Raw genomic sequence first — 283,391 nt, forward strand, 5'->3', positions numbered from 1 at the left:
ACTACTTGTCTAAAAAGTTTTTCAGCTAATCTTTTAATGTATTAATGCTGGCGAACAAACAGGAATAGGATTCTTATCTGGGGGAAACAAACGGACTAAAGGGAATAAAAACTTATTAACGTAAAAAAAAATAATAATAATTAACGTATCAGACACCTTACTTAAAGCTGCAGTAGGGAACTTTTGACGCTCTAGCGGTTAATAAACAGAACTGCTTGCATCTTGCGGAAGAACATCGTAGCCGGAACTACTTCTCTCTGTTTATGTCTATGAAGAATCACAAGGTACTGGGTTACTCCACCGCGGTATCCCCGAAGCAATCTAAAATAGTCTGAATATAAACACTTATTATAGGTGCACCCTAGTGATTCAGGACACGCCAAAAACACGGTTTGGAAAATGGATTCATGGTATACTTGCTTATTATATAAATTTTTCTACATTTTGAACACGAACAAAGTTACGGACCGCAGCTCTGATTGGTTATTTTTTACCGGGAGCGATGGAGTTTCTGCAAATGGCAATAGGACCACTGGGAGGAGCCAGAGGAGCTTGATTTTTTTCAGAGATTATCTGTCTCATATTCTACTGTCAGGACATAATGACAGGTTTAATAAATATGTAAAAAATATTTTTTTACAAAAGTTCCCTACAGCACCTTTAATGTTATAACAGTTATATGCATCAAACGATTATATTAACAGTTACTTACCCTTCATAATCAGGCAGGCTGCCTCTGATGTCCTCTGATCTGACTGTACCATTAAAATTTGAACCGGAGTGAAGCGGGAAACATATTTAACCAGACAGTTGGGTTAAAACTAAAAATAACCCAACGACAAAAAAAAAAATTTACCCAACTAATTTTAAGATAACCCAACACATTGACCCAATATGTGTAACCCAATGGTTGGGTTAAAAAAACAACCCAACGTTTTTTGCTGTGTAGTTAATAAAAACTGACTGAGCTATTTCTTATGGTGCCAAATTGCAAGCTGAGAAATAATTGCATCAAGGAAAACATTTCATCTAGTTAATGTCTTTCTTTCTTTCTTTCTTTCTTTCTTTCTTTCTTTCTTTCTTTCTTTCTTTCTTTCATCCCAGTAAGTTTCTCCCTATAACTTGCCTCTGGCTGAATTATTTTACAGACCATCCTCATTGATCTTGTCACTTGGGAGCATTAGCGGACTGATATGAAATGTTTCGCTAGTTTTCCCTTTATTATTTCAGCCTGAGAGCAATTTACTTGCTACATCTTTGTGTAGGAAGCAAGCATTTAGAGATACGGCATTATGATCAAGAGCAGGCGTAGGTGGACATGCAGTCAAGTCAGACACTAACTGAAAATCTGATAAATATATATAGAGATGTAAGAAGTTTCACAAGGCTCACAACTTCCTGCATTCACAGATAGTTAAGCAGTTTTAGTGTCTTCAATCACATATTTCTGTTATATCTGATTGTCAATTGTTCTATTGGTACTCATAAGGTGCAACTATTTAATAATGTATGAATGTGTGTCTCATTTCATTTCAAAGTGTGGTTTGAGACAACTTTTATATTTTTCTGACCCAATGTATCCTCTTTATTACTAATGAAATATTGTGTTCAAGTAAATCCTCATGAAATATTGATGATGTTCATTGGGGTGGATAAGGTGTGTTGATGCAGCATTGGTTCATCCCCTAGGCATTTCTTGACCTTATTTAGGCCGGTTTCAGCCACTTTCATCTCAGCTTAAAAACAAGCAATTAATTCAGATGTCAGCACCCTTACAATCTGTGATTATTCGACATGTCTTTATTTGTTTACTGGAAAAAGCAGCTTCTATAAACTGAAGATATTTCACTCTGAATCCTTCCCTTACCAGTAGCTATGAAAGTTGAAAGTTTCTTACATTAAAGTTCTATCCTTCCCATGTCATAGGCTTCAGATGCACACACTGTGTCAAATCACATTAACATGCAAGTCAAATCACGTTAAAATGCAAACAAATCTGCCAGGTGCAATTTAATTATATTTGTTAAAATTTGGAATGTTGAAACTCATGACCTCTTGTACTTAAAACAAAAAAAATTAAGCTACATCAGCAGAGGGACTGAGAGCCACCAAGACTGAAATACTCAAAATCGCGTCTATAAACCGAACCGTCACGGTACGGACATCCCGGTTCCGTGCATAAGACCTTATAATCAATACAGCCAATTCAGGCGCCCAAAGCAATGCAATGCTGTTTGATAACCGGCTGCCAGCAGTACAACTGTGAATGTCATGAGTTGCGCACTTGAAAACAAAGCCCACTAGACAGTGACCATGTTCTGACTCTGAATGCTTCTCTCACAGATTGACAAAGGATTATACTTTAAAGGCTTGTACACTTGTGTGGAGCTTTGATCCAAATATTCCATAATATTGCCATTAATTGCTATGTAACATATGTGAATGCTAAACTCAATGCTAAACTAATTTATTATGTAAATTATATAGGCTTTGTATTTCCAAGGTGACACAGATGAGGGCACGCTGATGTTTGATTCACTGTATTTTATTTTGATAAAGTATCAACTGTGCTGTCAAGTTAGCAATGCTGGAACTGTGTGTGTGTGTGTGTGTGTGTGCACGTGCTGGTGCAATCACTTCAACTGTTTCCTTATACCAGCAGAATCAACTTTAAACACTTTGTAACGATAAAATCTCCATACTCATCGGGAAGAAGGAGGCGGGAACCGGCGCAGAATCAAATCATGATTTTTAATATTCAAAATAAATACAAAACGGGGCACCAGCCCCTCACGGACGACTGGTGCGCATAAATGAAAACCAAAACATAAAATAATGTCCCAGGCCTGGTCATCTCTCGTTCTTCACGGTCGTCACTCCAGTTTTATATCCTTCCATCTCCTACGTGGGACTCGATACGGGCGGTGGGGCGCAGGTGTAGCTCATCTCCAATCACTACACCTGGCCTCACTCCTCGTTCCCACGCCTCTCGGCCCCGCCCCACTCGCCACATACCCGGGGGGGACCGCTCACGGGAACCTGCAGGAAACTGGGGGTAGGACAGACGAGGCGAGAGAAAAGGAGATGGAAGGAGGAGCGACAAGGACGAGAGAGGGGAGAGAGGAAAAAAAAAAATCTGGTTCCCAGACGCACTGCTGCTCGGCCCTCCACCAGCTGGGTGATCTCCTCCGCGGTGCCTGGTGGTGGCACTGGACGGCCCTCGGCGGACGGCGCGACACTCCTCCGGTTTTGAGCAGCCGGCAGGAGTCCCCCGTTCCCTGCCCCTCCGGATTCCTTCACGGAGGCAGCAGGCTCCGGCCCCCTGGCGAATGGCGCCGACTCCTCCGCTCCCTCACGGACGGCAGCTGCCCCTCCTTGTCGTGGGCGGTCGGCAGCGAGCTCGCCCGTCCCCGGCAACACGCTCCAGCCCACCGCCTCGAGCGTCCCTGGCGGCACATACCTCGCCTGCTTGAGGGCACCGCGGATTCACCACAGCGGCGAGGGATCTTCAGCAGCGCGTCCCTCCTTCTCCCGGGCTTCGGCACCACTGTAACGATAAAATCTCCATACTCATCGGGAAGAAGGAGGCGGGAACCGGCGCAGAATCAAATCAGAATTTTAATATTCAAAATAAATACAAAACGGGGCACCAGCCCCTCACGGACGACTGGTGCGCATAAATGAAAACCAAAACATAAAATAATGTCCCAGGCCTGGTCCTCTCTCGTCCTTCACGGTCGTCACTCCAGTTTTATATCCTTCCATCTCCTACGTGGGACTCGATACGGGCGGTGGGGCGCAGGTGTAGCTCATCTCCAATCACTACACCTGGCCTCACTCCTCGTTCCCACGCCTCTCGGCCCCGCCCCACTCGCCACACACTTATTGTCTTATTAATAATGCATCACTGTATAAAAGTCTGCTTTTATTTGTGTACACTCACAATGAAAATGAAACATTGTGCTTTTTTAAAATAAAGAAAACAAATAGGATGTCCCTTTCTCCCATTTCAGTTAGCTGATAAAACAAAAATGAAGTTAGCCTGTCACAAAAATGAACTGAAACTAAGCATATATAGCAAATATATTTCAATAATTTATTTCTTGTATGCAGGCCTATATGCTGTATGTCTGCTACTGCAGATTTTATGAATATATGACATAATGTAATAATAGATATTTTTTCTCTGGCTTTATGAACTGCCATCCCGGAACCGAGGTACGTACCGAACCGTAACCTATGTACCATTCCACCCCTAATAATATACATATATGTGTGTGTGTGTGTGTTTGTGTGTTAAAATTAAGTAAAAGCCCCAATATTATATAAACTACCAGTCAAAAGTTTTAAATAATTAAGATTTTAAGAATCTCATGCTCAATAAGGCTATATTTATTTGTTCCCAGTAGAAATCAGTAAGCCAGTACTAAAGTGAAATACTGTAGCATTATAATTCTATTGTAATATATTTTAAAATATAATTTATTCCTGTGATTGCAAAGCTCAGTTTTCATCAGTCATTACTCCAGTGTTCAGTGTCACATGAGTCTTAATAAATCATTCTGATATGCTGATTTGATGCCCAAGAAACTTTTCTTACTATTATCAAAGGTGAGAACCTTTGAAACTTTTGAAAACCTTGTCTTTTTCAAAAGTTTTGATTAACATTTGTAATGTTACAGAACATTTAATTTTCAAATAAATGCTGTTCATTTTAACTCTTAAAACTCTTAAGAATTCTTAAAGCAAAAGTACAGGTATAAACTGTCTGTTTTCATCATTGAAAATAATAAGAACCATTAAATTATCTTTTGGATTTTAGATGGAAAAACTGGACAAAATCATTCAAAAAAGTTTTAAGTCTAGTAAAAGAACCCACCTCCCCCAATTTTGTGTTATCTGCCATCACTTTCACAAGGTTTGTTTACCCTCTTTCTTCTGCTATATCACAAGATATATTTATCCCTTCCTCTGAATACTAGTGTGTTTTGAGTTGTCCTCATATTTACCCAAGCTTCTGTGGTATGTCTCGTCTTGCAATATTCACCAGAATACTCCTCCCAATATTTCGAGTGTCAGGATGGTGAGAGATGGGTAATGAAGTCCCAGGGCAAGTCTTCTCTCTGGTTAAATATATCTTGAAAGTGATTCTTAGCTCCATTTTCAGCTCAGAATAATAATATGCATTATTAACAATCAAGTATATAAATATCGTTCTTGAAGCAGGGGTGGTGTAGATGCGTAGCTAATGGAAGACTGAATTAAGCCTATGATTTTGCAGTCAAACTTAATATTTCTTGTTAGGCTTAACAAGGAAACAAACAAATGAGATTAAGTTTAGTTCATTTTTTAGATTTAATTTAACAAGTGATATCTGTAGTTTATGATACAGTTATGCATTGTGTGTTAATGATGTATTCTGTGTAAATTCAAGAGGGATATTACAACACAGATAGTTAATAATAACAGTAGAGCTTTTTGTTTGAATATCTTTGAAGGGTTTCTCACATGCTTACCAAGGCCTTATTAATTTGATTAAAAAAAAAAACAACACAGTAAAAATAAAAAAATAATAAAAAAGTAACATTCTGAAATATTATTATTTAAAATAACCCTTTTTTATTTTAATAAAATTTTGTTTTTTCCAGTAATGGTAAAGCTGAATTTTCAGCAGTCATTACTCCAGTCTTCAGTGTTAATATCCTTCAGGATATTACATAATACATACATAATCCTTCAGAAATCATTCTAACATCAATCTTGAATACAGGTGTGCTGCTCAGTATTTTTTTGTGTGGAAATGGTGATAACCCCCCCCCACCCAATATTCTTTGATGAATTGAAAGTTCAAAAGAGCAGCATTTATTATTCATAGCAGTTTCTGTAACATTATACATTTCTTTACTGTAATTTTTGTTCAGTTTAATTCTTCCTTGCTGAATTAAAAAAATATTAATTTGTAAGGTATAAAGATCCAGCCTGATACTAATAATCTCAAGCAAGTCTTTTTTTTTTTTTTTTAAGTATACTTACAACATTGACATACGGTGAAATCTAGGAAACTTGTACTGTGTACAAGTTGTACTCATACTTTTACTTGAATTCGATGATCTCATTAGAGTATCTTTTTACAAGATTTTGTGTACCATGTAATACAATTTAATTTTGCTAACATACTATCACTTTACCACATCATTTATTCCTTTATTTTTTGGTTAACATCTCTCCAGCTAAGCTTTTCAGCTTGTGTAAACAAAATAGAAGTGCTGCTGCTCTTCGATGTCAGATGTCATATTAAATATGATCAACTTAAGTGTCTACTGATAAACAAGGAAAGCCGGAATGGACTGTGAAGGAACTAGACTGAGTTAAACAAGGAGAAAGAGTGAATGATGAACACTTCTTTGTGAGGGTTTAAGTGCAGTATGTGATCTAATCCTGTTGTGGTGTGGTCCTAACCCATGCATGGGAGGCTGTGGGAGAATGATAGATGTGAAAGCCAGAGCAGCTGTCTATCTGTCAGCCAAAAACACTCGGCACATCTGCTCACATAACACCACAGAGACTGGTTTGGCATGGATGAAGCAAGTGGGGGATAAGACAAATATTTCAGGGGCAGGAGACTACAAGAGGTAGCAAAGGAGGTGGCGACGAATCAGTAAAACGTCAGAGCCAATGCCCTTGATTGATTATTCAGTGAATTAGCATGGCAGCACTAGCACCGGAGACCCTTCGAGATTATTTCCAGACTGGCGTATGTAATTATCTCTGCTTTTGCCAGGAATTATTATCAGTTCTGAGTAAACAGACTGACTGAGCTAGTCGTGCACTCAAAATGTTATGTCCAGGGCCACAAAAATGCAGCGGATTCATCAGGTGGAGTGTGCTGGCAGGTTTAGTTGTAAAACTGTCAGAACATCCAATTCACCTAATAAATCTATGAAGCAGCATTAAGTGTGCAACTCTGTTATTGCTTAGCATAGTATGCTAACCAGAATCTCTTCTAAATATAAAATACGAAGCTATGCATCAATTTCAAGATATATGTATATAAACATCAAGATTTGCTTCTTTAAGTAGACAGGGTGGTAGATGCCAAGCTAACAAAAATATATTTTAAGAACGGATTGCTTACTTTCCCATTAAATTATACAAACATTATTTCTGTATGATCGCTAAATGTTTTAAATTTTTTATCTTGGTTATGCAAACATTAAGGGAACATTACATTTTATCATATAATTTTATTTCTCTGCCATTCTCACACAGAGCAACCTCATTGGCAGCAACCAGTCTGGTTTCTTCAGTAGACATTCAACCGAGACTGCCTTGCTCTTAGTTGTTGAAGCTCTAAGGCTGGATAAAGCGGATTCCAAATCTTTAATACTTATCTTGCTGGATCTGTACACTAATTTTGACATGGTTAACCACCAGATCCCCCATCAACCGTATTGCCAAAGGACATCTCAGGGACCTGTTACGGCTGGCTCCCAAACCGCAACATAAAAGAGGCCAACAACAAATGCTTTAACAATAAACCAAATTTATTGTCAAACAATTAAACAAACAAAATAAACTGACGTCTAGGGGAAAAACAACACGCGCGTGTGGTTATTAAATAAACAAACAATATCTGACACTAACAATAACAATAAGAAAATGATATATATATGAGCAAAATATGTATTAAATATTAAATAAAAGAATGGGAGAAATGAGAGAGAGAGTTCACTTGGAGGTGTACTGATCTTTATACTAATACTGATTGGGGATTGAATACACCTGTTGCCCAACTAACGTCTGCACTGTGTAGCAGAGCCAGCAGGGGGCAAACAGGCAGGCGTAACACCTCCCCCACAAAAGTATTCCTCTAAGGAATACTAAAAAAAAACATCAAAATTTCCACCGATGATCCCACTCCACTTGGTTCCGGATTCCTGCTTCCTGGGCCCTAGGAAACAGGATAGAAAGAGACAAGTAAAGGGGAAAAAAAACAAAACAAAAAAAAAAAAATAAGGAGACAACAAAATATACAACCTTTATGTTCGGGATAGGGCATCGGCAATGACATTGTCACTGCCCCGGATGTGTTTAATGTCAAGGGAAAATGGTTGCAAGAAGAGACTCCACCGCATTATCCTCTGGTTACGATCTTTCATTCGGTGTAAAAACACCAAAGGATTATGGTCGGTATAAACCACAATCGGACTAGCAGATGATCCCAGATAGACCTCAAAGTGTTGGATAGCCAGAACAAGAGCAAGCGCCTCCTTTTCCACAACAGAATAAACTCGCTGGTGGACATTGAATTTTTTTGAGAAATAACAGATTGGATGTTCTACTCCATCCTGACTTTTCTGTAACAGAACAGCTCCCGCTCCAGTGTCGCTGGCATCCACAGCTAAACAAAAAGGTCGAGAAAAGTCTGGTGCAAGAAGGACAGGAGCACTAGCCAACAGTGCTTTGGCTCCATCAAAAGCCTGTTGAGAAACAGTGGTCCAATGAAAAGATACTTTTGTACTTATAAGATCGGTCAAAGGTGTTACGATGGATGCAAAGTTTGGGCAAAACCCACGATAATATCCGGCCATTCCCAGAAACCTACGCAACTCTTTGCGATTTGAAGGCACTGGAAAAGCACAGATGGACTCAATCTTAGCTTCAATGGGACGGACATGTCCATTTCCTACTATTTTACCTAAATAGGTGACAGTAGCTTTCCCAAATTCGCATTTTGCCAGATTTAAAGTTAAAGAGGCCTCAGTCAAACGAACAAATAACTCTCTTATTTGGACTAAGTGATCCGACCAAGATGAACTGTACAGAACCACATCGTCCAAATAAGCTTCACAGTCAGATAATCCAGACAACACCCGGTTTACAAGGCGCTGGAAGGTGGCTGGAGCATTTCGAACCCCAAACGGCATAACACGATATTGGAGGAAGTCATCAGGTGTCACGAATGCAGACAGTTCTCTTGCCCTAGCAGTCAGTGGAACCTGCCAGTACCCTTTTAACAGGTCAAATTTGCTCACAAACTTTGCAGACCCCACTCGATCCACACAATCATCTATGCGGGGTAAAGGGTAGCAATCAGGCTTAGTGAGGGAGTTAAGCTTGCGATAGACTGTACAGAATCTGTAGGATCCATCAGGCTTATTAACAAGGAGACAAGGGGAACTCCAAGCACTAAAGCTGGGTTCAGCCAAGTTGTGATCTAATAAGTAACTAACCTCCTTCTTCAACAATTCCCGTTTTATGGGGTTTACTCTGTACGCATGCTGCTTAATCGGTAAAGCAGAACCCACATCAATGTCATGTTCGATCACTGTAGTACAACTAGGCACATCAGAGAACAAGTTGGGAAACGACTCGACCAACTGAAGAATGTCTTTCTTCTCAGACTGCGATAGATGTGGTAAATGATGGGCTAACTGTAGATACATCTCAGAATTATTCAATCGTCCTTCAATAACTCCTCGAGAAGGAAAGTGAACACCGTCCTCTCCATCACAACTCAAAAAGGAACTCTTTGAAGAGGAAGTCCCCTCCCCAGTCAAATGGGAAGAACCATCTGGCACAGTAGTTACTAAACCCACCGAAGATGCAGGAGGAAAGTAAGGCTTTAAAAGATTTATATGGCAAACCTGCACTCCCTTGCGTCGTTCGGGGGTTTTCAAGAGATAATTCTGTCCAGAAAGGCACTTAAGAACTGGATAAGGACCTGCAAAACGGGCTTGAAAAGGGTTACTTGCAAGTGGCAACAAAGCTAATACTTGGTCTTCGACCTGAAATTTACGAGACACTGCTTGTTTGTTAAATAACCTCTCCATCTTACTCTGTGACTTCCCCAGTTTTCTCTGAGCAATTGCTCGAGCCTCATGCAGCCGATATCGAAAACCACTCACGAAATCCAAAACATTTTTGGAGGGTTCAGAAGGGATCCAGTTGTCAGCTAGAACAGCAGTTGGACCACGAACTTCATGACCAAACACCAAATCATTTGGACTGAATCCAATGCTCTCCTGAGTAACCTCTCTAACTCCCATAAGCAACCAAGGCAGCCCCTCCTCCCAATCAGACCCAAGCTCCACACAGTTTGACCGTAGCAAGGACTTCAGGGTCTGATGAAATCTTTCAAGGGCCCCTTGACTCTGAGGGTGATAGGCACTGGAAATGTTATGACTGATTTTTAATTGTCGCAAAGCTTTAGCAAACTGACGGCTCATAAAATTAGAGCCCTGGTCAGACTGGATAACTCTAGGAATGCCAAATGTTGACATAAATGCAGTTAAAGCTTTGAGAATAGATTTGGTAGTGATGGACCTGACAGGATACGCAGCTGGATACCGGGTAGACAGACACATAACGGTAAGTAAATACAAATGACCGGTCTTTGATCTTGGTAGAGGACCTACGCAGTCAACTTGTAAATACTCAAATGGTTTTGAGATCGCTGGAATAGATTGGAGAGGAGCCACAGGGATTTTTTGGTTTGGCTTACCAGTGAGTTGACACACATGACAAGTTCTAACATACTTTGCTACGTCTCTTTTTAAACCAGGCCAAAAAAACCTGCGTTGCAACCGATCGTATGTTTTCCTCACTCCCATAAGTCCAGCCATTCTATCATGAGCTAACCTGACCACAGACTGCCTGAATTTAAGAGGGACTACTACCTGCACATAAACTTTAGTAATGGGTTCAGATTCACTGACCCACCGTCTAAGCAACATCCCATCTTTCAGAAAGTAACAAGAGGGTAGCTGGGTCTCAATATCTCTCTCGATACAAACCATTGAGAACAAAGGTTTAAGAGTAACATCAGCTAACTGTTCTTGAATCAAGTTCTCTCGAGAGACATGAAAAATAGAGGATAAAAGATCCTCTGATACTCCCTTCTCCCGGGATACAAACTCCTCAGAAAATAAATCGGATGAATCTGAAATCATGTCTTTTGTCAAGGACATACCAAGTGGTTCACCTTCGACTGTCCCATCATCAACCTGATCTGATGGAACAAACGCACCCCCATCTACATCATCCTCAGAATGAACAGGTAACGGTTTCTCCATGGTTACCTCACTGTCAAGATGTAAAGAAACTTCACCCAGCTGGTCAGCTTTAAGTTGTTTTCCTCTGGCTCGGGTGACAGCACAGGAAGGAAACACATGGGGAAATTTCCAACCACATTCATCAGGAACATCTGCAGACACAGGCGAGGAGACTACAACAGTAGATGGTACAGGTTTTGATGTTCCCCAGACATTTCCCTGAGCAAGATCATTTCCCAGGATAAAAGAAACACCAGGCACAGGAAGGGAAGATCGTACTCCAACAATAACATCACCAGTTACCAGATCAGATGTAAGATGTACCTTATGTAAGGGGACTTTTAAAAAGGTCATTTCTATTCCCCTAATCAATACATCCCTCCCGGTTGCAGTCTGACCTGAGAGTGGAAGAACTCCCTCTAATAAGAATGATTGAGAAGCTCCGGTATCTCTCAGGATCCTCACAGAAACTTTTCCTTCTTGACCTGGCAGAGACACGATGCCGTTAGTAAGAAATGGAGCATACTCTGTATAATTATCCCTTACATCTACCTGTGTTGAGATCCCCTTCCTAATCTCAGAGTTCTGTTGATAAGCATGACTCTCCAGTGGTTCAATTCCAACCAATCCAACTGGCTTAGCAGATTTCTTTAACGAGTTACATTCAGAGATTTTATGCCCAACTTTGTGACAGTAAAAACAGATCACCGTACCTTTCTTATCTGATGAAAAATTCTGACTCACAGGGGGCACCCTTGACACAGTGTTTGATGTACTCACTGGAGGTGTCCACCGATTCTGAAATGACTTTCTACTCTGATCGCTTGAAACTCTATCAGGAAAAGAAACTCTGTGAGTAAGAACAAATTCATCAGCCAACACAGCTGCATTAGCTAATGTAAGGGCCTTCTGTTCATTCAGATAAGTAGACACAGACACTGGTACACAGTTTTTAAATTCTTCCACAAGAATTAACTCCCTCAACTGGTTCAAGGTTTCCACTTTCTGAGACTGACACCACCTGGTAAACGCAATATCTTTTTCGCGAGCGAATTCAACATACGTTTGTTTCTCAAGTTTCTTATAGCTACGAAAACGTTGGCGATAAGCCTCTGGTACTAACTCATACGCTCTCAAAATGGCTGTTTTTACTTGTTGAAAATCTACACTCTTTTCTTCAGAAAGAGAAGAAAACACTTCTTGAGCTTTCCCCGTCAGAACACACTGCAGAAGCAAAGTCCAGACTTCTTCTGGCCATTTTAGAGAAGAAGCAACTCTTTCAAAATGGGCAAAATACTTGTCAACATCACGTTCACAGAATGGAGGAACCATCTTAATGTTTCGACCAACATCAAAAGAAGAGTGCACAAACTGAACAGATTTAGAAGCTTCAGCTTTCCTAACTTCCAATTCAAGTTCTAACTTCTTCATCTCATACTGCCTATGTTCACGTTCACTCTCACGTGCATACTCTAACTTTTTCAGCTCCAATTGTGTACGTTCACGCTCCTGTTCAAGCTCTAATTTTTTTAACTGAATCCGGTTTTCCCATTCCCTATCTTTTAATGCTTGAGTACCTTCAAACGATAGTCTCTCAGTTTCAAACTGTGTTTGTTTCTCTGTGAACATGACATCTCTCTCCATAAGTGGATATTCTCCTACATCCAGAATTCCTTTGGCTATCAACTGGCTTTTAACAGCCCTCAACAAATCCTCCTTGCGTTTCTTATCATTACTATTCAAAATGAGTGCATGACTCTCTGCGATTTCTAAAAGTTGTTCTTTGGTGCACCTATCTAGAAATTTATCAGAAAGTTCTACATTCAATTCCTCAGTGGACGTCATTTTGAACAAGCATCCGATTAACACAATGAAGATTTAGTCAATACATTGACTACAATAGCCCAAATAATTCTAACAAAACCTCCCAACGAAAAGTGTCAGAAAACAACCTAGCTCAATCCACTATAACACTAGAAACACTATAAAAGATCAAGTGAATAATTAAACAAGAAAAAAAAAAATCCTGTTTCTACTATTCAACTTAATCACACAGACCTTAAAGTTACTGCAACCATTTCAGTGTTATAAAGAGGACAAATCAATGCACATTTGTAATAGGAATGTGTAAAACCCTGCATAACCACTCAATGCAGTGCTAATTTACTCACAGTAAACAACAATCGGTCTTACTCACTAGGCCACAACAGCTGTTTCAAACTTATTTACGAATCACATCAGCTGCTATTGTCCCCAAGATTTTCATGTAAACAAATCAAATTGTATTTAACTAGTCTACACAAACATCCACTTCCTATATAAAATGGCAAAATGAACATAACCACACGTACGCGAAAACACGCTCTCTTTATAATCAAATTAAGCAAAACCAAGGGAGAAAAATGTACTCACCAGGATTTCCATTGGCTTTTACATCTCCGATATGCCTGCCTGTTGAAACTAACTAACCTAGCTAGTCTTCAAAGGACTGCCGGGCTCGAGGCGACTTGAAACGCTGAACCTCGTAACAACCGTTCTCCAAATGAGATCAGCTGCGCGAGAAGCGTACCCCCACCCAGGATTTCCTTCCGAAAACTCCAAAATAAAATGCAAAACAAAATCAACAAAACAACAAATAGTGTTCCGATGGAAGGGCCGCTCACGCGCAACCCAGCTGAAACACACTGTCTAACCGGAGTGAAAGCCAATTCTCACAAGAAATCCTGAAGAGACTAAAAAAAAGAGTCCCTCAGAAACAAATGTTCAAAATCCGGACGAGACTCCCATTTTTATGTTACGGCTGGCTCCCAAACCGCAACATAAAAGAGGCCAACAACAAATGCTTTAACAATAAACCAAATTTATTGTCAAACAATTAAACAAACAAAATAAACTGACGTCTAGGGGAAAAACAACACGCGCGTGTGGTTATTAAATAAACAAACAATATCTGACACTAACAATAACAATAAGAAAATGATATATATATGAGCAAAATATGTATTAAATAAAAGAATGGGAGAAATGAGAGAGAGAGTTCACTTGGAGGTGCACTGATCTTTATACTAATACTGATTGGGGATTGAATACACCTGTTGCCCAACTAACGTCTGCACTGTGTAGCAGAGCCAGCAGGGGGCAAACAGGCAGGCGTAACAGACCTCACACCATTGGTTTGAGTCTTTCCTATCATATAGGTCCTTCAAAGTATCTTGGAGAGGTGAGGTGTCCAAGGCACAATGTCTAACTACTGCGGTGCCTCAGGGCTCAGTTCTTGGACCACTTCTCTTTTCTGTCTACATGGCATCACTAGGTTCTGTAATTCAGAAACATGGCTTTTCATATCACTGCTATGCTGATGACATTCAACTCTACCTCTCATTCCATCCTGATCCAGTGTTAGCTGCCTGCATCTCAGCTTGTCTAACAGATATTTCTTGCCAGATGAAGGAACATCACTTTCAGCTTAACCTTGCTGAGACAGAACTGCTTGTGGTTCCAGCAAACCTATCGTTTCATCACAATTTCACCATTCAGTTAGGGACATCAACCATAACTTCTTCAAAACAGCCAGAGACCTTGGACTTGTGATTGATGATCAGCTGAATTTCTCAGAACGCATTGCTAAAACTGCCCCATCCTGCAGATTTGAATTTTTTCAACATCAAGAAGATCAGGCCCTTTCTTTCAGAACATGCTTCATAACACCTTGTTCAAGCTCTTGTTCTGTCCAGGCTGGACTATTGCAATGCTCTCTTGGCAGGTCTTCCAGCCAGTTCTATCAAATGTTTACAATTAATCCAGAAGAATTTGACCCTATTATTCTATTCTATTCTATTCTATTAGATTCTATTATATTCTATAAAGACTATCCCCTTTTAGATTTGCACTTTATATATATTCTAACTACTTGTGTATTTTATAAAACAACACTCGAACACACTAGTATTCTATCTTTTTCTTTTCTTTTTATTTATTATACAATTAACCTAAGCAAAAAGGCCTCTAACTCTAGCTTGCGCTATTATTTTTCTCGTCTATCCTTTTTCCTTTCATTTATTATAATATAATAATAATAAAAACATGCTATACTGTATGTACTACGTTAAGAAAACTGAGACTTGTCATAGGACTTAAGAAACTAGTGTCTGCTTCCTTTTTAACAGTTCTTCACTACGGGGATGTAGTGTATCAGCACGTGCCCTCTTATCTTCTTGTTTCTTTGGATGCTTTGTACCATGGTGCTCTAAGATTTATAACTGGCTGTAGATTTTCAACACACCATTGTGACCTATACAAAACGTTTTGTTGATCGTCGTTGAATATTAGAAGGAAAAAACACTGGTATCTCTTGATTTACAAAGCTATATTGGGTTATTTGCCCTCTTATCTTTGCTGTCTCAAACAGAAATTCCTCGGTCATTATTCACTATGCTCTAAATCAATCCACAACCTGTGTGTGCCTTTTGCTAGAACCAAGATGGGAAAAACCTCTTTTAAATAAGCCACGGCCTCGGATTGGAAATTTTTTTTCAGACTGAGATGAAGTTAAAAAATGTAGTATCTTGTGGTCACTTTAAATATTTATTGAACAATCATTAGAGTAAATTAATGGTGTGTAAATGTTTATAATCAGATGAATGTTTTTATATTTATGTAATGACGTTTGTTTATGTTTGTGTGTTGTAACTTTGATGTAAAATGGTCTATGTAAACTCAGCTGCCTATCTTGGCCAGGACACTCCCATAAAATAAATTTTAATCTCAGTGAGTCTTATTTCCTGGTTAAATAAATAAAAAAATAAACTTGTTATTGCTTATCATTGCTCTTTTGTTGATTTTGACAGCTTCCATTGTCCTAATTTGTAAGTTGCTTTGGATAAAAGCATCTGCTAAATGACTAAATGTAAATGTATCTTTTTGCAAACATACAATTTTAGAAAGCCCTAATACTTTGGAAAAAATGTTCGATGAATGAGGTAAAACTAAAGTGTTACCCAGAAAACTATTATAGCATAATTTTATATACATTTAGAAATCAGAGAATGTTTTTTCATTTCATGTCAACTTCTAATATCTAATTTATAAATGTAATATCAGCCTACCACTACAGTACTACCATCATCCTTTCCTACTTACAACAAGTCTCATCAAATACCACATGTTTGTGGCACTCTTATACTTGACAGAAATATATGAGATGTAATCTTCCAACAAACCCCAGGTCCCCTACAGCCTAGCAGCACCCCAGCCCCACATAGCCGCAAGAGTGCAGGTGAATTAATCTTGTCAGAAAATGATGGACAGATGGGGGTGACCAGGCTGGCACCATTGATTTTGCAATTTGTAACATCGCACCAGCGTTCCTGAGCACTGTCACGCAGCTCCAACATGCTGGTTGGTTAATTTACCCAGTCCAGACAAGAACGAGAGGATGGGATGGGGTTGGAGGTATGACAGAGAAAGACACAAAGACACAGACACGTTCATTCATCTCATACTGCTGGAGGGGCAAATTAAACCTTAGAGCAAAACAGGACATGACATGTCCAGGTCATTTTTGTAGCATCTGGACCAATCATTTTGTGATATTTAACAAATACTCTGTAACACCCCTCCATCAAAAAGCCAACTATAAGGGTCTATGGACCCTTCCCCCGGAAATGCATTCAACACCTGATATTCTAAAAATAACTTATTTTTTTCCTTTTTTTCCCCAAAGGAATGCTGGCAGAGCAATTCTCAATACATTTACCCATAGGACAGACACACAGTGCCATATAAATGGACTCACAAACAAACCTTTATTTGACCTTCCTATCACATATCATCAGGTCAGTGTGTAGAGTAAATTATTACTGTTCTTGTAGTATATTGTCTTTTGTGTTGTATACTGTTTTGTGCATGCTTATCATAGAACCACTCGTTCACGTAACCGTATCTATACCATGTTTGGTGTTTATGAATTCATCTTTGGCTGATCTAATTGAGAGTGCATATTATACATATGCAACATATCAGTGTTATAAGTATCTTTAGTATTCTTTGCAACAGCATTCAGTCCAGTTATATATGCAATTTACTATGTTCGGAGAAAAAGAGTCACAAACTATCCCTCCAGAAGTGCAAGTCACCATTAGCTCTTCGACCCCCGAGAGGTGTGACCTCCACAGAACTTAAAAAGCCTCACTTCAGTGACCCGCCTAGCTTTTATTCTCTTTACTCATCTCTCATCATCCTCCCATCTTCTGGTTGCTAAGTCCCAGTCTCAAATGCTCGTTTTCACTCAATCTCCTGTTAATCTTGAGTACCTATAGAGTAGTACTGCATCCTTCATAACTCCAAAAAGTCTTTAGTTTTATTATATTCATAAGAGAAAGATAGTCTGTACCGATCTTTCCCGGAAAAACACGACCTGCTGGAGGCGTGACGTGTGGGCGGAGCTAAAGAATCACGAGCGCCAGTAGGCTTTTGCGTAGAGAGCGTTTGGAAGCTGTGACTTTACCTTGAGGGAAAACCCATCATCCAAAACAAACCATGGCTAACAGTCAGATTCAGCCGTTTATTTATGATCCAGAATCAGATCCCGAGGCTGAAACTGAACGAGAGCAGCAGCAGCAACGACTCGCTCCGAGCGGGGTTCGAACCCGGGTCTCTGGCATGGGAGGCGGTTCCAACACACGATCGTGACCCTTTTTCGTTGGGATTGCATCATCCCTAAGAAATAAACGATACACAAATCCTTCCTCAAACTGGGCCTTGTTTGTAAAACAAGCATCTTCGAAATGCAGGGAACAAACACAAACACTTGCACAACTCCGTTGATGCTCTGTAAAAATAAACTCCATCCACTGGTCCCTTAATGCTGTTTTTTATTTGGTAATCTGTGCAGGGTTGTCTTGCCCTGGCAACCAAAAACACACTCCTTTTGTGACATTTCGCGACGCTCTCGCTCTGATCAGTGAATGCCTCTGCTCTCAGTGCTCTGCTATACGGGAGCGCGCGCTCTTCCGGCAAACGTGCCCTCAGGACCCATATAAGGAAATTCCGCTCCATCTAACGGCACACAGAGCCATACTCGAAAAAAAACTTAAAACAACTTAATTTTTGAAACTTTGTCCATGTTTAGCATGGGAATCCAACTCTTTAACAGTGTAAAAAACTCAGTATGCATGAAATAGCATTTCACCCCCCCTTTAATTAAACAAAACAGAGGTTTAGTATAAGCATACCTGTCAAGTATCCCGTTTTGGCCGGGAAAGTCACGTATTTTACCCTTCTTTCCCGCCGTCCTCCCGTATTAGTATTTTCCCGTAAATCTCCCGTATTTATTTTTTTTTTATTTTAACCTGCGTTATTAATAAAATAATAATAATAAAAACATTCCCAATCTGAGCTCTGTCACTAGTCTCGCGATAACTGCCACCTGTAGTAGCCTGTCGCGAGCATAGACAGTAGTCGCGAGGGGTGTGTGAGGTCAGGTGACATGAGTTATAACGGTTATAACGCGGGAAAAACAACAAAAGAAAAAACCGAGACGGATGATGGATGCTACGATAAAGAGTGAAGGCACACCTGCCAAAGAACCAAAACCCATGTGTAAATACCAGGATAAATGGGACAGCGAATTTACTTTTTTAAAGAATGCAAAGTCTGCAACAAATTTGTACAACAACTCACTAAAAGAGTAAAAGAAAATTTATGTGAAATAAAAAGAAAAACTGTAAAAGAAAAACAATATGAAATGAAAAGAATGTGTGGAATGAAAATAAAATGTAAATGTAACGACAAGCAATGTTAAATTAACAGAAAATATGAAAATAAGCCTTGTAAGGGATACTGGAGCTTTGTTGGGGTGGTGGGACTGCTTGCGGTGGGCGCCGGAAAATTTCCCTTATTTTCAAATTCAAAACTTGACAGGTATGAGTATAAGATATAATCCCCTTTGTAAAATGGCGCTGATGGTTTTACTCAGGTGGTTAACTGACTCTTTTCATAGCTTCATTCTCTGGTTTTCCTGATGGTTTCATCCATCAAGTCTAATTTCCCCTTTCACAATGTTTGAGTGATTGAATGTTTGTTTGTTAAGATTAGTTATGTGTGTTATGGTTTATTTAATAAACTATTTTTGTACATATTACATTAGTTTCTGGTCCTGTTTGTGAATAATATCCCATTACGATTCTGATCCAGCTACATGCTCTATAATACTGTAGGAAAGATATTTTCTCTGGCCACAAAAATATTCTTTCTTAGAGTTGATATGAACTTACACTGAATATTAGTTGGACGAACAGATTAGTTGATGGCATTTAATTTAATTTAATTCTGCTACAGTTACTACTGGCAGCTGATATAATTAATTGTAATTAATCAAAATTAATTCGAATTATTTATGTACATTTCACTTTTGAGTTAATTTGCTATATCTTGGTGAGACACCCAGTCACAGTGATGTACCATGACTGGGGACAGAGTCATCAGCAATCTTTTTTATCCCCTCACTTCATCATGACTTTCTGGCACTCGTCTCTGGTTAGCATGCTATGCTACGGAACAGCGGAGCTGTGCGCTGCATGTTGCTTCGTAGATTTATTAGGTGATAGAAGGAGAGTGGATCTTTCGACAGTTTTACGACAAGACCTGCCAGCACACTCCACCTGATGGATCCACTAGCCTTGAGCAACTTGGATACTTTTTTATTTATTTATTTATTTTTTTTTGGCTTGAACACACAACATTTGCACAAGCTTGTGCTAGTCAGTCAGTTTACTCAGGACTGATAAAAACTCATGGCAATAATCCCACTAGAACAATAACCCCACTAATAATTATACAGAATACATAATTAAAATACAAAATACATGACTATAGTATAAATATAGATTATATATTTTAAATAAAGCAATCTGAATCATATTTGGTTCTTCTTCTTCTTCTTCTTCTTCTTCTTTTTATACTGCATCGAACTGCTCGTAAGAAATCCACTCAGTAAGTTTAACAGCTAAATCAAATTCTTATTTCAGTCTGCCAGAACTCACCATGCTTACAGGGAATTCTCAGAATGTTGGCTAATGTTCTGGCAATGTTCTCTCAAAGGTATGAACACACATTATTTTTTCTTTAACTCTTTTCCACCAATGATGGAATTTTCCATCATTTATGAGACAACGCTTCCCTGCCATTGACAGAACTTTTTCTGGTTGTTATTATACTTTTTCTGTAAGATCACAGAATATCCAGATCAAAACACTGGCAAGAAGGAAGCAGAAACAAGCAATAGAATATGTAGGCAGATGCATACAGTATATAAAATAATGTGATCATTAAACATTGAACAGCACGTACATCAAAACTGCCCAATGTTACAGAATGAAATACTTTATTGTTGTTGTTGTTTTTTTTAATCAAATGATCTTTTGTATAAGATTTAGATATACTTTTGCTGTACTTTAATGCTCATTCTGTTTAAACTTCAAGAACTCTAAAAATTATACTATTCATACTGTTAAATGTAATCAACGGCAAATCTTTTTTTTTTTTTTTTTTATCAAACTCCTATGCTTAGGTTGAGTAATTTTACTTTAATGGCAATGTGCAGGTTCTTTTCCAGGCTATTAAAGTGAAATAACTCTACATAAATATAGGAGCCTAATAAAATCCTAATTTTAGATGAAAATTTAAGATGGCACTTATAGGGTTTTGCATCTGAACTCTTCACACACACACACACACACACACACACACACACACATATATATATATATATATATATATATATATATATATATATATAGTGGGCTTTTGATTTCACTTACCTCTTGTCGAGTGATTCTTCACCTTGTGACAATGGTGGAGAATGCGGGCAATACAGTGAGGAATCGACAAGATCACTGCCCCCAAAATTTTTTTTTCCTTTTTTTTCCTTTTTTTTACTGTTTCTTTCACCAGCACCACAGAAGGCAGCACGCGCGTCCCCGTGATGGAGGACGTCTTACAACGCCTCTCTGAAGTTAGCATCCGCCAGCAGCAAATAGCAGAACACCTCGCCACTCGCCTGGGCAGGACGGAGGATGAACAAAAAGTTACTAGTTGTGCCTCGAGCCAAGACTGAGACCATTCTAGAGCTGGCCCATTCCCACCAGGCACCTTTCACCAGGCATCACTGTGACAACAAATCCACCCTCCGGGGATTTTGATCTCACTTACGAGTGATTCGTCGAGTGATTCTTCACCCTGTGACTATATATATATATTTAGACAAAATAAATCCAAAGGGGTGTATCGGTTCATAAATTCAGTTCAGTATGATACGATACAGTGGTGTCATGTTTGCAAATTTTCAATACATCAAAAATAAAAAGAAATGCTAGAGAAATTTCCTTGACTTTTTATTCCTCAATTTAAGTCTATCGTCTGGTTCCACTGACGTATGCGCACAGTTGAGGAACCCTTACGCATGTGTAGTAAAGGTATAACCTGTGGGGAAAAAGGCGTTTTAAACCTTATTTGGGGGAGAAGTCATTAAACTTTTTCAGCAATTTTTATCATGTTTTACTGCTGTTTCTATACATGCTGTTTTTATGTCCCAGTGACCAGTGAAAGTGCAGTTCTGACTCTCTGCCCATTCATTTAGATAGGAGCCTGGTCTTGTTAGTCTGAAATAGCTGCCCGGAGGTGTTGCCAAGATGGCGGGCCGAGTGGCACGACTTGCCTAAAAGGACTTTGGCAGTGCTCGTGTCTATTCAACAAAGTCAAACCATAAATAAATCAGTGCATGGGAAACACTGGTAATGTGTATCAAAATATCAGAAATATCTTTAAAATCATATCACCGTTATTGCAAAAAATGATACTGGCATATTGATGTTAAATTGTAAAACCCTAATTATTAGTCATATTGCAACGAACGGTCTTGTCCAGCCTATGCCTGACTGGAGTAGTGTGTTTTTCTTTGGGGGCTGTTATGTCGTTTGGGCCCCCTGTTGAGTGCAACCAAAACTGAGTTTCTGTAATTAAATTTTCAAAATTAAACTTTTCAGATTGTGTTTTCAGCCGATAAATTAAACCAGTCTTAGTGAAGTTCTGGATCTAAATATTTCATTCAAATTTTCCATATTTATATATACTTCATTATACTATACTATATACTAGCATCATTTTTAGCCATCCTGATATATTTACCTGTTGTAGCTTACCCACATTGTTTGCACAAAATAGACAATGACAGAAAAAATGTGTCATCTGAGAACTTAAACCAGAAGATTCATTGTTTGGTTGCCAAAATGTTGGTACAATTGTCATCCTGTCAGGATTGGCCAGAATTTTTATATTAGTGGATGTCTTTTTAGACTGCAAAGTTGTGAAAATATAGCTTTTTGGCTGCTTGCTATAAATCTATAAATCTTGGCATGATTAATCCCAATTTGTGCAGTGCAAAAAAAATTTCCCCATAGATTTTTGGCCATATTTTCAGCCTTTTGCAGATCCGGTGTTTAAAATGTAAACAGTGCATGGAAATGCACACTACTGTTAGTAACTACACTCGTATTTGTCTGCAAGTTAACTCGCCTCTGTCTCTAAGTATCTGCTTTGTGTTCTGTGACACAAATAGTGTTGCATTGGATCTTGTTCTGCCCTTCTGAGTGTGAGTGTGTCAGATTAAGTACTCTGTGCTTGAACATGTTCTTTCTCCATTGTCTGCCTTTATACTTCCCTTAAGCTGAGATAAAATAATGTGCCCTGGTTCCAGATAGAAAATAGACCCATGCAAAGGAGATAAACGATTTCATGCAATTGCATATGTTAATTTATTATAACAATGCTGGTTGCTGCCTTTACGGTTATTTTTTTTACTGTGTAATTCTGAGAATTGTGTACAACCAGCTATTGCATGCAGACACTGGGTGCAAGTTTGGGAAAACCTCACAGTCCTGTCTTCTAAATTCCTTCAGTTATTTATTATCTATCTTGAAAGTGTTGCTGGAATCAATCGCTTGCAATGACTACCAAGAAGACAGCAGGTGAGGAAAATCGTTGCTTGATCTTTCACAGGGAAAGGCATAAAAAAAAAAAAAGATGTTTTGAAAGTGCTGGCGCAATCAGTGGGTTCTCAAGGAGATACCAGGTGAGCAAATTGCTTGATCCTTTTAGATGGTACAAAGAAAAGTAAATTAAAAAAGGATGGGTAAGGATGCTTTCAAGTTACACTAAGGCATTACAAGACAATGCAGGTTAACTGAAGAAGAGAGAGATACAATCAAATGTGCAATGTACATTCTTCAGTGAAGTGGCAGTTTTAGTGATGAATGATGGGCCCACCTTGCTCAGTTGTAGAAGACAAAATAGAGTGTTTTGATTCTAATATATGCAACATTTAAAAACTTGAAGTGAATATTAAATGAGATTTTGAAAAAGGTTGTGTTCTTCTGGAGCATCAATGAGTATTTGAACCTTCTGTAATAGTTGCATATGAGTTCCTCAGTTGTTCTCAGTGTGAAAAGATGGAGCTCAAAATCATAGTCACTTTTAAAAAGGTTCAAAAATATGCAGAAGATGCTGGAAAACCAAATAATGTAGTTGAACTGCTCAAGACCAAAACAGGACTCATTAACTACTATGAGAAAACAAAAAAATAATAAAAGAAAACCTTAAAAAAAAGTTGTGAATATGCAGTTGTGCTTATATTATAATCAAAACTCTTTCTTTTGTCTTCTACAACTAAGCAAGGTATGTCCATCATTTAACACTTATATATATATATATATATATATATATATATATATATATATATATATATATATATATATATATATATATATATATATATGTGATTTATTTACATTTATATAATACGATATATAAACATAATTGAAGAATAAATTAAGATATTCTGGAAATTATAAAAATAAAAAAAAAATTTAAACCAGACACTCCTCCCCATACAGTTCGATTTTCCAGACTGTTAAAGTAGAGGGAAGAGAAAACATATCCAATTATCTTGAGGTCTAAATTGGTTTCACCCATAGGATGAGGCTTTGAGTCCACAATCAACAAGGCACAACGGCAGCAACCTGGTTCTCCAGGCTGTCTCTTTGTCTCAACAAGGTGTCTATATTGTGTTGCAGGGTCTGTTCCTCATGATGGCCAATTACTTTTGTTGTTGTTTTTTCCTTGTTACCTTGATGAATTTTGTCACATCAAAAAGCTGTAGTCACGATGGTGGAGAGATCTCCCAAGGCCTGCCATTTTGTCTCTAGTCATTATGCTACCACATAAAGAAGTTGTTTGATTGTCTAATAACATTAATTGCAACACAGTGATTCATGAATGCAGAATCGAGTCTTCGCAAACGATGCTTGAATATTGAATGCTAATTGTGATGCAATAATGGTTCATTGTAAATGTTGACAGGTGTCAAGTGTTGCCCTTGGGGGCTGTCAAATTCCAAACGGGCACAGCATTACTTGCCTCACAACAAACACTGACGTGAACAGTTGTGCATCCCAAGCAGCTCATGATTTATGAAAATATCTTCACATGCGGGTAGCCTTTGGAAAAAGAAAGGAGTGATCTGAGCACTGAGCACGACCTATGTGTGTACGTGCCTGCCACTAACCAAGGACTTTGATTTGATTGAGTGTCTTGTGTGCACAACCATTTTGCTGAGACCTCCACTGCATGATCTCTCAACATAATCTCTGTTATGGCCTCGTTGCATGAAAGAAGGATGTGTTCTGTCAAATTTAAGTGGTCTGTTTAATCAGAGACTGTTTACTGCGGAGACGATCCCCTCATTACATACATGAATATGAAAAATTACTTTGCTCAATATGGCAGCCACATAGTCCCGACTCACACTTAAAAGAGCCAGTTATCTTATTGATAGAGTCATTGCCATGTTTAAAATGGGGGTCCTGTCTTAGTTAAGAGAGCGTACATGAACACACTGCAAAAAAATTACATTTTATGAGTATTAAATGAGCTCTTGAAACAAGATACATTGCCCTGAAAAGCAGCACTACATAAGACATTAAGTCTGTATCTTGAATGTAAGTGTGTTTTGTTGATTCGTCACGTTACACTCACGTATACATTCTCTTAATAGGCTAGTAACAAATGGTCAAAAAGTGCTTTAGTTTTTGAGATACCCCTACCGGAGGTCGAACTAAACCCAACAATGTTTTCCCTCATCTCTAAAGTCTCCCATATATAAAATGGATTCTTGGCTAAAAATATTTTACTGCAAGGATTGTTAAATTAACAGATATTGTTATACATCCCAAAACCAATAAAGGACTAAAATATAGCCTGTCCATACATATAAACTAATGCAGATCAATCACACAAGCTCTGAGAGCTTTGAAACTTAACTTGACATGTTTGTAGTCAGGAAGTTGATTTAACTACTAGAAAATACTGGGTGTGAATATCTTGATGGAATAAATAGAGACATGTAAACACACACCTAAAATAAGCGGACATTCACACATTTAATATCTATGCAGAATGTTTTCATTTACCTTTTGATTGCTTTGCCAGTGATTATCATAGAAACACATTTTCACAAATCGATGCTATTGGTCAGTCCCCACGTGGTTCTGTTATTGTTACATATTATTAAACAATCTAAAGTGTTTAAAATAAATTGAGAGCAAATCTCTTAACTGCATTGGACACTTCAACTATCTGAGAATCCTCATAACTCCACCTCTTCTTCACTCCACGGCGGGAGCTTCCGCGGCATTTGTGTCCTCAGGATTTAAAGTCGCAACGATTGATAAATCCTCATCGAGCAACACGTAAATCAAGCCTTAACTCTGATTTTATCTGTGTTAAACTATGATATCAGTTACTGATGTATTTTAAATGTGTATTTATTACTAGGCTTATTATACGTGTGAATTGAAGTTTTAAAATGTATCTAATTTCTAATTCTACTTATATTAAATTAAATGTTTTGGATACCAGAATTAAATTTTTTATTATTATTTTACTGACTCGAAGTTGGCACTGTGCATGTAAAATACCCCAAGTAGTCTAACAGGTTTTATTTATGGGAGAAAAAAAAAGGTCTGTCTAATGGAGCCAATAAAGCTTTGCATAACTCTGTCTGTTTTTTTTTTCTTTTTGTTGACAATAACGAGTGAAAATAGTTAGGTTAGATACATTTGAGTAGGCTTGTTTTGTTAAAAATTCTATAGCTGTAATGCTTCGGTGCAGAGGGAAGCCCATGAGCCACAAAGGTAAGTTTGCATGCAGATTAGGCTAATTTCCGCCTATTACAGCCTAGTCACCTGATAGTTTTTTGTTCTGCTTCACTTTTATATCTCTTAAATGTTTAAAATGGAGTTTAGGAAGATGTATGCAACCACCGTTAGCTTTGGTTAACTATCGAAGCCTTTTCTCTTGTCAAAAGGCTCAATTTTAGCACTTTAACAAATGTTATATGGCTAAAGGGTGAGCTCTGTGGCATAATGCCCATTCACAGATTTTTGAGGCAAGTGGATTTTGAACGTAGTTTCCAAAAGACAAAAAAGAGCAAAGTTATATTTTTTTATATTTTATTTAATCATACCGGCATGATTAGAATGTACAGTGCGGCACAGCATTAGCTGCTAAATTCAAATCTGTGTTTGTGCTTTGGCTGGCGCTGAGCCAGAGATACGTTTTTATAGCACTGCGCATTATAGCCAGTCACACACGATTCTGTTGAGCTTATGAATTCAATGACCAATCAGAGGCATTCAGATGAGTCATTTATGAATGCCTGTGTTTTGTTTACTTTCTCGCTGAAGAAATTCTGCTCTGAAAAATTCTCTCATCAGAAACAGAACTTTTTTCTTTAAATATAAGTACAATGTAAAAACATGCATGTACACAATAAGTACATTGTACTAAATTATTAATTAAAATGTAAGAACATAGTAGTTAAGGCCACTTAATATAAAGTGGGTCCCAACCACATAATGTTTATTTTAGGTTTCATACATTTAAATATACATAATCACTAGTAAAACAATACATTGGTAGTTTGTAAAATACACACTGATGTCTATGAAAGCAGCAAAAACTATCTAATCAAATGTAATTTCCCGACATGTTTTATTCATATATCAGACAGACATAGCAGAACACTAAAGTTTACTCTATTCTTCATCCAGTTAAACAGCCACTTACTTTCATGTATTTCGCGAGAATCTGGGGAATTCACGTGCTGTACGTTAAATCCGGCTGACAGGACTCTGAACTGCAGCGCTCATCTCGTTATAGATCAAGATCATTTATAAAGGTTTTTAAACGAAGAATCGGAATATCAGATAGTTGACATGGTAAGCAAGTTTGTGAATATATTTGAATAAGAAATGAAAAACTAAATAAAGTGAATACCGATACATCTTTTAGTGGCTGCGGTGTGTCACGTGACAATCATGATGCGTCGCCATGGAAACAAGGGGTCAGTTAAAATATTTGTAACTTACGCATGAAAGGGTTGATTTAAAAATATATATATTTTCTAAGTTAACAACAATAGTCCAAGTTTAGTAAACATTTTTTATTGAGACTATAAAAAATAATTCTGCATCTATTTTTAGGTGTGCCAGCTGCCACTGTGGGTGGCATAGGCACACCCTGGCACACCCGTGGCTACGCCACTGCTGTAAAGTGGGGCAATTCCAACTTTGCAAGGACAGTCTGGCGCTTCTGACCCACAGCCTGTAAGTACGGTTACATATTTAAAGAATTTGCCAGTGATGATTCAAACACAAGTTTTGGGAAGTGTAGAGTAGCGCTTGTTGTTTGTTGTTTCTCTGATCCCAAATGCAGACACAGTTTTATGTTTACACTGGGCCATAAGCAACGCAGCATGTAAAAAGAATAAGTCATTATAATCAGTAATTATGTCCCCACTGGATGCAACAAATGGCTCATTTATAATCAGTTATTATGTTTTGGTCTCATCAGGCCTTTCTGAACCATACATTTCACAAACAACTTTGCATTACACCAAATACACAAAATAATATTGTGTTTTTTATTGTTGTTTTTTTTGCAACGTCATATGACCCCTTTAAATTTTGTTATTTCTGTTACATTGTGGTTTACAGTTATTGTTCTTTTATTTTACTTGCTACAAATACGAGTATCCCGTCATCAGTCTAACAATATCCAATCAAAAATAGCTGTGATGAATTACAATTTTTTAATTTGGATGTATGAAAACAATTGCAGACTCTTTAATTCTAGCTTCAAGAAGAAGACGTAAAAAACACAAACACTGCACTGCAGACTGATCTCATATGTTCAGTTACATCAGCATGTACTTACTTCCTCAGTTCAATTTAATGGAAAACTAGAAAAGTACACCATCTGTTAAACACCCAAGCACTGTTTTCCCAATAGACAAATACTCTGTAAAGGTCAAACCTTCTCTCTAGTGTACTAGTGCTGATAGAATCTCTCCTATCAACTCATGCCATTAAATGTAAATTTTAACCTCTCATCATGTATATTTCCATAAAAAATTTATCAGTAAAACCTCTTCACTTATGCATATAGCATCCACTCTTCCATATAGCCATTTTGTGGAGAGGACGAGATCTCAGTTCTGAGTTCTTTTTACACACTCCTGCTTTCTTGACTATATTGTTTCTGTTAAAGACAATGTCACACCAAGGAAATTGTTGCTTAGCAATTCTTCTCTCAACAGAACTGCTTTAATTCTTCTCTACAGTACATCTTCTCTAATATTATTTGCTCAAATAATCTAAACCATGTTCCTGAAAAGCTCTGATACTCTAGACCCAAGTAGGCTACTTGTGAAAGACGTAATTAACATTTACCGCTAGTGATAACAGTAACAAAAGCTTTCTTTTTAGGCACTTCAGCATTCATTAACAACTCAAAAATTAAAAATTAAAAATCGGAAGACCTCCTCGCTTATATAATTTCATGTGCTCAGTTTAATAAAATTGCATTTAGTAACTTACCTGAACTAACCATTCCCTTCTCCAAAGAAGGCTGAGTAGCAGTCTTACACAGTCATGTCAATAGCCGTTGTTTGGCTTTCCAATGATAAATGCCAGCATTGTATAGACTTTACTGAGGGTCACTGCTTAGTTCTCCACACCTGTTTTACTTTGACAAGCAACCATTGAACTTCCAGTTCTTTTTACCCTGTCAGATAACTGTGCCCAATGACTTCTGCCAAATGTATAATGCCATCTGCTTGCAAATACACATGTACTAAAGCCCTGGAAACCCCATGGAAATCCTAAATAACTCTCTAACTACAATTCAAAATAACTGTTTTCTATATATATATATATATATATATATATATATATATATATATATATATATATATATATGAATTGTATTTATTCCTGTGATGCAAAGCTGAATTTTCAGAAGGCATTACTGCAGTCTTCAGTGTCACATGATCCTTCAGATGTCAGTCTAATAAACTGATTTGTTGCTCAGGAAATATTTCTTCTTATCAATGTCGAAATTGTGCTGGTTAATATTGGGTTTTTTTTTTTGGACAATTTTTTTTTTTTGAAGGGACAGCAATCATTTGAACATTATACATGTATTTGCTGCCAGTTTTAACAAATATGCCCTTGCTGAATAAAAGACCTTTGTTAGACAGTTTCATTGCAAATCAGTTCATTATTTATAACGGCACTGATTTCTCACACTGAATTCTGAGACATTAAATGTTGGGCAAATATCTTTATAAAGAACAGTGTTAAACGCTACCTTTTCCCAAAACTTCACTCCCTCCACCCCCATTCTTATTTTGGTTCTATTGCAATTCTATTGATTGGCATTATGTAAATTTACACAAAAGACTGGAAACAATTTCCTTAAGCCAACAACAGTAAACATCTAGACAGAAGTTTAGCAGGCAGTGTACTTTTATTTACTCAACAGACAAAAACAGGCTTTCAATCACCCAACACATCATAATGTTTCATGTAAACAAAGTTTGTTGATTCCTATACTTACATGCCTTCAAAGCGGTATGTCATACTATGTCTTTATAATCATTTACATAAAATCATCTAACAAGCAACCTTTATATCCCACATCTAATTATGCATGATACTACATTTATTTCCTACTTGACTGCTTCAGATGTACTTTCTGGTCTTGGCACTTTTTTGAAAGTCAAAAGAAACCAGCAATGCAATTTTTTTTTTAATGGAAATTAATGGGTGTCATTGTAATGCTCAAGGGTTTGTTACTTATAAATTATTACTTTTATTAGGACTTCTAGAAAAAACAGTTACTCAGCTCATGGGAAGTGCTTGTGGGGGAGAAGAAACTGGAAAAGAACAAGATAAAAGTTCTCAGGTTTTTTGTTATTAATTATATGATTAATGGAATATGTAAAATACACAATTTTATATTGCATTCTATAATGTCTAAACATAATACAAATACTTTTATTACTTGTTTATAATAATAACATTTGTTTTAAATGTCAAATAATTATGCTTTTGAAGTCAATATAGTTTTTCACTGAACGTCATTAAACTTTGACTTTTTATGGTAGAGATACTGTACACTTAGGGTATGTTCTGACAGGGCACGTTATTTGTTTATGATATTGTTTTTGTATGTATTTATGTTTTGTTTTGTTTACTTGTTCATCAATGTACCATGTGCATTCATACATGTATAATAATATTAAAATAAAAATTATAAAAATAATAAATAATAAAGATTTGTATTGTAAGTTGTAGAGTTTTATGGGGATATTTGGCACGACTGAATCTTTGGTGATTAGAAGAGAGCTATAGATTAATCTTTGAGATTCATTTTGGCATAATGAGTGAATAAAAGCATATTCCAGTGCCAAAACTACAAGAGTGATGAATTCTGAATGATCTTAGAGGTTTCGCAGGGAGCTTTGAGCCTATCTTGAGTGACACATGACAGATTGGTATCAAAAATGATCCAATCTAAGTCTGTCTCTTTGTGTGTGTGATGTATTATTCACACTTACTGACACTTCCTTAGCAGTTTAAAGAAATTCATATTACAGCTGTTTAAAAGTCGGTACTGTCAGAAAGAGGGGTTTAAGTTAAACATTGATCCAAACTCATTTACATTTCAAACCTGCCACTCAGAAACCTTGTTGTGATTCTGTGCACGTGAAAGATTTTGCTTCCTCTGTCTCCACTGAATTACTCAAATATTTTATACCTGCAAGTGCACTAGCAACTTGGATTTGCTATGCACATGCATATGTTGAATATTCAAGTTTGAGGTTAAATTTTTAAAATGCTATTACCTTTGATTGGAAAACTTAGCCAAGAACCATGGTAACCTCAAGATTGTTCCTCAGAGGACTAAACAATTGTAATGACCAGACAGTCTTTACCGGGGTGTAAAATCTGTAATTACTGGAAAAATATGGGTGTTTATAAGCCAAATTTTTTGCTTTAAGGTGAGAAATGGGAATCTAATGAGCATGCTGGTGGAGTCAGATATTGCATTCTTTTCGGAATGCATTCATAATTCAGTGAATGGCTGAAAAATAAACCTGAATGTTTGTTTGATTTTATGTGGGTGCCAGTAAAGCAATGTAGCTGAAGTAGGTTGTCCACACATTATTGGGTATGTTGTGTAGTCTCTCTGCAGTTGGAGGAAAAACGGAATAAAATCTAGAGAGAATATCATCCGTCGTGGCAGGGAACTAATGACACACAGCATGCTGCATACACATTCCCATAAAAATGTTTACCAAGGAAGTGACATTAAACATGTAAATCTCTTCATGCCTCAGCTCTCACTTCTAATGTAGACTCACTAGAGAGCGCGTCGTGACTCTGCACTGGGCGATAAATAGATTACTGCAAATATGGTGAGGGAATGAATGAGCCGCTGCTCACAATAGACTCTGCAGCCACTTACACAGATTCACTATTCAGTTCATGTGGAAGAAGAGTGAAGGAAGAACATTAAAGACAGAGATGAGGGAGAGCCAAGGGGGTCCATAAAACCTGGAGAAAGCTACTTGTTTTCATTTATGTCAGTCAATACCAATTACTCGGCTGGTGCAGGACTACAGAAGTATACACATTGAAATCTGCACTTCAAAATAAAGGTTTGGTATCTATCTATCTATTTTTTTTTTTTTTTTTACCATGACCACTTGTAGTGACTCATCAGTGTACATGGGTACTTTTGAATGACCATCAATGGAGAAAGATGCTTTTTGTTTATCGAAGGGTGTAGTTATGACATCTACCAGCAGGGCTAATGGGACTAACAAGGGCATTATTTGCTTGTAAAACAATTCAGTTACAGTATATTAGACTGGCCAGTGGAGGAATCCACACTTTAAATATGTACTATTTTGTAATAATAATATTCTTATTTTTTGTCTGTATCAATTTAACCAAAAGAAGGTTGTGCCAGGTCAGGTGAACACATTTTAGCATCCAATGCTTGAACGTGTTACAGCAAGATAACACAAATTACAACCCGTTTTCAATAGTTACCAGTTTTATTATTATTATTATTCCTTTATTTAACCAGGGGAAATCATATTGAGACGATAGTCTCTTTTTCAAATGGTCCCTGGCCAAGAAAGGCAGCACTTAAAAATGTAAAATATTTGCGCTCCATATGAGTGCCAGGCACATTTTGTACTCTAAATCCTTACCATATAAAACAAGCTTCAGTGATTGTTCTTTATTTTCCCTTATGACAGTATTGTTTGTTGTGAGTTAAATGTCTGTCGTGAGGTTGGTCTGTGGATGAAGCATTATGAAAACATTTTTCAATCATTCTCTTGAAATATCAGCATGGTACAATGCCAGCTGGTGGTCTGCATGTACAAAGAGGTGAACATGATGTCCTGCTGATCTAGACACACATAATGAATATTGTAATTGCTTTTTTCTTTGCTTAAAAGAATGAATCGTTAAAAAAATGGAAGAAGCTGCAGAAACTGCTATAAATAATGTGAATAAATGATGACCGAATTGTCAGTTTTGAGTGAACTAACCATTAAAGTAGGAAAAATGTTTGGAATAACACATTATAACATCCTGCTGTTGTCTTCCTGTACATGTATAAGGCTTTCTGTACAAGCACTCAGACCACCTGCTGTAGTTTGAGCATCCTGGTATTTCAGAAAATGAAATTTGAATTGAGGACGTGTATTTTTGGAGTTTTAGGCTTCTTGTTCCATTGCTTGTACCACTGGGATGTCTGTTTAGCATCAGGAGCTGTTGAAGAAGATTGAAGAAGTCCAGTGGGACACACACAAACCAGTGTTCCAACACAAGCCAAGATGTGTATTGAAAAAACAACCATTTTTGGCTGTGGTGTTAAGGGATTTATTTGTTTACCCTGTTGTCACAGTGTCTTAAAATAACTATCTTTTATTGCATATAATGCTAAAAATTTGCTACTGTGAAAAAAAACCCTGGGAAAGTGTTCTGAGACTGTACAAGCTGATGAATGACTAGTGTCCCAGATTCAGTGCATTTGTGTGGGTGTGGATCTGTTTGGGTAGTTGTGTGTGTGAGATAGAGAGTGAGCATTTCCATGCATGACTGTCTTGCACAGAGATTATGACATCACCGGATTGACTCTCCATCAGTGTGTCTTGGACTTTGTATGTGTATTTATGGTGTGTATGTGTGTGTGCTTCGGTTTGTATTTTCATAGCATTCCATTCTCTCTGTTCCATGACTATCTCTAGTGTGTGTTTGTGCTCAGAATGATCTCATTAGTTGGGGATTCTTCAATTAGGACAACTATTCTGTCTTCAAGGATGTTTGAAAAGACAGTTCAGAATCATATTATATTACATTACATTACATTACATTATATTATATTTTTGTAATCCATTTTGTAATTTGTTTTGTAACCTTTTGAATTTTTTTTTACACGCATTTTGTTTTCAAACTGTTTTTTTCCCCAGCAACTGCTTTTTTTGCCATCATATATACGCCTTATTTTCAAATGTTTTGTTCTCTGCAAACAAGTTTTTCCCTACATTTCAAAAGAAGTTCTTATAAATAAAACCACCACTGATTCACACTAGGGGTGACAATCAAACATGCCTGGCAACAAACAGAGTTCTCGGCAGTAAAGAACATTGTTACAGGTTAGTCTAAACTACAGATTCTGTCTTGGGTGAGTGTGTAATATTTCAATATTTGTGTAGTGACTCCATTGGTTCTCAAAGTCCTTAAATGTTCTGATTTGACATCTGGTCAAATCAGAACATTCTCGTACCACCTAATCACAACAATGTTGCTCTAATTTATTAGATTTTGAGATCAAGATTAAGGACTGTGTGAGTAAATATGAATTTAAAATGAAAAATACTGAGAAATCCTACCGATTTTCGATTTTGAATGAACACATTAAATAATAGTTTTATACAAGTTTAGTAAAGCAATAAATGACTTCCATTTTAGGCATGCTATTGCTTGTTTTTGTTCAATTTTGCTAAAGGAAATAGTTCCAAACATATCACAGCACTGTTCCCTGTCAAGGGAACTTCGAACTGCGTCCTCTGAAGGGACACTATGGGGAACACCTCGTCGTGACCCATGTCTGAAGCATACTTTAAAAAAATGCCAACGTGCCTCTGACGTCGCTACCGGCGCAACTATAATTACGCGCCCGTAGGACCCGTCACTTTTCTTCTTCATCTTCATTGACTGTTTTGTTTGAAGCATGCATCTGAGAAACGACCAGAACGGTAAGAGCGATCTTTTATTGTTATCATGGCATCCACTAGCAAGGTGTTTAAACAGTGTGTGCATCCATGTCAGCGTTATTTGACACCTGATGACACACACAGTCTTTGTGTCTCTTGTTTGGGCGAAGAGCATGTGCGCAATGTCCTTGGGAGGGCAATCTGCTCGCACTGCGAGCGTTTTTCTGTGAAAAAGCTCTGCTCTCGTTTGTCTCTCTTTTCGAGGAAAGTGGGACAGCCATCTGGATCTCGCGGCTCAGGACCCGCCGTTGCCGAGGCACGGGGGAGAATGAGCTCGTGGGGATCACAGGTGGATCTCCCTGAGGAGTGTAGAGAGGGACTTTTCCTCTCACACTCTCCGGTGGCAAACGAGAGTGAACTTCGGGAGGAAAATGCGTTGTCATTAACCCATTCTGACACTGAAGTTAGTGCTCTGCTGGGTTCTACCCAGAATGAGCAGGAGATATTTGAGAGTGGCGAAGAAGCTGAGGCTGAGCCGCTCATTTCTCCCTGCTCTGTGTATGGGGAGCTGTTAGAGGTTATGGATCGTGCCACGGCAAAAAAAAAAAAAAAAAAAAAAAATGCTTGCCATGGAAGCGTGCAAGAAAGGTAACGTCGCGAGGTCGCCTTGATGAGCGTTATTTGTCTGACCATAGCCCGCCAGCCCAGGTGAGCCTCCCATTCTTGCCTGACTACATGCAGAAGTCAAAATAGAATGGAAGAGGCCGTTTTTCTCTCGCATCCATCGGTTTCAGCATACGAGTTATGCTGATATCGATGGCATGCACGAGAATGCTACTCCCTGTAGAAGAGATGCTAGCTAGCTATCTCTCAATGGGGGAACATCCTCTCTAAAATCACCCTCTTTGCCATCTAAGGCAAGAGGAATCACGGGTCACGAAGAGGTAAGAAGGGTCTGAGGGATGTGATTCAGACGAGGCAGCGTTCTCGTCCGGATTGGAGCGATACCTAGGAGTTAGTCACTTCCTTTTGTATGTTTTTAACTTCTGTTTTATTTCTCCTCTACCTAATTCCCCTGTAGCCACCAGCGCTCCACCTGATCGGGGTTAGGTGGAAAGTTTCTCACATAACAGTCTCCTATCCTGGACCTGTTTTGTTTTGGTTGGTCCTATTTTCATAGTGACCACCTTACTGATGGTCCGGACCGAAAGGGGCGCCCCGTAAAGCGGGACTCCAGTACAGGAGGGTGGTGCTCAGTTCCAGCCTCGTGCTCTGGCCACGATCACAGGCTTTCGGCAGGCGGCTGTGCCGTGTGGGTTCGCCCCCCCGGGCGCGACACCCACCGCGGATCGAGTCCCGTGTGCGGGAAGCAAGCGCTCTGCCGTTGCTCGTCCCACACCCCCTCACAACGAGCCTGGCTGATCGTCAGAACTGGCACAGCACTGCAGGGAATTTCATGGATGTCCGGCCAGGTCACCCTGAGGGGCATGCAAGGCTCTGCACACTTTCTAAAGTCCTGTACGGTAGGGGTTACGAGCTCTGCTTCGTTCCCTTTCTGAAGATGATTAGCCCTGGGGTCCATGGGCTTCATTCAACCAGTGTGTATTTGTTATACACCCCAAGCATCGCTTCCCTCAACATGAGGGGCTGCGTGGACTCCCACATATTGTGGTTATCAGGTAGTAGGATTCATCAGGCCTCTCTGATGGTGAGCTCCCACATACTGTGGTTGTCAGGTAGTAGGCCTCACCAGGCCTCCCTGGAGATTTAGTTCCCACATACTGTGCGTTTCCACTAAATAGTAGAGTTGGGGTACTCGAACTTGGACTCGGACTCGAGTCCGGACTCGAGTCCAATTTTGAATGAACTCGGACTTGTCACGCACTCGGGTGAATTTGTACTCGGACTTGACACGGACTTGAACATTTTGGACTCGGAAAATATTCCGAGTACAGTCGAGTCCACGTCATGTGTAACAATAAAACCAGCATAAAATTGAAATGATAAATTAATGAATGTCTCCCCTTCTGTCATTTTACTGCACCACACCGGCAGGCAGAAGTCTCATGCTTGCAGACGAAACACACGCACCACTCACTGGATATCAGTGTGGATTAGTGATGGGAAGTTCGATTCTTTTCCGCGAACCGGTTCTTTCGGACGGTTTGATTCAATAAACCGGTTGAAAAAAAAACAGTTCACCGGATACATAATCCATTGCGATATATTTGTTATTAAATGAACTTACGTTTCGTCAGATTGCCCTTCATTCAAGCCCTCGGTTTACCCGCACTCATTACATTAGCACAAAATCAGTTCAGAATCAATCACCAAAAGAATCAGTTCGGTTCAGACGCGCTGTGAGTCAATCGGCTTCATGCTGAATCACGAATGCGCAGTATCATCAGCTCCTCGGTTCTCGAATCGGACGCGTCCGAAAGAAACGGTTTTCGGTTCAGTTTATTGATGATCTGAAAACTGATACAACCGGTTCTTGACTCGAGAACGAGAATCGCTCAAAACCCGGGTAGGAAAATCTGACAGGGTAGGATAAAATGTCAGGACACCGGCACATGCTGCAGTTCAGTATCATCAGCTGCTCTACTCGTGTTCATGTTCTGTTTACTACAAACTCACAGTTTGTGAATCTGTCATCATTAACTATAAATACAGTACAGATATTTCATAAATCATCCCTTATTCTCATATTAAACATGGAGTCTTTAGAGTCTTAATTATTGTCCAACTTCCCTGAAAACCCCTTGCTTTGGCCCATACATAATCTACAATATACGGATTAGAAACATGAAGCCCCTATCTTAAAAAAAAACAAAAAAAAAACATATATATATATATATATATATATATATATATATATATATATATATATATATATATATATATATATATATATATATATATATATATATATATATACATATTTTTTTTTATAGTTTATCACACTTTCCGATGTTTAACAAAATACTTGAAAAATTACACGCATGTGCAGTATCATCAGTTCATCGGTTCTCAAATCGGACGCCTCCGAAAGAAACGGTTTTCGGTTCAGTGTACTGGTGATCCGAAAACCGATGCAACCGACTACCAGAGACAGCAGCAGCAATCAACGGATGCTGCACAGCTCAGCATTGCAGGATTTGCAAGACCAGAACTGACCAAACAAGCAATGCAACTTTATGATGCAAGTTCTCCAAGACAACAAGAAATTCATAATGTCATCATTAAGGATCTCCTCATTGGCTGCACTTTACCTCTGTCAAATGTTGGGGAGAGGAATTAAATAACTGAAATGTCATCTTTAACTGGAGGACAGTATAGTGTGATACAATAATAAAATAGGTTCATTTGTATTTCCATGCACTTGTAATACAATAAAACCTTTGAAAACTTTTTTGATAGGAAACTAGTTCTGTTGACATAAAATAAAAATGTTCAATGGCAATGACTAGATGCAACAGTGGTATTTTTTTATTACATTTTTATATTGCCATTGGTTTAATGGGTTGAAAGGTTAAAATATTAATATAATGTAAAAATGTACAATTCCAATTTATAATCTTTTTTAAATTAATTACTTTCTGGACTCGGGCGGACTCGACTCGGACTCGGCCTTTAAGAACTCGGACTTGAGTCCAACTCGGCCCCTTTTGGACTCGGACTCGGACTTGGACTCGATGTTTGTGGACTTGGTCTTGACTCGTACTCGACAAAGGTGGACTCGGACCCAACTCTACTAAATAGCATATTGTGGTTTTTCAGATAGTAGGCTTCACCAGGTCTCTCTGAAAGCGAGCTCCCACATGCCGTGGTTGTCAGGTAGTAGGCCTCACCAGGCATCCCTGGAGATTTAGCTCCCACATACTGTGCGTTTCCACTAAAAAACAAGCTCCCACGGATTGTGGTTGTCAGGTAGTAGGCCTCACCAGGCCTCCCTGGAGTCGAGTTCCATATTACCTTCCACTGAGGTGGTTATCTGGTAGCAGGTAATAGGCCTCTCTAGGCCTCTCTTTAGGTGAACTCCCACATATTGTGGTTATCAGGTAACCTTTCAGTACACACGCTAAGCCTGTGTACTTTCTCAAAACCACATGGTGGTCAGTGTGCACGCAAGGCTCTGCGTACTTTCTGGAATCCTGTACGGTAAGGGTTACGCGCTCCGCTTCATTCCCTTTTTTAAGATTATTAGCCCCGGCGTTCCTTCGGCTTCATTCAACCAGTGTGTATTTGTTAAACACCTCAAGCACCGCCCCTCAACATGGGGGGCTGTGTGGGCAATTCTTGCGGTAGTTTAGTAGCGCTCCCCTTTCAAAAAGTGTCGCCTATGAGAATGCTGCTCGGAGCTTGGAGTCCTCCTCTCATGGGAGAATGAATTCCAGTACTACATACTGAGTGCTCCAGTACTACATACTGTTTTGAGATGCACTCTGAGTGCAGACATCCTGCTGAGGCAGGGGCTGAGGCTCGGGGAATGGCGCCTTCACACCAAGGTGTTGAAGCAGAGTTGGAGAGGTTGGCCAGACCTGGGTGGATCGGTTTTGCGGCTTAAGAGAGCGTCGCACAATCCCCTCTGGCTTCCTCTGACCCCTCCAGCTCCATTGGGGCTGGTCGCCATGTTACAGGCTTGGCCGAGACTTCATCTGTACATTCCGTCCTCCAATTGCTCTGCTCCCGGGCCATTCCATCTACGAGCTGCTCTATCAGAGTGCCAGGAGATGCGCCAAAAAACGCTGAAAATGAAGTGGATTTGCGCAGCTTCTCAGTTAACAACGGCTCTGTGTAGTAACAGCTGCTCTATGTGAAATCACGCACCTGATGGAATTAACCGCTGATTAGAGAACCGGCTTTACTGACGAGATGCGCATTAACGATCGGCCGATCGTGATCGGAGCACCCCTAATCCTTATTGCCCCTGATCCTTCCCGGCAGTTCCTGGTGGAGGTTGACGCGTCAGACATGGGGGTTGGCGTGGTTCTATCCCAGCGTTCCCTCACGGACAGTAAGGTGCATCTTTGCATGTATTTTTCTCCCCCCGCCAAGCATAATTATGACATTGGTAACAGAGAGCTGTTGGCAGTCAAGCTCGCTTTGGAAGAGTGGCGTCATTGGTTGGAGGGTTCGGGGGTTCCTTTTATTGTTTGGACCGATCACAAAAATCTTGAATACATCAAGTTTGCTAAAAGATTAAACTCTAGGCAGGCTCGGTGGGCTCTTTTTTTTTTTGGTTGTTTTGATTATTCTATTTCTTATCGTCCAGGTTCTAAGAACATCAAACCGGACGCGTTATACCGTATTTTTGATGTTTCGGATCACCCATCGTTTTCCGAACCCATTGTACTGCAGAAAGTCTTTTCATTCCTCTGCCTAAATTACCTTCTGCCAGTGAAACAGCGGTTGCTGTCATAGATCACATTTATCACTTACATGGCCTCCCGATGGACATGGTCTCTTACAGGGGGCCTCAGTTTTTTTTTTTAATTTTGGAGAGAATTTTGTAAATTACTGGGGGCGACTGTTAGTCTTTCTTAGGTCTTCGGTTGAACGTATTCTGGAATCAAGGAGGAGGGGACGAGGATTTAAATACTTGTACTGGGAAGGTTATGGTCCGGAGGAGAGTAGTTGGGTTCCTGCTAGGGACATATTGGACCACTCCCTTATTGATGATTTCAATCGGCGGGTAGGTTCTCCTGAGACCGCCAGAGGGTGTTCCTAGGGGAGGGGGTACTGTCACTGTTCATGGGTCAGTGCACTCATCTTGCGTCTCTGTCTGATTGTGTGCATCTGTTAACTAGCAGCAGCTGCATTAATGAGCACCAGCTGAAACTCATTTGTTCTGCCTTTAAGTTTGACTGGCAATCCTGTTCGTGTTGTTGGCCCATTGATTCTCGTCTGTCTCTCTTGTCTAATTGTGTTCCTGTTCCTCCAGTTGGTATTCTCTGGACCTTATTCCTCGCCCACCTGGGATTCCTGCGCTGGGTTTGAGTTACTACAGCTTGAGCGATCTGGACCTTATTCCTCGCCTGCCTGGGATTCCTGCGCTGGGTTTGAGTTACTGCAGCTTGAGTTGTCTAGAGGTGATTAATCTGGGGTTATGCCATCAGCTTCCTACGTTTCTCATTGCTGAATCATCGGAGTTGCAAATAAACCATTTTGCCCTCACACTTGGATCTCGAGACTCAATCATTGTGACACACAATGGTCAGCATATTGCTATATCTGCAAAATATCAATCATCTTTGACTATCTCTTTCTGTTAATGTAAATGCTGTCCTTGTGCATGCATTAGTTACATCTTAAATTGATTACTGTAATTCTCTTCTCAGTGGTGTTTAACAGAAACTTATTCATAAACTTAAGATGGTTCAGAATTCAGCGGCACGGATCATTACATAAACACCGCCAATAGAGCATATCACTCCAGTTTTAAGGCACCTTCATTGGCTTTCAATTAGATATTGAATTCAATTTAAGATATTACTTTTCACTTATAAGGCTCTTCACAATCTAGCTCCAGAGTGAACTTCTAAATATCTATTCACCTACCCGATCTCTCAGGTCTTCTGCTTCTGTGACTCTTGTTGTACCATCTGTACGTTTGAAGGTCATGGGAAGAAGAGCATTTAGTTGTATTGCTCTGATGATTTGGAATACTCTATCTCAGCACATACATAATAGTTTTAGTCTCTCAATTTTTAAATCATGTCTCAAAACATTATTAATATATATTTTTTTAAGATTAGCCTATCATGAGTAATTAAGTTATGTTATTGGTTATTTTTTCTTTGTATAATTGTTTATTGTGTTTTTTATTTCATAATATATTTTATAATTGTAAGGTACCCTTGAGTGTCTTGAAAGGTACCCACAAATATAATGAATTATTATTATTAATGCCATGCTGAATCCTGTATTTCTGAATCAGCTTGTCTTTATAAAGTTAAGCTTCTAGAAGCTGCTCACACACTTAGAAAGCAAAAGGATTAATATCACACCTTTTTTCAGCATTGCAACTTAAGAAAGGTCATCCTGTCCACATCATACACAAAAATAAAAATAAAAACCTTTGAAAGTATTTGTTGCATTCCACATTTGTTGTGTTATGTAGATGTTGGTCATTGAAATTGCATAAAAAAAATGAAAAAAATCCTGTACTGACAATTTAGAATCGAAGAGTATACCCAGTACACAATTACACATAATTTAGAGTCTGTGAATGAGTAATTTGTTTCCTCAGATCATTGCAGATGAAGGTGTTCCTCCTTCAGATTCTAAAGATATCCATAATCATCCTCCCCCCTTTCCCCAGTAGGACCACTGGAAGGATTGCATCTGTATTCCAGGTTAAACTTTTAACCATTAGAGGGATTTATATTATTACACAATCATTAGAGTACTAATCTGATTTCATCATACTGAAGGTAAATGCACACATATATACCCGCCCCTTCATTACATCACTGGGGAATTTGGGAGCCATTGCGTTTCGCTGTTTCTGAAGCACATGGCTCATTGAATCTTAAGTCAAATGACTTCACAGATGAAGCTTGGAATCTCCAGTGTGAGAAAAACATGTTCAGAGACTAATACAACCAGTAAAATTCCCTCACATTAGCAAGACTGACAGACACTTTCTCTTCCCTCCCTCCATGATCTCAAATTGGTTTATCTAATTTGAATTAGGGATGTTTACTTTGCACATTAGGACCATCTTAAGACTTTTGATGCACATAATGTTGAAAAGAAAGAGGAAAAAAGGAGAAGCAGTGGAACGTGTTCTTCAACTGCTCTCAGCTTGTACTGGGAAAAATAGGCTGGAACATGATTTTAATGTTACTCAAACTGACTGCCTAATGGTAAAAGGCACTTCTAAGCATCTTTCCTCTGGCCAAGGACTAAATGCAGTGTTGTATGAAAGGTGGCTATGATGTTAGAATAGGGATTTGTTTCACGTTATCCTTTTAGTGTACCAATCACTTAAGCTCAGAAAATGGGCCACCCTTGTCAATATTTGGAGAGCGCATAAATGAGGATTGAACACAGCTCATACAATGTCACAAAATGTTTCAGGTTTAGTTTCCTTCTCAGGAAACTTCACTCTAATTACTTTTTCTTGCTTCACCTCCAGTAAATGTCACCATGGTGCTATATTCATATTTTAAAATGTAATTTATTCCTGTGAAGGCAAAGCCATTACTCTACAGTTTTACATGATCCTTCAGAAATCATTCTAATATGTGGATTTGCTGCTCAAGAAACATTTCTTATTATCAGTGTTTGTTGTAACTTTCAATCTGCAAAAAAAAAGAATAATAGGTAATAATTAAATAATTGGTAACGATTAGGGGTGTGATGAGATCTTGTGGCACGAGATCTCGCAATATCTGATGTGTCTCATGAGGTCTGAATGGTTTCGCAAGAACGTGACTATCCTGCCCAGACCTTTCAAATATATTTGCATTACACTGGCCTTTTCACCAGTGGTGGTAAGATATTTTATGTTCACGTCAGGCAAGTGGACTCATGATATGTGGGAAAATTACGCAGTGTAGTCTTTATCCAGTCATAAAAACAGAACTCACATTTTTACCCGAAACATCACAGAATTTGTCAAACTTTAATGAATCAATCAAAAGTAGGTCATTACACTTGAATCAAATCATGATATGTATCTGTAAATATAAAGCTGCAAAAGTCGATTTAGATATGAATGTTGTTTCAATTACTACACACAGAAATGTGCCTGACGCTCGTTGTGATTTCAGCATCTGCCGTCTCACTAAATGAGGACGGAAACCCATGAACAACATCTCCAAAACTGCTCTGAGAGTTACTTCTTGAGAATTTTACTGTTTGATTTAAGTAAATCTAGCGTCATATCACTTACACAGAACTGTAAAAGTATTTGAGTCAACCCATCAAAATAAAAGTCCAATACTATTTTTCCGTAGAATGTACATACCCGGCTTCTACTTCTGCTACTACAAAAATTAAACAAACATAATTTGTAAGAATTAATCACACTACATTTCCTCCAAAAAATAAATATTTCTTAATTTTCACTAATTAAAAGATAAATGATAAATTAAATTAATGTTTTATGCCTTCATTGTGATAATCCTAAAACTGTAAATACACAGCACAGAATATCTAAGGAAAAAAAAAATCATAAGGCTCCTTTTAGAAAAAATACAATTAATAAATTAAGTTGTTTATACATTCAAATAATTAGTCATGCTAAAACAGAATTAAGTAACAGTAAAAAATATAATTTAGTGAGATTTATTTTAAAAATTCATAGGGCCCTAAACTTGTAATTTTTGTTAAACTTAATAAATTGAAGTTAAAATGTATAAGTTTCATGATTCTGATTAATTAGGCATGCTTTTTAATTGATACATTTTAATTTAACTATTAAAAAGGAGTTGAGAAACTTTTAAACAGGAAAAAAAGCAATACAGAACAATTAAAAAGACAAAAATAAATAACAACAACAACAACAACAACAATAATAATAATAATAATAATAATAATAATAATAAAACTGAATTTAGGGAAAAAATTAATGGATTTCGTAGGGCCTTAAAGGGCTAGTTCGCCCAATTTGCAAAATTATGACCTCAGTTTATTTTTGGAACACGGTTTAAGATATTTTAGATTTAGTCCGAGAGCTCTCAGTCCCTCCATTGAAGCTATGTGTACGGTATACTGTCCATGTCCAGAAAAACGTCATCAAAGTAGTCCATGTGACATCAGAGGGTCAGTTGGATTTTTTTTGAAGCATCAAAAATACATTTTGTTCCAAAACTAGAAAAAACTACAACTTTATTCAGCATTGTCTTCTCTTCTGTGTCTGTTGTAAGACAGTTCAAAACAAAGCAGTTTGTCATATCCGGTTCGCAAATGAATCATTCGATGTAACGGATCTTTTCATCTGATATGTGTATATACAACAAATTCAAATCAGAATGCTGAATTGTAGAGAATAATATGACTCATTGAAAGGTACATTACAATCAAACTACAAAGCAAGGAGACTTCAGCAAGTTCAATTGATTAGTCAATATTATTGAGGATATAAAAATAGACATTCTGAAAAGGTGAAAACCCTAAAGACCAGATGAAAGGAGTAAAGAGACAACAATGCTTGTGAACTAATACCCTTCAATCAGAGTAGGGCTGTCACAAGATTAGAATTTTCATATCACGGTTATTGTGGTAATACAAATTTATGATATTGATATATCATGATATCTATAGTAACCCTGTGGGGCGGGGATTCATAATTTTTTTTTCTTTGAGTTTTTATTTTTCACCCAACGAACAAAACGATACTGATAAAGACAAATACAAGACTAACCATCGATATGGTCGATGAAGTTTTTCACGTTATAGTGTGCAACAGTTTGTTGTGGGTTTTTATTGTCATTCAGTAACACAAGCTTACTTCAAGCTGCCTTGAAGGACAAGAGCTCATCTTTACAGACTGAGACGATCGAAGGTCAAATATTATTTACATATTTAGCACTACAAAGCACGACGTATAGCATAAAAATCACCGTGAGAGCTTTCCAATATGCACGCCACTGAGTGGCATCTGTACTTCCCGGTCAGATAGCTCATATACATAAAAAGCTCACTATCCAATCAGAGTAGATCACTGTTAAGCCCGCCCCCATGAGAAGTTTGTGTCAAAAAACCAAACGAAAACTGCAAAACGTATGCAAAATCTGAGACAATTATTTCAGAATCCACGATTGGCAAAACAAATCTTTGAAAAAATTAACAAAGAATGAAGCATATTTGAAGAGCCTGTTAAATTTGTGCGACTGAGTAAATTTTTTCACTTTCATTGTGTTTTTCTTCTTTTGTAATGGCATATTTTTGATAGTTTCTGAAAAAAAGTTCAGTTAAAGTTAAAGCTTAGTTAATAAAATAAATAATAATAATGATCATAATCCAGATTTCCTTTGGTGGAGGGACACAAAAAAAATGCCGATGTGGTTCCTTATCACAATCAATCAAGGTGGCAAAACAATTATCTGTTCCGATGGCTAGAGAATGCATTACAAATTAGAGAGACAGACATAATTATTTTTTTATTTATATTCGATTAATAATAAAGATGTTATAAATTATTTTAATTAACTAGATTAACAAACATACACAAAAAACATCTCAAGAAGGAACAGTAATGAACAGTGATGCCATTCTTAGTTTTTTATTATGATGATAATTATGATGGAAAAAATGGATGCTGCGTTAATTGTATTTTATGTTAATATTAATATTTCCATGCTCAGCCTAGTGGGTGTTTTTTTTTTTTTTTTTTTACCTCCAAGATCGAATTCTGTACCAGTGACCTGGGAGCTTGAGGGTTCTATTCTATTAGAATTTCCATCCTGTTAGGTCTAAAAACCTAATAGGGTGGAATCTAACAGGGTGGAAATTTTTGAGCTAAATTAGCCATAGCTCATTGAGTGATCAACATTTAGTTAGTTAACCTTCTACAGATTAACAGAACTTTTATAACTATGTCAAGTTTGTTTTTACATTTTTCTTTTAAGACAAACATTCTCCATAATATAACCTAACAGGTTTGAACTTTAAGGGTGGGATAACATTTCAGAATTTTTTTTTTCAAAAATTTTTTTTTCAGACATTTCTTTTTTTTTTCAATTCTTTTTTACAAAAGCAGGATAAAATTTCAAAAACTAAAAAAAGTTAGGAGTGAGAGTTGAAACTTACTTCATTTTGTACAGTTGAATTGCAGTGGGAAAAATAAATTATGTCACTTCTTGAAAATGGTCTCAATGAAATTGCAGTCGTTTTTTGGAAAGCGAGAAAGTATGTACTGTGTGGAAAATGACTTCAGGGACACGGTAATTGAAGAAATCTGTACAAAAATAACTATTTTTAAATTATTTATGTGTATGATTAGAGGCAGTCTATAACAATGAAAACATATTTCGATTTTTTTTAAATTTTTTATTTAATGGTTCATATTTCTTGTGGAGGACATCATAAAATTTAAAGCATATATCAGTAAAAAGGTGTGTAAAATACAAAATTGTATTTATAATTTCAATTATCTCTGTTTAAGTGATAAAGAAGACCTGAATAAAAAAAAATTAACCATATCTTATAAATATGTGACTCATTTTAGAGAAAATATAATACAAAAAATTGAGGTGTATTGAAGTCACTGTATAACAGGGATGACCCACTTAATTAACACGATATCGATAATTGTTGCTTTGAATATCACGGTTATCAATAACGGTATATCGCGACACCCCTAATTCAGAGATGGCAAATCACCAATCTATGGTAAAAGCATGGCTTGAATTTAGAAAACTCCATTTTACATAAGTTTTAGCTGTTCAGAGCCACCACTGTAAACTTGGGACATTTGCTGTGAACTTCGAATTGTGGAAGTCCTGTTTATAGTGTTGTTCTAGTACAGTGGGTTCATGTAACAATATTTGGGTTGATAAAAAATGTGTACAGTAATCACAGTTATTTACATCATACATTGAGTGAGAACCAGTATATTAATTAACGTGAAAGTCACAGGTATATTTATAGTGTGCAGTTGTTGATTGAATCCAGGCTTGCTAAACTATATTTTTCTTCTCTGTCAGCTTGCCATCCCTAAATCTAGGGCCAGCTTCCCAGTCTCAAAAGACTGCTGAACAGGGAGAGAGAATCTGCTATATTTAGCCCACCTGGCATGCTTTGAAACATCAAGGATAGAGAGATCGAGAGAGAGAGGGGGGGGGGGGGGGATGGGGGTAAGGAGAAAGTGTAGGAAGGGAAGAGTGCCAAAGTTTTGTCATAGAAGTCTATAGATGGATTGTTTTATATTTTAAATTTACCCAGCCTCTACCCTTGCATAAGTTCTGAGGAGGATCTTAAGAGAAACTAATTGCCCTGCCGCCTGACTCTTCTGTATATGGAATACATTTTGCAGATTGTAGGTTAACCATGCCGGTCTCTAAAATAATACTGCCGTTATTAACTGGTAACTAACAACTAACATGTTAGTTGTCTAGAACCGGCTGTAACTGTGTTATATAGTTTACATACAGGTATTTTGTGATATACCTACTCTGTGTGCTTTCATTGAGCTTTTGCCCAGGTTAATTTGATTTGACTGGTAAAAATAATTTATACTTTAAACAGTATCATTTTAGAGTCTCAGTAATTAACATTAGTTAACACGGTAGCTAACAATTTAACAATGAGTATTAATTTTTTTTTTCCTCAATGTTAGAGAATGAAAATATAACTGTTAATGGTTATTCACGTTATTTCAGAGTGCATTAACTAATGGAAACCAACAAAAACGCATGTTGTAGTAGTGTATGTTAGCATTAAAAATAATGCTTCTGTGACATTTATTATGCAAGGACCACATGATCAGTCAAACGGTTTCCAATGGTGGATGAAGGTTTCCTTCATTTCAGCACACAAAGTTATTAAATTTAGGTTAAATTCAATTCTGACTCCATTTTATCTAATCTGACTCCATTATATTATGACCTCGCATTTGAGTTAGAATGTCAATTATTATTGATAATTTATAGGATAATATATCTAGACATCTGATTATTATATTTATTCTTTAATATCATAGTACTTGTTAATTCGGGTATTGATGTCACTCAAAGATATTGCTTTGGCCGTTAGGGTATCTTATGGTCACATTCTCATCAGTCTTGGTTATTAGACAGAGGTAATTGACTAATAATTTAGACTGCTGCTCCCATGCTTGGTTATTCTAAAAGTACTTTTAATTAGCCCCCATAGATTTGTACACACTTTAAACAAATTTTTTTCTAGTCAGAGGTCACGACCACTAGTATAGATAAGCCGACCTGAATTACTTTCCCTGATAGTAGCTTTGGTATGGTCATGCCATGGTGTCCTCATGTACTGTTGGCTAGAATAGGTTAGGCTGGTTGAACAACATCCAGTTGACATAAACAGAAATTCCCTATAATACCTTCTAAGTACATTTGAACTAATACCAAGTGTTAGCCTGATCTCTAAAGATACAGTTGGTGTGCCCTACGCTCAATCTTAACTGAATTTTAGTCTGTTACTAACCTGGTAATACGCAGAACATATGCTAACAAGGATACAACATTCTGCTAGAGTCAATAATTACGGAGTAAAACAGAATAAAATTAAATGTAACAGTTTATTATCAGTCATGTAATTATGTATTATGCCAATTACATAGCTAATTAAAAGAGATCACATCATATCAATACAATCAAACTCTCAAAGATAAATCTAAGAGTAGAAGACACATACCTGACTCCAGAGTGTTACACTACATGCTGATCTTAACTCTTAAGATCTGTATTATCTTTTAGTCTACATTCGTAAGATTGAGACCATTGTACCACTCACCCTGAAACTATTCAAATGATACCAAACATGACTTTAAATATAACTTGCATTCATGTAGAACATTATACTATTGACCATTCTGAGTGAAACAAGTGGAGGGGGAATGGGTAAAGGGAAGGAAGGGGATGAAAAGAAAATGATGCATATGTGAGAGAGGCATCTTTCCACATTTTTTCTCAGTGGGATGTGGAAACAGATGTCTGTATGTTAATGCACTGTGTGTATTGTGTGTCTCAGAAGATAACATTGTCTGAGGTTCTGTAAATCTTACAATTAACCCAAGTTAAACTAAATTAGTAAACCAATGTTAATAAATTGAACTTTATTATAAAATGTTACCCTTTAAACAAACAAATTTTGTAACATTTTGAAAGCGATGATTGAATTTGTTTGTCATTTCTACATTGCTGGCATCACCAAGCAGGCAGACATAGTAAAAGTGGAATGCTAGTATGCTATTCTAATTTAAACATAGAAGAATTGCAGACTTCACCTTCAAAATGAAAAATTCAGAGCACAATTGAATTTGGAGAAGGTTGATGTGGTTCATTGACATGGTAAATGACTGCTGTCAGTGCATGAAATGTAGAGTGGTAACGTATTATTAAGACTGATCTTTGACCTTTTATACCCTCAAAAGGTTCCTGACTAAGAAGATCATAAAATCAATCTGAGACAAAAGAAATGGGATATCTGTACCCCAAAGCTGGGATAAACCAAAGAAGATCTATATGAGCTATTGTGATTAGTTGAGAATGGAGCCATGACTGTAGCATCTAGAGTTTCATGACTGATCTAGATATTAAAAGTAAACTCAGATTTTATGTGTAGAACTGATTTTAGGATTATGTTCACCATTTACTCAGCCTCTCATCTTTTCCAGTTAGTGAGTTTCTTTCATTCTTCTAGGGAGTACAAAAGAAGGAATTTGATATTTTCTATGCAATTATTTGTTTACAACTGAAATGAAGCTTCAAAAAGGACACAAAAGTTTGGTCCATACACAACTCACTGGGTGAGTGAGGGAAGCTTCAGCCTCAGTGCACCATGTAGGAAACGTGTAACCAGTGGGTGTCCCCCCAAAGATTGACCACCAAGAAGGGTGTGGTAAGCAGCTATGGCTGCCACATATACCTTCAAGGTTGAGTGGGTTAACCCTGCAAGAACTCCAGTGCTGAATCAACTGTTCAGTAAACTGGGTCGAGCTGGTGGTTTCTACACCAAGAAGTGAACAAGTTCCACTTCAAGGCATACATTTTCCTCATTGAAGGAGCTCTGGACTGAAGGACGATCTCAAAAACAACAGTTGAGAGACCGGAAACTATGAGCTGTGCCCCCTTAGTGGTCACACCGACAGTTTCCACAACTCCGGGCAGGGGTGAAAGATGGTGCCCCCTGCCTGAGAAAGGAGGTCCCTCCTGATGGGAATCTCCCATGGAGAGCCATTGAGAAGGGACACAAGGCCCAAGAACAATACTCGTCCTGGTCAGAATGAGGCAACCAGCAGAAGACAGACCCCGTCATGGTGCACTCTTTCCAGAACTCCTGGGAGCAGGGCAATTGGGTGGAAAGGCATACAGATGAAACCTTGGTGAAGTCTGTACCATAGCATCCAGTCAAAGAGGTCTCTTAAGACGCAAACAGGTCTGCCTAAGCCTGGCCAAACACCCTCCAAATCTGCACTTGGTGGTGGAGTCTCCATTACCTGGGCCTCAGATCCTGCCTTGACAGGATGTCATGTCCCTTGTTGAAGTGCCCAGGAATGTGAACTGCTCTCAAGGAGTTTCCCATCAAGGAGGATCTAATGCACCAGCCTGTAAAATGGACATGAGTGCAGACATTCATGGTGGTTGATGTAAGAGACCCACGCTCTGTTGTTGGTGCGCACCAACACATGGTGGCCCCTTACGTCCGGGAGAAAGTGTTTCAATGCTTGAAACATGGCCAGCATCTCCAGGCAGTTGATGTGCCATCTGAGATGACGGCCACTCCACAGACCCCGGGCTGAGTGGCCACTCATGACTGCTCCCCAATTGGTGAGGGAGACATCCGACATTAGAATTATGTAATGACAAAGAGTCCCCAGTGTCAGGCCCTGAGACACTAGTTAGGGCTCCCTCCTCAAACAAATACCTCCAGGAGTGAAGCATACACATGAGAGGGGCTTAAAATATGGACATTCAGCCCCCCGAGAGCTGACTGAGCGTTCTCTGCTCTGCTCCCAAACAAACAACGCAAAAAACTGCATGTACCCCTACTTGTGATGAAATGAGGCCAGGGAGTAACACACAGCTTGGAACACTGTTTGTCACCACTTTTAGTTTCCATGACAATCTTTGCAACAGGATGCACAACAATAAACAGAATGTACATACTTATTGAATGAAAGAAGCTGCCGCTTTCTCCACCGCATGTGCTTATAAGCTTCCTGGTCTCTACATCACCCTGTCTGTGATGTTTTGCCACTCCATTGGAGAGATTGCACATGGGATGCAGACCATGGTTCACACTGAATGCATTCCTATAGTATTTTCCCATAGCAAGTTCCTGAATGGGATCTGAAGAGGAGGGGAATTCCTCTTCAAGGGTTTTAACTTTCTTAATTTTCTTGTTTTGAGTAAAAAACAAAAAGCAACATTTAAGGGGGTCGCACACCGGACGAGAAGCGAAGCACCGCGTCGCGTCGCGACACGTCTTTAAAATTCGAACACATTATTCTCAATGAGTGTACACACACCAGTGGCGCCATTTTGAATAAAAGTTCCTTAATTTGCAAAAAAATGTTTAAGCCTGCTTAAAGTTTTTTTTTTTTTTTTTTGACTTGCGTGAAAAAGGGTTAATGCAATTAATGGGAGATGGAAACAAATTTGCCAAATAAATCCCTCCACATGCTTATCAAAAAATGTATGTGACTTTGTAGTATAGGATGGCAAAACCTGGCTAACCAGCAGACAGATCTCTTTTCACAGCATCTGAAATGTTGCTATGGTCATTCTAAAATGTGTGAGATAAGTCTGTTATCAAAGTATTTATGTATGATTGCCTCCCAGAACTATCATACAACAGCAAACAGCAGGCATCCACCTCTGAAAAGCAATGACCGCATTTATTGTGTTTGTCTGCTCACTCTGAGGTTCAAGTAATTTATTATAGATGAATATTATATTTAGTGGCTTTTACCCCTTTTCTTAGGGATACATAGTGCTAGTTTATCAGGAAGTGACAATTTTTTCTCTTTGACTCATTGGATGGAAATAGTCCTTATTTGCCAATTTTGCGCACACATTAAATTAGGAACTTTGGATGGAAACCAGGCTAGTGAAAACTTTGGTCTTTTTGTTCATTTGTCTGAGATGAAGTTCAGAAGTCATATGGATTTCTTTGATGAAACATTTATTGTACCTTTATGGTGCTGTTTGACCGCTTCAGTCCTCATTCATTATAATTACTTTGGGAAGTGCAGTCTTTTTTGTTACATAGAAGAAAGTAAGTCAAAGTGGTTTTGGAATGACATTACAGTGAGTGCATTATGACAGAATTTCCTCTTTTTGAGTATTCTGTTAACTGTATTATGCATTTGGTGCAATGGCCTTTTCATTAGAGAAACCATCATGCACACACACATTCCTCTTATGAAGTTAGCAAAGAGGCCAGATGTCTTATTCAAGAGCTAATGGCCTTCATGGCCACTTGGCAGGAGGCCACAGTCTGAATTAGCTGATGACAGATTCGGTTAATGATACATGCTGTGGCCATGTGAAGAAATTAGTTTTTATGCCAATATGGCAAGAGGAAGGATAAGGTAGAATGGGTCCTGTGAAGCATGAACCAGTCACCCCTGAAGAGACGAGAGCAGTGTCCATTCATGAAGCCCAATCGATAGCGCTCTGTGATTAGTCACCTGCTAAATAGTGGCCACCCCGAGGACATGAGCTTCTCATCACCAGAGAGATGAGTTAGAAAGGGTTCAGTACCACTATGAGATCAGCAAATGTCAGCCAGGTCCCAGTCAGGATCTATTCCAATTTACTGATCACTGAAGCAATATGGCAGCTAATCAAAGGCTGTTTCATGAAAAGAGCTCTTGGCCATATGCTTTTATGATGGATCCAGAACTTGAGTTGTGAAATACTGTTAGAACCACTCCTCTGGGTGAAGTGTTGTGATTATGCTGCCTTCTAAGACGCATTGTTTTAGCCACACAATAAGGCAGCATCCCATCCGTCACAAATATTAAAATTCCAATTTATTTTGATGAGCTTATGAAAAGAGCCCACCAAGCTAACAATAACTTTTTTATGATACTTTATATTTTGAAGTACTTATATTTATAGTTTGAAGTACTGCACTCGTTAGCATGGTCCAGTATGCCCCTGCTGGTGGATGTTATAATTACACAACATCAACCAGCAATTATATTATATTATATTATATTATATTATATTATATTATATTATATTATATTATATTATATTATATTATGTACAGTTTGTATAAAATAACTTCAAATGCACACCAATGCTGTATGTATTTGATCAAAAATACAGTATGAAAACCTTTAATATTATGAAATATTATAGGTGTATTATAGGTGTAATAACTGTGATGCCAGGCTGAATTTCTAGCCGCCATTTCTCCAGTCTTCAGGGTCATATGATTTTCAAAAAACAGTTGAAGGAAATGTGATGATTTTTTTCATGATTTTCATGATTTTGATAAATAGAAACAACATTTATAATAATAATAATAATAATAATAATAAAAATGTAAAGACATTTAAAATGGTTTTATAATATAAATCTTTTAAAATGTTTTGAAACAAAATATCTTTAGTGTCGATTTTCTTTTTCTTTTTTGTGAACTTAGTCTTATTGACTTACAAACTTATGAACAATGGTATGTTTATATATTTGTACACATTGAATCATAAATGAATGTAGAATTAGTGGCCAGTATTGTTAATACTAATACAATACTAATACAATAGTTTCAGTCCGTCACATTTTCCCATCCAGTGCCACGTCGTTTAATTAGCAAATGCATTTGTGCCCATTTATGACCCATGGGCATGCTGGTCTAAAAAAAAAAAAAGAGATGTGTTCAGGAGCATTGCTATTTTAAGGAGATGAAAATAGACTGTGCCAAACCTGGTCTAAAGTCGGTAGAAAATGCACCTCTGGGCGGTCCCACAGTGCGCGTTGACTTTGCTTATTACACAAAGGGATGCGCATCATACAAACATGCCAAATATTAAAAACAAAAGGATTACAGTGTAAAAGAATATTATTGTGTTGGCTACAGAAATATAAAAATGTAATGATGGATACTCATTGTGTATATAAAAATTAGGCTATGTCAGGGCAAACAAACACTGGATCCAGTTGCGAATGAACAAAGCCTTTATTTGAATGTTCAAGAGAGCAAAGAAGCCAGATGGTGGGAAACAAGTCTCTCGGTTGGCAGTCACTCCTTGGCAGCCCAGGGACTGCAGTGGGCATAACCTCGAAGACAGGAACCGAAACAGGAAACAGCGAAGGCGACACGCCAACTCGAAACCATAAATCCAAGCACAAGCACTATGGCAGGAAACTTCAACAAACTGGACTAGATGGCACTGCAAGGAGCGAGAATGACAGAGAACAGTAACAAACGATCTGATACTAGACAAGACAAACACAGGACTATAAGTAGGCCCACAGAAACAAGACCAGTCCAGACTGACTGAATAAGCTGGTTCCCCATCTACGATTCGCGGTGGTGGGGGAACTGGTGTAGGCGGATTAATAGTAGAACGAATGAGGGGCTTAATTTTAGAAACATGGAACACAGGATGAATTCTCCGGTACGCCAGAGTAAGTTTAAGGTGGACCGTCACCGGACTAAGGATCTTGGTGACGGTAAATGGTCCAATAAATTTGGGAGCTAATTTTCTACAAATGGAGCAGAGAGGAAGATCAGTAGATGAAAGCCACACTTTTTGACCAACGACGTAGACGGGAGGCTTCAACCATTGGCGATCGGCGTGGGCCTTGGTGCGTAACCCCACCTGGAGAAGTCACCATGGCTGTTCTCCAGATGTCCCTGCACCTCTGGATGAATTCATGAGCAGAGGGGACCACAACTTCAGATTCCAAACTGGGAAAAATAAGTGGCTGGTACCCTAAACTACACTCAAACGGAGATAGTCCCGTGGACAACACTGGTAATGAGTTATGCACATACTCAACTCAAAAGATCTGCTGGCTCCAAGAGGACGGATTCTGTGATGCCAAACATCGCAACCCTCTTTCCAACTCTTGGTTGGCCCTCTCCATCTGACCATTACTCTGGGGGTGGAAACCCGAGGAAAGACTAACACTCTCCCCCAACAACCAACAAAACGTTCTCCAAAATTTGGATATAAACTGGGAACCCCTGTCAGAGACCACATTCATTGGGAGGCCATGAATACGAAAAATGTGGTCAATGACAGCAACCGCTGTTTCTCTGGCAGAATGTAATTTGGGCAGAGGGATGAAATGAGTAGCCTTCAAGAACCTGTCCACCACGGTTAAAACTACCATGTTACCCTGGGAGGCAGGGAGGCCTGTGACGAAATATAGCACAATGTGTGACCAGGGTCTCGAAGGAACTGACAACAGCTGAAGGAGACCCACTGGGGATCGGGCAGAACTCTTACAACTAGCGCAGACAAGCAAGTCAAACACAACTATTTAAAAAGATTCAAACATTCACTGATGCTCCAGAAGGAAACAAGATGCATTAAGAGCTGGGGGGGTGAAAACTTTTGAACATGATGAAGATGGCCAAATTTGTCTTATTTTGTTGAAATATATTTTTTTTCCATTTAGTTCTGCCCTTTGTAAGCAACAGAAAATACTTGTATGTTTCCCGGTACACAAATTAAGTACAACTTACCTTGATCTTCAAATTCCAAAAGTTTTCATCTTATTATCTTATCTTATTGCATCTTGTTTCCTTCTGGAGCATCAGTGAATGTTTGAATCTTTTTTTTAATAATTGTGTTGGAGTGCCTCAAATGTCCTCAGTCAGAAAATATGCATCTCAAAATCATAAAGTCACTGCTGGAAAGGGTTCAAATATGCAAAGATGCTGGAAAACTGAAGAATCTTTTCTGAAGAACGCTGCTCAGTTTAACTGTTCAGAACAAACAAGGGACTCATTCACAACCATCACAAAACAGAAAGACAGTCGAGGATCATCAGGTAACAGAACACAGTATTAAGAACCAAGGGTTCCCAAACTTTTGAGGGGGTTATTTTAATAATTTCAGCCATTTTTTTTTGTCTTGTGGACTAAATGTTAATATATTTTATGTACAATATCTTACTCAGGACAGTACTAAATAAAAAATAACATGCATGTAGTATGATCTCTCTTATTTTTTGAAAATTACTCATATTTTCACAGATTCTGCAAGGGGTGCCCAAACTTTCCAGCCCCACTGCATGTCCGCACAGTAAATTAAGAAGAAAGGGAGTATTTTAGCATTAAAAAGATGAAGCACAATGCCTTATGATATGTACTGTAAATCAACCCTCCTCCACAGATAAGACAGCAACTCTCAAGGTCATGGATGGTTACAGAGAAACCAAGTTGAGCAAGGCACTTTACCCCAGCATGTCCCAGTGAATTGACCCTACAAGAACTGTACTGTACATTTTGAAGGGGTTATTTAATGGCATGTATACTGAATTAAAGTCACATTAGCAGTATATACATCATAAGCATTATGATATTAACATTTGGAATGTACTGAGTTTTAAATAGCTGTCTGGCGTGAGGAGACGCAGCGCACAACAGGAGAGCTGCTAAGCTTTATGTCTCGGTTTCATTTAGAGATTGATGTGTATTGATGTTAACTCCATTTAGGGAATGGCTTGTCTTATTATTATTGGTCATAATAGACATGAAGTGAGTCATAGGCTATGATTAAGGTTAAATGTTTAGGATTAAATATTTGGGAATCGTGGGTATTAGATAAGAATGTTTCCTTGTGGGAGGATTCATTTTCAAAATGTAAACGGGGCATGGGGATTTTAAATGTGATTGAAAGAACATGGTTGCAGGCAGCAAGAGAAATGCCCTGTAATAGTTGGACTCATAATATTGTATTTCTTGCTGCAGCCTTGGACACTTACAATTTGCACATGCAGTGCCTCTTCTCAAAGGATACTTTCAGTGAGCGCTCAGCTGTGTTATTGTAGCACTTAGAATGACTTCTAGCAGTGATTTAACACAATGCGTATCATAAATAATGGATCGCTCATGCATGTCCAGCAGCTGATAAGAATTCATACGGGTTTGGAGTGACATGACAGAATTTCCTTTTATCTTCCTTTCCCCCATTATTTATTCGTATTTATTTAATATTGCTAATGCAAAGTTTATTAACTTTTTATGTATTTTTGCTAGAGTTGGGTCCGAGTCCACCTTTGTCGAGTACGAGTCAAGACCAAGTCCACAAACATCGAGTCCAAGTCCGAGTCCGAGTCCAAAAGGGGCCGAGTTGGACTCAAGTCCGAGTTCTTAAAGGCCGAGTCCGAGTCGAGTCCGCCCGAGTCCAGAAAGTAATTAAATTAAAAAAGATTATAAATTGGTATTGTACATTTTTACATTCTATTAATATTTTAACCTTTCAACCCATTAAACCAATGGCAATATAAAAATGTAATAAAAAAAATACCACTGTTACATCTAGTCATTGCCATTGAACATTTTTATTTTATGTCAACAGAACTAGTTTCCTATCAAAAAAGTTTTCAAAGGTTTTATTGTATTACAAGTGCATGAAAATACAAATGAACCTGTTTTATTATTGTATCACACTATATTGTCCTCCAGTTAAAGATGACATTTCAGTTATTTAATGCCTCTCCCCCACATTTGACAGAGGTAAAGTGCAGCCAATGAGGAGATCCTTAATGATGACATTATGAATTTCTTGTTGTCTTGGAGAACTTGCATCATAAAGTTGCACTGCTTGTTTGGTCAGTTCTGGTCTTGCAAATCCTGCAATGCTGAGCTGTGCAGCATCTGTTGGTTGCTGCTGCTGTCTTTGGTACTCGGTTGCATCGGTTTTCGGATCACCAGTATACTGAACCGAAAACCGTTTCTTTCGGAGGCGTCCGATTCGAGAACAGAGGAGCTGATGATACTGCACATTCGTGATTCAGCATGAAGCCGAATGACTCACAGCGCGTCTGAACCGAACTGATTCTTTTGGTGATTGATTCTGAACTGATTTTGTGCTAATGTAATGAGTGCGGGTAAACCGAGGGCTTGAATGAAGGGCAATCTGACGAAACGTAAATTCATTTAATAACAAATACATCGCAATGGATTATGTATCCGGTGAACTGTTTTTTTTTTCAACCGGTTTATTGAATCAAACCGTCCGAAAGAATCGGTTCGCAGAAAAGAATCGAACTTCCCATCACTAATCCACATTGATATCCAGTGAGTGGTGCGTGTGTTTCGTCTGCAAGCAGGAGACTTCTGCCTGCCGGTGTGGTGCAGCAAAATGACAGAAGGGGAGACATTCATTAATTTATCATTTCAATTTTATGCTGGTTTTATTGTTACACATGACGCGGACTCGACTGTACTCGGAATATTTTCCGAGTCCAAAATGTTCAAGTCCGTGTCAAGTCCGAGTACAAATTCACCCGAGTGCGTGACAAGTCCGAGTTCATTCAAAATTGGACTCGAGTCCGGACTCGAGTCCGAGTCCAAGTTCGAGTACCCCAACTCTAATTTTTGCAATAACAATGTCAGTCTGTTTTCTTTCTTTCTTTCTTTCTTTCTTTCTTTCTTTCTTTCTTTCTTTCTTTCTTTCTTTCTTTCAACCTTTTATTAATTCAGAACATCAATGGAAACTGAAAGAAGATCCCAGTTGTCACCTCAGTCAGGGAGTCTGAGGCCATGTCCACACATAGACGTGTATTTTTATAAACATAATTTTTCCTTCTTCCATTAAAAAAAAAAAAAACACTGTCCACTACATTAAATGACTAAAATCATCTGGAGAGGGCGGGGTTAATGACCTGTACTGCAGCCAGTCACCAAGCGGGTGAACAAAGACCCCATAGCTTCCCTTTTCAGGATGTGTGAGGCACATTTGCTGTCTACAACCAATTTCTTCAATTTCAATATCAAGTTCATATTGAATTGCTTATGTTTGGTATGGCTTGTTTTGTATTTCAGGAATACATGTATTATTGCACCATATTTACTTTGCAAATAACTTTCATTCATCACTATGGAGCACAATGTATAATGAACTCTTAGAAAGAGAAATACTTAATATGATATTAAGACAGTGGTTTGTTTTAAATTTAGTATTGATTTGGATCATATGTTGTATTGATTTCTCGAGCAGAACAAGTGTGTGCTGCATAATGTACACCAAATTGAAGCCATGTTCGAAATCAAGGACATGACTGGATACCTTGATGTATAGTGCCACCTTCTTAATAAAATGACATCACTTATATTTTGCCAATGTACCGATTGATTCTGATACTGGCAATGAGCATTTGAGCAGCATTTTGTTTGTGTTGCTATGGTTATCTTTCCATGGTTATCTTTTTTATTTTATTTCTGCTCCCAAAGATCTATTTTAGCCTGACTACTTCAGACTTCGTACTTCCGCTAAATTTCATTTAGCTTCTGTACTCAGTCGGAAATAATGACCTATCTCCCCGTTCCTCTTCAGGAACTCGAGCTGTATCGAGAACGTTTGGGGAACACCTCCAGCGTGACATCTCTGAATAACGTGTGTAATCAGTCCAATGGGTGGCGAGATGTCATAGGCGGGTGATGTCAGAGACCAGGCTCTGCTTTGTCGCTGTTAAGCGCTCCGCTCTCACCAGGCACGCTCCGAGGAGTGCGTCCATGAATGCGATCTTGTGGTTGCGGTCGCGCTGCTGTTAAGGCACGGTGGCGACCGCGATACTGGGAATCGCACATGATCTGGTGAATGTGTTGGAGATGGCTCGTCCTATCTCCACCTGTGTTCACTAGATCTAGAGCTCGTCTCGAGGCTTGGAAGCCGGCGCTGAGGTTTCTTCACCCTCTGAGGCAACACGAGGCAAAACGTGTATTACATTGTTTCATTTTGATGTGAGTTTTTCTACACCAGACAGTGTTGACTGATCTGGTTGTTGACTACACTGTAAAAAATAAGTGTAATTTTAACTGTAAAATTTTGTAAAAAATGCTACGGAAAAAAACTGATAATAGGTTAACAGTAAGTTCCAGTACTATATACAGGGAAAAACTGTAAAAGATCTAACAAAGCATTTAATGTAAATTTACAGTAAAATTCTGTTAATTATACAGCTTTTAGAAGTAAAAAAAGAACAAATCAATGTATAATTTAAAGTCTAAAACTGTAAACTGATATTCCCAGAATTCCCTGCATGACACTCCACGTTTGAAAGTATTTTGTTTAAATAATCATGTTTTTAAATAGTTCTTGTTATCAGTTATGTACATTTGAGCTTTATGTTACATCTTCTGTTGCTTAATGAAAGTTTTTTGTATTATTTAAATATCACGTGTGTTACCATGATGGTGTTTTGTGTTTCCATAAATGTGCACCTTCTATATGTTAATATATACTTCTGCTTGTGGTGAAGCTACTTGTGATGAGCTTTGATACTTCATGTGGCTTTCTCTTATACAGTACCATCTTTATTATTATGGTGGTTGTCAGTATTTTCAAGGTACAAAACAGATTTAATTTTGTGTGTTGTTGAATTTACTGGTTTATATTCACATTTTCTTGTTTGTAAATTACAGCTTTATATTGTAAAATTAACAGTTTTTGACGTAAATGTGTTTACAGTTTTCTGTATTTTTACAAAATTATTCTGGCAACCACAGCTGCCAAAAAGTTTTTGTAAAAACAACAAGAAATTTTTTACAGTGTACATTTAATTTTGAGGAATAAAATTACACATTTTTCTGACTATTTGAAGTTTGATGTACAGGGGCTTTTGTGATGTAATTTCTTGTGTGAGAACATGTGTTAACCTCTCTTCCTCTGAGGAGGTTGAGGCGGTCAGGGGCTGCTTGGTGGAGCAGTCCCAACTGTGTTCTAGCCCCTCGGGCTGGGGGTGTCGGATCTTCGTCTGGCCTTGCACTCTCACCCCACACTTTCACGACTCAACCACAGTGACGATTGGTTGATATTAGCTCAATCAGAGCAGATGACAGTTCGGCATCGAGGTGTCGTTCTCGCTCACATGAAAGAGCTTGAGGTTAAGACTTAAGACAGTCACGTATGTCACCTGCTCGGATCGAGTCGATCCTCACTGCAGTCCCAAGAGTGAGAGAACGCTGGTCACTCACTGTCAAGCAGCCTCTGAGATTACTGGGTCTGATTGCAACTGCGTCCAACGTGAATGCTATTGGCCTGCTGTACACGAGACCCCTACAGTGGTTGCTCAAGACCAAGGGGTTCTCCCAAAGGGGAAACCCACTTTGCAATGCTAAAGGTCACGTGGCAGTGCCTACATGCCTTAGACATGTGGAGAAAACCTTGGTTCTTGTCCCAGGACCCGGTGCTGGGAGCTCCTTGTCACCGCTCAATGCTAGAGATGGATGTATCCCTCATCGGCTGGGATGCGGTCATGAGTGGCCACCCTGCCCGCAGTCTGTGGAGTGGCCGCCATCCGACATGGCATATCATCTGCCCGAGGATGCTGGCCGTGCTTCGAGCACTGCATTACTTTCTCCCAGACCCAACAGGTCATCATGTGTTGCTGCACACCAACAACACAGCAGTGGTCTCTTACATCAACCACCAAGGAATTCTGCACTCATACCGTTTATACAACTTAGCGTACCAGATCCTTGTGTGGTCCCTGGGTGAACTCCTGGGCATCTTAATATGGGAGTAAACATCCTGTTGAGGCAGGGGCCAAGGGCCGGGGAATTGCGGCTTCACACAGAGTTGGAGAGGTTGGCCAGACTCGGGTGGATCTGTTTGCAGCTCGAGAGACATCGCACTGTCCCCTCTGGCTCCCTCTGACTCATCCAGCTCCACTGGGGTGTATGCCATTGTACAGACCTGGCCAAGGCTTCATCTGTACATTTTTCCCCAATTGCTCTGCTCCCGGGAATTATGGAGAGAGTGCGCCGGGACGGGACGGGTATATTCCTGGGCCTGATTTCTCTTTTTGAATGCACTCCATGGGAGGTTCCCGTCAGGAGAGAACTCCTCCCGCAGGCGGAGGGTGCGCCCCCGCATGGAGCTTATAGGCTGTAGGTGTGGTCTCTGAGGAGGCACAAATCTTAGCTTCCGGTCTCTCAACCGAGGCAGAAACCCTCTGGTTACATGTTTCCTCCATGGTGCGCTGAGGCTGAGGCCTCTGGCCAGAAGAAGCTTATGCTAATCAGTGATCAGGATGCTATCCTAAGCCTCAAGTCCTCTGATCTCCCCTCTCTAGAGTTCCTGAAGAAGAACGTCTAAGTTTATGTAGGTAACCCTGGTTCCTCGAAGGAATGAGACGCTGTGTCACAGTGTCACACTTCCCGCATCTCTGGCCGGCACTTGCTTCATCCTTTGAGGCTGGTTGTCGGCTTCCCACCTATGACGTCTCGCCCATCCATTGGACTGATTACACATGTTATTCAGAGACGTCATGTTGGAGGCATTTCCCAAATGTTCTCGATGCAGCATCTCATTCCTTCAAGGAACTAGGGTTACATACGTAACTTTAGACGTTTTCCCCTTGTCATGATTCTGCCTTCATGTCCTGACTTTTCTCTAGTCTTGAGGCAGGATCATGACAGACCTGTGTTTTATGTACAAGCACATGGCCTTGTCTTTGGGCCATGTGCTTGTGTTGTCTCGTTCCCTTGCCCCGCCCCCCTTGTTATCCTAGTATTGTCGTGATTGCCTTATCTGTGCCACCTGTTGTGTCTTGATTAGTTCCCCTATTTAGATCCCCTAGTGTGCTCTGTCTTTTGTCAGTTCATTGTCTCCTTACATGTGTTTCTACTTGTCAGCCTCGTGAGAGAGTGTATCCTTGTCACCCCTTTGAGAAGTCTTTGTATATCCGTGAGTGTTTATTTGTAGTTAGTGTTCTAGTGTTTTGAGTCTTTGTTTATCCTGTTAACTCAGTCCTGTTCAGTTATTTTGTATCTACCCTAGTCAGTGTTTTCCCCCTCGTGGGTTTTGTTTTCCCCTTTTGTGTAAATAAATCCTGTGTTTGGTACTTCCTGTCTGGATTTGAGTTCATCCCGACCCCTCCACATAACACCCCTGGCCTCAAAACAGCTGGCCTATCAACAAACAGAGGGCAGGCTGAGAGCCGTGACGTAGATGCTGAGTGAATGGAGGTGATGTTGTGGCCCTAATCGCGACAGGTTTTGGGAAAAGTTTAATTCAATCAGGACCACTTCCGTCAAGCATATTTAATGACAATTATAATTGCATACAGTTAGTGTTGGCGGTATGGTTATGTTTTGGGCAACACTCCACACGCCTGTCCATGCAGCCATGCTTAGACAGAGCGGGGAAAGCAGCAAGACAAACCCCCCTGGGGTACAGAACAGAACCATAAGCATACATAATTACAATTCTCAATTACATGAGTTGTAAACAAAATGTCATGGAGACTGCTTCCAATGAAGACACTGTAAAGAAAGAACAAATTAGATCAGATTACAGGTTCAGTTGGTGGAGTTGGGGTTGGAGGAGGGAGTTAATTGCAAGCAGCAATGCGATGGAGAGACACTGAATAATGGGAATTTAAATAGACCGCAGGAGATAGGTGTCAAGACTGGATTGGTACACGTCAGGAACAGCTGACTGTCAGCTGATGCAAGCGTGACTCACGTGACCTGACTGGACTAACGCGATGCTCAATTTTATCAACTGTTACCAATCGTCAGCGAGAAACTGGGGAGGCCAAAGTCCAGCAAGGTGATAATTGTGATTGTGTCCCCCTTGGCTGCTCTCATGCAGGATCAAGTTAAAGAAGCAGCGAAACTCGCTCTATGTTTTTCTTTTTTTTTATTGTTTTCAGTGGAAGTTCGAGGCGGCTGAGTCGGCACATAACACACATCATAACCAAATGTTATGTGATTGGCTTACGGGTAACCAATGATTTTAAACATCAGACAAGCGGCTGCCATATCAAAACCCCCCCCCCCCCCCCCCCCAAATAAATAAAACGGTTGACAATTATGCCCTTCCAGACTCTGTCTACAAAGCAAAGCAAAGTAGCAGAGATTGGTATTACAAGGCTAGATCTATTATATGAAAATAGGATTAAGGACTTTTTGGGTTACTGAAAAATCAGTTTCGATCATTCAGACTTCTAATTTTTCCCCCTTTTTTTCCGCAATGTCTGTTATAAAAGTATGTATGTTTGGTTAGCAGGTATATGGATTGCTTGTGTACAGTCAGAGATTGCCTTATTACTGAGACATTTCAGGATCGGTAGTACATACCACTGGAAAGACAATAAGTCACTAGTAATTCAAGTCTAATTTCAGGTATCATCTAAAAACCAAAGAAAGAAAACATAAATATGTTTATTCAACACACAATATTACACAACATCTATTATTAGTAATGTGATACATTTGTTGGTAGTAATGCTGTATATTAGCTACCTGTTGCAACATTCCCTACTTTGCCTTCCCTTATGGGAAGTCGTGGCCTAATGCTTAGAGAGTCAGACTCCCAATCGAATGGTTGTGAGTTCGAGTCCCGGGCCGGTACGAATTGTGGGTGGGGGGAGTGCATGTACAGTTCTCAACTAAAGTATTATTTAGTATAAAACATGTTGGAGATTAGCAAACAGGCTGTTGATTCAATAAATCATAAGCTATTTCCTCACAAAAGCTGTTTAAGCATAGTGAAGCCTTTCCGCCATTGACGTCCATTCAGAAAAGGGCCTCTTGGTTCCATTCCATACCTCCTAAGTGTTAGTGTTTGCTATCACAATTTTTTTTGTCTTAAAGGATTAGTTCCCTTCCTGAATAGTATTTTCCTGATAATTTACTCACTCCCATGTCATCCAAGATGTCTTTCTTTCTTTAGTCAAAAATACATTATTAAGGTTTCTGTGGAAAACAGTCCAGGATTATTCTCCATTCAGTCGGGATCAATGGGTTGAATGTCCAAACTGCAGTTTCAGTTCAGCTTCGAATGGCTCTACAGGATCCCGCCTGAAAAAAAAAAAAAAAACACTGAGATGTTGGATAATTTGGAAGTTGGGGGAGAAATGAGATGGAGTTTTTCACACTACCATACCTTTTTGAGCTGACATACACAGAAAACTAACCTTGTGTGACCTTTCCAACATGACTACATAATGCATTAACATGCGCATTGCAGAGCTAGTGCAAGACAAGCATTTGAGGTTAAAAAGTATGTTTTTTTTTTTTTTTCAGAAAAAAAGAAGAAGCTGGATACGTAAACACCTTTGCTCCTCGGCTGGGGTCATGCAGAGCCATTTGAAGCTGCATTGAAACTACATTGATACCCAATAAAGTCCACTTTATGGAAAATATCCTGGAATGTTTTTTCTCAAAAAATATTTTCTTTATGTTATTAATATAATTTTTTTCAACTGAAGAAAGAAAGAAAGACACAAGCACACACACAATTTCATGCAGTTGCTTTAACAACTGCCCAGAAATAAAGTAGGGTTAAAGGGTCAGATCCCCTCAGTAAATCCACCGTGTAATCCTGGTCATTTGCACTCTGTTCTACTATGCCTTACTTTAAAGTACAATAGAACACAAAACTGTTAATTTGCCCACAAAACTCAAGTTATTTAAAGCTGCTGACCCTGACAGAGGTGGTTTTTGTTATAAATACTACAAGGCTGACAGCGGAAACCACACTATACTCCTCGTGTGAGTTATGTCTTACTCTGAGTCAACTGTGTGGAAATGTAATTATCAATATGCACATGGGTTTAAAGTGCAGTCTTTGTGTCCTAGACAATGAAACAAAATCTAATGTATGTCATTGACTCGGTCTTGTTAATGGTGGGGTTAAATAGGTTGTTTTTTGCTATTTCAAGTAACCAGCATTTTGAATTACTGTGATCTGTGATGTGAAGATAGCATGGATCAGAAAATGACCAAATCATCATTCATAATTTTGTTGCGTTGTGAATGCTGACATTGAGTTGAACAACGTACGGCCAGAGGACTGAACTCGTAGTAGCATCAATTAAACAAAAGCACGGTTCTAGAGCAGTGCGTCAGCCAATCTTCTTTAAAATGTCTATCAAATCCAAATTGTTTTTTATGAGATCAATGCATGCCATTTGAGATGGCGATAAAAAGACATTTAGAGGGGATGGAGCCCTACACATAAACAATCAGATGGAAATTACCTCTCCTCCTCTCTGTTTTAGAAAACAAATTAATTTGCATGTTAAGTGGTTCTAACCGCAGACAATAATGGTAGGAACAAATGCAATATTTATCACTGGCATCATCGGAAACTAATGTTGAACCTGATAATAGCACAAGGAACCAGTACTTCTTGCAGACCTGTTTCAGTTAATTTAGTTTCCATTACAATTTGATCACACAGGGGAAAATTACCTCCGCATAATCCAAATGAAAGTATTATATTTACATGCACCCAGCCAGAGGTCTGAGCGGTTTTGAATGAGTGCATGAGAGTGAATCATGAACCCCCATATGAGAAGCGCTGACCTGATGTGAACATTAAATCTTGATAATAATATACATGCTATTATTTAATATTCACTCCCGATAGCCTGATTGCTGTTCCTGCTGAATTGTTGTATGCATTTTAGCCTCTTGCATCTGGGTTCTACAGCTGTGTTGGTAAATGTAGAGGTGGATTTATCTGCTTAATTGGTCTTTGAATAATGACATAAAGTCTAGTCCACATCTTCAGCTAATTTTTATAAAGAACTGTCAAGTCATCTTTATTTATATAGCGCATTTTACAATACAGATTGTTTCAAAGTGCATACTGAACAGGGAAGTAACAATTAGTGATGCCAATTTCATCAAATATAAGACAAATCCAAATTCTACTCTAAAGCAGCTCCAAAAAATCAATAGTATAATTATTCAGCTCCAGTCAGTTCAATGGGGATTTAATTCAGTTCAGTAACAGTGTTGAGGTTGCAGAAATTTGTCAATTCTAAACAAATTTAAATTAAAACAAAATGTATCGGAGTAAATACATTTACAGTGATATCATTGACTTGATTGCAAATGATTGCACAGATACTATTTAAACTGAACTGAGCTGAATGATGACATCACTGAATTCAATGATGAACTGAATTTAACTGTCATTTTGCATTATTGACAAAATTTAAGCCCCAGTCTGTTCAGTCTTCAGACTAATGCTAGTGCATCTCTTGAGATCGGGGAGTGAGGTTCAACTCAAAACTGTGTCCCCAACAGCACAACAGCTCTTTATACGAGAACAATGTGCTACTCTTTGTGCTGCAGCTCTGACAGAAAATAACAAACTATTTTTAAAGTGACTTTGTCTTGTTGTGTTTGTTTAAAAAAAAAAAAGTATAAGTATAATTATCATCATGTCTGCATAATCATAAATGATTGTCAAGCCCATTTGTTTTCATTCAATATGGATAGTTCAGCAGCATTTGCAGAAAATGAGAACATTTGTTCGGGTGAGATAATGACAGTGTACAGTGCTGCAGCAAACAGGATTTGTTGACTTGTGTTGTAGAAGAGCAGGAGCAATATAACGGTTGTTTGATGAAGATGCAACCTGTCTCTAGCTGAGACCTTTATGACATGAACCCCAGATCTTCCCCTGTAAGAACAAACCGCTCCTCTGTTATGTAATCTCCTAGCTTCATATGCTGAGGAGGTTAAACCAGACATTTCCAGTAACCAGGGGAACCAGGGAAAATCGCATGCAGCTGAAGGGGGTTAGCTGGGGGAGCACTATATCTGTGTCCATATATGCAGAAGTACTACACTTTGTTGCTATAGTGATAGGTGGTATAAGTTTTGTGATGCTGTCAAACGAGGAAACATGCAATCATTACATTAAATAGCTACTTGTTTTGCTAATTTACATATTTATTTCTAAAACTGTCTAAACATTACTTCCTAATGTGTCTAATCCATAGCATGCAGTGAGGAGATCAGTGTTATTACTACAGTTCACTGCAGCAGAGTAATCTGACTTATAAGAGAAAACACCAGCACTTCCATAATTGACCAAATCCTCTGTGGTTTTCGTGCCTTGGAATGCAAAGATATACTGTAAAGAGTAAATGGAAATTATAGAGTTGACTTAACTTAATACTCAAGGTAGGGCTATGTTACCAAAACATATTTTTGATACTTTGCACTTGTCTTTTAAAATGGAAAATAGTCCCCAGCTATCTTCCAATGGTAACCTATTTTTAGGCGCTGCGTAATATCATTGCGACTGCTGCACCTGTGGGAAGGCAGCATAGATCCTTGATTGTTATGCTGGAATGAGCACGATGGACGTTTCTAGCCAAATCAGCCTAAAAATCGCAACTTTCAATTTTCCGTCGGTCTTGGTACACAATGTAACTACAAATAGGAAAAAAATTACAACTCTTTGGTCATTTCTGAGCGAGATGCTAACGGTCTAATCAGATTCAATGATCTATGCTAAGCTACAGCTAAAGTGCTGCCGCCAGACCCGGAGATCGGCTGAATGGATTCGAAAACGGTAAAACTCAACTGTTTACCTTGAGGGGAGTTGGAAAATAAGCCTATTTTCAAAAATAGTTGAGTGTTCCTTTAAGGATTTGACTGTTTAAGGCTCTAAACCAAAACCAGCTGGTCTTATGGTTGACATTTCAAAATAGCTGTTTTTAGTCTGTCCATCTTTAGGGAAGGTTACTATGTACTGTAAACATCCTGCTTTAAGTTAAATATGATGCTGTGCTGACAGATGAGAGTTCTTTTCTCAAGGACAAATTAAATAGTTGTGACCTATTTAATATATGTGATTATATATAGTAAGATGTTTTTGAAAGAGGTATTGGTAAAGCTTTATATAAAGCCTGTATTTATAATACATTATAAGGGTATTCTTAAGGCATTATTATGAATGGAAAATGCATTATAAAAAAACTTATAATATGTTGTATCATCTCATGAATATTCATGAGAACAGTTTTAATATATTAAAACATATGAAAATATACTATTAAGCTGACATCAATAAATTAAATTAGCATTAGCTTCACAAGAAACACTCAACATCTAGCCACTCACAAGCTGTAGTAAGATACTTTGCAGATCTTAAACAATGTTACGATATGATACAGTCCATTATACTTTAAATGAAGTAGATTTGATATGGTGTTATAAATAATCATACTCTTAAATTTATAACCACAAATATGTAAGTAATATGTATTATAACTGTTGTTACGATTATTCATGAGTTGATATTTCATATTATAAGGTTTTATTAATAGTGCATTATGCACTTATTATAATTACTTAAAGGGGGGTGAAATGCTATTTCATGCATACTGAGTTTTTTACACTGTGAAAGAGTTGGATTCCCATGCTAAACATAGACAAAGTTTCAAAAATTAAGTTGTACATTTGAAGGAGTATTTCTGTTCCAAAAATACTCCTTCCGGTTTGTGACAAGTTTCGGAAAGTTTTTTTTTCGAATATGGCTCTGTGTGACGTTAAATGGAGCGGAATTTCCTTATATGGGTCCTAAGGCACGTCTACCGGAAGAGCGCGCGCTCCCGTATAGCAGAGCACTGAGAGGCTGAGCACAGACAATCACTGATCAGAGCGAGAGCGTCGCGAAATGTCACAAAAGAAGTGTATTTTTGGTTGTCAGGGCAAGACAACCCTGCACAGATTACCTAAAAAAAAACAGCATTAAGGGACCAGTGGATGGAGTTTATTTTTACAGAGCATCAACGGAGTTGTGCAAGTGTTTGTGTTTGTTCCCTGCATTTCGAAGATGCTTGTTTTCTAATCAAGGCCCAGTTTGACGACGGATTTGCGTATCGTTTATTTCTTAAGGATGATGCAATCCTAACGAAAAAGGGTCCCGATCGTCTGTTGGAACCGCAGGCGGTGAGTAAAACTGCTTCAAATATCTCTGCCTTCTTGTTAGACAGCCGCCTCCCATCGGAGACCCGGGTTCGAGCCCCGCTCGGAGCGAGTCGTTGCTGCTGCTGCTCTCGTTCAGTTTCAGCCTCGGGATCTGATTCTGGATCATAAATAAACAGCTGAATCTGACTGTTAGCCATGGTTTGTTTTGGATTTTTTTTCCCTCACGTTAATGTCACAGCTTCCAAACACTTTCAACGCAAAAGCCTACTGGCGCTCGTGATTCTTTAGCTCCGCCCACACGTCACGCCTCCAGCTGGTCGTGTTTTTCCGGGAAAAATCAGTACAGACTATCTTTCTCTTATGAATATAATAAAACTAAAGACTTTTTGGAGTTATGAAGGATGCAGTACTACTCTATAGGTACTCAAGATTAACAGGAGATTGAGTGAAAACGAGCATTTCACCCCCCCCCCCCCCTTAAGAATACCCTTATAATGTATTACAGATACAGGCTTCATAGAAAGTGTTACCGAAGCATTTAATGCTCACTATTTGAACAAATTTATGTATATATTCTCACTGTGAAATAACTATTAACTCTGACCTTTGTCTTAATAAACTCCCAATTTGCTGCTTATTAATGGTGTTGTGGTTGTTAAGTTTAGGTATGGGGAAGGATTAAGGGTAGAATAATACATTTCAGAATAAGGTATTAAAGTGTGCTTTGTAAGTACTAATAAACAGCCAATGTGCTAGTAACAAGCAGTAATCCCTAAACTACACTCTCAATCAAAAATGACCTGTGACTTTCATGAACAGACAAAGAGGACAGTTTAGTAAACTGCTCGATTAATTTACAGTAAAACTATAAAACATTTTTACGTGTTTGAAAGTCACCTTTCTAAAGTCACTTATTAGTCAGCTTGCATGAAGATCTTTTTAACATGAAAGCAACAGATGTTTGATCATGAGTTCAGTGTGTAATATTGTGCGATATTATCCGTTCTCACACTTTGTAAAATGAGTGCCATCTTTCATCTTTGTGTTGATGCCTACAACACAGATAGATGAGATTCTGCTCTCTTCAGGCCTTATTAGAAATGAAATCTAATTAGAAAAAAAAAACAACATATATTTACCGAGGCCAAAATGTGTGGTGTAGAGTAAAAATTATGCAAGTGCACTGCTTCATTCAAAGTTAATAAAAGAATGCAATCAAAATGCAAATATTTCGTCTTATATTTACTATGTTACGAATTTAGCATTTCCTCTTTTTATGCATTAGCTAAAAAAGCTGGTTTTGCTGACATAGTTTGGCCCATCAGAATCCTTGTTCAGAGTAACATTCAGAGTGAATGAAGCATTTCCACAGCAAACCTGACTCAACATCTTTCTCCTGATAATTTGACGGTTCCAATTTATGCATTTTCATTTCGATGCATTTTCTTTCCAGTTAAAGTCTTCATGGAATGATATTCGAAATAGAATCCTGCACAGACTTCTGTCTTTTCTTCGACAGTCAGTCTCTGGTTTTCATCAAGAATTACAACATTTGCATTCCATACATCAACATTTCTATTCCCTGGATTTCATGCTGGCTAGATGAACCCTCTCCTGTGTGTGGAAGAAGCTTAATAAGTTTTGGACTGATCTTAGATTCCCCCATATTGGGACTATGTAATAGACCAAAAAGAATACTGGGACTTCTGATGTTCTGGGTAGTGCTAAAAACAGCATTTATTAGTAACTATATTAAAATATAATGTTATTTAAATATTTCCCTCCACATTAGATTTTAGTTAAAAGAATAAAATGATGCAGAAAAAAATTATAATATTTGATCTGTACCAAAATTCCTTTAAGGGAAGTCAGTTGACTCGGCAGTCATACAAGTATTGCTTAGTCTACTTGAATGGAGAAAGACTGAAATCTCCACAACTGCTTGTAAACATTTCGATGGTATCAAACAATTGCTTCTTTTGCTAATATGTTAATATGTAATATGTTAATTCTGCAGGATCTGAAGGATCACATGACACTGAAGACTGGAGTAGTGGCTGCTAAAAAAATTTATTTGCCATCCCAGGAATAAATTACATATTAAAATATATTAAAAAGGAAAACTGTAATTGTAATAATATTTCACAATATTGTGTTAACTATATTTTTAATTAAATAGATTAAGATGAGCATAATAAACTTTGTAAAAAAAAATTAACACTAGTGTAAAATTATTTTCTAAACCTACTTCACTTAAAAATGTTTATTTATTTATTTTTTATTTTTTGGGTGGCTGGATGATTGTCCATTATGCCGTCCTCTGTATTGGTGCCCAGTTATTTTTACATTTCTTGGCTGACAGGGCTGCAGCTGTTGTTTAAAGTTCCTGTTGTCACTATGGAGCCAAAAGAGTGTCAATAATGATAAATGCACACACTACATTCACATATGCACACATAGGATTCATACATATATGTGTGTGTTCAACAGAAATACATTTCTGAATCTTGTCCTGTGCATTTGTGAATCTTGAGTGCATTTGTAAATGTTGTTTGCATTTCTGAATTGTGTGTGTATTTCTGAATTTTGTGTGCATTTCTGAATTTTGTATGCATTTGTGAATCTTCTGTGCTTTTTAAATTTTGTGTGTGCATTTGTAAATTTTGTGCGCATTTGTGTATCCTGTGTGTGTATTTATGAATCATGTGTGTGCAGGTATGAATCCTGTGTGTGCATATGTGAATGTAGTGTGTGCATTTATCTTTTTGAGACTCTTTTGGCTCCATATGTCTCTGACAATACAAACATTTGGATCTGGAATATGAACTGACTCAAATACAGGGAATGGCTTCATATGATATGTCATATGATGCAATTTCAAGTTTTCCTTTCTCTTTGGAGTTTTACAAGCTGTTTGTGAATATATTAGATCCCTAAAGTTGCAAAGACTAAAGTCTCAAACCCAAAGAGAGATTAAGACTGGTCCACACCCTCCTAAAACGCCTTGTTTAAACAAGGCCCCCACATGTCTACATCACGATGTGGGAAGATTTGCATTACCCTGCCCAAATGTCCTTGCAAAGAAAAAAGGCATAACTTTATTGTTGCTGCTATACCGTCGCTGCCTAGTTGTGAAGATGCTGTGTTTTGTTGTGAGAGGGAAAATACTTTGTTTGGCCTTCCAAAAGTGGACACAACTAGAAATAAGTGGTTAAAAGTTGTATTTACAACACTGTCCCAGAACAGTTCGATACAAATATTCAGATGTGTGCAGTGCATTTAATGGAGGACTGTATCCTGAATCTGGGAGAGGAGCCTACAATGCCAGCTGTTCTGACTCACAGTCTGTAAGTACGTTTTTATTTTTAAAGGTCTTGCCACTGATGATTCAAACGTGAGTTTTGAGCAGCGTCGAGTAGTGCTTGTTTTTGTCAATTCTCCAATCACAAATGCATACATGGATTTATGTTTACACGGTGTAATGCAAAGCAATGTGTAAAAAGACAGTATAAGTCATTATAATTAGTTATTTTTTCCCCTCTGGATGCAACAAATGTCTCATTTTCATCTTGTCCTGCCGGCGTTCTGACTGGGACCCATGTATCACAGTTGTTGTGTTATGTTAAGGGGCATAACAGATCAGTTACATGCTTGAGATATTCGGCCAATCACAGCGCACTGGATAGTTGGCCAATCAGAGCACACCTCGCTTTTCAGAATGATAAGCATTGTCAAAAATTTTCACATTTCAGAAAGGCGGAGCATAGAGGAGAAACAATAATGTACAGTATGTGGACACATGGAATTGCACGGCCACAGACCACTCCACAGAGGTAATGCCCTTGTTCCCCAAAGCAGTTCCACCATCAGGGTTGGTGAGAGCGGAGGACCCACAAGATTTGTTTAGGGCAGTAAAAGATGGCTTCCAAAATCCTGTAAGCTCTTCATGCACCTCTGAGAAGAATGGCACCGGAGGGGTGCACTGAAAACCAGTGCAACCTCCACTGAGAAACCACTCGTTCAGCCATGAAGGATTGGGGCGTTGTGGAAGATTCCACATGAGGCCTATATTCCCGCTGGCCCAGAGCCATCTCTAGGTCTGGTTCCGACAATGCAATGTCACACTCAAAGGGGGCAACATAGCCAAGTCATCATCCCCAGAGAGAGAGAGAGATTGCCCTTTGATGAAGCAATTGACATCTGGTCTAAAGGGGGCAAACCGAAGGAAACGGCTGGCTCCCTCCACAGTGTAGAGGGGCCAGCACGTCCCTCCAGCCGCTCCACCAGCTGCAGAGAGTTTGAGGGGTGAAGTACTCACTCGGGGGGAGCAGTCACCGTGATCCTGAAATCACATCTGAGTCCACCCGACGTGGCGCAACCCCGACTGCAGAGACGAACACTGGATCGCGTCAGAGGAGTCTTTCATGCAACCCCAAGATGGTCATGTCCCCCCAAGAAGGAAATGCACTATCCATGAACGCCTGCACTCTCTGGCTATCTGCTTTGCAGAACCGATGTAGAGAGTAGAAGTGATGCACTACCGCTCTGCTCCGAAGTGAAAGAATAAATGAATGCAGTGCACCTGCTGCCTCTTATACTCATGCTGTGATCAGCGGCAGTTGGATGCAATAATCGCATGTCAATGTGCATTGGCTCATTTAGCTACACTAGAAGTGGATTGTCTCTCTAACAAACAGAATTCATCTGTCATCACTGATGTGACGTCGAGCATGACCGACTGAATGGGAACTACCTATACACCCACTCATTCAGTATGTACTGAATGACACTGTTGACATTAATGAGTATCCATGAAATTCCTTTGACTTTAACTATAGGTGTAAAGTAAATAACATACAGAGGGGATGGATGAATAGAGAATTGATTGAAGGAATCCTTTCTTCATGGCCATACAATTGAATGAACTGGTCATTTCCCTCGCTCACTGATGCCTGATTTCTCACATGTCAGATTAAGGAAAAGCTTTCTGTGGGAGAAATAAGGAGGATTTGACAGCTTTTCAGAAGTCCTTTTCATTATTATTGAGCTATACACCCTATGACCTGTCAGACTGATTGAATGTAGAGTGTTCACGTGGCAAGATTTAGTTTACTGAACCCGAGTCTTGATTATTATTCATCTTGTGCTTTGTTTACTTATATTCTAAAGGCAAATAGCCTTTTCTGTTTGATCTAGTTTCATTTTTATTTTGCTATTCTTTTCAGTCTTGCCTGCAGTGACTCCCTGCTCATGTACATATGACATGGATATACAAGTCTGTGGCTTGAAACAAGTCATTTACATTCATTCATCAAGTAAGCCTTAGTTGGATATACAGTGCTCAAAAGTGAGTCCAAAAGTTTGTGACCACTAGTGAAAATGCTTCGGTTTTGCATAATTTAATACGTATTTTCAGCATTATAATTTGAGTGAAAAGTTGGAGTAAAATAATTTTTCATGCTTCGAAGAATTTCTTGGTATTGATATGTCATATTGTACTTTAATGATAGCAGCACTTAAGGTGGAGTGTGTCTGATGGTGTCAGATGAGTACAATAGCAAAGGCTAGAAATCACACACAAAGATGTTATGTTACTCCTGAATGGTTCTTTTTTGACAGTGCTGTAGTTAGAACCACCTTTTGTTAATTTATGCTGTGATACGTCTTTTAAGGTTTCAGTTCAATGCATCTTTTTTATACTTTTGTTGTGTGAATTGCACTACCAGTCAGTTTGGGATTTGTAAGATTTTTTTTATGTTTTTAAAAGAAATATTTTATGCTCAAGGTTAAATTGATTTGATCAGAAATACAGTAAAACATGAAAATATTATTAACTGTTTTCTATTTTAACATTTTTTTAAATGTAATTTATTCCCGTGATGCAAAGCTGAATTTTCAATATCATTACATGTGTCCAGTCACATGATCCTTCAGAAATTAAATTAATATGCTAATTTGATGCTCAAGAAACATGAATTATTTTCATTAATGTTTAAACAGTTTTGCTGCCTGAATATTTAAAGCAAATATATATGTATAGCTATTTTTTTGAAATGTAAAGAAGTAAGAGAAGTGTTCTGCCGAGAGCTTGTCGTCAGAAGAAACATGCTGATATGTAAGGTAGAGTAAACTCTAGTGAACTGAGAAAACATGTTGACAGTGTTTCTCATCTTTCTGTCTGGGTCTTAAGTACATAGCAAGATTTCTCTTCATCCACATTCAAACAGCAGGGACAGCACTTCGGCATTTTAATCCCGTCTTTAGCACACAGTCCAAACGCAACATGAAGTGAAAGTGTGAGATCTGTTCCAATACATAACCAGACATGTTCAGTATCACCTTGTATCTTAACCACCTAAAATGTCCAGTTTAACTACAAATTTAGCTTTGGACATAACAGGCTATGATGTCCTGTTTAGATATGCAGTTTGCCCCTTCAATCTGTCTTCCTGCAAAAACCTTTAAAGAGATAGTTCACATGAAAATGAACATCCATTATTTACTCACCCTCAAGCCATTCCAAACCTGTGTCACTAGATAGACTCTTTAAGTTATATATATAAAATAATAATAATAATAATAATAATAATAATGAAATATGAGGCTCCAAAACAATGTTGGGGACTGCTGACTTTAATTTTATTGATAACAGAGAGAGAGAAACTGAAGAAACTCAGTCAATCAGGAACAACATGAGAGTGAGCAAAGGATAACTGACTTTTAACTTTTGATGAACTACCCCTTTAAGATTCAGTGTCCTCCTGAGAACAGAGTTTAAAGTCTAATTATAGATAGCAACTGAGAATTAAAAGGCCCATAAGAAAGGGTTTCTAACATTATGTTTTAATTGGTCCATACACACACAATATAGAGCCATTTGTTGAATATCTTAAGCTGATTATAATGTTGAGCAGAAATGAGTGTTTAAACACGTTGCAGTGACAGGCACATTAAACATCTTTTTAAAGGGCATGCGAGTCATGTTTTAGACCTTGTCAAAATTCTGAGCTACAGTGCACGAGAAACAATCGAAAGAAGGGTATTGAATGGCATTTAAAGAGGGATTTGTGTATTTCCTGTTAGCAACTTAATTGCAGGCTGCTGCCAGTTCATTTTCACATGTCCATGTCTCATGTTCTATAGCTACCGAAAAGCTGTCAGATGTACGCTTCTGAACAAACAGGTATATATTCCTCTCACGCAACAGAAGGTTAAGTGATCATTGACAACAAGAGAAAAACATGCAAATGTTGCTTCTGTGAACAAAGTATGATGCAAAACAAATGTTGATTAGCATTCGACCATGGGCTCGACATTCATTTGTATTATTCCTCATAATACAAAGTATTTTGATTTGTAGACGATTGGTTAGGACATGTGATTCAAAACATTGTGCTGTTGTGTTGAGAGTGGTGGGAGTTGTCATTTTGAAATCTGCATCACAAGTGCAGTGCTGTACCAGGTGAGTTACTGAGCAATATTAATGGCCGCATATCTCAGGTGGGCCTTATCATCATGGAAACAGTTGGCAAGGATGTGAAGTCCTGCTGTCCCTTCCCCCAATCTCTATTTAGACAAGCTAAGAATTTGGCATCAAGAATACCCAGTAAATAAAAGGTGTTTACAGTGCCTCAGCCATCATCTGCTTTATGACCCACAGCTGTCATTCCAGGAAAGTAGGTTAGAAGGAGAATGGCATATACCGGGATGCCGGGTTGCCATAAATATATCAAACAGGAAAACAGACAAGGTTTGCCAGAAGTTTACACCAACTCCACCTTGACCTTGTGACGTCCAGTTGTCCCACAGTTTACAGGCATTGTTGACCCTTGATCCACATGTCATGGTGGAGTGACTGAGGAGTAATGAGAATGGAAGCACCATGATGATGGCAAGGGATGAAAAGAAAGTTATGATGGGTAATTACTGATACTCTATTCAGAGCCTGATTAGAAATGATGATGTTTGTGTATTTTTACATTTAAAAATGACATGTTTTTGTTTAATTAAAAACCTTTTTCAGCAATGATACATTAAATTGATAAGTGACATTTATGATGTTACAGTACTGATGCTGCAAAATCTGCTTGCAACAAATAAATAAATTACATAAAAAATATATAAAACCATTGAAAGGTACTTTCAATAGTATTTCATGATATTATTGTTTTTACCTTGGTGAGTATAAGTGACTTATATATAAGTATATATATATTATTTTTTATTTTATTTTATTTTATTTTATTTTTTTAATTCTTACCAACTCCAAACTAATAAATAGTATTTTATATATATGAGAATAGTGTGAAATGTGTTTTCAGTAAGCCTAAGGATAACAATCTAATGACTTGGCCTACAAGCTTAACATAGTGTTTTCTGCTAAGAAAAACTCTTTTAATTAAACATAACAAGAATTCATGATAAGATGCTTTCTAATCAGGCATTAAGCAAAGGAGGTCAAAAACAGCAAACCATATACAGTATGTCACACATACTTGGTACTTTTTTATTTTTCTCTTTCTTTCTTTCTTTCTTTCTTTCTTTCTTTCTTTCTTTCTTTCTTTCTTTCTTTCTTTCTTTCTTTCTTTCCTTCTTTCTTTCTTTCTTTCTTTAAAAAAAAATGGTTATGTCTTTTCTCACCAGGGTCAAAGACTGATTCTGGACTGCCACTGGCACCCCTCAAAAAACAGGCCCACATCATCCCCTGTGTGCAGTCAGTCCCTATAGGAGTCCTCAAATGTCAGACAGTCACATGACGCTGTATTGAGGGCATCTAGCTGATAAGGACTGACAGTAAGGTTGATTGAACAACCAGATTTCTCTCGAGGTAAAAGCAGCTTTCTGCCAACAGCATCAGATTTTGCAACTACATCTGTAACCATAATCTGGGTCATACATGTAGAAACTTGTCTGAAATCAGCATTTTCTTGATAACCTCTACCAACAGCTAACTTAAAACTGAAGTCTCGGTGTATGACTGACAGCCATTCTCTGTGATTCAGAGAATTCAGTTCTTCTAATGTCTTGAGGCGGAAAGAAAATTAAGTTTGAGGGATGCCTGAATCATTGCAGTGAGGTTTTTGGTTTAGTTGATTTTAACTGTGAGGTACAAAAAAAAATTATACAAAATTACTGATTCATCTGAATCTTCAGTCCATTTTGAACTCCCTGTGCTTTGTAATGAAACGGATCAATCAATTTGGTGATATTTTCATTAAAATTGTGACGGTCATCACTGTTTTCAATTCACTAGGGTTTTATTAGTTGTTTTTAAACATAGGTTCATTGGAAAAACATGCCTCTACCTACATTTTTGCAGAACTCCAAAAACGTACACTGTAAAAAATAATAAGGCAATAAAACATCAACAACTTTAGAACATTTCAGACAAATTATGATTATGGGGCAGATTATTACAAACCCGATTCCAAAAAAGTCGGGCCTCAAATTGTGAATAAAAACAGAATGCAATGATGTGGAAGTTTCAAATTTCAAAATTTTATACAGAATACAACATAGATGACATATCAAATGTTTAAACTGAGAAAATGTATAATTTTACGGGAAAAATTTCATGGCATCAACACATATCAAATAAATTTGGGATGAGGCCATGTTTACCACTGTGTGGCATCCCCTCTTCTTTTTATAACAGTCTGCAAACGTCTGGGGACTGAGGAGACAAGTTGCTGAAGTTTAGGAATAAGAAGTTTGTCCCATTCTTGTCTAATACAGGCTTCTATTTGCTCAACTGTCTTAGGTCTTCTTTGTCACATCTTCCTCTTTATGATGTGCCAAATGTTTTCTGGACTGTTTGAAAGATCTGGACTGTAGGCTTGCCATTTCAGTACCCGGATCCTTCTTCTACATAACCATGATGTTGTAATTGATGAAGTATGTGGTCTGGCATTGTCATGTTGGAAAATGCAAGGTCTTCCCTGAAAGAGACGATGTCTGGATGGGAGCAAATGTTGTTCTAGAACTTGGATATACCTTTCAGCATTGATGGTGCCTTTCCAGATGTGTAAGCTGCCCATGCCACACGCACTCATGTAACCCCATACCATCAGAGATGCAGGCTTCTGAACTGAGCGCTGATAACAACTTGAGTTGTCCTTGTCCTCTTTAGTCCGGATGACATGACGTCCCAGTTTTTTTCCAGCCTATTATTGCTACCTGTCCCAACTTTTTTGGAATGTGTAGCTCTCATGAAATCCAAAATGTGCCAATATTTGGCATGACATTTCGAAATGTCTCACTTTCAACATTTGATATATCTATATTGTATTGTGAATAAAATATGAGTCTATGAGATTAGTAAATTATTTAATATCATACAGTGTCCCAACTTTTTGGGAATTGGGTTTGTAATTATTAAGGCTTATTTCCACACTTTTACTTGCACAACTACTACATTTTGCCATTTGCATCACATAACCAGCTCCATACGTAATGGCTTTTCCGACAAAGTAAACTTGCTCGGTAGCTTAAATGGTACAGCATTGCTTTTACGATGTTGAGCACTCGGTTACAAGTCCTGTGAAACATGGCCAGATTCATGGTCATCTGTTTTAATTAAACTTATATTACTTGAATATTTTTTAAGTGCCACTCACTACATAATTTACTTTGAAAATGTTGCCATATGTGCAACATAGAAGAAGCAACATAATATATTTGTGCCGACATGTCATTAAGTTTGATGCTTTTACCCTAATTAATATCCTAAATATGTATTGTATTGTAATATATTTATTATTCTTTTTTAGAATTTAGATTTCTTATGTTACTTTTTAGTGTAGTGAAACTAGCTACTTTATTTGAAAGTGTAGCTTGAGTGGAAAAGCGCAGCTCATGAGTTCAGAATCTTCCCCAAACACTGGTTCATGGCAAATCAAACTCAAGAGCTCAGCTTCAGACATTGTACTGTGGATGACAGAACAAGAGCTCCCACTAGCCATCAGATAACATAAAGGTGTATGCTAGATGGAATATCAAAATTGTCATAACTTATTATGCTCCGATTTGAAAAGGGAATTTAGTGTCAATGTTTCCAGGAGCAAAGCCTTGAAGGATTTCCGCGGGGCATGATTTAATATTCACATGTCTGCTAATAAATTAACCTAATGTGACATAGAATGTGCTCGCTCGTTCTCAGAGCTTTAAAAATTTATGTACATTTCAGGTCTTGTTCAGCTCTTTGGACAATGTATTGTGACCTACATTTTACAGCTTTTAAACTGGTGTTGTATTTTTACACCCAAACTCCATGTTTTACAATTCTTCCTTTCATAGTGTTTTCATGACTACAAAGTGTTTTAGACAAAGTAGGACATTTGCCACTCATTTGTACGCTTTCAACTGATTGCTTCTTTGAATAGATTTGGCCTACCCTTACCAGATGAACTGCAAAATCATGCCTTAATATACTGATTTGGCAAGCAATGTCTGCATCACCAACCATGAGCACAAAGGTGTATCGTTTTACCCCACATATGACAGCAGTCAGTAGTAACAAATATAAGATGCTTGTAACACTATATTTTGTTTTGCTGTTATATTTAATTATTTTACTATTATTAAAAACTATGTTATACATTTTTATATTTATTAAATAGAAAAATTGTAATGCATTATAGACAAAATATTCTTTTTAATTTGAATATATCAATATTATATTTGTATTATATTCTTAATAATGAAAATAAGAACATTATTATTATTATTATAGCAGTCAGTAGTAATAACAAATACAAGATTTTTCTAACACTTTATTTTATTTTATATTTGTTATTATATATATATATATATATATATATGTATATATATATATATATATATATATTATATATATATATATATATTATATATATATATATATATATATATGATTGTATGGTTGACAATCTAGGGGTACAGTAAATTTAATTTCCAAATTGGGGCATTGTATTACATAAAACAAACAAACAAACAAACAAAAACTTGGAGAGAGAAATTTGCCTAGTCATTTCATAAATCTCAGCTGATGTGTGTGTGTGTGTGTGTGTGTGTGTGTGTGTGTGTGTGTGTGTGTGTGCTTGTGTGGGCATGTTTTTGTGACATATCAGGACACAACTCTGTATAATGACATGGGTATGACACAGGTATTACAAGGAGAGGGTGACTTATGAGGACATAACCCATGTCCCCATTTTTCAAAATGCTTATAAATCATACAGAATGAGTTTTTTTTTTTGTTGAGAAAGTAAAAATGCACAAAGTTTCCTGTCAGGGTTAGGGTTAGGGGTAGGGTTGGTGAATGGCGATAGAATATACAGTTTGTACATTATAAAAACCATTACACCTATGGGATGTCCCCACTTTTCACAAAAACAAACATCTGTGTGTGTGTGTGTGTGTGTGTGCGTGTGTGTGTGTGTGTGTGTGTGCGCGCGTGTGTCACTGTAAGCAGGTCAATTCTTTGTTGTCTGAGAGCCGCTATGCTCAATTAGTGCTGACCTTGAGTGACTGAAATCGATGGAAGCCACGGCAGAGTATGTTTTGTTATGCGGACAACAGACTCATTTCAGTGTGAATTGAGAGCGTGCAGGTCACATCATCTAGCGTGCGTCCACCAAGCTCACTGACCTCAGGAGTATGGTATCACAGTCTTCAACAAGAGACTATTTGTTAGGCTAAATCATTGAGTGCAATAAGGACATGTATGTAACAAAGCAAACAGTCAATACAGCGAAAGATCACAAGCTCAACACTGGAAGAAAATCATAAATACATCCTAATGAATAATAAAGAACATTGCGATAGGAAGTAACAGCATAACCATCAAGGAGTGCAGGTGAGTCACTGCGGGCCAACCAGTGGGGACAGCAGAGACAACTGCATGAAGAATACACGCAGTACAGCTCATTACCAAGCACTCAGAAGTATCCAGTGACAAGGACCTAAAAATAGTGGATTCTTTTCTGGCTTGTCTGAAAAGGTTGCGTTTTACTGTGGCATTCATTATTTGAGAGATAACATAACTGACTTGAGCGCACTGCGGACTGTCCTAAGGTGACGCTGAATAATTAATTGACAGGAAGTACTAACGGCTATTAGATTTTCATATTGCCAGGACATAGAGGAAGACAGCAGTTAGAGCCACATTTTTACATTGCCTGTACATTATAGCTGAAACCATTTGCATCTAGATCGTTTCTGTTATGAAATACCATTTGAGCATTGTAGCATTTTAAAAATGAACATACCAGTTTCATATGTTAGTTTTTCTATAAAAGGATGTAACAGAGTTTCAGAAATATGCTCTTGTCAGACTCAGGCCACATACATTTTGTTAGCTATAATTTGATTGCCTAGGCAACTGTAGAGAAATTTAGCAGGAGGGAACAAAAGAGTTGCAGTTAGCCATTGCTAAGTGAGGGATTGTCATCTCTGATAGTGTTTACTCAAAGTTTTTTATTTATGTATTTTATTTAATTTTTTCATAACTTTGGATATTTTCTTGTGTACAGATGCATACTGTAATTATTTTGCTGTACCATCAGGGAGTTTATTGGCATTTTATTTTAAATACATGAATACGGAATTGGTCCCTTTTTGCAGTTGTAATTGCCTTTACTTTTCTTGGAAAGCTTTCCACAAGATCTTGGAGTGTTCACAATCTCCGTTCCAGTTCATCCCAAAGGTGTTTGATGGTGTTGAGGTTAGAATTCTGTGCGGATTAAGTTCCTCCAAACCAAACCTATTCCGCCCATGTCTTTATGGACTGTACTGAGGTACTGGAAGTAAGGCACCTAATCCAACTCCTGAAAAACAGCCAAATACCATTATTCCTAGCGGTTTAAAAATTAAATATAATTATCATGATAATTAATTAGGGGTACACTGTGGTAGTTTAAAACCAACTTCAACTTTAAATGCAATTAACAAGTCATTAAATGCCATTAAATGAAGTGTCTCAAAAATATGTGTTCTTTTATTAATTTGCAGGGCTTGTTGTTTCTTTTTAATGGAGGCCATGTCTAAACAGGCAAATAAAAGACTACTAAATACTACTGTTCCTTTTAATTACATGCCTTATTAGAAACTGGAAAAACTTACCTGGTTGGGTGAATGAGTCATGGTTTCACTTCACTTGGTTTCAAACTTTACTATTGGCACAATAGTCAGGCTGGTAATGTCCTCCTGGCACCTGTCAAACCCAGGCTCCACCATCAGACTGCAAACAACAAACAAAGAAGCGTGATTCATCCCAATCCCAAGAATAGTTTTTTTTTTTTTTTTTTTTTTTTACTAGTAATAAGCAAACAGATATTAAGGTACTGTTAAATACTTTTATTAAATAGGTTTTTGAGTTTGCTATGTTAATGTTGTAATTTTACAACATTGAGCTAAGGTGGTAGCAAAATTTGCCTGCTCTTGCACCTCACACACACAAAATGTGCAAAAACAAAGACTTTGAGATGGACTCATTAAAAATGACCACCCATTTTTGTTGGCCCATCTGATGATTCTATGAACATCATGCCAACAAAACCAGGCCATTCAAGAACACAGACCATCTGTCTGCAAAAAGGGTTTGATCTGTCTCAACATTAATTTCTCTGATGACGATATCACGAATGATGCAGTCTCCCATCATACACCACTGGAGTACTTCTGGAGGTTTGTGGCTCTGACAGATAACACCAATGAGTACAGTTTTAAAAAGAAAGAAGCAGTTATAAAATCCTTATGAGACTATGGGAACTGAACATGGCTATGAACAGAGCTACACATTGTAAATACCAGTAAATGGTTTCAATTTAACATATTTTTTTTATAATAAATATAATATTCATAAAAACATGACTTGTCTGATTATTATTATTGTGTGATCATTTGTGTATGGATATATAAGCTGCTGTTTACCCTGCAAATGAACACTTAGATCCTCTTTAGATTTGTTCGGGAAGTTAGTAAAATAACTGATATTCTTCTACCCTAAAGACCCAACGTAGTAATATTACTACATATAACTAAAAACATGCTAAAATATAAAATGTTTTAAAACTCATTTATTTCTGCATTAGAAGCCTCCCACAACAAAATATAAATGGTTTTACAGTTTTTTTCTCTAAATTTGGGTCTTACAGGGCTGATATAATTGTTATTATAGAATACTAACTAACTAATCTTTAAATTGCCCTTTTTTATTTTTTATTTATGGCTTATGATGAGGACAAATTAAAAAATATACTGCAGAACAGGAATGCTGCATCTGGTCTCCATCTGCATCAGCTTTGACCTTGACTCATGTTTTGCATCGCTCAGCACTTCAGGTACGATGTGTTTGCATGGGGTTTGTCGCTGTCAGGGTTGCCTGCATTAATTATAGAGTTTTGAGGAAAACCAGTTTTCTTTGATTATAGAGGACATCGTTTCATTCTATTGTTGATGACTGGAAAATTAGTGTTGTGTTTATGCTTTCCTTTCTGGCTTCAGCTCAAACCCGGTCACCTTTTTTTTTTCCAGGCCCAGTGTATAACAGACAGGACAGGTTACTCTGATTGTCAATAATCTCTGGGGGGCTGGGATGTGGGTCAAGGGTTTGTTGTGTGCGAGCATTTCTGTAGACCTCTCAGGTTACACTACGGTGAATAAAACCATAGTAATCAAATCACACGACACTGAATAAATCAGCAGAAACTGGAGACGAAACTCTGTGAGAGAGAGGCAATTATTCATAGCACAGTTTATTGTGTAAACATTCTCCATCTCGCTTCCTTTTTCAGTCTGAAATAAGCATTGTTATGATAGATTATATGCATTTGATGCATGACATCCTGAAGAAATGCTTAATGTCGGGGCATGAGAAATAGAGCAATAAAGCCAAACTCAGTGGATTAACCAGTTTAAAAAATATATATCTTTAATCATCCTGAACACTATCGCATTAATTCCCTGTTGCAGATATTTAGAGATAAAAAATCAAGATGAAACCAAAAGTAACCCTAATGCACTTAAGCATTCTTATTTTGTGTGATTAACTGACTTTTTAATATTTTGTTAACTAAATTAACTCGCTCTGCCCTTGAATAAATAGCATTTTTGGCTAATGTCAGAAAATACTTTTTCAAATTATCATCATCTTGGTCTATTTTAGTACACACTGTCACAATTTAATCAATTTCTAATAGATGAAATCAATTCCTGAAGTATATTTTCTCCCCTTGTTAAAAATCTTGTTCCCCTAAACATCAGATTATAGCATTAAATTATTATTTTATTTTTTATTTTAATTTTGATCTTTAATAACTTTTTATTTGTAACTTTTATTTGTTTATTTAACATATTGACATTGGTTGCCTTCTTTTAAAGAGAAAGCCTGATTAAAATAATTTTGTAATTTCATGTGCATTAATGATATCCGATTGATAAAAAAAAAATTTATTGATTGAAAAAAAAAAAAAGTGTAACTTGCGGTCAACATATGGATGGGCTCAGGGCTAGGAATAAACATACAGTAGAAAATGTATAGTAAAACAGAGGATTATAATAAGCATCACTGCAGTCTGAGCATGTTCTGAATCTGAGAAACTAATTTTGTCAGACTTGGTATTTATTGTGCTGTCAGAGTTGACTTCAACAATGGCCTGGACAGGTATATAAATTGATTTTATTTTTCCTCTTTTCATTTTGATGAAGCTGAAATTGGTCACAAACTAGCCTTCACTATAGCATTAGTTTATAAGCAGAAGGTGTTTTCCAAACAGAGGCAACAGGCTGAGGTCTGAAATGTTGTCAAAGACCTCTGCAGAACAAGAGAAGCAAGCTAGACAACATTCTGGTCATTAACTCCTCTGGAGAGGGGTAAGTGTTTAGAGTCTATCATTATAGCTCGACTCAGAGACCTACAGATATCAGTCTCAGGCTGAAAACTGGGACATGGCATATCCGCATGACACATGAGTCATAGTCAATGTATTATTTCTATTTCTGAAACTCTGTTGGGTGGTGTAGAACATCTTTCTGAACAGGATGGCAAAAGTCAGAACTTGATCTCGGCATAATTTCTAACTCAGATAAAGATTAGAGACTTGTGATCGAACGATCTCTGCTTTGCGCTGCTGCTTTGTTTCTGCAAACTAAAATTATCTGATCAGTCGTGCAATGTTGTAGTGCACTCATTATTTTGTCCACGAGGCATACAAATGTGGTTTGGCTTCAAAAGGATGTTCTGTTCTGTGGCATGTTGGCGTGGATCTCTTCATGCCCCTTGTCACCACCACATTCACAAAAAGACTAAAAAAGGTTTGCTGGGTATCTATACTGCACATTGCATTACGTGATGCCTGGGTATATTTTAAGGTGCGTGGCAGCCAAGGTTTGCAGCTTTAACTGGAAATGTTCACTCTGTTTGGATCAGGGTAACATGCAAGACTGTTATCTTTATATTTCCAGATGGTCTGCAAATTATAGATCTAAATGAACCCTCTGATGCTTGTTCAACCTATTTCAAGTTTGATGTTACAGGTTGCTGCCATGGATGATTACCTTTGACCCTTTCTAATATTTTTTATGACTTTCCTCTCTATGTGTCATTGTGTTTTTCATTTATGACAACATAAATTCAGTATGGCTGATGAAAGTGCCAAAGCAGCCATCTATGTATGTCTACCTTTTATTCCAGACGATCCAAGGAATTTTTCATTCAGCTCTACTGCTATTTCTCAGCTTACTTCAAATGAAATAATGATGTAACTTTCCACAAGATATTTGGTTTAATGGCAAATTGCAATTGACTTCCATTACATTACAGCTTTGCATGCTGCCCAATACACCGTGTAGATATGTAATACTCTCAGAATACATAATTTAAGGGAAGAAAAAGAACCATTTAGAAAGTTGAAGTTATAAAGTACACATCAAATTTTAAAACAAGATACATTAACTCACCTGCATTATTTTCTTCTTCCTCTTCTTCTTCTTCTTTTAAATGAAAAACTGCCGTTTTACATGATCTTTGAAAAATATCCATATAAAGAAAAAATTGTATAATAAAATGATAATAACAATAAATTGACCACAATGACCTTTATTTTGATATTTTTTCATATTTTGGCATTTACAAGAAATACAGACTTGGCCACATGGGTTATTATGGTTAATTAAGACTGAAACTGAAAACAAAATGTTAATACAAATAATTTTACTTAAAATACAATAATAACTATAATGATATTATGAAACGTAACGTAACTTATTTCAAGTTATCTGCCATTTTTTCTCATTTTAAATCATTTTCAATTCAGCATGTACTAAAAAACTAACGCTAAAACTGAAATAAAATTTATAAAAACTACATTCTAAAAATAACAAAAACACAAGAACATTATTGAAACGTGAATTAAAATTACAAATGTAAATGTAAATAGTATATTAAAAACATATGAAAGTGAAAGTGAAGTGACATTCAGCCAAGTATGGTGACCCATACTCAGAATTTGTGCTCTGCATTTAACCCATCCGAAGTGCACACACACAGAGCAGTGAACACACACTGTGAATACACACCTGGAGCAGTGAACATATTTACAAAAAAAAAAAAAACAACAACTATAATTGTATATAATAGTATCTCAATAATACTAAAATAATACTGTTTAGAATGACACAAGTAAACAATAATATAATTTTCTCCTTTAAGTAGTAATAACCAATACTAAACAATGGGTAGTTCAAATGATGTGTGTGTGTGTGTGTGTGTGTGTGTGTGTGTGTGTGTGTGTGTGTGTGTGTGTGTATGTGTACCCGGTATTCACAGAAAATACAGTTTGCGCTGTATAAAAATAATTTTGTCTATGGAATGTTGCATGGAAATGGAAAGTCTTAGGACGCTGAGAATTATTTTCATGCACTTGACCTTTGGTTTTTCACAAGAGCATTTATGATGGCATCCTCTTTCTCTTAAATTAGCAGTGACGACTAAGACAAATTAAACAGTACAACCCCTGAAACCATAAAAATGCCCTAGATCAAACTAGGCTGTTATATTTAGTCTGAAAATGAAAAGGCTATTCCATTTAAACAAGGGGAGGTTTTCTTTGGACATATCTACACTGTACTCAACCAATTACCTGTGTGGGGGTCGAACCGTCTCCTAAATAAATGATAAATGGAATATATATATGGAGAATCTCTCCCCTGACTATTAAAAATGAGAAGAGCTCCCATTTCCATTTCCAAGCCTAAAAGGAAAACAGAATCTGATCTTGGCAAGTACATAAGCTTATACTTTATTAATGCCTATTCGTATTGCTTTTAGAGCTTGCTTTTAAATTCAGTCTGCCTAAAATGCCAATTCCCTTTGGGAGGACAAGATCACCCTTACCATTTCATCTCTGTTCAAAAATGCCCCAGTGACGATTAGTGATGATATGAATGAGACATGTGCGCCATATAGAAAAGTGCACCATGCACCATCAAAACGGATGTCAATATGTCACAGCGAGCTGACAGCATGCCATAAAGTAAAATGATATGCATGCCACTGCAGGTGTTGTGATAATGAATGGTTTCGTCATGAATGGTTCTCTCGGAAAGTGTGGAAGAGAGAGAGAGAGAGAGAGAGAGAGAAAGATTTCTGACATAATGACATGAGATGTATGTAGATGGAAGATATTATTTCTTCTGAATATATATATATATATATATGAAAAGCTGCCATATCGCAACATTGTGTCACAAGGGAAAATGTCCAAAAACTAATTTTTCTATTAAATTTAGATTTTCATTTCAATTTAATTTGATGCATCCGATCTGAATTTCCATCAAAATCTGCCACACACAAATAGAAACATATACACATGCACCAACCCCCGCAACCCCCCCCCCCCCCCAAAACACACACACACACTCACACTCATCGTTCCAGTCATTGAAAGTTAACTCATCCTCATTTTCATCACATGGAAGAGCCAACTCTACACTTTTCATCTTTCCCTTTCAAATATTGATGTGATAATTTTCTGAAAGGAATAATGTGTTCTTATTCATACAGCAATACAACTATACTACAGTGAACACTTAAAATAAATAAATAACTGCAATCATATTATTGAAATAACTATCTATAAAAAAAATAACAATAATTCCAATGGGGAAATACAAGTAATACCACATGGCAAAATTGAGATTTTCTCAGTTTACAGTAAATCTATGTTAGACAATGTTGATTTCTGAATACAAATACGCACTTTACTAAACAAAGATGATGCAAAAAATAAAAAATAAAATTATCCTTAAGAAGAAGAGATGTTCAGAAACAAGGTTAACGGAGCAATTTCTGAAGCACTTCAACAGGTGATCTCCATGTGAGGATGACATTAGGAAAAGGTGTTTTGGAGGAACATTTAACTCATTTGACTTAAGAACAACACATCATTGACTACCTTAAGGCTGGCCCTTTGAAATACATTTTTGATTATTATTCATTTGTTTTCAAAATAACAAGGAAATAAGTAGAAATGTATTGTTGACATATGGCAACTCTGTTCTATGGAGGGACATATGTGTATATATGGAAAATTTTGGAATTTTTATTTAGGAATATTTTGCTTTGGAACAACGAAAGGCTGAGTTAATGATGACAGTATTTTCATTTTTGGGTAAACTATCAACCTTAAGTTTAAAAAAGAGAACTTGTAATACATCTTTTTATATTAAAATTAGACGTTTCTGTCAATGCTCTCATAACAATTTTAATAATGCGAAACAAGTTGAATCAGCAGGCATATCACTGTTCTCAGATCAGCTTGTGGAGGTAAATGCTTTCTTTCTAAAGCAAAGTCATCTAAAGTCTTTTTAAAGCAACTGGAATGAACAATCACATTACTGTGATATGGGGAATGATTAAATGTAGCAAGCTGTTCTTTTCAACACCACTGTCCAGGACTGTCTGTGCTCCTGTGACACCAAACCCTTTAAATCTAAAGAGGACTGTGTCTGGAAATACATGTGCAGGATTTGCAGTGCTGTCACCTTTAGACAAGAGTGGTTAGTGCCACAAACAATACTGAACTCAAGCGCTGAAAAATGACAAGTATTAGTATTAATTAGCTGATTTTGTCTAGTTTAAATTCCAAGTTATAGATGTTACTGTGAGCGATCTTTGATAACTTAACTATTAGAGGAATTTTAGAAATGTTACATTAAAGATTTAGCTTCTAAAGAAGTGTAAATGGTATTAAAATACATTTATTTTGTAAATGTTTCAATGAATGGATTCATTCGTAAATATTATAAATTGATAGAATAGACTATACATTTATTTATTCACTGATTTGAGGTAAGATCAAATCCTGTGACAAGAATTTATTCTTGGCTATGCACTCGCAATGAATGAATGAATGAATGAATGAATGAATGAATGGAGCTGAAATGAAAACGAAGAGTACCATGGTTGCTGTTTAACTTAGGAAAAAGATATAAAGCACTTTCAATTCTTTGGAAAGATGAGATGACATTTTGCTTTGGAACCAAGATCTGACAGACTCTGTGTAATGAGAAGCGCGGGCAGCAGAAGCATCCACTGAAGCCACGCGACAACATCGCGTCCGTTTAGAATGACGCACGCACAACTGTGAGACAAAACATGCATTCAATAACTCTCCTCTCCACACTTTCTTAATACACCTACCTTATATGAACGAGAAACAAATGATCACATCAATTGTCAGCCTTCATTCCAAAGTAGGCTAATAAAAAAGAGCATATGAAACAGCATATCAAAGATTTTAATTTTTGCTTGAAAAAATAAAACACACACACACACACACACACACACACAAAACACACCATTCGATCAAAGCGCAGAGAATGAGGTATTATGTAACCCCTAAGCAGGCGCCTATGTGATGCTTTGATTTTAATCAGTGTGCGAATTAAATTCATTTTCGGGGTGGTATGAAGAAATTTTATTTTGTAGGTTATTTTTTTAGGTCTTATAATCTGCGTCTCACGCAACCCAATCTGATATTTTGCTGGTTCAGCACCATTAGATCAGATTAAGTCCAAAATATGCCTTTAAAACGAATGTTTTTGCTCTCTAATGTAATTTTGCCCTTTCACGTGATCCTTCTTGGTGGGTCCTCGTGAGCTAGGGGGTACGTGGGAATATATATATATATATATATATATATATATATATATATATATATATATATATATATATTTCTTACATAATGGTTTCTTTGTTTTTAACTTATTTAAGCGACACACGACAGGCTACACAATATTGTCTGCATTTGACTCAAACGACGACGGTAACGAGATGTTGTTCAGAGCGTCCAGAGAACCCACTTCAAGTGTTAACCCCCTTAAGAGTGAGCAGGGTATAGTGATGCTCACTTTGGAATGGAATTGACTCATTATGAAAGCTCCACGTTGAGCCTGCTGCTGTGCGCACGCGAGAGAATGAACTGGTTGGATAGGATGAAGACGCGCAGCCCGCGTGGGAACGGCACGGGTTAGTTTGCAGCGGTGAGCTCCGCTCGCGCGTCAGCAAGACTTCTTACTATTGTCGTCACATTCCTCTCACAGTCAGCAAGACTTCTTACAATTGTCGTCACATTCCTCTCACAGGACAACATTTATCCGCACGCGCGCAAAATCCGAACGCCGATTTCTCTTATCTGCGCGCAGTAACGCCTCCTCGCTGTCATGTAGGGGCTTCATGTGAACGCATTGCTGTTGACCGATGGGACGCAAACAGAGGGTCACTCTCTGTGTGAGGAAGCAACGTGAAGAGGATCCGCCGTGTTTACAAGGAACGAATCGTTTTGGAGAAGAAACAGAACAATTAGTGACAGTTCTCTCAGGAAAGTTGAGTTCCAGTCGCAGGGGAGCAGTTCGAAACGCTTCTCATATCTAATATAATATCAACCAGGGAACACTGACTGGACTGAGTGTTGCGCGTGACTTGGATCGTGTCTGAGTAAACACCTGCCTCCGAAGACCTTAAGAACTCAAACCTGACAGAAGATTATTTACCGAGGATTAAGCGTCCATTTGAATCACTAAATAATAAGGATATATCCTCCTGTGTTATTAATAACTCACCTGGGACTGGGTGAAAATGAGACAGAATTCACCCGTTTATTTGCAGTTGTGAGCGCTGCCCTGACCATCCTTTGGGTGCATATCTGTTGTTTTTCAAACAGAGGTCTGTCACCCCGGAGCGGAGCATCCGGACAGCTGCATCTGGAGCAAAGAGCGCTGTGCTTGTTTGAAGGTTTCTGCAGAAAAAAACACTGGAGCAATGAAACGCATTCTCCATCCACAGGTACGAACATCAGCCCATGAAAGCGCATAGTAGCTTAACTGTCAAATGTGGGTGATTTTAACAGTGAACATACTACAATGCGATGAAAACCTTTTAATTGGTTAACTGTAAATTACCTTCATAGGCTACGGTGTAAAATTGTAGAAGTCAACACATGCGATTTTGTTGTAACACTGTTTAAACTACAACGTATAAATACTGCGACTTACCTTATAAAAAGGCAATACACATACGTGTACGGCAAATTGATGCAAAAATCAAAATATTCTCCCTAGAGATGAGGCTTTCCCATAATCCTACAAACCCACACAATGACAGCTGCTAAGATGTCATTTAAAAGATTAGATTCTTCTTATTTATGTTAATTGTTATGTGCATTCGGAGTGTTGCTTTAGTCATATTTGAAGCAATATTTTAGCATTGTGTGTGTTAACCTAATGGTATTATGTTTGTGTGGGTAACACTGTGCTCTTGTCAGTCTGTTGATACTAGTGACAGTTGCTATTAAAGTACATTGTGTGGCTTTCCATTGTATCACTAGTGTTAAGTGTGAATGCAGAACAATATCAAATAAATTTTAATGACTCAATTAGATTGGTATTTTTAGTGTAACTGACATAATATGGTCATAAAAAATGTGATTTTTTGCCATTCAGTTTTTTGCACACTAGTTATATTTGTTATCATTATTATTATTAATATTGATGTTGGATTTAAAAAGTCTTAAATTGATGTTGGATTTAAAAAGGCTTTTCTAATCCTTTCTATCCTAATTTTTGTTCTTTTTTTTATTTGTCTTGTTTAAATATAGTAGAATAAGACTCGTCATTAAACTATCATTTGACACTGAGATTTTAAGGGAAGCAGTGGCGGTAATTAATGACTATCCTTCGATGGGGGAGATCATTGCCAATGTGAGTCAGCAGTGTGTGGGTGTACTATTGAATTCTGTAGACAGTAAATACAAGCAGGGACAGGACACGATCCCCTGCCAGTCCTCAGCTGAGCTGAGCCGCAAGACATTTTAAAAGAATGTCAATTCTAGCTTATAATAGAAGCTTGGCACTGCATCACAAGCATATCATAGATTCTCAATAATATAAAATGACATCACTGAAAGGTGAAGAAGAAAAGAGCATTTATTTTTAGCCTTATAAAGGATGCAGCAAGTTTATTAGTCTTCACTCTGGACCGTGGCCCAGTTTGGCACCATTCTGAAGTAATGTGCTGAAACTCTGACAGTCAAAACATACAAGCTTTCAGCTACCAATAATATGTTTTATCACTTTCAGTGCTGCGGCGTAATATTTTTCCCAGAAAAATGATTTGAGTGACGATTGGTCGTATCTGAGTTTTGAAATACTTAGCGAGTGAAGACAGGGCCCCGTGATTTTGGCTTTGCAGCTTTTGCCAGTGTTATGAAATGTCCCAAGTGGCTGGCCGGGGTGCAAAGAAGCAATTAGGATTCCGTACAACTGCTAATCGACTTATATTTGTCTCTTTTTCACTGCCTCAGCACATCGGCGTGGTTGCTGTGATCTCAGAGGAAATTTTATATTCCAAAAATGCAATACCCACATTTCATTCCTGGCATTTGAAGGCTGACTAACTTTTTTTCCCCGGCAGCTACAGAGGTCAAAAGGTCAGATCCGAGATGATTGACTGGTTGTGCTGATGATTGCGATAAAATCGAGGCCAGAAGAAAACCGAGCCATCTGTGAGAAATAAAAGGCTTATGAATGTGTAATCTTGCCCTCTTTAGCCGTGAATGACATCGTTATCATTTCGTTCTCCTCCCTCTAGCTCTTTTGATCGCATATTTCCATCATAATGCCGCCGGTTGTTTACAAGTCAATTGTTTGCCCTTCATTTACACCTTGGCACACCTGACGGGAGCTCAGAAGGCATCCTTTACAACCCATCCTGCAAGAAACGAGAGTCTTTGAGGTCATTCGCCCCACAGGACACATGTTTGTTTGTGTGTTCATAGCACCCCACAGGAAGAATCATTTCACCTGTACACACGACTCATTCGGCCTGGTTAAGCACGGAAGCTTTTGTCAAATTACAGTCGACCCAGTGCAGTTCAAGAAGCACACAGGTCTAATTAACTCATCACAGAGACGTAAGGAGCGGAAAAGCTTCTCGCGCTCCACAGACCCAACAGCTTCGAGCTGAAGCTTTTAGATAAAGACAAACAACATTTCAGATACATGTGTTTCTCCTCAAGATGTCACAATTTAAATGTGTTTTGTCTGTTTTGTGCTATTTGTCGCAGTTTGGTTTGTTTATAAATTTGCTGCCTTGATTCATTTTAGCAGTTGTGGCTGTTTGGATTCTTTCACACTATATGGAATGGTGTGCATGCCTCATGTTCTGTTTTGAAGAAGGAAGCCTGTTTATCAAGCCATGCTCGCAGTTTTTTGGGAAAAGTTGCGTCTGTGGAGCCGGAACAACCTTTTCGTGGGTACTGTTGAGGTTTAGGGGTTTCAGACTCATCCAAATGCATTCAGCACTCACTGTGTCTTAGCAACGGCAGGTACAGCCCATTATTTTTGTAGTTTTAATATCCCAGAGGTCAATATTGTGTCTATGATTTAGCATGGTTCATGCACCGCAGTGTCTTTGCATGACTAATCGAACATGTACTGAGTATAAACACAGATAAGGATTCCCAGAGCAGCGAACAACCTCTAAAGTGCTTAGAATTGGACTTTGCGTTGGGCCACATTGTTCTTTTTGATGACAGGCTCACATTCTCATAAGCAGTCAAGACGATTATTGTTTTTTTTTATATATACTGAAATGTAAATGGTGGCTTATTTAGTGCTAAAGCCCTGCTGGGTATTTTGTGTCAGTGCTGTCTCTCTTTTAGGAGCTCTTTCAGTGATTGCTCCTCTGCTGCATCTCCTGGAAATGTAGCTCATGATAATAACGTTAAGCCATTTTTGGGAGTTCCTTTTCTGAATGTATGCTTCCAAATCCCCTCTGCAGTTCTCAAAGTCCGAAAACGAGCTTGCTGCCGAGAATCGCAGGATCTCGAGTTTTCCAGCTCGTTGCCATTTAGGGATGGTTTTTTATATGCGACCTTACCCTCCTCTGTCACTCAGAATTTAATAGCTTCAGATCATACCGGTCTTGAATTGGTTGTTTAAATATTGCTTGGTTCTCCGCTCTGGGTGTTGTGGGAGAGAATTAGGGGAGGTATGAAATTAACGTTATGAAAACAGAGATTAGACGCAATTGTTCACATAGCTTTCATCATCGGAAACTGCATTAATGCTATTTTGTCATTTTCTCATTACCAGAACAGGGCACAGTTTAAATCAGTAATACCCAACCAAGTCCCGGGGGGTTGCAGAGGGTACTTGGAAACATTTTGGTTCTGCTTTGTTTAAATTGATAAAACAGAAATACTACTATTGCAGAATCTATGCAGAATTTAGTAAATGCTTCTAATACTACAACTAGTAATGGGTTAAATCAAGATCAATTTTGTATTGAACCTTACATGTTCAGTTCCTTTTTAAGGAAAGAAAGCACTACAAATTACACACACACAAATATATGTGATAAAAAGTGTAACGCTTAATGATCTATATACAGTATTCATAAGTTTTTCTCTTGAGTCAAATCTTGTTAACAAACTAATTTAACGGATTCTCAAATTAATTCATGAATTGGACTGAATGAGTGTTTGTATTTATATTTTTAATTTAATTATATATATATATATATATATATATATATATATATATATATTATTTTTTTTTTTCTTGGTTTGAATGGATCATACAGATATGTCTAGTTCACAATGAGACAATAACCTACACATGCTTGAAAGTGAGTGAAGCAAGGGCATTATTATTAAAAAATCAATCCACATATACAAATTGATATCGGCATAAATAAATATTTTAAACAATTAATTTTGGATGAAAGGAGACTTTTTTGTTTATTTTTATTGCAAGTTATATTTGCATTCTAAAAGGTTTTATGTTTTGTAGAAGGTGAATCTTGACTTCAGTACACTAAAGTGGGACACACGAAATTACGCAAAAAATGAGCTGAATGAACTGGTTCAAATGAACTGGTTAATGGAAAGGATTCAGATTTTCCATCAGGTTTGTTAAATACTGGTTTAAATAGTTTAACATTAGGAAAAGAATGACTTCATAGTAGCTTCTTTCTTCAAGAAAGACATAACAGATTTAATGTTGCACGCTGGCATAACAACCTCACTTAAAGACTTGGTTTTATCACCTCCAGACTGTCAAAGAAAATTTATGGGTTATCATAAATCACTTAAATTAATATTGGGCTTTACCTAATAAGGTAATTAGGGAATTGTTGGAAGCTTTTGGACATTTTAAAAGCTGGACGGCTCACACCAAATGCATTTGTTCTTTAAACTCACCTAATTAGTGTAGGCATGGAGCACAGCCGGTCTACCTGAAGTGGAGATAGCTGGCAATCGAAAAAGTGAGAATGAATGTGTGTGTAAAGAGTGCCAAGGCTTGTGCAAAAGCTGTATTACACTATAGTGAGCATACTCTGATGAAAGGGTCGGTGCATGATTTCAGAGATGGGCTTTTGATGAGGGAACGGGAAGTGCACTTTTGTTAAAGGCTGAATGGCAAGTTCTCTGTAAGAGATGAGATTGCGGTATAGATTTAGCATGAGTCACTTAAAATGCCTGTGTTTAAAGCAAATGAGGAGTTTAGATGAACCTGAGCTGGAGCTGGCAATCTAGGAGTCCTTAAAAAGAATGGACCGGTAACCTACAGAAATACATCAGATCTCAAGTACCCTAAATGTTGCCTTATTCCCTACAATGTCCTTACTTGTAAAGTCAAATACTGTGCAAAGTGACAAAATCACAAACCCTTTTCAGATTTCCAGGGTTCTTAGAAGTCTTCATAGTTAGGTAAACTTAAATATATATATCATTTAATTTATTATATATATATAATTTATTACAATGTAATATTTGAGGAAATGTTTCTTCACAATCTCTGAAAAAGGTCAAATTAGAACATGTGAACAATTACAAACTTTGGATAATTAAACTTGCATTAATTTCAAAAGTCCTTTGGCCCTTTAAAAATTCCAAACCTTTTTTAATGACAGTCTGGAATGCAGAAAAAATTTGGAGAATCGTTGGACATTTTAAAATGAAATATAAGCTGATGCATGAAGATGATAGTTTAGAAATACGATAAGGTCCAGGGTATCGTTGCCACTTCTGGAGGACTTCATTATTTGAACATATTGTTCCGTCCTTGATTTCCCATTAGTAATCATGAAACACTTCATCGAATTAGTTCATACGTTAAGTACAAAGGCAAAAATGTCACAGTAGTATGATGTGGAAACTGACTGTTTCTAATATTAATCCATATTATTTTCTGTATCACAGTCAAAATTGCATCTGATCCTGCCACGCATTTTCACTGTGACTTGGCAACCCCCACACTTACAAGTTTCACTGACATGTTTAAATGTGAATGGGTGTTTTCTGACACACTCATTTGCCTCCTCATTTTAGATGGGCATGACATTCTGTGCCCATGCAACACATGTTGTTTTGTACTACAGAGAATGATGGGATTCTCTCGCAGCTTGCCACGGTTTAATATGAGTAAGAAAGATATTCTGTTCGCTGAGTCAGTGATCACTATGCTGACTTTGTCCCAGATCCACGTCCTTTTTTATATGAAATGAGTGAATTAACTCAATTAGCCTGTCAGTGGCTCTTTACAAGCAGCTGGTACCTGGCAGCTGTTGCAAGAAAAGACAAAACCTCATTCATCCCTTTCCAATCGATTTTCCCTTTCCATCCGGCATTTTTCACAACTTGTGTCTCACTTAAAACGGAACACATTTACATCAGAGGGGCTTGCAGTGGCTTCCCAGAAGGCATTTCTTCCTTTGTATTGGTTCATTGCAAATGCTGCAATGTTAGGAAAGGGACTGATGTTCTTGTTTGCTTCTATTTTTTACTTTTTTTGGAGGCAAATGTATTCTCACAGAAAATTAGACATGCAAATTAGCGGGAGCCGTTTGTTTTGAGAAGACTAAATTAGATCTCTGCTGAAAGCATATTTGGCTTTTGCATTCTTTTGTTCTTTCTATTCTGTGAATATTATTTCTGTTTGAAGAGATATAAATACGAGCTGTTTAACTGTGTCAAATCCAAGATTTCATCATGAAAAGTACAATATTAGCAAAGCCTTTTATTAAATCTGTCTCCCTTTTCCCTCGTGTTTATTTCCTTTCATTCAGTTTTCAGTTTCAGTTTTCAGTTTTACTGGCAAGAATAAAGCTAACGGCCCGCAGCACACATCAGTTTAGCTTTGTGCAAAATAAAAGATGCTAAAGTGAGAATGATTAACAGATCGGTTGCTCTCAATCGGTTTTAAATAATGCTTATTCATGTTAATTATATTATTCATTGGTTATAAAATAAAATAATACATAAATTATTAAATTCTGTCAAATAATGAAATGATTAATTCACTGAATCACTATTTATGGCACGTACTGTATCAGTATTTGATAAGACAAGTGTTAAATTATTGTGATGGGAACTGAATAAATCTCGCAGGAAGCAACTTTAAAAGTTATCATCAGTTATAGTAAATTGTTATACAAGTAAAATTAAATAGTAAAGATAGTTACAAAATGTATATTTTTACCCTGTAGCATTTAGTTCAAATTCTGCTGTATGTATTTCATTGATATATTGTTTCTCATGTATTATGTTTTTTTTTTTATTTGTCTCTTATGTGTGATGTTTTGATGTTCATGCATTTATGTAAAACACTTTGAGCTTAATTAAAACTAAAAGGCTCAATATAAATAAAGCTTATTATTGTTGTTGTTTTTATTCTTCTTCTTATTATAGTTATAGTAATATATATACTGTTACTCTGTCATGCTTTTTTTTTTTGCTAGAATCTTTGCTAGAAAAATTTTGATTTCTGTCCTTTGAAGTGGTTTGTTAATCTAAATTATTTTTATTAATAATACTACTACTAATAATAATAATTATTATTATTACCTACGATTAATTAGGTAATTTTAGCATGTTGCTTTTGTTTTAATTAATTGCACTTAATTAATGTGTTAAATTGACAGCCTTAATTATAAGTAAAGTAAGCATTAATGCATCACGCTAGTGAATAATCATTATAGCAGAAAGCGAGAAGATCCGATATTAATAAGATAATTATTAAGGTATATATATATTATTTGTCCCTGGTATACATGACAGTAAGTCAAGCCTAAGTGTACTGAGTATCTAGCAGTCTTTGTGTTCATCAAATAGATGGGGTATTTAAGGTATCTGTTGCCCGTGCATTTTGAACAAGAAACGTAGAACGTTTTCATACAGTATACTGTGGTTTGTACAGTGCCTTTTAAAATTGCTTTTATGCTGACGGTGCACCCCATCCCCTATGCATGGTTGACACTGACACAACATCAAATGTACTTTACTCTACAAATATGGACCAGTGTTTATAATTCAGAAATGCTAGTAAGTTCAAAAGCACCAATGACCTTCAAAATCATGAGAGCTAATTTGGAAAAATATTTACAGGAAGTTCTCTTTATTGAGGCTTCAGTTTACACCATAACTTTTCTTTGTTTTAAACAATTCAGAATCCATAAACCTTGTGTTTATTTGTGGATTTAAATTGGATTCTGAATCCCAGATTTTCAATGTGGTCCTTTGGACCCCATTGTATGTCCCAAAGGAATATAGTCCAGCATCCTCTCTTCCAAGCATACTCAGCAGTGTTTATTTGTGTGAGCATGTTTCCTGTGTTAAAAAACGCTTACGTGTTAGTAACGGTCATATACCCATGCATTCTCACAGACTTTCACCCTTATCCACATTATGCTTGTGCAATAGAAAACACCCCTATGTATGGCTTTGCAAACTGAGAAATGTAACTCATTTACTGTATATACTCTCACTCTTGTGGGGTTACTGAATGAAGTGTGCAGGCAGGTGGAGGGGCACAGCATCCAAACATCTTTCATTAATTACCCAGCTATGCTTGCGTGGAACGCTGGCATAAAAGATATTGACTCCTTGCGCTAACACTGCAGCCTGTGTCATCTCCATTTATCACAATTAACGGCCCCCCAGCGAGAAGAGCCAAGCAGTGCAGGCTCAAGGTCAGGGGTACAGTACACCCTTTCTGTTTCACAAAAGGTTCTTTGTGGTAGATAATAGATAATAAAAAGGTAAGAAATAGATGGTTCTTTAAAGAACCTTTGACTGAAAGGTTGTTTGTGGAACCAAAAATGGTTCTTCTATGATATCGCTGTAAAGAACCTTTTAAAGTACATTTTTTTTAAGAGTGTACACACTCTTTATTTATATTTTATTTATTTACTTTATTTATATTTTCCTTTCTTTCAAAAATGAAATATCAGCTGATTTTTATTTAGATTTTATTAGTAGAGTATTTTTAGTTTATTATTTGTTTTTATTTTATTGTATTGTAGTAATTGCTTATTTTAATTCTTTATTCAGTTTATTTTTATTTATTTATTTATTCTAGTTTTTTTATTTTTATTTCAGTTCATGTAATTTTATTACTTTTGTCATCACATTTTATGTCCATTATGTTATAAGTGGTCAGATTTATTTTAACTACTACTAATAGTTATATTGTATCTCAGCCAATAATTGTCCCATTTTAACAAATCATACATCAATGGAAAGCTTCTTAATTCAGATGATGTTTAAATCTCAATTTGAAAAAAATTTACCTTTATGACTGGTTTTGTGGTCCAGGGTCACACATGAAAAAAATAACTGAATGACTTCTTTTGTAAGTCACATCGAATATATATATATATATATATATATATATATATATATATATATATATATAAATAAAACAAAAAAAAACAAAGGTAAGTGGTACGTTTTTTTTTTTTTTTTTTTTTTTTTTATAAACATAATCTCATTTAAAATACCTTATAGGGGTATGATAATCAAAACTGTCCAGAGCTAGATCAAGCTTTGATCTCTGCAAACCAAACAATCATTTTAAAAAGATTTGATCATTAGCTAGCTCCACACTGGATAACTGCTTTGTAACAGAAAATCAGGTTTTAATTCTAAATGAAAGTGACACTGACTCTGGCTTTTCATGTTTAATACTGTAAAACTGCCTGATTTAAAGCTATCTATTGCATAAAATACTATATAAATAAACGTGATGTGACTGAACTTTACTAGAATACCAAACTGCAAACACCCTCATCGCTGAAATCAGATACGTTCTTAACTGCTGCTTTCTCACCAGTTTTTGGTTGTTTTTGTTTATTGCATTATTAAGAGAAAAGAGCGCAGCATATATTTACATGTTCATCCAAACACACCAGCAGCTTCAGGTTCAGCCAGGATTGGCAGGTTTTTACAACAAAACCCGCCAAATTGCTTCTCAAAACTAGCCTGTTTCGAGCGGCCTAGTTTTGTTGAAAAATCACGTTCAATGTGGCGGGGGATGGAGCCTGGAAAATTTCAATTCCATGGGCTAAATATCATGTAATTGGGATCGTTCAAACCTGTGGACATGAAAAATAACCTGCAGCAACAGTGTTAAAGTAGAAAACTGCAGACTTGGCAACACTGGGTTCGGCTGCATTTGCTCTAATGTGCCGTGTCTTCTAATTACTTTGAACCGATTCCAATAAAAGTCTTACGCTACAGCGCCACACTGGTCAAACCGCATTATTGTATGCTCTTACATTAGGTGATGAGATCAAATGACATCAACAAGAATATTTGTTGACAATTTTTTATTGTTGACGTTGTTGATTATGTCGACTAATTGTTTCGCCCCTAATTTCATGAGACATTTAAGAGTTTTGTTTTGCTTTTCCAGAGTGTTTAGAAATAAAATGTAGCCATTGGTGCTGACAGCCTCATGGTCAGTGCATCGACTTACAGTGCAACTTTGTGTTTGATTCCTGTCTCAAGGATTCCTCCACCCAATGCTTTCCTGTCCTCTCTCTACTGTCCTATTCTAATAAAAGGCATTAAGGCCCATAAAAATAACTTTTAAAAATGTAGCTGGTTGCAGGAAGTGAAAACTTCTTCTGAATCCTTGCAGAAGCCTTTTCTAACTCAGTTGAATTTTGAGGCATTGAGTTAGACTGGGGTTAAGTTGAGGATTTGGTTGAGTTTATTTTTGAAACAAGGTTGAGGTTAGGTTGAGGTTGGGATCTAGATTAGGCATACATATGTCAGCCATAAAAAAACCTAGCTCTAGTTGTTCTAAAAATAGAGGAGCAGAAATATAATGAATAATACAGATGCTGTGTGTTTTCATACAGTGTCACTGGGCTGAAGTTGAAAGTCTCTGATCTTAGACTAGTTTTAGGCAAGATCAAGCACAATTTTCATTATGAAAGCTTGGCAAGTTGATGTGAAAGGCATTTCTGTACTCTTGCTTGCTTGGCATTCTCAGACCAGCTGTCATGTGAGAGCAGTACACACATAGTGACTGAAGTGATTTTACGCTACTGTCACAATTAGTCTCCAACCAGTATCTGTAGACATCCATGCACTCATACACAAATATGAACTATAACACACTGCACAATCTGTCCAAATGGCACACATGGTTACTCATTCATTTGCGTCCCACAAAAGCGTGAAGCATCCCACTTCTGAAAGCACACAGAGAAAGTTACGTTATGTATTTGTCCATGCACTCTAGCATAGATCCACAGTACGCACACACACACACACACACACACACACATGAACTTGCATAGCACCCATGGCCTTTGAAAGGACTGCCTCCTGAGTAAACATACATGCACACACACTCACACACACACACACAGATTATTATGGGGTAAATAAACAATGGGGTAATAGTGGGCAACCTGTGTAAATACTATTATGGCCATAAACAGGCTCTTTCATAAAGATGAAGAACAGAAGACACATCTTAAAACGAACAGACTGGACAAAAGCAAATGCTTAAACAGACGACACTTTGCACAAATTAAATACATTTGGGTTGCCCATATTTTTTATTTATTTATTAATTTAAAAGACATCAAAGGAAGCTATTCATTTTCAACCATTCATTTTCTTATGATTTTGACATTTTAAACTAAATGTATTTCCTTTTTTTTAAGCATTAAAGGACGATTATCATAACATAATGTTGACCATATTTGTCAAGGTGAGCCATTCATTTTCAATTATTATAAGAAAAAAAACTTTAAATTACTGGAACATAAACACACTTTCCACTAATGTGATGTACTGGGTTAACTATATTTATTAATTTGTTTATTTTATTTATTTATTTGTGTGTTTATTTATAGCTAATATTGACTACAATTGTCAAGCTCATTCATTCACTTTCAGCTATTAAAAATATATTTTTTATTTTATTGCACAACTATTTATATTTGTAACTTAATATATAGTAATATATTGGAAATAATTTTAAACTATAATTTTATTAACAAAAAAAAAAAAAATAATAATACTTTTAAACTTTATAAAGAAAATAAAATATTATCAGATTTATATTAGTAGAGGATGACAAAATGTTAAACTGTATTTAGACCAAATGTATGGCTCAGGCATATTTAAAATGCTTGACCAAATTGCCTCATATAAAATTAATGCAAACTAAAACAGTTCATGCAATATTTAATTTGATCTTGTGAATTTGTCAGTTAACATTTAATGAAAGTTAAACTGTGTCCATTTGTTGAAAAGGTGAAAGGGTTTCACTTGTGAAAGTGAAAGTACGTCTTCCCAAAGTCTTTCTTTAATTGATGAGCGCAGCTTTGAGTGATCGTCCATGCCAAACCCCTCCCCCTGTCATCTCAGTTTCCATGGCACCCATGATGCGTAGCGACTGGGCGACCGTACAACAACATCACGGGTGGAGTGTGTCTTAACTATGGATTTGAGGGGGAGGATCATTTTCTCACAGAGCGACTGAGCCGTGTGATCGGAGAGGAGCTAATCTAACCCTGACCACCTTTTGAGGATTGCTTCCTCCTCTCAGCCCAACCCCACAGGCCCGCGTTGAGCCGGGGAGAATGTCTGAGTGCAGAGAGGGCTAGGATTCAATTTTCAGGGCTTACTATCAGGTTCTCCCACAACTAAGAGGCGGCGGTGATTCCACGGATCAGTTTGAGGACTTTGCAACAAGCTGACCTACATACTGTATTAGAAGATTCGATTCCTATTGCATTCCGCCTGCGAAAGCAATCAGCAGGAGCGTTCACATGAGCCAGATGGATTCACAGCATGCTCTCCGATCCTCTCGGAGTCGCTCTCTGTATTTTGCAATTCCCTTCCCTGTAAGTTTAAGCATTTTGGGAGAGCGCAGGCGTTTGAAGTGTTTCAGGGCCCTAGAACTTGTGTGTTGTTTTGAAGGTGCCTAAGCCATTCGTCACTGTCATCACAAATAGCTCTACATCTGCATTTCTGTTTTTACTCGGCTAGACTAGTTTTGCTCTTGCTCTTCAGCTCTTAATATATTGTTTGTGTCATGCAGAGAGAAGAAAAGGCAAAACGAATATAGGATCTCATCCTTCACTCTACACTCACTTGGCCGTTCAGAGTCAATTTTAATCAGAGTTCACTGTCTTGAACTTTATGGCAGGAACAGACGTATCCTCATCATTTCAGTTATTGAGTTAACGAAGTCCGCTTGTTTCATGGCTGAAACTCTCAAAAGAATGTCAGATTTCTAAACTTCTTGTGGTTTGCAAGTATGAAGTTGCTCCCTGGCAGAGTCTCACGTGTTTGAACCGCTGAGGTTGGTAATTTGGTTTTCATTAGACTGGTGCTTAAACCACAGATGTGTTTAACACTTTCAACACACTCGTTGACCTCCACTGTGACAATTTAATGGCAGTTATAATTTTGTCCCGTAGTTGGCCTTTTCAGAATTGGAACTCAAGACATCAGTAAGCTGTAAATTTTAACAGCTAACTCCTTGTTCGCTAAACACCTCTTTTAGGCAATTAAAATGGGTATGCTGAAGTTTAGATAGGCTCAAAACTGTTTACTCAGCTGGCTGTGAAGTTTAGTTTTCTCCATATTTGTTTTTATTTTTCCCACAGTGTTAAAACAACCCCAGCACTGGTAATTATAATAATGACTGTTTTTTTAAACGTTAGGTTGTAATATTTCTTGAGCAGCAAATCAGCATATTAGAATAATTATTGGAGGATCATGTGACACTGAAGACAGGAGTGGAGTAAAGATTGCTAAAAATTCAGATTTGTATTACAGAAATACATTTTACATTTACATTTACATTTAGTCATTTAGCAGATGCTTTTATCCAAAGCCACTTACAGATGAAGACAGTGGAAGCAATCAAAGCACACACACAAACACACACACACACACACACACACACACACACAAACATTGCATAATAAATGAAAAGAAAATAGAATACAAAAAGATTAGAAAGGTAATTAGATTTTTTTTCCACACACAGATCTCAATGTAAACAATGTGATTAAACCAAAAAGTGCACAATTTATAAAGTTATTGGCTTCTAAAGTAAGGAGTCGACTCTGAATCGCTGAAACGAGTCGTTATAGATTTCAAATCTTTTGCCCATCTCTATGTACGTCACTAGGAGCACTTTGCATAATAATCTCCGCCTACCGTCTTGGGAGAAACTGAACTCTGACCTGCCCCCCCCCCCCCCCACACACACACAGACGCTCTGTTTGGTGTGAGAGCATCATGTCGAGGAGACAGTGCGTTTTTAATTGTAAAGGCAAGTTTGTTTTATTTTCACTGCCAAAGAATGAAGATCAGAAGAACCAATGGCTAAAATTCATTTTTACCACAATAGCAGAGCAGTACAACAAATCCTTGTTGTGTTCACAACATTTCACTGATGACTGCTTTTCTAATCTCGGTGAGTGCAAGGCGGGATTTTCAAAGTGTTTGGCCATAAAAGATGGCTCATTACCAACTTTATTTAGACCAACGAGCATCTCCGAATCACAATGCGAAGTATGATTATGAAGTAATGTGTTTGTTTTCTCCCTACACTGTCTGCGCTGATCTTCATTTACAAAAAGGAAGTGTAACTCCGTGAATACTCAACGAAGAGACATGTGAGACATATCTATAGAAAGCTTGACATGTCTACTTCAAAACTAAACAAGTGCTGCCGAAAACAGATATTCTGTGATAAAGTAATCCATATGAAAACAATGCAATGTCTGTTTTTCATGTCTCCCTTCGTTATATCTAATGTGACCACGCCCCCGCGCTGAACGCGCTATTCAGAATCAAACTGAAGCACGCGGCTTGAATACGCCCACACAGAAGAAAAAGCAGCGAGACTGTTCAAGTTTTTTATTTTACTGTTTGCTTCGTGGTAAGAGGAATAAGACAATTCACCCCAAACAGATGCTAACGCATTGTTTATCGTGAAGTTGTGTGCGGAACAACCAATCAAACCTGACTATGTCAGTTGACCAATCAGAACACAGTATGCTACCGAAAGGTGGGGTTTAAGGAAACTGAATCTTTTGAACAGCTTCACGCGAACCGTTTGGGGATCTCTGAGAATTGAGGTAATTTTAAAATGATATTTTGACAAAATGACAATGTTTTTTAACCTTGGATGGATTTAAACCTAATGTACAGGACTTATAAACAGTGATAGGAAGCTTAGAATTTTCATCTTACTGGCTCTTTAAAGTTAGAGAGTCAAATAAAGATGGAAGAGATGTGTTTTAAGCTGATTCTTGAAGATGGCTAAGGACTCAGCTGCTCGGATTGAGTTGGGGAGGTCATTCCACCAGGAGGGAACATTTAATTTAAAAGTCCGTAAAAGTGACTTTGACTTCTTTTATATTTTTGTTAATATATATATTTTGAAATATAGATTAAACTAGGAAATGCTTATTTAAATTTATTTTACAATATTCCAACATTTAACAGTTTTACTGTAGTTTGTTCAAATAAATACAGCCTTGGTAAGCATAAAAGTCCAAATTTATGTTCTGTTCTTATTGATCTGAATATAAGCATGAATGCAAGTGCGACATTGCTTATTGCAATTAATTTAGTAGCGTGTTAAATTTGTATGTATGTTCTCCTCCATGTTTAAATTAGATAGCACTCAGATACAGCACAAAAAGACCCAATTTAATTTTATATATTTTCTTGTTTTAGTATAAACCAGTACTTTTGACTTTCCAACAAAAACCCGTTTTCTGGATGAAAAAACTTTTGGCAGTGACATAAAGTTTGTGTTTTGCAAAGTTTGATGCTTAGGTATTTGTAGATCATTTTTTTTCTACATGTTTCTATGTTATATGGTAAAAAACGATAAGTATATGATAAGTTTTAAAGGCTTTATTGGCAAAAATAAATAAATATTACATATATTCAATATTGACAGTGTTGACCTTTGTTCTTCGTAACCTCTGGAATTTGCTCTGGCATGCTGAATATTAGCTTCTGGGCCAAATCCTGACTGATGGCGATCCATTTTTGCCTTATTAATTCTCTGAGTTTATCACAATTTGTGGGCTCCTGCTTGCACAGTCACCTTTTGAGGACTAACCACAGCTTCTCTGTGGGAATGAGATCTGGGGAGTTGCCTGGCCAAGGATCCAAAATATTAAATGCAATTATCTTCGAGCCACTTCTTTATCACTCTTGCTTTGTGACATGGTACTCCATCGTGCTGGAGAATGCTCGGATCATCAGGAAATTGCTCATGGATCTTTGGAAGGATTCACTCTTGCAGGATGTTTTGATATCATTCTTTATTCATGGCAGTGTTTTGGGGCAGAATTATGAGCGAGCCCACTCCCTTGGTTGAAAAGCAACCTCACACATGGATGTTCTTCGGATACTTCACTTTTGGCACGTCACAGGACTAATGGTAGTGTTCACCTTTTCTTCTCCGAACAATCGATTTTCCAGATGTCCCAAACAGTTGGAAGGGAGCTTCATCAGAGAAACAACTTCTTTGCACCAGCACCAGTCTTCTCATGTCCAATCCTTGTACTTCCTGCAGAATTTCAGTCCGTCCTTCACTTTTTCTTTGAGAGAAGTGGCTTCTTTGACACCAGGCCGTTGTCCAAAAGTCTTGGCCTCACTGTGCATGCAGATGCTCTCAAACCAACCTGTTGTTGTTCCTGAGCAAGCTCTGCACTGCTGGGGACACGATGCTGTAGCTAACTCCTCAGGAGGAGATGTCCTAGCACATGCTGGACACTCTGGGACGTCCTGAAACTTTTTCACTGCAGTCGAACCACTCCCCTTGAACCTCTTGATGATCTGGTAAATGGTCCTTTCAGGTGTAATATTCTTTGCATCTATTTACTTGCATGTGAGGCCATCTTGCTGCAAGTGTTTCTTTGGAGGTAACCATTGCTAACAAGAACACAATGATTGAAAACCCTTCTTCCCTCCTTTTATAACAATCAGTCTGCTCTTACAGTCAATTTAGTATGACCTGACTATATTAACCTGACTAGTACTCATTCACACTTTCACATGTGCTGCTGATATGATTAGTCAATTAATGTTAACTGGTCATTTTGTAAGGATCATAAAACAATGAAATTGTATTTTTTTTTTTTTTTTTTGGCCAATTAAGCTTTTAGTAATTATTTAAAATGCATCAGATCACTCTACAAAATAATCTAAAAGCCATGTGAATGAACACCACAATAGATTAAGCTGAAAACTCAAAATTTATGTCACTGTCAAAACATTTGGCCATGAATTTGTAGACAGCAGGAATGATCATTTATTGAATCACTGCCTAAGTAAATAAAAAAAATCGTATGTTCAAATGTCTTATTTATCATCTTTGTACAAAGCCATAAATTATACAAAGCCAGCACAAACCATCTGAGTCCAGGCAGGAATGCTGTGGGACCTTACTGAACTGATTTTAGGAGAGGTTAGCGTCTCAAAGTCTCTAAGCATCCTTCAGTTGTCCTCCTGCATTCACAGATAAATAGCCCACAGAGACTGCCTAAAGCTGTCTAGCACTGCCAGGAAGACATGTGACAATTGAAAGCATTCTCTTGTTGTTCCCAGATTCTCACTGTAAATGGACCAACATAACACACAGAGAAAAGAGAAACTGTGTGCCCGAGAAGAAACAGAAAGCTCTCATCCTGAAATGATTGCTTCTGCGAGGCTTGTAGTGGTAGTATAACAGCAATCATTCTTATATTAAAGGGTTCATTCACCCCAAAATGAAAATTGTCACCATTTGCTCGCTTTCATGCTGCTCTATTTCTGTGCTTTCTTTATTTCAGCCACTAAAGAAAATTGTGGGTGTGATTGATAATGAATGACAAACCATGTGCTATCAAAAGAAGTGTAAAAAAGCAGTGTAAGAAACTAGAGAATAGCTCTACAGTCATTATTTACTGAAAAACTTTTTCTCTGCTGTTGCTCTCGATTTGAATATGCACATATTTATATTGTGGCATGATTAACTGGGACACACAAGAAGCAGATGTTTGCATCGTTGATGTCAAACCTGTTGTGCCACTCACGTAAAGCTATCAGATGAATTAGAAGGAGAAGACTTGAATACACAGCATGAGTCATAAAGACTATTTTTTTTATGGTGATACATTTCTCTTTTTTGAAGTTTCAACATTTAGAAAGAAATAAATAATACGGATTGAGAGTGACAAATGAGAGAATCTTTCTTTTTAGGTGAAGTAGATATTGAAAGGTGATTTTTCTAACTTCAACATCACACCTTTTCTTTAAAGACTTGGCAACCAGTCTGAAGTCACCTTTAAACAAGGCAAAATAATTCAATTTCAGACTTTTCTGATTGGCTTCTTATCTGATTGGCTAAAACAGTGTGTTTTAAAAACTAAAACCCCATTTTGGTGTTTACAGACCTATAGGGCTGTCGCAGACATGTGTGATGTCTGGGAGGAGACAGATTTCAGTAATATCTGTCTGGTAGTATGAATATTTTGTGTGCAGTAGTCTAAAATAATACTGGCCACAGCACATTTAATTATGTTACGTGTCTGTATATTCAGTGACAGCTTCAGTAACATGTTCAGACTTAATGTTAAACTGCAGTACCTCATGTACAAGCAAAGACATTCAAGATTCCAAATCTTACCTTCAAATTTTCCAAATTTGGAATAGAGTGAATTTTTGGCAATTTTAGCTTTCAAGAGTAGAGTACCTCATCTGAAGAGATGAAGCAGATAAAGAGGAAATTGGGCCTCCTGCTTCTTCTAGACAGACTTGTGACTGGGGTTTCTGCTTTGTCCACGGTTAACCAATTTACAGTCTATGTCGCAGCCAGGCAAGTACAATCTTTTAATGCCTTTTTTTTTTTTTTCTGATAAAGGATAAATTATTTATATACTTCACGGAAATGTCTCTCCAGTGGGGCTGTAAATGCACTTGTCCAGATTGGAAAAAAATGTGTCTATTAAACCACACATGATACCATAGGCAGAGTTTCACTTTTATGCTTGGTGAGTCACCCACTGGCATACGAACCACAAAAACTTTTTATATGTTCTACATTTCATGTGTTTATATGACATATATTCAACATTAAAAATGCACAAAAAAGCCTCCTCTTTTTTCGAATTGATGACCATTGTTTTCTTTCCAGTGGGCAGCGTGACTGCCAATTGCAGTAGTCTGAAAAAGTTGGGGTTATTTTTCCTTCTGTTGCCTACTTTATCTTTAAGTTTCTCAAGAGTGATCGCGATGCGATCACACATTTCACAAGATCTACTTCAGCTGTCACAAGCCGAGGATGAATCTTAAGGCTTGCATAATGCTTCAGCTGAATACTGCATTACACACCAAACTCAAGGCCACTGCTTCCATCGCCTGTTCAATTCAGCCAGAAATGACTCAGTCCACCACCCTTTTTTATTAGCAGGTTCATAAAAATAAAAAATAAAAAAAGATTTGTTAACTAGCTAAAGTGGGAAAATAACGAAAAGAGAGTCCTCTCATGTCCTCTTGAGTTGAGAATTATTCACGACTCACAAGGATATGGGGCTCAGATAATTAATTTAGCCCAAAACATACTTATTCTAATCATATAAAAAAATAAGATAATACAAATAAAATGTGAAAATATGAATTCTTCAATTTTTATATTTTATTCATAGCTCAGACAAAATCATTATTGGCTCTTATCTGCATCCTTATTTGTAATGTTATTATAACCTAAAGATCCAATGTGAAAGTTTGAAACAGAAAATAGTGGTTTTAGCCACTGTTTTGGTAAAGAAAACACATTTTAGGGACAATAATTTAAAATAATAATCATAAAACATTTTTTTTTTAATAACATAAAATGCTGTGTAGTCCATAACAGCCTATTATAGACACAGCCAGTTTGACTCACTGAAATATTTATTTGTCATAAAATTATTACTTCATAATTGTATTAGAGTCTTACACACATGCTATACAGATAATAGAGTCATGCATTATTTTGAGTGATGACTGCTATTATAAGAGTGGCTTGATGGAGCGCAGGAGATGCAGATAACATGATATTGACCCTTAAGAAACTTTCATTAATACTGTCACGTAACAAATCTGTCCAAATATAAAATTAAATGAATAGATAATTTCTACATTGAAATAAAATTTTAAGACTGCACAACTATTATAAATTGCGAATCTAAATAATTGGGAATCATGAAAAAAAAAAATCTAATAAAATAAAAACATGTATCTATTATCTGTTTCTTGTATCTATTATAACATTTATGTCGTTTTGTTTGCTTGGCTGTTTCCTTATAAAAGTCCAGAAATTTGTCAAGTTTTTCGTTGGGTGTCATTTTAAGTTATATGACGTCATTACATTGCGTCTTGCCACCAGCCAATCGCTGCACTGCTGATCATGGTTTCGAGTATCGATACATATCCCCTTTTAAGCCAACACATGAACGTGCAATTAGCTCAGATAACTCAATCCAGCGATACTAATCATAGAAAAGAGGTGTGTTCGAAGAACCCAATTAGACGGATCATGATTAGCACGGTGATATCATCTTGGATGTGTCATTTGATCTCGGATGTATTAAGCAACGTACGAAGAACGGGCCCCTGGCCTGGGCTTGAGTTTATGTTTGCTTTTTATTTGTGCGCATCAGTCGTCCGTGAGGGGCTTATGCGCTGTTTTGTGTTTATTTTGTAATTATATATATATATATATATATATATATATATATATATATATATATATATATATATATATATATATATATATATACTTATGTGCTTGAATGCATGTGCACTATTCCTCACAAACGCATGTGCACATGTGCACAAACTTACCCTTGCTGCTCTAAGCTCAGATGCCCCAATATAATATTGATGCCAGAGAGTGGAAACCCAGACACACTGGGGAGGAAAGGCTATTTTTGTCTTGCTTTCGTAAGCATCAGTATATTCTCGTTCAGTTCTTGATAGACTGGTCTATTAAAGTCTGAAAGTAGAAAAAGGCTTAGCTATTTCTGCACTGAGACTGACACAAAACACATCTGGATTTGGAGCCAAGCTGGTACTTCTTGCCTCTTTTCACTTTTTTTTAATCATCTGATAATCTGTTAAAGTCTGTGGTCATATTTACGCTCATATATGTGGATTCCCAACATGCACTGGTGTCTGTGTTGAAGCCAGTCATGTTTCTAGAGCGCAATGTCTTTGATCTGTTAATCTGCTTAATGTTCCAGCTGCTTAATTTCTTATCTTTCAGTGATCGTTCATTAAGCTGGATGAGTTTGGGTGTGATGTTGTGGGGAATCTGCCATAGCACATGATGACTCAAATCAAGCCCACCATCATCTAGACCTCATGTGAGCAGAGCTGAGAAATTGTACACAGACATTAGCTGTCCAAATATAGCCCAAAATTATTCTAACATGCAAATCAGTTTATTGCATCCTGAGCTGCTACCAAATCTCTCGTGCCACAACAAAATGAGCTTATGAATTGTAGGCTAAGTGATAAACAGAAAGACTGGGTGCTATAAAAAGACAAACATATTGACAGTAAACATAAAAAAAAAATGCTAATTTTACTGATTGTTTATGTGACACTGTATAAGTCTTACAGAATGATTTGAATGAATGAATCAGTGAGTCAGAAAGATAAACACTTGATTCTTTCATGAATGAACCAGTGTTTTCGAATGAATCTGATGACTAAATGATTCAATGACTCATTCATAAAAAAACTACAGTATGGCTGTAATGTTGTATAGTACTCTTTCACTTATTGTTGTTTTGCCTACTATTTAGTAAGCAATTATATTCAAGCTTTTTAATTTGTTTAATTCAAGAATGAATCAGTGTTTTTTTAATATTTTGTTGCCATCTACTGGTGTATTGATGTAAAAAAAAAAACACAATCCCTACTATGATTTCTGTAATGAGGAAAATATGCTTGTTATTGCCAAACAGAATCCCATCATAAAAAAAAAAAAAAAAAACCTTTTTCCAGTATAATGTGGAATGTCATGGAATTTGGCAAATTTACGATGAATATATCAAAACTATGGCTGTACACTTAATCAAATCGCAATATGGTCTAGTGTCCATGAATATTAAAATACAACCAATATTGCTATTTAAATACAAAGTTTGCCTGCTTTGCCTGTCTCAGAGTCAATGAGTAGCACAGGAAAAAAAAAAACCTGTTGCTAAAATTGTCTTTGTTTTGCTTTCATTTTAGTTTTCTGTTAGGCTCAGTTGGTTTGTGGCCAGGGTGAGGGCATAGATACCACCCCTCCCGAATACAAATGCCAAGACTAAATCCTGTAGGAAATACTGATCACTGCTATGCTATTCCATGAATAGTTTCCAATATGAACACCAACAGAGTTCCTGTGGTGTTAGTCGGGTCTAATGAAGTTCTCTTTCATCTGCCATCAGTCTGGTCCCATGATGACGGAGCTTGATGCTAGATTCATAATTTGCTATATCCATTACCAGCCAGGCATGAATTAGTTGTGAATCCACCTGACAAGCTGAGCTTCAAGCACTCATTCACGGAATCAAAATGACTCTTTCATGCAGTGCTACATGATTAATACTTCATATCATCAGGGCCAATTATCACCTTCTCTTTATATTTTATAAACAGCTTCAGTGATTTTACATAGTGTTAGTGGAGGTTACTGAAACCTGAACAGATTATTAGCTGCCCAAAGAGCATATTTCAAAGCTCTGCTTACTGCTTGTAATCAAGCAACATGAGAATGTATTAAAAAGCACCTGAGGGTTTAACAGATATGTGGAAACCGCAAAGTACAATGGACAGAATAATGTGAACACCCATTATAATAGGGGTTAATATAATTTGTGGAGGTAACAGTAAAATAAAAAAGGAGAGAGCGACGTTCTTGCGGATCGGATGACGTAGGAAGCAGGTGTAGCTCTGGTTGTAATATTTTTGGTTTGTGAGAACCATGTTTTGTTTGCAGCAAATTATAAATTATTATTATTATTATTATTATTATTATTACAGGCATCCCAACCTGCAAAAAGTCATTTCAGGGAGGTATCTCTCCTAAACCCACCCCCCCCCCCCCAAACCCAAAAAAGGAAAGGAAATACTTCTCAGCTGTAGTCACCTTCTCAGTGAGACTTTGCCTATCAGTGAGACTTTGCCGTTTAATACCATGACTTCGGTGCCCTTGAGCAAGGCATCGAACCCCCAACTGCTCCCCGGGCGCCGCAGCATAAATGGCTGCCCACTGCTCCGGGTGTGTGTTCACAGTGTGTGTGTGTGTGTGTGTGTGTGTTCACTGCTCTGTGTGTGTGCACTTTGGATGGGTTAAATGCAGAGCACGAATTCTGAGAATGGGTCACCATACTTGGCTGAATGTCACTTCAAAAAATAAAATCTGAATGGTAGAACTGAGATATATTGGAGCAGCCTTTCCTGCGCTTAGCCTCCCTAACATGTTGTGGTCCCTGAAAGATATAAAAGCATAAAATATTATTTCTATAAGCTATAGGGCTATGTAATTATTCGTTAATTATGTATAAATATGTAGATTACTTTTACTATTTATATAATCTGCTAATACAATTTATGTAAACTGCTTTTATTTATTTTCCATCGCAACTTTAAACAGGTCTAAGGAGTTTGTTGTTTTCATGTACTGTAGCCTTGGCAACTAGCCTGAATAATATGCAGATGAAATGAAACTTGTCAACTCACCTCAACATGTCTTTTGCAATCATATAACCCGCCATGGGCAATGCTTGAGCAAGACTGTCATTATGTTTGACACCTATAAGACAGGGGTACACTTTCGTGTAGTCTGCCGTAAAATGTGTCTTATACTTTTTTGTTTTGTGGCACTCTCCCTCTGCCATGGTGCTCCTGTTTCTAGATAGACATAACTGATTAATTTTTTTTCGGGAGAAGAGATAAAAGCCCGCCCACACTGACAATTGATTGGTTGATTTGGAGAAACAGGCCAATCATGATGCTCTCTGTTTTACATGCGCTTCGCACATCTAACCACTGTATGTCTATTAGCATATAAAAACCATCAGAAGAACACAAGACACAGGGCGCCATCACTTTAAGGCTCTTTAGTGTTTCAAACAATACATTTAAATAAAGCAATCCCAAAACACTAATGATTATTGGCACTGACAGACTTAAAAGCACCAAAAAACAAAAGTAATCTACATGTCACTTATTTTTAGCAATTTATGATCTTCACGGTTTTTGGTCACAGAGCTCATTAATTAATGTCAATTGAATTAAACAGAGCTACACTCTCTCCCTCCACCAATCACGTCACAGAGGACCACAGTGCTGGAGCTGTTTAATCAGGCAGCCAATCAGTTGGCACACGGCAGAGGTTAAAAACCAAATTGCATGCTTGCACACATGCACTGTTTTTCTGTTGCCCACGACAAAGCTTCTGCATGCTAATTACATGCATCTAATCAAACACATACTCGCACACATTCAGCATTAGAGCAAGCTAATCACACATACACGACGCATTCGAGCCATCTTCGCCAACCAGACCAGTCATTAAAGCAGATGAAGAGACAGGAGCGTGCTTTCTGTGGGCAGATGAAGATGCATCATCATCACTGTGTGAAAAAAAAGTGACACCCACCCCCGTCCATCTTCCTGGCCATTTGAGCCAGCCCAAGATAGATGGGGAGAGTTGTTTTGTTGCACCCTTTCCAAATTAGCACCAATGAGTCACTCGCTGGTTTCAGAACAGTAGACGGAAAGTTTGGGCTGAGCTTTTTAAGTGTAGGGGATTGCAAGTCTCTAAGTAGTGATGACGCATTTCGTTAACTAGCGATGTTGACGTTTCATTTCAAGCAAAATATTATCTCAGAGCATCCTCGTGAGGAAAAGTGTTGACCCTGACTAGAAGTGCATATGGTTGTGAGGAACAATCACTCTGTGTTCACTTTTTGCTAGGAATTGCTGTAATAAGGGATGTGTCTATCTGCCTCCAAGCCTTTGAATGTGAATGCTTTTGTCTTTTAATCTCTAGGGGTCATGAATCAAGAGCTTAGTGTTGTGTAAGGATGGTAAGAAAATGTCTTTATCGAAGTTAAGAGACTTGTGATTAATTCCTACCACTATTTCCAATGAGTTTTAAGGTAAATTAATATAGTGTTGTTTCTTGTAACAGCAATTAAAAATGATTTTAAAAGTCCTTACTAATGAAATCAGCAGTTGGTAGGGATGCTGTCTTGGCATCCCTAATGAGTTAAGCCTTGTTTGACTCATGCACTTCGTGATTCACCGCAGGCACAAGCACACCTGTGCTGAGAGGTGTTTATACTCAATTTGTTCCCCTGTCAAGCTCCAAAATTACACAAAAGCACCATAAAAGTATTAAAGAAATGACATGTGTGTTATTTTCCAAGTCCAACATTATTTGACTTGGAATTAAATTGATATTTTTAATAATACTTTTTATTTGGTTTGTTTATTCTATTTGACACTTCTGCTTATGAATGTATAGTAACATTGTTATTACGGTAGCAACTTCCAGCGACTGATTCATCTTCAGAAGTGTATCAAAGTTGTGTAAGGTCAACCAGACAGATAACAGTTTTCCACACTGATAAAGTGCTTTCTAGTTTTGTCTGCAATATGTATGGCACTGAATGGACTGTGGACAGCTTGGGGGTTACTGTCTGAGACAGACACTGGTATTGTAGTACGGCATTCCATCTACATTGGCAAATTAATGTAGATGTCTAAGAATTGTTAATTTAGACAAATTATCAAATGTATCATTTGATTCCATTTTTTTTTTACCCAGCCCTATTAATTAGGGCTTATTACTTTCTTCAATTTCTTGTGTCCTCTTTCTCCTGCTTTGGCATCTCATACCATGCCATATGGTCATGGTGTGGTCTGTGGCTTGGCACTAAGACAGTCAGAAGCAGGTGAATGGCAGTGTGTTGGATTGTAAAAGTCTGAAGTCACATTGAGATGATGCATTGACAGACACCTCATCAGCCAGAACCTTTGGATAAAAAACAAAAAAAAAACAAAAAAAAAACAAAAATGGATTTAGAGAAATTAGAGAATTGGTCCACAATTCACCTATGAACTTAAACACACAAACCTACTTTATTCTGTTGAATGTTCCTATTGCTAAATGTTAGATTGTAAGATATTTTTTAAGACCCTCTAAAGATACATGCAGTCTGTGGCTATACAATACAATATATCACAATATCATGTGTAAAACTGTGTATATGTTATATATATATATATATATTTGTTTATAAATAGTTTTTATATTGTTTTAATCCTTGGAAAATTACTAATAAATGTATGTATCTATGTTTTCATGGGAGTGAAAATGTGTTTGAGTGCATAAATACATATTCATTTATTCATCGATTCGTTCATTTGTTTATTTATTTATTCATTTAATTTTGTAAAAATGACCATAGCATAAAATTGACTGAATTTTTCAAGGTCAGCCATTAATTTATTTCAGTGTTATCTCTTTTATACACAAAACATTTCACATTGTTTCACAAAGTGCAAAAAGTAGCTTTCTGACATTTTATTATTATTATTATTATTATTATTATTTGTTTTTGTTGTTGTTATTATTATTATTATTCTTTTAGTGCACATTTATAGTCTCTGTTTAATTTTCATTCTTGCAAACTTTTAGCTGCCCCTCTGTTTCACTAACATTCATGATAGTTTGTTACTGATCAAAACCTTGATTCGCATCAGTCTAGAAAGCATGTACTTACGTGTAAGTGTTTAATTATTGTGAATTTAAATTCTTTTTAAAGAAGAAAAAGAAGATTTGAAGGCTCGAGAGTATCAGTGATCAGTGATATAAGCTACACGCAGTTCTATTAACCCCCAGAACATTACATAAGATGACTTTATAGTATCATTGGCCCTCAGATTTAAATCCCTAAAGACTGAAGTTGTCAGATGGAGCTGTGGGATCACACTGGCTTTGCGCTTTCAACCAGCAGGCTGGCATCAATCTCTAGGATTTCTAGCCTTTGTATCCCAAGATCATCCTTCCTTTGCTGGCTGGCGATCTCCAGCGCCTGTGGCTCAGCAGCCCGTCGTGCAGTCTTTATTGGAAGGATCCAGGCTTATGCTCACACTGCACACTGCTTTAGACAGCACAGTGGCTGGCTCCAGCCAATCAAGCCATTTGTCTCAGCGCAGGCTGTGCCAGTGGACAGAGGAGAAGTGTGTGGAACACACCGCTGCATGTGCTGTTCTTGTGTGTTAATGGCTATTGTTAGATCAGGATTACACATTAGCAACACTGCTGCCAGGGAACTGCTGCCAGTCTCCTCAGCTGACCTCAGAGGACTGACCACAAAATATAATATCTGATTTCAAACAACTGCGAAACAGGGTCAACACACCGCTTACGGTTGTTATCGTTGCTGTTATGAGAACAGACTCTCCAAGGCCGGAAATTCAAATGAACTGAGTCAGATTGGAGAGTTCGTTTTGCATAATATATGTTCTGCTAAACCTCAGCACTGGAATATTTATTTATTCACAAATGAAATGCTTTATTAATAGTTTTTTTAATATTGCATTGAGCTGGAAATAGATGCCTTATTAGTGTTTGTGGGTATTTAATGGAATACAATTTACTTGAAAGACATTAAATTAATGATACTGACAGCATCTTAAATGTAAACATTTTTATATAGACAACTTTAGAGACAAGCATTTCTTCCGAAAACTAGAGAAATTACATAAACTGAGTTTAATGATTCTATAGCAGGACTTTTTCAGAAAATAATGGTGAACTTTTGCTTAAGAAATACATATTTTAAATGTAAAGCTATTTATTAATGAAATGCAGATAAGACTAGACAGCAAAGTCATACATAAATAGTATTAAAAATACAATCAAATCAACCCATTAATTCATGAATATAATATTTTTGGAACTGCAAATGAATTGTTCATGTTTGTAAGTCTCTAAAGATGTTTATTTCTAAAAACTTTTGCATTTTAGATTGATATATTGCATGTTTCAGAGTCTATTCAAACATATGAAAATATACAGAATGTGTTCTAGAATTACTGTATGAATACTAATAAAATCACAGTGTGAGGCTTTTTTTTTTTTTTTTTTTTTTTACTTTGGAACGATTGTTAAGTTACAAAGCTGACCAGGATTAAATTTTTATATTCAGGATTCAATATTTGACAGCTCCATCTGGTGTTAAAGGGATACTCCACCCCAAAATGACATTTTTTTGTTATTAATCACTAATCCCCATGTCATTCCAAACCCGTAAAAGCTTTTTTCATCTTCAGAACACAATTTAAGATATTTTGGCTTGTGACTGTCCTAAAGACTGCCAAGTAAATTACACTGTAAAGGTCCAGAAAAAAAATATAAAAAGCATCGTCAGAATAGTTCATCTGCCATCAGTGGTTCAACTGTAACTTTATGAAGTAACGAGAATACTTTTTGTATGCGAAGAAAGCAAAAATAAGTAAAATAATTTACCTTAAATACAGTTTGCCTCCTCTGTGTCTCTCTGCATCAGCGTAATGCCATTTTGGAGAATTTGAGCTAATCGCAGGCAGCGTACACTCTTCTTTGTCAGCCACGCCACAAGGATACATTTTATAAGTGTATTTACGGGCTGACACAGAAGAGCGTACGCTGCTTGCGTTCAGCTCATATTCTCCAAAATGGTGCTACGGTGATGCAGAGAGACAAAAAGGAGACAAATTGTTGAATAAAGTCATCATTTTTGTTTTCTTCATGTACAAAAAGTATTGTCATCGCCTCATAAAGTTACGATTGAACCACTGATGGCAGATGGACTATTCTGACGATGCTTTTCATTTTGGGGTGGAGTATCTCTTTAAACTCAACTGTAACCTCTTTTAAAGCAAAATTTTATAATTTATAAGCTTAGTAAATATACATTGATACCTAGTATCTTCCATTTCAGATTGCAAGTTTCATACCCAATTACAGTGCAGAGGTGGCACTGAAATGCTTGTGAGGTGCAATATAGGTGTTTTTACACAGACTGTTTAAATCTGATCAGAGGTGGCATAAAGCCTTTAAACAGCAATGATATCTTATGCCATTTATTTACTAGGGGATGTGGTGGGAAGGCATAATTGAGTCTTTTATGTGGCTTTGGATCTTTACAAAGAAATTTTTAAACAGGCACAGAGCAACCTTAACAAATGTGGGAACCTCGAAAGAGCAAAATATGCAAAGAATTGCATGCATGTAATAGTGTCTTATTCTGGTCTTCATAAAATCTTGGTGTTCTCATTAGCAGCAGCTATTTTAGTGCCAGGGATTGTCATTAAGATTTTATACAATGGTTAGTTTTAGTTTTACAAGAAGTGTTCCAAGAGTTCAGATGCAATGTAACTGCATGTGAACATTTAACTGTTTATATCACCTTTTCAATCCTGTTTTTTGCAACAGTTGTGAAGAAAACATAAAGTACCAAACATTTGAGATCAGTAAAATGTATTTTTATATGTATGTATTGAATTTTTTATTTTCTTTTTATTTTCTTTTAAAGGGATATTACACCCAAATTGGTTACCCTCATTATTCAAAATATCTTCTTTTATAATCAACCAAAGAAATAAAGGTTGGAATACCTTGAGGGCGAATAAATCATGACAGACTTGTCTTTTTTTTTTTTTTTTTTTTTTTTGGTGTACTATCCCTTTAAGAAGTGTCTTACATTCACCATGGCTGCATTGATCAAATATACAGTAAAAATATATTTTTAAATAACTTCTAGATTTTAAAGGGGTCATATGATGTTCTTTCGAGTGTTACAAGCTCTTGGTGCATGAAGAAGATCTTAAGTCTCAAATACAAAGAGATATTCTACATTAAAGTTAAGACTCCGCCACACACCCCTAAAATGGCTCATTCAAACACGCCCCCACATGTCTACGTCACTATGTGGAAATATTTGCATAATGTTTACATGTTCAGGCAAAGAAAGAAGGTTTGGTTTCAGTGTTGAAGCAGCCATGTCAGGGAGATGCTGTGTGTATCTAGGCAAAAGCATAAGCACTTTATTTGGCCTTCTGAAAGTAGATGCATTTAGGAATATTTAAGATTACTTACAACAGAACAGCAACACATTTTATGGACGACGATTTTGGGAACCAAGGAGAGGAGGTCCTTCTGACTTAATCACGTTGTCTGCGTTCGGTCTAACTGATTTGCTGAAATCAAAACAGGGACAGTAATAGATGAGCGCTTGCCAATGAAATTGCCATTTGCGCATTAGCTCCGCCCACTACCACAGAAACCTGCATATCTTCTGCTTGTTCTAATAAGCTGAATAATTCTTAATGAACTTCATTATTTTGACTGGAACATACATCAAAGAATATATTTCACATGTAGCGTGTTGATTCAGCGTTGTAAGACTCTCTCTCTCTCTCTCTCTCTCTCTCTCTTTGCATGTGTGAGAAACAGCACTATCAGCAAAGCGACGGCGAGTCGTGCCCCGAAAAAGTAAAGATCGGTTGATGGAGAGCGAAACTCTGAAATGCTCAGTCAGTATTCAGTGAGTGAAAATATATCCATGCTACCATTTAGAGTAGACTGCGCTCATCGGGAGGAGGGACTTTGTAGAAAATGACGCATTTGAGAGAGGCGGGGCATCGGGACCTACAATACAGTATTCAAAAAAGCATCATATGACCCCTTTAATGTCTTTTAAAATGAAATTTATCCCTGTGATGGCAAAGCCAGTCTTCAGTGTCACATGATCCTTCAGAAATCATTCTAATATGCTGAATTTGTGTTCAAGAAAGATTTCTTCATATCTTCACTGCTTCACATGGAAACCATGATCTTTTTCAGGATTCTTTGATGAATAGAAAGTCAAATGAACATCATTTATTTGAAAAAGAAATCTTCTGTAACATTTTCACTTTGAAACATTTCTTTTTTCATTGCATTATGTATAAAGCCTCTGCTGCGTTATCCTTTTTATTGTAACTTTAGTTTTTTTTATGTCTAGTACCCTAACCTAGCTTTTGCAAACATGGATCGAGTTGAATAGCTGCACCATCTTGAACTTTGTATGACAGCGATAAGACACTTGTGACTAAGTCTGGTTATTGTTCCCTGAAAAGGCGTTGCCATAATACACACAACAGCACAACTGGACCTTTCCTCTCCAACTGCACCTTCAGACTGATGCACTAAATCCCAAAAAGTTTAGCATCAAGAGCAACTGGAGGGTGGAAATAGAAAGAGGAGAAAAAGTGCAGGCAGAGATGGCAAGACAGAATCAGAAGGAAAGAAGAGGATATTGTTCAGAGTAGTTTGGACATAGCTAGTTAAAATGTGACTTTTTTTATCCTCTCGGACTGTAAGGAGGATTAGATGTTTGATTCTCTGCCCAAAATAGACCTGCCTTGGAGAAACATGCAGGCAACGCTGGATAGAATTTGATCTGCTCTAAGCCGCTCAACAATGGCTTCTAAAGAGCCAGACTTATAAAGTTCTGCTAGAATACGGATCAGTGCTAGGGGTGGGAGTTGAAATTGCATTTCCTTTACATCCTATTTGCAAGTCACAATGAGAAAGATGGCAAGCAACGGTTGAGAGTCATTAGATAAATTCACTAAGATGCCATCGTTCATATATCATTGTCTTATAAATAGTTTATGTACTGTGCCAAAGCATATGGAGAATTATGTCACATCTCATTCCTGTTTCAACCAAGCGTCTAATAGCTTAGACCAGTCATTCCCAAGGTATGCCCTCGAGAGTGCTATATTTTAGGATGCTCCAGAGGTTTCAGATTTCCTGTGTTTAACCTAGAAAAGCAGAAATTATGAAATTATTGAATCATCATCATAATGGCCAATGGAACAACATTAACGATAATACTAAATTATATCCATTATAATAAGTTAAAATAAACAGTTTATCGAGTTTGAGGCAGATATAAATAATGCATTTTTTTCATTTCGGGTGGTCTTATGATCATATATCATAAATCAAGAGACCTGTCTGATGCAGTACCTTTCAGGAGAATGAGGCCTGTGACTCCTCAAGTAATGACTGTTTAGTGTCATCTGATTTCCTGGTGTTATATCTTCCCTCACTTATCAGCTTATTTCAGATAGCTGCAGAGCTTTTTATACCACGTGGCTCATTTTCCCAGTGTCCCATTGCATTCATCCTTGATTTGTTAAAAGACCTGGGGTTTTTCTAAAGCTCTCTTGCACCTCTCAGGCAGTTAGGAGTCTCTCCTCATCCATGGTTCTTCAGGGACCGGCTCTATATTTGCATGATAGGGGAGCTCCCCGTTCGGTTTTCCAGCATGGTGTTCCTTCAAGGCCAGTCTGAAGAGTTCCTTGAGAGAGACAGAAGGAGGCAAAATGTGGTAAATGCCATAAGGTTATGCTGCATTCCAGGCAGGTTTTTGAACCCGTAAATCACGACTTCAAATCGCGATTTGTAGCGTTCCAGGCAAGTCACACCAAACTGCCTGAGGGCAAGGAATTGTAGCTAGATTATACATTTTATTGCAACGTTATATTGTCCTAAAGTCTATTTCTCACCGTGTACCACTTGCATAAACACTGCATCAGTATGCAATATTATCCGTAGGGGCTGCCATTGTTGTTTCACGGGCTATGTGACGTCAGAGCTCGGAACTGGGAGTACATCGATCTAGTATGAATTCACTGGTGGGAAGTAACGGGTTTGACTGCCTTTCCGGTGTACTTTCACAGGTATAAGGTTGGAAAAACATGGGTTACGGGTTGCCTGGAGCGCAGCATTAGACAGAGTGGTCTTTGTTTATAATGTGAGGTGATGTATACTGAGACAACAGTAGTTCATTTCTGGACCTAATGCCTTTTCATTAGCTCCCAGTCTCTTAGGAGGAGTATCATAGAGATGCTTAAAAGCTTCCCTGTGGAGTCTGGGGTGTTTTGATAACCAACAGTAATGTGTGTTGTTCTTACTTTTGAAGGAGATCGAGGATGCTTAAGAACATGGCTTTGAGATCAAGACCAAAAAGCACTGTTGTTGAAAAGATGAGCTTAGACCTGCATTCATTTATATGCTGGTTGAGGCTTGTTGTTGTGTATATATATATATATATATATATATATATATATATATATATATATATATATATATATATGTATATGTTACAGATTGCATTTTCATTCATATTTTGTGCTTCTTAATGTTAACATGTTCTAACATTTTTGGCTTTATATTGATTGATTGATTGATTGATTCACTGAGTCACTCACTCACTCGTTCAGTTCAGTGTTAGATTTAAATTCACGTATCCCTTACATTTCATTAATTTGTTCATTCATTAATTCATTCATTTATTCATTCATTCATTCATTTCAGTATTAAGTTTATATTTGTTACTATCATACACACATTCATTCGTTCATTTCAGTGTTAGTTTTATTTTGTCTTTAACACACAAAATGTATTTATTTAATTATGTATTTTGAGTGTTAGTTTTTTTGTATCCCTTTCATACGCTGTTTATTTATTTTTATTAATTAATCAATCAATCAATTCATTCATTCATTCATTAGTTAATTCGTTCATTCATTTTCCAAAAGAGCAGCAATAAACAACAGAATTTATATATTAGAATTAATATATATTAGTGGCGGGCCGTTATCGGCGTTAACATGCTGCGTTAACGCGAGACTCTTATCGGACAATAAAAAAAATATCGCCGTTAATCTATTCTCAAAGTTGTGTTGGGAGTTGGGTCTATACTAAGCAAGCTATGATGACTTTCTCCTTGATATTTTAAATAACCGACTGGCTGAGGCCAGCCTAAAAATAGATGCTCAGGACAGTTGACGGGCCACTGCTGCACATCATCACGAAAGCTTATCTTTTTCACGTGTTTTTATGCCTTACCGCTTGTCGATTTAAACATTAAAGCATCCAAAAACAAGACACAGAAAAGCTGAACAGAGTAGCTGGTTACTGGCACGCTGTGTTCGGTGCGCATGAGAGAGCGAGAGAGAGAGAGGGCCGCGTATCACGGACAGCGACACTGAACCAAGCTCCCTTCTGCGAAGAGAAAGGCGTCTCAAAACACTTGAACATCGAATGTGCTTATTTTTGCTCTTGCGCCGACAAATACATACAAAATATGTCAAAATATCCCCCTTGGAAATTATGCTCGAAAAAACTGTCAGTTATTTCTTAAGTGAAAGTAAACAGTTGAGGAAAAAAATGGGATGTGTATTATATTGGATGCATTCATCGTCTCTTAAAGTGACCACGCCTAATTTAGCTACTGGCTGCTGTAATGTTAATCCAAGAAAATGAAAGAAAATCACTCACTGCTCTTGACTGAATTACTTTGTAGTTTTAACAGTCAAACCAAAAATTATTCAGACACCAGATATAATGTTTGATATATATAGCAAAACTGTAATAATGTGAGAAATGTTGAAGGTGTCTGAATAAATGTAGGTTTGATTGTATATTTCATTTTACATTGAAGACTATCCAATGCTATTTTACATTTAATTATTTTGGTTTCTGTACCTTGACACCTACAAACTTGAAAAAAAACTTAAACATTGGTGTGAAACAGGCGTAATGTTGTTTTCACCTTGTGCAATGTGGAATTAGATTACAGCTTTTTCAAGCACTTTGTGATGCATTTTGGAAACAGGAGATGAGCCCCTTTTCTAATGCACCACCTAGCTTGATAAACCCCTTCTCAAAGACTTACTGTCTGTCAATTATGTTTGGGTAACACACATATTCTGAATGCCTTCGGCAGAAATCGAATGAGCCATTTTAATATAGATTCCTTTTAAGATCACAGTGAGATTAATCTAGATAAAAAAAAAAAAACCATGCCCACCACTAATATATATATATATATATATATATATATATATATATATATATATATATATATATATATATATATATATATATATATATATATATATATAATCATTTATATTATCTAGGCAGACATCTGTGCGGGACATCAGTAAGACAGTAAGTCAAGTTCACTTAAATGAACGGAATCACTTAAACTAATCAGATTTTAAAATGCTTCATAAGCGAGAGACTGACACCGGACAAGTTACATTATTACATAGAGCTTAACTGCTTTCAGGCTACTGAAAAATGTAGTTAAGTTAGTAGCGCCACTACTATTCGTTTGTTACTCCCCGCTGGTTATGTCAGCACAAAGCTCTCTAGTTGTTTGTCAAACTATCGTGTGCGTACAGTACAGCTTGAAGCCCTCCTGGGTAATCCTGTCCAGCACATGGGTTATACAATGGCCCTCCAGTGTTGGTGGTTGAGGGCGATGAATTGAAACTGTTCCAAGTGACAGGAAAGTCTGAAGGCACAACCGTCCCTCGACATGAAACCAGCCTTCAGCGCCATGGCAGAACAAGCCAGTCTGGATGAAGTCTGTGAAAGAGACAGCGGAGGGATTGGGAAAGCCGGGGAAAAAATAGCATAAGCGTTTGGGATGTTTCTGGAAGGACCAGAGGAAAAAGCAGTTCAAGGCTTCAAGAAGATTACTGGCGAGTGAGCCAGCAGCTGACCAGCGAGAGGAGTGCTAGTCTGCCAGCTCATAAAACACACCAGGGGCTGTATTTCTTACGTTTTTCCCTCCTCAATCCCACTGTTTGTCTCCCACTAGCTCGAGTATGTGCTGCAGATGGTCTTTAGAGCTGTCAACATTGAACTCTATAAACATGTCCTCATGTGTCGGAGGTCAGGGACCAGAAGACAGTGGGCTGTTCACCTCACGCCACTGGGAACTTGAAGTCATTTTTGAACAGCTAGTAAAAATTTTAGTGCTTAGCTGAAAGACTTCACTCGATGTGACAATGCTGCTTTCCATTGACATAATGAGTCTGTGGTGTTGGTATAAATTTTCATGGTTTCATTATGGGGTGTGGAAGGTTTATCAAGCTGGCCCTGAAAGCTTTTAGCGGTCATGTGACCATCCGGGGTCTTTGCAGTCTTTATGACTGGGGGCTCAAGTCGTTTAAGAATGGAAGTGCAATGTAATGGGTTCAGTCATAGACTGCTGTCTGTTTCTGTTTTAGGAAGGTGATATAATTTATTTCATCCTTATTCTTTGTGTGGGTTTAGTGTGCTGTAAGGGTATTTTTATCCAGGGTTATGAATTAGAGACGGTCACATTATAGCAAATCAAGCACATGCAGAACCTCGCTGTCTCTCTTTCTGTTCAAAGAGCCATTAGTCTTAAAGCTGTGGTCTAGTAAAACATATCTAATGGATTCCGCTTGAAAATAATAAATTGCATTTAGTTCAGTTAGAGGGAGTCATTTAGTCGGCGTGATGTTAGGACACAAGGGTCACATCTGTGATTTTTCCCTCTCGTGTCCTGAACATGAATGTTGAAACAAAAGCCCTGGTCTTCTGGGTATTAAGTCTTTAAATCTTAAAGCTTAAATCTTTTTTTAAATCAAAGCTGGAAAGAATTTAGTATAAAATAACTGTGCAATGAAGTGCTACATTGTTGATGACAATTACAACTATCCTTTTAAATAAGAAATAATAATCTGAATTACAGATATTTTAGCACATAAATGCAGATTACATCTGCTACAGTTTAGTCTGACTATTAAAAAAAACTGACTAGTCTGAGACTAAATAGTTAAAACCATATCAGCTGGACTGAAAACTTTACATTACAATTCTAATGGAGAAATCACTGTTTTAGTTTGACTGAAATGTACAATTTTAAAGTGCTTCTAAACCTACAGTTAGGGCAGGGCAACACATTTAAATCTATATTTATCATAAAAATAAGTCCATGATATTGATGAAAGCTTTTAAAAATGTTCAATATTTAGCCTATACTACACTACAATAAACTAATACACATACAATACAGTATACATTCAGCATCTGCTGTCTCACTTAACATAAACTTTATATCCAAATCTGTTCTTATAGTTCACTTCATGAGCTGTTTCATTTGTTAAAATGTGTGGTCAAATACCCACTGCAACACAAAGGTCTTCACAACAAACAACCAAAATAAAAGTCCAATTTAACTTGAAGAAATTATGACAGAATATATTATTATTATAAAATGTACCTCTCTATGTAATAAGAATAATTATAAAATTAATTTAGTCATTCATTAATGCATCCGTTTTTTTTCTTTTCATTTATTCGTTCATTTGTTTGTTCATTCGTTCGTTCGTTTGTTCGTTTCATTCATTCATTCATTCATTCATTCATTCATTCATTCATTCATCCCTTTGTTTGTTCGTTAATTTGTTAGTTTCAAACAACCAATATTTTTTTCATATTTTCCATGTTTTTAAAGAGTATACAAGTATACAAAAATGCAAGTTTTAATTTAATTTAATTTATGATAAATAAAAAATGTATATTTAGTATTGTAATTAATAATTGTATTGTTTTATTATTATTATTATTATTATTATTATTATTATTATTATTATTATTATTATTTATTGTCATTATTATTATTATTATTATTGTTATTATTATAACTTAAAACTGTCACGGTTGCTGCTGCTGTGGAGGAGACGAGGAGATGAAGGATTTTAACCAAATAGGGAAGTACATGGAACAGGCAGGAACAGGCACTTAGCAGTAGGGTTAGACATGCAATACTGGACAAAGAAACTCGGAAACACAGGGTTTAAGTAATAAGGGAGGAAACTAGGGAATTGGGGAAACACAGCTGACATAAGTAAAACATAATTGGAACAGGAAACAGGAAGGACCAAATATGGGCATGGGGGGGAAAAACTAGGACATGGGGAACAAAGTACACAAGACAAGACAGGAACACAGGCCTGACAAAAACACATAATCCAAAAAATACAATTTTATATGGATAACACAGAATTGGGGAAATAATATGTAATTTCCTGGGACCCTGAACTAAAATGTAATTTATTCTGTAGACTTTCCTTATAAATTAACATGTTTACAAAACTGTAAGGATTTACTGGTAACCAATTAAGCAGAAAAGTTTCAAGCCTTCGAAAGCAACGTTAATTTCAGTCTGTTTCTCAAACATAGCTAGTGTATGACTTCAGTAACACAACCGTGTGACAGGCGTACCTGCATTAGTATTAGACAGATGTTGACCTGATTTACTTTTCCGTTGTATGCTGTCTCTTTCTGGATATCCAGATGGATGCTAAAGCCAAATTTTGTTTTCCTTTCTTTGCACCACCGTTGCAGGTGTTGACCATCTGGATTACGCTAATCTCCAGGGCAACCGCTGACCTGACCTGTGACGCTCTGCTCCTGCTCTCCACAAATCTTACAGGTTAGTCTCCATAACTAATCTTAAACCAATTTTGCTTTGGGGTATATAAGAGTTTAGATTTGGTTTGGGAAGCGTGGTCATAGATCAGTTACACAAGTCAACTTAATGGCCGGTGTTAATGGTCTCCCGTTTGAGGTATTGATAAAGTGTCAGGGTGGACCATGGGATTTGTGCTTAAGCTGCATATCACCAGTACATCTGAAAACATCTGAGAACATTTACTAAACACATTTACAGGAGACTTTGGGCTTTACACATGTCATGCGTGAACCTGTGGAACACAAAAAGTATATTTTTTTTAAATGGTTTTGTCTGTTAATTGAGAGTCTCATTTTGAGATCTCATTTTGGACCCCATAGACTTTCACAGTATGCACATTCTTTAGAATATATTATTTTATTTTCCACAAAAGAAACTCATACATTTTCACAACATAAGGTTGAGTAAATAATGAGCTCTTTAATATAAAATAATACTATAAATATTAGCAGTGAGGCCCTTGAAGCTGAGATACCCAGGGCCTGGTTCCCCGATAACGCTCACTCTTGGCGCGCTAAGAAGAATCGAAAGATATATCTTACCAAAGTTGTTTATGTTCCTAAGTGTGTTCCTCGAAGTGTCCCTTAGGAAGCCTCGTAACACGCTGCCTCTTACATCCGACATTACAAGAGTGCTGTCCCAAGTGAAGGTGCTGAATTAGTTGGCATCGATTGCTCAGGAATCGATTTTCCACTTCACGCGAAGGTGCATTACAGCGTTAAGAAAGACAACACGTTCTATGCAAATGAAACATTCCTCAAATTATTACAGTAACATTTATTTTAACATAGTTTAAGTTATCAGTAGAATATAGACTATAACTTAAATTATCAGATGGTCAGTAATATGTTCACGCAATATGTTGTGACGGTTAGACGAACCGGGTATCCCTCACTAATCATCCACCCTCCTTATCCCATTGTGCCACTTATGCCACTTCTTGACATGGGTTTAACGACTTCAAAAAATTATTTAATACACTTTTATATTAATGGTGAGATACTTTAAAATCAGAATTGATTGGCAAGCAGCTGCAGTTGCTTCTGTTTAATGCGGTATTGATTGCCATTTGTTAATGTTTTCAATAAAAAGCAACCTATGAACAGAGAGAGAGAATTAGATACAGAATATGGTCTGGAAGCAACGTATAAAATGGCACCTAGCTTAGTCCGCAGCCCTCTCCCACGACCTCGATGAAGCTCCCTGTAGCAAAAAACTTAGCGCCGCAAACAGCTGGACTTCAGGGGGGTTAAAGCGAAATTCTGCCGCGTTAGCCTGGCAAGCACAGGTCTGAGAAGGTCCAGCAGTTGCATAATGAGTTTTCTTGGGAAGCAATTTTTTTTTTTTTATATATAGCCACATCAGGCAAAATGTCAAATGAACTTAAAAAAAAAAAAAAAATTGACATGGACTAAAACGGCTCTGCGGCCGGCGCGGTCTTTGATTCAATTAATGACAAGTTGGATTGTTGCCATAGTTGGTCGCTTACTGGACACCACTATGCTTACCCATTTATAGATAGATTAGCCATTTAGAGACAAATTGTTTGCAAGATTTTCATTATCAAAAGTGATTGCCAATTTGCTTTAATGACATTACGAAATTGCATAGGCGTATTACCACCATATTAGTTCCTGTACCAAATAAAGTAAACTTCATAAATTGGCCTGTATCCATTGCGAACATATTTTATTATTAGTCTTAAAATGTCAATAATATAAAATCATTGTTGAGCCACAACATTGTCAACATACCATAGTTTGACTTGTACTGCGCTGCACTGATTTCTAAAGACCGCTGTACAGTGGCGGTGACTATGTCTTGAGCTCAAACAACGCTAAGAGAGAGATTACAATGGTCCAGACCAATCTTACGAAAGAGTGACGTACAGAAGATATACTTAGCGTATGAACGTGTCGGGAATCGTGCCATATGGTTAAGAGAGAGGTTAAGGAATAGGTTAAGAACTACTTAGTGACAAGAATGTTTTGGGGAACCGGGCCCTGGTTTAATGCTTTTCTATTCTTAACTGAACTAATTTTTCCATATCATGAATGGGGATAGGGTGCAACAAGAATAACTGAACATGTCCCATGGGATATGCGACTTTTTTTTTTTCAATGTAGACAAAACATCATCCGTGACAAACATAACTCTTATTGCTCAGAAATGGCAATATAAGGAGATAAAAGCTGTGATGGCTGGATTCAGTTTGTTGTTTTTTGCTCTGCTTTGAAAAGCTCAAGACTTTAATAAACTGGGGTTTATTTTGGTTTGCAGTTGAAGCTGAGGGGTAAATCGAGCACTACTGCAAAAATGCAGGAATACACTGCAGATTTGTTTGCATTCAGAGCTTTTCAAAGGCTTAGCGAGTGTGAATTGGTGTGAAACTCTAAGGGGAAAAGTATCAGATTTTCTATGTACAGTTTTTCACCTACAAATGTTATGTTTCATTAGTAATATTTGTAAACTTCGAGTAAGGCTTATATTTTGTACACTAAACTGATAAAATTGCTCTATGGTTGATCTTTTATACAGTAGTTTAAGTTGTATGTTTCATTTGAGGATCGACTGTGTCTCTTCATAAATTTTTTTATAAAATCCCCCTTCTTACCACCCTCCCAAAAAGAAGACATTTAACCCTAAAAAAAAAAAAAAAGACAAAAAAAAAACACTTATTGCGGATAGCATGCCCCTTATAATTCTGTCTTGGAGATATATATATATATATATATATATATATATATATATATATATATATATATATATATATATATATATATATATATATATATATATATTCTGAATTCATATATTAACAATTTAAACACTTAATTAGAAATATGGATGCCAAGTTTAACATGTTTGATGTTAGCTAAAAATGTGCTAACTTTGTTACAAAATGTTTATATTTCCCACATATATCATCCAAAATAGTTAATCGACTAATGTGGTGCGTGAGTCACACTCTTTACCTCATTTATTATATTATATTTAGCTGAAAAGTTGAACCTATGCTCAGATAATCATAACAGGCCAGCTGAGACCAATCTGGTGTGAAATCTGGCAAATGATGCATCCTTAAAACTTCAAAGAGTAAATCTCTCACACACGGTGAAGTTACCGTGGCTTTCCTCTTAAATAGAGACACGTGCTAATCCATCTGGTAGACAGATTAATGGATCAAGTTTACACCAATGAACTATATATATGTGTACAGGGCCTTACAACCATTCGGTGAGTCAATAGCTCAGTGGTTAAACCTGCAGTTATTTGCAGTTGTCAAATATCTGATTGGTCCTACTGTCGTATTTCTTCATGCAGCATTAACACAACTATAAAATTGTGAGTAATTTCAGATAGATTTTCCAAGTTGAAACCAAACATCGTATTTTTAAATGCTCGCCATATAACGGATAATTAATCTGTCCTGAATGCCTGTAAACCCAGAACCTTACACTGTTGATATGATTACACAAGTCTTGTGGAATTCAACCCCTAATCTCCAGCGCAGCTGCGGCAACAAAGCCTGCTGGTGCCAGCGTAACAATTGTGAACTCACAAGGAGTCAATGTTGTGTAATATCACTGGATAAAAAAACTCACATTGGTTGAGCTGAATCATGAAAAGTTTTTAATAGATGTTCTGCGTCTGTCAGTCTTAGATTCGATTTTGCATGTGCTGCATCGCAAGGAAGGAAAACGGGCCAGGGATGTGGCTGTCTAGGGATCGCAGGTCCCCGTGGGGACGATTAGGAAATGCCGAGTAATACCTTCAACCCATCTGTCATGCTCAGTATCGACGCAAAGAGACAGTTGATGTTGAATGTTACTTCCCCACCTAGGTGCTCTCATGAGAAAATCTGGCCTCCCGAACCAGATAGAAACATCTTTTGAATATCTGCATATGAAATGATTGTCATATGGTCCAAAAATGTAGCCTGCTCTTTCAAAGTAAATTGATTTTCAAGTTATGCCAAGTTATGCTGTCTTTCGGGACAGATGAGGGTGGAAATGTTGTGTGTATTATCTACCAGAAACTATCTCTTTGGCTTTATTCTTTATAGTGTCTATGTCTTTGAGATTGTTTTGGACAGTTTGTAAACGCAGAGTTTTGTACCGTCTAGTTCTTAAATTGGCGGTAAACACTCTGCTTTGAGAAAGAGCAGCCTGTGTTTTGAAGTGCAATTGACTAATCAAGTGTTTCTGGCTAACTGGATTTTCCTGATTTGTTTTTCTGTGGTAACCTTAGTGATACTAATTGAGAGTCTTGACAAAGAGAAGTTTAAGAGTCATTTAACAAACTGACCTTTGATTGCAGCCTGCTGTTTTACAAGGTGCTGTTTGTGTTTGTATCAGGACAGATCAAGAGCTTTATCATTTATTACTGGTCTCCCGAGTTTTGTAGAATAGAGAATCAGGGTTATTTCAAAATAATTTGTCAGCTGAAATTATATAAAATTAATAAAAATTTTTTTTTGACTTTTAGTAATTAATTTATGATGTTAATAAATACACAATTGTAACATATATATATATATATATATATATATATATATATATATATATATATATATATATATATATATATATATTGTCAGAACATGAATCACCCAATAGCTATAGTCGTGCTCAATGCGATTTGTATGAGCAGTTACACAAATTTGCAGGTCACCTCAGCTCACCAACCATACTATAATATGAAACATATTTTATTTTGCCAAGAGAATACATTTGATCGACTGAATGCAAATGCAAATATTTAACTCAACCATGACTCCGATTACCATGAAATAACCAGCTTGAAATATGTTTTGTGAAAATAAAACTGGTGGCCATGTCTCCTGGAGGTCATATTTTGTATAATTAGCTATAAAATATCAAGAGCTGAAGTGATTAGATTTCTTTCATGTGCCATTTTCTGATTGTTTGTGTAGCCATTATTGACGTAATTCTGAAATTAAAATTCACAGATCCAAGCATGTGTAAAGACCAGGGCTCTCACAACAAAGCTGTGATTACCTAATACTGAGCCCACTCAATGTAATTAACCTTGGAGTACAATAGCATGTATTTTTTTTATTTTCAAATGACTTTGTTTTCCTTTATCATGGCTATGTGGAGTTTCACAGAATATGTAATTAATCACACAATATGAAATAAAACTCTAAATAGTAGTATTAATAGTTTTAATAGTAGTATTAATAATTTCTAAATAGTAGTATTAATCTATTAATAGTTTTAATACAATTTTTTTATTATAATTATTATCTTAAACTTAATTTAAATGCATTTGTACATATGTATTTTACTTAAAATTAGTCTTGTAACAAGTGCATTAAGTTATGCATAAAAAAGATGTGCTTGTAAATTACGTGAAAAAAAGTGTGATCGCAAATATGTTTAGCCTTTGTTGTGCACTCTTTACTTCTCTCTCTCTCATATGTACACAAACAGATGAGCACAAATACATCTTCACACAAATATTTCTGTTTGTTCACACTGTGAGCTGTGGGTGTCCTTTGCATCATTCAGTTACTCCACTGCACTGCTATCACACGAAGTTTGACGGCAAACATAACCAACACATTAAGGGCTAAACATCTCTCCTTTTCTCAGTACAAGCCATGTTCCGATGGATATGCATTAAATAACTGTCCTTTTCAAATTCTGATTGAATGATTCTCATTGCTTAATAATACAGCTGAGAATCATTTTTAGTTTGTTTATCTGTTTGAGTAAATAGGTTATAACCTGATAAGTTAAATAATTAAAATTCTATTCATTATAATAAAATTATTAAGCAGCCTCCTTGTTTTAGAGTTGATTTTTCTGTATCGCCATATACTATAGCCACAATTATTGGTCAGTGTCCATTTTTTTTTTTTTTCAATGCTTAGATCAGCAGATGTTTTGAGAAATTTATGAAAGTAAACCTCAAACTATGAGCACAGTTTTTCAGCACAGTCGATCCTATCCAATAATGGATTTTTTTTTTCCCCTGAGAGATGTGTAGTAGCTCGTATAAAGCAAGTCGAGATCATATGTGTTTATTTCCTGAGCAGCATATTGTTCCCATAAAATCTAAAAACATGGATGTCAGGATAAATTACATTTGCAGGAACAGCAGTGACCCTTATTGTGCTGCCAAATAAACAAACTTCATTCCGCAGGGTCGGACCTCATTTTTGAATGAATATTTTAATGGCACGGAACTGAGAATTCATTGTTTTGCACATCCGTTTCTGCGATTTGAAAAGACTTTGAGAGCAGAGCTGCTCATATCCATTATGAATTATTCAGCAGCGATATCCCCGTTCGTTCACCTGTTATTTCCGGGCCAGAGGATGAAAAGACATGGTGACATGCTAGCTTGGGTTGTTCTACTCCTGTGTGTGTGTGTGTGTGTGTATTCTGCTTCAGTGCCATGGAGCCAGAGCAACTGTCCGTTGCTTTTGTGAGTAGAAGATTAATAGATGTGTGCTTGTTTTATCTCAGTGAACAGCAGACAGAAGAGTGAATAGAGAAACAAATTCAACCATGATTTGATAAGCAAAGGTGCACAAATCCCTATAGTAAAGATTCATACGTTATTTGCTTGACAAACAAAATATTGTACAATTAAAAATATTCTCAGAATCATTTTGATTCATTTTTTTCTTTATTTGTTCACTTTGTCTATATGTAATTGTTTTAAACATCCAAAATTATTAAAGCTAAGATGCAGGTGCACTCAGGGTGTGTCCAATTCCACATGCTGAATCCAATTTTGCTATTTCAACAACAGAAAAATGGTCCGTGCACCGGGGCCCATTTTTGGAATGGGTTGTCCCTATTCTCTTAATAAGTAATTGGCGTAACGTTCAATAAACAGATCAGAGTGTCATCTCTCATGCCCTTTAAGAGCGAGATGCGCTCGCCATGGCAGATCGCTATTTACATGGCGGAATTTGTTGGCGCAAAAGCTGAATGCTTCTTAAGCAAGAAACTGATCTGCTTGTGCACGAGCCAAAGCTTCCCGAGGTGAAGAAGGCGTGGGATGAAGTAGCAGTGCAGGCTTTCAAATGGCTCAGCGCGATGAGTTAGTTAACATATATGTGTGTGTATTGGCACGATTGTTCAATTTATTAGCCAACTTCATTCATCATTATAAGTAATAATACGCTGAATTGCAAATAGGTAGCCTAATTCTAATACACACAATGACTATCCATCATTACATTTTTATATTTATGTACACAATAATATTATTTTACACTGTAATCCTTTTGTTTTAAACATTTAGCATGTTTGTGTGATTCGCATTCCTGTGTGTAATAAGCAAGTCAACGCGCAATGTGGACCCACCAAGAGGCGCATTTTCTACCGACTACTAGACTTTAGACCAGGTTTGAGTTGGTCTATGGCGCAGTCTATTTTCAGCTCGCTAAAATAGCAATGCTCCAGCAAAGTGCCTGAGCACACCGATTTTTTAGACCAGCAAACTCATGGGTGCACAAATGAGCGCAAATGCATTCGCTAATTAAACGACGTGGCGCTGTACGGGAAAAAGCGAACAGCGCCGGACTGAAACTGCCTTGCATCGCATTGTGCCGGGTGTATGATAGGGCCCAATATCTGAAAATATCTGGTGAAATCAACAATTAACTATATCGATGCTCAGTGGCTTTGTTCAGATCTCGGCTGAAATGACCCAAATTCATTTATAGTCAAGTCAAGTCACCTTAATTTATATAGCACTTTTAGTTATAAAGATTGTAACAAAGCAACTGACCAGCATTAAACAGGAAAATAGTGTGTCAATAAAGCAAAAATGCAGTTCATCATTTAATTCAATGATGCCATCATCCAGCTCAGTTCAGTTTAAATAGTATCTGTGCAATCAAGTCGACGATATCGCTGGAAATTAAGTGTTAAATTAAGCAAGCCAGAAAACCTTGGGATAAACCAGGCTCAGTCAGGGGCCAGTTCTCCTCTGACCAGACAAAACCAGCAGTTCAATTCCAGGCTGTAGCAAAGTCAGATTGTGCAGAAAAATCGTCTGTTTCCTGTGGTCTTGTCCCAGTGGCCATTTAGGAGACAAGGTCTAGATTGAGGATCTGTCTCTGGGGCTAATCTAGTTATCATGGTTTCTGCTGACATTCAGGGCTTTAGAGGTCCTCTCTAGGTGCTGATCCACCATCTGGTCTGGATACGTACTGAATCCGGGTGACTGCAGTGACCATCTGATCTGGATACAGACTGGATCTGGTGGATACGGTGACCTTGGAATAAGAGAGAATCAGACAAATATTAGCGTAGATGCCATTCTTCTAATGATGTAGCAAGTACATTGTGTGTTATGGGAAGTGTTCCCAGTTCCGTAATAAATGCAGCCTAAAAATCCTTTAACGGATTTGGAAATTTTAAATGTATAAGTGTGTTATGTCTAAGCCAGGTTAAGGAGGTGGATCTTTAATCTAGATTTAAACTCACAGAGTGTGTCTGCCTCCTGGACAATGTTAGGTAGGTTATTTCAGATTTTGGGTGCTAAATAGGAAAAGTATCTGCTGCCCTTATTTGATTTTGATATTCTAGGTATTATCTAATTGCCAGAGTTTTGAGAATGCAGTGGATGTGCAGAGCAACCACCCAATAAAGCATTGCAATAATCTAAACTTGAGGTCATGAACACATGAATTAACATTTCTGCATTTGACATTGAGAGAATAGGTTGTAATTTAGATATATTTTTGAGATTTACAAATGCTACAAACGTAGCTTTCAAAGGAAATATTGCTATCAAATAACACACCTAGGTTCCTAACTGACTATAAAGAATAGACAGAGCAGCCATCAAGTCTTATGTTCTAGGTTATTACTTGCAGAGTTTTTAGGGTCTATAATTAACACCTCTGTTTTTTTCACAATTTAGCAGTAAGAAATGACTCCTCATTCAGGTTTTTATATCGACTAAGCATTCCGTTCATTTTTCAAATTGGTATGTTTCTCCGGGTCTCAAAGAAATATAGAGCTGTGTATCATCAGAATAACAGTGAAAGCTAACACCATGCTTCCTGATGACATCTCCCAAGGGTGTCATGTAAAGCGTGAAAAGTTATGACCCTAGTACTGAGCCTTGAGGTACTCCATACTGCACTTGTGATCTATATGATACCTCTTCTTTCAGTGCAACAAATTGATGGCGGACAGATAAGTATGATTTGAACCATGCTAATGCCCTTCCATTAATGCCACCAAAGTTTTCTAGTTTATTTAGGACAATGCTGTGGTCAATAGTGTCAAACGCAGCACTAAGATCCAATAGCACTAATAGAGAGATACAACAACGATCAGATGATAAGAGCAGGTCATTTGTAACTCTAAGGACAGTAGTCTCATACAGGTTTATTTAAATTTTTATTTTATTTATTTTTTTGGTACTGCCAGCACTGTATTAAAGACACAGTGTCAAATAAGCAGTATAATTCAACTTTCAAACACTAATGCATTCCATGTAGTACTTCAAGCTTGAATTACTCTGATGGTAGAGATATTTCTGTATATACATAAAGGTCAGGGGGCACGATTTTTACAGGTATTATTATATTATTTAGCTTTTGAACAAATTGGTTGTAATTGATTCAATGACTCACTTGTCACTTATCACTACCTATGGGTGTAAAAATGTTACCTGCAGAAAGAATCACACAAAAAATATTATATTATATTATATTATATTATATTATATTATATTATATTATATTATATTATATTATATTATATTATATTATATTACACAAACAGCCTTGTCTGCTATAGCAACATTTTGTCTTCCTTGTTTTATTTGCATAGATATCATCTGCAGGCTTTGATCTTTTGTCAGCAAGAAACCCAGAAATATGTGCTGTAAATTAAATCTGATGGCAGCTTGTGTTGAGATGAAAGAAAAAGTGAATGTGGGAGCATTTGTAAGTGTCACACTTTCAGCCAGGATTGTCATCATCCACAAGTCATTGAGCAATATAAGGTGTTTCAAGCCATTAAACCTATTGATGGAGAAGGTTCTGTATGAAGCACTACAGTATACATGTATTTCTGCACAGGAAATGGTGATAAGTAATACTTAGTGTATATCATTTATTTAGTTTTTTCACAATTATTACTGTTAAAATGCATTTATTTTATTTATTTAAATTTTTATTTATGGATTTATTTAAAGGGACAGTTCACCCAAAAATGAAAAGTCATTAATTACTCAGCCTCATGTCGTTCCAAACCCATAAAACATTCCTTCATCTTCGGAACACAGTTTGAGATATTTTAGATTTAGCACATTCACAACGCTGCTGTTTGATGCTGCTGACGTGTTTTCTGGCACGCCTAATAACAAAGATAACACGTCAGCTCTCTGACCCTCCATAGACATCAACACAACTGACAGGTTCAAGGCCCAGAAATTTAGTAAGGACATCATTAAAATAGTCCATTTAACATCAGTGCTTCAACTGTAATGTTATGAAGCTACGAGAATACTTTTTGTGCATGAAGAAAACAAAAATAATGATCTTAATTCAACAAGTGCCACGGATGCATGTCTATTCCACTGATCACAAAGAAGCAACAGCCCAACTGATTTCTACGCTGATTTCTGCGTTAGCAGCAAAAAAAAAGTATTCTCGTATTCCTTTCATTTTAATTTTTCGTTTTCATTTTTAGTTGAACTAAAATCAGAAAAAAAAAACATGATGTATGATATTGATAAATGGTTTTTTTTTTTCTTCTTCTCTTTTCTGTTCCCAGCTCGCACTTTGATCCTGTGGAATCAGACGTCTAGTCCCACCAATTCTACAGGTCAGTTTACAAATCGATATGACAAATTGCAAACAGAAACACAGTGTTTCAGCCAGCGGTCATGACAGTGATATCCCCAAGAAAATATTTAGTGTAGGCTTTGAGCATGTGAAATTACTTCAGACGCTGCAATACATTTTGCCATGAAATCAAGCACTAGAGATTCTGTTTTTAATAATAAATAACAAACAGTAAATTCCAAAATGGAAAAATTTAATTTTTCATTTTTGTGCCAGTAGAATAACAAGATAAATAAATAGATAAATGAATAAAACAGGTTTTGCAAACATAACCTATGTCTTCCATTGTTTTTCAAACAGATGGTCCCATGGTCAAATGTATTTATTATTATTTATTTATTTATTTTTTGTAATAAAATGTACCCAGAATGCAGTGGATTAAGACATATATGTGAAAGTCTCAAAGGAAGATTAAGAAATTCTTAAAAACACTTTTTAATCTCTACTGGGTTCAACAGATCCTCTCTGTTTATAAGAACAATGTGTGAAAAAAACCCTCAGAATTCTGGAAAAGAGGCCAATTCAGATGATACGAGTGTGCCCTGCAGCTCACACAAACACATAGAAAAAAGCCACAGAGATAAAGATGGATAAAGAGATATCAAATTGAAACCATTTTCATGAATCCCACGTGCCTCCCATGCACCCATCACCGTTAATAGCCTTAAGTGCTTATGCCAGAGCCTCTGAATATGTTTACTCTCCAGTTTCTTAAGAAATAACATTTCTTTAGGAAACATGAGACTCAATCGTTGCCGAGATACCACACAGAAAACAGCCAGTGTTAAATGATCTCCTGCGCATGTAATAGGAAACACTTTGTGCTGATTGACTCAATTTTAAAACGGTAAGCATTGATTCTGTGCATGTAGCGGAAAGCTCAGTGCATTATCATCAAATATTGGAACAGCAGTCACAGAATTCTGGACATTATCTTCAGTGTTTGTTTAAGAAATATATTTTTCAATCAGATTATGCTTTCAGCTACCAATAAATAACACTGCATTTCAACAATACATATTTTCTTTGCCACTTTTATTTACAATTTTATTGCACTTCCAGTCAAAAGTTTGGAATGATAACATTTTTTTTTTATTTCAGTATACAATTTCATGATGATAGATTTCCCAGGATTCTGTAATCTCCTGCATTCTCTCTGTCCCTCTGTTTTTTAGGTTTGTTCTGTAACACTTCGATTGATGGCATTGGGACATGCTGGCCCAGGAGCAGTGCTGGAGAAGTGGTGTCCCGTCCCTGTCCAGAGACCTTCCTCGGAGTCCGTTACAACACCACCAGTAAGTGCTCAGCATCTCACATCACAGTCCCGTCTGCTCCTGTTTGTGACAGCACAAGCTGTTTCTTTTTTATATCCGTTTTATAGAAGACCTAGGCGCTTGACTTATATTTTTCACATCTCTTGTCAAGCCGATGTTGTTGGACTTCAAACAATGGCAGGTCTTTGGGGGTATTTTCAACGCCTGTAACCTGCTGAAGTCATGTTTTGGATGAATGTATAGATCTGGCACTGCTTGATAGGAACAACAGCAGTTTGAGCATCATAAGCGAGCCAGCAGCTGAGAGCTACACTACATACAGTAACAAGCTTTCAGATTCATGTTTGTGTGTTGGTGACAGAGGGGGAGTGAGTGTGCAGTTTTTGAGCTGGTGCATGCTACCAAGTTATGTTTTACCACTGCTAACAAGCACACTAATTGTTCTGCCAGTGTGTTTGTGTTTGTAGCTCTAATGAGAGAGACTCACTGCTGTGACTAAAGTGTTCCAGTATCCCTCAGAGACGGGTTCTAAATGCTCCCTGTGGACAGAGGTGTAGTTTTTTATGAAATGATGCATTGTCACATTCTCTTTGTTCATTCTTCTTTCCTTCTTTTGTTTTCTCGTTATTGATTTCTTTTTCATATTTTTTCCTTCCTTACATTCTTCCTTTCAATATTCCTTCCCATTTTCTCCTCCTTCCCTTTTGTTATTTTTCTTTTTCCTTTCCTTCATTCCTTCCTTCCTTCCTTCTGTTTTCTTTCTTTGTCTTCTCTTTATCCCCATCTTTACTTTCCTTCCATCCTTAATTTGTTTTATTTTTTTGTCTTCTCTCTATTCCCATCTTTCTTTTCCTTCCCTCCTTCCTTTTGTTTTCTTTCTTTGTCTTCTCTTTATTCCCTTCTCTCTTTTTATTCTTCCTTCCTTCCTTTCAACATTCCTTCCTTCCAGCCTTCTCTTTAATTCATTTAGTCTCTTTTTTCGTTTATGTCTTTTCTTTCATCATTTTTTGTCTTTTCTGTCTTCCTCTTTCATTCTTTTATCCTTCCTTCCTTCTTCTTTCCATCCACTTCCACTTATTTTTATTAATTTTTGTGTCCTTATTTATTCCCTTCTTTCCCATTATATCCCTGCCATTCATTACACTTCTGTCTTTCTTTCTTTCTTTCTTTCTTTCTTTCTTTCTTTCTTTCTTTCTTTCTCAAAGGTTGGGTTTGATTTACGTCTGTCAAACAAACCCTGTGGCTCCAGATTCACAAGCCTTAAGGTCTTTTTGAAGTGTTAGAAATAGTAGCTGAGATGAGTTAAAGCTTAGACATTAAAACTGAATGTAATCTTAATCCTTAATTTAATTTATATCTACGGAGATGAAAGTGTTCAATGTGGGAGAATTTCCAGTAGTCATATTTCTTGAAACACATGTAACTTGTTTAGCAAAAAAAGTGAAAAATAGACAGGAAAAGAGGATCTAAAGAGGAGGAGATTGAGAGAATGAAGTCTGATGGTAAAGTCATTATTAAAGATGACTTATATGAGAATACGGACGTGTGGCCAGGGGACAGAGAGAACTCAGGAGTAATAATTTGTTTGCATTGATTTATCCTTAATAATAATTCCTTTTTTCTCTTACACCTGGAACAAAGCTTAGAAAGACCGTGAAATGTGTAATAAAGCAGGTGCTTGTAACAATCTTGCTGTCATGGGATTGCATATTTGTGAGCGTGTGTGTGGTTGATATACTTTCACATACACATGAAGGAATGGCAATACACCCACAGTTGCTGGGTAAGTTGATTAGTGTATTAAGACTCACTGGAGCTGATAGCATGATTGATTTTTAAAGTCCCGTGGCTGCAGCATATTGTAGAGCTTCAGGCAGTGTGTAGCACAAATCAGGAACATTCACAATATTCACAGGGCACTGCACACAGTCTGTGCTCTCATATTGGCTTTTCTCATGCTTTTTATTCCCCAGTGGAATGAAATCTGTCTGTTTTAGATGACAGGAAAAAGAATATTGAAAGAAAAACAGTTTTTATGTACATGCTTTTTTGGTGGTGATGAATTTTTGAATTTAGAGTTAGAGCTAATTTATAACAAAACACCAAAACAGTAATAGTATTTCCCAATATAAAAAAAAATAAAAATAAATAATAATAATAATAATAATAATAAATCATCTGCTTTTGTACTCATTCATTTGAACAAATTTCACCATCACTTAAATCAAGTGGACTTATTTGTTAATCAACAAATGTTTTTATGTTAAGTCTGTTAAGTTTCAAATACATCAAAAAATTATAAATGAAATCCAAATCCCAAAATAATGAATTTTCATCACAGAATTGCCAGTCACCAGTGTGTAATTGAGCATTTGCATTTTGTCAGCACAGAACAGCATAGACTGTAAGGGAGATGAACCAATCAGTCTTTGTGGAAATGAGGGCTTATCAGACAGATTCAAGAGGTGGATATTAGTTAAATCAATAGTAAACAATCAAGATACATATTTCAAATCAATGAAAAATGCCACATTACAAAATGCATGTGTATTACTCAAACAAACTAACATAAAATTCATAATGTTTGTAATATCTAATGACACCGCCATAAGGTTCTCCATTCTGTCGGTACTGTTAATAATATTGACTTTCAAAATTGTACTTGCCCATCTTCATGATCTCTGTAATGGACAACGTTGTTCATTCACAAAGTCAGTGTATACACAAAAACACTTTGAATGTACCTGGTAAAAATATATTGTGGTTATCAGATTATGATCAGATGCACGGATGCCAAAGTATTTGTTAATGAACCATTAAATTTATTGTTGTCGGATTGTACTTGTACACAATTAAATGAGAACCAGTCCAAATGAAAAGTTTAACATTAACTACATTTGGAAGGTATATTGTACCAAGTTAACTAAAATATGCTTAAGGATTTGAGAGGGGGGGAAATGAAGACAGAAAATTCTGTTTGAATTTATGTGGAGAAAAAAAAAAGATACCAGTACCACAGTAGCACAATAGCAAGTTTTGAATGAAAGAATATGTGTTACATGTGTTTAAGATCTGTCATTTTGTTCTGAGGATTGGAAAAGTGTGCTAAGAATGAATTGCAGCTATGCTTGCAGAGGTTTTTTTTTTTTTTTAGCACATTAGATTGAGTGAAATGACATTGAAGGCTTTAAATTAATTAAATATAATTACCTTGTCTTCATTTCTAAAGATCATGCAGGGTGACATAGCTCTATTTAACACTAATGAAAAGAATATGCATTCATTGCCATTGAAGTTAACATTGAATTATCTATCAAATTCATGAAAGAGCTTTGAACTCAGCAATTTGCCTTGACTTCATTTAAGGTAGACCACATCTAGTAGTGGTTTGTATGAGAACATTTTTTGTGGCAAAAATATAAGAAGCCTCAATAAAGTTAGAAAATAAGAGAAGAAAAATAGGCTATTGAAATGGTTAGTCAGATCTTCCAAATTTTTAATTTTTAATTATCTTTCCTATAATTAAAAAGATGTTGTCAGATGGCGGACAGTAAAAGACCACCAATTTTTTTTTTTTTTTTGAGTATTAGAGCAATTGCACAAATGTATGTGAGTTCTGTGGAGCAAATAACAGATGTCGTTTTATGTAGTATATTCAGTTCAATGTATAGGTCAGAAAAGACATGGCCCACTCTCTCTTGATGCTTTGTGCTACACATTTGTAGATGCAAAAGAAATTATCACAACATTATCAGTTTTAAACCTTCATTTGTAGCAGCTACAATATACTGCTATAAAGTCAATCTTGATTTTAAACGCAACAATAAAATGAACTCAGTTAATCAAGCTCTCAACCAAAATTGTCCCAAATAAATCTGATCATGTTATCTAGATCATGTTATCTAGAAATGGTTGATTAGGGATACAAATAGGCTAAAATATTGTAAGCTTTGTACTGTATGTGTTGGTTCTTATTTTTATTTTCCTTTTTATTTATTTATATATATATATATATATATATCGTATTTTCCGGACTATAAGTCACACTTTTTTTCATAGTTTGGCTGGTCCTGCGACTTATAGTCAGGTGCGACTTATTTATCAAAATTAATTTGACATGAACCGAGAGAAATGAACTAAGAGAAAACATTATCGTCTCCAGCCACGAGAGGGCGCTCTATAACGCTCAGTGCTCCTGTAGTCTACCACTGAGTAGCATAGAGTGCCCTCTCGCGGCTGTAGACGGTAATGTTGTCTCTTGGTTCTTGGTTGTAAATTAATGTGACTTATAGTCCGGTGCGACTTATATATGTTTTTTTCCTCATCATGACGTATTTTTTGACAGATGCAACTTATACTCAGGTGCGACTTATAGTCAGAAAAATACGGTAATGTTTTGTTTCCTATACATTTCTGAAACTCTTTGACAAACAGGATTTAGATCCGCATCTAAACACCACTCACTTATTTTTGTTCACTTTATAGTGATTAATGAGTAAGTGAACCATTTTTAAAAAATGCAAAGATACACTGTAGTACACTACAATATGTGTAATTCGCTATTCAGAGAATAGTGAAGTGATCATGCAAGAGACTTGGTCAGACCAAAGATCTTTGGGTTCAGTTGATCTCTCTTTAGTGCACAGTATTTGGATCGAATATTGGATTCACACAGTCATTTTCATTTACTACTTAGTGCACTCATCTTTAAAGTATAGAATGTTGTATAAAAGGTTTGTGTTAGCATACAACAACCCTTGGGAGAAATGTGAAGCGAAAATCTTCAGCTTCTGAATTGCCACCTCAGGGCAAGTGTGTGAAAGTTAATTATACTCCCACTGTGGGAGGAGGGTTTTACATGGCATGACATAACTCCTCATCCCTCCTCTCTCTCTCCTCCTGTCAATCTCTCTTCCTCGCTACCCTTTTCCTGCTCTCCTTCAGGCATTGTCAGTCAGGCTCTGTCTGACCTTGACAGACTCTTTTATTGCCTGGGCTTTTTTGCAAATGCTGCAATTCAGCACCATTTCTATGAGCTCTTATGACTGGTACAGAGAAAGCCAGTTCAGTGGCAGCTGAGCAGGGTCTTTTTTCATTATGCTAAGTGACATTTGCTCTCCATGGGTCACTGGCGGAGCATGTGAGAGAAATGGAGCTGTGCAACATCCTGTATGTAGCGGTGTGCATTTTTTGTCATCGTTCCTACATTGTTTTACGGTAGGCTTTTCGAACTGCGACCACTGTCTCCATGCTATTTTTTACCCCTAAGTAATGATCCAAATGCATACATGCATTCATTTATTATATATAATGTAATTGGTTCCTGTGGTTTGAACAGCATTTAAAAAGGGGTCGTATGATGCAATTTCAAGTTTCCCTATGCTAATTGTGCATAGACCATGCATTGTGCATAGATAAGATCCCTGAAGAATTCCAACGAGATATTCTTTATTAATGTTAAGACTCTGCCACGCCCCCCTGAAACACCTCGTTCTAACACACCCCCACATGTCTACATCACGATGTGGAAACATTTGCATAATGCCACACAAATGTTCACGCAAAGAAAGAAGGTGTGGTTTCAGCAGTTAATATAATTGTTCATACTTTTTGTGCTGCAAGTCAGAAAAGACGACAAGCCACTTCCAAAAGCAGGATAAGGGAATTTCCACTCTTCTCTCCTCTTCATCTTACTCTTCCTCCTAATCGCACAGCAATTGTTTAACAAATACATCAGCACTCTGTCACAGTGCTGCATTGTTTTCCAGCATTGTTCACCACACATCCCCACAGAAATGGCTACACTGGTTGCGAAAGCAGTGACAACCTTCTATTTGTCTCGTCACACCATCAGATCTGCTTCAGGCAATTGTGCGGATGATCAAACCGGCTGGATGTGGAGGTTTACAGGAGGCAGATGACTCACCGTGGAGCGGTTCCTCTGTGCCCTGTTTGCCTGTGTGATCTATGGAGCTGCCATTCACCTTCAGATGCTCAATCAATATCGCCATGAGCAAAAGGCAAAGACGAGAGGAAGTTAGTAAGAGAGAGTAATGGAAAGAGTGTTTCCTTCCCTGCAGTAAGTGTTTGGGTTGAGTTTTGTTTTTAAATGCAAGTGAGTTTGAGTCACTGTTTCAAGGCTCTCTCTGGACCCCTCAGCTATTTTTACCAGTCGAGTTAAAGTTTTGATTTGTGTCAGAAGCGTCCTAATTACTATTATTTCTTGGATTGTTTGTTTACTGCTCGACTATGTTAGTATTAAAGTCTTTCCCAGGAGACAAAACAGTTACAGAATGAACTCTACAAGGAAAATCTAAAAGGAAAATATTAGTATCTGGTGGTGATTCCAACTTTTCCATCGCTCTTTACTTGGTGTGACCGTAACAAAAAACACAAAAAAAAAACAATTCTAAAAACAGTATATAAAATGCTACATCACAGTTGAGTGAATTTGTTGTTAATTTGACCAGGGTCTCAATGAGGCTAAAACAGACCAATGTCTTTTAGTGATAAAGCATTTTTATATATTTGTCGGACACTTGAGAAGGAGGCTATAATTTCATCATCATGTGAACAGTTTCATTGCCATTCAGCTTGAGGCTGTGACTATAGAAAACCTGAGAAAACAACTCAAAAAAAATAATAATGCACAGGCTTTTTGTGCAAAACATGACATAACATCCCCAACCATCTTCAAAAAAAAAGTTAAAAAAAAGCAACAAAAAAAAAAATCACAATTACATCATCATATTGAAACCTTGATAGTACTACATACTCGTATTTCTAAAGTTGGATTAATTAATATGTTAATAGGATAGATAGATAGTCAGTTCACACGCGATGGATGGACTGACAGATAGATTGCCCTCAACTTCTTCCTGACTTCTGCATCTCACCAAACTTCTAACATTGTGTAATGACAAGAAAAAAAAAACTGTTGCTGTATGTTTAACATTCCCTGGATGTGTAGTGTGCCTCCAGCCTGCATGGATTAAGAAAAACAGCCATGTCCTTGTCCTCTGCTGTCGCAGTTCTATGATGGATGGTAAGCTCTAGCTGATATCACTCCAGTAATTGCTTCTTGTTATGATGGGTGCTGATGTCAGGCCCGTGGGGCAATCAGGGCTCTAATCATTATATTGTAGCATCACCTCGACTTGAATCGTTGCTCTACATACATGCTCAAATTGGCAAAGTTGCAACAGTTGCACCAGTTCCCATGGAAACTAAAATATAGTACAGAAGATTCTGTGACAAAGTTTTTTTTTTATTTTATTTATTTTATTTTTCAACCAGTGGATGACTCTCACATTAGCTAAAAGTTAACGAGCATCATTTGTGCACTGTCAGTTCAAAGGAAAGGAATATTTAGATGCATCATTACAGTATTCCAAGGAAAGCCATATAGCCTAAATGTTCAAATATAGTGTCTTATTATTCAGCAAAATATCTATGTGTCCTTTAAGGAAAATATTGATTGAGGAAGGTTAGATTTTTTTTGCCTATTTGTTTTTTAAATACTGACTTAAAAATAAATATAATAAAATAAAAATGCTGAAATAATTCACATAAATATGCTGAATTATACCAAGCAACATTTAATAAAAAAAAGCTGAATTTCCAGCAGCTATTTCAGAATATGCTATATATATTATTGACTTCAGACATTTGAATGGTAGTGTGTTTGTTTAAAAAGAAAAAAGAAATGTGCAGATTTATAAACAAAGTTACATTTATTTCAAGATTTATACTGTGATGATCAAGTCATAATATTTTTCAAATTATTATTATTATTATTTCAGATAAAAATGCTTATTAAGAAAGTTAAACCTTAAATTAGCTGCTCCCGTGGCTGAAGTGGTAACAAACAGTTATTATTGTGTGGGTTTCAGATCAGTGATTAAGTTAGTCTGGTTGAGGTATCTGTTAGTCTTGAACAGGACAGCTCCCGGAAGCATAATGCAATACTAACCCCATTTCCAACCTTAATACTATAGAGGAAGAGAAGATAGAGAAGACACTCGGATTGTTCCTGCAAGAGAGTAATATAAGTGTCGCTGAATAAAATGCTTATGGCTCTACTGTATTTCAACATTTCTGTCAGCAGAGTTCTGAGTGCTCAGTGAAAATAACTGTGCCCCAGATTCTCATGATGTTGGATTTCAACCTATTTTATGGAATTTTGAAGAAGAAAACTTTCAACCAGATCTAACAATGGCTGTTCAGTGCACAATATAAGCCTTGTAGAGGAAATGTCCCACAATGAAATTGGAAACCACTGAAATGGAAATGAGAACTGAAACCTGAAATCGCTTCATACACATCTGCACCCAGGACGGATTTTACCACTGACGTTTCAGGTTTCAGGAGATGCTTGTAAACCAAAATTGAGTAAAAGATGTTTGATGTCTTCCGTTCTTTCAGTTTTAGGTTACACTTGTTTCTTCACTGCACAGTATGGGGGTTTGCAGTCATAAATCAGTTTTATGTGAGACTAGATTTTAACATATAGTTGAGGTTAACTAAATATCCATGCTAAGGTCAAACCTACATTCACCATGAGGTTGAATATTGACTCTTGCCTTATTAATATTCCTAGTGTATTTGGGTCATATTGCATAACTTTTGAATTATGTAATGGATTACATACCATGCATGAAGAAGTGGCATATCTGTCCACAGATGTTCAGAATGAACATTATATAAACTATTTTTCAATCAGGACCACTTCCGTCAAGTATATTTATGACAATTATAATTGCATACAGTTAGTGTTGGCGGTATGGTTATGTTCTGGGCTACACTCCACACGCCTGTCCATGCAGCCATGCTTAGACAGAGCGGGGAGAGCAGCAAGACAAGCCCCCCTGGGGTACAGAACAGAACCATTATAAGCATAAATAATTACAATTCACAATTACATGAGTTGTAAACAGAATGTGGTAGAGACTGCTTCCAATGAAGAGACTGTAAAGAAAGAACAAGGATAGATTGGATTACAGGTTCAGTTGGTGGAGCTGGGGTTGGAGGAGGGAGTAAATTGCAAGCAGCAATGCGATGGAAGAGACACTGAAGAATGGGAATTTAAATAGACCGCAGGTGATAGGTGTCAAGACGGGATTGGTACACGTCAGGAACAGCTGACTGTCAGCTGATGCAAGCGTGACTAACGTGGCCTGACTGAACTAACGCGATGCTCGATATCTGCCACAGAAGTCAAATAAGGGGTTCAATCAATAACCAGTGTGTGTGTGTGTTTTCTTCAGATAACGTGTACAGAGAATGTCTTGCCAATGGCACCTGGGCGAAGAAGGGAAACTACTCCCAATGTCAGGAAATCCTCAACGAGGAGGTACGTAATTGCACTTTATAAAATTATATATATATATAAAAATACTTTCATACAGTTATTTCACAAGGCACATAAATCATATGTTTTCTAATAATAATTGGTCAATAAATTGTTTTATACAGTGAGATCAAAGAATTTTGATTTAAAAGTTTATTATAATAAGGTTTTTGTTTTAATAATAATATATATATTTTTTTAAATCAAAACAAGAATATCTCTAAATCACTGTGCAAATTTGACACTGACAACATGAACTTCTCTGTACAAAAGGACAGTTGTTCTTGCTTGCACAGTAGAAGAAACAGCTTATAAAGCTTGTAATATAGTTGCTGTTGTTTTTATGAAAATTGTTGTATTAAATAAGAGTAGCATGCAAAATATAAGCTTTTCTCTGCACCCTGCATCATTTTTTTTTTCTCCACAGTTTACTGCATTTAGACTTTATGAATCTAATCTAATGTGAAGGTTATGGAAGTGTTACTGAATGTGGGACATGTTTTCAGGAGTTCTTCGTTCAGGTAGCTCACTGTAAAATCAACACAATAGAGTCCATGCGTTCTTTTTGAGAGTTGTCACTTTTGAATCTTTTGCAAGACTGTTATACGACCTTCATAAACATGGTTTGGTTTTTATTTGCAGCTTATCTTTATACTCTTTTATGTGTTCCAAATGTTCCTGCTGGATGCTGCTTGCCAAAGTTAGTTAGATTCTTGGATATAAATAGCAAATGCACTCCCAACTTGCTGTTTTATTACAGCATCTTTTAAATGAAGTATGTACTGTATAGTATATTGAATGTTTTTTTTTTTTTTTTTTACAAATGAAGAAATATTGCAAATATTGCATTAAATAATGCATTATATATATATATATATATATATATATATATATATATATATTACTGTATTTATGTCAGTATACAGCATCTAAAACACTTGTTTGAGTGAATTTGCAAGTGAATTTCTCTGTGAAACACAGGATGGCTGTTAGACAGAGATGTTGAAGCTACACATCTACAAGATTCATTAGATGTCCTTTGGTGTTACAGAAGTAACATGGGAGGGGGGATTAATAATGTATGGACTTTTATTTTCACTCAAAGGAAGCAATTTAACCAGCCATGCTAAGCCTTTGTTCACACAGGGATGGCAAAAAGCGAAATCGCTCATCCAATCAGTGGGACAGAGGAGTGGGCTAGCAAGCATAATGCTCAAATTTATATTTAGACAGCAGGGAGGGCTTCCACCACAGCCAGTGGCTTACTGGAGCATGTGATTACCACTAGATGCTGTTTTTTAGCTAGCGATAAGGGTTTTCCCTCATTATTGAGAGCACTGTTGGAAATTCATGTGCATTGTACTTAAAGTAGAAAAAGAGCCACTTAATCAGGTCATGCTGTTAACGTGATCAGCTGGAGGAGTGATGTTGTACTGTAGTTAGTGGCTTTTCTTGATCCAGGCAAGTAGGTTCAAACACAGTTTGCACCATATAGTTTAGGCTCAAATTTGACATCAAAGATGTGCCTTTCGTTACTTAGAAAATAAAATACAAAGTACAGGTTTCACTCTCAGAAAAGAAAGTACAGAGCTAGCACTGGGACCTCCCCAATGACAGCTTTGCACTTTCTTTTCTGAAAGTGTACTTCGTTCAGATGGGGACACACAAATAAAGACATGTCCACATTTCAGTGGGACTAAACAGCTCAACCTTTTACAGCAGATTTAGTTCATGAAAGTAATTCATACTTTTCACTCCATAAATTGCACACACCTTCAAAGTCCAATCTGATTCGGCAATTAATCTTGCAATCTTTTGTAAAAAATACAAATAAATTAAAGAAAACATTTTTTTTTAAAGGCACATAATAAAATTACAAAAATTAAACAATAATTAAAATGAAAACTGAAAATATAAAAATAAAGCTAATTGAAAGTATTAATAAATCTGTCATATTATAGAAATAATATTAATATAATACTGGCCCAATAAACTGTCCTCCTCTCACTTTAAGTAATTTATGTATTTCCTTGCAACTCCTTTTTCTTGCCACTTCATTCAAAGCTTAATATTCGCATTTTACACAATGAGTCTAAAAAGGGGTGCAAAAAATGCAGGGTCATGAAGTCTTTGGTATCTTAGCTTAAAAGCTTAACAGTGCTACTCAGAGGTACAGCGTAGTCTTTAAAACTTTAAGCCTCTCTGTACTAAGACAGAGTCCCCAGTGGCCTGCTTGGTATCTGGACTTGCCATTGTGGAGCAAATGAAGCACTGTGGAGCAAGTGCCCACTGCAGAATATTTCAAATGTGGCTGTCAGAAGAACTGAATAAATGTTTGTTCTTACATTATCACTCAGGCTATTGTAAAGTGAAATGCTTTTTCTCCCCAGGGAAATGGTTTTTCAGTGCTGCTCTTCTGTCATTGTGTCTGTCAATTGTGATCTGTGAAGAGTTCTTCAAGACATAAGCAGTGGCCTGGTCACCCTAAGCAAGTGATGTTGTGAAGGCTTTGGCATCACTCGGCCACCATTCGACAACCATATTTTAGCAAGTCAACACTGATGAAGAATCCATTCAAATTCAATTAGAATCAGAAACAGAAGGCAATAAAGCTCAGAGAGAGAGAGAGCGTCTGCTCTCAGCCAAGCAGCAGAGCTCATCAAGCCAGATTTATTAACAAAATAAACATATTATTTGGAAAGCAACTTTCCCAGAACACATCTCATTGGCAATTAACAAAACTCACTTTACCATGAAAAAATATACATTAAGCCAGTTGTTCAGCATTAGCTGCACCATAGAGCCAAGTATATTAATATGCATTCCAGGAGCGGGTTTGTGACATTAAAATTATTTTGGGAAATTCAGCTGAAATGTTAATATCAGGGTCAATTTACCACATTAATTTAGTACACAAATATTAGGCTACTTTTTGAACGGTCTTTTCTGCCCGAATAGCCTACTGCATTATTTGCAAGCATTTTTTTTTTTAGCAAATATTGATGTATGTGATTGCATACATGATTGATTTGCATTTCATTTGATTATTAAATCAGCATATTATATAATTAATAAACTGTTTGGGAAGAACGCCTTGAGGCTTCCATCAGCTTGGGCTACAAACTGGAAAAGATGAGGGCAGCTGTTTCGAGCTGAAAGACTCTCTTGACACAGTGGTACAAAATGCTAATGCCCAACTTCATACCAGAAGAAGATTGGATGCACAACACGCAGTGCATCAGGCCATAACTCGTCTGAAACACCAAGAGGTAGTGGGATTGATACAACATGTCAGGGCAGGCTTTGAATGGACAACATTAACCAGGATATGGTCCAAAACCGCAAAGATAGAGAGGAATAGTCTGATTGTTCAGGAGGTCATGAAAGAGGAAGGGGAAAGCTATAGGGTCAAAGCTGTGAGCCAATCCCAGTAAGGGAAATGGACAACCTGGGAGGCCGTAATCGACAGGACCATCACATGGGCTGCAAGTGGGAGAGGCACTAAGCAGCTTCGTACAGGATAGGTCCCTGTTGAGTGGGACCTGAGAGCTGATCTTGGTCGCCAAGTGAAGTTTCCACAGCAGATTGTCATAACATCTCTTTGACCTGACATTGTTATCTGGTCCACCACCACATGGCTGAATGAACTGTGCCATGAAAAGATGGGATGGAGGCAGGGTTTGAAAGGAAAGGGGAGAAGTATCCACAGCTAGTTACCTGCATCTGGTGGAGAGCATATACCTTTCCAGTGGAGGTTGGTTGCAGAGGCTTCACCGGACACTCCACGCAGCGATTCCTTAAGACTCTCAGAGTCAGAGGCTTCATGCTGCAGAAGGCCTTGAAAGACCTGGCGGAAGAGGCAGAGCAGGGCAGCTATCGGCTCTGGATATGCAGAAAAGACAAGGCTTTGGTGAGAGACGGATCCTAGGGGAACTCCAGGGGGCGTCAGGTGTTCCGGGATTAAAGCAGTGAAACATCAAGGGCTCCCTGCTGATGACCCTGGAGCTGCCCAACTGCCACTAGCGGGAGTGCGTCTGGTAGAAATGCCTAGCAGGTAGCCTTACCTGTGCTTACACCTAAATAAACAGATAGTTAGGAAAGATGTCATTTCTGTCATCATTTCACGTCCTTGTTCAAAACCTGTACTAGTTTCTTTCTATTTTTGAACACAAAAGAAGATATTCTGAAGAATGTTGGTAAACAAACAGCTGCTGGTAGCCGTTGACTTCCATTGTCTGAAATGGCTACCAACTTTTTGTGCTCATCAGAAGACATCAAACAGGTTTTGAACAACTTGAGAATGTTCATTCTTGTGTGAAATGTGCCTTCAATTAATCATTAAATCTATTTTCTGCCCAGTGCAAACACATTAGCTGAAAGCTACACTTTGAGAAAACAATCTGAAAGAATCTGGTTTGACAGGTTCTCTTTGATGCAGAGTTTTAATAGACAAGGCTTTTTTAAAAGTTTGTTTTTAGCAACACCATTCATTATAGTAGCACAGCATGATGTATTCATTCAAGTCTCTTGATCCAAATTGAGGATGCATTCAAATAAGCACAGTATTGTTTATTGATAACAAACGCAAGTTAAATGTGAGGTGATGATGGCTTTTTAGCACTTCAGCTCCTGTCATTGTAAACACAGTGTAGCAGAAAGAACAAACAAAAAGCACGCTTTTGTTTGGACTTAAAAAAAAAATTGCAATTATCCTCTATAGCGATATTTATGCAATCCACACATTTCAGCATCTGAGCCAACTGCACAAGGTACCGCTGGGACATGTGACAGATCCTAGGTAGTCTAAAACCACCCACTTACCTAAAGTATCACACACACACACACACATAAAAAATACCAGGCAGACGTGCGTTAGCTGCCCACTATCTGTGCCATCTGTTTCCTACGGGATTGTTGATTTAATAATTAATAAGTTCAATCACATAGGAGAACATGTGGTGACTCTGTGGTACTCACAGCTTAGGCAAATGTGGAAATGGAGCCAGCAGGGGAGGCTGCACTTGCGTGGGTTTCGCCTTGGGGGACATACGTGGCCAGGCAGGTTGAATAAACCTACAATCACTGCACTTCAGGCTGAAAAGAAACGAGACTGTGCGGTGTGGCAGCTGTCACAGGATTCAACCAGAATGGATTGACTTTCATTAACATCATCATAATGTTGTGAAATGTGTACTTAGGTGGATGTTTCTGCGGCTATAGGAAGTTTTGTGTTCCATGGGTAGATTTATATCAAAACTAGCAGATTTTAACTTTTTTTTTCTTCCTAAATAACAAGGCCACATTAAGTCCTTGGAAATTTTTCATCATTTATTTTATCTCTTCAAATGCATTATTATATAGATTTTATAATTTTGCCCGATACAGAAGCCATAATTATTGTATGAAAATTCATTGTATCAGTTTTGAAAGAAATGTTTACAATCCCCAGAGGTTAGTGTCTTTGTTCACTAACGAGAAAACAGTGTCAGTGAAAAGCATGCTTGAAATGAAATTTTAGACATGCAATGTGCAAAGAAAAAAGTTAATTAACAAATATGTATTGTGTGTCATTGCAGTCATGCTGTAATTTAGTCAAAGTATTCAAAAAGCATGAAAATATGATTTAATGGTGTGTATTTGGTATATGTAACATGCTAGATACACAGGTAGACTTGTTTACACAGGTAGACCAGCAAGTTTATTCCACAAATGGTGGAAATTGAATTTGTTCATAGTGGTTCTAGGGGAAAAAATGAAAGAATATGTCTGAATGCACTGATGAAACTGTTGAAATAATGGTGGTGATCAAATAGTACTTTAATGACATTTATAGTATGTTAGTCCACAGGACCAAACGTGCCCACAGCTGAAGAAGCATCCAGTAACCACAAGTTTGCTGTGACATATGTTCTCGTTTGTTTTTTAATATTTAAGGATCCACTCTTTCTGTCACTATTGATGATCACCAGAGCTTGATTTGAAATTGTTTGGAATTTATTACCAGAACAGTTTATTGTTCATCTGTTTTTAAGTATCAAAACACTGAAGATAGCCAAGATCATCTGAATCTCTTGGGATATTCATAACTTTGAACCTTCCTGTGTAACCTTTCCCTGACCCTTTCAAATGCAAAAGCTGGTGTGTTCCCCTCTAGAAGATTCAAAACATATTTTTGGAAAAAATTAAGAGAGCCAAGGCTGATCTGGGGATTGATTTAAGCAGTAAAAAGCAGCTTTGTCATTTACCTGTGAGATTTCCGAGCCAAAAATATAGGAAAACTATCACAGAAGGAGCACACAGCAATCCAGTGTCTCACAAAAAAATAATAAGATTTCAATTTGAACCACTAAGGGAATCTCCACATGCAGAGTGCAACAAGTTAATGAAGGCCAGTGACCGGTTCAGACACTCTAGTCTGACATGTTTTTAATCCAATTGCACAATTAAATCATTGCCTTCAGATCAATGAGCCACATTAATTTGAGGTCTTTTATCTTGTTACATTTTTTTTTGCTTAGGGTTTCACGAGTTCACATCTACGTATATTAATACCGTAAGTTTATGCGTATTTGGCGTGCTGTCCGGGTGGAGGGCTCCGAGCTCGGGATGTGGCCCGAACCCAGAGTACTCCCCCCGGTTGTGGTAAGAGTAGATGGATCTATAAGTGAGGAGAAATGGGGTGGAGGAGGGATGCTGAAAACGGTCAATGAACAGAGATAGGTTCTGCTGTCATTTATACCTTGTCATGAGTTGATTACTGATTGGTCTCCACTTGTGTTAATCAGGTTAATGAACTGCGACTGTTCCTCCCGAACTTTGTTATAAAACAGCATTTCACGAGTTCACATCTACGTATATTAATACCGTAAGTTTATGCGTATTTGGCGTGCTGTCCGGGTGGAGGGCTCCGAGCTCGGGATGTGGCCCGAACCCAGAGTACTCCCCCAAAAACAAGAGAGCAAAAGGACAGCCGCCGGACTACGAACCCCCCAAAACGCAGAGATTTGGCGGGCTGACGTTTTTAGAAGTATGGTCGTTGACCAGGAGATCTCGCAATGCCTCTGGCAGAAGTAGAGGAGCAGGCAGGTCCTGTTGGTTAATAGTTGAGGAAGAAGCGGTTACGATGTCGGGAAGACAAGCTCCACCGTCTGCCTGCGAGGTGTAATGATATATTGACTAGATGCGTAATGTGTCCTCTGGGAGGCTGAGGCTCGCTGGACAGATAGAGGAAACAAATTATATTCCTGCGTCCACTGGGAGACTGAGGCTCGCTGGACGGGTAGAGGAAATGAATAGGTATTTACTGCGTCCGCTGAGAGACTAGCGCTCGCTGGACAGACATGGGACACCAATAGATATTTCTGTGTCCGCTGGGAGACTAGTGCTCGCTGGACAGGCAGGGGAAACTAATAGATATTACTGCATCCGCTGGGAGACTGAGGCTCGCTGGACAGATATGGGAGACGAATTATGTCCCTGCGTCCGCTGGAAGACTGGGCTTGCTGGACGAAGAACAGGAAGAGATGGATGCATACTGCGTCCGCTGAGAGACTAGTGCTCGCTGGACAGGCAGAGGAAAAATAGGTATTTACGGTGTCCGCTGGGAGACTGATAGCCTGACTACGACAGACTTCCTACTTCCGCTCAATTTTATAACGCTTCTGTACTCAGTCTGATACAGCGTCAGAGCTTTCGGTTTGCCACCGGTCTGGAAACAGCCGGGCCAATCAACGAGCAGAGGGCGGGCTGAGAGCCGTGACGTAGATGCTAAGCACAGAGTTTTAAATTGTAGGTTAGAGAAATCGAAAACTGAAACGACCGCGGAAATGGGAAACGAGACACGGGATGCAATTCGCTTTGTTATGGAGAACATTCAACTCTTTTTCAAACTGAAGCCAGAACAAGAAGAGTGTTTAACAACAGATTTACAGTGGAAGTTCAATCATAGATTTGAGTTCGATGCATGATGTCTGTGCTTCGATGCGGCTGTACAGGCGCATGACATACGTCATAACTAAACGTATCTGATTGGCTTACGGGTAACCAATGATTTTAAACTTCAGACAAGTGCCCCCTAGCGAGAGAGAAAACACTTCTCTATTATGCCATTGCAGACTCTGCTACTTCACTTTGCTTCGTAGACAGAGTCTGGTATTACCAGGCTAGGAGACTGAGGCCCACTGGACAAACAGAGGAAAAATAGATGTTATTGAGTCCGCTGTGAGACTAGTGCTCGCGGACTGATAGAGACATAGGTATTTTCTGCGTCCGCTGGGAGACTGAGGCTAGCTGGACAGACAGAGGAAAGAAAAATAATAGTGAAAATAGATATTTACTGCGTCCGCTGAGAGATTTGTGCTCGCTGGACGGACAGTGGAAACAAATAAATATTTACTGCGTCCGCTGAGAGACTGGTGCTCGCTGGACGGACAGTGGAAACAAATAAATATTTACTGCGTCCGCTGAGAGACTGGTGCTCGCTGGACGGACAGTGGAAACGAATAAATATTTGCTGCGTCCGCTGAGAGACTGGTGCTCGCTGGACGGGCAGTCGAAACGGATAATATTTACTGCGTCCGCTGAGAGACTGGTGCTCGCTGGACGGGCAGTGGAAACGGATAATATTTACTGCGTCCGCTGAGAGACTGGTGCTCGCTGGACGGGCAGTCGAAACGGATAATATTTACTGCGTCCGCTGAGAGACTGGTGCTCGCTGGACGGGCAGTGGAAACGGATCAATATTTACTGCGTCCGCTGAGAGACTGGTGCTCGCTGGACGGACAGTGGAAACAAATAAATATTTGCTGCGTCCGCTGAGAGACTGGTGCTCGCTGGACGGACAGTGGAAACGGATAAATATTTACTGCGTCCGCTGAGAGACTGGTGCTCGCTGGACGGGCAGTGGAAACGGATAAATATGTACTGCGTCCGCTGAGAGATTTGTGCTCGCTGGACGGACAGTGGAAACGGATAAATATTTACTGCATCCGCTGAGAGACTGGTGCTCGCTGGACGGACAGTGGAAACGGATCAATATTTACTGCGTCCGCTGAGAGACTGGTGCTCGCTGGACGGACAGTGGAAACAAATAAATATTTACTGCGTCCGCTGAGAGACTGGTGCTCGCTGGACGGGCAGTGGAAACGAATAAATATTTACTGCGTCCGCTGAGAGACTGGTGCTCGCTGGACGGGCAGTGGAAACGAATAAATATTTGCTGCGTCCGCTGAGAGACTGGTGCTCGCTGGACGGGCAGTGGAAACCAATAAATATTTGCTGCGTCCGCTGAGAGACTGTTGCTCGCTGGACGGGCAGTGGAAACGAATAAATATTTGCTGCGTCCGCTGAGAGACTGGTGCTCGCTGGACGGGCAGTGGAAACGAATAAATATTTACTGCGTCCGCTGAGAGACTGGTGCTCGCTGGACGGGCAGTGGAAACGAATAAATATTTGCTGCGTCCGCTGAGAGACTGGTGCTCGCTGGACGGGCAGTGGAAACGAATAAATATTTGCTGCGTCCGCTGAGAGACTGGTGCTCGCTGGACGGGCAGTGGAAACGAATAAATATTTGCTGCGTCCGCTGAGAGACTGGTGCTCGCTGGACGGGCAGTGGAAACGAATGAATATTTACTGCGTCCGCTGAGAGACTGGTGCTCGCTGGACGGGCAGTGGAAACGAATAAATATTTACTGCGTCTGCTGACAAACTTGTGCTCGCTGGACATGCGGGGGAAAACAGAGCAGATAATATATGTATAATATATATATATATTTTTTTTTTTTTTTTTTTTTTTTTTTTTTTTTTTTTTTTTTTTTTTTTTAGCGCGTCCGCACCGCATCGAGTTGAAAATATCTCAACTTTTCAAAATGCCGCAGCGCAAGAATATCAGACCTGAACCAGGAAGTTGGTCACCAGATCACAGGGTAACCAGTTAAACTGCATGGAGACACCGGAGAGCGCCTAGATGTTTTCTCTGAGGTGCTCGCTCATCGCAGTTGTGCTGCCGTGGTACACCATATCGGTTTTGCAAAGGGAACAAAGAGCCATTTTATTTGTCCTCTGTTTAAAGTATTCTCATACTTTTAATAACAGTGGTCTCGGTTTGTGAAGAAAGTTGCATTCTATTATTCGCAGTATGCCATTATGCGAGATGTAAACAGTGTGACGCGTTCACGCATTTCACACGCGTCAATGTATTTTGTAGTCGACGTAAACGATGATGTCGACGCGTCGTTGCAGCACTAATTAGTGGTGGAAATTATGATTCTTCTAGAGATTCTTTCATTTTCAGTTCATTCACCAAAATGATTCATTCAGATTCGTCCAGTGATGATTTCTTCATTTTACGCAAAATGTGCCACCAGGCGGAAAAAAAAAAAAGAGTGTATTATGTCTTAAGTCAACGAACGCGTTCACTTGTTACAAAAGCTGATCTGGCTTTATTAAAATGTGTGTGTAATCGCATTCAATATATAAAGTCTAATTGAGTTGTTCAGATGAACAAAGCACAAGGTTTCTTGCCTAATTAGCATTTTAATTGTTTGGTCAAACAGTTTGTATATTATAAATTCACATCCATAAATCGGGGATTAAACCTTTCTTTTACGGTCTATGGATTAAACGTGGAGTTGCTAAATATCAAAACGAGCGTATGTGCACAGTACTGTACCTATAACTGCGCTTTGCATTTTCGAGATTGACATGCTAAGTAGCAGACTAACCCGGTTTACTCTAATTTCGTTCACGAACAAGGTAAGCTATGTGCCAGTTCATTTTCATTCACGAACGACATGTATCCGTTCATTCAGTTCGTTCACGAATGACATGTGCCAGTTCAGTAATTTCACTCACGAACGATAAGATCTCTAGATCTAGTTCAGACTCATATGAAACTCGTTCATTGAAGGGCGTATTCGTTACTACATTCAACGAATCACATACTCTGTCACCTCATACTCGAAGGCTATCGGCTCGAGGTTGAGTAAGTCTTTGACAGGATGAAATGGTTGTTACCCGGTTCACTGAGCTGCGCATGCGCTGCTTATAGCGCCGCGCTGCTATGGAGGGAGAAACTTCATTGAACGAGAAATATGAGTCAGTGGATAACATGAGCGATTCGTTCACCTAAAAGATTTGTTCAGCTAAAAGATTTGTTCAAAAGAACGATTCGTTCATGGACGACACGTCACTAGTCCTAATGGATACATTTGGAACACTGGTTTCACGTTGTAGTATAGACTGTGGAAACAGAGGCTTCTGAAAACTATGAATGTCATTATACAATGAATATCATTATGTCTGTAAAACATACCAAGACATGATTATGGCAATAACATTAATTGCAGTTATGTGCTATTCACTTCCAAGCAATTCTAAAGATATTTACTTGCATGCTTTTCATATTACAGTCTTAGAAAGACAACAGAATTTTACTCACACTGCTGTCCTGCGGCAAAACGAGGGTAGTGATCACGCCAGTAGATGGTGAAATATGCCCCTAAATAAATTGGTCCTGCCAGAATAATTGAATGAAACTTGTCTGTAAAACCTCAGTGAGGTTTAAACGTGCACGGTAAGGCAGGTAATATCTTTGGACATTTCCGTGTGGATGATGACTACGTCATAGCCTCATTTAACAACTTTAAGCCTCCTTTCCACAGCACACGGCATTTGGAAACGATTGTCGCATACTGGTCGTGCAGCAACTGTTACCTTGACGTGTTCAACATGGTAAAATTAATAATCAGTGTTGGGCAGTAGCGTCGCTACAAGCAGCGAAGCTAGTTTGACTACATTTCTCAGTAGCTTGGTCGTAGCTTCGCTACTTTCTGAATCGAATAGCTTTTCAGTAGCGAAGCTACTTTTACCAAGTAGTGCGGTAGCTTCCACACAAGCTACATTTCGCAAGCATTTCTGAAGCTCAAACTCAAATCGGGAAATACAACTGCTAATATCGCTGATCCTGGATCAGTAGTGACGCTCTTGTTCGCGTTTAAGGTGGATAGCAACCAATCATCTTTATGATGCATTACCGCCACCTTCTGCTCCGGATGGTACCACTCCTTGGCCAGTCACGCAAAAAAATATTTGATGAAATTATGGCATAGGATGAGGTCGGAGAACAGTTAATCCCGAGGAGTGAGTCGCCGTGGCCGTACCTCGACAAGTACATGACACTGACCGAGATAACAGAGAGAAAATATGTTTTCAGATGCTGCTTGTAAAAATTAACAGGGTCCCCCTTACGATTATTGTGATATATGTAATATATTATTTTCCTTTTTATTTCTAATATTTATAATTTAAATACATTTAATAATAGTTAACAAGATATAGGTAATTCTGACCTCGCACCGATAGATCTGATTAGGATACATCACATCCGGTCGGGCGTTCGCCCACGGTCTAATCGTGGAAGTGTAAATATTTGTACGCATCCGAGACTCAATTTGGATCTGAAATTCCACATGCGTATGTGATCGAATCTCCACGCGGCTCCCGCACTACTTTCTAGCCGAAAACCTGTATTTAGCGTCTTCACCTGAAAATGTATTAATTTATGATGCACGGTCTGTGCCGCTAGAGGAGGCGGCCTCAAACTGCGCCTCGGCCGGAAAAGCCGCGGTGAAGGGCTGAGCCGCGGCGGGAAGTGAGAGAGGCCTGCTGCTGCTGCAGTAGGAACTGAGGAGCGGGCTGGTTGGGTGCCTGCTGGAGCTGCGATTCCAGCGCTCAAAGAGAGCCCGGTCTTGATCGGATCGAGCGTGGTGTCGAGCGAGGTAAGCTCGGCTTGCACGGTCTATTGGCCACGACGTGTGGCTTGGCGAGAAGAGCAACTGTCGCGATGACGTTTGATGGTGCTCAACTGCCGTGTTTAATGATCATGGGTGTCAGAAAAAGTAGCATTTCTGAAAAAATCCCCGGTATGGATCTCCTTGCTGGAAGGAAAATCGGGTCTGTGATGAGAAGACAGACAGCGCGAACCGGGATGCTGAAAACGGTCAATGAACAGAGATAGGTTCTGCTGTCATTTATACCTTGTCATGAGTTGATTACTGATTGGTCTCCACTTGTGTTAATCAGGTTAATGAACTGCGACTGTTCCTCCCGAACTTTGTTATAAAACAGCATTTAGTGTTTGTATACACACACACACACACACACACACACACATATACATATTGTCATTATAGCTGAAGAAATTGTCATATTTTCCATATTAAAATCTAATTTCTATTCCCCCACTTCCATCACCCTTTTTATTGCTGAGAAACAGAACAAATGCCTTGTGTTCTGAATGAATTGTTCTTTGTGGCAAGGATGGAGATCATAAGGGATGCCATTCGCAAAGTGTTACATGAGCTGATTTCTATCTTACTCTAAATTATGCTGGTTTGAGAAGTTACATTCCTAAAAATAAAGATTCCAAAACTGGGTTTTTACAGCAAAACCATAGAAGAACCATTTTGGTTTCCTCAAAGAACCTTTTAGTGAACAGCTCTTAAAAAAAAAGATTTTTGAAGAACATTTTAATAATATCAGGAACCTTTTTTCTTTTTTAAAGGACCTTTTGTGCAATGGAAAGAATCCATGGATGTTAAAGGTTCTTTAGGGAACCATAGATGCCAGTAAAGAACATTTAAGTTTAAAATGGTTCAAGTTGCTAAAATATGTTTTAGTCTTGTATATGCTTTTTTCAGAGAGGAAATGTTGACATATCAAGCTGCTAGTAAAAATTTCGTAGTGGATTTTGTAGAGGAATTGTTTTCAAAAGCATAATAACCTCATGAAATGTTACACCGATGAAGTTTCCGCCTGCATTGCAGCCCTTTATAGACAGAAGTTCAAGAGCCAAGACATCTCTAAAAGACTATGTTTCCTCTTTTCAGCTGCCTAAAGTATTTTGCAAGCCACATAGGTGCTAAGATTGCTAAACCCTTATGCTCTCTCAACACAAGAAAGCACTCTACAGAGGAAAGTGCAACAAGAGGGCATCGCCAATGCGTCTGCTATTGCCTACAAGCTCCCTGCGGGGTCTGTAACAGATAGGGTGCTAATGCAAGAATGTAGTCAGCCCCCTTCCAGCTAGCATCCACAGAGAATGGCCCACTTTTTTGTAGCATGTATCTAGTGAAGTAGAAATTTCCAGAAAGCCAACAAGAGGCTTTGCATTGTAAAAATACAAACTGACAGCAAAATTCCGAATGCTTAAGCAGGCACTCCCACAGGTTCTCTGGGTGCGAATCCGTCCGCATTTAGACGACTTGTAGTCTAGCCAGGAGACAGAAGCATCCCGAGGGGGAACATTTTGCTCTGTATTGGTGAGCATACTGTGGATGTGTTGGTGCACCAAGCCTCCTCTTAAAATAGGGCAAGCATGATACAATGCAGGGATCAGTAGAGGCTGCTTTGAAGAGCCCTTCTCTTAGGATTTCGTTAAAAGAAGTGGCATCAGAGGGGAGAGTGTGAACCCCTATTAATGCCCAAATCATAGAAAATGTGGAGGGTTCTTAGAGTCCTTTAGTCTGACAGTTGAAAGGGAGAGTTTAAAGGTAAAGCGTGTAATTTCAGAGCAGCACTGAACAGAATTGTAATAGTTTAGTTTGAAAAGCCTGACTGGGCCAGATGTATTGAGTTTGGGGTAGGAGTTTTTTTCTGGATCTTTGAAAATTTGTCAACCGGTAGAGATTTTGGACTTTCGTCTCTTTTGCGGTTATACGCTCATGTGATGTTGCTGTGCAATGTGGTCATGAAAACGTAAAGTTTGCATGTGTTTTTAAGCATTACAGTTTAACATAAAAAAGTTATTTAAATGTATATGTTATGTATGTGTACATTTAAATACAGTTTAAATGTAATCATGTGCGAAAGAAAACGAATTTTGCTATCTGCATTGTGATGCATGGGTTTGCACATAGAGAAATTGTCCCGTGTGCGATCTATTTATTTTTATTTTATTATTTTATTATTTAGTATTTTCAAACTGGCTTATTATGAAAAACATTTATTTTGAAATTAAAAAATATATATATTTTTATTTTTTTTTTTATTTTTTTTTTACTTTATTTTATTTATTATAGATAGCAGCTTTGTGTAATAAATAGTAGCTTTGGTGCCCCTAAAATTCGGTGAAAAATAACATTTTATGTGTCTGAATCCACTATATTTTTAAAGGAGTAGTTCACCCAAAAATGAAAAAAATGTTGTCATCATTTACTCATTTTTTTTTATTTTTTTTTTTTATGGTATGTTAATGGAGTCCACTGTTGTTTTGGACCCCACTGAATTTTATTGTTTAATCAAAACAGTACAAAAACATTGATAAAAAAAAATCTTCTTTTGTGTTTTTTATATGAAGGTATTGTAACAATGTGGGAGCGGGTGAATAACTGAGAATCATTTTAGTATAAATTAAGCCTTGAAGTTGTTATCAGATGTCTTTAAAAGTCAATCTCTTTTTGTAATATATCTTAGGGAGACTGCTATGATTTTTGAGCAATTTTTATTATTTATTTATTATTATTATTATTATTATTATTATTATTATTATTATTATTATTATTATTATTATTATTATTATTATTATTATTATTATTCATTGTTCTCTAAATTCTCTCCTAAAGCATTACCTCTTCCTTAAAGCAATAAGCACATCAGTCCTTGAAGTTTCTGATTGATCTGCCATCTGAGTGGTTTCTAATGAGTTAAATGGTGCTAGCTGGCTTGTGTCATGAGCCTTGTGGATTTGTAGGCACTGGATTCCAGAACTTTTTTCCTCCCCCTGCTTGGACAGTCTGGTGCTCTAGTCTCAGTGGTCCGCAGGGTCTGCAGTGGCCAGTGGGGGTTTGCCTCACAGGTCCGTCCTGTGACGACGGTAGGAATTCATCGACAGATTTTTGCACCAGGAGGACGCAGTGAGCGGCTAGAGAATGGAAAGGTGCTGTGCTGGCGATGAAAGGGCACATGATGCCTATATGCTCACACACACTAACCTGAGTGTTACATGATCAACATATGCCTCATGTAATCATTTGGCCAGGCTATTTGTATGTTTTTTTTTTCCCCACAAGCATGACATTTTTGTTTAAACATGAGCATAAACTTCAGTTTTATGTGAGTTGCTGTGCTATAAGCAAGCAATCGTTTGACTGAGTCAAAGCTAATCGCTTAGTTAAAGAAATTATGTCAGGTTGGCAATCATCGTGAAAGTGGAGACCATGAACATCTGCCTCACTCATCACAGAGTGAAATATTCATAACAGTTGGAAACAGTTGCTGGTGGGATGCTGTTAGCATTAGTGTCAGGCAGAGTGGTGTAATACGATCGTGTGCAAGGCTAATTATTACGGATGAGACTTGTATTTTTTTTAGTATGTGATTAGGTCAAGGGTCAGTTCATGTGCTGGCTGTTGTGTAATGTTAAGTTATTTATTTAATGCTTATTTAGAATTAATGTCCACTGAGGCACTCAAATATAACATTCACCAGATAAGTGTAATAATCTAGAAAATTGAAAGATTAAAGGATGTTAAAGGTGTCCAATCCAATCAGTAGTATGATGAGGGACTACAGTTTCTTAATATAACAAATTCAGCTCTACATATTAAAGGGTTAGTTCACCCAAAAATGAAAATTAGCCCATAAATAACTCCCCCTCAAGATATCCTCGTATGACTTTCTACTTTGAGATGAATCCAGTCAGAGTTATATTAGAAATTGTCTTTCAATTGTCTTTCAGGCACTGCACTGAGCACTAAGCACTGAGTTTTGCAGTGCTTCAGTCCAAAAATAGTGAAATAAAAAGCGCCCATCCATAAAAAACAAGTATCTCACATGGCTCTGGAGGGTGAACAAAGGCCTTCTGTAGCGAATAAATGCATTTTCGTAAGAAAAATATCCTTATTCAAAACATAATAATCAGTTTAATGTAGCTTGTGCCAACAGTTGGACACAGAAGAGATGAGATGGTGAGTCTCGTGAAAACCAACGTTTGTAAACTGCAGCAAAGGAAGCTAAGTTTCCTTACTTTAGCAAAAAAAATTCTCCTCTTGGAGAACGGTATTAGTGACCGTTGTTTTGTTTTATCTTTCCCCTGTGCTTCCGCCTGCATCACTTCTGAGCAGCGCATGCGCAACACCGACCTCATGCATCATCCGTCCGGAACTGCTTCAGTGTACAACAGTTAAAATGATTATTACTTTTTGAATAAGGATATTTTTCTAACATAAACTCATCGATTCGCTATAGAATGCCTTTTTAAATGAATGGGTGCTTTTTATTGAACTTCTTTTGGACTGATGCATGCAGCACCCGCTGAGTGCCATGAAACAGCTTGAAAGATCAAAGACAATGTTTTATATAACTCTGACTGGATTCATCTGAAAGAAGAAAGTGATATACACCTAGGATGACTTGGGGGTGAGTAATTTATGGGCTAATTTTCATTTTTGGGTGAACTAACCCTTTGATGCAGTTTTATGTGAATAGTTTAAAGAGGAAAATAAATCCTGCTTTGAAGACTGTTGACTAAGAAATATTTTCAATACCTGCCACCTGAATAGCTTCCAGATGATTTGTTTCAATGGTTTTGTCATGTTTTCTCTGAAATTAAATTTGCAGGATAATAGCAGGTAGCAAAATAGCGTATACTGTACTATTATAGAGGGCAGTCAGGGTTTTTTTTTTTTTTTTTTTTTTTTTTTTTTTTGTCCCTCATAGAGCTCCTAGGAGTCCTCTGGAACTTTTTTCTTTTTTCTTTTTTTTTGTCCCTGTAATGCCCCAGAAAGCTTTTAGGAGTTATTCCATGTTGGGATTAGATGTCAGAAATCTCCAGGACATCAGTCTCTCATCTTCCTAATATGTTTCTACGTGTGTCTGTCCCTTTGTGATCTTTCAGAAGAAGAGCAAGCTGCATTACCACATTGCAGTCATCATAAACTACCTGGGACACTGTATCTCTCTGGGAGCCCTGTTGGTCGCCTTCATCCTCTTCATGAGACTCAGGTGGGTGAGTGCCTCTGCTGTGAGGGCTTTTCAACAGAATTGAACATCAGCATTAGTCACACAGGTGGATTCATGAGAGAGATTCATGTATGAACCGCTACTACTGCCTTGTGAAGTGTGTGGATGAATAAGCAACTAAGGATTCTTAGGACTGTAAAGATTTAGTGGGAAATGTATTGCTCAGTGGTGGCTCCTTTATTGCTCAGGAGACCCAATGGAGTAAAGTGTCATTTTTGTGCCACCAACTAAATGGAATTGCAAAAATAACGACTTGATGTTTCAAACAGACTTTCCAAAGACTCCTCATTCTGCTATTGGTTGGATAATCACATGCAAAAGTTCTGCTCCAAACGCACAGCATTGGCTCACAAATGAACCAGTGCTTATCAGAAGAAAATGATTTGGGTTTCAACATGGTTGTAGATTTTCTATAAAAAATATCTGAACATATAGCACTATCTTTCTTTAAAAACTAATGTGTGTGTATGTATATGTGTGTGTATAGATAGATAGGCAGATTCCACATCCCTAATATAAATACTGTACACACACACACATCAGTGGGAACTTCAATTTTGTATCTTCTGTAGATCGCTTTTGCGTGTGCAAAAAATAATCCCAGATATCTCAATATGATCCCTTTTCTGGACATCCCTCCTAACATGTCCAGTGTCCTTTACTTGGATCAACTTTAAATCAGTTTAACTGAGCGGGACACGGGCTCAGCCCCCAACACAAATATAGGCTGTCTTCTTGTCACATCCCATCAGGACATTAATTGATTTTCCAGCTGCTGACAGAAACTATTCATTGGCTGGCCAGCTGAATAGCAGAGAACGCAGAATTGTATATGCTCGCTGGCTTCTGAGGTCCAAGGACAACCTGTCCAGGTTATCTCTCTTTCTTGTCAGGGCACCTGAGAAATCGATATATGTCATGGGTCAGTGGAGTGCTCCCAGCAATGAGATTTTAGACTGATGGTGTAGAAATGAAGACATCTTAGCAGCACATCAAGGGCACGCACGCTCCTCTTCATGATTATTCCAGTCCAGAAGTGCCATGGTTTAGGGATGAGAACTGAAGGTCTTTAGTGAGCTGGCACTCATTATATTATGCTCAATCGAACTGGGAGACTTGTTTCTATGGGATCATGCCCAAGCCTTAATTAGCCTGGATCAATGTGACAAACTGGATGTGAGGAGGAGAATAGTCACGCATTTCAGCATTCCCACACACTCTTTGGTGTTTTGGCCACAGATTGAGGCGAGTAAGCAGCTGAAATATCCATGCTGTTTAGGATTATTTAGACTAGATTATCCCAGACTTAATCTGCCTTGATTAATCCGGGGAAGATATTCTGCATCTTTCCTTGGATTTCCAATCAAAATCACGCTAGGAGTCAGCTGACAGATTTATTGGATGCTGCTTTTCACAACGATGTGCCCTGCTGATAACCCTCTGTCTGTCTAGCTAATGTTCCCAAGTCAGTGCGTCATGGATATATTGAGGCTGGGTGCGAGTACAGAAGCTGTAAAGTTGTAGTTGGGCTCAAGCGGGTCCTCTAGCAGGGAGAAAGATGTTCAGGGTAAACACAGAGTGTTCTTGCACTCGGACCCTCCAGCCATTTTGTGTCTGCCCACAAGGACAGGAGGACAGGAGTATTAAATTGGCTTATTAATGTTTCAGCAGACTGCATTTGCACAGCAAGGGATCCAGGATTTAGAAGTGTTTCTGAGACACCATGAAGATATATATATATATATATATTATTATATATTATATATATATATATATATATATATATATATATATATATATATATATATATATATATATATATATATATATATATATATATATATAGGTAATATAATGAATTTAAAATGATTTAAATATTTGCCAAATAATCTAAATATGATTTTCTGATCAAACCACAGTGTTTATACAAGATCCAGTTCAGCACCCGGAATTAGGTACTTACTGTATCTTATCCCACTGAATTTAGCACATCCAGTTGTGGTGTTTGGTACCTTCCTGCATTGAGAGCTGGTTATTAGATACAATCATCCTATATAAATGCTAATAGGCCAGTACCTACAGTTTCAAGAGTGACTTGACTATAATGTCACTAGGATTACAGAGCGCTGTAACCTCACGAAATTTCAGGAATGCCCTTGTATTCCATATCAGTGCTCACCTGTCAGCCGAGTTTAACCCGTCATTCACAGAATGAATGGTGCTGGGTAAAAAGCAGGAGGGAGAGCAGTGCTGCTGTGAGCGGCACCATTGAAGGGCTCAGCCACTACAGCTCAGGTCAGCATAACAGTGACAAGCCACTGTTGGCAGGTTTTTTTTCTTTTTTCTTCTTCATCCTGTTTTTTGACAAAAGGCTAGACTGGGAGAACATTCCTGTCCTGTGTGACACAAAAACCCTTCTTACATGTGCCCTCAGGGCAGAGACAGGAGGGAATACAGAGAAGCAGAATGACAGGATTTCTCTGCATATAATGCCTCAGAATAAACAACAATAAATGCCAGTTGAAATCAAGACTCTTTATCCCAGAACGAAAGCGTTTCTACCTATAAAAAGTACTTTTCAAATGAAAGCATGCATTCATCTTTGAAGACTCCAAAGTGGTTTTGATTATGTTTGTGCAACTAAATTGAATAATGCTTCATTATTTCAAACAATCAGAGCTTTTACTGAAAACACAGGCAAACAAATCCATGAAAGCAGCAATTGTGCTTTTTGCATGACTCTCACTAGAGTAGCATGTATCCTGCTAAATTTTGCTAAACAATTGCCCATTAGATGTCCTCTGGCAAAAACAAATGTATTAATAAAATCACAAACAGCGCTTTGTTAAATCGGCCACATTAGTGGTAGAAGCTTTTTCGCAGTTTTGGGCTGTTGATGTTTATTTGGATGAATCTGGTTTTCCCTGAGGAGGTCATGTATCTTTGTGTTTCACAGATGCGTTTTGTGATTTTAATCCTTTCAGAATTGAATGAGATTGTGTTTTCCGTCAAACATCCTCAGTTAAAATCACGGAGCAGTTATGGTTGTCTGAGAGCTGTAATCCTGTCTGAATTGGAATAAATTGTGGTTTATTATTATTACACAAAGCTTCATCGCATTTGTTTTGACCTTTGTCAACTTCTGTGAGTGAAATGTGTTGATGTTTTGCCCGGTGAGCCTTCTTTATGGACTGTTTTGACAACTTTCTAAGTAAAATATCAGTTGGTAGTACTGCTAACGTCCCATCTGAACACTGTTTCTATATATTCTTTGTTGCATATATATTTAATTTTACGTAATTTTGTTTGAAAGTGACAGTCAAGACAATAGATTTCTATTTCCCATTGTTATTTTATACATTCTATTCAAAGAATCCAAATAAAAAAAAAAAATGTTCTCCTCCAAAAAGGAATAAAAAAGAAATAAGTAATGGTTTCCACACAAAATATTAAGCAGCACAACTGTTTTCAACATCGATAATAAGAAATATTTTTGGAGGAACCAAATCAGCATTTATGAAGGATCATGTGACAATGGAGTAATAGCTGTTTAAGCTGCCTGAATAAGGTACTTGCATAAATTCAGTCTTGGTGTGCATAAGACCTCTTTAAAAAAAATATTTCAGCGTTATTTTAGCATCACTGATGTAATTTATGTTTAAAAAAATGACTTGTATAACTGAACTTATGTTTTTTTTTATGTTTTTAGTTTTAGTTAATAGTAGTAAGTCTACCAACCCCAAACTTTTGAACAGTAGTGTATGTACAAAGTATATATAATACTACTTCCATCTAAATAGTGTTTTAGAGATGTGATAACCATCTGTTAACCTCTGAAAAGTGCCTTGTCTTCATGTAGTCACTCTCGAAACAGTCAGAAGTAAACTTGTTCTTCCTTTAAGCAGTGCTAGATGAGGAGGACCTCTGCTCTTCTATTTCCGTCCATGCTTACGCAATGAGGGTCAGCGGGGTGATAGAGTCAGCAGACCTCGGAGCACATGGCCGCTGTATGAGGCAATGGCACTTCGCCAGCACCCCCACTATACTGAGCGAGTGGACAGACAGGTCGCTCTTACTGGGCCCCAGCACGAAACCTTACCATTACATCTGCACACCATTTGGACACCGAGGACGCTCTAGGAGGCTCGTTCCTCTGGTGCCGCAGGCGCTGTGCAAAGCAGCCGCAGCTTGTTAGCGCCGACCTCCCGCAGAGAGAACGGCCTGCTTTAGCTCCCTGCAGTTTACGATTTTGGTTACCATGTTTATGGCCTAAAATTGCATTACTCAGTGCTTTTGCCTGTGACCCCTCTCAACATTAGCTGCAGAGGATTGTGATTGTGGAGCCCGACTCTAAGCGGGCGATTATTCTTGAAAGGACACATCTTAAGCCGAAAAGGCTTGGTGCAGTGGATCAATGGGAAGTGAGTGATGAGGGGGAGGACTTGAATAGACAGCTGTGATAACGGACTCCTATTAGTGCAGGCAGAGGGAATGCTAATAACCAAAGCACGTTCAGTCGTGAGCAGGCACCGGAAGACTGCGAGACCCATGCAGAGACTCAGAAGAGGCCTGCGAAAGGAAGAGTTGCTTAAAAAGCATACAAATTGTATGAGTGGAGATTCAAGTGTTTCAAGTGTCTACGATTGATTTTTGCACTTAAGTACTCTTTTGAGGAGGAGGAGAATGTCATTTACAAATTTACAATTAGAGTGGCAATTGCTAAAACAACAGAAAGGAGCACACTTTGCAGGATTCAGTGAAGCCAGGATAAAAACTTAAAAGCAATGACTAAAATCAACTAAAAAGATAGTTCACCCCAAAATTAAAATTCTAACTTCATTTATGTTCATGTGGTTCCAAATCTGTATAAGCTTCTTTCTTCCACGGAGCTCAGAAGAAGATATTGTGAAGAATGTGGGTAACCTGACAGTTGCTGGTAGTTTGTGTTAGAAATAAATACTATGGAAGTCAGTGGCTACCAGCAAGTGTAGGTTACCCACATTCTTCAAAATATCTACTTTTGTGTTCAACAGAATAAAGAAATTCTATGAGTAATGAGTATATAAGCGTTATAATCTAAAATATTAACTATAGAAATATGGAATGTTGGAAAATAAATGACACCTAAAATGCCAGTAGGTGGTGGTAAGTCATTGTCTAAGGCCCCGTTTACACTAGTGCGTTTTCTATTTAGAACAGCATTTTAGAATGAAAAGGATCCTCGTCTACACTGGCGTTTCCGCTGCGATTCAGAAACGATCTCCGTCTTCACTACACAACCTAAAACGCATGTCACGTGACCATTCATTCAGGTACAAAAATTGATATGAATAGGTAGATTCCCTATTATTTAGATTGCGGATGCTATTGGGTAATCTATTACCTAATGCGCATGATGTTATTGCTTACACGGTCGTCAAGGATACGCAGAGCGAATGCGGGCAGCCACGCCATCATTTTCAAAAGTCTTCATTTTGGTTTTACACTGAAACACAACCCCAGAGTTTTCAAACTAAAACAGGGTCTGCAGCGTTTTCAAAAGTCTCAGTTTTCAAGGGTTGAAAATGCCAGAGTAGTGTAAACGATAGACGTAAGCATAGCAAAAGTTATGCATTTTAAAAACGAAAAAAAAAAAAAGCACTAGTGTAAACAGGGCCTAAATGAGTGAATCGTTGATTCTTTCAAACAATACAGTCAATCAAAACAGCTGAATCATTTAGGAACAAAACACCACTGTTGGTCAGATACACAATAATTCTGCCGCCACTTTGTATTCAACTATTTCTTTTGGTGGAATAGAATTCCAACATTCCATAATATATGTATAATATATAATTGTTATTATTATCTAAAAACGGATAAAGTATCAAATAGTGATGATATTAAAAGGAGGACAAATGAGCACCTGACTCAAGTTACCTGCATGGTAACTGTCTGACCTAAAACTGGACAGATGGTCACCCTAGTAATAATACTGTAATAAAAACACTCTGGAAATCTTATTTATAAAAAAAAAAAAAAAAAAAAAAAGGACCTTTCTTAATAAAGCTCAAATCAATATTTTGTGTCAGGGTTTATTCTGGTATAACAAGTGGCTGGATGTGCAATATCCCTCACTTGAATTTCAATCATTATTATGCGGCATGAATAGGATTAGTCCTGTATTAATAGTTTGTTTCATGAGTGCTGCGGCAGGCACGCTCCCAGGTCTCCACTGGGGAGAACTTATGGTCACTTGTCACCAGCACTGCCAGCCTGTCAGCACAGAGAGCGCCTCCCTGACCCCCACCCTCAGATACTACGCTGATGGTTGGCAACACGAGTTGTGCCCTGTGTGCGGATCGAGCAGTTTGAGATGTCCAGACCTCCCAAGTTGAAATTGTATTTTTAAGGGTTGTGCTGCTTTCAATGGATCTAATGCTTTATTAATAAAAAATTTAAATTATTTCCATTAAATCTGATTACATTAGCCTGTAATTTTAATACTGAGTGAAAAAGGTTTTTTATGAATGGACATTTTTTGTGTGAGGGGTGCATAATGGACATATTTTTATCGAATAAGTCAAACATCGGCCAATTAAAATGACGACAAAGGCATTATGTCATCTATAGCCGCTTAAAAGAATTCTACAGCCTGCCATTCATGTCTGAAATATGAATCAACATAAATGTCCTCATGCTCATTTGCTCAGTCAATTAAACTTCACTTCTGACGACCAATAATAGTAATAGTACTAACAGTGTGAAGGCATTGAAAGATGCTATTAAGAGACTCTAAGAAAAAATAAAAGGTAATTATTCTGCATTTCATCAAGGTGAAATCTGTGGGCTGTCATGGTAAAAATAGTGCTCTGATGAACTGCTTGGGTGGTAATTGGAGAAAGCTTGTGCCCCTGATCCATACTGTCATGTACAGTTTGTAACCCTTTGAGTTAAACGGAGGCAGCAGTGGCCCAGTTTTACACCATTGGCTGTTTATTTTAATGAAGCATAGTGAATCAAGTCTCCCCACAAGAATAGTAATACCAGTAAATATTGACCATTTGGGGACATTTTTTTGGTCCCCATGGGGAAACAAGTTTATAAATCATACAGAATGGAGTGTACTGAAAATCTGAAATAGCAGAAAGTTTCCTGTAAGGGGTAGGTTTAGGTTTAGGGTGATAGAAAGTACAGTTTGTAGAGTATAAAACCCATTATGGCTTAGGGAGAGAATGTATGTGTGTGTTTGTGTGCACCTTGTTTATCTAGGAAATTGTTTCTGAATGGGAAGCAGAAGCCCTCATCTATTAACTGAGGTCATTTTTTCTAATCTTACTTCTCAAACCTCATCATCTTTGTTTGCTTGTGCTCATCGATCCAGAAGGAACAGATTCCTTTATCTATTATAACGCCGTTTTTCTTCATAGATCCGGAATGGATTTTCCGGCGCTTGTTTTTTAATGATGAATCATTTATGTATTTGCTCATGCTTAATGTGTCGCACACAAGCATGCTATCACATAGAGTCCAGATGATGTGGGCTGGATCGGTATCGAGTATGTGGCCTTTTCTTGTGTGGCTCACAGGGATTTAAAGGCCCGTTTGGGGCTCAGGGGGATGGGGAAAAGGGTCAATCACAGCGCACTCCAGTAGAGCCACAGTGGACATCCATGTGTACTTCCACTGGAGGAGGTCATTGGGAGGTAAGAGTCACTTGTTGAAAACGTTGTTGAGCTTTAGGACAGGGGTTCTCAACCTTTTATACTCCAGGGCTCCCTCCTGGCATGCTTTTTTTTTTCCATTTAACAACAATATTTTAAAATATACATATGTTGTAAACTCGCAAAACATTAATCAGGTCTCCTTTCGAAAGTGAAATTAAGTAACTGAAAACTCCAGGGGGTTAAATTAATGAGAGTTATGCAGTAAAAGACAAATTTGTTAGTTGGCATTGTGTGGGAAATGTTAGAAAAATCTCTAACAATGCACTATGTTAACATGACTTAATTAACAGAAAGTACAGCCACATCTGCATGCAGCCACATTTAACCACAAACCCTTGCCAGCATAGTGTATTTACACTGCCAGTTTAAATGTGTTTGTGTGTACAGTTTGTGTGTGTGTGTGTACAGTTTGTGTGTGAAGATTTGTGGGTGTACCATCCGTAACTAATGAGAAAGTAATGTCAGAGGCAGCTGCTCAGAGTGTTGTGTGAACGAGGTCAGGGAACCGCAAAAGCGGCAGATACTCTGCTGCTAAACGCCCAGAGCTTGTGTCTTCACAAGGACAACACTGGCCTCAGAGCCGTCCTTCTTCAAGATAAAAGTCATCCTCACCCGCTCCCATTGTTTGTCTACATTCATCCATCACACTAGCTATTGCAATCAGTGGGAACTGAGGAGAACAATTAAATCAAAGACAAACTTGTGGCAAAAACCTCTGAAACGCAGTGCTTTCAGTAGAAATGACTGTTTTTCAAGAGCATGCACAGCTCATTTTGTTAGCTTGTGTTTACATATTATAATAGACCAAGGGGCTTACAGTAAATTACAAAAAAATTAATGAATCACACAATATGCTATTTTATTGCTTAAATCAGTCAGTTCAATATTTGTTTAGAAACAGTCCCTGAATTAAGACACTACAGAGATAATAATAATTAATAATAATAATAATAAAGCATTGTTGTGACAGGGGAGTAAAGCATTAGATAATCAAATAATTTTCAAGTGCTTCATTTTCTTTCCATAAAATTTAACATAATCCATTTTCCCCCATTTTAAATCTGGTATAATGGATTTTATTATTATTATTATTCTTTTATAATTAGTTGTACTAGATAAATGTGTTAAATTGACAGCTGTAATTGTAATATTACTGATCAAATTGGATGAAAAAGATACGAAAAGAGAAAGCTTGACAGCAGATTTAGCGCTTAGTCAGATAACCTTTAATATGCAATTATAAACCAGAGGCGCCATTCATAAACATCAGCGATGACTTGAGTTTAAACGTCAAGTCTCATCTCATCTCGTCTTCATAAATCTCTGAAGCTGGCGATTACCATTCAGAAGACGGCGCGCCTTCCCATCTGTCACCAGGAAAATTGCATCATCATTTTCACAATCCATCCATCTATCCTGCAGATGTCAGATGGCTTTCTCCCCACCGTGTTTATCGCAGATAATTTTGATAGGCGGGAGTTTATTTATATCCATTCTCAAACAAAATGTGGTTTCGGTACCTTGATCTTGCTGTACAATCTGACAAACAGTCAAAATGATTAGCTGAGGTGGAGCTTCCAGCTGAGAAATGCGGTTTCGTCTCGGGTAAAGGATCTGGTTTGGGTAAAGAATAGAATAGTGACTCCATGTCTGTGTGAGAGAGGCTTTTACAAAAAGCATTCACTGATACTTTTTGTCTTTATTCTAGAGCTCTAATGGAGCCACTCTCTGATGTCACTCACTTTCAAGACATCTCATCTCTTTGATATGTTGCCATTACAGCTGAATGGCTGTTTGTATCTCAAGGAGGTGTGTTACACCTAGAGAAAAATGTCCATTAGCATTTCCATTTCTGGAGAAAAAAAGAAATACAAATTAAACAATCCTAGTGGTGCACTACCTTTTTTCTGTGCTTTTATCCATGCCAGTCATTCTATCTGTTCTAATTTTTTGATGCTTTTAGTTAAGAATAAAATTTTGGTTATCGCAGCTCTGTTTACTATATTTGAAATAAATTCTGCAGATTCTCCTGTCAAAATCATCATTGGAAAAGGAGAATAACTTGCAAGAAACGTGCAGATTCTGACTGGGCTGGCAATAATTTAAGCATATAACTGCTAAACTAAAGCATATTTAATAGCTAATGTTCTTGTTTTGACTTTTTGTACGGAAATGTTTAAAAATGTTTCTGTTTCTCATGCTGATGTTGTTTTCTCTTTAAGTTTGATCTGCTAATGAGATGCACAGGCAGAGAGACAAAGGCTTTGGTGCTGAGCAATGTCATCATTTGTTTCCTTGCATCCCTTGCAGTAAATGAATTTCCCCAGACTAGCAGCTTCCTGCTGAGATGACACAGAAATGCACAACTGAGGAAACTGCTAACTGTGTGTTTATGGGATCTGTGTTTGATAATATGTGTGTGGATCAGAGGTGAACGTGAAATGCATTAGTTAAACATTTATGAAAATAAATGCATTCAAGAATGTTTTTTTTTTTTAAATCGAAATCTATGACAGCATATGATCCCGTTTCATTGACAGGAAATGTAATTGTTGGGCACATTTTATTGCTTAAGGTCAAATCCACAAAACCTCTATCTTTTTTCTATCTCTCTGTTTTACGTTTGTTTTTGTTTTTGTTTTTGAACTGTCAGAGTTAACTGGAAAAGAGGTCAGGGGCGCATAGAGAGACTGAAGGATGGATATTAATCAGCTTTTATGGGCATAAACATGAATGACAACATTATGTTCCTGTGCAGCAGCCAGTGGAACTTAAACTAATCAATAAAATATGAGAAACTGGGTTAAATAAGTGCATTGCCTAATAACCCTTAACAGGTTAAAGGGATACTCCACCCCAAAATGACAATTTTGTCATTAATCACTTACCCCCATGTCGTTCCAAACCTGTTAAAGCATTATTTGTGTTTGGAACACAATTTAAGATATTTTGGATGAAAACCGGGAGGCTTGTGACTGTCCCATAGACTGCCAAGTAACTTGTCAAGGTCCAGAAAAGTATGAAAGACGTCGTCAGAATAGTCCATCTTCCATCAGTAGTTCAACCGTAACATTATGAAGCGACAAGAATACTTTTTGTACATGAAGAAAACAAAAATAACAACTTTATTCAACAATTCCTTTGTCTGTGTCTCTTCATATCACCATATGCTGCGTATGCTCTTCTGTGTTAGCCCCACCACACGGATGCACTGTTTTCTCTCAAATCAAAAGCATGAATATGCTTAGAAACAGCGCGTCCTTGTGCGCAGCTGACACAGAAGAGCATACGCAGCATACGGTAATATAAAGAGACACAGAGGAGACCGTTGACAAAGGAATTGTTGAATAAAGTCGTTATTTTTTGTTTTACAAAAAGTATTCTTGTTGCTTCATAACGTACTGACGTTTTCATCCAAAATATCTTAAATTGTGTTCTGAAGATGAACAAAGCTTTTATGGGTTTGGAATGTCATGGGCGTAAGTAATTATTAATGTCAACATTTTCAATTTGGGTTGGAGTATCCCTTTGACATTTACAGAGAAGCAGATGCAAAATAAAATGTTTTAGGGTGCATTTCATCTGGCATAACTCAACCTTAAACATGCATGCATGCATCAGCCCATTTTCCTAAAGATCTATAAATGTGTCTCATGGGATCATGTGCCAACCCGTCTGTCCTCTGCAGTGAGACTGAAGTATTTACATTCCTCAAAATAGAGTTCTTTAATTGTGCTTTCTTCTCATTTATGGCTGCTAAATCAGTTCTGTTGGTTTTTGACCCCGTTGGTGTTTGTTTGTGGCACTGAGAAACTTCCCTAAGAGTTTACTCATGCTTCTGTAAGTTAGTCTTTTATTTTTTTGATCCGGGAAGTTCTGCTGCTTATCTATAATGACTGCTTTGATCTGGAGGTCACTGTTGGTCTTTGGTCAGTCGTAAATACCGGCTCCAGCCTGAAGCTGATATCACAGGCAAATTGACCTTTGAGTCGCACTGCCGTTATTTATGCCATAACTTATGAGAACAAGAGAGAGAGAAGCAGAAAAAGAAAGTCGTTTACAACACACTGTGAAAGAATAAAAATTCACGAGGATCACTGACTGTCAAATTTTGATTCATTTATTTCAAAAAATGTTTTGATCCATAGTCTTCTTGCATGCTAATCAAAACTTAACATATCTTACCCTTATCTATTGAAATATGTTTGTTTTTCTTGTTTCTTGTTTTATTATTTTATCTTGCCAGTGTTGCAAAGTTGAGCCTGGAGTGGCATTGAAGTCCCCTTTAAAAAAATAAAAAAAAAAAATAGATAGATGTCACATATAAACAGTCCTGAGGCCAAACAAAGGTCATTCAATAACAAATTCTCACTCAGTCGCAAGGCAGCAGTAGAACAAAACAGCCAGTTATAAAACTTTTAAGCAGATGTGTTGGTAAAAATAGAAGCTTGCAGAAAACTGCATCTTGATGGTGTTTTATATACTAGAAGACAAGAGAATATACAACATAAAGACAAGGAATATTGTTTCTGACTGTGTTTATGTACAGCTGTTAGGGCAAAACCTTTCATCGCTTGATGACACAAAACTAGAAGGTCAGTCTGAAAGCCAAGTTCACTCAAAGTGCATTGAGTTTGCCCTCAACTTCTCGACCTGCTTCAGGTCAATAATATTCTGACTGATATTGGAGCAGCTTTTTCTTAAGCCTTTCAGAACCAGGAAACCTGTTGTAAAATGCTGAAATGTTGGAATGTAGCTTTTCGAAGCGGCAGTCCGATCCAAATATTTCTCTTGAGGCACCCATGACATTTTCAACAGTATAAAACACACAATGAAAGCCTGTTAGGCACCATGTTTATTATCGTTGTGAAGTACCTAACCATTTTTCATTGCTTCTCTCCCTGACACCAAAATTCTAAAAGATATGAATCAAACAAAAGAATGATGATGGGAAAACAGCACATTTTCACTGTCAAAGAGGTGGTTGTTGAAAAGATAGTTTACCCAAGAAAGACTGTTCTTTTATCTATGGAACATAAAAAATAAAAGATTTTAAAAGGTTTGGTTGAAAGATTCTTCAAAATATCTCCTTTTGTGCTCCACAGAAGATAGAAAATCACATAGATGACATGAGAAAGAGTAAATGATCATAGATTATTATTATTTTATTTTTTATTTCATTTGTTTTGTGTGAAATGTCCCCTTATGTTTTTTGTTTTTTTTAATTTATTTTTTTTATAATTTTTAAAGGGCATATAATCTGATTAATGTGAATACATTTTTAATCAGTACACACCGTGTGTATATCATATGAGTTGTGAATATGAAATGAGTGTACTTGAAGATGCAACCGCTTCACGCAGTTGGTGAGCCATTTAAAGATAAACATAATGTGCTCTGATGGGACCGCACGCTGAGAAAACTCAACATCACAATGGATCTACCAATAAAACAACATGAAGTCATGCTGTGAATGCATTCACACCCTTTGAAAAAGACAACAAAGAGCCTCGATACGAGGAGTGTATTTCATCTAACATCTTAACTCTTTCTTTCCTTCCATCTTTTGCCTCCTCCATCTTTCCTTCCCTCCATTCTCAGGAGTATCCGGTGTCTGAGAAATATCATCCACTGGAACCTGATTACAGCATTTATCCTGCGAAATGCCACCTGGTTCGTGGTGCAGCTCACTATGAACCCAGAGGTGCATGAAAGCAATGTGGTGAGTAAACACACACGCAGACGAATATTCTCTCCTTCTCCTATTACTTTTCTTTTCAAAATACACAAGCAGTGCACACATAATCCATTGTTATTTCTCACAACACGTGCACTCCCACATTTTTGTTCCATCCATTGTTCGTTCTCACTATTTGTCTCTCTTCACCCTACTGTTATTCTCTCATTCTGTTGGCACACATGCAGACAGACACAAGTTTATTAAAGGAATAGTTCACTCGAAATGAAAATTTGCTGAAAATTAAACCTTAGGCCTACCAAGATATGTTTGTTTCCCTAATCTGATCAGATTTGGAGAAATGTTGCATCACATCACTTGCTCACGTGTCTGTTACTTGTGGATTATTGTGATGTTTTTATCAGCTTTTTGGACTCTCGTTCTGACAGCACCCATTCACTTCAGTGGTTAAATTGGACATAAAGTGATGTTATGCTAAATGTCTCTAAATCTGTAATGGACAAAACAAACCCATCTCCATCTTGGATGGTCTTAGGGTAAATTGTCAGCAAATTTTCATTTTTGGGTGAACTATTAATTTAATTGCATTCAAAACCTGCCCCTGACACCTGGGTCTATGTTTCTGCTGTCTAACAGACATGGAAATCTATCTAGTCTCAAGTGTACGGAGTTGTTGGCACTAGATGTGTGTTGGTGGGTGTTTTGGGTGGGAAAGCAAACACTTCGGCCCCTGAGTCACCATCCGCTATGCTTCCCCAAGAATGAATTACATTTCTGTGCTTCTTTAATCAACTGAGCCGAGCTATTAATTAATCTACCGCCACGTCAATATCAGTCCCAAGAGGCTTTACCATTTACATCCAAATTCAGCCTCATAATTTATAATGCACATAGCTTTTCTAAAAAAGTATCAGAGTTTGATTGTGCAATGTTTGTCCTTGATAATTATCTTTTGTATTTGCCAAGCAAAATTTGTACCTGTTTATCTGTATTTTATGCGAGGGCTGACTTAATTGGCTCTTCATGCTAAGATTTTGCAAGGCAACACATTAGTTCTACCTCTGAACCCTCCTAGACAGAAACTTGAAAAAGGAAGCAAAAAGTTATAATGGCAGAAGTGGTTATTAAGCATTCCTCCAGGTCTTTGTGCAGACAGCAGTGGCCTAATTCTCCTAGTTCTCATTCAAAGAAAGCTTTGAGACGTTTTAAAGTGATAAGAAAAGATTTGTGGACAAATGCCTTCCGTCAACCTGTCTAGATGAAATAAAATGAGCATTCTTGGACAGAATGGAAAGCCAGAGGCTGTTTAAATGAGAAGGAAATTGTGTAAATACGCCATGTCATTGATGCACTTGTTTTGAATCGTTTTAATTAGAGTTCAAGCAAGTGAACCCGGTTGCCTCTTGGTTTATACAAAGACCATCTTGACTCAATCTTTTTTTGCTTAACGAGGTTGACTTTTGCATTATGTCTTTTTTTTCTATATGTACAAGATGCATCTGTTTAGAAATGGCTCACAAGTCAGAGCAAATAGCTCTTCGCTGAGCTTTATAGCATGAAATGACACATTTATTGTGAAAAGTGTCACTTTGTGAAGAATTTACGCAATGCCTGTTAATGAAAGACATTGTTCAGTAAGTAACTGTAAAATTAGCAATAAAGATCCCCAAGAAGCTTATAATCTCTACATGGCCCTAAATTCCTGTCACACCAGGGGGCCTATTATGGAAGACGGTTGTAAAATTCTGCAGAAGTACTTCTGAGAGCCAGAGGACTTTATGACTGAAGAAGCTTTTCATTTCCCTCCGCTATTTCACATGATAAAAAAAAAATAATAATAAAATGTTACCACAGAACACATGTAATGGTCTATGGACTATTAGCTCACTGATTAATGCTTGGAAACAATAAACTTTCATCAGTTATTCAAGCCCATATAGCTGTGACAAGTGTTCGCCTGAGATTTTGCAATCTCTTACAGATTTAGAGAAAACTCGGAGGTCTGAAAATGTATAATCTTTCTGTGACCATTGAATTCCCACTTCAGTCATAACTCACAGCTGTAATCTTCAATCTTGAGCCGAGCGTGGCAGATTTTTTATCTTCTCGTTAGACAACAACTTGACAGGGCACAGTGATGAAATATGGTCAAAACAAAGGAGCGGCGGCTGGGATTACACAGGATTAAATAGAGGGCTGACACACACAAGCCCCTCTGATGTGGATGGCTCTTGCAAATGTCAGAAGATCTTTGCTTTCCCATCCAGCTGCAGTTCTGTCACATTGTCTTTTTAACATCTCTGTCATTCACGTTTTTTCATTTATTTATTTATTTTTATTTATTTTTTGGTCTGTTAGACAATTTCTTAATCATCAGTCTATGCTTTTTAGAAGTATATACACTATCGGTCAGAAGTTTGGGGGCAGTGATTTTCTTTTTTTCTTTTTTTAAGAAATCTCTTATACATTTATTTAATCAAAAATGCAGTGAAAACAGTAATATTTAGTATGTGGGATAACAGCAGTATGTGGAATAGTATTATGTTAACTGTAAAAAAAAACAAGTTATGTAAATTTATTGTTCTTATGTATTTGATCTTCCTTTTACAGCTTTGTGTTTTAGCACTTAATATTTTTGTGGGAAAAAAATTTGTGCATACATTTTTTAGGGTTATTTGATTAATAGAGTGTTGAAAAGAACATAATTTATTTAAAGTAGAAATTAGTGTTGTTTATTAATTGTGTAAATTGCTATTCATTCATTTGAACTATTTAATTTATACATCTATATTATTTACTACCAATAAGATGTGAAGAAAATCTATAAAATTTTCATGTAATTTTCCAGTTTGAATACGATTCTTATGAATGCAATTATTTCAGTATAAGCTATTTATTATATAAATGAATATCAAAGATTTAGACTCTCTCTGTCTATATTATTAAAACTGGTTAAAAAAAATGATAACAGTAAAATTCCCTATTCCAGTAATTCTCTATTAAAACAACAGCAGTTGGGTAAGTGCATTTATTCCATGTAGCAAGAGGCTCAAAACAGAACACAGACTGAAGTTGCCAGACTGCATAAATTAAGGAAAACGCCCTTCCCGAAAATGTATCTTTTAAACAGAAAAGCTCTGATTTGGGGATTTGAAGTCTTTATATGTGGCAACCCCAAACATGAATGCTGGCAAAATAGAGGCGTGTAAAACAGTCCACAATAGCTTTGTCTTATTTTCTAGTAATTACATTTTTTTTCTTAAATAGAGATTTTTGTAAAAAAAAAAAAAAATATATATATATATATATATATATATATATATATATATAGTTTTCAGTCTCTTATTTTATAATCAGTGATATTGCATGTTGGTTTAGTCACAGTTATTGTTTACTGACCTTATTTCCGTTTCGTCATCATCTCATTTTAGTAATGGGAAAACATTCGTCAACATACATTTTCCACCATAGTCTTCATTGAGGAAATTACCACTAGTGTTTACACTGTTTTCTTCACAAAAAAAGGAAAAAATCGCATAAAACTGCCTTAGAAATTGTTCAGATCCGATCAAACTACTTTTGATCTGCCAAAAGCTTAAATATTTCACATTCAGAAATAAGACTTTCATTTTGACAGCGACCATCTGTATTACGTCCTAAGAGGTATTGTGCTTCTGATAGTCCTGTCATGAGAAGCCATAACTCACTGGCTTTCATCATACTTTAATCTAAATCTGTTCCATCCCGAGGCTTCGTTTTAGACCCCCCATCCCAATCTACCCATCTTTAATGTCCCGTCCCTGGAGTAAAAAGGTTTTATCCCCTGCTTGGTGTTTGAACTCTGCTTCAGTCATAAAGAGAAACCCTTCCACACACAAACACACACACACACACACGTGGGCAAGATTTCATATCCTAAAGCTATTAAAATAAAAGCATTTTAAAACAGAGAATGCTAACAAGAAGTGGCATGCTGATTTCCTAAGGCACAATTTAGGACAGTTTCTAAACATCTAACTGGATTTCTCTTTCTCTCATCACTGTCAGATCTGGTGCAGGCTGGTCACAGCAGCGTATAATTATTTCCATGTGACCAACTTCTTCTGGATGTTTGGAGAGGGCTGCTATCTGCACACAGCCATAGTACTGACATACTCCACCGACAAACTGAGGAAATGGATGTTCATTTGTATAGGCTGGTGTAAGTAAACCCTGATGCGCTATGCTGGAAATTATGCAGTTTTTGGATCATGCATATTGAAAGAATTTATGACTTATGACATGTGCCATCACATGTATTTAGAGATGAAAATATAATTTTTTTGATATAGAATTATTCCACATCAAGTACTTGTTTTGTCCCTAATGCCTATGTCAAAATCTATGTATAGCTTAGGCTAACTTAAAATATCTTTATCCACATTAAGAAAATGTAATATATGTGTAATTAATATATATATATATATATATATATATATATATATTTTTTTTTTTTTTTTTTTTTTTTTTTTTTTTTCAGATCGCAACATTGAAATGTATTAACACTTTAAACCAATCACGATTAATCGCATGCAAAATAAAATGTTGTGTTTATGAAAGATATGGTTGTTATTGTTGGGTACATTAATTATGTATATATAAATACATACTCATATATGTCTGTATTAATATATCTATATATTTTATATACAGTACACACATATATATTATATAAACACTTTTATTTTGCATTAAATTAAACGATTAATTGTTTGACAGCCCTGCTTTAAACACATTATATGCCTGATATAATTAGAAAAAAGAAAAATACTTACACAAAGTATTTATGATTTAAAATTAAGCAGACAAAAATTTATGGACAGAGCGAAAGAACTGAGAAAGCAAATAAGGTCATTTCTGATTTCATGTTGCCTTTAAAGTACAGCAGTGATTAAATTACTGTCAGTTAATAACTTGAAAAGGAGACACAGTTACAGTAGTTGATAATTACACTAATGAGCACTGCAATTTGATCAGGTTCTCTTCTGAACCATGGGCAAATTATTATTATGCGAATAAATAAGCCTTGGATTTTTCTCATTAAAAATGCATTGCAAATGACTCATTGCCGAGGATTTATCACACAGTTCCTTAATAGTATCAATTATACTGTTTGTACAATGTCTTTGATTTTTCGAACTAATCAGAGTGGGTGGAAATTTGCTCTGCTTTTTTCATCAGGTATTCCATTCCCCATTATCGTCGCTTGGGCCATTGGCAAGCTGTACTATGACAATGAAAAGTGAGTTTCTCCCATGCTGAGCTTTTCTTCCATTTTCTTTCTTTATTTATCTCTGTATAATTCCTGTATTTTACTCTAAACACACAAGCTGCCTCACCTCATTTACAATAAAAGCAATAAAGGTTAGATTAACTCCAATTATCTCTGTCATCTACCCTCACTCTGGTCATTAAACAGTCGATTCATGATAAAGCCAGAGAAGCATTCTGCGCTCTGAGTGAGGCTAATTAACGCCTGCTACTCACAAAATTGATGTTAATGTCCTACAGTTCAATAGTCAAGATATGATATATATATATATACAGTACAAGATCTCCTGTATAAAAAGAAACAAATGAACAAGCACGCTATATGAGACATTTTAAAAGGATGGAAAAGGGCAGATATTCCTCATTAGCTTCTTCAGTGTCAAGATGGGAAACTTTACAAACAAACAATGAATAAGAAATGTTAATTTCTTCATATTAAATAGGGGTAGATGGTATATAATTGTAATTTTTTTTTTACATGAAATATGATATTATTGTAATATAAGAAAGCCAGTGTTGCAGATAAATCAAAAAGCAAGAAAAGCATGTTTACTGTCTTCTGCATGTGTAGATATCCCTAAAAACTGTGGATGGATGGATGGATGGATGGTTAATTGGTTAATTGGTTGTTTGATAATTGATGACGGATGGACGGATGGATGGATGGATGGATGGATGGATGGTTAATTGGTTGGTTGATAATAGATGACAGATGGATGGATGGATGGATGGTTAATTGGTGAATTGGTTGTTTGATAATTGATGATGGATGGATGGATGGTTGGTTAATGAATGATGGATAGATGGATGAATGATTGAGGAATGAATGATGGATGGATGGATGGATGGATGGATTTATCAATAGATGAATGGATGATTGACGGATGGTTAAAAGTGGACTTTTTTATTCAATGTTGAGTGTGAATAGGAAATGGGTAACATTTTCCAATTTTAACTTAGTTCTTGTGAGTGAATAGTTGTTAAATGATGGCTCTGAAGTGCTAACAAACTAAACAGTTCCATTTCCTGCACAAAGTAATTAAAGAGTCTCTGTTTACAGTCCTTAACACCACTCTAATTCTCTTTCTCATTTACATCTGCTATACACGATAGAGAGAAGTGGTTCTCGACTGGTGCATTTGACCCAAAAATGGGTCACAGTTCTGCACAGCAAGAAAACAATGCTAACCATATAATAGGACACGGATTATGTTGTTAATGTCAAAGGCTGTACATCAAGGCGGGCGCTAGGGTGTCTTGAAAATGTATTTAAAGTCACTTAAAGTTTCTTTCACAAAAGATCTGTTGACGAATCTGGTCCCCCCGACTTCCATAATATTCTTTACATTCTGTGGAAGTCATCGGTATATATATATATATACACACACACACACAGAAGGTCAAATAAAATATTAAATATGTAAATTATTGTAGACGGCACTTTTTAAAACATAAGGCTTGTTTTACTTGGATGAACCTGTGCTTGTCTTTGGTTGAGCTCCCCAAACAACAGCCGTTTGCCATTCAGACGTTTCCCCAAACCCCACATGTTCCTCTCTTCCTGTAAAACTGACACACTCAGCCGAGACAGTCTTGATTGTGCCGTGTACCCAACTGAAACTGTAAGATTAACAAATCTGGTGCATATCTGCCCAAGGGACACACTGGCTGCCTTCTCTTCCTTGCTTTGTTTCTTTTTATATACATATATTTATATATATATAGAAAAGCTTATTTTTATATATTTTCCAGAGGATCTTCTTTAATCACTTTACGAGACGTTACAAGACTTGCTTGTTTACTGTAATCATTGTGCTAGAATAATATATAATTATCTCAAAATCCCTTTATATTGTTACACGGATAAATAGTCACGCTGTATCTGAAGAAACGGGGTCAAACTATTATATATACTCTATAATAATTTTCTGGGCTTTTTGATCTTATTCTGTCTGTGCAGGTGCTGGTTTGGGAAGCGGGCCGGCATTTACACTGATTATATTTATCAGGGGCCCATGATCCTGGTCCTGCTGGTGAGTCAGCACAGTGGGGATTCTGTGCAATTACACAAATGTTTCATGAGATTTGGTGTGTGCAGGTCATTTAGCATTTTTTATTTGTTTGGCGCTTCCCATTTCACAAGTCTTATTACATTTTCTGTGATTTATGTTTGTAATTTCATATTGATAGTGTTCATATTCATATTGAAGTGTGCAAAATCGAGTGCTTTCTCTCCTCTCTCCATCTTTAGATTAACTTCATTTTTCTCTTCAACATTGTGAGGATCCTGATGACTAAACTGAGGGCCTCCACCACCTCAGAGACCATTCAGTACAGGTGAGGAGGACTGTTCAGCACTGACAGATCCCACAGGAATGTTTTTGCTAGTCCAGGAGACTTGTCATACATAACACTCCAAAGATTGTCTGGGACCAGTTGGGTATCATTTTCCAGAAATTTATCCTAAAATACTTCATAAGAAATAATAACAGATATAAAAGGATAGTAGATGCAAGGCAACAATTGCATACAGATAACGTTTAGAGCTATAAAATAAATCTGGAATGCACAACACTGTTGTGCAAGCTAATGATGCCGTGACAAACAGCGGTTTTAATAAAAACACAGTGTTTACACTATATGGGCAAATCATCCTACTTTATTGGCTTGCTTGCAGCTGTCTGTGCATTTTATCATCCAAAACATTACACACTTCACCTTTAAAGAGATCTCATGTGTGAGTTGCCTTTCCTGAGGGCGAAGCATAAAGATGGAAGAGGATGAGCAGATTGAGATGCTGAATTTAGAGGTGCTTGCTGTTTGTTCTGAGGTCTGGAACTTTATAAAAAGCTGTTAGTGTGCTGTTTCAAAATTGTGGCATAAATAAGGGAGGTAGGGATTGATGGATGATTGTTTAGATGATTGATGTGTACTTAAGATGAGAGTTAGAGAAATGAAGGGAGAGTGTTTGTTTGTGTGTGTGTGTGTCTGTGTGTGTGTGTGTGAGAGAGAGAGAGAGAGAGAGAGAGAGAAAGTACCTACTTAACCATATTTTGATGACAAATCATTACCCAAAAGTGAGCTAAACCTGACAAAATCTCCAAAAACCTCCCTTTGGGGCTGTCCTCATTTGTAAAACTGGGTTAAACATAAAGTAAACAAAGTTTTTTTCAGTTTTTATAAAAATGCAGAAAGTTTTCTGTAAGGGGTAGGTTAAGGTGTACGGTTGCGGTTAGGACAATAGAATATATGGTATATACAGTATAAAAACCATTACGCCGATGGAATGTCCCCATTTAGATTTCTAAGTAAATGTGTGTGCACACGTGTGTGTGTGTGTGTGTGTGGAGCCCATATTCCCTCCAGCTATGACTAATGTTTTGACTGTCACAGTCAGTGGCCCATAGCAAATGCAATACATACTGGTTAAACCAAATTCATCTCAATGTCATCCTGTCGAACTCTTTGTGTATTAGCCACTGTGACATTATTTTGTGTAAAATTTAGCAGTTTTGCAATTTTTACTCAGAAATTCTAGTTCATTTAGACAATAATTGCAAAGAAATGACAATTTACACACTAATTCAAGCATGAGTAGAACGACTTAACTAATATTATTTTCTTGTAAGAAACTTGAATAATCTTGTTTCATTCACAACTTTGAAAAAATATTTCTAATTTCTTTTATTTGTGAATTTGGTCTATTATCATCTGTACGTCTCTGACTCTCACAGGAAAGCAGTAAAGGCCACACTGGTTCTTCTGCCGCTGCTGGGCATCACATACATGCTGTTCTTCGTCAACCCAGGCGAGGATGAGATCTCACAGATTGTCTTCATCTACTTCAACTCTTTCCTAGAGTCCTTTCAGGTGAGCAAACACAGTTTTGACACTGATTAATTATCTTAAAGCAGATCTGAAACAAATCTTTATGATTTTCACTAAGAATAAATTGCATCTGCTGATTGAGTATTTGCTCACACTGCCTTTTACAAAAAGTGCTGAGGTTTGTGAATAAGTTGCATTGTAAAATAAGCTTAATGTGCATTGAAAATAATGACAGTGAATTGCAAGTTTATAGTGTGAAAGACACAGGTTTTGTGCTGAAACATCACATGCTAAGGTTTTTGTTTTCGCAAAACACAATCAGTTTGCACGACTAAATGTGTGTGTTTGAGTTTTAGTGTTTTATTAAATCTCTAGACTCTTAAAGTCTGCCTTGACATCCGAAGCACACAAGGTCAACTCTGTATCCTGTTTTGCACCATTTTCTTCCTGGCATTCCCCGGGGGTCTCTCACGCATGTTGAAGCCATGTTTTCCACAGATTCATCTGCTCACACATCTGTCTGACTCCTCATGGGAATCATAGTTCATCTGTGGGGAAAATTGAATTTTAGGGTGGTCACGTTAGGAAAACATATTTAATACAAACAGATTGTTTTGGTTAGTTTTGGCACAATATTGATCAAACTGAGAAAAGAATGTAAAAGCATTAATAAAATCAAAAAGCAATAAAAAAAGAAAGATTAGATAATGGATAATACAAAACTATACAGTATAACTGATTGTCCATAGTGGCTCTGCTTGTCCATTTCACTGTCACACAGTAATAGGCAAAGAACACATTTTCTTATAAAATACAGATAATTCATCTGTTAATAAAAGTGCATTAATTAGCTTTAAATCGGTGGGGGGGGGGGGGGGGGTCCCCAAAAATGCTTTTACTGTAGGCATTATCAGAGGTTTACCAATTTCCTTTGCAAAATACTATGCCAGAAAAAAGAGGATGTTATGTAACCGTAATGACAGCAAAACCGTTTATTGGTTTACTTAAATTCCTCGAGAGGGTTAAGATTATCAGATCTCAGATAAGTCATCGGTTAGGGAGATGCTGACGATTGCTTCTCTTCTTTACAAAATCAAATACCTTTTTTTTTTTTTTGATAGGCTATGTATCATACAAGTTTTTTATTTCTGTGATGATGTAATTGGCACAGATTTCCCTTTCGAAGGTTACACAAAAATGAGTCTTCTGCTTTCAGCGTCAGCTATTTGACACACTCTTGTTTTGTTCATGTAGCCAAGACACAAGCAGCATTAAAATGATTTGATAATGATTCATTTATGATGGACAGCTAATAATTGTAGCAGGGATGAAATCATTCCCATTTGTTCCACTTGTCACACTGAATATCCCATTTCATTTGAAGCTACTTGAGATAAATGGGTTGTGAACCCTGTTTTATGCTGAGATATTACTTTTAGGCTGTTATCAAAATTGTATTTCTTTTTTTTTTTTTTTCTTGTAAATGTAAATTTCTCATTCTCTTGTTCTCTTTACAGGGCTTTTTTGTGTCAGTGTTCTACTGCTTTTTGAACAGTGAGGTAAGACAGCTTCTTCTTCTGATTCCCCTCTCTCTGCCTAAGTTTGCCCAGAGCTTTACTAAAGCGATGAGTCTGTTCTTTGTAGTGCAATGATTCAGATTTCTTCAGCCATGGCTGTCCATTGAGACCCAGCCAAAAAAAGTATCACATCGAGACCCTCCTAACTCACCATTAACCCAGAACCACCCTTTTGACAGTCAGTAACTATAAAAACAGACTCTGCCCATAAAATATTAATTCCTGAGAGGTCTAAATCTGGCTTGTATTACATGCCCTTTGAAAAGGACAGTAAACCCTTGGGAACATCCAGCCAAAATGTTCCTCTTTAGCGTCGTGCCTAGATCGCAAACGCACGCACATCCTAAGCATCATGTTGTACCTCTAAGCAAACAGATGCTGTAAAAAAGATCCAGGATTGGATCCGTCTGGGCTGATTTCTTTGTCATTTTAGCCAGTGAACAAGTTCAAGGCAAGCAGGAAAGTGTGGGGCTTGATCTGAGGTCACCCTGAATCACAGATAGGTATCAGAATACACGAGCAAAGCAGAGCGTACAGTGTTGCTTAAAGTCAAAGCGATAACATTGATCTGTTCCAAGTACATATGAAAGACACACCGCAATGTCAGACACAAGACCTCCAAAAAAATACCAATGTCATCACGTTGTGATACTTCAGAAGGTACAGTACTTTTGGCTCCAACGTGAAAAGCCTGTAGTACTATATTACAGCTGCAATAACACTTGTCAAAGGACAACAGAGAAATGATCTGGCTTGGAAGCACAATAAAGCACTTTCTTGCAGCCAGATTGTCTTTTGCTCACTTTCTCTCAATGTTTTACATCTTAGTTTATCATTATTATAATTTTTCTATTACCAGTGAAAGCTATTTAAAGGGATAGTTTAACCAAAAATGAAAATGTCATCATTGTTGTTCCAAACTTGTACACTGTGTACTCTGTCCATATTTTTTTTTTCTTTAGCATGCAATAAGAATGTGTGTCTATGCACACTTTTAGGCTCCAGTATAAGGACAGAAAAGGTTCCATGACTTATTAAGTTGCTATAAGGGAGAAACAGACCAAAATTGTAATCTTTATTCACAAAAGAAATTGTGAAATTTTATTTACGTTTTAAACTGTCGAGTCACAATACACATGAGAATCAGTGAAATTTGAGTGTAGCTTTAATAATTGACTTTATAACATTTTCTGAACCAGGCCTACCTCTTTTAAAGCTTGGTTACTCTATTTTTGTCCGTCAAACAAAATATATTTATTAGTTTGATTTCTCACTGATGTACCAGATGATTTTGGAATAAATTGCAAATCACCTTTAAAAAAAAGATGTTATGTTGAAACACTAAATATAACTTTAGAAGATGAAAGATAGACAAAACTTCATTCACTAGCCTGACATATCTTGTATGGCATGTACCATAACAACACCATCATGATGCTGGGAATTTAAAAAAAAAAAAAAAAAAAAAAAAAAGTAGTTTCATATTGTATGTCACAGACAGCTCAGTAAGTTTGACAGACAAAACAGTGCAGTGATTTGATCTCTTTTAAGGTCAATTAAGCTTATCTATGACCAGTTTTAAAGCTAGTTTTGAAGGAAAGGTTGAAAAGAGTTGTGATGTTAAATATGTACAGTTTTATGAGTAAATATATAGATGGTAATCAGCCCTGAAATCCTCAGTCTACTGTCTCAGTTACAATTATGTACAATATTTAGGAAAGCACAGACTTTGATGCTGGTGTGAGCTGAAAGAAAAAGTGTATGTCAGGGATTATTTTCAGCAAATACTCTGAAAGCTGTATTTCAAACATCGCTTTAAGTATCAGCAGTCACTGACCCAAGGGGTTTTATGCTTTTAGAGAAATACAGAAAAAGAGTGAGTCATGCTCCTAGAGCAAAGTCAGAAGTTTCTTCTCGAGACTGATTTTTCATCGTGTTGCATGAGTTTGACCTCCCGGATTCATCTTCTGAAACCCCCACTTCACACCCACCACCAAGGTTAATTACATACAGCACCAGAGCTTTGCTGTTCACTTTTGATCTACTATGGAGCCTAACCTTTGACCCTCATGGGCATGGGCAACTGTTCATACTGTGCCATAGGCTGCCAGCATCTGTTTCATGTCTATTCAAACTGTGGCCACTCAGAGCTTTAAGTTAAGAATATTCTGAATGAAACTTCTTTGATAATTAAATTGCATGATAATTGTAGGTAAACAAAATTGGTAATGCTAATATAATTTGCCGTTTTAATTAGATAGGGTACAACGAGGCTAAAGATGTCCCGGGGTAAAAGGTGCCTCCGATTTTATTTTCCACAAAACCAATAGATGGCACCAAAACTTGGCGTAGAACTTACTGAAACAATCGCTTTCCGAAATGTTCAAGACTCCCTGTGCAAACAAAAATCTCACTGGATTATTACAATTAATGGCAAAATGAATGCTATATATTATACATAATGTATGCGTATTCTGTATTATTTGTTCAAGTCTTATGTCTATAGCATCATTCAGTTCCTGGCTTGAATCACAGTGATTTGAATTCTAAACATGTTTGGAAGTTTTACTTGTTTTTCTGCTTCAGCGGTTTGTGAAGTGTTTACTGGTTTAAATTTCAGCGCAGGCAGCATCGTTGACACAAGCTTTGGTGACTTTGAATCAAAAACCTAATCTGGCGAGAGAGCAACAGGCGTGGAAGCTGTACGCTGGCCATAGCGGCAAATATTTGACCGTTGACTGCTTCAAAGACAGCCCCCCTACAGTGTATTGACTGAGGTGGAGACAGAGAGGTGGTTTAAATGTTTACTCCGACATCCATCTGATTGATTTGCAGAGAGCAAGGCATTTTACAGTCTTTCTGAGAGCCGACACATTGATTCAGTGAAATGGCCCCCTACAAATTACATCTAAAGCGGTCCAGGTTTTTCTCATGTGACCACAGGCATCTGTTTATTCCCTCTGTATTTAAACAGTATTTGGCATTTTAGTTGTCAAAGGACTGTAAGAATTTCAACCTTTGCTGACAACACAGCTTAAGGAAATGCCATAAGTTTGGTTGCTAACTCCCTGGTTGCTATGATAGAACGCCGAGTATGCAAATAATGTAGATTTTCATCTGTGGCATATGTCACACTGATGCGATTACATTTTTATTTTTTTTCTGGGAGCAGCTCTACTGCTGACCTTTGAGTCCTGCCACTCTAAATCCAGATCTGATCCATTAGCAAAGCATCTAAACGGCTCTTAGATCAGTGTAAAATTTGTTTTCTTCTTCGTATATGTATAATATAATCCCTACATCTTTACATCTGGCATTGTATTTTTACTTTTATTTTTTATTATATTTGTTGTCTTTTAATTAATAAGTGGTCTTTTGGACCCCACTTATCACCACCCACTCTCTTACTCATCCACTTTCTCCATATTTCTCTCTCTGTCTACTGTAAATTAAACTGCTTTTCTCTGACGTATACGCTCCTCATACACACACTCACAGTCCTTCACACATGCACCCACACGGATATGTATTTATTTCCTTTTTCTCTGTCACACACATAAACACACCTGTTCTCACTCTTTCTCTCTCACACTATTGGAAAGGCAGAATATTTTTAATCTCGCTAATATTACTCTTCGCCATGAAAATTAGATACAGTATATTGAGATGCCAAGTGTGGGATTGTTATGTGCATAATATGTGATGATCTTTTTTATTTTGATTTTACCAACCTTTTACTAACAAAAACATATATTTCTTTCTTTGTTTCTTTCTTTCTTTCTTTCTTTTTTTATACTTCTGAAATACATTTATATTTATTTATTAAATATTTTTGAACAAAGATAACAAGTTATTACATTTTGCATTCATTTATTAGAAGTTTGGATGTGTTTATTAAACAGGAGTATATAAGAACACAGAGCTCAGAAAGTTGATTTATTTCACTAATTCCATTCAAAAAGTGAAACTTTTATATTATATTCATTCATTACACACAGAGTGATATATTTCAAATGTTTATTTCTTTTAATTTTGATGATAATAAATGACAACTAAGGAAAATCTCAAATTTAGTATCTCAGAAAATTTGAATATTGTGAAAAGGTTCAATATTGAGGACACCTGGTGCCACACTCTAATCAGCTAATTAACTCAAAACACCTGCAAAGCCTTTAAATGGTCTCTCAGTCTAGTTCTGTAGGCTACACAATCATGGGGAAGACTGCTGACTTGACAGTTGTCCAAAAGACGACCATTGACACCTTGCACAAGGAGGGCAAGACACAAAAGGTCATTGCAAAAGAGGCTGGCTGTTCATGAGCTCTGTGTCCAAGCACATTAATAGAGAGGCGAAGGGAAAGAAAAGATTTGATAGAAAAAAGTGTAAGAGCAATAGGTATAACCACACCCTGGAGAGAATTGTGAAACAAAACCCATTCAAAAATGTGGGGGAGATTCACAAAGAGTGGACTGCAGCTGGAGTCAGTGCTTCAAGAACCACTACGAATAGACGTATGCAAGACATGTGTTTCAGCTGTCGCATTCCTGTGTCAAGCCAGTCTTGAACAACAGACGGCGTCTGAAGTGTCTTGCTTCAAAAAGGACTGGACTGCTGCTGAGTGTCTCCAAAGTAATGCTCTCTGATGAAAATAAATGTTGCATTTCCTTTGGATATCAGGGTCCCAGAGTCTGGAGGAAGAGAGGAGAGGCACACAATCCACGTTGCTTGAGGTCCAGTGTAAAGTTTCCACAGCCAGTGATGGTTTGGGGTGCCATGTCATCTGCTGGTGTTGGTCCACTGCGTTTTCTGAGGTCAACACAGTTTTATACCAGGAAGTTTTTGAGCACTTCATGCTTCCTGCTGCTGACCAAGTTTATGGAGATGCACATTTCATTTTCCGCCAGGATTTGGCACCCTCACACAGTGTTAAAGCTACCAGTACCTGGTTTAAGGACCATGGTATCCCTGTTCTTAATTGGCCAGCTAACTCGCCTGACTTTAACCCCATAGAAAATCTGTGGGGTATTGTGAAGAAGACGATGCAATATGCCAGACCCAAGAATGCAGAAGAGCTGAAGGCCACTATCAGAGCAACCTGGGCTCTCATAACACCTGAACAGTGGCACAGACTGCTCGACTCCATGCCACGCCGCATTGCTGCAGTAATTCAGGCAAAAGGAGCCTCAACTAAGTATTGAGTGCTGTACATGCTCATACTTTTCATGTTCATACTTTTCAGTTGGCCAAGATTTCTAAAAATCCTTTCTTTGTATTGGTTTTAAGTACTATTCAAATTTTCTGAGATACTGAATTTGGGATTTTCCTTAGTTTTCAGTTAAAATCATCAAAAAGCAAATCACCCTACTACTTGCCCACTTGATCCTATTACATCTCATCTCATACAAGCCATTTTTCCTGCAGCTGTACCTGCACTCACTCACATCAGCAACATATCCCTCCACACTGGTGTTTTTCCCTCATCATTTAGACTGGCACGTATAACTCCACTACTTAAGAAACCCAACCTCAACCCATCTCTTTTAGAGAACTACAGACCAGTTTCCCTTCTACCTTTCGTTGCAAAAACACTTGAACGAGCTGTGTTCAACCAAGTCTCAAAATTTCTCACACACAACAACCTCCTTGACAGCAACCAATCTGGCTACAGAAGTGAACATTCAACATTAGACAGCCTTGCTCTCAGTTGTTGAAGCTTTAAGACTGGCAAGAGCAGAATCCACATCTTCAGTACTTATTCTGCTTGATCTGTCCGATGCTTTTGACATGGTTAACCACCAGATCCTCCTATCAACCCTACTGGCAAAAGGCATCTCAGGAACCACACTTCAATGGTTTGAGTCTTACCTATCAGATAGGTCCTTCAAAGTATCTTGGATAGGTGAGGTGTCCAAGTAACAACATCTAACTACTGGGGTGCCTCAGGGCTCAGTTCTTGGACCTCTTCTCTTCTACATGGCATCAGTAGGTTCTGTCATTCAGAAACATGGCTTTTCATACCACTGCTATGCTGATGACACTCAACTCTACCTCTCATTCCATCCTGATGATCCGACGTTAGCTATTCGCATCTCAACTTGTCTAACAGGCATTTCTTCCTGGATGATGGACCATCACCTTCAACTCAACCTTGCCAAGACATAACTTCTTGTGATTCCAGCAAACCCATCGTTTCATCACAATTTCACCATTTCACATCATCCTCAATTCCTTCAAATACAGCTAGAAGCCTTGGAGTTATGATTGATGATCAGATGACTTTCTCAGACCACACTGCTAAAACTGTCCGGTCCTGCAGATTTGCTTTATTCAACATCAAGAAGATCAAGCCCTTTCTTTCGGAACATGCTGCACAACTCCTTGTTCAAGCTCTTGTTCTGTCCAGGCTGGACTATTGCAATGCCCTCTTGGCAGGTCTTCCAGCCAATTCTATCAAACCTTTACAATTAATTCAGAATGCGGCAGCAAGATTAATTTTTTATGAGCCAAAAAGAATACATGTCACACCTCTGTTTATCAATTTGCACTGGCTTCCAATAGCTGCTCGCATAAAATTCAAGGCATTGATGTTTGCCTACAAAACTACCACTGGCTCTGCACCAATTTACCTAAATTTGTTAATTCAGACCTATGTGCCCCCTAGAAGCTTGCGTTCTGCAAGTGAACGTCACTTTATTGTGCCATCCCAAAGAAGCACAAAGTCACTTTTACGGACGTGTCAATTAAATGTTCCCTCCTGGTGGAATGAACTCCCCAACTCAATCCGGGCAGCTCTTTTTATTTATTATATTAATTAAAATCCCATTCTACGTGTACTGTGGTAACCTAACTGAGACTTGTTATAGCACTTATATATCATTGCTCTTTTTGTTGTATTTGATTGCTTCCTCTGTCCTCATCTGTAAGTCGCTTTGGATAATAGCGTCTGCTAAATGAATAAATATAAATGTATTTATTTTTATTTAAATTTAGTTTATTTATACTGGCAGCTCTTTTTATTTATTATATTATTTAAAATCCCATGCTACGTGTACTGTGTTAACCTAACTGAGACTTGTTATAGCACTTATATATCATTGCTCTTTTTGTTGTTTTTGATTGCTTCCACTGTCCTCATCTGTAAGTCGCTTTGGATAAAAGCGTCTGCTAAATGAATAAATATAAATGTAAATATATACACACACACACACACACAATTTTTTTAAAATGCTTTTGCATTTGTGTGTATGTGACAGATAAATACTGCTAATTTGATAAATATCTAATTTAAATTATATTCCTGCAAATAAGATAGATTTTCTTAAAAATGTGTAGTGACACTATCTTGTTCGGTCTTGTTACAATAAATTCTTAATATCAATAGTAAAGTCTCTTTCTTTGTCCGTAGGTACGCTCAGCCGTTCGAAAGCGGTGGCACCGCTGGCAGGACAAGCACTCTATTCGAGCACGGGTGGCACGGGCCATGTCTATACCCACCTCTCCAACACGGGTCAGTTTCCACAGCATCAAGCAGTCGTCGGCCGTCTGACCATAACAGAAGTGAAGCACCTGTCCCCGTTTCTTCTGCTCCCGCTCTTTCTGTCCTCAGCCAACCATCCACATCCTCTGCAAAACCCAGGGATAACAGCTATGGGCCAAACAGGGTATGATCCTCAGCTGAAACATAGATGAAGGGTGGAAATTGACTGAGTTAATGAGGTCCACCTGCCAAACACAGAGGGAGAAAAACTGTTTCAGAAACAGATTAGAGCACTGGTGGTCTCAGACAGCAATGGGAGACCGTGGGAGGAACTTGACACATACACAAAAAAGACTGATAAATACTGGCAGAGTGTATTTATTCAATAGACAGAGTTTAATGTCGCATCCTGTTCTCAATTCTTCTCTCATTGAAGAACTCAGATTATTCCTAACTATCAGAGTAAGATACTATATGATATACACTACAGTACATGGCCAAAAGTATTACGATTGTAAGCCATACATGTGTCTGAATGGGATCAAATCCATATTCCAACATCTACTGGAAATCTTCCCAGAAGATTGGAAGCTGTTAGGGAGGATAAACTCTATTTATGCCAAATAGTTTGGGAAATAATTGCTTCTGGCCATATATTAATTAATTGCTTTTGGCCATATAGTGCAATAGTTTTAGGATTTTTAAAACAAAATGATGTAATCATAAAAAACCCCACCAGTTTTCCAATTGGAAAACAAACAGTATCTTTGACAGATCTCAATGCGAACTTTCATTATTGTGATTGAATCTTCTGGCTGGATAAATTGGGGACAAATGTGTGGCATTTTCTCAGAGATGTTCAGATGTTGTCGCAGCTAGTAATAGTTTCTGTGATCAAACTCATTCAACATGGACAGTTTTCGCTGTGATATGAGTACATCTGTTGCCGTGTATGTCATGTAGTGTGAAAATTGTAAACAGTTTTTACAAAGATGAAAGGTGTGTATTAATGCTCTCTAAGCCTGTTTGCATCCTGGGACTCAAGGATATTTCTAAACCCTGGGGAAAAGGAGGAAGGAAGCTCACAGGAAAGACTCTCATGAAAGACTCTCATGACTGCTAAGGTAGAAGACGGTATGCTCCAATGCTAAACACATAACAAAATCTTTTAAATAAGGGGTTTATCACAGAACAAAGAAAGGATTTTGATTTTATCCTGCATTTGGAGCCTCAGCCAAGCAGGTGATTGAATGTATTTCAATTAACCACTCCAGCTCTCCATTTCATATAAACTCCCAGTTATCAAGCAATTTTAAGAGATGATCATAGTACAAAATACTTGAGACGTTGGACTCTGGAGACTCTTTCAAAAAGACGTTGGTTTTGTTGCCCAAGAGCCTTATGGATAGTTCACCCAAAAATGACAATTCTGTCCTCAATTACTCAACCTCATGTTTATCTAAAATTTTAGCTATATCTAATATTGAAGAAAGAAATGGGTTCAGAACATCCTGAGGGTGAGTAAATGATGACAGTTTTCATTTTGGCTGAACCATCCTATTTTAAAATGTCAGTTATTTATATGAAACAAGGTGCATTTCAATATTTACATTGCTACTGGTGTGGGCAGAAATTTATGGACAGCGGGGAAGTCACCATGTCATTTGTGGACCTTTTTTTTCTAGTTTCTCTGGACAGCTGTTCTGTGCAGAAGTAAATTAGAAAAAAATTGATGAATAGTGCGCTTTGTTGTTTTCTAGGACCAGCTTCTTCAATTCAAATCCCAATAGAATCAGTCCAGAAGAATCATCTCAGCCAAATCTGCTCCTATATCATTAGAGTCAAGAGAGATCTGCATGTATCACGTAGAGTCATTTAACATCTATCCATATGTTATATCCCTCGCCAAGCTGAGCCGCCAATGACCGAGTCCTGTGACCGCTCACTGCTGACTCAGCACAGTGAAGCAGATTTAGCTTTTGTGCTCATACATCCAATCAATCACATCTGATAGGGAGAGCAACGTTGTTTAAAAGAGAAAAAAAAACTGACTCAGGACCTTCATCTATGCCTCTGTGCTCTTCTGACCTTCCTGAAGTACTTGTGTGAGAATCATTTGTAAAGGCTTCAGCAGATTCCACATTCAGTCATGCTTGTTGTGTACGTGTCCAGTAGCATCATATATATGAGTTAGATATCTAGTTGTGTATATATAGGATGACTAGCATTGTGAAGTTTGCTAATTACCATATAGCAGTGTGTGTACCTGACAAACTGAGGACCAAGCTGGTGTCACTGCTGCTAGTAAACTGAAACACAAGGTTAATTTCATTGTCACTACCAAGTTTAGGACTAAGGCTATGAAGGTTTATTTTTTTATTTTTTTTAGGCTGTGCACAGTCATTTAAAAATATCCGGATGTCAGCAACTGAGAGGACAGAAGTTAGTAGGTTTTTACATATTGTAGCACTCCAAATCATGATTAAAATATCTCAAATCTGAGATTTAAATGATTTCAAACCACATATGGATGCTGTCTTGATCTGTGGTTACTTATTATATAAAGCTTATAAAATGGCCTGTTAAAGTTGATCTCAAATTGCAACAGCAAAGGAAGATCAACTTACCAAAATGAAACAAATCATCCCATCAATTTACTGGCAAGAAATTTTCAAACAAGTCTTTCTCACAGCACTATATACCAGTGGACAAAAACATATCAGGAGATAATGTACAGTCCGCCGGTCATTAAGGGGTTTATGTTGAGATAATGACCATCTGTCTGTACATTATTCCACTTATTAGACCGCTGCTTGTCATTTAAATGCATAAATGGGTATGAAATATTGATTTTATGTGAAATGATTTGATTATGTCAGAAGAAAGAGTCTGCAGAGGTTTTCAGGGACAGTGGTTAAGCGTGCAGTTTAGTGGTCAGTCTGACTGCGATTGACCAATCAGATTCATGTATCCCAGAAAACAGCCTAATGAAAATAGAGAAACTAAGAATAGCTGGATGCTGAAGAGCAAAACTCCTCAGACAGTGATGGATGTGATGTGGACAGAAATGAGAGAAGCTTAGGTTACTATTTATGTCGAACAGATCTGTTCGCTGGTGCGTGAGGAATCGTGAGGTATCTGATTTAGCTTCATGGGCCTGAAGACTTTCACAGCACTGCTCAGACACACTCCATTAGTCTTTGCCTCACTATTTATAGCACTTTAAGATTAAGCTCAAATGTTCACTTCGTATATGAATCTGTGGGGCTACTAGCAAAAAGACCATCTAGAGACAAAGGTACAGTCTATACAGCATTAAATAATATTACATTATTTTCTCCTCCTGAAGAGCTAAATTAGTGACATATCTAAGTGAATTAAGTGTTAGTTAGAAACATATTCTAGTGCTTACCTAAACCATTCATACTGTATACCACATAAAACATAATCACATATATTATTTACAAATCATTAATCAATCTGTTCTTGAAAGTAGTGCCACGATTTTACTAAAATCATTGGCACTAGATGCAAATTCAAGCTTCCCTACTGGCATCTATCCATGAGCAACCTTTAACTTGCACGCAAACTTGCAATTTCACAAAAGAGAATGGAAGTGTTCACTACATTATTCAAATGTTCATCACTTTAAGAAAAAAAGGGTTCTTTTAAGAATTGTTCACTTAAAAGATTCCCTTGGGATTCCAAAGTAGTTCTTTATGGCCTACTGGTTCAAAACGGCCCTTTATGTTTAGGAATGCAATATGTCAGGCTGTTCTTTAAAGGTGAAGTGTGTACTTTAAATGTGTCCCATATTTATATGCAGGCAACTGTATATAAGCCATTAACAGTTTGACTTTGAAAAAAATAAAAAATTCTAACATTATGGCTCTATGAACATTGTTCTGTTTGCTTGAGCAGATTTGATTCAAGCAATGAATTTCAGGTTGATTTTTTTTTCTCGGCAAGTGATAAAACCCTGTAGACTTAAATTAAAGGAGGTACCCGACCTACATTTCTTTCGACTTGGGCCAGTAAGCAACAACCTAGCAACCACCCAGGACTCCCTAGCAACCACATAACATTGTGTTCATCCAAGGAATAGTTCATCCAAAAAAAAAAAGTTTGTTTCTTCAGGGAAGTCGTGACCTAATGGTTAGAGAGTCGGACTCCTAATTGAAGGGTTGTGAGTTTGAGTCTCAGGCCGACAGGAATTGTGGGTGGGGGGAGTGCATGTACAGTGCTCTCTCCACCTTCAATACCACGACTTAGGTGCCCTTGAGCAAGGCACTGAACCCCCAACTGCTCCCCGGGCGCCGCAGCATAAATGGCTGCCCACTGCTCCGGGTGTGTGCTCACAGTGTGTGTGTGTGTGTGTTCACTGCTCTGTGTGTGTGCACTTTGGATAGGTTAAAAGTAGAACATGAATTCTGAGTATGGGTCACCATACTTGGCTGAATGTCACGTCACTTTCACTTAATTTAACCAGATTTTGAAAAATGTAGCATTACATCACTTGCTCAGCAAATTATCAATTAACTTCATGTGAAGTGAAAAGCTGCATGTTTGTGAAAACAAATCCAACATTAAGGCATTTTATCTGCAAACCATTGCTTCTGGTCCAAATGTGAGTCAAATAATCCATAATAAAGCTTCTTTTTTGAATAAACTATTCCTTTAAGTAAATCAGAACAGCTCTGGAGGCACATTAATGACACACTTCAGCTTTAAAACACAAGATAACAGTGGTTTGTGGGTTTTATGGCTTGTTTGTATCTGTTTAGTTTGTTTGTGGGTCATGTGACCTCCAGACAGCCATCACCATTCCAAAGCAAGCTAGCGTTCTCCATGCCCTCCAGAATATGCGATATTCCAAAGTACGGCATACACGGTGTGCTCCTCCAACGTGCCTCAAAGAAGGCCTAAAAACAGTCTCTGCTTATGACTCATCATTTTTTTCTCTGCACATAACTCAAATACCTTCTTCTGTTCAAAGATAAAAATGTCCAGACTCACCATTCTTGGTAAGGTCAGTGTCTGTATCAGATTTGTTGGCCGCCATCCTTTACCCAGAATTGTACGGTTTTAGTATTAGTTCAGTCATTTCTAGTAGTGTTGTCATTTCTGTGTTGGTGAGCCCTGGCTTAATTTTCTGTATCGGTGAGAAGCAACACTGGTGTCTGGGTTTGTTTCTGTTTCTTTATTCACTAAAATAATAATAATAATAATTTATTTGTCACTATTTTAGTCTTGTTTTCCAGTAAAGTATTTAATGCATTTAAAACATAAATTTATTTGAAAAATAAAATGTGTAAATATATATTTTTTCTTATTTTAAGAATAAGAACTATTAAAAATAAATCTATTTTGTTATTAAGTACATTTATCTTGTTTTAAAGATGTTTAAATGTTTTACTGGAAAACAACACAAAAATACTGATTAAGAAAAAAAATTCTGCAAAGTTTATTTTCTCTTTTATTTTTTTTTTTTTTATTTTTTTTTAAGGTTGTGAAGAAGTTCTTCCAAAGTTGTAAAATGTACAGAAGGTCCGAACAAGTACAAGCTGTGTAGCTGTATTTGTAACAACGATGTCAATAAGTGATCTTTTTTTGGGTGTTTCTGTTGTGTTTAGTCGCTGATGTTAAAGTGTACAAAGAAAAAAATATTTATTTATACATGTATGGCACAGAAAAAATATCTATATATTTATCTCACTATTTAAATAGGTCAGAAAACACGAGCCCACACACGTGACTCAAATCAATATATCCATCACATTAATGTCCAGAATGTGTGAAGACGATGTAACCTTGTACGTCTTGCTTTTTGTGGTTCTGTGAGACAATCTTTCCATCATTTCTGTCCTTTTCTGCAGTGCTTCAAGAACATTCTATTTATTACTTTTGCTCCTCTGTTTGTTTATGACTGATTCGATGTGTGAGAGAATTTAGGAACTGTACAGAAATTTATATTAAATCAACTACACAAAGAGTAAAGTCATATGTTGAAGGCATATAGTACTGTGCTGATCAAGATGTGCATTAAATTGTTTTTCTTTTTTAAATATGTTTCCATTGTGGTGTGTTTATTTCCACAGGTTCGGTTAATAAAAATTGCTAGTATTCATTTAAATCACACTCTATGTAGAGTAGCAACATCACTTCAAATATATTGAGTTCCTTAAAAGGGCATGCTACTGACTTTAATCTTTTCAGTGCATCATTACATCATGTTATGGTAATTCTACAGAAATATTTGAAAGCCTTCTTCAGGTTAACATGACATATGATCTATCTGTAATAATTATATATATATATATATTCTTCAGGATGTCCTGGACGCTTTGAAATAACATGCAATCTGAGCCAGAACATTGTGGAGAAAGTTGATCTGTTTTAGTAGGGGGGGAAAATCCCAAAAAGGGCTTCTTTTTTTTTTTTTTTTTTCGGTTCATTTGGCTTGAAAAGCTCAAAAACAAAATTTCTTCAAAATTCTGTTACCTGTTCTAATTCCTAAGCTGTTTCTCATTATAATGAAAAGCATTCGATTACCTTTACACCTTTTTTCAAAGAATCATTCTGTAGACTTTCACTTTATGCTTCTTTCATGCTTTTCCTCTGACCGAACCTTGACTTGCTTAAGACCATCAATAAGAAATACCACCTACAATTACTCTGACAAGAAAGCTCAGATGTCGTCCAGGTGTGAAAACGCTCCCTAGAAGGCCCAGCTTGTGAAGACACATCACTGACAGCACATTAACACTGAGCCCAAACAAACTCAAAGAACTTTTTTTTGTGGCACAGATGTTAAAAGCATATGTTTTTCTACATACAGAGATGTTTTTGATTCTTTTGAGGGTACAAACACCCAATAAATGTAAGTGAGATGATTGCTGCAATGATTTGGACATGGAAAATTATATACACACAGCAACACCTGCCTTGGGAAATCCCTACATTTTTACTAGACTTGTACAATATCCAATATGTGGTTGAGTGTTGTACCAAATCTTTCCAGACAAATTTGGCAAGAATCAAAGACAATTTTTTTTTAAGAAAAAATATTTTATTTCTCTTAAACACACACAAGATAGAAACTGTGAAATAAGCATTTTTTTCCCTTGTAGATGAGTTTCAATGGATCCACTGAAGTTAATGGGTGCCGTCAAAATGAGAGCCCAAACAGCTGATTAAAACCTCACAATAATCCACAAGTAATCTATATGACGTCAGTCTATCAGTCAACATACTGTGAATTGAAAAGCTGTGTTTGTAATTAACTAATTCAGAACATTTTTAACTTCAAACCATTGCTTCCTGCTCAATATGAGGTAAAATAAAAGAAAAAAGTCATCACAGCTGAATCGGGAGCACAGATCAAGTTGAAAAAAGTTATAAACCCATGGTTGGTGGATTTTGATGTGAGAGGGCAACAGGGAAAATACTTCTAATGAAGGACACTTTATTATGGATATATATATATATATATATATATATATATATATATATATATATATATATATATATATATATATATATATACATGAACTGAAGTCTTGTGCATTATTGTGATGTTTTTATCAGCTGTTTAGACAGCACCCATATACTTCAGAGTATGTACTGATGAGCATGTGATGTGATGCCAAATGTCTCCAAATCTGAAACAAGTTCTTCTACATCTTGGATGGACTGAGGGTGTGTGTATTTTCACATAATTTGGCTGAACTATTTTTAAGACAAAATGAAACCTGAAAACATCAGCAAACAAAATGAGAATAATAATAAATAATGGATCATGTAAGGTTGGTTTCCATTTTTAAAAAGGTAAATGTCTGTGAGTTTAGGATGCATTAGTATTAAATGCAGAAATGGATATGGAAAATGTTATATATCTGTTTGATTAAGCTGATGTGAGATGATGTTTGGGTGGATTTATTTTGCATGATTACAGCGACAGTGAAGCTTTTGAAAACAATTTGCTTCAGAGCAATAAGCATAATGGTCCTGAAAATTGTAAGAGCGTCATAAACATATTAAATAAAATAAAAAAGACCAAATGGATGCCAAAAAATACTCAGCAGGTTTTTTTGCCTATATGCTCATTATTAGTATCTGCACACCACTTAGTTGCACTCCTGTCAGTTACTGTTGTTGTTGTTGTTTTTTTCTAGCTCAGTTTTTGGCATATAATGGCGGGTCATAGTGATCATAGCTGTCAAGCTCCAAAAAGGATTAAAAAAATCAATGAATAAAAACATTTACACATAAAAATGTAACTCATACAGCATTGAACCGAACTTTAATTTTTGGCTGACCGATTCCTTTAAATATCTTCAGCTTTTTGTAAGTTAGCTAAAATTAAAAACAGATGCAATTGCCATTTTGCAATACAATTGAGAATAACTTTTATCATACAAAGAGGAGGTTTTTGCTTCATTTTATCTCAGTTCAAGCATAAATTAGTTCATGCGAAAATAAATCTTGTTAAACTATGTAATCTCCTCTCATCCATAACAAAGATCCATGTATTTGGCTAAAGAACCCCACACAGCTCCAACAGGGTCTTTCCCTGACATTTGGACCAGATCACTGGTTTTCTTTATTTCACTCATCTGGTTAAATTCCCACATAGACCAAGAGAGAGGTAAGAGCAGAGGGTCACGTCACAATGACCTCAATAACTCTTGAGAGATCGCAAAAAGAAATTGGTTTTGAACACGTAGAGTTCACCCAAGACCACAGAAAACCTGCAGAAATCATAAGAACAATGTCCACAGGGACCAGAGAAGAACAATTGAGTAGAACTGGACTTTGTCTGATAGGGGTGCGCTTCATTAACCAACACTAGAGCAACTACAATTTCAGAAAGACATTCCCAAACCAAAGAAATAGATGGAATGTTTTCCACAATACATACTTATGTCACATAAGGCCAGTTCCTCAATGCAGAGCATACTTAAAAGCAAGAAAACTGAAAGCAAGGTCACTGTTTTTACCTATTTATTATAAGCTGAAAAGTGTGTAGGTGTGCAAAAACAATCAGCTTTGATTGCCATATTGCATATTCATATTTTAAGCAATGGAGAGTAAATGGTGACCTGAACTGTTAAGCTACAGTAATTGTACATCAAACTCAATATGAGCAAATTGCTCAGTTTGGAGAGAGATCTAAAAACATTAGAAGCATTACAGTGTCCTTTGTTCTATTTCAGATGTCATTTGTGATTGAGTTAATGAATTGGAAATTTATGACAGATGGTTAATAGATTATTGTCACCAATTATGTATGCACAAACAGTTAAAAAATGTGGTGTTTTTCACATAAATTCACTTGATAGCACAAGATGATGGCAGTTTTGGGAGATCAGCTTGAGTTTGTGACACATGTATATGCTCTAATGTGGCAGCAGTGCTTTTAACAGTCCCTCGCTCCCTGCTTAATGTGAGGAACAGCGTCATGACTCTGCCCAAGGGCACGTTGCCCTCTAAGACTGCCAGATAGGAAGATGCTCACTTCCTGTTTACTTCATCGTTATTCATCTTTATCAGATTGTTGTAAAAAGCTGGCAGAAATTAGAGTGTCTCAAAACCAATAAACAAGCATGCATGTTCTCCAGATGTAAATGCCTCTATTATAATGTAAAGCAATGCTCGGTTCGCTATTGTGTAAATGAAAATCAGGAACTGCTCAACAAATGACTTAATTTCAAATGCAATTTTCTTCATTTATTACCATTTTAAGGGAAATTAATCTTTTTAGAATCTGTTTAGTTGTTTCTTTTTTTTTTTTTTGTCTATGAATGCATGGATCTAGAGGCAAGGCCGTCACAAGTGGGGTGAAAGGTACTGACGATTATAGGGGCCCACGGCCGAGGGGGGGCCCCGGTGATCTCAACCGTCTGGCTGAGGCCAGCCTAAAAAGACAATCAGGACAGTTGACAGGCCACTGCTGCATGTCGTCACGAAAGCTTATCATTTTCATGTGTTTTTAAGCCTGACTAGTTTCCAATTTAAACATTCAAAAAAGTTTAGATCATTCAAACACCTGTGTTCGGTGCGCACGTATCTCACAGTCTCAGAGCCGCGTCTGACAGACAGCGACACTAAACCGAGATCTCCTTTGCGAAGTTCTCCTCGAACTTCCTCCTGCACCTGAACGAAAAAATACAAATCGCAGTTTAAACAAACATAAAAGGATGTGAAAAAGCCCATTTCAACACCACGGTGTTCTGGTGTTCAGGGCTCACGCAGAGAGAGGCGTCTCAAAACACTATTTTAACACAAAATTTGCTTCTTTTTGCTCTTGTACCAACAAAAACATACAAAATATGTCAAAATATCCGTCTTGGAAAGCATGTTCGAAAAAACTGTCGGTTATGTCTTAAGTGAAAGTAAACAGTTAAGAAAAATATCGGATGTGTATTATATTGGATGCTTCATCGTCTCTTGACCGCGCCTAATTTAGCTACTGGCTGCTATAATATTAATCCAAGAAAATTAAATTTTTTAAGTTTCAATAGTAGGTGCAGGACACTATAATTAATTTAGGTAAGAGAGTATAGCAAAATAAAGCGAGCTGTGACATATTATACCCAAAAAAATCTTCATACATTGGACTACTAGTGAAATTGATCAAGAAAAAAAAAATGGGACCAAAATTATTCAGACACTTTGACCTCACCATTTTTTGCTTACGTGTTTTGTTTTTTTTTCCTGAATTGCTAACGCAACCTTTTCACACCACAGACTGAACAAAATTAAGCATTGTTTGGTAATTGTTCAACAAAGTTTTGTCATATCCGTTACATATCTTTCTATCAAAGTTATCTGACATGGACCCACTTTATATTAAGTGGCCTTAACTACTATGTACTTACATTTTAATTAATAATTTAGCACAATGTACTTATTGTGTACATACATGTTTTTGCATTGTACTTATATTTTTAAAAAGACGACATGTAATTACATCTGTATCTAATTTCTGTAATTACATTTATAATTACACTGTTGACCCATACTTTACACCTTAACCCACCCTTAAACTTACCCATACCTGCAACCCTCTCCCTAACCTTACCCCTATCCCACCTCAATAGCAGCAAAAGTGTTTTACAATACAATATGAACACAATCAGTACATTGTACTTATTTTTTATGTAAGTACACAGTAGTTAAGGCCACCTAATATAAAGTGGGACCTCTGACATTATCGAGATGAATTTGTTCTGACAGTTCAACTCTGAGTTCTTGTCATATTTTATTACCATTTTATAAACTACAGCAAATAAACTGTGACAATGTAAGAAATGTTGAAGGTGTCTGAATACATTTTGGTTTGACTGTTAATTTAATTTTTATAGTGAAGACCATGCAGTGTTATTTTACATTTAATTATTTGTTTTCTGTACCTGGACACCTGCAAACACGAAACAACTTAAACATTGTGCAATTAGCACAAATAAATAAATAGAATGAACATATAAATTAACCAATTTCAAACAGGGCCCATTGGTACAGCCTGCACCGGGGCCCCGCAAACCCCAGCTATGGCCCTGTCTAGAGGTAATATGATTGGGAGGAGGATGACCGACAGAGTCCCAGGTGGTGATGGAGGTAGGATCCATGGAGAAGACAGGTAGCATGGGCCGGAGGAGCCTGGGTGACAGAGGGAGGAGACAGGAGGGACCCAGGTCACAGCCATGATTGCGGCCCATGGTTGAGCCGACAGAGAGGAGCCATGTTGTAGGAATGGCTGACGGCTTGAGGGGGCCAGTAGATGGTGGCAGAGCAGTTAGTGGTCGAGCCCGAGTCTGAGACATTGATCTGAAGAGCCACGGTGACGGGGAGAATCTGGAGGGCCAAGGTGGAGCAGATGGCTCTGACAACCGAGGCAGAGGCAGGGATCCAGAAGGCTGCGGTGGTGCTGGAGAGTCAGAGGATCAAGGTGGAGCTGGAGGGAAAGAGGGACGGAGGGACAGAGGAAAGAGGTGTGAGGAATGAGGTGTAGCCGGAGGAATGAAGTCTCGAGGCTCTGGCTCTCCGTCAGCGGTGGGCTCAGGCTCTTGTTCTGAGCAGCAGGGTGTGCAAAAAAGCACAGCTTACTATTTCTCTTCTAGGTCCGGTCTTCTGTCATGCCACGGTGGAATGAAACGCATGAGGAAGATGATGAAAAATTTAAATTGTCTTTAATAATGCACAACAGGGCAAACACATGATGGACAGGTGGAATCGCATGCACGACTGTACGACAAACATGAACAGAACACAAAGTGAGCAGAACACAACTTAAATAGTAGGACTGGTGAGGGTCATTAAAGTGCCCCTATTATGCTATTTTTATGGTTCCTATGTTTTGGGAGTCTTAAAAAACGCTTCAGTTTTTTCACAATATATGCATTTAATATCACCTCATTTTCCAGCGATCAAATTATTATTTTGAAGCAGTTCTAAGATTCAGTCTCTCTAAACCCATCCTTTCCGTGAGCCTGCTCTGCGTTGATTGGTCAGATGGGCTAGTCTGTTGTGATTGGTCTACGGCATACAGCGCGTGTTGGAAACAATACACCTGTTTCAATAGTTCTGTATTTTGAATGCTCTATAAAAAATATATTAAATCTAAAATATCTAGAAAAAACATCTATTATTTTTCATACTTTCAGGTTGTGATTCAGTGGAGCAGCTGGTCCAAATAAACCGGATACTGATCCAACTTTCAACAGCAATCATTTTGTGAATCCCACATCGAACTCCCAGAGATTAGAGAAGCAGTCATCAGTAGAATGATGCATTTGTGGATGGGGTCAAGTTGTTTGCGGCTAGCCAAAGTTGAACATTGGCGAGCATTCTGTAAATGTGTTACCTCATGAGGTTTAGCCATCACATAAGTGGCATTCTTATTAATAACGACTCCTTTCCGCTGTTCAGAGTTGATTCTTTATTTTGTGAGACAATAACTATATTTATCATGCACTTTCAGCTTTACAACTTTGCAGATAGTTTACAGTACATTCACATAAAGCTACATTACACACTGCATGAAATGCAATATTGGAAATGGCACGATAGGCGCACATGCAATGACACACACCTGAAAGTAATGAAAATAATCAGACAGAGACAGAAACTAGGTCAAACAGAGCACATGAGGAAGACAACACAACAAACAGTCCATGGTGTGACAATGTTCAAGTAGTTTTTACTGTATTTCTGATCAAATAAATGCAGCTTTGGTGAGCATAAGATAATTATTTCAAAACATTTATTTTACATTTAAATATTTACTGCATCTACTGCAATATAGTTGTGTGGTACAGCTTAAAAGTTCTTTAATATCCTTTTTTGTCTGTAGGCTCACCTTTACTTGAGCTATTTCAGACGTTTCTTTTCTATGGAAGCGCAGGCATATTTAAAAATAACCCGCTGTGCTATTACACCTCCACACCTATATATTTTTTTTTGGCCAGAAAAGGACCTGAGAGGGTCAATTAATTCTGAAACCAGTTTGTGACCTTACAGACACTATGAACTGTATGTCCATTAAAAGCCTGCACAACTATTTTTACATTAATCTTTTACATCCAGGTGCATTCTCAATGACCTATAAATCTGCCCATTGTGACCAAAAGCACATCTGGCTGATATTGTTCTGTTTTCTGTGTTATGCTGTTTAAAAGTCTTGTACCACAATTGTTAATTTATCATCCTGTGCAACCCAACTTTTAGGTTCATAGAAATGCCACACACATGCGCATCAGAACTGTGCAGATAAGGTTAAGTGCTCGGGGTGCAGGTCTTGCTCCAAAACCACCTCTTATCTGCCTGACCACCCTAAACACCCAGGTTGTGTTTTAGGAGACACACTGCTTCATAGATTAAATTGCTGTGGCTGGTCAATACTACAGATGGAGAATGTCAGATAATGCAGTAAGCTTTTGAGAGAGGAGCTGGCTCACAGGAACTCAGGTCTGCTCAAGAAAAAGAAAAAAATAGCAATAACAGCACTGAGAAAGTAGTGATACACCTGCTGTTGAATTCAATATTAATGAAAAAAGTTGCTTGGCAACTGCGATAGCATCCAGTTATACTAATTACTGTGATTCTTATCTTAATTACCATTATCTTACTCATCTTATTAATCTTACTCATATTACATTTACAAATAAAACTATTATACAGTAGGTATCTTTTATTACCTGTCACAGTCTTCATCTGGTGTGCCCAGGGTGGCCTTCAGACTTGACTCAGACTCTACCAGAAATTACTCCAGACATGACTCGAGGAAAAGTACTTATGAAAATTGTAAAAGCAACTTGAGTCTTTGTATATTCAAAAAAGGGGGCCGAATATGCACCCTTGGCTCCGGACAGCCAACCATTACACAGCACCATTTTTTAGAGAACAGTGTGTCAAAACAGCGGAGCAGATCACATAACAAGCACCCAGGGTCGTTTATAGTAAATATCTTTTAGTGCTATATCCTCTAGTATTTTTAACAAAAGCCAAACATGCTTTTTTCAAACCCTTTCAGCGACGGCATTCTGTAGATTTGTCCCACTTTCTACCTCCCATTAAAACAGTGGGTAGTACAGTTCAACAATGAAAAATGCTACCTGTAAAGTTATGGTTTATTAACGTCTACCCCTACCACAACCCTAAATACAGTAATGCAAATACAGTAATTATGTGTTATATTCGCAATTGTGGTTTTGTAATATCGATGTCACATATTTGTTTGTGTGTCATGGTAGACCCATACACTTATTATAGAATTTCATTACAGAAAAACATTTTGAAAACATGGCCTATAAATAACAGACTGGATGTACAATAACCTTACATCTTAACACTACTTTTTTATTTTTTACAAAGCAGATCATAGATCATATATTTTGTCTATGGCCTATAAAACAGCTTCATAAATAGGAAGATTTCAATACATGAGGGTTCTGAAATTCTGAATGAGATTTTTTCAGCAAGCCATTAAATGACTTGAGACTCGACTCGGACTCGTGACCAAAGACTCGAGGCTTGAATCAGACTCCAGGTTAAAGACTTCAGACTTGACTCAGACGATAAAGACTTCAGACTTGACTCAGACTCCAGTGATAAAGACTTCAGACTTCACTCATACTCCAGCGATAAGGACTCCAGACTTGACTCAGACTCCAGGTTAAAGACTTCAGACTTGACTCAGACGCCAGGGATAAAGACTTCAGACTTGACTCGGACTCCAGCGATAAAGACTTCAGACTTGACTCAGACTCCAGCAATAAAGACTGCAGACTTGACTCAGACTCAAGGGTTAAAGACTTCAGACTTATCTCAGACTCAAGGGTTAAAGACTTCAGACTTATCTCAGACTCAAGGGTTAAAGACTTCAGACTTGACTCAGACTCCAGGGATAAAGACTTCAGACTTGACTCAGACTCCAGGTTAAAGACTTCAGACTTGACTCGGACTCCAGCGATAAAGACTTCAGACTTGACTCAGACTCCAGGTTAAAGACTTCAGACTTGACTCGGACTCCAGCGATAAAGACTTAAGACTTGACTCAAACTCCAGCGATAAAGAATTCAGACTTGACTCAGACGCCAGGGATAAAGACTTCAGACTTGACTCGGACTCCAGCGATAAAGACTTCAGACTTGACTCGGACTCCAGCGATAAAGACTTCAGACTTGACTCGGACTCCAGCGATAAAGACTTCAGACTTGATTCGGACTCCAGCGATAAAGACTTCAGACTTGACTCAGACTCCAGCAATAAAGACTGCAGACTTGACTCTTTATTTATCAAAAAAAAAATCCTAAAAATATTATTAAGCAGCAATATTATTAATTATTGCTATAACAGTTATAGTAAATCAGCATGTTAGAAAGATTTCTGAAGGATCATGTGAGACTGAAGACTGGAATAATGGCTGAAGAAAATTTAAATATATATTTTTTATAGTATATTACAATAGAAAACATTTGAAAACAGAAAAATCATAACTTTTTGTCTTAATGTGAATAGTATATAAAATGTTTCAACACTGCAAACCAAGCTTTCCAAGCTTATTTATGACTGAAAAAATCATATCACATGTGTTGCTTTGCTTTGACAGACAGTTTTTACTACCATACAGACTTCTGACATTCCATCATACCTCATGAGGGAACGTTTCCAAGAGCAAAACACACAAGATCCAGGCCCAGATGACAGTACTCATAACATCACTGGAATGCATTAAATCTGTTGGAGCTATTTCTTGACCTCTGTATGATAAATTAAATGTACGAATCTGGAAGAATTTCACTTGGAATTACATTCCTCATGTATCCATTTAAATGTTGGTCTGGAAGCACGGGATGTCAGATATCAGTCCCTCTGTTGAAATGACAAACAGACAGTTGGTGTTTTACCAGAGAAGCAACATGAATAACTGTAAAAGTACAGCTTATTTAAAGCATTGCAATCAATAATAAATAAAAAAGCTGATGATTCATTCAAACCAGAGAAAGGATTTTTTTTTATTGTACCCCGAATTGGTACATATTCATTACATATGAGTATGAATTGGTTTAAAAAAAAAAAAAATCATACTAGTACCTAAAATGTGTGTGTGTATAAATACATATATATATATTATAGTATAGTATAGTATAGTTATTTTATTTACATCCCTGCAGTCAAGACACATTGATATTTGGCAGTGAACTTACAGTGAACCTTTAAAAATATTTAGATGCACATGAAAAATTAGAGGTCATTTGTTATGTGAATATCTAAGTGTGTAGATTTCATGCACTCATTGCATTATTCTTTAGATAGAAAATGAGTCATGTTCTACAAATCTTCTTTCTGGCACAGTAAGAAGTAATTATTGCATATGAGCAATTAAGTAAAACTGTACATCATACAGGAAATGGAACAACTGGGCCTTGTATTGTCTGTGCTCAAATGCAGCAATACATATAGAATAAAGCTAATTAATGTTTATCCGTTCATGTACAGTAATTCAAACAATACATAACATATCTAACTTTAACCCTCTGAGTTCTAAGGGTTTTTTTGGGACCTGGAGAAGTTTTGTTGTTATTATGTGTGTATACAAATAAAACTAGCACCTTTACAGATTCGACTGATGTATTGATTTATCTGTATGATCAAAACTGAAAGTGTAATTTAAGTTATTTTCGGTGTTATGAGGAGAAGATCCCTTAAAACGCATATTTGCATTGATCGACACCAGAAGGTTAACCTCTGCGCAAAGTTTGTTCCTCTTCGGGAACTCGAGCTGCGTCGAGCGCTTTTGGGGAACGCCTCTGGCAAGAACAACTCTGAATATCATGTGCAATCAGTCCAATGGAAGAGTGTGACGTCACGGGCGGGGTGACGTAGCGACCAGGAAGCTATAAAGGCACCTGCCACACAGCTGACTTCAGCTTCGCGTCTTTCAGCAAGCGCTCTGTGTGTGCATGTCTAAAGTCTGTCTTGTGAGTCTTATTTATTTTTGTCTGTGTCCCAATAAACAACATAATGCCTAAGAGCAAAGCAAAAACACGGCATTTGAAGGGCGATTCCAGATCGCGCTATGGATTGTTTGTTCCTCCCTGCCCACGTACATCATGGGGGGGGATACAAACAGTCTATGCGTGGTTTGCCTGGGATCGAAGCACGCTGAGTCGGCTCTCGAGGGAGCCGAGTGCCAGGCCGTTATGTACGCTTTGATCTCGGAGGGCTCTCTTGAAGGAGGGAGCCTTCGCCAGCGTTCCTCACGATACCGGTCCCGCTTTCGCCTAGGCGGAACGGCGCCGTCATTCGTTAGTTTCGCAGATCAATATGTTGGAGGGAATGGAGACGGGCACATCCTTATCTCCTACCTTACCCATCAGATCTGCCAGATTCCTGGGTTCGGAAGCCCGAGCTTCGGTTCTTCTCCCCCGAGCATCGGGCTTGACGCTCCGCCTTTCTTTCTCCGAGGAGATTGATACAGAGGGCGTCGGCGAGCTTTTAGTTGCACAAACATAAAGTTGCATAAGCATATACAATAAACAGTGTTATGCCTAACATTATACGAGAAGCTATATAATCTCCGAAGGGATTAATATTGTTTGTGTGACTAATTATTTGCGCGCTGTCGAGGCAACGCGTGTATTACATCATTTTCAGTTGTGAATTTTTCATACCCGACCACTTGTCTGGTTGTTTAAACTCCATTTAATAAGGAGGAGTTAGTTCTATCACTTCAATGTGTACTTTGTCACAATCTAGTTTTATCTGTTTACTTGTCTGATTGTTTTGATTTCATTAAATTCTAAGAAATTTAATAACTGAGAAGTTAATATATCACTTCAATGTGTATTGTATCACAATCCAGACCGTGTTTACTTGTCTGATTATTTAAAATTCTGAGGAATATAATGACTTTGAGAAGTCAGCACTTCAATATGTACTTTATCTCAATCCAGACCGTGTTTACTTGTCTGATTGTTTGATTGTTTAAAATTCTGAGGAATATGATGACTTTGAGAAGTCAGCACTTCAATGTGTACTTTATCTCAATCTAGACCGTGTTTACTTGTCTGATTGCTGAATTTCATTAGATTCTGAGGACTTCAAGAAGGACATCTAACTTCAAGAAGTTCAATATATCACTTCAATGTGAATTGTATCACAATCCAGACCATTTACTTGTCTGATTGTTTGATTGCATTAAATTCTGAGGAATACAATGACAGTTATTGAACATGTGAAGTTAGATGTACTGGAGGGACTGCTGGGCGGGAGCCCCCTCCATGTACAAACAGAGCAACGCTCTGGGCCAGCGACTTCTCAGCCTAATCCAAATCCAATGTCAGGCTGGGAGGTCCACATAAGTGGAAAAGTTCAGTCACGACTACAGAGGGTGGCCCCTACTGGGGTAGAGCGGTGTCCACCTCATTATACGGTGCCCGTCTCACCTCAGTCCCCTCGGGAGGTGGGTTTGCCAACCATGCCAGAGTTTCAGGGCGCAACCGTTTCCAGCGAGCACTGCTCTCAGTTATTTCCGCCCGTGAGCGTAGCGGAGCTGAGGCGCTCGCCGCCCCTTCGGGGGCCTCTTACACCAGAGTTCAGTCTCGAGAGACTGATTCCCTTAGTACATCAGTTAGCAGCGTGAAAACTACTGCCAAATGTATCTCAATGGGTCTCAATGTATCTCAATAGAAAGAGGCTATCGCATTCAGTTTGACCATCGACCGCCGACATTCAATGGGGTTACACCGACAGTAGTTGGCCCCCAGCAGGCTCTGGTGATGGAACAAGAAGCGAATGCCCTATTAAGGAAGGCGGCCATCGAGGTGGTCCCTCCTCTAGACAGGGAGTCCGGGTTTTACAGCTGGTATTTCATAGTTCGAAAGAAGGATGGGGGGGTTGCGTCCGATCTTAGACTTACGTCATCTAAACCTCTCAGTTATGTCACTGAAGTTCAAAATGCTCACTGTCAAACAGGTTGTAGCTCAAATCAGATTCGAGGACTGGTTTGTCGCAATAGATCTCAAACTTCCAAATATCCATCCTTCCACAGCACAGGAAGTCTCTGAGGTTCGCTTTCGGGGGCAAAGCCTACCAATATCGAATACTTCCCTTCGGCCTTGCACTCTCACCCCGCACGTTCACGAAATGTGTAGATGTGGCTCTGGTATCCCTCTGTATGCAGGGCATCTGCACTCTGAACTATATCAACTATTTAAGCTCAATCAGAGCAAATGACGGTTCAACATCGAGATGTCGTTCTCGCACATATTGGGGAGCCGGGTCTGAGACTGAACACCCAGAAGAGTGTACTTTCTCCAGTTCAGAGAACCACCTATCTAGGCGTAGTGTGGGATTCGACCACGATGCAGGCACATTTGTCTCCTGCTCGGATCGAGTCAATCCTTATCTCAGTCAAGAGAGTCAGAGAAGGCCAGCCACTCACTGTCAAGCAGTTTCAGAGACTGTTAGGGCTTATGGCAGCTGTGTCCAATGGGATACCTTTTGGCCTCCTGCACATAAGACCCCTACAGTGGTGGATCAAGACCAAGGGATTTTCCCTTGGTCCTGAGGAATACAATGACAGTTATTGAACATGTGAAGTTAGATGTACTGGAGGGACTGCTGGGCGGGAGCCCCCTCCATGTACAAACAGAGCAACGCTCTGGGCCAGCGACTTCTCAGCCTAATCCAAATCCAATGTCAGGCTGGGAGGTCCACATAAGTGGAAAAGTTCAGTCACGACTACAGAGGGTGGCCCCTACTGGGGTAGAGCGGTGTCCACCTCATTATACGGTGCCCGTCTCACCTCAGTCCCCTCGGGAGGTGGGTTTGCCAACCATGCCAGAGTTTCAGGGCGCAACCGTTTCCAGCGAGCACTGCTCTCAGTTATTTCCGCCCGTGAGCGTAGCGGAGCTGAGGCGCTCGCCGCCCCTTCGGGGGCCTCTTACACCAGAGTTCAGTCTCGAGAGACTGATTCCCTTAGTACATCAGTTAGCAGCGTGAAAACTACTGCCAAATGTATCTCAATGGGTCTCAATGTATCTCAATAGAAAGAGGCTATCGCATTCAGTTTGACCATCGACCGCCGACATTCAATGGGGTTACACCGACAGTAGTTGGCCCCCAGCAGGCTCTGGTGATGGAACAAGAAGCGAATGCCCTATTAAGGAAGGCGGCCATCGAGGTGGTCCCTCCTCTAGACAGGGAGTCCGGGTTTTACAGCTGGTATTTCATAGTTCGAAAGAAGGATGGGGGGGTTGCGTCCGATCTTAGACTTACGTCATCTAAACCTCTCAGTTATGTCACTGAAGTTCAAAATGCTCACTGTCAAACAGGTTGTAGCTCAAATCAGATTCGAGGACTGGTTTGTCGCAATAGATCTCAAACTTCCAAATATCCATCCTTCCACAGCACAGGAAGTCTCTGAGGTTCGCTTTCGGGGGCAAAGCCTACCAATATCGAATACTTCCCTTCGGCCTTGCACTCTCACCCCGCACGTTCACGAAATGTGTAGATGTGGCTCTGGTATCCCTCTGTATGCAGGGCATCTGCACTCTGAACTATATCAACTATTTAAGCTCAATCAGAGCAAATGACGGTTCAACATCGAGATGTCGTTCTCGCACATATTGGGGAGCCGGGTCTGAGACTGAACACCCAGAAGAGTGTACTTTCTCCAGTTCAGAGAACCACCTATCTAGGCGTAGTGTGGGATTCGACCACGATGCAGGCACATTTGTCTCCTGCTCGGATCGAGTCAATCCTTATCTCAGTCAAGAGAGTCAGAGAAGGCCAGCCACTCACTGTCAAGCAGTTTCAGAGACTGTTAGGGCTTATGGCAGCTGTGTCCAATGGGATACCTTTTGGCCTCCTGCACATAAGACCCCTACAGTGGTGGATCAAGACCAAGGGATTTTCCCCACGGGGGAATCCATTACGAACCATCAAGGTCACGCGGCGATGCCTTCATGCCTTAGATATGTGAAAGAAACCTTAGTTCTTGAATCAGGGCCCGGTGCTGGGAGCTCTTGGTCGCAGTGTAATGATAGCGACAGACGCATCCCTCACCGGTTGGGCTGCCCATGGTCTGTGGAGCGGTCGCCATCTGACATGACATACCAGTTGTCTAAAGATGCTAGCTGTGCATCGAGCATTGAAATATTTCCTCCCAGACCTGAGAGGTCACCATGTGTTGGTGCGCACCGACAACACATTGGCGATCTCTTATATCAGTCACCAGAGAGATCGGCATTTGTGCCCCTTGTACAAGCTGGCACACCAGATCCTTCTGTGGTCCCAGGACAAACTCCTCTCGTTCGGAGCAGTGTATATTCCTGGGAGATTGAGTGTGGGAGCAGGCATACTGTCGAGACAGGGGCCGAGACCCTGGGGCTTCATCCCAAGATGTCCCCTCTGTTTCTCTCTAGTTCATCCAGCTCCTCTGGGACTGCACGCTATGGAACAGACCTGGCCGAGGCTTCGTCTGTATGCTTTTCCCCCTATCGCTCTGCTCCCGGGAGTTCTTAGTAGCCCCGTTCTGGCCAGGCCCAGTATGGCTCGCAGATCTGATCTCTCTCCTCGACGGCTCTCCATGGGAGATTCTGATCAGGACAGATCTACTCTCTTAGGCGTAGGGCAAAATAATTCACCCTCGCCTGGAGTTGTGGAAGTTGTCTGTGTAGCCCCTGAGCGGGCACAGCTCATAGCTTCCGGTCTCCCAACCGAGGTTGTTGAGACCCCCCCCACTCCAATCCAGAGCTCCCTCTACGAGGAAACTGTACGCCCTGAGGTTGAAACCGTTCTCCTCGTGGTGCAGAGACCGCCAGCTTGACCCTGTTAACTGCCCAGTGCGCTGAGGCTGAGACCTCCAGTATGGTCCCGTGTTCCCCCCTGGGACTTGGTTGTGGTGATAGAGGCTCTTTGTAAAGCTCCATTTGAGCCGATTCATGAATATTACTGGCTATTACTTCCCTAAAGAGAGTTGGAGACCTTCAGGGCCCCTCGGTGGCCCCTACCTACTTAGACTTTGCCCCTGGTATGGCCACAGCATTTTTATACGCTCGAGCGGGTTACGCTCCTAAAGTTCCCTCTGTTACGCCACAACCCATAGTACTGCAGGACTTCTGCCCTCCTCCCTTTTGGGAGCCAGACTAGGAGAAGCTAAATTGTATGTGTCCAGTTCGAGGACTGGACGCATACGTCCACAGAGGTGCTGTGGAGAAAACCTGACCAATTGCTTGTTTGCTACAGTCCTCCTAAAAAGTGTTCCCCTGCCTCTAAGCAGACCCTTAGTCGTTGGATAGTCGAGGCTATGAACGAGTCCTATGAGTCCTCTGGTCTTCCCCTTTCTTTGGGAGCCAAGGCTCACTCTACTAGGGGTATGGCTGCCTATAAGCCTTTCTAGCAGGTGTGTCCCTCTTGGACATCTGCAACGCTGCGGGGTGGTCCATGCCCTCTACATTTGCCAGATTTTACAATCTCGATATGCGAGCCAATCCTGGCTCTTCTGTCCTCTCGCCTTAGCTGTGCTCTTCGGATACACACTCGTCAGGGGGTTGGTAGTCTGGCAGCGTTGGCACATTGTTCCCCAAAAGCACTCGACGCAGCTCGAGTTCCCGAAGAGGAACGTCCCTAGGTTACGAATGTAACCCTAGTACCTCGAGAGAATGAGACACTGCGTTGCAGAGCCATACTCCCGGCACCCCTGCCGGCGCTTGCTTCCCTACTCGAAGCTGAAGTCAGCTGTGTGGCAGGTGCCTTTATAGATTCCTGGTCGCTACGTCACCCCGCCCGTGACGTCACGCTCTTCCATTGGACTGATTGCACACGATATTCAGAGTTGTTCTTGCCAGAGGCGTTCCCCAAAAGCACTCAACGCAGCGTCTCGTTCCCTCGAGGAACTAGGGTTACATTCGTAACCTAGGGACGTTTTTTACATTTATTTAAACCAACGGGTTATAAATTAACTTTGGAATATACTAAACCCCAGAGACTCCAGGTAGAGCCTAACTGTAACTCCCTGATGGCACGGCTTCTGGCTTTGTAAAAATGTATTTTGTAACCAAGAAATTTGCTAAATGAATCAATATTACTATACAGAGATGGTATTGTTGTCTAAGGATTGGAAAGCAATGCTAGACAAAACTTGCAGACAGGTTTATCTTGTTTATCTTTGATATGCCATCAAACTTGCACACCATGCTCAGAGACTTTAGGAATAATCACATCAGTCTAGGGTACAATTGTGATGGTAAAGATGGCGGTCAAAGAGTGAACTCGCCTTGCACCCCAAAGCATTTGAAAATAGTCTGGTACATTAGGACCAGAAATGGCTGCCTGGTGTCTGTATTGACTTTATCAACAAGGCTAATTTTCTTTAAAGGAACCAAGGAAATAAGTTAATTTTGCCTGATCAGAGTCATTGTTGATGAATATAACTATTTATAGACTTACAGAGCCTGCTGTGTTCAACTAAACTTTAGGTAACATAACAAAATATATATATACATATGAAATATATGATATATTGTCAAATTGAAGATCGAATTGTTAAATAATAATAATAATAATAATAATAACAAAATTTAAAAATGTAAAAAACAAATATTACTTTTATCCAAAAGGGAATAAAACATCTTAATGAGTTTGCCGATTAGTGTGCTTAACATCGATCATGCTTAATTTATTTTCTTTTATGGAGGAACTATTGGCAATTTTATAGTATCTGCTGGAACATTTGCTCCAGGATCTGATCCATACATCGGTCAATAAACCAATCAATATTTATATTGGTATATATTAAAATATATTTCCACATATTCAAAAAATAGGCATGTATAATCAGTGTTGGGGTAAGTTACTTTTAAAATATTGTGCTACTCCATAAAAAGTAACTAATTACGTTAGTCTAAAACTGCATCATGTTCACACAGTGCACACAATGCCTCTGTACCTCCGATTTCTCCTATTATGGGGAAAGGATACTTGTCAGTCAGTGAATGTGAAAACAAAATAACTGACGTTATTTTTCTTTTCTCAGATATTTTCTTGTAAATTAAAAAGTAATGCGTTGCTAGTTACTTGAAAAAAGTTATCTTATTACATAACCCCAAAACTATAATATGCTATTCAACAATATTTGTATAATTTAGAAAATACAAATGCATTTTTAAGATGCTCTATATATTTTAATCCAAGAAAATATACTTAAAATTTATACTTAAAAACCTGTTGTCCATAATTTGCATTAACATATAACACATTTAAATGTAAATCAGCAAGGAACAATACACACACACATACATTATGTGTGTGTTCGTGTGTACTGTATATACTGTAAACTTTATATTTATTGCCATATGGGGAGAAACACAACTCATCAGTTTTACAAAGTCACTTGCTATGACACACATCCATAAATTTCCATAAATGACCCATCAGAGCTTTCAGGGTGCAAATTAAATCCTCCTACAGTAGATTGTTTCAATGTTGGAAAAACACTTGATACAACTTCAATAAAAAAAAATAAAAAAAATAGCACACACAGTGCATTACACTGCATTCAGTTATGTCATTTTTTTTTACATGAAAGTTGCTGAACATCACAAGAAATAAATAATGTTGTATGATTTATAATTATAATAGAGATTCTACTTAATCTAACGTACTGACCTCATTACAGGTATTGCGTACATGTATTGCTGTCATAGTACGTGTTAAGCAATTCAAATACTTTAAAAAGATTCATGGATCCCTGAAAATCATTACACAACAGGAGTCATTTAAAAGAGTTGGACATGAACAAGAAGGGATTATTTCGTAACACAGCTGCCTTTCTCTATGGTCCTTTGTGAAAGAACAGATCTGCCTGAATGTTTGAAGCCCCAGTGATTTCACAGTAAATTAAGATAATAGCCAGAGCCAGAGCTGAATATATGAAACATGACTGTCATAAAATGGTTTGGACAGGTCAGGTGGTGACACAACCGGGTCAGATTTATCTACCCAAACTCAAAGCCTAATGGGTCAGATGTTAGAACAGAGCATGCCATGTTATATTAATGAAACCTGCCTGTCAAAGAGACATTGCTGCACATTTTAGGGATGGCACCGATTAAAATACACACCTCACTGGGGTCTCCTGGTTTTATTCTAAATGCCAAATAAGTAACAGACTGCATCGCCTAACCTGCTCTGTCTTAGTGCTGCTTGATATCTGTCAAGACAAATACAGACACACATCAGTCACGCCTGAGCAGAACACTGACTGACAGCTAGAGAAGAATGAGATACTTCTTTTGCAGAACAAATTTTGTTGTGTTGTTTAACAGGATCAGTTTTTTTAATTTTTTTTATTCAAATGCTCCAAGCACTATAATCCAAATTAAAAGCTCTAGAAAAATAAATTAAAGTGTTCAATAAACTTGAATTAATTGTGTGGAAAAGGTCCCCTCAATTTAATTAAATTCTTATATAACTAATAAACTAAACTGAAGTTCTCGGTAAATGTTAACATGCTAAATATAAATTTAGAAAATGGAATTAATCATTAATATAATGCTATTAATATTACATTTTATAATTTCATAAAGCATGCAGCGTTCAACAAAAAATTTTTAAACATAAAAGTCTAATACATAAATACATTCTACATATTATATTGTACATAATATTTAAATTCATATTCCCAGATCTCCACAAAAAAATATAATCTAAAATGTTTCAAAATATATTTACATTAATTTATTTTCTACCAGTATATTTTCTGGGTCATTTTTTGCAAGCATTTTGTGTATATTTTAAAATATGTAAATGTTTGTGTGTGCAAATGTACTTAAGCAGCATATATATATATATATATATATATATATATATATGCATAGCCCTCTGTAAATTTCAGTCCACTGTCAAATTTTCAGTTGTCAAAAAAAAAAAAAAAATAATAATTCAGATTTGTTTTAGTCTTTTATCAAACAGACAAACTCTCCATTACACTCGCACACATACTCTGGTCTGGAATTCTGCAAACATGGACAGCACCGCATGAAAACAAATAAAGTCCAATATGCATCACAAATCACACCAGAAACAACAGGTGAGGAGCAAATGGCAGGTGAGAATCTTGAATATTGGAGACAGTTCAATGGGTCTTAACTGGAGAACAACACAGGTAAGTACACACTGAGTCAGGATAAGGTTCAGGTTGTGAACAGAAGACCAGAGGATGAAACACTGTGGTGAGAGTGGCTTTGTAGCTGACTTTTTTTGTGAGTGCAGGTGCGGGTGATCAGTAACCCAGTGACAGGGATCGAGTGTGAGTGGGAACAGGTGACTGTGTGATGATGGAGGTGGATGTGACAGTGATGATTCCCTGACAATATGCTTTTGGCCTGTATGTGGAAGGCTGAAATTCGAGAACTGTTGTATGACTAGTTTTAAATTAATCAATGCGAGGGACTATGGAGTTAGAAATGTGTCTTTATTACATGCGAGAAAATAAAAGATCTGAGAGAAAAAAAAAAAGTTTGAGAGAAAAAGTTATCACACTGATAGCAAAAAAACATTTCATGAGAGAAAAAAGAATATTTGAGAGAAAAAGTTTTCATGCCAATAGCAAAAAATAATAATATTTGAGACTAAAAAAAGTTTTGAGAGAAAGTATTTTCTCATAGAACATAAAAAATATACATTTGAAATTTTAAAAATTATTTATGAGAAAAAAAATCTCTCTCAAAATACTTTGAAAAAAACTCTCAAATATATATTTTTTGCTATCAGTGTGAAAATATTTTCTCAAAAAAAAAAAAAGTGTTTCTCTCGAAACGCTTTTCTTTGCTCTTGATGCAATTTCTTGCTCTCGTGTCAGGATTTTGCTTTCACTGTGAGAATTGTGTCATGGGCGGGGCCACGTTCCTATTGGCCAGTCGGGTGAGCATCGTCTTGTCTTGGGAGTCGAACTGAATCATTACACCACTGTTCGGTTCACCTGCATAGATGCCGCCTCTGCCTTATGGCTAGTTAAGTTGAGCACAGACACTCCAATGTTTGGCTAAGATGATGACACACAGCTGGCTGAGCAAGTTCAGTATCACTGAAGATTAAACATTAAAAAATAGCACTAATTTTCATGAATGAATGTGTATTATATTATGTGCTTGCTAATTGCTAGTAAAGCTAACCAGCCATCATGCTAGGTAAACTTGCAAACTCACCTGGTTTATACTATGTTTAAATCAAATGCCAAATTAATGTTTTGATTTAGATAGTTTCACGCCTTATTTAGTGAGTAGTGAGCAGTGATTGATATACCGTTTGAAAGTGTCCCACCTAGTTTTGTTTAAAATAGTCTTTGTATGGTTGTTGCACATGTTTAGCTACACTGCATGTATAGCTCGCAAACTCAGCTACACGGGGCTTATTCTAAATATTTTTTACCATCTAGCCGAGGTCTAGAGCTGACAAGGTAAATTGCAGGTCTAGGACTAACTCTTACATTAGCAACCCACAAATATGTTTGTGCCTGTACTGTCATGGTAATTATTTTTTCTTTTAAATCTTTCAAACGGTATGTCAATCACTGTCTAACGTTAGCTAGTAGTAGGGTTGCCACCTTCCATGCATACTAACGTTAGTTGAAAGTTGTGCGGGAGGTTGTAAGAACAAGCAGTTACTCTTCAGGTGCTTTGAGGCTAGCAAGTGCAAAGGTAGAAACTAGCTCACTACTCACTAAATAAGGCGTGAAACTATCTAAATCAAAACATTAATTTGGCATTTGATTTAAACATAGTATAAACCAGGTGAGTTTGCAAGTTTACCTAGCATGATGGCTGGTTAGCTTTACTAGCGATTAGCAAGCAAATAATATAATACACGTTCATTCATGAATATGAGTGCTATTTTTTAATGTTTAATCTTCAGTGATACTGAACTTGCTCAGCCAGCTGTGTGTCATCATCTTACCCAAACATTGGAGTGTCATATGTCCGTGCTCAACTTAACTATCCATAAGGCAGAGGCGGCATCTATGCAGGTGAACCGAACAGTGGTGTAATGATTCAGTTCGACTCCCAAGACAAGACGATGCTCACCCGACTGGCCAATAGGAACGTGGCCCCGCCCATGACACAATTCTCACAGTGAAAGCAAAATCCTGACACGAGAGCAAGAAATTGCATCAAGAGCAAAGAAAAGCGTTTCGAGAGAAACACTTTTTTTTTTAGAGAAAATATTTTCACACTGATAGCAAAACATATATATTTGAGAGTTTTTTTCAAAGTATTTTGAGAGAGATTTTTTTTCTCAGAAATAATTTTAAAAATTTCAAATGTATATTTTTTTTATGTTCTATGAGAAAATACTTTCTCTCAAAACTTTTTTTAGTCTCAAATATTATTATTTTTTGCTATTGGCATGAAAACTTTTTCTCTCAAATATTCTTTTTTCTCTCATGAAATGTTTTTTTGCTATCAGTGTGATAACTTTTTCTCTCAAACTTTTTTTTTTCTCTCAGATCTTTTATTTTCTCGCATGTAATAAAGAACCAAAACTCACTCCATAAGGGACCTTCTGGATCAGCCCTCTGAGAATTATTAGACAATAACATCTAAAGTGAAATGCAGTTAGTGCAATTACACCCACATAACACATTTCCATAAAACCTTTTAAAACTTAAACAAAACTATTTATTTATTTATTTTGCAATAGCACTCTAGGCACTGGATGACAAAGTAGGTGAAAGCTTTTTAATGGGGTTGGGCACATATGTCAAAGCTTTACAGGATTAAAATGTTTCAAGTGTCTTCATGCATCACTGTCCATCAGCCTCAGGCTTTCTCTTCTCTTACATTTCTTTCAAACACAACACTATCTCTGCATCTAACATGATCTCATATTTTCTGTTTGTGAATGAATATATGTGACTCTAGCCCACAAAACCTCATAAGGGTCATAAGAGTACATTTTTTTTAGATTTATACATCATCTGAAAGCTGAATAAGTTCTCCACTGATGTATGATTTGTTAAGATCGGACAATATTTGGTCGAGAAACAACTATTTGAAAACCTGGAATCTGAGGGTGCAAAAAAATCTAAATACCGAGAAAATAACCTTTAAAGTTGTCAAAATGAAGTTCTATTACCAATCAAAAAATAAGTTTTGAAATATTTACTGTAGGAAATTTACAAAATAACTTCATGGAACATTTATTCAACTTTCCTCAATATCCCAATGATTTTTGGCATAAAATAAAAATCTATAATTTTGACCCACACAATGTATTTTTAGCTATTGCTACAAATATACCCCAGTGACAGTCACATACACGTAAATGTCTCAGGATAGTCATCAGAGAAGGAACTATGTGTGTTCTTGGTGCCATCAGCCAATCAGTGTTTCCGTGACATCATTTTTCTTGGGACTGTAGTGTCATTAGTATCATGTATGGAAGCCTGTTTCCGTCACTGAATTAAAAATACATAAAAAAAAGCAATTGAGACTTTTTATCTCACGATTCTGACTTTTTTCTCAGAATGAGTTTACATCTCACAATTCTAAGAAAAAAAGCCAGAATTGTGAGATTGCGTCAGTCAGTTCCGAGATGTAAGCTCACAATTGTTAGAAAAAAGTCAGCATTGTGAGATAAAAATTTGCAATTACCTTTTTTTATTTTTGATATTCAGTGTTGGAAACGGGCTTCCGTACACAAAATGATCCTACAATCAATCCAATCCAGCATTCTAGAAATTGTTAGAGGTGTAGGTTGTGACTTTTTCATTCTTATGATATTTTGAATCAAACAGCCAAATAAAAATATTTACGATAGGATTATTTATAATGGGATGCTACAGTATTGAGGCTTATCAATATCATTTCATTATATTATATCGTATCACATTATATATAGCTTTAGTTTACAAGATATAATCCAAAAATGATATGAAACATTTATTCGGACACTGGATTAGGATATTGATTAGTTTACTTCTACCTTTCTTTATTCTCACCATAAGTACAGCAACAACAGAAGTGTAACATTTTACTGAAAGTCTCTTGAAATGGGAGAATCCTCTCCTAATGTTTCGTGAAGAGAAGCTCTCTGAGGGGCATGAATGTTCGTTCAGAGTTTCTCTAGTGAATCTGTTAGTAATGGCTGGAAGAAGGATAGAAGGGACTCCAGGACTGGGTCTCTGGATTGTGGCCAGGGTGGGAGTAGAGCCAGCAGTCTCAATGACAAACACTGGGCCATCTGTTGAGCTCTTGTACACATGAGAAACTTCCACTAATGCTCGTCCTCAGGGTTTCAAAAAAAGACAACATGAGCACAAGTAGAAATGACAAAGGCAGTTACTTTAGTTGTCTTAGTTTCAGGCATTATGATATAACAAGGCATGTCTGGTGACAGCATCATCTCAAGATGGATTCAGACAGGGCGGAAACATTTGACCGGAGGCACTTTGAGGAGATCGGGTGACTGACTCAGGGGCGTCGCTAGGCCCTTTTTAGGGGGGCTTCAGCCCCCCTAAACTTATGCCCAGCCCCCCTAAAAAATTATTTGATTAATTAATTAGTGATCGCTTCAGTCCCCTTTAAAATCTCATTTGAAACGGTGGCAAGCTGCATCAAGTTCCGGCTCCTCCCCTGATCTGAGTCTGCATGGATTCAGCGCGTTTTTCAATCCACAGTGGCGCCGAGCAGAGCGAACATCAGAGAGTACAAGGTGTGTGTGTGTGTGTGTGTGTGTGTGTGCGTGCGTGCGTGCGTGCGTGCGTGCGTGTGTGTGTGTGTTCTCGCATCCAATACCAATACGTCTTCGCTGCGTTCACATTCAGCCTTTATCACGGTGTGACAGTTGTTTTTTCTTCCAACAAAAATGAAGCGATTAACACCCATGAAAACATACTTTAGAAAACGATCATGATTTATTTTAATTTACTTTTCAAAATTCAAAACATATTATTGTGTATTTCGGCATTACATTATGCAGCCATTCACAGAAATGATTAAAGACACACATCATTGTCTGAAAGCACTAAATGTCACAGAGAGAGAAACATCATGTGGAGTTATTTTGTTTTCTATTATTAAATATGGTTTTGTATTAAGTAATAATGAATCATTAGTGTATCATGATACATATATAAGAGTAAGAGTAAAGGGATCTGTGATTTTTTTTTTTTTTTTAAGTAGGCTAATTGATTTATAGAAGTGGCAAATTGATAATGGTGTTATTTTTAATAAATATAAATAAATATTGAACAGATTAAACATATTGCCAATAGACAATTACATTAATACATGTTTTGTCTATATTCTTAATGAATATTAGCTGGTTAGTTAAATGATTTGAAATGAAATAAGTTTCCAGGGGCTGACTGGATGTATAACCAACCGTATTGTTGATTATAAAGGCTAAAAAGCTAAAAATTAATAATAATAATAAAATATAATAATTTATTTTTCATTGTAGATGGATATACAACATTTTTTTGTCGTGCGGGAATAGGTCTGCAAATGAGCAACAGTCAGGTGAGAATAGAACAGACAGCCTCACACACACACACACAATACCACTGTATTCCCAAGATTCATTGCAGTCATTGAACCCTTATGTTGTTTTAATTTTCTGCCAATTTCCACGTACATTTCATAAGAAAAAGCTGTGGTATCATCAAAGGATAAACATGAATGTCCTAATACTGAATCAGGAAGTCTTTATTGTAAAAATCTACATTCCCAATTCAAAATTTTCCACTGACTGGTCACATCTAAAAAACTGTATTAGTTTTTTTTTTTACAGTGTTGTATATGGCTCACTCAGTACTCCTACTCCCATATATGAAATACAGGGAATACAATGGAATAGTGGATTGCAATAAGGTTAGTAGTATACAACCCTACCCTAATAGTAAAATAGAATTTTTTAATCATACCCTTATTGGGGGCTGAGCCCCCCTAAAATGAAAATCTTAGAATCGCCCCTGGACTGACTTCAGGTTACACCTGTGTTGTAAGACAAGACGCAAAGAAAACAAATAGTCTACTAATTATATAAACAAAATGTAACATTTACCCTTCACAACATTGCTATCTTGACTCCAAGGGTTAATACAAAAATAAAAATAGGCATATCGTGTAAAAACTAAATAACTAAAATAATAACAAGCTTAAAGAAATTGAATGTAGAGAGCAGAATAAATTGAATCAAGCTAAATCAAAGTGCTTTTCAGACTTTATATTAAATGCCACTAATTATCTTGCAATTATTTTAAAAAGTTGATGGTTTTTAAAGCAGTACTTTCCTTATTCCGGGCAGTAACACTCACAGAGGGGGTGAAACAGAGTTCATCCATTCATTTAGCCTTTGCCTTATTAAAATAAAGGCTGTGAGTAATATTAGCTTTCAACAAAAATGCAGTTAATGCTTTACAACACATTTAATTAAATCATGTCTTATGTACTTTGGTCATGATTAGGTAATGTAGAATGTCTGAAAGTCTCAGACAGAATGTCACTAATGCCTTATTTTGCTTCTCTCCGTGGCATCTGTCAGAAGTGATTTTGTAATATTGGCGACCTCATCATTTCAATAACGTAAAAGTATCTGTAAAGTATGGAAGCCCATTACCACTAGGGAATAAAGAAGTGCATAGGGTACTTTGCAACTTTTTATCTCACAATTCAGATTTTGTTTCTCGTAATTCTAAGGGAAGAAGGAATATAAATATATATTTTATAGGCAATTCTGAGTTTATATATTGTAATTCTGGCTCCCTTTTTTTCCCTCTCCATTCATTACGTTTATTCTGAGGCAGAAATAGGCTTTCATAACATAGGATTCTTGTTAGAAAGCAGTTTTGCTTCATATTTAATACACATCTAGAATTAATAAACTATTGGGTATTTGAACACTGCATGAATTAAAATGACTTGACAAGCCAATGTAGTTTAAGCAGTTTTATATATGTTATGCTTTAAAGTCACAGTACAAACAACATTATACAAACACATAACGCTATAACAAACATGGCTGGCAAGCCAAACACTATACATTTAAAATGTAAAAAATAAAAAATTCAAACAAATCATATAATACTTGGATAGTACAGTATAATAGTACAGTTCAGTGTATATTGTATAGTATTACAGAATAGTATGATTTAACACTATTAAAGTTTTACATTAAGAAACGTGATAAACAGTGGCTTAATTAGTAGAAAATGTCTACAAATGCTACAAAATGGACATGGATGATTTCACTCATATAGGTTGCTAAATTCATGTGCTTGTTCTCTGATCCTAGCACAATATGCCTTAAATTGATACAGTCGTCATGAAAATCAGGCCTGTCATTTAGTGGAGTCAAAGCTATCATTATTAATTTAGCTAACAGCTTGGCTTTACAGAGTTGGCCTCTCAAAGACTGAAAGCTGAGTTCCCAAATCTGTCAGTGCTAGTTTAGCCACAAAGCTGTTTGAGGCTTAAACCCCTATTTTCCATCAAAGACCCCATTGTCACCAAGTTATGATGTCTTTTCCAGAGTCAAATAACATTTATGCATGGATGGCAGCCTCACAGAAGAGCAGAATCAGGCGGTTTTCTTGGATGAAAGGAAGTGACTGTGACTAACAGCCATCTGGATGCTGCTGTGTGGCGTGAAAGAAAACCGAGTGGTCCGTTTGGATTGTGTCTGTGAGATTGGCCATTCACACACTGATGCAGGATTTCTAAGATGAGAGAAATCTAAATGACAAGCAGCGGTGGCTGATAGAGATAATAAGGCTGCTTCAAAACCAAATGAGGTGCCTGATGTACTGCATAAAACAGCAAGAAGTTGCATACCTTTTAGATATTATGTGCTATTTTGTCCTCACCCTCTTGTAGAAGTGTATTGCAGTTAATGGAGTGCTTTGGTGAGGAATAGCCTAAAAGCTTAAAAGTATGAATTAAAAGAAGTACAAATTATGAAAAATATATGAATGATTACCTATTAATGAGGCCAATAATATTTTCATGAAGAAGAAAACAAATGCATGGATGAATAGTTCACAATGAAACCAGCAACATGGATAAAATATATGTGTGTGTGTGTGTGTGTGTGTGTGTGTGTGTGTGTGTGTGTGTGTGTGTGTGTGTGTGTGTGTGCGTGCGTGCGTGTGTGTGTGTGTGTGTGTGTGTGTTTCATGCCTTAAACTCTTTTCGGGCTGAATATATGAATACTTACATTCAATTATAATTCCAGTATTTATTTAATTATGTAGATATAAAATCATAGAGGCTGTTCCTAAAACAAAAAAACTCAATTTTTTTGCTACATTATGCTTTAAGTATTACTTTTTAGGCTTAATGTTTATATACATTTACTTGATTATAATTTTAATATGTAAACCATTATATAAACCATCAGACATACTGTATGCTGTGTATTAGAAGACACTACGCACTAAGAGAGGAAATATAAGAGAAGTGATTAGAAAGTTATAACGGAGACAGAATATTATATTTTTATAAAGCACTTTGATTCCTTTTTCATTCCCATCTTTGACAGATTTCACTTTACTCCCTTACATTTTCTTGGATCACTTTTTGGATAACCCAGAGTTTGGTTCATGCTCTTCTCATATAACAAAGAATAGGGTGAGTTGCCCTCTGAGGTAAAATATTTGGTCCCTGAGACCATATGGTTTGTGTATTCATAAAATTTTAGGTTTGGAAGAGTTGAAGAAGTTTAAAACTGACTCAGGAGAGTTCCAAGTCATTGACCTAAGAGAAAATAATGTATTGGACTGCCTTTACTGATTTATTTAGTCACTTTAATCAAACCTCATTGTGTAAGAAGTTTGAATGTTTATATATGCATGCACTTTGTATTTCAGTGAAATCAGACTTGAGTTTGAGTCAGTTCAAAGTCAGATCAAGGCCTTTGTTGCTACAAATCCAAACAAGTTGACAGTATTCAATTAAAATTCAATTCTGTCACACAAAAACTTGTGTAATCAGGTTAAGAATAATTTCATTAAATATAATAAACTACACGTAATCTGAACTCTGATTTCAGTTGAGTTGTTATAGTTTAAATGTTATATTTATCATGAAATATGCTTATTTCAGTAACAAAGTTGGCCAGCTGGTGGTGACAGGTGCCTGTTTTTATCGATGAGACTCTTGAATCTTTCTTTGAACCAACTTGTTCAAAAGTACAGATTAATTTAGTAATGTCATGGATTGATTTAACAAGTCATTTTCTTAAAGGGATACTCCATCCCAAAATGAAAAATTTGTCAGTAATCACTTACCCCTATGTCATTCCAAACTGTAAAAGCTATGTTCGTCTTCAGACCACAATTTAAGATATTTTGGATGAAAACCGGGAGGCTTCTGCCTGGCCAATAGACTGCCAAGTAAGTTATGCCGTCAAGGTCCAGAAAAGTATGAAAGACATCATCAGAATAGTCCATCTGTCATCAGTGGATTTTCAAATAGTTAAACATTTTTGCACAATAGTAAGAAATTCTTTAAAATAACAGCAATTTCCTTAACCTCCTTGCAAATATTAATAGGAAACCCTTTTTTACCGTTAATTTTACCCAAATGAAGATCACAAAGATCTTTTCTGATCTCAGAGCATCACATGCTTTCCCCTCATTTCCAAATTTGACCCCACAGAGTGTTAACAAAGGAATAAATTCCACTTCCTGTACAATGAACAATGCATTGAGCACCAGACCATAGATGACTGCTCTTCTGAACTTTTGCCAGCCTCCTTATTCATTTATAACCCCATTACTTTTATGCAGAATTAAAAGATCCTATTGGGTATTTCTGGGCCAATATGTCCAGGCCTCAATATTCTTGCCAAAACTATCTTTATTTGTAACTTTTTCCTTATGTACAAAGAAGAAGAGCACATGTGAAACCCTGAGAAGGAATGGGACAGAAAAACTGATTTTAATTCTCAGTCACCCTCTGCCATTATGTAAAATGTTGATTCATTTACATGTCATAGAAAGATAAAAGCAATTACTTCCTACTCAAAAGAGAGTAAACCTAGATGCTTTTAGTCTGTAATGGCAAACTGTCTTTTGATCTGTGTGGCCTGTATAGGCTGCCAAGGTCATTTCTTGGCCTCTTGCATTACGCTTGCCAATCACACAAGCTGCAGGCTATCTGAGCTTCGACTTTCTTCACATTTTCTTGAATAGGGAGCATTTGAAGTCTGTAGAAATTGGCATATGGATCCACCAAACCACTGCAGTGACAATCACAAAGCCCTTTCTCTCCATTCCTCAGCCTGACGACTTTATGGACAAATCTGTCTCATTCAGCTCTTAACTGTACCTTAAAAGGTCCATGAAGATTGCTTTCTGACACTGTAATCATGCTTCTCATCGCACAAATCAATACTGTAACCAGCCGGAGATGTGCCCGTTTTAGCACTCGCGGTCCCAGGCCACTTAACATTCTGAACAGACGTGTGGCTACATTATTCTCACTTATAACTGACAAAATGAATTCCCAGAGTTATTATCACCTTACCTCAAATCAAATTTACTGTCAGTCAGTAAACAGCTGGATTGCTGGAAGGAAAAAAGGCAACTAGTATTTATAATTTTCCACAAGTTGATATGATCCTTTATGGTCTTAATGAAAAGTCTGTAACATACAGTAGTTTAGTTAAAATTTCTCAATGGAAGTGTAAAACAACACCCTTTTTAACCTGTCATTTTCTTACATGCCGCTTTAAATGTTAATGAGCTATGCTCATAGGCCCCTCTCTACTGAGCCTTTTTCAAGAGAGATGGTTAACTTTAGCCGCATTCATCGTGAAACGTGCTAAATAGCACGTTATTAGGAAGGGCAATTTGCAAAGATTCATTTTTAAAAAACCTTATACTCACTTCTTCTGTAGGTAAGGCTGGATCGCGAAGATTCACGCGAACATAAAAGTTTTTAAGTAGATCGGGCCGGGCATTCTCTTAAATAAATGTAATCAACTGCATATTCAGCGGCTCAGATGTCGGGAGAATAAATGACAAATGCTATTGTAATAATAAAACCTTCATATTCATCTGGAAGAGGGAGGCGGGAACCGGCAGACAATCAAATAAAGACTTTAATTACAAAAATAAAAACAAAACAGCGCATCAGCCCCTCACGGACGACTGATGCGCACAAATAAAAACCAAAACATAAAATAAAGCCCAGGCCTGGTCCTCTCTCTTCCGTCACTGTCGTGGCTCTGGTTTTATATCCCTCCATCTCCTCCGTGGGACTCGAGACCGGTGGGTCGAGCAGATGTCGCTCATTTCCCAATCACTCCACCGGCCTCGCTCGTTCCCACGTCTCTCGGCCCCGCCCCACTCGTCACAGCTATGTTCATTATTACATCCAACAACAGAACACCTTGATCGTTTGGGAGTCATTCTTTTCTACATCAGCTCTGGCGGTGAAACAATGGCGTCTAAGGTAAGACACCAGTCCAGTCTGTGCTTAATCGCTAATGTACTTTCAATCATCTAGTGGGAGTGACCTTCTTCTGTGAGATTCTGATAAGAATCTGAGAACAGTTTGATTTGAGAAACAAAATGAAATTTTTAGTAGATTAAAAAATAATTTGATCATTATAGGGTGGTTGTGTACATACACTGCCAACACACATTTCAGTTCAAACAACTTGTAGAAGTCCATGTCGCATCCGATGACCCCTTTAAGCAAGAATATATTATTGTTTGAAATTTTCCTTGTGTAGGTGGAAGTCTTCATGTACAGAGATGATTCCACCACCATCAGTCATAACACAATATTGTATTGTACTTAAACCTACATTCTGAACCAGCATGCATAAACTGATTTTAATGACTTTGTGTGACTCATTTGGCTCAGCTGGCTGTGCCGGTAATTGCCAGTACTGTGATATGTGCACTTTACTGTGTAAGTACTGTAGTTTAAATAGAATAGTTAGGCCTATATTGTCTAGATCATTATAATTTTGGAAGTTTAAGAATTAAGTTTAGACACTGAGGACCTGAAGTTTGTGATCCACACTGTATCCCATATTCATGTTATGATTTAACATTGAATGTAATGTTAACTTCGTATTCATGTTAACTTGCTGATTATGCATTTACAAGACTGTGACGAGTGGGGTGGGGCCGAGAGCCGTGGGAACGAAGCGAGGCCGATGGAGTGATTGGGAACCTTGAGTCGCATGGAGGAGATCGGAAGGATACAAAAAAGAAGCGACTACAGTGAAGGATGAGAGAGGACCAGGCCTGGACTTTATTTTGTGTTTTGGTTTAGTTTGTGTGCGACAGTCGTCCGTGAGGGGCTGTTGCGCTGTTTTGTGTTTATTTTGGTTAATAAAGTCTTCATTTGATTGTCCGCCAGTTCCCGCCTCCTTCTTCCCGAGATTATGCAGTTTGTATGGTGTTACAAAGACTAGATAAACCATATAAACATTCTCCAGCAGAAAGTTAGCAGTTTTCTCTTAATCATCATAAAAGATGGCATCACATTTAACATTGTTAGATAAATTTTTACTGGGGAAATCCAACCATTTCAAATAAAAGCCAAAGGAGTTGGAATTTGTTGTGACGGCGAAAGGTTTCCATACACAGATTCTGTAACTGATTCAGTATAGGTTAGGAATTTGTTTACTGCTCCTACTGTTCAGATGCTTTTGGTGCATTCAAGTCATGTTGTACAGATCATATTTTTGAGTTGAATGCACATAAACATCACCAGAAAGTCCGAAATTACGAGTGGGAAACTCTGAATTTTCAAATTGGCTTTTTTTTTTGGTTTACAATAAAACGAGATAAGTTATAGCCTATTTGCAAAACTCCATAGTATTACACAATTAGGATATTTTCATATTATATAATATATAACATCATAAATAATATACTTTTATTGTGGATTCTTAATGTAATAAAAACTTAAAGCAAAAAACACTCGTTTTATTTATCATTTTGTGCATGCATGCTCACGAAAAAAAAGAAATTTACAAAAGCTGTCACTGGGGTAGTACCTTATCAAAAAGTACACATTTGAACCAAAAGGGCCCATATTGGTACTTTAAATGCACATATTAGTATCTAAAGTGGACATGTTAGTACATAAAAGGTCAAAACAGAGAAAAGGCGTTGTGTAGACCAGTCAAAGAATACATAACTTTTAACTAATTTTAAATTTAAATATAATAACTTTTTCTATAATGAGTAAAATCGTATTAAATAAATCTGCTTTTTAAAGCTTTTAAAATGGCCTTGTGGTCTTTGACACCCCAGACAGAGCAAGACAGTTAAAGCTCCGAAAATCAATTACAATGGCTTTTAAAAGCACGACTGCTTTGTAAACTTTATTTTTTTTAATTCTTGCCATTGCATAATACATTTTAATTTTTCTGCCTGAATTTACATAGAATTCTGCAATCACCTTTGCAGCTGTTGCCTGGAGATATCTTATCTCCAAAAGACCAACACTTCAAACCATAATCCTCGCCAGCTGACACCCTCTTGACACCCAATGCAGCCACCTATTGTGTGTGAATGACAGCTTCCTGCATGTCGAATCTGATCATTTCTCACATGCCCACACGTGTGTACTCCTCACACTAGCTCACACACGGCTTTGGGTGTCTTTGTAAAATCCCAGACCTCTGACAACAGTTTAAAAAGAGGATACAAAATATAAAAGGTGAGGAAATTGTTGTTTAGATTCTTTTTTTTTTTTCTTAAAGGAAAGGTCAGTTCCTTCATCATATAGCTTTCCAATACATCAGAGACGGCAATCTCTGTGAAGCTAAAAATGAGACTTAAAAAAAATGCATTTAGTGAAACCAACAATCATCATTTGCATTTGAAAGGCAGCGTTTGAGAGAGTAAGGGTGACCCCCCCCCCCCCCCCCTTTCATTTGAATCTATGGCCAAAGGGGATAAATATTCTCTGTTGGTACAATAATATTAGGAAAAAACACCACACGCTTTGTGTCTCTCACACATTTGACAGGTGGAGGCAGCAGGCAGACAAACTCTCAAGATCTCCCTCTACAGAATAATTTGATACACCAAAGCCTGTATGTATGCCAAAAATATATTTTTGTTGCTGAGCATATTTCACATATAAGTGTATATTACATATATTATATATAGAAGTCAATATATAAGTTGGCTCTTTGAGTTGATTTGTATTTTCCCAGATGAAATATATAATGTGTTTGCCATGAAAAGATTATATTCAAATAATTAAACATATAATAAAAAACACACATTTTAAGATTTTCATAAACACTGGATTAATTATATAAATTTTTTTAAGGTAAGTGGATGCAATCAATTTTAGCTACAATTTAGTTAACTAACTTTCAGCAAAATGTATTTAAAAGTAGCTAAAATAAATAAACTTACCTTCAAACAAATTGTAAATTTGAAGAATCATTTATATATATAAATATGATTCTTAGGATAAAATTTATTTTTTTTGAAAGTAAGTGATTGCAATCAATTTATTGTGATTGCAGGTGATTACAATCATTTATTTTTTTACTTATTTATTTATTGTGTGTAGATGGAGCGTGAATAGATGTTTAGATGAAAGGAAATGGCCCAGTTTTCTAAATGAAACAAATACGGTTTTATGAAGAAAAACAATTTATATATATATATATATATATATATATATATATATATATATATATATATATATATATATATATATATATATATATATACATATATGGAAGTTAGTGTAAACTGGTAACACTTTAGTATAGGGACCAATTCCCTAATATTACTATTTATTGGCTGCTTATTAGCTACCATATTGGCTGTTTATTAGTACTTAAAAAGTACATATTCTGCATGACCATGTTCTACATCCCTAATTCTACCCAATACCTAACTTAACAACAGCTTTTTTAACTATTAACAGCCTCCAGATTTCTAATAGGCTTATTGTGAAACTGATTGCTCTCCCCACAGTTGGAGCAGCATTTTTCTCTCACAATCTTATCTGTCTTTTAGTTTCTTACTGGTCTCATCAAGTTCTAGTGGGAGGCAAAACAGCAGTGATAAGGTACAAACTGGGTTCTGAACAATCTGAGCTTAGGGTGCTGAACAAATTATCAACAAAATGTAGATAGATAGCTGTGTATGCAGGGTCAGAAAGCTCTCGGATTTCATCAAAGAAATCTTAATTTGTGTTCTGAAGATGAACGAAGGTTTGTAACAACAAATTAATGACAGAATTGTTGGGTGAACTAGGTTAACTTATTAACCTAACCCTAACTCAGTATTTGAGTATTCATATTATAAAGCACCCTAGCCTAAGAAATAAACAGCAAATCATCACAGTAAAATATTTTGGAATAAGTCAGAAGAGGTTTATCGATTACTCCATTTTAAAGGTCCCCTTCTTCGTGATCCCATGTTTTAAACTTTAGTTAGTGTGTAATGTTGTTGTTAGAGTATAAATAATATCTGTAAAATTCTAAAGCTCAAAGTTCAATGCCAAGCGAGATATCTGATTTAACAGAATTCGCCTACAACGAAAGACCAGTTTGTACTACATCCCTCTAGTTCCTGCAGTAATAACGTCACTAAAACAGTTTTTTGACAAACCTCTGCCCACATGAATTCATAAAAAGGGGGGCGTGGCCTTGTTGCGCTCCGACGGAGAAGAGGAAGAGCTGTGTTTGTGTTTGCCATGACGTTGAAATGCTGTTATTTTCATTTCGGAGTCCAATCATCTTTGTTTGAGCTTTCTTTTCACAATTTATGTTTAACTCGGTTCCAGAAAATTATAATCCACATGTAAAACTATGTGCAGCACAGGACAACTTCATCAATCTCAATCAGTTTGATGCCGGATTCGCACAAAGATTATTCTTGAAAGATGGAGCAGTTCCCTCTTTGTCTGGAGAAGGCATTGTTTATGGACCACAACCAGTTAGTGTATTTCATTTATTTAAGTTGGTGCGTTTAACAGTTCCTGTAACTTATTACACAAAGGGCAACGCTGTTTAGCTTTGTTAACTAGATGTTAGGGCTGTGCAAAAAAATCGAATGCGATTTTCATGCGCATCTAGTCAGTAAAAACGCTCCTGTTTTTATAAATACATCTCCAGCACATGCTCCTGCCAACTTACTTCTCAAAACTAGCCCAATTGCGCGTTTGCGGGAGGGCCGCGTGCACTAAGCTGCTGTCGAATCACAACACAGGAACCGCTGGCCCAATCAGAACTCGCTACGTATTTCTGAAGGAGGGACTTTATAGAACAAGGAAGTCATCAGCCTGTTTTTATAACAGTGAAAACTGCGGTATACAGATAGGTGAATTGTGTGAAAAATACTGTGTTTTGTTACACGCGAACATGAACACGTTATAATGCACACTGTAAACACAATCAAAGCTTCAAAAAAGCTCGAAAAAGGGGACCTTTAAAACTTGTTTTGCATGTGTTTCATAGGAAGTTCTTGTCTTGGTGGGAACAGTCCTTAAAATGACTTTGGGTTCACAAGTTGTCTGTAATGTGTTCCAAACGTCACTATAAACTTCATCTCTCTCCTGATGGATTTACTTAATTACTGAAGGGAAGTGGTCACTTTAAATTATAGGAATGTTCAGTAAACAGCAGCACCCATAAATGTCTAGGCTGCGCTGCTTCTATTTCTTCCACAAAAGCAATGGTTTTAGAGAGATTCACACAGTACAGCAGCACAGAGGGAAGTGAAGCACTCATCATTATCCAGCAATGAGCCAGTGCAGATGACCTTTTAAATATGTGCAGGCGGAGATTAATTCATATGTCAAAGAAGGCGAAGGAGGGTTTCGAAACCTCAAGCTAGATTACACAGACATGTGTGAAGGTGAATGTCTCATGTTGTGCTGAGCTTCTTTTTCAAAGTAAAATATATGAATAGCAACCTGGAGCAAAATGAATAGCTTATATTTGATGATAGTGCTACACATTTCCATAAACAGCTGTAGTCATGGTCTTCCTCAAGCATCATGCACCGTGCAGGATTAAATGCAGATTATAAAATAGAGAATAGAATAGAGAATACCTTTTAAATTCATTTATATTTCCTTTATGAATGAATGAATGAATAGATCAATCTGCTCTCATTTAGTGGAAGAAAAGAAGACTACAGCGACACTTAACCACACTGACTTTCATTCAATTCAACTTAAACTCCAACTCATGAACAAAAAAAGCCAATTCAAGGCTAACAAGGCTATTCAAAGCATCATCTGTGCTTCACATTCTGAGAAGAGACTCTCTGAAGTGGACCTAAATCCACTCCAAACAGGCTTTATTCCAACACAAACACACGTTATCACACACATTTCTCCTCCAAACACAAGACATCACTGTAATCGTGTTCTGTTCCTTCCATTCTTTCTCTGTATTCATGTGTGCCCACTATGTCGACTTGAATGAAGACCATGTTCCTTTCCATCTGACCCTTTCAGCCTTTACCTATCTTAGATGTGCCTCTCTGCAAAGCTGCCCTGGGATGAGAGTGAAGACCACCGAGCAGCGAGGCATCGACTGAATGGACACAACAGCATACCTTCTACTTGACTGAGCATATTGTTTTGTGTTTATATTCCATATCTATCTCAGGAACTACTGTGCCATTGCCTCTGCTCCTCCTGCTGTTCATACCGTAGATGTTTTGAGTCAGCCCCTTTGAATTTTCTCTGATTTCTGCACCATTTCTAAATCTGCTCTTTTGTTGCACAAAGCACATTCAGTGTGTGAAATGATTTAAAGGTACAGCTGTCATCATGCACTCACCCTTGTGTCATTCTGATGCCTTATTATCATTTTTTCCCCCTGTGAAATACAAATAGAAATGCTATAGGCTGAATGTCTGCACTGCTAATTTCCATGTGATGACGGGGATGATGATTTATGCTGCCAAGCTCTAAACACAAAAAAGAACAGCTTGATGGTATCATAAAAGTCCATATGAATGTTCCAATTCTTTTAAAGCCATAGCTTTGTGCAAAACAAAAACGTAAAAAAAATAATTCAAATCGAAAATTTTAGTTATTCTTTATTGATAATCTTCCCCTTAGTGATAATTCAGAAATGTTCTTTAAATATTTTTAAACTTGGTTATGTGACATGCTAGAACCTAAGGTGCTTGACATCAAACCTGGTTTGATAAGACTGTTTTGAATGTATTTTCTTTTTAATACTTTTATGACTTTATTTACTACTTCTTTTTTTACGTCCTTTTTGGAGCTTAGTAGTAAAAATCACCAGAATGCAGAACAGCACCTCATATGAATCTTCATTTCATGTGATTACTTTTAAATGCATTTTACAAATGTACTATTCATTATTTATGTTAGTATTATTTATAAACTGTTATAAATTTGTTATTTAGCTTTTATTTTATTTCTATATTAATTTTGTTATGTTTGTTTCATGTTCATGTTAAATGGCTTTAAATACATATATCAAGAGCATGCTCACAGATGAGAATAAAACAGCATTAAATAAAGTGGATTAAAGCCCTGCACGGGCCTTTCTTAAAATAAAGAAAACTCTTTGAATGAGAAGGTGTGTCCAAACTTTTGGGTATGTACTGTATATATAGACATATATATATAAAGAAAGCTTTATATTACTTTTAAAAAAAATTATTCAAATCGAAAATAGAAACACTTTCATTATGTAATCCATAGATTTCTCTTTAAAGGGACGTCTAATATGGAGAAGGCAAGTCATTTACTCAGTAAAATAATTTTTTATGTTGTTCTATTCTGAATACCTTAACATGTTAAGGATTTTCTGCAAAGCAATTTTGTATGATATGTAAATTATTTATTAGCCTATTTATTTATTTATAAATGTCATGAATTTGTTGTGTTCCCATTGGTAAAATAGCTAACAAATTAATTGTTGTAGGCTAACCCAATCTCATGAAAGTGTGTACAGCACAATTTTCTGCTTCTTTGGCATAATATTTCTATGCAGAAATTGACTGGCATGCAAAAGACTGATAAATTCATAATTAATGGCATGGATGATTCAGTGGACAGAAATACAGGACACACACAGGCCTAAAGCCTATAAACACTGTAAACAGCAACCGTTCATGTGTCAGTGCTTAATGTGCAACTCCTTTGTGAAAAGCATTTTAAGGGGCCCCCTGGCTTTAGGGTCCGCTCCCGCCCCCAGGGCATCCAAGATGTAGAAGACTTTGTTACTTCAGTAGAACACAAACTGAGATTTTTAGTAAGTGGATGGGAATCATGGCTAAAACATGTAATAAAAGTTAATAAAATGACTCTATACTGCATCTAAATTTAACATAAGCTGTTCACAGCATGTTTTTCAGAGACGTTTACTGGTCATTTGGAGGTACGAGTAATAATCTGTTTTATACACTGTATATTGTTTTCTGTATTATACACTGTAAGAAAATATATAGTATAAATGGAAAATTGTACATGTAATTTTCTGCAAGCTATATATCGGTTAAGTTTACAGACATTTCCTTTAACCCTAAAATACAGAGTAACACATCTGTGAAAAAATGTCACATTAACACACTATATTGGACCATATTTTGAAAGACTTTTCTTAGAATCTAGAAGTGTTAATGTCAGTCTTGCATACAATCAAAGCTCTACTTCTTCCTTGCCATTGACCTGCACTTAACAGAGGGCTTTGTTAGCATAAGTCCTTTCATTCATCTCTAGCAAAGACATTTTTTTATCACAGGCTTGTGACAAAACAAGACAATTTCCACTATCGCCTCCTTACAGCGGTCAACACATGCACCTGTGTCCTTCTTTCTTGTTTCCATCTGGGTCTATTCACAGAGGGGAGAAAATGCCTTTTTAATGACTGACTCACTCTTGTATGTCATACGGGTCAAGGATACTGCGGGTATTCACAGCAGCACTTGCTTCACGCTGCATTGTTCCTTAAATGGATCTCGACGGCTTTTAATCAGAGATGGCAATCACTTCAAATTCTGAACACTGGTTACAACTCACAGTTAACAATAATGTGATTATTCCAGCTCTATTGTCCCCCCAAAACAATTTTCTTGTGTTGGGAAGCCTGATAGCTTAGCTGTATGAAACCATAATTAACCTACTGCTGCAGGATCAAGTTGTAAATCTTGCTGAAACTGAACTTACTGCATGGAATTCAGTTTCAGGTTTGTTCTCCTCGGGTTGCTTGGCAATTGTTTTGAAACACTTTTTATTAGTCTATTATGGCCACCTCATCACCAAAATGTACTATTATTGCTCAATGTTTCAAAAAAAAAGATATTCTGGCAGTACTCTAAAATAAAAAGGCAGAATATGTTCTTGCATCAGGAAAAAAAGTTCTCCAATCAAAAATCTATTTTAACTTCTAAAACTTCAAGAGTGTTTATTCTAATCAACTGAATTAAATCAAATGGTTCAGTTATTTCAGTTGAATCAATGCTGCGAATCTGAAGAATTACATTTGTTAATTATAAAACCAATATCAAATAAAGGAGTATATAATATATAATTACTCTTTTTTTAATTTATTTTTTATTATATAAACAGATTTGGAACAATTTGGCATTAAATCACTTGCTCACCAATGGATCCTCTGCAGTGAATGGGTGCCATCAGAATAAACAGCTGATAAAAACATCACATCAATCAAAAAGCAGTCCACACAAATCCAGTCCATTAATTAACATCTTGTGTAGCTAAAATCTGCAAATAAAAAACAAAAAAAACAAAAAACACATCAGCTACACACCCAGCAACCTCTGAGACACTGTATACAGATATTTGACAGCTAAAGGTCACTACAATATCTGCACTAAAGAACGATTAAGCCCAGAGGAAAGGCCTAGAATAGAATATCATGAAATCTTATGAAATATGTCAAACATCAAACAGTACAAAGACACTGTTTGAATTAACTGAGATATTTTTCCAAGAGTTCTGGTTAATGTTTTTCCCTGGTGTCTTCCCATTTCGGCTTCATTATTTCACAGTGAATGGCAAATATATTACAACAATTAATTTCCGATATGCTGCCAGTCTGTGTCATGGTGATTGTAATTGACTCTTTCTGCAGGTTTCATTGGTAACAAGTGATTCGTTTTATGAGTGAGTTGCTTCATTCATTTACTCAGTTGAGTCATTAAAAAGTGACTTATAGATATTTTTTTATCAAAACGCTTATTCATAAAATCATTTGACTGAAACAAGCCACTGCATATACACACATTATCCACTAAATTTACATAACCAGTTTGTTTAAAATATGATTAATTGTGACACAGAATATGATATATTGCACCACTGCACAACCGGCAATAAATAAATGAATAAAAACCCTTTCAGCGCAATTATTTGTCAAGTTAGAGACGTACGCATGCCAACCTTTGAGACATGAATATTTGATGCTGTATCTATTGATTTAGTCACGTTTTCCTTCTTGACTAAAACATCACATCACTTCATGTGTAACAGCACTACTGCAGTTCTGTCTTTTGCCCTTGAGTAAGGCACTTAACACCGCGCCGCTCAAGGGGAAGACTGTCCCTGCAATTAACGTACCATAAGTCACTTCAATGGAAAAGCATCTGCTAAGTAAAAATGGAACTAACTTCCACTGTGAGTACAGTTCGCATGGATGATGTTTAAAACAGGGGTCAGTACAGCTCTGAGAGAACGATTTTATCTTTGCCCCTGCACCATTTGTTACTGGCGCAAGGGCAGAGATTATATACAGTGTATCTGGAAAGTATTCACAGTGCTTCACATTTCCACATTTTGTTATGTTACAGCCTTATTCTAAAAAGCCAGAGCCCAGACCTGAACCCAACTGAACATCTCTGGATAGATCTGATAATGGCTGTGCACTGACACTCCCCATCCAACCTGATGGAGCTTGAGAGGTCCTGCAAAGAAGAATGGGAGAAACTGTCCATAAAGTAGGTGTGCCAAGCTTGTAGCATCATACTCAAAAATGTTGGAGGCTGTAATTGGTGCCAAAGGTGATTCAACAGAGTATTGCTTTGAATACTTATGTACATGTGATGATTTTAGTTTATTTTTATTTTTAGTAGCAGTTGTAGAAGTTTATAGCAAATTGTAGTAGTAGTTGTAGTAGTACCTTTTACAATAATAGTGAAGACATTAGAAATATTATACAATTACAAACACTATTGGACCTTTGTGTTGATTATGGCTCTAAATTTTATATTCATTTTAAGAAACAAACAAACAAACAAACTGATATTTGATATATAGGTCAATCTATATGTCTGCCTTCCTCTGTGTGTGTGTATACATACAGTATATGTATATAAATCTATTCAGTCTATTCGGTCGTCTGTTGAAAGCAATTTGTTTCACTGACACTTGTAAAAGAGTAGCACATTCCCGTATTTCCACCAATAATAAAGGTTAAAATGCAGATACAGGCGAGATTATGGGTAATTAAGGCTGGCGTATGTTAAATGTGAGTGCTGTGAAATCCAGAGGAGGAGGGGCAGTGTGGGATGCCAGGCTCTGAGCCCGTCAAGGGCGATTATTGGGTGCTGGGAGAGATGCTGTCCTTTCCAATTAAGCAGAGCTGCTGTCGACAGGGGTGAGAGACTTTTGGAGAAAATAAGACCCAGGGAGACAGCACTGAGATGTGGAGAGTGGAAGAATGATGCCAAATATGTTGGAAAAGGGGTTTTCATGACAGAATGTGATGGGAGCCGAGGTCCAATGAGGAGATCCTGGATAGACTTCTCAGATTTAATTAGCGCCCGTATCAACAACTGATGGGGGCTATGTTACCATGGCCGAGCTTTCAGCCAACAATCCCACCATGAAATGAACTTGTTGTTCACATTTGTGTCTCTAATTTGCTTCTCAGTGACAGTTTCTGTGATTTGCTTCTTACTGAATGTTTTGTTCTGCAACTCATGTCAAATGTCAAGGGCATATTGAAGTGTTGTATAGTTACCACTGATTCAATTAATATTAGGTGTTTGTGGGTAACTTAAAATTCATCTTTCTAAATGGTTTGGACTGAACCTTTCTGTCGAAGTATCAACTAACTAGGTATACTATTCAGTAGGGCTGGTCATTTAAAGTGTAAATTCGATTATAGATTATGGAGAAAAATAACGCGTTAAAATTATTAACACATTTGCCCAGCCCCAGACCTATGTGTATCATCTGCCATTTCATACAGTCGAGTGATGAATAATATGAGGCACAGCAAAAACGTACTGCGTGATGGAGCCTAGAAAATGTCCCTAAAATTCAAGATGTGGGGCAAAACGCCCATTTGAGATTGTGTCTCATATTTACATCACATAGTTAAGAAATATCACACGAGCTGTAGGCTGAGTGCAATATAACACTAGTGAAAATGTGATACTCATCCTATACAACAGTTCATCAAGTTAATATTGTGTTATTTTAGACACAATGTTGTCTGTTTTGCTCAGTTTCTCAAACAAGAGAAATGCTTAGTATGGAAAACAAAGTGACTAGTGATATCTCATAACATCAGCAGTTAAGCACTTATGGCAAGGCACATACAGTATATCGTTTGAAATATCACACAGACCTCAAAAGTGGCTTGATGAAACATGATAAGGTTAAATGATCATTTGGATTAGAGGAACAAGGTCATCCTGACATCAGAAGATAAGTTACTAATGCATGCTGGGAAGAGGGTGAACCACACAACCATTTTTTTTCATTGTAGGCCTATTTGAAGCATATGAAATATAAATAAATAAATAAAATATGGTTTGCATTAAACCAATCGCTATTGTTGTTGGTTCTAACTTAATAAATAGATAAACATACAAACATAGTACACTGTAATAGAAAAGCTGCCCTGAGAGGCATTACATGTTCGCTTTCTTGAATTCCTTCAAAGGTACCTTGCCCAGAATTTCTAAAGTAGCCAGTGGAGATGCTGAAGTACTTTTTAATAATATGAAAAAATATCATGGACATGAAAGTCAGTTACTTGGAAAAAAAAATGTCAACAAGTTCTACGAAAACTGTGTGGAGGGAGTTATGCAAGATGTGAGCTTAACTGAGTCCAGCCACATCTTGTCAACTCAGTATGTGTTAAATCAACACGGGAGGATTTTCTGCTGTCATTACATTACCAGTCACAATTGAAATTGTCAATCACAGTTACATTTGCAAAACCGCTGCGATATAGCACAGCCATGCGGTTAGGTCAATAGCATTATATTATGAACAAGTGTGGCTTTTCAGATAGACACTTAGTCATATTTCCTTGGTTTACTGCTTAACATTGGCTGACATCTAAAAGCTTTCTGGCTCCACACACTCTCAGGTATTCTCTCTGAATGACACGTACACACCCAGCATGGTGTGTCAACCAAGGGACACTACTGAATAAAGCTGACTGAAAGCCCTTGTGAAAGTGCCAGAAGCTTTCAGAGGGAGAACAGCATGAGCTGGATGTGGGGACATAACCAGCAGAGGCACTCTTACCCCTTTTTCACTGAGAAGTTGGTGTTCAACCTGGCACTGTTCCACACCTCTCCACTGAAGGAAAGGTGATTTTCAGCAGGAAAGTTTGGCTCTGTAAAAGACTTAACCACAGATAAGTACTCTTACACCAGTAACTTTTTGCTGGAATATATGTTCTTTTTCTTTTTCTTTTTTTTTTCTGGCCACTAATAACTAAAGTATAACATGGACCGAAATACAAAGACATTAAGAGGAGATTAACTATAGTGACCATGTAAAGAGAATGATTTCTGAAGAATCATGTGACATTAAAGTCTGAAGTAATGATGCTGACAACTCAGCTTTGCTATCGCAGGAATAAATAAACATTTTAAATATATTAAAATAGAAAATAGTTATTTTAACACACATTATATTTCACAATTATAAATTTTTTTTATGAATTGAAAGATCAAATTAAATGTTTTTATGTGAATTAGAAATCTTTTGTAACATTATAAAAGTCTTTACTGTCACTGAATAAAATCCTAAAATAAAAAAAATGAAAACCCTAAAATAAAAAAATATATATATTAACGCTAGTAGTAGTAGAATGGTATTTTACATTTATCATGTTTTAACTGTGAAGTTTGTTAAATTTTTGAGCATCTGGTCCCCATCCACTCAGATGATATAAAAGAAAACAGCTAAAAAAAAATAATATCTTATATCGTTTCCACAGAGGAAAGAAAGGCATTCAGGTTTGGTATGACATGATGAGAGAATTTTCATTTTTGAGTGAATTAATCCATTAAATTATGTGAAGAAGGATAATTCTGAGTATCAGTGTAGCATTGGAACTCATTTCAGTGCATCCAACTGGAATGAATCCAGTGAATTCAATAGTGAATTATAATGTGAACTCTAAGATAAGGTTAAAAAGTAATTATCTCAGAAAATCTCCTGACTTTACAGAAATGAAAAATATTGTCCAAAATTTAGCCTGCTGCTCCCACTATTAGCAGACCTGCCTAACCTACTTGTGTCTCATGTCCAGTATTCATTACAAGCACCTCTATACACCCTTGAACTGATAACCTATTTTAAAAGCCAAATGCAAGGATGACATGTTTGAGGTTACTTCACCTTTACCTCTAACTTAAATACAAAAAAGTAATGATTCTTGCACCCATTGTGACCTATTTTTCCTCTAACTGGGCTACCGTGAGGTTTTCTATACATTACTTCAGCTAAAACCCGGCTAAAAAAGGAGATTTTTTCTGTCTTTGTGTGTTTGTAGACCAGTGATATAGTACTCCGTTTCCTTCTAATAAAAATCGGCCTATATGTAGACCTGACCTTGAGATTATTCTACTGACAAAATATGTAAAACTGGGTGATGTTTGACAGAAAAGAGGGGTACATATGTCACCGTATTCTTCTTCATTATTTTTTTTTTTACTGTATTTTTTTTCAGCACACTAAGGATCCCATGAGGATTTATTCTCTTCTATCCAAATTTTAACCTTTACCTTAACATAAAAATGCCAAAGCTGATCTGAAATGTGTAAGAGATTCACCTGTGTCCTACTTATTCATGAAGGACATAAGTAGAACAAAAAAGAAGAAACACTTTTCACTAACAGCACAAAACTTTATTGGATTCTAAGCACAATAATGAAATATCATGGGAGGAATTACCTGTTTAGATTGTTTTAGCTCCCATTGCAATTCATAAACCAGACAAAGATGCAAATGTGTTCACAAAATCCAAATATTTGGGGGAAAAAATTATAATGAGCATAATTTGCATAGAAAAGATATGGATTTAATTTAAATATGATATTTAAACAAATGATAAAATACTGCATGTCGCAGTACCACAGTTGTTAAGTGTTGATTTTTTACAGGCTAACTGCCTGATTTATGTATTTCCCATTTTGCTTAGTTTGGATTTCATTGTTGTACTCAGAAAGTCACATAAAGAATATGAAACAAACGCAAATGTACAGTAACTAGCTTCCAGTTCTGGACCATGACTCATTTTATAGCACTAGAGGGGAAAAATCATGCATTTTAAAGTCTTCACTTGAAATATCAACAAAACATTCTTTAACCATAGCTAAATGATCCCATTTCCCACAAAGATTTTTTTTTTTTTTTTACTCTTTGCAAACTCATGCAGTAGATTGCAAACAGACTGAGCATGTCCAATCTTCACTTATTTTTAATGGAAGTTCTATACGCTCATGAGCATGGCACTGCTGCCAGTTTTACTAAATTACTGTGGTAAAGGAGGCCAAGATTAGCATCTGCCACCACAGAGACTCATTTGCTGGCTTTCATGTGTGTACCAAATAGCATGCACTGATGCAAATTGATTTTAACTTAAAAGGAAAATGTCACTTGTTATATGGTAAAGTTTTCGATATTCTTTCAAAGAGAGCTTAAGAAGATTCTCTCTCAAGGTTTGTTTCAAGCTTCATTGATGTGATAAATGAAGGACTAAATTACCAAACATACAGTATGAACATTCCATACACATAAGAGTCTTGGGGTTTACTTTGCAGTAATAAATAACTTACTGTACATTTGCTAGTAGCTATCAAATAATTCAAAATGTGGATGTAATGTGTGTATCTATACAAATACAAAAAACACACATTTTCGCTGAGGAGCAGAGCTGATGACCCCACCGCTCAGCGGTGGTACAGCAGCCGTGACAACAGCAGTGTTGGGTGTGACGCGTTGCAAAGTAATAATAATAATATTACTTTTTTCAGTTACTAGTAGTGTAAGGCATTACTCGTCTGAAAATGGTAATAATATTACAGTTTTCCCGAGCTAGTTACTTGCGTTAAATTTTCCAGTAGCACCTTCATCACACACAAGGCACACAACACAGAGAACAGAAAGGAAGGGGAGGAGGGCGTGAATGGAACAGTGATTGATCTGGGTTTGGCAAGAGGTATCATTTACCATCACCGATTGGTTGACACCCGGCAGCCGGCAGCAGAGCGGCACCCTCAGACAGATGGGGAAAAATGGAAGCGTCAACAATGGCAAGCTCTTTTTCAGAGGAAGGTTCCCAGCAACAGAAAGCTAGTTTCGGCGGGTGGAGATTCAGTAATTATTTTGAATATGTTCAAATGAAGGAAAATAACTTTGTACACTCTGCCCGGGGAGAAAGCTGCTCTCCACCGCTTGTAACTCTACCTCCAACTTGAAGAAGCACCTGCAGCGACAGCACGGACACATCAAGCTCGTTGCGAAGCGACAGAGTGACATGAACGAGCAGCCTCACAAGCAGAAAAACTTTCATTTGAACATAAAGTACTACCAACATCAAAATCCGAGATAAATAAGCTTGTTGCCTCGTACGTAGTAGAAGAAATGTTACCTCTTCCTACCGTCGAATCGCTGTCTTTTAGAAAGATACTCTGCAAAATACAGATAGCAGGGACAGACCAGCCGTTTTCCGACAGGAAAACCTTCGCAATGTACCTAGATAAAAGTTACGCCATGATGGAAAGTGAGCTGAAGAAAACGTTTGAGAGCACTGAGTATGTGTCAACGATCGCAGAATCTTAATACTTGTTTGTACTTGATTGCACAAGTACAGTTGTTTGTAGTTATTTGTGCTAGACAGTGCCAGTCTGTTGTTGGCGTAATAAAGACCCTAAAGAACACTCCTCCTTTGTATGTTCTCCCTCCGTCTGATGCATCTCAGGCAATCATAGAGTAATTAAGAAAAAAAATGTAACTAGTAATATAACTAGTAACTTTCTCCAGGAAGTAATAAAGTAAAGTAAGGCATTACTATTTTTGAGAGTAATATGTAATATGTAATATTTTACTTTTTTGAGTAACTAGCCCCAACACTGGGCAACAGTATGTGATGTTTCCATTCCCTCCTTCCCTACCAAAGTGGCATGAATGCTGCCCCTTCCGTGCCCAGTGCGAGCCGCCTGCACCCCTTTTGGGTGTAGGCTGGGGCTCACAACAAGTAGTTCCATTCACCATTGTCGAAGCACTACCCACTAACACTGGGAAAACGAAGTGGAAGCTCCATCCTTCCTGAAAGAGGTCTCGGGAGCAAATACACATATGATCTATTTAGGTGTATATGGAAAAATGGAGGTGATTGTAACCTTCTTGGAAAATGGCAGAAGTCTGCAGGTGAAACACGGGCTCTGGGGCTATGCCGTGGACTTATGTGTGGACATATGTGTGGACTCACATATGGAACCCAGCAAGTGAAGGCCTGGTGCCAGACACTCCACCACATCTGGCTGCCAAAGGGACATAGGAGCTGGACAGGGTCTACGATATTGACTCTCTGGAGTCTTGGAGATCTTGACTCCATGTCTCACTCCTCAAACCTCACCATCCTTCTGTTCTTCCCTCCACAGAACCTGGCGAGACGGAAGCCTCCCCTCCTCTCCTCCTAGATGACGGCGCAGTCTACTCGGTCAAGGACATCCTGGACTCCCGGCGGCGTGGTGGACAACTGGAATACTTAGTGGACTGGGAAGGATATGGTCCAGAGGAACGTTCCTGGGTCCCACGCAACAACATCTTGGATCCCGCCTTTGCAGGATATCTTCCACTCCATGCACCCCAACCGACCTGCTCCCAGAGGAAGAGGACGCCCACCACGTCGTCGTGGTCCCCGGCCCTCAGGAGCGGGCCCTGGGGAGGGGGGTACTGTTACAAACACGCCAGGTTCCACCTCCACACAATCACAGCGCACACCCTCACCTTAGTATTAAACCATCACCACCTGATCCTCATCACCAGTCATACACCACAGCACCATAAAAGCCACACACACGCACCCAGTCATTGTCCGGTCACGTTCACGACAAAATCATTCATCTGCGCTAACTATAATGACTAACTCCTCTTTACCTTCTCTCCAAGGATAAACTCAGAAGACTCCTCCTCCATCTTCTCTCTAAGAATAACTCCCGAAGACTCCTCTAAGCCCCAACGGTGCGTGTGTGTGGTCACTACGTTCCCGGCACAGATTCCAACACCTATCCACTCCTCACTACCTGCTCCTCTGCTTGTGTCTAATAAATAAACATCAACTTCATCTGTTACTCTGAGTGATCCGTCTCCAAGTGATCCGTAACAATAAGCATTAATTGGTTAATTGGTTGATATTGATATTATTGGAGCTTCTTCAAGTATCTTACACACTGGACTTGATGTGAAGCACTCACCAACCTGATCAGGAAAACACTGCAAAGCTTCTGCTGCCTCCCGCTCTTGGGAATGATCAGAAAGGCATCCAGATATTGAGATGTGTTTACAATATCGGACTATTGAAAGCATCCTGTCAAGCCGTTAAAATGCATGGAATGAGGACTGCGCCACAGGAGACCGAAGGGCCCAGAGAGGGCGGTACATTCAATTTAACATATCACAAACAGGATTTCTTTGGGGAATCTGAAGTTGTGGTTTACCACCAGCTTCTGGAAATACTAAAATGAATATTTATTTCCTTAGAGATTTTGCCCACAAGTGCCAGAGATGTTTAATTTTATAAGGATTTTTGGTTGCAGTCCCAAATATAACTAGAGTTTATAAAAAAAATAGTAAACAGATTCAGAATGTTGTCTGTTCTTGAGACAATGTCGCACTTCTTCTAATTGACAGCAGCAAACAGTGCTTTTTTTCATACTCTGATATAGCATACTATGATACATTTTTTTCCATATGGTTCTCATCAAGATTTCTGACAGCAGAAAGCATCACACTATGTTATGTTCCGCTTGGTTCAAGTGGAGCTTTCTTGATGATCTTTAAATGTGAACTCAGACGTTTAAATGTGATTCACTCTTTAAGTTCACTCTGCTGCCTCGACGTCCAAATTGAAGTGACAAAAGAGCATTGTGGGTGTGCAGGTATGCTCAGGTTAGAGAAGAACAGCATGTGTGAGCAGAGCTGCAGATAAATATGTGTATATAACACTTGTAAATGTAAATTAGAAATTCAGTACTGATCTTGTTTTAAAAAAAAGATGTTATCATTCTTATAATTAAAGGAACACTCCACTTTTTTTGAAAATCGCTCATTTTCCAACTCCCTTAGAGTTAAACAGTTGAGTTTTACCATCTTTGAATCCATTCGCCCGATCCCCAGGTCTGGCAGTAGCAATTTAGCTGTAGCTTAACATAGATCATTGAATCCGATTAGACCCTAAGCATCTCGTTCAAAAATGACCAAAGAGTTTTATATTTTTCTGATTTAAAACTTGACTCTTCTGTAGTTACATCATGTACTAAGACTGACGGGAAATTAAAAGTTGCGATTTTCTAGGACGATATGGCTAGGAACTACACTACACTGCCGTGCCATTGGTGCAGGAGGTGCAGTGATAGGGACTAATGTCAGGCACTGCATAATATCACTGCGCCTGTGCACTTTTCAACAGTGAAATGGTTAGCCTTTATTGTTTTGGGGTTTGTTATTGTTTTGTAATTGATCTGAAGTTGAAGTTTCTAAATCTATGCATATCTGAATACTTTGTGTTATGCTGTCAGTACATCCATATTGTATGTTTATGTTTTAGCATATATCAAAACAGCTTTGCTGATTCAGACAAGCAAAATGATTGTGAATGTCATATTGCTTTTAGCTTTATAAAGAAGTTAATACTGATTTGGCGACAATTGCTTTGTCTTTTTTTCCCACCAATGAAATTTTTTCAAAACAAAGCAAAAAAATGTGTTGTTGCACATCTGTTGTGGTAGTAGTGAGCTGTTATGGAACAAACTGGTTGAACATTTCAGACATTAATGTGTGAATCAATGCGTTTGAATGAATCAGTTCTCGAGGCAGGCACACGTGCGCTCAGAATAAACAGACGCTAATATCGTTATCTTTATAGTTATCGTTCTTGGTGTGAACTGGGCTTTAGTGACTCACAAAGAGAGTTTTTTTTTTGTCGCCAACTACTGCGAAATGATTTATAACTATAGCCTAAAAAATCCTTTAAAGTATTGGGTATTTTGAGAGATCAGAAAATTGTACTTTACCATAATTTATTTCAAGAGAATCCTTCGACTTAAAAAAAATAAAATAATAATAACTTTGATGTTGCAGTGATTAAGTGACATCTGAAGGAGATGTGGTGTCCTAATGGATAAATACCTGAATTGGCACTCCAAACAGTTAGTAGATTTATTTCTGGACATGGGCACAAATATGGCTTGCGTCAACATTTTCACAGCTTTCAGCTGTTCAACACATCTAGCTGACAGCTTTTCCATTCACACCTCACAGATGGGCTCGTAACGGTACATCCCAGAAAGTGGACAGAAATTTTTAACAAGACGACTTACTGTGGTGAAACAGAAGAGAAATGGACCAGAACCTATGTGTGGACATTTTAAGCACATAAGCAGCCTGGATAAATGAAGTGAGAAAAATGTATTGAGATGCAGAGCTGGACTAGGTTCTCTGGCATTGCTCCATATAGTCATTAGACATTTAATTCAATCTTTAGGGGAGGTTTGTATTAATTTTGTATTAACTTTCATAACACAGTTCTTTGTGCAGTTAATTGGAGTATGGCATCACTACATGTGAGTGTTTGTCTCTTTCTGTATTTTGGTTTGGCTTGTAATGATAGTTTTCTTAGGTATTATTATACTAGACTAATGTAGTCAGTATGGCTCCTAGTGGATAAACAATTCCTGATTCAGTTTCAATTAGCACAATCTTTCGATTCGATTTGGATTTGGTGATGTTTATTCAGTAACTTCTCCGATGGATTTAGTCAGGTTATTCAGTGAATAAATTACCTGATTAATTCTAAATATCTATGAGTCTTTTTGAACAGTTCACTACAAGGACCAATTCAAGAGATGAATTTGTCAATGTTTACATTACACAGGTGGTATTGTATGTTTTTGATTCACTAAAAAGATTCAGTTCATAAGAGTCACTTGTTCATGAAGCAGACTTCACTGGCAACCCGGTATGCTTTTGATTCACTAAAAAGAAGTGGTTCATTACAGTAATTTATTTGTGAATTAGACCGGCTACAATGTTATTGTGTGCAACTTGTGCCAACTCAATAAAAAGATGTGTTTTCTTGTCATTATTTCATAGGCATCATTTGTAAATAATCACTTTCACGTCATTTATGACACATTTGCTGTATTCGACTTTGCTTGTTAAGTAATTTATAATTCCCTCATCACATTATATTGAGGATTATAGCAGTGGTTCTCAAACCTTAGATACACTTTAGGTATTGCAGTCTCCACTAATGAGCTGATGAGTTCAATCAGGTGGGATAAATGAGGGAGACATACAAAATGTGCAGTGCTGGGGGTACTCCAGGACAGGTTTGAGAACCACTGATATAGAGAATAAAAAAATTAAAAATAGAAACAATTTTCACAATTCATTCTAAAGAAATGGGAAGTAACACACTGAATTAAATTAAATTAAATTTTGAAGTAGAAAGACTGAAATTGTGTCACCTTGTTAAACATGCGCCAACAATCGTTGTTAATCTTTTTTAAATAATAATGTATTTTTTTAAGCGTGGGAAGTATTGTTTATAGCACACCTCAAAAAAAACTATTATAAGAATTAAATGTCATGTTGTATTATGATACGCTACACTGCTACTCTTGCAACATTATTTTTGGCTGCCTGACTGAATTAAAATTGTTTTATTTTTTACATATTAAATATTTCTTTACATGATGTTTCTGCTCTCACATTATGTAGATATAAAAGAATTCCATAGACACTTGTATTTGTTGTAACTCTTAAGCTGGTTCTCAGTAGAAATCAATAACTTAATTTGAGGGGTCAGCTGTGGCCTAATGGTTAGAGAGTTGGACTTGTAACCAGAAGGTTGCAGGTTTGAGTCTCGGTGCTGGCAGGAGTTATATGGCTGAAGTGCCCTTAGAAAAAGGCACTGAACCCCAGTTGCCTGATCTATAGCTGCCCACTTCTCACTGCTGTGTGTGTGTGTGTGTGTGTGTGCACTTGGATGGGTTAAATGCAGAGCACTGAGTATGGGTTACCATGCTTGGCAAATGTCACGACTTTCACATTGAGGAAATTTTAGTTACCCTTAAAATTATAGTTACACACCTGACACCTGAAGATCTTAAGAAACATTTATGCATAACTAAAGCCTTGTCCTTTAGTCAAGGGCAAGGCAAACTTCCAAAAGGCTTACAGGTTAGTCATGAACCTCTCCTTAAAACCTTTCCAATTTGGCATCCCAGCAGCTGCCATTAAGAATCTAATCTTACGAGCAACCTGGGGTGCCTGTAATGTAATGCTGGTCCCCTGCCAGCATTGTGTTTATACTGTAACAGTAAAAGTAAATCCTAAATCGCCACTCTAGAAGCTCTTAAGCTGATCTTGGGAAAACCACTTAGCAGTTACTATGGGGACTAAAGGTAGTAGGATTGTTGTTCTGTTAAAATCAGGGATACCACATAATTATGGTAATTATGTTGAGCATGAGATAGCAGAACACTTCTTTACTAAATTACTGGGAACAACGAACAAACTTTTAAAGAGCAAATACTGTACACTTGGATAGTTAAGTACAGAGACGTGTCCCTTTTCTAAAAACAAAATTGCAGGTTTATCAATTCACTACTCAACCAGCTTGTGTTAACACACCTTGGATGTCAACATACTCCTCCCTGACAATAAAATCTGATAATAATAAACACAAAGTCTAATTTATGTCAAACTTTGTATCTGTGAAGGCAAATAAACAGAGTATAAATGCATAATACTTTATATCAGTGGTTCCCAAACCTGTCCTTGGAGGCATAGCAATAGGGCATGCAATGGCCTGGGGCCCCTGACAGCTGACCATTTGAACAATCGGAAAATGTCTTTATTAATATAACATTGAGCAATACATCTGCTTCCACTCAATGGGGCCCCCACACGTGTTACGTTGTATGTGCTTGCTTTTTCCTCGTGATGCTTCGGCTGCCATTTTCAAACTGGCACAGTGCTTGCTCCTGCATTTGCTAATTTAAACATGAAGAGGACTTACTGTTCTGGCAACCAGAAGCAGGGAAAAAAGCAGGAAGAGCAGGAAAAGAGGTAACATGCCTGCGGTAAATGATGGAGATAAAATTGACTAAAGGATAATTATATGACAAACAAATATTTTATTTTAATGTAATTATTTGCAAGATGATTACTGCAAATTATCCAAGTACCAGTAGGGTTACTGGGAAACAGGTTACCAAGGATTTAGTCTCGTGTAGCCAGACCTTCAGACTAAAGGTCTGGAATTCATGGCAGCTTTCATTAGCCAAAGCCCACCCATGAGGCCGTTTGACCAACATTTCAAACATCCAATCACAGGTCGTTTCGTTCATCGTCACTTTTTGAGGCGTGGAAATATCGCCACAATAACAGACTGGTGTGTAAAATTCTCGGACATATTATAACGATTCTATGCTGCAAGCTTTAAATATTTCACATGCTTTTGAAAATCCAGCATTTAGCTGATTCTAATAAGAGCTCATTGTCACAGTTGTAGACTTGGCTGTATGTCACTTTCACTTCACTTCACTTCTTTCATGAGGGGGTTTGGTGCCTTTGGAATGTTAATGAAAATGACACACATGTCCCGCGGAAATCCTGTTGAATTCAACCAATCCAATGACTACTTTGACACTCCTTAAGTGTTTAGTTTATTGTGTTTCGCATATGCATCAGATGTTTAGCCAAAAGTCTGTGAGCATGACATCTGAGGCTGAGACTTCCTTGGGTTGCACTTAGCAGGAGCATATTATGGTAGTGTTTATTAATAGAGTATTGATATAGGCTGCAATAGAATAGGTGGTACTGGGAAAGACATGCACATGACCTGCGTCCAGTGTGTCCTTAAAAAGTCTTAAATAATTTTTTCCAAATAAAAGGTCTTCAAATGTTTTATATATATTTTTGGTCACATTACAGCTAAAATATCTGAAGTCTGATGGACCTAATGAATGTTTACAATCATTGGACAGACCAAATATTTTTTTTATCCTCCGAGTTATTTCATCATCACAGAGAATTGCAGTAGCAGAATACAGGTGTACTCTCAACACTTGACGGAGGGTGTGTCTTAAAGCTTGGTGCTTACGCAACCGTCAAAGTGACAACAGCCAATCACAGTAGGGTGTAGCATAAACACAATTGGCTATTGTAAGTGCTAGGGATTTGCTTCAGATGTGTGTGCTCAGAAAACAAGTTTAAACTGATATGTCTTTAAAAAATGCATGTAAATAATAAACTGTAATGATGATGAATTATGATGATGAACATAATAATCAAAACCAACTGTATATGCACAGGAATATGCTCTTGCTAGCTGAGTAATGGAATGCTAAACAGAGTCAATAATGTTGTTTTATTCTGAAACTGCACATCCCCAATTGGTCACACTCTCATAAAGACGTAGGTCCAGTCCTGCAACATCTCCACAGGAACAGAGCAAATAGCTTCCATTTTATCAGATGCAGCAGGCCAGAGGCAAACACAGATCAGCTAATTTCAGGGCTGAAAGGAGCATAGGAATGGTGGGAGGAGATAATATCGGAGTTTAAACCCATGGTTACTGTTCATGTATTTATGTGGTTTAAGGTTTAAAAAAAAAACATTTTCCACATACTGTACATTATTGTTGCTCCTCCATGCCCCACCTTTCTGAAATGCGTTGATTTTTATAAAGCTCAACATTCTAAAAAGCAAGGTGTGCTCTGACTGGCCAGCTATCCAGTCCATTGTGATTGGCCAAATAGTGTTTTGATGTGTATTGATGATGTAACAGTCACAAAGACCATCACTGTCCGGGCCAATCAGAAGCCGTGGATGACAGGGGAGGTCTACAGACTCCTGAAGACGCCGAACGCTGCCTTCAGAGCTGGAGATAGGGTGGGCCTGAGAGGCTAAGAGACAGTACTCCAGGAGGATAGCCCATCAATTCAGTGACAGCAGAGAAACTCGAAGCCTGTGGCAAGGGATACAGACCATTATGGACTACAAGCCCCCACCACGGACCTGTGACAGCAACATCTCTCTGCTGAACGAGGTGAACGCCTTCTTTGCTCACTTTGAGAAACAAAACAGCTCCACTACACAGAAGACTCCACCTCGTCCCGGTGACCAAGTGATGACGCTGACCCCGGACAGCGTGAGGAGATCCTTCAGCAGGATCGATGCACGCAAAGCTCCGGGTCCTGACAACATTTCTGGGCTCGTACCGAGACACTATGTAGTGGAACTCACTGATGTCTTCACAGACATTTTCAATATCTCACTTAGTCTGGCTGTTGTCCCCACATACCTTTACCACCATCATTCCAGTCCCGAAGAAGCAGTCTCCATCCTGCTTCAATGACTGTATAGTTGTATTTTATATAGTTGTAAAAATGTGTAAAAATAAAACCATGTCTGCCTTTGTGATCGGAGAAAACACAAACAACAAGCGCTACTCTACACTGCTCTAAATTCAAGTTTGAATCATCAGTGGCAAATTCTTTAAATATAAAAAGTTGTCACGGTGTCTGGTCTGTGTTTCCCTGGGTTTCCACTAGTGGTCTCACTTCCCTATAAGCACCTCACTGCAGGCACTACATTTACCACAAAGCCTTGTCCATTCATCACGGTAATTGCTCACCTGTAAATTGCATTCAGGTGTCTTCACTTTCATCGTCATTATCCTGTCTATTTAAACCGGTCTGTTTTCCGTCTTGTCATGGAGTCCTTATTTTCCGTCACCTGGTTTCCTCGCGTTCCCTGTGTTTTGAGTTTCTTGTTTCCTGTTTGTTTGTTTCTGGACTGATTTTTGGTTATGACCCCCTGCTTGTTTTGATTCTGATTTTTGGATTAACCATTAAACACACATCTCTACAACATGGTGGCGGCAGCAACAACAATACTACAGCGAGAACAAAAGTTAAGCCTTCTTTCTTTGCATGAACATTTGGACAGCATTATGCAAATCTTCCCACATAATGATGTAGATATGTGGGCGGGTGTTAGAATGAGCCGTTTTAGGAGGGAGTGGTTGACTGTTAAATTTTATAAAGAATATCTCTTCAGATTTGAGGCTTTAGTATTTTCAACATTACAAAACGTCTTTATGCACCAAGAGCTTGTAACACTCCAAAGTGTCCAAGGTTGAAATCACATCATATGACCCCTTTAAAGGAGGAAGATGGGTAGTGTTTTGCTCAAACTCTCTGGTTTAGTATTAACCCTTTAATGACTCAAACTGCATGGGCAGTTGTCAAAGAGTTTTAGTGACTTCTGTTCCTGCAGAGCTGCAAATGATTCAGCGTTCACCACACAGGTGTGACAATGATATAGGGGCAATGAGCCTTGTGAGCTACAGTAATGTCACAGCAAATGAAGGAAAAGAGTATTATGCAGAGAATTGATTGCATTCTATATTTAAGAATGAGCCAGTCTTTGTGAATGCGATTGCCATTTTGCTGTTTTCAGATCTTATTGTATGTTTGTTTACATAGGTGAGGATGAAAGGCTAGCAGTTTACATTTTTAGTCATTTCGAAATGAATAATACATTGTATATGAAAACAGAGAGGGGAAAAGGGAAAAATAGAAATCCACATGAAATAGAACACAAACATCAATATCTTTCATCTGCTGCAGAAATCATCATTTCTAATAAATATGTAAATGTGAAATGTTTTCACTGTCTGTCAATATGAGCTGCCCCTTAGGAGGAAAATCACAACTGAGATCTCTGTAGTATCTCAATATTTTTTTCCTAGAGAGTAATGAGATTAAATGGAGATCAAATGAAGGCTTTTGTCCTTCCCCTGTGAAAAAGACCAAAGAATGTATCCATGGCTGTATTCACATTGCAGGTCTTAGTTCTCACTTCTGATTTATTGCTCAGATTCAATTTCTTTTATTTCTTTTATTTATTTCTTTATATTATTTGGGGGAGGGGGGGTTAACATTATAATATTTTTTTATATATATATCAGATTTGAGTGTAAACTGTTCACAGCCCTGAACTGACAAACATGTGCAATAGAATACTGTCATATGGAAGTGAACATGGAGGTGTCTGAAGTTAATGTTTACACATTTATTTATATAAAGTGATGTGCTGTAAAAGACATGAACCAAATAAAACTGAGCACAGGTGATGAGGACAAAAACAAAGATTAGATTTCAGTCAATTAACACTACCAAGAAATTATTACAAAATTAATTATTTTGTATGCTAAATACATAACCCCCCCCCCCCCAAATAGCTATGCATTTCCTTAAATGTTAATTTGAAGCAACATGGCATATCTTGTTTCTCACCACTATCTGTCATTAACACAAAAACAAATGACAATGATATGGTTCAGACAATATCAATACCAGTCCATGAGCATAAACCCTTATAACTGCATCTAGGCAAACAGCTTTAGAACAAATATATACACACACACACACACACGTCACTGGATGACACTAACGAATACTAATTGACACAATCAGATGCAGTTACATGCTCTCAAATCTGCTGGAATGGGGCATAAGTCCACTCACTGTGACTATGCTCCTGTTTCAATATATTTAATATAAGTGGTTCTAAAACCTTCCATTGTAAATATATATTTGGTTTCCTTGTGAAATTAAATTTGAGATACGGTATGATGTTTCCTCTCATATGCCCTCAAGGGACAAATAAATAGACAGCGTGATCACAGTCTCTCTGTTTTGACCTCTGGGATCGAATTCATCCAGTTTGTGAGATTAGTGCCCAATAGTTTTTGACCTGCTGTCTTCCAGGCAATTGTGTCTCAAGAGTAAAAGGTTGTGACCCCAATCTCATCATGTGGACACAGACATTGTTTGACCTTTGAGAATATGTGTGCATTTACGTGCATTCATGAGGACAAGCCTTTAAGACCTTTTAGAGCGGGAAAACTAAACTGTTCCCCTAAATGCAGTCTCAGTCTCTTTCATTGTATTTCAAGCTTCACTCAGAAAAGATATTAAATCATGCACGCGCCCTCAAGCAATGACAACTAAACAATCTCAACAAATCTGTAGCAATCTAACCTCACTAGGGCAAATAAACCTTGCAGTTAATTTAATTATCGTAAACATCAGGCACAGCATTTGACACAATTTTAAAAAGGCTCCGTTTGCACGCAATTTCCCTGTGGTCATGTTTTTTTTATTTTTACTCAAAAATCAAATAATGCAAATAATAATTCCAAATCTAATTTCTCTAAGAATTTCTTCAAGTACCACAAAATATTGATCCAGATATAAGTAGAAAACACACAAGCAATTCATCTGTTTTTTTTTTTTGGGGGGGGGGGGGGGCAACGATGAAGCGTTTAACTGAATTCCCCTCACTTAAAGCATCATATATGTCTTTTAAGATTTAACTCAGAAACAATAACAGGTGTAATATTATCCATTCTTAAAGAACATCTTAAATATATTTCCTTATGAACAATCAGTATATTTAATAATTGAATGTATTTCGAATTTTCCAGAATAATATGTTGTCTTAATTATTAAAACATAAAATATGATACATAAGGAACTGACACTCATAATATATAGATGCTGTACATGTGATAAAATATGGCACTGTGTATGTATTAATAAATCTGAACAAATATGTACTATATGTTCACATTTATATGAGATGTTCAGTGTATGAGGAAAATATGAATTGTGATATATATTAATATATTTGTATTTGTTTAGATTTTATACAGCCTATTTTACATTTTACATCCACCAATTCATCTAATGCTCCAAAAACCCTAATCCTAAAATTTCAATATTTGTTTTCAGCTAACACTTTTTACTTACATACCATTGTATTCAACCAATACAGTGAGATAAATGTTTATGAATATGTGTTCAGAGTTAAGTCATGAAATAGAAATGAATTAAAGTTCTTAAAGTTATTACATGTCAAATGTAGTGCAGTATTTTTCTTTATTCCTGTATATATTGTTCTCTATCAATGCATGCTTCATGTATATATATATATATAAAGTATTGAAAAGTATGAACACTAGTTTCCCATATATGGAAATGTATTATGTAATTTTTCACATTATGTTTTCCAGTATGTCTCCTTCCATATACTTTTGTACTTTCTGACCACTTTCTGCAAAGGTTTTGTGCATGTGAACATCAGGAATCAAATAGGTGACTAATAGCACATGTATTATTTTGCCTAAGTAAAACTAAATGACAACAAATTAAAACGTCTTTCATAATGCTAAGCAAGAAGAGGACAAACAAAGACCTGTTTAGAGCTAAGAGAAAACTAAATGGCTTGTGTTCTATTTAAAGGGACATCTCATGCCAATAGCACATTGCCTTAATGAACAACAAGGTGTCAAAACAGCTTAGACGCTTCTCAGTGTTTTTCTCTGGTTTTGTAGAGCTCCCACCATGACTTCAATAAACCCAGCCCCCTCTAACAAAGGAAGAACCCTGAAAATTGACCCTGAAGCTTCAATGTCATGCCAAGCAATTTCAGATAGAACATGGTGCTAATGAGTAAACATCACATCACTCTTTAAATACATCTTCATGAGGTCAAAGGTCAACCAAGTAGAAGACGGCGTGTTTGTGAACTGCCATTTACTTCTGTAATTTGATGTATTTCTGAAGTAAACAAGATATTTAGAGGAAGAAAAAAATTAGGAAGAGACCTAATTTTATACATTAGGAATTCACTGTATAGTAAAGCCCTCTCACGCCTAATGCTGACAGTTTGTATTCTGGTTTACAGAAGGAGCTGGATTACATTTTTTAAATAATACAAATCCACAAATCTGATGCAGACTGGAATCACAAATCACATTGTGTTTGATCATTTGGCAAGAGGAAAGCTGATACCCTAGACTGGTTTTCTCCATTTATGTCACATGATGGAGTTTGGATTGCTTGCTATTGTTGCTTTTGGCTTCCTTACATGGAGTTTAAAGGGCTCATCAGATGCTAAATTCACTTTTACATGTTGTTTGAACACACCTAATGATAAAAATCCACTCAGTGGTTTTTGTTTAATCCCTAAAAATAATATCCCCTTTTTTCAAATCAGGCCATTCTCAGCTTCTTGTCTGTCACATCATAAAGATGAAGGCCCCACTATAGTTGATTGACAGTGCCGTTTTACCTTGAGTGAGCATTGTTTTACCGCCGGAGCAGATCTAGACAAGAATGACTCCTAAGCAATCAAGGTGTTCTGTTGTTGGATGTTATAATGAACATAGCAGTCGTCATTTACTCCCGACATCTGAGCCGCTAAAGATGAAGTGGATTACTTTTGTTTGTGAAGGGAATGCACCCCCGATCTACCTAAATACGTTTATGTTCACGTGAATCATTCGTGATCGAGCTTCACTTATGGCAGAAGGGAAAGTTTTTTTTTTAGTTTTTTTTTCATGAATCTTTGCAATAGCTGTTTCTAATAACGTGCTGGTTAGCAAGTTTGGCAGCTAAATGTGGCTAACGTAAAGCAGAGCTGTTTTTGATAAAGTAAAAAGGGTGCTTTTTTACACTACCACTGAGAAGTAGTCCCTACTTCGTAGGGCGTCCCTATGCTTTTTTAGCGGGGCTATAGCATTTAGCTCCATAAACTGTACACAAATTTGTGATCGCTGCAGAGTCAGTCCCCGCGGAGCAGCGCGACTGGACTCAAACAGAAACAGAGGACACAAGGTGTGTGTTTATCGATAGATTGTTAGAATATCTCTATCTGTGCAGGTCTTTGTCATAAATACAGTTTACAAAAGGTCACGAGGGAGCAGTCGGTTTCTCATCTACTGTAAAGTTTTCTCTCTGTTCACCGCTCATCACACCGCAGCTGTTTCCTCCAGTGAAAATCTAGCCCTTAACACAAATGAACGAAGGCATACTTCAATTGTACTCATTTAAATATACTTAATTTAATCAAATGTACTTTATACATACACTACTGTGCAAGTCTTAGGCACGTTAGTATTTTCACCCAAAGGAATGGTGTTCTGCAAGTTATTTATATATTTTGCTGTAGTGTGTCAGTAGAAAATATCAGTTTACATTTCCAAACATTCATTTTGCCGTAGTCAGACTGCTTGTGCATTCAAAATCGCACTAGATTATTATTCAAATTAATGGCAAACGGATATTTCCTACTGACACACTACAGCAAAAGATATAAATAACTGGCTTAAAACCCTTTTTTGGGGTGAAAATACTAACGTGCCTAAGACCTTTGCACAGTACTGTACTTTACAAACGACATTGTTGGTACAGACAGCCCCCCCGCCCACCCCCCACACACACACTGGAAATAGCAGACGTATGTTGCAAATACAGGAGGTATCAATCAGGAAGGTATCAGGATTATGAGTTATTTTTCATTTTTATTTTTTCATTAATCACTTGGATTAATCATTCATTTTGACAGCACTATAATGTTTATTGTAAATAGACAACCATACATGGGTAATTGTTACTAAGCCTGCCCTGGGTACACCAATGTTCTTGTCCAATGCCCTTGCAGATTCCTGCAGCTAAGCTTGGATGTACAGTTACATTCCATTAAAGCTTATTCATGACATGCCTCTGAAGTTTGACTTTTTGCAACATTATTACAATATTTATAGGCAATAGTCATCATATCTCTAGTTCATTAATGTATTTGCATTGTACTAAAGTGCCTTCATTTTCAATGGACATATATGCTGCTGAAAAAGGTAGCCTAGTGCATCCCAAATTTTTCAACATGAACATTTTAATATAACATTTATGGTCTTTAGAAAAAATGTTTTTTTTAAGGGTGTGGGGTAGTTACTGTACCCCTGTGGCGTGGCCTAAGCTTTTGTTCTTAATGGCATTTTTTTTCCTTACATTAATTGTACTTTTACACTTTAAGTAGTTTTGAAACCAGTATTTTTAAACTTTTATTGAGTAAAAAGCTTGAGTTGATACTTCAACTTCTACAAAAGTCTTTTTAAACCCTAGTATATACTTCTACTTGAGTAATGAATGTGAATACTTTTGACACCCTCAACAAAGAAAGTAAGTCACAGAAGGACATTACTGAAAGGGGTGACTGTTCACAGAGTGCTGTATCAAGGCATATTAAAGGGGTCATATGACCTTGCAAAAAAGAACATCGTCATGTGTTTAAGGTAAAAAAAAAAATGCCTCCTCTATGCCCCACCTTTCTGAATCGTGCTGATTTTACAAAGCTCAATGTTCTGAAAAGCGAGGTTTTCTTTTATTGGCCAGCTATCCTGTGCATTGTGATTGGCCGAATACCTCAAGTGTGTGATGGAAATTTTTACGCCCCTTAACATACTGTGATGCCGTGTCCTGGCTCGATAAGACAAAACCAATAAAACCCATTACAAACGAGGCATTTGTTGCATCCATTGGGGACATTAATTATAACAGCCTTTGATCACAGACCCATTGTAGGCTACTCTGCAGATTAAGGAAACAGTGCTCCATAAAATGCATCACACAGTGCCACACGCCGTGGGCTTGAGTGAGGAACGGCCAGCAGAATCGAAGAAGGAGCAGTTGGCGGGATTGTGGCAATCACATTTGATGACCCCGGGCTGGACTCAGCTTCATCTACAGTGAAAGCCAATCCGACAATCCACATTGCAAAGTTTATGTATTTCCTCAGCTTTAAAGCACAGATCAGCTCTAGGTATGACGAAGTTGATATCATCCTCTTTTGGAAAACAAAAACAGTAGTTTCACTCTCACAATGAAACACACAGCATCTCCCCAAAATTGTGTTAGTGGCAACAGTGAGAATAAAAGTAACACTTTCTTTCTTTGCTTGAAAATTTGGTCAGTGTTATTCAAATCTTCCCACATAGTGATGTAGACATGTGGGGGCATGTTAGAGTTAACCGTTTTAGGAGTCTTAACTTTAATCTCTTTGGTTTTGAAACTTTAGTCTTTGCAACTTTACAGATCGTCTTTATTCACCAAGAGCTTTTAACACACCAAAGAGAAAGGAAAAATTTAGGACCCCTTTAAATGCTAAGTTGATTGGAAGGAAGAAATTGGGAAGGAAAAGGTGCACAAGCAACAGGGATGACACCAAGCTTAAGAATACTGTCAAGCAAAGAGCATTCAAACACTTGGGAGAACTTCACAAGGAGTGGACTGAAAATGGAGTCAGTGAATCAAGAGTCACCACACGTCTTCAGGAAAAGGGCTCCCAAGCCACTTCTGAAACAGAGACAATATCAGAAGCATATTAACTGGACTAGGGAAAATAAAAAAAATTGCATTTAATTTGGAAATCAAGGACTGAAGTCTGAGGGAAGACTTAGAGGCACATGATCCAAGCTGCTTGAAGTCCAGTTTTAAGTTTCCGAAGTCAGCACTCCATGCCATAGCTCCCCTAAAAATGTCCTAGCGACACCCATGAGTAAATTTAAGTCCTCAGTTACTTGTTAAAAAAATCTACAGGCGATGCAGATTATTGATTCCTTTCCATAGACATTTCAGGTGTTCCATATGTTCAAACCAAGAATGTCTATAATGTGGCAAGAACCCTGTCTGTTTTTTTCCCATTTATCTCAATGGCACTTACTGTGGCAGTAGAGGTTAGAGTTTGAGAAAGGTGCATTACAGATAAAATGTATTATTATTACAAACCTGATTCCAAAAAAGTTGGGACACTGTACAAATTGTGAGTAAAAAAAGGAATGGAATCATTTACAAATCTCATAAATTTATGTTTTATTCACAATAGAATATTGATAACATATCAAATGTTGAAAGTGAGACATTTTGAAATGCCAAGCCAAATATCGGCTCATTTTGGATTTCATGAGAGCTACACATTCCAAAAAAATTGGGACAGGTAGCAATAAGAGGCCGGAAAACTTAAATGTGCTTATAAGAAACTGCTGGAGGACCGATTTGCAACTTATTAGGTCAATTGGCAACATGATTGGGTATAAAAAGAGCCTCTCAGAGTGGCAGTGTCTCTCAGAAGTCAAGATGGGCAGAGGATCACCAATTTCTCCAATGCTGCGGCAAAAAATAATGTAGCAATATCAGAAAAGAGTTTATCAGAGAAAAATTTCAAAGAGTTTGAAGTTATCATCATCTACAGTGCATAATATCATCCAAAGATTCAGAGAATCTGGAACAATCTCTGTGCGTAAGGGTCAAGGCCAGAAAACCATACTGGATGCCTGTGATCTTCTGGCCCTTAGACGGCACTGCATCACATACAGGAATGCTACTGTAATGGAAATCACAACATGGGTTCAGGAATATTTCCACAAAGCATTGTCGTTGAACACAATCCACCGTGCCATTTGTCATTACCTGCTAAAACTCTATAGGTCAAAAAAGAAACCATATCTAAACATGATCCAGAAGGGCAAACATTTTCTCTGGGCCAAGACTCATTTAAAATGGACCATGGCAAAGTGGAAAACTGTTCTGTGGTCAGACAAATCAAAATTTGAAGTTCTTTTTGGAAAACTTGGACGCCATTTCATCCGGACTAAAGAGGACAAGGACAACCCAAGTTGTTATCAGCGCTCAGTTCAGAAGCCTGCATCTCTGATGGTATGGGGTTGCATGAGTGCGTGTGGCATGGGCAGCTTACACAACTAGAAAGGCACAATCAATGCTGAAAGGTGTATCCAAGTTCTAGAACAACATTTGCTCCCATCCAGATGTCGTCTCTTTCATGGAAGACCTTGCATTTTCCAACATGACAATGCCAGACCACATTCTTCATCAATTACAACATCATGACTGCGTAGAGGAAGGATCCGGGTACTGAAATGGCAAGCCTGCAGTCCAGATCTTTCACCCATAGAAAACAGTTGGCACATCATTAAGAGGAAGATGTGGCAAAGAAGACCTAAGACAGTTGAGCAAATAGAAGCCTGTATTAGACAAGAATGGGACAACATTCCTATTCCTAAACTTGGGCAACTTGTCTCCTCAGTCCCCAGACATTTGTAGACTGTTATAAAAAGAAGAGGGGATGCCACACAGTGAGCATGATTTCACCAAGTACAACATGTTCCTGGATCAAAATCCTTGTTGATCCTGGAACAACATTCCAATCAACCAATCAGAATTGAGATATAACTTTTCAAGAAATATCTGTTTTAGGCCTACAATCAGGGTTAGGTTCTTCTACACTCTTGTTAATCAGCCATAATTTCCCACTGATTTTAGGAATAAATTATGTGTAGGGTTAGGTTTAAGGGTAGGGATTGGGTTAAGTTTATATTTTTGGACAATAATGTTGATCCAGGATGTGTTAGATGTGTTGATTCTGTGATATTTAAAATAAACTTATTTTTCCCTTAAAATTATACATTTTCTCAGTTTAAACATTTGATATGTCATCTATGGCGTATTTTGAATAAACGATTGAAATTTGAAACTAAACAACTTGAAACAAGCAGATGCCTGAGAACAGATGATTATTTCATCCAGTGTGTTAGAATTTGGCCTTGATTTCCCATTTGTAACCATGAATTGTAAAATGGATCCAGGACCAAGTTCTCTTAGCTTGATATGATCTCAGAGTGCCCACTTACTCTCTTGTGGCAATGTAAAACTGTGTTGCTCCCATTTGAATAAGAGCCACTCATGGTCCCACCTCCACAGGTCATGGTCTCCTGGCTAAATAACACTGCTGTTTAATTTCCTTACATAATATGAGTGGTCCATATTAATTAAGCCTTAAGTTAAAAAACCATGAAAGCTGTGATTCAATTTTTTTTTATACATATACGGTTGAGCAAAGCGGTTAAATCTAGGATTTTTTTATCCTCATGTTTGTGGTCTATTTTGAAAATCTTATATGATGAAAAAAATCTTTTGATGTGTACCCAGAATTAGGATAAGATGTTTGGTTTCAATCTTGAGCAATATCAACAGAAGCGAATGCGGTTATATGTCACAAAGGGCAGCATGGAGCGAACCAGGCGGCTTGGGCCTTGATCAGAACTGGGCAGCTGAATGAGGAAGCCTGGCGTGGGAAGAAATGGACATGCTGATTTTATGATGCTCTGAAATAGCCACACTCGCAGCATATGGATTTGAGATTAATATTTATTTCCCATGGATGACCACCCCCCCCCCACCACCACCACCCAAAGAACCCCAAAGAGAACAAACTAAAACCACATTTACTGTATTTACCACAAAACAACATCTTGTATATTTGGTGGGGTGATTTGTGACAGTGATTGAGGTCTGCTGTATCTCAGAATGATTAGATCTAATGCCAAACGAGTCTTTTCTTAGTGCTGGTTTTGTTCTTTAATTGATTTTATTTTGTTTGATGTCTCGGAGCATAAACAAATACCAGTGGGACCAAATTTAGGTCATTACATCTAAAAAGGAAAATATCATCTGCAACATCTAATAATAATAATAATAAAGCTTCTCATGGGGAGTGCAAGTCGATGGTAATGCAACATCAAACATCTTTGAACAATAACAATGTTTTCATATAATTCTCTCAGCCCGTATGCAGGCAGACAGAATCTACAGACTTTTTTTCACATTTTGTTCAGTAATTGTGGAGCTCTGCAGAATGGATTTAAACATGGTAAAATATGTCAAACTAAGCTGAAAGTAGTAAATTCTTGCTGGCAGGTACAAATTAGCCAAAATATGTAATAAATTCACAAAAAAGGTCTGAGCTATAGATATTATAAACATGAACCTACGATAAAATTACAATGTTTATTCCCAGTGAGACAGGAAAGACTGTCTGCAAGCATTTGGTGTGAATCAGTGTTGTTTTCGTAAAACTGGCTTGTTGTTTAGGCATCTTATATACCATCATCGAACCACTGTTAACCACCATATCATTACAAATTCGGTTAAGAAAATGTAATTAGTTCTAAGAGAAAGTAGATTCAAATCAAAAAGTGTCCCGATGGACTTCTCCCAAACCTTAATGAAAATCAGTGAGCCATTCTTCCTCTCTCCCAAAAGTCCATGTGCCCTCAAGGCATAGCTATTCTCAAAAAACTGTTTAATATATAAAGCTGTAATCACTAACATGTTCCATTACTCTTAGAAGCTGAGTTTCAGGATCAATGACTAATCGGACTGAGCCGAACGTGGTTCTGCAGTGCCACCAAGTGAAATGTAGAGTAACATGTAAATAGATCTCATTACCAGGTACCAGACATCATGAAAAAAAAGAGGAAACAAAGTCTGGATTTTCCAGTAGCATGGTATGTAATAATCTCCAATGTCATTAAAAATGTATATTAATTAATAAAATATACAGAAAATTTTCAAGATCAGGTCAGCTAAAAATGCTATTTTTTTTAAAGGAATGCATGCAGATGTAATTTGTAATGTTTAAAACTAGCTCAAGCTAGACTACTGTTAGATCATATTCTTTCATTCAAAATGCAGTAAACTGTGATGCGCTTTAAAGGCCAACTTCTTTCTAAATCCGACATGGTGCAGAATTGCATTGGTTTTGGCTGATGTTCACAGTGTGAATTACCAGACTTGATCTAAAAGTGTTGCGCTATCTAAATGTTGTAAATGCAGCACCCAGCTGAACATACCACAGCTAAATTACTTATCGACCCAGTGCCACATCATCCCAGCTGAGCATGTCACATCATCAGTGCTGGTGTGCCCTAGGATCGTATCCCAGTATCCTCAATCCCGTGCTGGAGTTCATCCCAACTCCAATCAATTAAGTGTGTCACTTTAACTGAAGAGAGTAAATTTAGAGTGCAGAATCTGAGATACTCATTCAACCTACAAGGAACTTTCATTAAGTTTTTATTAGACCCAAGAGGATGCATCCAGCATTCAAATAAGCCTGGAGTAGTGGAATGCATTTGCCTATATACAATGGCCGCTTAAACACTTCAGTGTCATTGCATCATATTAATGAGTATCAATGCATTATTTCACTGACTAACTAACAAAAAAAAGGGCAGCAGCTATTTGCGATTTTCTGCTATTTATTCTACTTATTGCAGATAGTAGCAATTGTCTGCGTCTCAGTATTGTAGTACATAAAAAAAGCCATATTAAAAAAAAAATGCCCACCTTAGGTCATCCAAGATGTAGAGAAGTTGGTTCCCTTAGTTAAAACAGATTTGGAAAATGTAGTATTGCATCACTTGCTCACAAGTCCTCTTCAGTGAATGGGTGCCGTCAGAATAAGAGTTCAAGCAGATTGAGAGTCAGCAACAGCTTGAAGTTAAAAATGTGTAATGATGGATTTGTTTATTACAAACATAAATACACAGATGGACTGGAGTTGTGTAGATTTCTTGTGAATAATTGTAAAGTTTTAATCAGATGTTTGGACTGTCAAAAGATTCATTGCTGAGCAAACCTTCAAATATGTCTGTAATATGTATGTAATATAGATCAATGTTTTCTGCATATAAAAGTGATATTATATAGGATTAGCTTTATGAACTGTCAGCATAGAGATGCAGACAAGATGTATTATGAATAGCACTAGTGCCATCTAATGGAGCACATCTGCATCCACTGTTAAGGCAAGTTCACACTGTCACACCTGACAAACAGCAGGAAAAGCATTGCATATTTGTCTGTTGGATTGCATGTTTTGAATCAGCTGTCTTTTTTATTTTGCTACAGTTTGCTGGAATTCAGTGTTTGTTGGGGCAGCAATCTTACTTTTCATTTGAGCATATTATTTAGTAGGTAATATAAATATTATATAACAAATGTTGCAAAGCCATGCCATGTTACTGCTACTAATACATTGGCAAGACACTGATGTCGGCAGCCATATCACCCTGGAGACTGGAGCCCAAGACCAGTTGCCCACTGAAGCTAAGCGGGGCTGAGCCTGGTCAGTACCTGGATGGGAGAACTTCTGAGAAAACTAGGTTGCTGCTGGAAGAGGTGCTGGTGAGGCCAGCAGGGGGTGTAGTGTAGTGATGGGGACACTGTACTGTTAACAAGCACCGTCTTTGGATGAGACATTAAACCAAGTTCCTGACTCTCTGTGGTCATTAAAAATCCCAGGATGTCTTTCAAAAAGAGTAGAGGTGTGACCTTGGCATCATGGCCTCCTAACAATCCCCATATCTGCTAATTGGCCTCATCACTCTGTCTCCTCTCCTCTCTGGTGGGCGTTCTGGCCCAGTATGGCTGCCGTCAAATCATCCAGGTGGATGCTGCACACTTGTGGTGGATGAGGAGATCCCCCTGACGATGTAAAGCTCTTTGAGTGCCAAGAAAAGCGCTATATAAATGCATGGAATTATTATGTACAAGTTAAAAAGACATGCATTTGGACTGAATACCCCTCATGAAGTCACTGCATTGAAAAGATGATATGAGCAGTTCAGTATTAGAATTCTTGTCTGACATTTGGGAAATACAGATTCTGGCCAATATATCATAATCACAAAATACCCCCTTTGGGCTAAAGACATCTGTTTATGTTTCTGTTTGAGGGCAGTCTTATTAAGTGAGAAATGTATCACACTGAGTGCAGTGATCTGATCAAGATATCTTCAGACCAACTTCAGACCAAGCCACATAAAAAAGTAGCCAGTAGTTTTGGTTTTTGTAATTGTTACTGAATTACACTAAAAACTTTTTTTATGTTCAAATTGGTGATTGAATTGGTGTTTGATGTGATTGGATTACCATTTCAGTACACACACATGTTGGGTTTCCATGTTTTATGGGGACATTCTATAAACATAGTGGGTTTTTATAACTGTCTTTTCTATCCATTAACCCATACACCTAAACCTACCCATCAACTTTCTGCATTTTTAGACTATCAAAAAACGTAATTCTGTATGATTTATAATTTCCCTTATGGGGGCCAAAACTATTTCCTACAAGTACAAGGTTTTTGGATATTGCCAATTTTTGTAGAGTCATTTTGTCCCCATAAACATATGCACAATTTTTGGACAGAAAGTGAGACTGAAGATGATGATGCCTTACGAAACACTTATAACTCTCTCAATTTCCATCTTTCCATCAGAATATAGTGTATATAGTATAGTATAGCATACTATAGTATTGTTTATTACATCTCATGCATGTTATTGCTATCTGTTTAGGTAAAGTAGGCTATGCTAGTTTAGCTTGCTTTCAATTTTGGGGGTGCAGTAATAACTTTTAACTTTTCTTTGTATTGTCACCAGCTTATTTGGTCCCCATAAATACTATGATTATGTTTTACAAACAAATAAAGAAATTGCCCATTTAACCTCTTGAGACCCTGTGGCCTCATATGAGGACATTATATTTTTGTGAATTTCTCTGAGTCTGTTCATGCCACAGTTTTAGATCTGGATGTCCTGTACAGAGCACATTCAGGGCTTTTCAGAGATACCAAATGATTGGATGTTTCACATGACCACTCCCTCTCCTTGGTCATCAAAATGTCTGAAATTAATTTAGTGACACTCTTATAGAAATATGATAATATTTCTATAATATATTGTAGTTATCATTTAAATCTGTCTAATTTTTAAATTCTGTGTCATAAATCAACATCTCAGAAATATGTTATGGGGTTTCAAATCAAAATATGACTTTCTGTTACTAAACAGGACATTGATTTCATACATGTCCTCAGATGAGGACACCGGGACTAAACGCATGCTTATGACGCATTTTTGGAGACATAACAAATGAATAGAGAAAGAAATTATATTTCAATATTCTATGAAATATTATATATTATTATGAAAATCTTGACAATTATTACTCACATTATTACACTTCTTTTTTCATTACATGTTGCCCCAAAAACACATTTATATGCAAATTAGATTTAGTTTATAGATACATTGTATATAATTAGAAAACCCATTAATGGTAATTTTACACACATTTTGCAGAAAGAAAAATGTTATACTGAATTATTCTGTTATACCATAGTTGAGAATCATCTTTATACAAAGTTTGGTAAAAAAAAATAAAAAAATCTTGAACATTAAAAATGTATTGGTGATTTAAAAAAATCTATTGTTTTTGCCTATGCATTTTCATTCATGTCTTTTAATTTTTTTTTTAGAAATTGAGTCCCGATGTCCTCTGCCGAGGACATAACATAACTTTATAAATGAAATGCATGAATGCAGAGCACAAGGCTGCACTGGGAAATCCTGTGTGCGATGCATGACATGCAATGTGCATCTGTGCTTGCAAAGTGAATGAAACTGCTTTGCAGCATTTCACATCATGATAGACCCACTGTCCTCACATGAGGACACCGGCGGCGCCAGGGGGGGTCTTGGGGGGTCTCAAGACCCTGCCAAAAAATGCCTTGACCCCCCATTTGACCCCCCAGCCTCTCTTCCTGATTAAAAATATATATATTCGGGATAAAGATCCAAAAATGTTTCTCTTCAAACTACGCAGAACAATGATAAATAATAATTATTTCGACATTTATTCATACACTGAACCGAGAACCGTTTCTGTCGGACGCGTCCGATTCGATAACCGATGAGCTGATGATAACTGCGCATGCGTGATTCTGCGTGAAGCAGACTGACACAGAGCGCATCTGAACCGAACAGATTCTTTTGGTGATTGATTCTGAACTGATTCTGTGCTAATGTTATAAGCGCGGGTAAACCAAAGGCTTGAATGAAGGGCAATCATCGCCAATGACGGCATTATCGAGCGCAAAAGAACCGGTGAACCATTTTTTTTTCAGCTGGTTTATTTGATCGAATTGTCCGAAAGAACCGGTTCACTTGAGCACCTGCTCCTTTGCCCCTTAAGTGCCCTTTTGTCAAAGCAAAATTTCCTCAATTTTTTTTTTGTAATAACATAAACTTTTGTGAATGCATGCCCACGCCCAATCATAATATTAGTACAATTTATTAATAATAATTTAGCCGTAAATAAAATGACCAACATGATGACAGTTCACCTGACTACGACCTCATCCAACCGGGAAGATTCCTCATGCTGCACGCGCATTTTTTAATTGCTAGAGGATATTTTCAACATCGTGGCAGCTGGTAAGTGGTGTTTCATTCTCAGCGAAGTGATTTTGGTGTTTATTTACTTATTATTATTTTACAAGAACGATGTGATTTGAGAACATGCAGATACGTTGTTTATATTGCTGTGTGTAGCCTGTAGTGTAGAAGTAACACTAGCGTGCTGTTTGAGGGAGAAAAGTTTCACAGGCATCGAGGGGTCTTGTCTTTTTTATGTTATTTGAATAAACTTTTATTATATTACAGTACTTATTTATTTTTAACACGTAAAAATAATTATCACAACACTGGTAAGGCTTATTCAGATTTTCTCATTCTCTGAATTATCATTATAAAAATAAAAACAATTCAGAAATGAATTAAAATATAATTATATTTTAAATGTGATGCAAATATTTTTTCTACAAAAGCAACAGTGTTTACAACAGCAAGACCACTTTAGCCTGTAAACTCAATAATATCTATCTGGAAATAAATGTAAAAATATCAATGTCAATAAAAATGCATAATATACCTGACATGAAAGTGCAGTGTGAAGGATATGAATAACAAATGTAGCCTGTCATTTGTTTACATTGCAAAGGTGTTTTTGTTGTTTAGTAGCAGAAATATGCAGTTATTAGCCATGTCCACTGTATTTTTTGTTGGTTTTCATGAGACCCCCCTTGAAAAGACCAGGACCCCCCCATTGCCCCCCCAATCAAAATTGTCTGGAGCCGCCACTGCATGAGGACATCTTTTTTCTGGGAAAACTACTTCCTGTACAAAAACAAATTTTAGGTATTATA

General features: G+C 37.5%; 1 protein-coding gene across 1 annotated transcript; it reads left to right on the top strand.

Moving 5' to 3' along the window:
- Positions 1 to 92,480: 92,480 nt before the first annotated feature.
- Positions 92,481 to 206,753, top strand: crhr1 (corticotropin releasing hormone receptor 1). Its single transcript, XM_026207772.1, has 14 exons — positions 92,481 to 93,598; positions 131,407 to 131,494; positions 142,315 to 142,365; positions 143,561 to 143,680; positions 152,926 to 153,011; positions 170,902 to 171,008; positions 184,334 to 184,454; positions 188,478 to 188,631; positions 189,651 to 189,711; positions 191,701 to 191,773; positions 191,992 to 192,077; positions 193,475 to 193,610; positions 195,086 to 195,127; positions 202,552 to 206,753. Exons 1-14 carry the CDS (start codon positions 93,575 to 93,577, stop codon positions 202,690 to 202,692), a joined length of 1,290 nt encoding a protein of 429 aa, XP_026063557.1. The 5' UTR covers positions 92,481 to 93,574; the 3' UTR covers positions 202,693 to 206,753.
- Positions 206,754 to 283,391: the final 76,638 nt, after the last annotated feature.

The sequence above is a fragment of the Carassius auratus genome, chromosome 28, assembly GCF_003368295.1.
Source record: "Carassius auratus strain Wakin chromosome 28, ASM336829v1, whole genome shotgun sequence".
NCBI lineage: Eukaryota > Metazoa > Chordata > Actinopteri > Cypriniformes > Cyprinidae > Carassius > Carassius auratus.

Excerpts from the sequence above, each read along its gene's own strand:
- crhr1 (XM_026207772.1), top strand. The coding sequence starts at position 93,575 with ATGAAACGCATTCTCCATCCACAG. Across the intron at positions 153,012-170,901 it reads AGGAAATCCTCAACGAGGAG|AAGAAGAGCAAGCTGCATTA; the intron begins GTACGTAATTGC and ends GTGATCTTTCAG. Across the intron at positions 171,009-184,333 it reads ATCCTCTTCATGAGACTCAG|GAGTATCCGGTGTCTGAGAA; the intron begins GTGGGTGAGTGC and ends CTCCATTCTCAG.